The 282046-nt window shown below is 31.1% G+C and overlaps 35 protein-coding genes, 1 long non-coding RNA gene and 2 pseudogenes across 58 annotated transcripts; 16 read left to right on the forward strand and 22 right to left on the reverse strand.

Annotated features, from left to right (window-relative positions):
* Positions 1–1197: 1197 nt before the first annotated feature.
* Positions 1198–5621, forward strand: LOC107909190 (uncharacterized). Its single transcript, XM_041075247.1, has 5 exons — positions 1198–1351; positions 1620–1678; positions 2522–3185; positions 3292–3331; positions 5278–5621. The coding sequence occupies exons 3-5, from the start codon at positions 3003–3005 to the stop codon at positions 5358–5360; spliced, it is 306 nt and encodes a 101-aa protein (XP_040931181.1). The 5' UTR covers positions 1198–1351; positions 1620–1678; positions 2522–3002; the 3' UTR covers positions 5361–5621.
* Positions 5622–18404: 12783 nt separating this feature from the next.
* Positions 18405–25542, forward strand: LOC107909191 (AUGMIN subunit 8). Of its 3 annotated transcripts, none has more exons than XM_041075251.1 (7): positions 18405–18805; positions 20712–22202; positions 22466–22585; positions 23357–23473; positions 23557–23646; positions 23871–23978; positions 25138–25542. In XM_041075251.1, the coding sequence occupies exons 2-7, from the start codon at positions 20859–20861 to the stop codon at positions 25240–25242; spliced, it is 1884 nt and encodes a 627-aa protein (XP_040931185.1). In that variant the 5' UTR covers positions 18405–18805; positions 20712–20858; the 3' UTR covers positions 25243–25542. The 3 variants fall into 3 exon arrangements, with proteins under 3 accessions (XP_040931185.1, XP_040931183.1, XP_040931182.1); XM_041075249.1 differs by having other exon boundaries at positions 18430–18798; XM_041075248.1 differs by lacking the exon at positions 18405–18805 and adding an exon at positions 20080–20570.
* Positions 25543–28250: 2708 nt separating this feature from the next.
* On the forward strand, positions 28251–33872 carry LOC107909193 (eukaryotic translation initiation factor). The gene is made up of 9 exons (XM_016836644.2): positions 28251–28679; positions 29046–29117; positions 29409–29504; positions 29610–29831; positions 30443–30540; positions 31257–31344; positions 31457–31807; positions 31896–32138; positions 32252–33872. Exons 1-9 carry the CDS (start codon positions 28485–28487, stop codon positions 33272–33274), a joined length of 2388 nt encoding a protein of 795 aa, XP_016692133.2. The 5' UTR covers positions 28251–28484; the 3' UTR covers positions 33275–33872.
* A 675-nt stretch (positions 33873–34547) lies between these two features.
* Positions 34548–36927, reverse strand: LOC107909194 (uncharacterized protein At2g34160). Its single transcript, XM_016836645.2, has 5 exons — positions 36552–36927; positions 36242–36290; positions 35670–35732; positions 35519–35583; positions 34548–34799 (listed from the first exon to the last, which is right to left on the reverse strand). Exons 1-5 carry the CDS (start codon positions 36684–36686, stop codon positions 34707–34709), a joined length of 405 nt encoding a protein of 134 aa, XP_016692134.1. The 5' UTR covers positions 36687–36927; the 3' UTR covers positions 34548–34706.
* Positions 36928–39260: 2333 nt separating this feature from the next.
* On the reverse strand, positions 39261–41377 carry LOC107909196 (transcription factor HY5). Its single transcript, XM_016836646.2, has 4 exons — positions 41135–41377; positions 40659–40842; positions 40415–40571; positions 39261–39568 (listed from the first exon to the last, which is right to left on the reverse strand). The coding sequence occupies exons 1-4, from the start codon at positions 41229–41231 to the stop codon at positions 39497–39499; spliced, it is 510 nt and encodes a 169-aa protein (XP_016692135.1). The 5' UTR covers positions 41232–41377; the 3' UTR covers positions 39261–39496.
* Positions 41378–44227: 2850 nt separating this feature from the next.
* LOC107909197 (protein OVEREXPRESSOR OF CATIONIC PEROXIDASE 3) lies at positions 44228–47473 on the reverse strand. Of its 3 annotated transcripts, none has more exons than XM_016836647.2 (4): positions 46827–47452; positions 46028–46360; positions 45367–45485; positions 44228–44530 (listed from the first exon to the last, which is right to left on the reverse strand). In XM_016836647.2, the coding sequence occupies exons 1-4, from the start codon at positions 47391–47393 to the stop codon at positions 44311–44313; spliced, it is 1239 nt and encodes a 412-aa protein (XP_016692136.1). In that variant the 5' UTR covers positions 47394–47452; the 3' UTR covers positions 44228–44310. The 3 variants fall into 3 exon arrangements, with proteins under 3 accessions (XP_016692136.1, XP_016692140.1, XP_016692137.1); XM_016836651.2 differs by lacking the exon at positions 44228–44530 and adding an exon at positions 45153–45214; XM_016836648.2 differs by lacking the exon at positions 44228–44530 and having other exon boundaries at positions 45153–45485; positions 46827–47473.
* A 1073-nt stretch (positions 47474–48546) lies between these two features.
* On the forward strand, positions 48547–52198 carry LOC107909198 (uncharacterized). The gene is made up of 3 exons (XM_016836652.2): positions 48547–48872; positions 50065–50296; positions 51424–52198. The coding sequence occupies exons 1-3, from the start codon at positions 48739–48741 to the stop codon at positions 51718–51720; spliced, it is 663 nt and encodes a 220-aa protein (XP_016692141.1). The 5' UTR covers positions 48547–48738; the 3' UTR covers positions 51721–52198.
* Positions 52199–53073: 875 nt separating this feature from the next.
* Positions 53074–57229, forward strand: LOC107907768 (tRNA (cytosine(38)-C(5))-methyltransferase 2). Its single transcript, XM_016835088.2, has 10 exons — positions 53074–53246; positions 53368–53478; positions 54551–54644; positions 54752–54870; positions 54974–55096; positions 55412–55763; positions 55863–55957; positions 56415–56480; positions 56566–56630; positions 56708–57229. Exons 1-10 carry the CDS (start codon positions 53154–53156, stop codon positions 56784–56786), a joined length of 1197 nt encoding a protein of 398 aa, XP_016690577.2. The 5' UTR covers positions 53074–53153; the 3' UTR covers positions 56787–57229.
* Positions 57230–58194: 965 nt separating this feature from the next.
* LOC107909199 (probable boron transporter 7) lies at positions 58195–62049 on the reverse strand. The gene is made up of 12 exons (XM_041075252.1): positions 61911–62049; positions 61450–61555; positions 61279–61361; positions 61015–61207; positions 60610–60914; positions 60198–60538; positions 60031–60126; positions 59839–59955; positions 59443–59762; positions 59100–59370; positions 58616–58750; positions 58195–58514 (listed from the first exon to the last, which is right to left on the reverse strand). Exons 2-12 carry the CDS (start codon positions 61551–61553, stop codon positions 58485–58487), a joined length of 1995 nt encoding a protein of 664 aa, XP_040931186.1. The 5' UTR covers positions 61554–61555; positions 61911–62049; the 3' UTR covers positions 58195–58484.
* Positions 62050–64826: 2777 nt separating this feature from the next.
* On the reverse strand, positions 64827–67859 carry LOC107909200 (serine/threonine protein phosphatase 2A 57 kDa regulatory subunit B' kappa isoform). The gene is made up of 2 exons (XM_016836654.2): positions 66261–67859; positions 64827–65377 (listed from the first exon to the last, which is right to left on the reverse strand). The coding sequence occupies exons 1-2, from the start codon at positions 67407–67409 to the stop codon at positions 65021–65023; spliced, it is 1506 nt and encodes a 501-aa protein (XP_016692143.1). The 5' UTR covers positions 67410–67859; the 3' UTR covers positions 64827–65020.
* Positions 67860–68427: 568 nt separating this feature from the next.
* On the forward strand, positions 68428–73870 carry LOC107909201 (uncharacterized). 5 transcript variants are annotated; one of them, XM_041075253.1, is made up of 6 exons: positions 68433–68568; positions 69468–71414; positions 72125–72242; positions 72627–72686; positions 72773–72883; positions 73113–73870. In XM_041075253.1, exons 2-6 carry the CDS (start codon positions 69469–69471, stop codon positions 73311–73313), a joined length of 2436 nt encoding a protein of 811 aa, XP_040931187.1. In that variant the 5' UTR covers positions 68433–68568; position 69468; the 3' UTR covers positions 73314–73870. The 5 variants fall into 5 exon arrangements, with proteins under 5 accessions (XP_016692146.1, XP_040931187.1, XP_016692144.1 ...); XM_016836658.2 differs by having other exon boundaries at positions 68444–68568; positions 69430–71414; XM_016836657.2 differs by having other exon boundaries at positions 68428–68568; positions 69493–71414; positions 72773–73870.
* Positions 73871–75175: 1305 nt separating this feature from the next.
* LOC107909203 (stress response protein NST1) lies at positions 75176–78274 on the reverse strand. The gene is made up of 3 exons (XM_016836659.2): positions 77644–78274; positions 76195–76450; positions 75176–75813 (listed from the first exon to the last, which is right to left on the reverse strand). Exons 1-3 carry the CDS (start codon positions 77974–77976, stop codon positions 75440–75442), a joined length of 963 nt encoding a protein of 320 aa, XP_016692148.2. The 5' UTR covers positions 77977–78274; the 3' UTR covers positions 75176–75439.
* Positions 78275–79782: 1508 nt separating this feature from the next.
* Positions 79783–81611, reverse strand: LOC107908209 (leucine-rich repeat extensin-like protein 4). Its single transcript, XM_016835452.2, has one exon. The coding sequence runs from the start codon at positions 81461–81463 to the stop codon at positions 80060–80062; it is 1404 nt and encodes a 467-aa protein (XP_016690941.2). The 5' UTR covers positions 81464–81611; the 3' UTR covers positions 79783–80059.
* Positions 81612–84734: 3123 nt separating this feature from the next.
* Positions 84735–85413, forward strand: LOC121204754 (uncharacterized). The gene has a single exon (XM_041075254.1). It carries the CDS (start codon positions 84831–84833, stop codon positions 85185–85187), a length of 357 nt encoding a protein of 118 aa, XP_040931188.1. The 5' UTR covers positions 84735–84830; the 3' UTR covers positions 85188–85413.
* A 1151-nt stretch (positions 85414–86564) lies between these two features.
* Positions 86565–90736, reverse strand: LOC107909204 (uncharacterized). Its single transcript, XM_016836660.2, has 6 exons — positions 90375–90736; positions 88210–89151; positions 87952–88125; positions 87147–87289; positions 86897–87007; positions 86565–86824 (listed from the first exon to the last, which is right to left on the reverse strand). The coding sequence occupies exons 1-6, from the start codon at positions 90501–90503 to the stop codon at positions 86746–86748; spliced, it is 1578 nt and encodes a 525-aa protein (XP_016692149.1). The 5' UTR covers positions 90504–90736; the 3' UTR covers positions 86565–86745.
* A 5872-nt stretch (positions 90737–96608) lies between these two features.
* LOC107909205 (polyadenylate-binding protein-interacting protein 6) lies at positions 96609–99278 on the forward strand. Of its 6 annotated transcripts, none has more exons than XM_041075257.1 (4): positions 96609–96911; positions 97031–97112; positions 97684–98091; positions 99000–99278. In XM_041075257.1, exons 3-4 carry the CDS (start codon positions 97705–97707, stop codon positions 99054–99056), a joined length of 444 nt encoding a protein of 147 aa, XP_040931191.1. In that variant the 5' UTR covers positions 96609–96911; positions 97031–97112; positions 97684–97704; the 3' UTR covers positions 99057–99278. The 6 variants fall into 6 exon arrangements, with proteins under 6 accessions (XP_040931191.1, XP_040931192.1, XP_040931193.1 ...); XM_041075258.1 differs by having other exon boundaries at positions 97697–98091; XM_041075259.1 differs by lacking the exon at positions 96609–96911 and having other exon boundaries at positions 96986–97112; positions 98855–99278.
* A 1016-nt stretch (positions 99279–100294) lies between these two features.
* Positions 100295–101930, forward strand: LOC107909206 (40S ribosomal protein S11). Its single transcript, XM_016836664.2, has 6 exons — positions 100295–100546; positions 100626–100666; positions 100746–100846; positions 101094–101238; positions 101321–101410; positions 101629–101930. Exons 1-6 carry the CDS (start codon positions 100535–100537, stop codon positions 101717–101719), a joined length of 480 nt encoding a protein of 159 aa, XP_016692153.1. The 5' UTR covers positions 100295–100534; the 3' UTR covers positions 101720–101930.
* Positions 101931–103869: 1939 nt separating this feature from the next.
* LOC107909207 (uncharacterized methyltransferase At2g41040, chloroplastic-like) lies at positions 103870–106332 on the forward strand (annotated as a pseudogene).
* A 1617-nt stretch (positions 106333–107949) lies between these two features.
* Positions 107950–113769, reverse strand: LOC107909208 (uncharacterized transporter C405.03c). Its single transcript, XM_016836665.2, has 8 exons — positions 113595–113769; positions 112090–112410; positions 111342–111565; positions 110224–110291; positions 110011–110112; positions 109326–109443; positions 109105–109240; positions 107950–108125 (listed from the first exon to the last, which is right to left on the reverse strand). The coding sequence occupies exons 1-8, from the start codon at positions 113673–113675 to the stop codon at positions 108057–108059; spliced, it is 1119 nt and encodes a 372-aa protein (XP_016692154.1). The 5' UTR covers positions 113676–113769; the 3' UTR covers positions 107950–108056.
* A 4804-nt stretch (positions 113770–118573) lies between these two features.
* LOC107909210 (calmodulin-binding receptor-like cytoplasmic kinase 3) lies at positions 118574–121655 on the reverse strand. 2 transcript variants are annotated; one of them, XM_041075261.1, is made up of 8 exons: positions 121484–121655; positions 120713–121217; positions 120429–120635; positions 120083–120330; positions 119699–119864; positions 119520–119609; positions 119140–119438; positions 118574–119055 (listed from the first exon to the last, which is right to left on the reverse strand). In XM_041075261.1, exons 2-8 carry the CDS (start codon positions 120969–120971, stop codon positions 118852–118854), a joined length of 1473 nt encoding a protein of 490 aa, XP_040931195.1. In that variant the 5' UTR covers positions 120972–121217; positions 121484–121655; the 3' UTR covers positions 118574–118851. The 2 variants fall into 2 exon arrangements, with proteins under 2 accessions (XP_040931195.1, XP_040931196.1); XM_041075262.1 differs by having other exon boundaries at positions 121330–121485.
* Positions 121656–127112: 5457 nt separating this feature from the next.
* LOC121204755 (repetitive proline-rich cell wall protein 2) lies at positions 127113–129903 on the forward strand. Its single transcript, XM_041075263.1, has 2 exons — positions 127113–128937; positions 129661–129903. Exon 1 carries the CDS (start codon positions 127518–127520, stop codon positions 128928–128930), a length of 1413 nt encoding a protein of 470 aa, XP_040931197.1. The 5' UTR covers positions 127113–127517; the 3' UTR covers positions 128931–128937; positions 129661–129903.
* A 7637-nt stretch (positions 129904–137540) lies between these two features.
* LOC121204756 (uncharacterized) lies at positions 137541–140486 on the reverse strand. Its single transcript, XR_005899950.1, has 2 exons — positions 140120–140486; positions 137541–139326 (listed from the first exon to the last, which is right to left on the reverse strand). It is a non-coding gene; the product is annotated as an uncharacterized lncRNA (long non-coding RNA).
* A 5397-nt stretch (positions 140487–145883) lies between these two features.
* On the forward strand, positions 145884–147733 carry LOC107909212 (calmodulin-like protein 7). The gene has a single exon (XM_016836670.2). The coding sequence runs from the start codon at positions 146134–146136 to the stop codon at positions 146824–146826; it is 693 nt and encodes a 230-aa protein (XP_016692159.1). The 5' UTR covers positions 145884–146133; the 3' UTR covers positions 146827–147733.
* Positions 147734–149614: 1881 nt separating this feature from the next.
* LOC107909213 (TBC1 domain family member 15) lies at positions 149615–157853 on the forward strand. 3 transcript variants are annotated; one of them, XM_041075264.1, is made up of 17 exons: positions 149622–149797; positions 149940–150113; positions 150302–150353; positions 150447–150554; positions 151742–151826; positions 151996–152050; positions 152371–152496; positions 152629–152769; positions 153416–153496; positions 154657–154716; positions 154998–155096; positions 155189–155299; positions 155707–155778; positions 155882–155998; positions 156563–156712; positions 157055–157155; positions 157353–157853. In XM_041075264.1, the coding sequence occupies exons 1-17, from the start codon at positions 149735–149737 to the stop codon at positions 157675–157677; spliced, it is 1920 nt and encodes a 639-aa protein (XP_040931198.1). In that variant the 5' UTR covers positions 149622–149734; the 3' UTR covers positions 157678–157853. The 3 variants fall into 3 exon arrangements, with proteins under 3 accessions (XP_016692160.1, XP_016692161.1, XP_040931198.1); XM_016836671.2 differs by having other exon boundaries at positions 149615–149797; positions 152371–152769; XM_016836672.2 differs by lacking the exon at positions 153416–153496 and having other exon boundaries at positions 149615–149797; positions 152371–152769.
* A 6596-nt stretch (positions 157854–164449) lies between these two features.
* Positions 164450–167025, forward strand: LOC107908210 (transcription factor WER). Its single transcript, XM_016835453.2, has 3 exons — positions 164450–164756; positions 165181–165310; positions 166198–167025. The coding sequence occupies exons 1-3, from the start codon at positions 164624–164626 to the stop codon at positions 166718–166720; spliced, it is 786 nt and encodes a 261-aa protein (XP_016690942.1). The 5' UTR covers positions 164450–164623; the 3' UTR covers positions 166721–167025.
* A 247-nt stretch (positions 167026–167272) lies between these two features.
* On the reverse strand, positions 167273–180565 carry LOC121204757 (WD repeat-containing protein 11). The gene is made up of 20 exons (XM_041075265.1): positions 179474–180565; positions 178016–178490; positions 177739–177826; positions 177450–177631; positions 177163–177299; positions 172106–172172; positions 171594–171762; positions 171389–171503; positions 171209–171284; positions 170928–171110; positions 170655–170812; positions 170207–170312; positions 169754–169961; positions 169371–169654; positions 169136–169257; positions 168671–168815; positions 168500–168592; positions 168266–168339; positions 168135–168188; positions 167273–168052 (listed from the first exon to the last, which is right to left on the reverse strand). The coding sequence occupies exons 1-20, from the start codon at positions 180472–180474 to the stop codon at positions 167749–167751; spliced, it is 4041 nt and encodes a 1346-aa protein (XP_040931199.1). The 5' UTR covers positions 180475–180565; the 3' UTR covers positions 167273–167748.
* Positions 180566–181309: 744 nt separating this feature from the next.
* LOC107907769 (beta-glucosidase 13-like) lies at positions 181310–182843 on the reverse strand (annotated as a pseudogene).
* Positions 182844–183887: 1044 nt separating this feature from the next.
* On the reverse strand, positions 183888–187555 carry LOC107909215 (EIN3-binding F-box protein 1). Of its 2 annotated transcripts, none has more exons than XM_016836675.2 (2): positions 187111–187555; positions 183888–186458 (listed from the first exon to the last, which is right to left on the reverse strand). In XM_016836675.2, exons 1-2 carry the CDS (start codon positions 187133–187135, stop codon positions 184573–184575), a joined length of 1911 nt encoding a protein of 636 aa, XP_016692164.1. In that variant the 5' UTR covers positions 187136–187555; the 3' UTR covers positions 183888–184572. The 2 variants fall into 2 exon arrangements, with proteins under 2 accessions (XP_016692164.1, XP_016692165.1); XM_016836676.2 differs by having other exon boundaries at positions 183888–186410; positions 187111–187522.
* Positions 187556–201381: 13826 nt separating this feature from the next.
* Positions 201382–205635, reverse strand: LOC121204758 (beta-glucuronosyltransferase GlcAT14B). The gene is made up of 4 exons (XM_041075266.1): positions 204848–205635; positions 203548–203623; positions 203263–203378; positions 201382–202224 (listed from the first exon to the last, which is right to left on the reverse strand). Exons 1-4 carry the CDS (start codon positions 205419–205421, stop codon positions 201707–201709), a joined length of 1284 nt encoding a protein of 427 aa, XP_040931200.1. The 5' UTR covers positions 205422–205635; the 3' UTR covers positions 201382–201706.
* Positions 205636–209674: 4039 nt separating this feature from the next.
* LOC121204760 (histone H3.2) lies at positions 209675–210373 on the reverse strand. Its single transcript, XM_041075268.1, has one exon. It carries the CDS (start codon positions 210221–210223, stop codon positions 209813–209815), a length of 411 nt encoding a protein of 136 aa, XP_040931202.1. The 5' UTR covers positions 210224–210373; the 3' UTR covers positions 209675–209812.
* A 2516-nt stretch (positions 210374–212889) lies between these two features.
* Positions 212890–213643, reverse strand: LOC121204759 (histone H3.2). Its single transcript, XM_041075267.1, has one exon. The coding sequence runs from the start codon at positions 213441–213443 to the stop codon at positions 213033–213035; it is 411 nt and encodes a 136-aa protein (XP_040931201.1). The 5' UTR covers positions 213444–213643; the 3' UTR covers positions 212890–213032.
* A 3363-nt stretch (positions 213644–217006) lies between these two features.
* Positions 217007–218788, reverse strand: LOC107909217 (NHP2-like protein 1). Its single transcript, XM_016836678.2, has 5 exons — positions 218678–218788; positions 218461–218581; positions 218270–218373; positions 217360–217491; positions 217007–217271 (listed from the first exon to the last, which is right to left on the reverse strand). The coding sequence occupies exons 1-5, from the start codon at positions 218678–218680 to the stop codon at positions 217245–217247; spliced, it is 387 nt and encodes a 128-aa protein (XP_016692167.1). The 5' UTR covers positions 218681–218788; the 3' UTR covers positions 217007–217244.
* A 1021-nt stretch (positions 218789–219809) lies between these two features.
* Positions 219810–223852, reverse strand: LOC121204761 (DEAD-box ATP-dependent RNA helicase 52C). The gene is made up of 6 exons (XM_041075269.1): positions 222706–223852; positions 222491–222574; positions 222027–222269; positions 221117–221287; positions 220824–220937; positions 219810–220639 (listed from the first exon to the last, which is right to left on the reverse strand). Exons 1-6 carry the CDS (start codon positions 223378–223380, stop codon positions 220052–220054), a joined length of 1875 nt encoding a protein of 624 aa, XP_040931203.1. The 5' UTR covers positions 223381–223852; the 3' UTR covers positions 219810–220051.
* A 4486-nt stretch (positions 223853–228338) lies between these two features.
* On the forward strand, positions 228339–233880 carry LOC121202974 (probable ethanolamine kinase). 3 transcript variants are annotated; one of them, XM_041075272.1, is made up of 12 exons: positions 228370–228590; positions 229478–229569; positions 229745–229851; positions 230438–230543; positions 230815–230937; positions 231219–231310; positions 231496–231580; positions 231667–231772; positions 231863–231929; positions 232326–232418; positions 232519–232651; positions 233454–233880. In XM_041075272.1, exons 1-11 carry the CDS (start codon positions 228433–228435, stop codon positions 232645–232647), a joined length of 1158 nt encoding a protein of 385 aa, XP_040931206.1. In that variant the 5' UTR covers positions 228370–228432; the 3' UTR covers positions 232648–232651; positions 233454–233880. The 3 variants fall into 3 exon arrangements, with proteins under 3 accessions (XP_040931204.1, XP_040931206.1, XP_040931205.1); XM_041075271.1 differs by having other exon boundaries at positions 233350–233872; XM_041075270.1 differs by lacking the exon at positions 233454–233880 and having other exon boundaries at positions 228339–228590; positions 232519–232927.
* A 404-nt stretch (positions 233881–234284) lies between these two features.
* Positions 234285–237584, reverse strand: LOC107909220 (uncharacterized). Of its 3 annotated transcripts, none has more exons than XM_016836687.2 (5): positions 236827–237584; positions 236200–236298; positions 235101–235265; positions 234948–234999; positions 234285–234873 (listed from the first exon to the last, which is right to left on the reverse strand). In XM_016836687.2, the coding sequence occupies exons 1-5, from the start codon at positions 237081–237083 to the stop codon at positions 234784–234786; spliced, it is 663 nt and encodes a 220-aa protein (XP_016692176.2). In that variant the 5' UTR covers positions 237084–237584; the 3' UTR covers positions 234285–234783. The 3 variants fall into 3 exon arrangements, with proteins under 3 accessions (XP_016692176.2, XP_040931207.1, XP_016692177.2); XM_041075273.1 differs by having other exon boundaries at positions 236934–237071; XM_016836688.2 differs by lacking the exon at positions 236200–236298 and having other exon boundaries at positions 236827–237576.
* Positions 237585–238838: 1254 nt separating this feature from the next.
* On the reverse strand, positions 238839–241727 carry LOC107909221 (nudix hydrolase 19, chloroplastic). The gene is made up of 6 exons (XM_016836689.2): positions 241129–241727; positions 240887–241027; positions 240082–240186; positions 239896–239995; positions 239538–239630; positions 238839–239447 (listed from the first exon to the last, which is right to left on the reverse strand). Exons 1-6 carry the CDS (start codon positions 241627–241629, stop codon positions 239155–239157), a joined length of 1233 nt encoding a protein of 410 aa, XP_016692178.2. The 5' UTR covers positions 241630–241727; the 3' UTR covers positions 238839–239154.
* Positions 241728–242408: 681 nt separating this feature from the next.
* On the forward strand, positions 242409–245886 carry LOC121204762 (uncharacterized). 2 transcript variants are annotated; one of them, XM_041075274.1, is made up of 2 exons: positions 242409–242639; positions 244585–245886. In XM_041075274.1, the coding sequence occupies exon 2, from the start codon at positions 244595–244597 to the stop codon at positions 245615–245617; it is 1023 nt and encodes a 340-aa protein (XP_040931208.1). In that variant the 5' UTR covers positions 242409–242639; positions 244585–244594; the 3' UTR covers positions 245618–245886. The 2 variants fall into 2 exon arrangements, with proteins under 2 accessions (XP_040931208.1, XP_040931209.1); XM_041075275.1 differs by having other exon boundaries at positions 242415–242639; positions 244576–245886.
* A 9978-nt stretch (positions 245887–255864) lies between these two features.
* On the reverse strand, positions 255865–259511 carry LOC121204763 (cytochrome P450 734A1). Its single transcript, XM_041075276.1, has 5 exons — positions 259054–259511; positions 257784–258007; positions 257435–257682; positions 256875–257238; positions 255865–256691 (listed from the first exon to the last, which is right to left on the reverse strand). The coding sequence occupies exons 1-5, from the start codon at positions 259343–259345 to the stop codon at positions 256266–256268; spliced, it is 1554 nt and encodes a 517-aa protein (XP_040931210.1). The 5' UTR covers positions 259346–259511; the 3' UTR covers positions 255865–256265.
* Positions 259512–282046: the final 22535 nt, after the last annotated feature.

Here is a 282046-nt window from a genome sequence, read left to right on the forward strand (position 1 = left end):
TAATTAAAGATGGCATAAATTTAAGCACGTTCAAACACGTATTATTCTTTGATTTAAGGATTTAAGGGTTGTTACAAATAACAGTCAAGATTGTATAAAAAATTTATTTATACTTTTTTAAAAATTTAAAAAAAAAATCAACAATTTAATTAGGTGATTATTGTCTCGAAACAAAAACTTATATGGACAATTTATCAATAAGTCGTTGGAAGAAGTGAAAGTGAAAATGGATTTTTCCCAAAATATGTGCATAAAGTTCAAATCCTGAAGTCGACGTTGTTGGGAGGACTTTACTAGAATACTATCTCGACTTGAAAAATATTATACTCAAATCGTGAAACAGATGATAATACATGTTGTTATAAAAAAATGAATAATTCAATAGTAATCAATACATGAATAATTATTTACTACACTGACAATGCATGATTAAGAATAAAGTTGTTCATTGGTTGAATCAAGGCTTAGTTACAAAAATCTTTCAAGCCGCCTAACTCAAAAAGTTATTTGATTGTTCAAAATATTAATAAAAGCATATTTTTGTCATTAAATTTAAATTAAATCTAAACATATATTTTTTATTATTTAAATCAAAATCTGAGTTGACTTAAAGATAAAAACTCTCGTCTAAGCTCAATCCAAATCGAGTTATATTACACCACTAAGTACTAATTAATACTTAAAATAAATAAATAAACGAAACATGTGTTAGCCTATCAAATTTAAATGTGAAATTAAAAAAATTCATCGCAAATGCAAATAAGTGTTTAAATATATATAGCAATGTAATTGAATCGAGCTAAGTCCGAATACTTTTAAGTTCAAGTGTATCTCAAAATTTAGAATTTGATATTCGATTCCAGTTCAATCGAGTATCATTTTTAAGCTCGAGCTTGACTCGAGATAAAATCAAGCTATTCAAGCTCAAGCTCAATGAATCTAATTTATCAAGCTTGAGCTCGGCTTGGTAATTAAGTTTATGGTTAATAATATATATTAAAAGTAATATTGTTAATTAATAATATATCGTTTAACTCGCGTATCGTTAAGCTCAAATTCAGCTTGACCGGTCGCTTAAATTGCTCGAGCTCAGTAATTATCAAATCAAATTTGATATTTTTTTTCAAATTAAACTTAAATAATTTGCAAACACTAATATCTCATTTACACTCATAGACATATTAAATAAATAAATAAATAAACAGTAGAGTCCTAGTGTAGTAACATTACACCCTCGATTCAGATTGATAAAAAAAGAAAAAAAGAAAAAGAAAAACTGAAAAAGAAAATAGAATAAATATGTAAATAGAGCATCAAATTTCTTTAACAGAGGGGCTTGTAATTTTTGAAGGTTTGATTTCCTTTTTATCTCTTTTATATTTAATTATTTGCCCCAATTTGATTCGTTCCCCCTTAAGTTTGTTCTTTAAATTTATATAAAACGCTATTCATCACTTGGATTTTATTTCGATTGCTCCGATCTGCAAATGTTTTTTTTCTCATTTTTTTTTCTTATCATCTTCTTTTATAAAAGGCAATATATGAAGTTTCTGGATTTTGTTACTATTTATTTTTTGTTAGTTTACAGTTGAAATTAACCTCCTTTTTTTTTTTTGCAGATTTCTTTTAAATAACCGGAAGCTGGGAGTTAACTTCAAAATTTGAAGGGAGAAAAATGGTACGCCGATGATCTCTCTCTCTCTTTCTCTCGTTTTAGTTCATGTGCTGGTGCATTTTAATGTAAATTTAGTGGCAAATTTTTTCCTAATTTCTTAGTGATTTAGCCTGGTTGAGCATAAAGGATTTGAGATATAGCTGCAGTTGGTGGAATTGGATGAATTGTGATGGACTTGATAGCTTATAGTTACCGTAAATTATTATTAAAAGGATGAAAGTGCTATGAGAAAATGAAAACAATTTGTAGATCTAAATTAGTTTTAGTTGCAGTATTTGATGATTGATGACTTCAAGGTCTAGTTGAAGGAGAGTGAAATAGGCGAAAGGCTCGACCTGTGGGGGACTTCGTAGTGGTGAATGGAACTGAGAACATAACTTTGTGCTTAAATTTTAAAAAGTTAAAAACTTATGTCACTCGAATTCAGATGCGAGTGTTGGATATTGGAATGTGTTCGACACGAGTAGGTTAACTTTTTTCTTATGTTTTTCCGTGTAATTGGAGGATTCTATATCTCATATCAATATTTGTAGATGTTTTGGACATAGGTACTTAAAAGAAAAATGAAGAGTTGGATAAACATAGTTAAAAACTGGTTTTGTTACACCTCATTAGGCAGAGACCAAATGTTCCTAGACTACACAGGCTAGTCCCAATGTTTATTCACTTGTTCAGGTGTTACTTACAAAGAAAGATGTAGTTCCAATCTGGCTGGTTTTTTATCTGAAAATTCTCTGTCTAGTTGGAGTGTGGGATTTACTAAAATTCAGGATTGTTTGCTTGAATCCTTGTGGTTGATTTTGGCTTGTTCAAATAGCAATTAACATTTATCATCTTGTCAAACAGTGAATATATCCAACAGCAGCTTTCTTGTGGTTGGTAGTGACTACTGAAAAGTGTCGTGAGCTGGACTGTCTTGTGAACATAATGATCAGATCATTAGATAAAGGATTTATTTGTGTTGTTGGAAAGCTTTGAAGCAAAATAGATTTGTTTGAAAACTTCCACAACTGCTCTTTTATGCATTGAATAACCAATTCCATCATTTCTAGTTAAAAGAATCAGCGCTGAGGAACTCTAACAGTTCTTCTATGCAAGGACTGGAGCAGTAAGTGTAATACAATCAAATGAGTCATAAAAGCAAAATAGTCAAGTATAGTTTTTTTTCTCAGGCCAATGTTTTATGTGTGGAAGACATTGAATATGTTGTCAATAGTTATTCCTATTTAGCTTATTTTTCTATTTAATAAGCAACTTGAAGCATTTTTCTGTTATATTCAAGTATAGCCTTTGAACTTTGGATTGATTGCTACAACTTTTATACGCTATGTACATCCGTGTGAAGCGTAGCAAGACAACATACTTTATCCAGTGTGATCCAACTGAAACTACCCTAGACATTAAGCAAAAGTTGCATACCCTCATTGATCAACCTGTTAATGATCAGCGTTTGATCCTTATGAATACTGGGGATATATTAGAGGATTCAAAAACTTTGGCAGATCAGAAGGTATAAGTTACATTCTCTTTTCCCTCGTCCTATGCTGAAAAATCTTTCTGGCTGCATTTTGATATCTTACCACTGATTTTTTTTCCGTATGACACTCTAATTTCAGGTTGAAAATGATGCTGTTGTTGCACTGACCTTGAGAAAAGTTGTTTCTTTTTATTAGTTTTCTTCTTTTGCAGCTTTCATTTCCTTGAAATGTTTCTTATTGCATATCATCCATTTCCTGTAATTCTTATTTGTTAGCTTAAGTGATTTGGATCAAAAGTAGAAGAATTTTTTCCTGCCACAAGAGAAGCTATAATATATATACTTTCTAACTTGAGTCTTTGAAGATGGGTTGCCTCACGTTTATGAGGAAATACTATTTTCTGTGTTTCATTTGGTAGGTTAGAGATGACTTTGTTTCATTTACTGTGTTATAAAACAAGTGAAGAAGCTTTTATTATCACTGGAATACTTGCAAACATTCAATAAATTGCATAGGATAGTGCTCTTATTTGCTATAAGCCATGCACGTTTTGTGTCTTAGATGAATGTGTAAAACGGCCTCTAAATTATTTCACTTCTCTTGAATAAGCCCTTATACTCTTATTATACCCAAATAAACCCTTTTCTTTTGAGTGGTACCTAAATAAGCCCTTATTTCAAATGAAATATTGATTTAAGAGTTTATTTAGGTATAAAGTAAAGGTTGTTGGTTTCTTTAAGTACAAGTTAAAGATGAATGGCTCATTTGGATACAAAGTAATGGCTTAGCGCCTATGACTAGGGTTTTTTTTCCTCTTTTCCCTCTCTAAAACTTCAGCTGCTAGAGATAGAGTCTTTGATTTGTGAATGGTGGCCACCGCTGCCTTTGTCCCTTTTCTCCTCCCTTGGTGATGGTCTTCTCTGTGCTCTCCATGAGTAGAACTATCTAGAGCCTGGTAGGCTTTCTTTCTCCCTCCCTTCCTCACTTTCTTTTGTTTGGTGCCATGTTCCCTTCACAAGCAGCACGCCCATGCCCTCCCTTTGTTCATCTTAAACAGCCCAGGTTCTTCATGTGCCTCCAATGTTGAATACTTTTCATGTCAAGTTTTTTTGTTAATCACAGCTGGCTTTCAACACGCCTCCCTTCAAGATATTGAACTCGCTTCCCTACTTTGTTTACCTGTCTGCTCCACTGCACAAGATCTTTGAACCTTGTGTATGATTCCTCTTTGGAAGTGGCTCAACTGTGACTGGCATGGCATTGACAACACCTCCTTTGACTCTCTCAAGTTCCTCTTTGGCGCTTTATGGAAAAGCCATTCAGTGGTGATGACGTGACTTTCCCCTTTAACTCTCTCGAGGTCCCCTTTAAACTATTGCCTCTCTTAGTACATAACAATGGTTCCATTTAAATTGTCAAAATCATGAACGAAGTGGAACTTAATTTTTCTGGAATCTTCCAGAAGTCGTATCTAGCCTTCCTGAAAAGTTGTGTTAAGTTTTTAAAAAGTCGGTTGAGTACCGCCTTTTATTCCTTTAGATGCATTGTTTTGGCATGCTTGCTTCTGCATGCATGAAATGGCTCGGGCAACTTTCTTGCATTTTGTTCTCTTTCTCTATCTCTTCAACTTCTCCGTCTTAATGTGTTTTTATATCTTTTAGGCTGCATCTTCATGTCTGTGCCGAAACTAAGATTTAGGTTGTCCATTACGATATCTTATATACCTAAGCCTATATTCGAAGTGGAAAAATGCCAACTCCGACGATCATTGCTGCTGCAGTTGAATATATGTTTCTCTCTTCATCAGTCTAACTAGCTCTATATTGCAATGCATTTCATATTATCAACTGTCAAGTCTTGGCAAACTTGATCTCTCAGTTTGGAGATGGATTCTATTATTGTAGTCCTGAAATGAGCGTATTGGTAGTTGTTAACTCATGCCTTACTTATTGTTTAGCCAGAAAGTATGAAGTTGCATCTTTCTGGCATCGTACATCATGCAATGAGAATTGAGGAATAAGAAGCATATCGTCTATTGCAACATCCGGTCTTACCATATAGTTCATGCATCTCACCTTAGTTCAATCAGCATTTTTATAAGCTTCGGTTTTTTCCTGCATGCAGATGACAACGAGTTCGAGGATGTCAACATAGTAAAACCGCATGATTTCTACCAATCTCGTGACACAGATAGTGGAAATTGGTGAAACCACAAACGGATTCTAGAAGAGGTTAAAGCTGATGAACACGGAGAAGGAGATTCAGCGACGCAGATGTATGGTAAGCCCGATATTTTCGATGTTCCCATCATCTTTTGTGCCATGGAACTGTTTTAACAAACGGTAATTCCATGTATTAACTCTTAAAATCAACTGTGAAGATAGGAAGTTTTATAGTAAATAATGTTGAATTGGCTTTCTTGTTGGTGAGATCTCATTATATAATATCTAATTAAAATCTTTATTTTACTTTTTGAGGGATAATTTTTTTTTCTTGAAAGTTGAGTGAATTACATACATAGCCTTTAAATATTTTAGAATTTGCAAAAATGAACTTAGAAATTTCCATTTGCCATTTTCATGGGGATATATTTATCCATAAATTTTGGTTTAATGTGCAATTTGATATATGAACTTTGATTGGATGCAATTATATATATAGAATTTGAATTGTAGTTTGATTTTGATTTGATTATACACAGTTAAATAAATGAATACATATATTTATTTGCATATTGGATTAATATAATAATTTGTGTATACAATATATCTACATAAAAATGGTGCTAATTTGATAATGTTATTAGTGATTTCTGAAAATTGAATCAAATTAAAATTTCGTGTATAAAATCGTACATTGAATTAAAGATATGTACAATTTTAATATTTATCCTCATTTTCAATCATCCTTAAAATTTTTGTAATTATTTATCTCGGGTTGATAGATTTAAGTACGTATCTAACATAAATATATTTATTTATTTTTATCAAATGTGAATAAATGAATTCTATAATAGCTTTTTGCGTATATCCAAGCTTATTCTGAGTTTAAATTCGAAGTTAGTTCAAAAATATCTTAATTCAAGATGATCTAAATTCAAAATAAACACAAACCAAACATAATCTGTTTTCAAAATTGAATCGGCCAGTTGGATCGATTTAATCAAAAATTAGTTGATACATAGATTTGAAACATGGCAAAAAATCAATTAATCTACAAACCAGTACAGACTAATAGAACCAAGCTATTTTATAATTTTTTGAAAAATATAAAACTTTTAATAATTTATTTGATTTAAACAGGATGAATCGAGAACCATTGACTTGATCAATTTGATCGCCTATCTGATTCCAAAAACTTTTGGGAAAAAAAAACGAGAAGTAATTTTTTATACAATGAGCTTAGAACTACCTATAACACTCCCTACTCTTAAATACAAGGATAAACATGCTTCAACGGGTTTGAATTTATGTCCTCCTACTCTAACAATGATGCTTATGCCAACCAAACTATAACCCATAAAAAAACGCAACACAATCTTTTAATTTATCACTTCTAATATAATTGTAGTCATAGCCTCATCCTAATAATAACAAAAATCCACCCTTAAAAAATGGCACACTGTCAAAATGTAGTTTAAATTTTCAAAATGCACTTTTATTTTTTTAATGAATTACAATAACAGGGCAAAACTCGAATAGCTAACACGATTCAAACTCAAGCCACAGTTGGGACGGTGAATACCTTGACTATTAGGCTATCACATTAGATTTAAAATACACTTTTATTTTTATACTATATTTTTCTAAAAAAACGTATATAAATTATCCTCCAAAAACAAGCAATAATAAGATAAATTATTATATTCACCGACTATGGTTAAAATTGGTTATGTTTTGTATAGAAAACTATTAATGAGAATTGTACACATATACCATATTATTACCTAAAAAAAATGTAACAAATGGAAGAAAAAGCCAATGAAAGTTACATGTCATGGAAGGAGACAAGTTGTAATCACATGCATAAATAAAAATTGGAAAATTTTCCCAATAATTTGTGCCTCAAATCTTAATGATAAGTAATGACCATAGGTCAAATTTCGGACCAAAAAATAATATATGTCTATATATATTGAATGTTTTAGAACCAATAATTGTGATGAGATTCATTGCATAAACAAAAGATGGGTCTTCTACATGCCATGGGACTTTTCATGGGACAATACATAAAATAAAATATAACAGAGTTTGCTTGCTTATTATGGAATGTTCCGGTTGAGAATTAAATTGTATAATTTTATAAGAGTTAAAATGTAATTTTATTATTTTAATAAGAAGATTAAATCAAAAATTTATTATTTTTAGGGTTAAAGTATAATCTTACTTAAAATTTTATAAATTTTAAAGGGTCAAAAAATAAGTTTACCATTTTATGGGGTCGAGCCCTTGTTAGGCCCTCTTACCGTCGCCCATGTTTAAAGGTTCGATAAAAACTTGGGAAGGTTAGGTAAAAAAATTAAGTTTAATTAAAATATAAGTTGATTTTGGGCTCAAACATTTAAGACTCAAATCCGATTCATCTTCAAAGTTTGTAATATATTAGATTATTTAATTTATGATACATAAAAATTAAATTTATATTGGTATATAACTATAATATAAACGTTAAAAAGATATTAATATGTAAAAATTTAATAAATAAAAAATATAAAAATTATTTAATATCAAATTAAAATAATATATATTTCAAAAAATATTTAAAATAATATGAATGAGTCTAAATGCCACCAAACATTATAATTAAAAGAAATTCAATATCATATAATTAATAAACACCCATGAAATAAATAAAAAGTTATGGAAGTAAAATAAGCTAACTAAAATCAGCATATTAAAAAGGGAGCATAAAGCCTGGTTGTCAAAATAAAAATATTTCCAAACATTTATTTTATTGAACCCTAGATTAAATAAACAAGAGCATGATAATATTGGACATCACATGCAAATTCGATTATATTGAACATGGTATGAATAAAATAAGATATAAATTTAAAATAAATATTGAAAAATGTAAGGTTGACATGGGTCGGATTAGTTGATGTAGCCGGTTTTGTATCAGTTCCGACTGTATTGGTTGATATGCAACGTCTTGATAGAAAATTGGAGTAATTGATTCTCTATTCCGCATCATGAAAACTTCGGTCTATATCGGTTGCACCGGTTCATTCCACTCAATTTCAATCACATCGGCTGAAACTTTATGCATCGATTAATGTATGAGTAATATTGAACGGAATGTTTTTATGTTTTTCTAAGTACGAGAAGATATTTTTTTTCCTTATTTATTTCGAATTTACTGAATAATAAAATATTATTTTAGAAGCTTATTGATGATTGTTTTATATAATTGATTAATATTTTATATTTGAAAATTATTTAATCTCGTTTATTTTATATTTGTAAACGTATATTGAATGTTTATTTTAAAATATTGATCAATACAAAATGATACATCGAAATAAATTGATATACATATCAATTTCGGTAATAAAAAAACAGTACACCCACCAACATAGTGATGATTATAAGAAAATTCAAGTAAACATAATCCAATTATATTTTTTTCTTTTTTGATTGCTCAACTATGAAAAATTACAAAATGGTCACCTAATTATTTAATTTTGTCTTTTTTTCACTAATTGATTAACGTAAAAACGAAAATATCCAAATATTTAAAATAGTCGAGTGATTAAAAAAACAAAAATAAATAAACATATAATTATTTTATAACTTTTTATAATTAAATGATAAAAATGGAAAAAATATATAATTGAGAGACCTTAAATTATTAACAAAAGCAAGGGCTAGGATCAAGCAAAATAGCTGTAAGATTCAAATAATGGGTTACTTTTTCATTGAAGTTGCAGCCGAAAGCAGTGGTCAAACATATGTATACACACACATACATATTGTAAAACTAAAAAAAGGCCGTCATCAATGGAGGAAAGGGACTCATTCCATGTGCAACAAATCATAATATATGGTTTGTACCATGATTAAAAGATTGGATTGGATTGATTGAACCAAAAGAAAAATCGGATTGGATTTGTCGGTTAAATTAAGTAGAGATATAATATGTTTATTTTGATAAGTGTACAATATTTTAATACGTTATTATTTTAATTGTAAGGTTAAAATTTTGTAATTTCTGCAATTGTTTTACGATTTTTGAAAATTAATAATTTTAAGATTCGATATTGTCTTTTTTAATAATATTGTCTCTTATTTTTAAACATAAATTAATTACTTTTAATATATATATACCTATATATTGTAAATTTTATCTAGTATTGAATATGTTTTGTTTATATTCAAATTCGATTTAAGTATAAAATCCGAATTTATTCTTATTATGTAAACAATTTTAATCGAACTTAATCAAATAATTTTGAATGTCTCGATTTTTATTTCGAATCTTATAAAATTCAATCCAACTTAAATAAAACTTTAGATCTCAAGTTACAAATCCAACTTGAATTCGAGCTTTTATAATCTCAAGTGAATCATATTCAATTAAATCTTAAACCCTATATTAATATGCATTCAGGGGCATAACTAGGGGGTTGATAGGGTCTCAGCCCCTCTAAAATGAAAAATTTTCCATTTAAGCCTTTTGATTTTTTTTAAAATTTTAAATTAGTAAATGTAAAATTGCACTTTGTCCCCTTAAAAATAAAAAAATTTTGATTTAATCCTTTAAAAATTATAAAAATATATGCTATCAAATTGATGAAATTATATTTTTACTTACAATTTAATTTCAGTCCTTAAAAAATTTATGATTGTGCCCCTGTTTACATTATGTGTATAAATTATCAATAATAAATCATAATAAATTTCAAATGGATATTGATGTGTATATATATGGATATTAATGTAAAAGCTTTTGCTTACAATAATTTGTGGAAGCACTTAATATTAATTAAAAAGTCAAAAAGTAAAACACAAACAATAAAAGAGGGAAAAAAAAGTGAAATGGCAAAATGATGCATTTGGCAAATGAAAGACTAATATATCAAAATATTAATTTTCGTTTTCAATTCAACATATATTTCATGTTTATTTTCCGGTTCATGAAAATTAATTTTTCGGAATTCATAATTATCTCTCTTAAACTATGGTTAGCATTCTAATTTAGTTATTTTAAAACGTTTTATTTAAATCATCAAATAATCAGTGTCTTATCAATCAGATTCTTCTATCATTTTACTTGTTAGCTTGAGCATTAAAAATTGGTTCATATCTAAACTAGGGTATAACATGAAACAAATTTTAATTACGTTAGTACCTCTGGAATAGATATACTAGATATGACATGTTAAAAGAAGTTCTAATTTTTAAAATCGATGCATTCTTTTCTTTTTAATACATCAAATTCAAAGTTTTTTGTGTAGTAGGCATACATGTGTATAAAATTTGGCCAAAGGCGTAAATGAAGGCATGTGGTGATATTACCCCTCCCCATAAAACGATAAAATTACTTTGTACCCCTTCAAATTTTAATAAATTACAAGTTAGTATAATAATAAATTTACACATTGACCCCAAAAATTTATGATTCATATTTGGTCTCTCTAAAATAATTTTCTAGCTTCGTCCCTGGATTTAGTCAATGTATTTTAAATATATTCCACAAAACATTTGAGCTAGTATTCAATGCCCAAGCTAATTGTGAAGTTGATAAAATGACCCGATCGATACGTTATTTTATTGTATATTAGAAATTAATTTTGAATCATAACATGTTAGGCAATCTCAATCTAAATTTAAAGTACCATAATCTCAAATATGATGTAATTCAACTCACCTAATTAATATGATAAAGGAAAAGGGCACTCTTTTGAAGCAAAATGAATCAATTGGTAAACACTTTCATGCAATTAGAATAAAGTATGAAGTGAAGAAAGTCCATATATGTAAATGTCCCTTTTCTCTCAAGTCTCAAGCCATTTTGCTTGGCTTTTATTTCACAAAGTCTTGCCACTTATTATTGTATGCCTTTTGCACCTAACTTCATTTATCATCAAACTTTACATTATTTCAGTTTCATCATCAAGGGTTAATTTATCAACCTTCAATTTCATGTATGTAACTTATAATTTATGCCAATAAATCCTTGACTCTTAAGTTATTATGAGGTCGATACAAGAATTTTGAGGTCTCAAGTTCGAGTCTCATTTTATGTAAATCTATGAATTTTTTTCTTAGATTTACTCTTGTTAGTTAGTTTATGTTTAATAAACTGAAAAATTAAATATTGAAAAATAAGTACGGAAAATTAAAGTTATAAAATATATTTAGTATATTATTTAAAATTAATTATAGAATATAATTAAATTATCTAATTAAATGAAAAAAAAAGAAACAATGCCTTGAGAATAGTTCATAATCGACTATTAATTTTTTAATTTAATTGATATTATTTGACTGCAATTTAAATGAGTTTTTAACATTTCTTATTGCTAGTTAGGTTTGTGACTTTCTTTTTATTTTGTTCGTAAAATAGGCTGCGCCACCTTTGACTTGGGACGTGATGCATGGGCCAATAAGTAATTGCCACGTCAAAATTTTATTTTCTTTGTTGACCAATTTGTACATTGGTGGGTCCAGGCGGCCTTATTATGTGGTTACGTAAACACCGTAACACAAAATTGTTCCTAGGAATAAGGAAAATATAGAAAAATAATTAAATATGTCTAAATTAGGAAATTTTTAAAAAATGGGCATAAAAATTGAAAATTTGAATTAGCCTTTTTTAATTAAATTTTATATTCTTTTAAATTAATTTAAAAATAAACATGCTTTAAAATTATTATTTCTCAAAAAGAATACTTAAAATATAAAATTGATTATAGTAAATTCATAAAGTAAAAATATTTGCTATTATAAAGCTTCATCGATGGGTGAAGTCAAAATTTTATTAGAGACGGAATTAAATTATAAATTTTGTATAAGATAAAAATGTAATTTTATCTTGTATTAACTTGTAATTTCATAATTTTTTTATTGACTAAATAAAAATTCTTTTCATTTTTTGAGGTAAATTATAATTTTAACACATTATAACTTTTGATTCTATTATTTATAAGAGACTAAAAGGTAATTTATCCATTTAAATACCAAATAAATAATTACTACTAAAAATAATCATCACCTGGAAATTACTTTTTATGTTTAATTTAATCATTTTTCAAAATATAATTATTTTTAATAAATATTTTTTTTTCGTAATAATGTTTACACGTTAGCGTATATAATGTTTATTTATACTACCAATGAGGCCTTGAAATAGTTGGCATTTGGTATCTGAATACAAAAGCTTAAGATTCACCGTATGTAATCATGTGTGTGGCTCTTTTAAGTCCCATATTGTGTTATCATGATTGAGTTTTCGTTCGAGTTGATCCACTTTTTAGTATTTTTGTGTTATAATTGTTTTGTTCTATTTATAATTATTCGGATATGTATTTGTATTTATATCTTGATTGTACCAGAAAAATTTTAAAAAAATTATATGTATAATTATTTCAAAAATTCCATTATAAAGCAAATAAGAATAATGACAAATTTAGCCTTAAACATCTATATCTTTTGTCAATTTGACATTTACTCTGTTTTTGAACTAATTTTGACCTTCAACCTTTTAAAATGAACACTTAAAAAGTCGAATTAATATTTTTTTAGTGGAAACATTGATTAAAATATTAAAATTTTAAATACGATAGCCCACATGGTAATCCATATGTACTTCATGATAAGTTTTTTAGAATTTTTATAATCCTATTTTAAAAATATTTTTTTATAAATTTTAAACTATTTATTATCATGGCATGTAAGAAAAATAGTGACATGTCAACATGAAGGACACATGAACTATCACTTGATTTACCATGTCAATATCGTTAAAAAATTAATGTTTTAATCAACATTTTCGATAAATAAAAACGATTTAACCATTTTTAAAATGTTAATAGCTAAATTTAGCTAAAAATAAATAAATGTCAAATTGTAAAAAGAACTAAACATTGATGACTAAATTTATCATTATGCCAAATAAATATTTATCTTGACTTATATGAAACGATAGTTAAAATTTTTATCAAAGATATATTTAATGCGCGTTTAAACCCTGTCACCCCAATCCCCACCCGCAACATTATATCAAAATATATTTAAATCCAAAATTTAACTTAGTTATGCGGTCACATTTAAGCAAATTTAGAATTTAGATTTCAATGTATACATTAATTTTCTAGCAATCCCATTTTCTAACCTCTATATATATAGTAAATACGAATTTGAATCTCAACATTAAAATATTTATTTTCTAATAAATTTGAAATTCAAATTTCATCATATATACAATTTTTTTCTTAAATTGAAATTACAACAATTTCATTATAAGTTCTGATCAAAATTTTTTTTTATATAATGCCTAAAACTACCTATAATCTCTTCCGAACCTATAAATAGGAGGAAAGTGCACTTTAGGGTACCTGAACTCACGTCCTCTTGCGTTGACAACAATACCCATATTAATCGAATTAAGACACCATCAACAAAATTAATTAAAATTTAACATTAAATATGATGACAATGGTTTCAATTGATATTATTAATATTCTTAAAAGCCAAAAAGAACCTACCCAGTGAATAAGACTTAACATCCACCTCACAAAGTGAAAACAAAAAGGACAAGTTGAGTTAATTGATGAATCCCCTTTGAGAGAAACCACACATCATGTCACATCCCCCTTAGCTACCTTACCAAACGAATTTACATTTTAAATAATTCAAATTAATCATAATGGATTTTTTATTTATTTGTTGATATTTATATATATATATTTTTTATACTTGTTAATTTGTCTATTTAATTAACAGTTAGGACCTTCGATTTTTATTTTTATAGAATTTTTAAAATTTCACAAATATATTTACTATGCTTTATTTTTATTTTTTGCATTTTAAAAATTTCTCAATTTTTTTCCTTTTTAGTATGATATGGTTTTGATGGGTTTTTTACGTGTCACAAAAGGGTGAAGTCGAGAATTTTTTTCTCTAAGGTGAGGAGAGGAGCAAAGTTAAATATTTTACGGGAGTTAAAATATAATTTTATTATCGTATTAACTTACAACTCTATTGTTTTTAATAAGGATTAAAATATAAAATTATTATTCTTGGAGGTAATTTGCAAATTTACCATATATTTTAAGTTTTACAAATTTTATAGGGCTTAAAATTTTTTTTTCCATCCTGACCAGCTCCCTTAGTTTCGCCATTGGTGTCACAATTTGATTTGTTAGTTGATGAAGTAGGATTAACAATTAGTGCAAAATAAAAGTAGAAGCCAAAATTCTTTAGCACCAAGGGTTTTAGAACTTAACCTATCATGCCACTAGTTTATCGATTCAATCGGTTTATTTAGTTCGATTAAATAAATTATTAAAAGAATCATAAAAATTTAAAAAATTAAAAAATTGATTCAATCAATTTGTATCAATTACCGATCAACCATCTCAATACCCTTCTCCGAATTAGGTACCCTTATCAATTTTTGGTCCAACTGGTCTAAATGAATGGACCTATCTGATTCAAACAACCCTATTTAGCACCAATGAAATTTGAAAAAAGGAACAAAAGATCCAATTGATTAAACCTCTAGTTTTCAATTCAATTGGTTAAACTGGTCAATTCAACCATTTTGAAAATATAAAAGATATAAATTAATAATAATTTAAAAACTAAAGAAAGGATAAAAAAATAAGAAAATTTGGAAAATTATATTAAAAAAAAACAAAGTTTAACATGAATAAAAAAAAACAATGAAACGCTCATTTCTATAAAATATATATTAAAAAAAAACTTTTTTTCCATTCCAATTCTCAATTTTTTATTGGTTCCTATCATATCTTTAATTTTTTTAATGAGTTATCAAGACTAATTAATTTTTAATTCAACCGATTGAAATAATCAGTTCAATTTTTACAACTCTGACTACTAAACTAAAATTCAAGTACAACTTAGGGACTAATTGAATATTTAACTTTTTTTAATGCAAAAAAAGTTTCCAATTTATGATAAAATCTAAATTTATTAAATGTAACTCTTAACAATAAAATTCAGGTTTTACTTAAACTTTCTTTACTAATTAAATAAAATTTATTCTTCCATCCCACTAAAATTTTCACATTTTGACTTTTAGCATCCAAAATGTTTCAACTTTGACTTACTTATTTCTTAAAGTTTATCATAAACAAAAAATTGAAAAATATATTATGAAAACTTTGATTGATTTAGTTTTTAAATATATTTTTAAAAATATTCAATTAATTAAATTATTTGAAATAACTGAGGTCAAAGTATGACCCAAAATGTCAACTATGGCACAGAGTAATAGAATATAGATTAAAATATATTATAGGTCTCTATATTATTTTAAAATTTAGAATTTAGTTTCTATATTTTTATTTCTAAAAATTTTAGTCTCTTTACTTTTCAAATTTCAAAATTCAGGCTCAATTATTAATATTGTATTTTTTTGTTAAATTTGTTAGTGTGACATTTTGAAATAAAAAGAATACTCATTTGATAGTAATGTAACTAAAAAATAACGTTGTAATGAACCTAAATTTAATAAAATAATTTAACAGTGTTAACAATTGGACATAAATTTTTAGATTTAGAAATTAAAGAGACTAAACTTCTGAAAATAAAAATATAAAGATTAAATTTTAAATAATCAAATAATACAGGGACTTATAGCACATTTTAATGTAATATATATAGGTGTGCGAAGTCCAAATCATATGGGGGTATTAAAAATAATTTTATTTTTTTCCCCAATAAAACAACAAAGTTTTCATAAATTTATAGAGGATTTTGATTTCAGGTGACAGATATTAATGCAATTTAAATGTTATTAGTTGGTTTATTTGATTGCAACTTAAAGTAATGTTTTTAATTGGCAATGAATTTAATTGTTTTGTTGGTAGTGATTTTGATGTATTGTAAATTTCTCCCTGGTTTTGGAAAAATTAAAATTTATATCAACTTTTCCATAATTAAATATTTCTTTCTTTTTTGGATAATTACATAATTAAATATTTTTTCACAATCAAAACTAACAACGTTTTTTTTTTTTAGTTTTCACTAGAATAAATACGAGAAATTATTTTATGCACCATTCCCACCACATTATTCATGGTCCTTTTCCAATTATTTAACGATATTTTAGCAATTTTTTCCATGTAATTGATATATAATTTTGAAAATATTTTACCCTCAAACTTCAACCTCAAATCTTAAACTCTAAACCTGAACTCAAGTTTCAAATTCAAGGTTTGAGTTTGGGGTAAAAAAAATTACTAAAATTATTTATCAATAACATGAAAAAACTTATTAAAATGTCATTAAATAATTAAAAAGAGACCATAAATGATGTGATGTGAATGATTCATAAAATAATTTCTCGATAAATACAATACAATTGTAAACCTAATTAAAATATATCAATTATTTTAATAAACTAAATAGTATATAAAGGAATTTTTTTTAATTATTATTAAACCATTTCTACGATATAAAAAATTTGATATACTAAAAATTAGTACCGAGTGTTCTTCAATTCTTATTTTTATTATTTTCTTAATAGTAAATAATTTTATCATAATAGTTTGTAAATAATATATTATTAGTATAATTATAATATATTAGATTAGATTATATAATTATATTATTTCTAAAGTTTTAGATATGAAATATAAAATATAAAAATTATTTATTAAATAAATAATTAAAATTTGATACTTAAAATTAAAGTAATATAATATATATTTTTAAAATTTCCAGTTAATGAAAAAATTAATAGTTTAAAGAAAAAAAATTATTTAAGAAAAATATTCTAACACAATAATTTTTGGATAGCCTCCTACCACGAATTTTACTAAATTATTAATAAGTTTATATTTTTGTTATTTAATTTTAAAAAATTACAAAATAGTCGTTAAACTATTAAAAAGTTTTTGTTTAAGTCATTAAACTATTAAAAGTTTTCATTTAAGTCACTAAATCATTCGAACGTTTTTATTTAAGTTATTAGACTGTTAAATTTTTTTAAAAGTTCGGATAGCGAATTCCAAGTGATGATTCAACTTTGACGATCGGTATGGTGGATTAATACCCATTGACGAGTAGAAGAATATAACTTAGATTCAAGCCGGTTTGACAGTTAGTGTCAAAGATTAGGGAAGAGAATTATTTGGATTTTGGTTCACAAATTTGTGACATTTGAAGTCGTTTCATGAAAAATAAACTATAGAATAAAATGGGAAGGAGCACTTTCGACTGGTGTAGGCAATGCGAATAGAGTACGCTATACAACAATGATTTTAACAGTTCAATGACTTAAATAAAAAGTTCGAATAGTCAATGACCAAAAACGTAGATTTACTAATAATTTAGTGACATGGGATGTAATCTAACCTAATTTTTTATCAGATAAATATAATAAGTCTCATAAGTAATAAATATATATTTAAAATGATAAAATCAACGGATGATATAATTTGTGACTCATGAAATTGATAACTAGGTCTATTTTGATACTTATTCTATTGTGGTTGTTAAACTTGATAATTAGATCCATTTTAGTCATTGAACTTGGACACTGTCAATATTGATGTATGACTAGTGTTACTGGAATAAAACTAGATCAAACAAATTGTGAACTGATTGATAAAACTGTCCAAATAAAAAGGTTGAATCAATTGACTCGAAAATTAATTGAAATTAGTAAATCTCAAAAATTGGGACAAAAATCGACAGTTAAACAAGGATGAACCTATTTAATAAAACCTCTTTTTTTTTCTTATAGAATTTTAATTATTATTGGTTGAATGGTTAAACCAATCAAATTGGTTGAATCGAAAATTGATGGATGGTATAACTTGCTCAACCAATTATCCACTAATTAAAACATTGAATATGGCACTCTAATATTGTACCGCATCATTTTGAACCCAATTATCAAGTTAGGGGGCTAAAAATTATATTAAATCTAAAATCAACCATATATGAATTAGTTATTTTTTAAATTCATCATTTTATAAATTTATTAAATATTTCCTAAAAAACTAAATTAACAATAAATAAATAAATGTAAAAAAGAAAATGTCAATAAAAGTAGGTGGCGCGAAAACAACTGCCTTACTCAGTTTTCTTCTCTCTCTCAACTGAAAAAAAAAACAGTTTCCTGCCTTTTTCCCTCATCTTTTATTCTAACTTTTTTTATTTAAATTTCTTTTATTTTTTCCTCGAATTTATCACTTTATTTTCCGCCTTTTTTGTTGTGAGTTAAATCTCTCTTCCTTTTCTCTCTCGAAAAGAAACTGAATTTTTTTTTCAATACGTTTCCGTCTCCCGCCGGAATATTCCTTCTCCGATCTTCCCCCAGTTATCCGTCCTTTCTTCTCCGGCGATCACTCGTATTGGTTGCTTCTTCTTTTTTTATCTTGAATCTCAACGAATTACAGTTAATTCTCTTTGATTGAATCGCTTTGGAATATAATTTTTTTCCAGATCGGTAAGAGGTGAGATTTTATTTATTTAATTTAATAATTTTTTTCTTTCTTCTTTATCTTGAGATTTGTTTTACAAGTAATTTTCAGCTTTCTGTTTTAAAATTTCTTCTTGCTGTGTTGATTACTTGTATTAGTATAAAAACACCAAAAAAAAAATAATTAGTTTAAATTTATCGTGAGATTTGTAAAATTTGTTTCTTACTTTGTTAATCGCTTTGATTAGTATGAAAAACACAATAATGATTACGAATAAAATTAGTTTAAATTTAATGTTTCTTTTATTTTGGTTGCTATTTTTAGCAGTTGGATTCAAATGAACAAACCTCTGCAACTTTGTCACTGATAGATTTGCATAAAAACAGTTATTTTTTTAATCACTCTATTTTTTGTCTTCAATTTTAGAGACATAACACTGTCAAATCCAGACACTACATGATTTTGGATTCTTTTCATTTAAAAAAAAAATTAAACCCTCATTTAAAATTTTAAAATCTCTAAACTATCCTGTGATTTTCCATTGATTTTCGTTCCTCAATCAATAATTTTAAAAAATATATAAAAATATTTCTACAGATGGATACTATGTTTTTTATCTGTATATTTACAGTTCTTTTATTTATATAAAAAAATTTAAACTATTATTTAAAGTTTTCACTGTAATTCATGGGGATGGACACTGATCTTCTTGCACATGGTCCTCCATCTCTTTCCCCATATCATTCACCAACATCTCTTTCCCCATATCATTCACCAACATTAGCACCGCAAGAAAAACTTCAATTTTGTTCTTTTCTTTATCCAATTATTTAATTTCTTAAACCAATTAGGATACAAACAAACAATCCTACATAATTTTCATAGTTTGTTGAACTGCACTTAATTTTTTAATTTATTGTTTATTTTTACTGTCATTTAGTTAATCAAACATGTGATCCCAGGTAAAAAAAATCCCATGTGATCAATGTATGTATTTTTATGGGAAGATAGGACATTTAAAAAAAATTAAAAATTGATTCAATTGTTTGTTGTGATCGTTTTCATTGAATTCCTTTTCATGGAAAGTGGGTGAGAAAGAAGGGAAAGAAGCCAGCGTGGGCTGTTTTATTTATTTTTGTGAGTGAAAAAAAATCAATGAACCCCTCATTGTGGTTATTGTACCAGCCCAGCTGACCATGCATTCCCGTGTCAAAAGTAGATATATTAACATTATAAAAATTAATTGACAATTAGAGTGAAATTGGTTTCTTTTTATGTTACTCAGGTACTTAAAATTTAGATATGTATTTGATGATTTCATGAAAAGTTATATTTCATACTTTTATAGCGGTAGTGCATCGAATTAGTGTTTTAAACATGAATATTTGAGGAAAAATGAAAAGTTGGAGTAATTTTTATATGTGTATATATATATATTCTTTTTTCTCTCTCCCCTAAGCACCTTTCTTCTAGCTGTCTTCTTATCTTACACCCCCCACCACCAGGAAACAAAAGACCAGTGGAGAGTTTGACAGTATAGTTTCTCCAATATTCCCATAGGGGACCTCTTAGTGCAATTGCATTTGCAAATTTATGTGAGATTTTGATTTAACAAGAAGCCATAGTGATGACCGTTAATCTATGTCGGATAGAATTCTACTGTAATTTCTGAACCCCCTCCAACCCCGATTGTGCCTGATGCTGTTTTATCACTTCTCAGTCTCATTCTTATGGCTTGATCTGCTTGGATTTGGGCTTTTCTTGATTAATAAGCTATGCCCATTTCAGTTAATTTCATGTAATTCTCTAATTCTTTTATCAGTCAGATCTGGGTATCTGTAAAGATGTCCTCTCTTTTTTTCCTATGGTGTTCGTAATTATAACTTTGCTTTCTGCCATTCTGTAGGCATCTAACTTTTGGCTTATGCATTTGTGGCAGATTTATTGAAGGGGAAAGCATCTTCTTTTTAAGCAGCTGGAGTTATTCCAGTTATGTGTGGGATTCATGTAAAGGTTAGGCTGTTAAATGTAGTTTAGTTCTATTTATGGAAAATCCCATCAATGTGGTCTAGTTTGGAAGGTTTGGATGGATATATGTGAATCAGAGAGACGATTGCCAAAGCTTGCAGCTGTGGATACCACAAGGCCTCCTCTTGTTCCTGCTGAAAAAAACAATGCACCACTCACGACTCGACAGCCTCGAACTAGGGAAGTTAGTTCCAGGTTTAAATCACCCAGTCCTTCGACAACGTTTGGTCCCAGGCGTTGTCCATCTCCAAACCTTACTAGAACAACCTCTACTCCTTCCCAGTTGCCGCAAAATAGAGCTGTATCAGCTGAGAGGAAACGCCCCTCAACACCACCTTCGCCTCGAAGTCCATCTACACCAGTTCATGATTCATCAATAGCTGTGCAGATACCATCTAGAAGGCTATCAACAGGCCGCACACCTGAAAGTTTATGGCCTTCTACTATGAGAAGTCTTAGTGTTTCATTTCAGTCTGATACGATTTCAATTCCTGTTAGCAAAAAGGAAAAAGAAAAACCAGTTACTAATGTTTCATTGGATCGTACTTTGAGACCTTCTTCAAATGTGTCTCATAGACAACAGTCTGAGAAATCTACCTTATCACGAAAGCCTACTCCAGAGAGAAAGAGTAGTCCTCTTAAAGGGAAGAATGCACCTGATCAATCTGAAAATGCTAAGCCAGTTGAAAGTTTGCCTGGCCGATTGATAGATCAGCATAGATGGCCTAGTAGAATTCGTGGGAAATTATCTTCCAATTCATTGAATGGAAGTGTGGATCTGGGTGATAATAGGATTGTCAAAAGTTTATCCACTCCAGTTCCAGGAACTGGGTTATCTTCACCGAAGAGGATGCCAATGTCTGATAGTTCGGGTAAACCTCTAAAGAAAATTGCTAACGACACTACCAGTTTGTTATCATTCAATGAAATTAGTCGAATAAGACCTGAGGCAATTTCAATTGATGATAAGTCTATGCGAGTATCTGGACCTGCAAGGCTCCTTTCTGCAAGTTCATTGGACAAATTGGCACTGGCAACTCATGCGCTCAAATCTCTGTCTTTGTCTGCTCCTGGATCACGACCTCAGACACCAAATAGGACCTCTGTTTCTAGGGGTGCCAGTCCTTCTCGGGCAAGACCTTCCACTCCACCTCCAAGAGGGGTCAGTGCAACTACAAGGGGAGTCAGTCCATCTCGGATGAGGACATCCACCTTATCTAGTCAATCCCACAGCTCAACTTCAGTTCTTAGTTTTATTGCAGATATTAAGAAGGGAAGAAAAGGTGCAAACTACATAGAGGATGCTCATCAACTGCGTCTTCTTTATAATCGATATTTGCAGTGGCGATTTGCTAATGCCCGAGCAGAAGCTGTACTGTACAATCAGAAAGTTACTGTAGAGGTAGAATTCTGCTTTAAACAAACAACTCTTCCCTGAAGAATATTAGCATATGCAAGGGAGATAGTCTTTGATGGTTTGAATAGGATAATTTTCAATTGTTTGCTTCTTTCTATCACGATCCACAATGATCAGCTTCCTACCGAGATGAATTTCTTGACAGTATAGTATGCGTGTATGCACTTAGAGCTATAGAAATGGCATGGGTAGTGAATTTTCAATTCTATCCTATGTTTATCAAAGAAAATTTTGATCTGTTGTTGCAGGAAATTTTGTACAATGTCTGGAAGGCTACTTTGGGTCTATGGGATGCCGTGATCAAGAAAAAGATCACTTTGCAGCAGCTGAAGTTAGAGCTCAAGCTGAACACGGTTTTGAATGATCAAGTAATGCCTGCCTCTGTTTCTTCTTTGATAGCAAACTTTTATTCCCCTCATACATGTTCGATGTTAGAAGTGCTTTTATATTTATGTTTGAAATTGTACTAGTAGTCTATGTGCATTTTTAGTTGTGCAACTCCTGGTAAAGATACAGGAAGTTTTTCAGTGCATGCTTATGTATCTGCTTTATACCTTCAGGTCTAAATAGTTATATTTTAAGGAAATGAGGGTTCAAACTTGAATACGCCTTTTATGTGTCAAGTATGTAGTGGTACCTTCAGTAAGGGAACAAATTTCGGTTAAATGTGATAACATATCGCAACTGACTCTCTGTGGCATAAACACGAAAACTATGCAAGAAGTCAAGGTGTCAAGTGTGTATTGGTACCCTTCAGTAAGGATTTCCCTTGCCAACCTGGTCTGGCCCGGCCCATGACACCTTTCCGAAGTGGCCTTCACTTGATAACTATTATTATTATTATTATTATTATTCTAACTGTTACTGTTACAAGGACATCACAGTTACAACTTTTAGATAAACACCTTTTATGTTTATTGATATCGAATTGATGGAAGAGAAAAAGTTTATTATCTACATAAATTATATAGTCTTACATGTGGTTAAACAGTTTAAGATCAACTGCTTGTCTCCAAAAGTTCGATATAAGGTCTTATCTCACTCATTTTAAGAATATTTACTGACAGTCGGCATATTAGTATAGATACTTTTTCACTGAATTTCCATTATCTAAATGCATGTGTATCTGATTCATGCAGATGGGGTATCTCAACAATTGGGCACTACTTGAAAGAGATCATATAAGTTCTTTAGCTGGAGCAGTGAAAGATCTGGAGGCAAGCACTTTGCGTCTTCCCGTAGCTGGAGGGGCAAGGGTAAGTTAGTTTACAAGAATACTTCAGATTGATATCTGAAAAGAGACAATATTGACATCAGTACTGCATTTCGTGCTCTTCAGGCAGATATCGAATCATTGAAAGCTGCTATTTCCTCTGCTGTTGATGTGATGCAGGCTATGGGCTCCTCCATTTGTTCTTTACTCTCAAAGGTGTTTTACCTTCCCAATCTACTTATTTCCCCTGTTTCTCGACCTAAATCCCTGACATTAAAAGGAGAGAAAACAAATATCAATGCCGTAGTTGATTTTATCCCTTGCTGCTCCAATGTGTGACAGATGGTTGATTCCGATATTAGCTTGCAGTTTTTCTTGCTGATTTATCTTTGATTTGGTTGTGGAAGCTTAATTGTATTTCAACATTATATGTGATGTAGGTTGAAGGAATAAACAATTTGGTCTCCGAGCTTGCTGCAATAGCTACTCTAGAGAAAAACATGCTCGACCAATGTGAAGCTCTCATGGCTTCAACAGCGGCTATGCAGGTGAGGACACATTACATGCTTGCCGATCTCCAAATTCTTGGATTGTAAATATCATGCATGTAATGAGAAATATGGCAAGGCATGAGAATAGGATTGAAAGCTATTTTCCTCTTAAAGAGAGCGAGAAGAGTTAGGGAGGGCTGAATTTGATGTTTCAAGTGGTACTTGTCATCTTCCACATGGAACATGACATAGTCGGATCCCTTTTGGCCAAAGCCAACCTTCTTGTGGAAGAAAGGCTTTAACTCAGTATCGAGTTAACTCAGTTTAGTTAATCATGCTGAAGTGGAAATTTCTTTCATGTGTTAACGGGGGTTATGAAAGAAAAATTTCAGCATGAAGCTTGATGGGTAATAGTTGGAATGCTCATACATGCGTGCCACGTGAGATCTTCCTTATGCTTACCTGATTATGTTACTTGGACTCGGGTCTGTGTTAGATACGGATCTGTATCCGACACTAATTTATGGGTAAAAGTATCATGAGGCTCTTGTACTATGAGTTAGATTGCTTTTTTCCCTTTTTACTTAAAAAATAGACAAATTAGTTTCTGCACGTTAGATCAAAGAGTAAATTGATCGTTTTGTTAAAAATTTCATTCATTTCTATTGTTAAAAACTGGTCCTTATATATCAGCATGAAGTACATGTGGCATGCCATGTGTCATTTGTTTGGTTATTCTATCAGCCATGCCAGTTTTTAGCAATAGAAATGGATCAAATTTTTAATAGAAAGGATTTTTGCTCTTTGATTTATTGTACAGGTATTAATTTGCACATTTTTAAATAGAGGGCAAAATACAATCTTGACATTTAGTATAGAGTTCCATGGTATTTTTACCTGAACTTATGGTTCATAGAGGGTCAATATCTTCATAACAATATTCAAATATAACTCGAACATGTATATTATTAGACATAGATACTTCAAGAAAAAATATGGATATCCATCCCCAATATGCCATCGCTATCGAACTGGCTGCCTGGCTATTGTCAGCTCATCCTATACATGTGCCACCTGAGCTGGCTAAAATGGATTTCTGCAATTTGCAAACTTATTCTAATGCATATAGTTACTTTGTCTTATTCCACATGCATGGATGGATGCATGCATGTACGTATGTATGTATTTGACAGTTTTTGGTGGTGTCATTGAACAGTTAGAAGAGTACAGTCTTAGGTCTCATCTCATACAAACAAAACAAGCTTTGGAGAGGAATAAGCAACCAATGATGGCAGCCAAAACATTATTTCCATGGCCATAAAAAAAAAAAACAGCTGGTAAGCTAATAATATTCTGCCAATATATTATTATTATCATTTAAAGTGAGATGAAAATTAATTACAAAATCTCTGCTCTGCCGGCCCCTGTAAAATGTAAATTTCCCCCCCTTCTGTTTCTATTTTCCTTTTTTTAACTTAAATGGTAATTTTTTTCTTCTTTCATTTTTTTACCCTTTCAAAAGATGGAGTTACTGGCTCTGTTCTTTTTTCCTACGTGTAATTTTTGTATTACCATATGAAGAAAAAAAAAAAGGCAAAGGAAGCAAAATATTTGAGTTCAATGCTGAGGTAAATTTTAATTCGAGTCTTAACCTAGTTAATTTATGTAATTATTTCTAAAAAAATGGTATTTAATATTAAGATTTGTATTTTAGCATTTGTAAAATGTATTCGAGTCATGAACCTAATGTGAATTTCAACGTTGAAGTATTTTGTCATTAAATCAATGTAATTTGACATATTAACTAAAATTAGTATATAAAAGTTTTACGGTTAAAAACTAATTTTGACATAGATTAAATGATTATTAAAAGAATTGAAGTTTTGTATTAAATTAATTTGGCCACCATCTCATTATTGAGAATTCTCCAAGCTTGGATGGTAAAAAGACTAATACAATTTTAATTTATTCAATTTTAGTTTGCTTTGGGTAGGGTTTGGATTTTCAATACCTGATTGGCTTTGTTCAGCTCGTTTTAATATTGAAAAATAATAAAACATAAAAATTATATATTTTTATAATTAAATTTAAATTTAATTCAAGTTTGATTTGATTTAATTCGTGAACATCTCTAAATCACGCAAATTTAACTTATAATAAGTTTTTACTCAAATTTGAAATCGACGGAAGTTTATGGAATCTCAAATAAACTTTTTGAGAAGATTAGTACAAGTCGGTAGTTTTCACTTTAATCAATTATCATTTTAGAATTTCTATTCAAGAGACTCGTAGAATGTCTCCAAACCTTTTATCAAGGTCATTCGAATCCAATTGTATCAATTAGTTGGATCAAGAACCGATTGGAGTATCAATTTGGAGAAAGGTAATGAACCAATTGATTTAGAACGGATAAGAATCGGTTAAATTGGGCAAAAAAATTATTGAATTTAATTTTTAATATTTTTTATACATTTTTAATAATTTATTTAATTAAACTGATTGAATTGATCAGACTGAAAAACTGTTGGTCTAACCGGTTCAACCACCGACTCGTATCGGAAACCTTCCCCTTAACTAAAACCCCTCTCTTACAAGGTAGGCTTTTTTTACATCAATACTTTCTGCACATTTTATCAACTTTTGTATCATCGAGTTTTAAGTTATAATTGTGTTAAAAAGATTAAATAAAATTTTTATTCAAATTAAATTGATTGAAAAATCGAAAGTATGTCTTATACATTTTAAAGTAAAAATTTAACTGGACTGATTACCCTATTTTTTAGGTGAATTTTGTAAGTAAAGTTAAAATTTATTATTTTTAAATATATTATAATATAAGAACTATATATCAATTTATAAACTTAATCAAAAGTGCTGCCTGAAAAGCTCGCCTTATATTAACCTTAGACAACAAATTTTCATAAGCTCGAACCCAGCACATATTCATATTTATTAATTAAAAATTTTATTTAAGTTTAACTGAAAATATAAAAATATATTTATAAAAAAATTATAATAATAATTAAAAGTCTCCAACTGATTTTTCTAAAATTCCAGAAAACTTGTTTCAATTTTTTTCTATAAAACTGATCTCTTCATTTGGTCGAAAGCATAACTAAAATGTATATCAATAATATTTAATACAAATTGGATTTTATTTTAATTGAATTAAAGTATTGGTTCTGATTTATTTCAAAGCATGCAAAATAAGGTTCTAACTATTAAGAATGAAGGGCAAAGTTGTCAATCAATGCCAAAGAAATCTACACAAACAAGGATAACGATAACGTATGAAAAAGATTAATTTCACAAGACATCGTCAAACTATAATGAATATTTTAATGTGGTCCCTAAATTTTAAAATATTTTAATTACATCCTCAAAATATTAGCGTTATATCAACCAGGTCCTTCTGTCCACTAGCCTAACTATCAACTTAAGCGTTTAATGGTTTAGATCTAATGTGATGCATATTAGAAGTATATTATTATAAGGACAGTTTGGATTTAACGAATTAAAGAAAGAAAATAATATCATAAATTTTGTTGATACATTTTTTTTAAACATATCATATCTAAGTCAATGATTTTTGGAATTAAATTGGTGATCAAATTGATTAGGCCACCAATTCTTGATTCAATTAACAAAAAATACTGAAATAAGAAACCGAAAAAATAAAAAAAATATAAACATAGATACATATAACAATAATGACATTAACATCAATTATACACTCCTATTTAAATTAGTTTTTCTCATTTTAAATATTTTTTAAGTATTTGGATGGGTTGGGTCAATTGGGCCTTTTTATCTATTGGGCCATTACTTGGGCCAAAAACATAACAAAATTAATTTTTTTATCAGTTTACCACTTGCGATTCAACTCCAATTCGGAGTGGTTCGTTCTAAAATCGGTTTAACACCTTTGTCAAAACTAATATATTGTTCAATTCTTGTCTTTCCAATCTAATTGGTCAGTCCAAATCAATTTAAGCAACATTAATCTAAGCTATCTATGCGATAGACACACATGTTTATAATACAATTTATATGTTTTAAATAAACATAATGTTAAATATGGACCAACATTTAACACTTAAATTTAGGGTTATGCTAATTGAAGAACTTGAATTAGGTTGAACAGATATTGTACACCATTAGGCTGATTGAAGGACTTAAATGATACAAAATTAATATTTTAAGGATTTAATTAGAATACATAAAAAGTTAGCGACCAATTTAAAATTTAGACAATAGTTTAAGGATTTCTCGCTAATTAACCCAAAATAAATTAAAAAATAAAAAAATCCATTGTTTTTCATCTTTACCGTCTTCGTATAGCTCGTTACTTCTCCTTTTGGTTCTTGAAAAAAAAAAAAGAAAGAAAATCACTTTCATCGCTTCTCTCTCTAAAATCCATTTTTTTTGTAAAATTATTATTATCTTTCTATTTGTATTCAGATTCAGCGTTTTATAAATCCTCGATTTATCTGTTTTTTTTTTCTAAATTTTTGTTGTAATCCGACGGTGGAGATTGAATCTCACGTGAAAAAAGATCGAGGTATGCAGCAAGGTGATCAGACGGTGTTGAGCTTAAGGCCTGGTGGTGGTCGAGGGGGCAGACTCTTCGGTGGTCCTTCATCATCATCATCATCGTCGTCGTCGTCATTCTCGTCTTCTTCCCTAGCCTTTGGTTCTGTTTCTTCTGATCTTCTTCTCTTTCGTCCTCATGGCGGTGCTTCCTCTTTCTCTATTAAGGTTCATCTCTTTCCCGATCTAATCCTTTTTGATGTTATATTCACATATATATAATATATGCATATATGTGATGTTTTTATATTGATTTGGATTTGATTTGAATTTTATATTTTCTTTGCTATTGAAATTAGTTAGGCTTTTTTTTATTATTTAAAAATTATTAGTGTAGCTGCTGTTAGGTAATGTTTTTTCTTTCTATTTTTTTTTTGGTTTAGTATAAGATCCTTAGCAAGTACATTTGATTTTATCATTAATATTGTTGGATTCTATATCTTCAATTGCCTGATTGATTCTTTTGGACTGTTAATCTGAATAGTAACATGCTTTATATTGAAATATTGTTGATCAATTGCTTTACTGTTTTAGGCTGGAGACTCACGATTCGAGGGTCGTGAACGTGTGCGTTACACTAGGGACCAGCTTCTACAGCTTAGGGAGGTGATTTTCCAATCTTGTTCTTTGTACTATACTTCATATGTGAATCAGAAATATATTATTGTTGCATTTTGCTTTAGAAATCAACCAGGAAAGAACAAGAACATGTCTTTTATTTGTATGCAAGGAAGTTGTCCAACGTTTTTTGCATTCTGCTTCCGTTATGTCGAGTTGGTCATGCAAATAAGTTGTTCATAGGTGTTTGTTCTTTGTTTCAGTTTTATTTGGTTGAGACCATACAATGGCACTTTGTTTGATACGGTATCTGATTATATCCTGCTTGCCTTCTCTTAGGCGGTAGAAGTTATTGATGAGATTCTTAAAATCAAAGGAGAAATCAAGTTGGAGCTCTTTGGTGAAGATCAAAACAGCGGTCGTGCTGAAAGCATTGTAAGCCTTCTCTTGCCTTCATGGAATTACTGTATTGCAAATATATCCACCAAGTCATCATTCTTTGTTAATACTTGTTGCTTTGGTTTCTGAACTTTTTGCTAGCCATCATCAAATCAGAGTCAGAATCGTTACTCTGAACCTGATAATCGTGATTGGCGTAACCGTTCAGCACAGTTTCCTTCTTCTGGAGAGGAGAGGTCCTGGGAAGCTCTTCGGGACAGAGAATCTGGAAACCGATATGACTTTAGACAACCCGAAGCTAATCAATTTCATCGTCAAGATCAACTCAATTCTCAGTTCTCAAAGGCCTCTTATGATCAAGGGGTAATTAAAATAAAAAGATACAAACCTTTTTTCTATATAGAGTTCCCTCTATCTTCAGATTTTTACTGTTTGCCTTTGATGTTGTCTGAATTATTAAAATGCTACATTTTTTGTTCTTGGAGGTGTTGGGTATGTATTTGAAGCATCTTGCAACATATTACTCTTGTCATTAGAATGTTTAAAAGCTAGTTATCATCGTGCTGGAATCAGCAGTTCTGCTCCACTTGATTCCTTAACCTCTAGATATTTATATGGAGTCAGAGCAATGGTTCAATAAATTGAATCTGTAATGACTACTCTGAATTTTATTTAAATGTGTTTTTTTATGATGATGAGATGGTTCAGAACCTTACATTTTGGGAATTTCTTTCTTTTATTTGTTAACCCATTTGCTTCAGGGTCATTGCAATAGTATTAGTTATGAAGCATGTCAGGTACTTGGCTCAGACACCAATTCCTGTATTGATAATATTTAAGGAACTCTATCACTTGTAGTGTCTTGTTTTAATTTTTAGCTTTGTATTTATTCCTTTTAAGAACTGAATTTATCCCCGTACACTATGGCTGCCATTTGGGTTTGGCATTTCATTTGGTTTCCTTTGTTGATATAGGGAGGACCAACTCCAACTTTGATCAAGGCTGAGGTACCATGGTCAGCTAGAAGGGGATACCTTTCAGAGAAGGAGCGTGTTCTAAAGACCGTAAAAGGGTAAATATGTTGAAAATATATTTTCTGCATCATATATGTGTCTAATTTTGTTACAAACCATAAAAGCATGTTTCTTGCATTATATATGTATCTCTGATTTCTATTGAGAAACCATAAAGATATATTTTATGCAGGATTTAATCTTAGATTAGGCATAATTACTCCCTAAAAATCTATGCAGCAAATAGACGTTGCAGTACATTTCTTTTTGTTTCTTAATAAGTTACTGAAACAAGGCATTATTGTGAATATCTGCCATTCAAATTTATTAAGGTCTATGAAGTTCTTAAATTCAGAGTTTATTTATTTATTTCTTTTTACTGTAGTTGGTATCTGGCACTTTAGTTTTGGAAGTTGCTAAATACGAGTTTTCTTTGATGATGAGAAAGCAAAAAGAGCAAATATATCATCTGATTATCCCTTGCAATCAATGGATTCCATTGTAAAGAAAAAACTTACCAAACCATTTTTTAAAGTCTATCGAGTTCTCAACTTTGGAGTCTAATATGTTTTCTCAGCATGGTTGGTATCTAGAAACTTTTTTTTTTTTTGGAGCTACTGATGTGGGTGCTTTCATGATGACAAAATTTGTCAGTGGTTTTTATTTTTTTAACCATGCTTGATAGGAGCCGAGGCAATTCTTTCCTTCTCACTGAATTTTGTGCAATTAACAATGAGTTATTGGTTTTCTCTGAATGGATCTGTCCTCTGTGTAGGATATTGAACAAGCTTACTCCAGAGAAGTATGATATTCTTAAGGGTCAACTTATTGATTCTGGTATCACATCAGCTGATATCTTGAAGGTTGTTATTTTCTTGATTCTGTTATTCTTTTTGGAAATGCAATACTGTGCTCTTTTCCTGTTACCAGCGCAAGATAAAACTAATGATGCTATTTGTGTGTTTTTTTTTACAGGAGGTTATTTCTATAATATTTGATAAGGCTGTTTTGGAACCTACGTTTTGCCCTATGTATGCTCGATTTTGTGCTGATCTTAACGATAAGCTCCCCTCATTCCCACCCGAGGAACCTGGTGGAAAAGAAATAACATTCAAGCGAGTCCTCTTGAATAACTGCCAAGAAGCATTTGAGGGAGCTGACAAGCTCAGGGAAGAAGTGAGGCTGATGACTGCCCCTGAGCAAGAGATGGAGCGTAGGGATAAAGAAAGGATGGTCAAGCTTCGTACCCTTGGTAACATTCGTTTAATTGGTGAGCTTTTGAAGCAGAAAATGGTACCTGAAAAGATAGTCCATCACATTGTACAGGTTATTGCCAATACTTCCTTTCTCATCAATGGCACTTGGATTTCTAGCAAGTTATGGGAAATCATTTGTTGCTTATTCTGTCAAACAGGAACTTTTGGGGCCCGATACTAAAGCTTGCCCTGCAGAGGAGAATGTTGAAGCCATCTGTCAGTTCTTCAACACTATTGGAAAGCAGCTTGATGAGAGCCCAAAATCACGGCGCATAAATGATACGTACTTCAGCAGACTGAAGGAATTGACTGCAAATCCTCAACTAGCACCAAGACTGAGATTTATGGTTCGTGATGTTCTTGATCTTCGTGCAAACAACTGGGTCCCCAGGCGTGAAGAGGTCAGCTAATATATGCCATCAAATTTTCTGGGTTAGATTAGATAGAAGTTTCTGTTATGTCCTTGTGAACAGGTTTTAACTCCCAGCTTTTTTTCGTATTTGTTTTTCTGCAGGTGAAAGCCAAAACAATTACTGAAATCCATTCCGAGGCTGAAAAAAATCTCGGGTTACGTCCAGGAGCTACTGCAAGTATTAGAAATAGTCCTGTTTCTGGTGGTCCTATAAGTCCTGGTCCTGGGGGTTTTCCTATCACTCGTCCTGGTACCTGGGGTATGATGCCTGGAATGCCGGGAACTCGAAGAATGCCTGGTATGCCTGGAATAGACAATGATAATTGGGAAGTCACTAGGACCCGATCAATGCCAAGGGGAGATAAATCTGGAGGACATGTCCCGCCACCATTAGTCGATAAATCATCTTTAATGAATCCAAGGCTGTTGCCTCAAGGCAGTGCTGGCCTAATGACTGGTAGGACAAGTGCCCTGTTACAGGGAAGTTCGACTCCTCCTGCTCAGCCATCCAACTCTCTTTTGGGTGCTGAGCCTGTGGCCCAACCTACCAGACCTGTGCCTGTGGCTGCTGTTTCTCCCGTTGTGGAGAAACCACAAGATTCGGCTGCAAAACTAAATACAGATGAGCTTCGGAGGAAAACACGGGCACTGTTAGAGGAATATTTCAGTGTTAGACTGCTTGATGAAGCATTACAATGCGTGGAAGAACTAAAATCTCCGTTGTACCATCCTGAGGTTGTGAAAGAAGCTATCTCGATTGCCTTGGAGAAAAGCCCACCTTGTGTTGAACCAGTTTCAAAGCTTCTAGAATACTTGTTTATTAAGAAAGTTCTTACAGCTAGAGACCTAGGGACTGGATGCTTGCTCTACGGTGCCTTATTGGATGATATCGGCATTGATTTACCCAAAGCACCGAACAACTTCGGAGAAATAATCGGGACACTCGTTTTGGTTGGGGGATTAGATATTAAAGTGTTGAAAGAAGTTCTTAAGAAGATGGAAGACGACCTATACAAGAAAGCTGTATTTAATGCAACAATGAGGATCATTAGCTCAAATCCTTCAGGACAAGCCATATTGGATGCACAGGCATCCGAGGTCAAGGCCTGTCAGAATCTACTCTAATGTTTCGATACAATGAACTTCCACTTATCTCCACTGCAACACAACATCGTCCACAGATTTCCCCGTTTTTGAGGCCAGCAACTTGTATTCTGAAGTGGAACTGCACAAGTACAGGTAATGTTCTTATCGAGTTGTATATTTCTCCGAGGTCATAGCGTATTATTAAAGAAACAAAAAAGAAGGAACGAACCGTAATGCCACAGAATTTTCCCTCGGCCTCAGATCTAGCTAATATATGCCAAAAAAGTAGTGAAGGGAAGAATGGATACCCCTTTTTAAGGAATCTAGTTGTTTTGTATTTGATTAGTTTTTCTTATAATTTTTCTTTTTAAGTTTGGTTGACTTAAGAACTGAGTCCCATAAATCTCCTTAAACCACTGAATTTCCCCTTTTTTTTTTTTGTGGCATATGATGTTTCATTTTTTCACAAATTGGGAATCAATGCATTCACTGAATCCATGACTTAGGGACCTAAAGGTTCATGTATTTGTTTCGTGTTTTTGAGATATTTTTATGTTTATGTGAATTTTTGATCCGTTAATAATTTGTATTAAATAAATTTTGAGATATTCATGGTATTCGAAATGTTATTTTCTCATGTCGTATTCGTTTTGTGGTAACTCGTGTCTACTTCTTGATGCATAGGGTCTTATTATGTAATATTTCGATTTTGATTTTGGTTATAATTTTAAATAAATAAATAAAATTGATTTTTATAGATTTGGATTAACTTGGTTGGACTTGAATATCATTTATTTAAGAACTTAAATCTAACTTATTTGAACTTGGATATGAATATATACTCAAGTTGACATTCCAAGTCGTATCAATTTAAATAATGATAAAAATATATTTGTTTGTAAAATAAATTATATTATTTTAAAGATATATTTTTTTTATCATTTTATGTTTTTCGTATCTTTTATATAGACAACATCCACAAAATAATATTTAACCTAATCTTAGTTATTTTTAATAGTTTTACTAATTTATTATTTATATTTAACATTTTTATAATTTTTTACTAAAACTTCATTTGATATCCAATTTCGACATCTTAAAATGGTAAAAGTAAAATGTCAATCAAGGAAAAAAGTTGGATGCTTAATAGCTAGAATAAGAGCACTAAAAAGTTTTGACTTGAAACAAGAAAATACATCAAAACATAAAGAAAAAAAATGAAGCCAACAGACATTCATCTAAAACATAAATCAATCCAAGCCATAAGTGTCACATAGTTTCAACTGTTCCACACCATGTTAAAACTAAGGAATTAGCAACAAATATTAATTTTGAATAACAAAGAGGAGCCCCCAGCAGTATTTTTACAAAAAAGTTCCTAAAAAAAATTTAAAATTATCATCCATACCTGGTCCGATTACAGTCAAAACCAAGGAAAAAACAACTGTTAAAAAGGATTAAAGTAACAATCTTAGCTTTGCTCCTCGTTTTCCAAAGCATCCTCGGCCGCAGCAGCTGCCATCAACTCATCGAATTTCTCCGATTTTGCCAGAAGTATTTCAATCTATACAGAAAAATTGACCTGATGAAGTTAGCCTCTAAATATTAAGGCTAAGTTTAACCATTTTTTGAGAATATAAGAGCAGAGCATATATGATTAACCCCAATGTTTTTGCCATACGGACATAACTCGTCATGGACTTCGTACTAATACGAGAGTAAATGCATATCCAAAACAGTCGCCTAAGCTAATTAATGGAGGTATGGGTTTCAATGGTGACAGCAACTGTTCAGCCCTAGTGCCCAAAACTTTTAAAATTTCTTTTTTACGAGCAGGTAAGTATCAACGGTTCCATCATGGCTTACAAGAGAATTTTCCAATCCCAATCTCAATCCCAAAAGAGGCCAACGTTGTACCATGCGTGTGTTTGAAAGGACCAACAAATGAGAAAAATAATAAATTGCTGTTTCGTCCCATTTTTCTATTGCAGAGGTGATGCCTCATCACTTCATGACAACCATTGGTTCGATTTTATTGATACCCTACTGAAAGCAATGGGGTCAATATGATAGCCTACGTCGCTCCGACTCCTTATTTTTCTGGAAATAATGATGTCCAATGCATATCCGGACAATAGGTATATACAGATGAGACCCTCGAGGATTCTACTACTACATGCATACCGGTATGTATCCCCGTATACCTATGTCTGAGTAACATAATATGAACCATGTCACAAATGTAATTTAAAGTAAACCATTTCAATTATGTTAGCAACTTACTTTTGCTTTTTGAACAGGTCGTCCCCCCGATTCCTCTCGCATATCAATGGTAGAAGTCATAATTTCTGGTATACAATACATATAGTAAGTTCAAATTCTCAACACGAGATTGAATGCTAAAAGCTATCTTATTAAGGTCAAAGAACCTCACTTTTCTCAACAGCCAGTCCGTTGTTCTTCAATATCTCGGCAATGGTAGCTACCGTAGCAATAGCTGTGGACAGCATTTAAATGCATGTCGTAAGGAAAAGCAATAGTAAAGCATTTTTTTTCCCAACATATTTGCATACGTGCACACCAACTCTAGTACAGAAGCAGATGTGAGATTCATAGCTTCTCTCTAGGACCATGATACATAGCAACACATCCATGAATTACAAAACCACAAGCGATGTACACATATTTGGACATAGGTTCGAGAAAATATAACACACGAAAGATGCTCGAAATACATAAATAAATAAAAAATTGAACATACATCCAACCAGGGGCGAAGGGAGGCCTTCCCCCCCCCCCCAATTGAAAAATGGCAGCTTTAGACCTCAAAATTCATAAAATCCAAAGTTAATATATGGTTAAATTATAGTGTGGCACCAAAAATGCTAGAATTTCGATTTACTCCTTTTGAAAACCACGAATATATAAAGTTATAATCCAATATAAGGACGAAATTACATTTTAACTCTTCATAACAGTAAAAAAAAAAAGTGCAAAGAAGAATACCCATTCCAAGAGCAGAGAGTTCCACTTCATTGTATTGCTGCATATATCTCTGCCAAAAATGGAACCCGAAAAAAAACTTAAATAACTAAGAAAATTATGGTTTTTTTCACATCAGGCAATGAATTAAAATAACATTTAAAAAACCCAAAATCATATACTAAAACACTAACACCAAAAAATCAAAAACTAAAACACTGCTACTACAGTTCAAGCAGGCAAAAGCAGATCAACAAGTGGAAAACAGAGAGATATTAGCAAAAATAAATAAAACCCAGAAAAGATAAGCAAAAAGGGTATTAAACAGTGAAACCTTAGCAAGATTAACGTAGAAAAAGAGGGGTTTTTTAGTATTGGAGACTTGAATACGGTTCTTCTTGTTGTTGTTGTTTGAAGGTGATGAATCCATGATGTTCAAGTTGTTTACTCCCTCTGTTATGCCCTCCATTTTTTGTTTCTTCAAATAAAAGAGATCCCCAACTAGCTATGTAACTGCTCTCTCACCAATGTAAATAAAAAAAAAAGCGTAAAGGGGAAGAACAAGGATTTCAGTTTAAAGGCTCAAAAACCCTTGAATTTGGCCCCCTTTTTCACCAGTCCTCCCCTTTCAATCTTTGTTCCCTTTGGTTTTTTTTTTTTCAAATATTTGCACTACAAAACAACGTCGTTTTAAGTTTATCTAGAGGTTCAACATTTATGAGCCTAGCCCTAGAGTTTTAAAGAATTCGGTAAACCACACCCAATTATGTTTTTTACCATTAATTATGAAAAATTATAAAAACAGTTACGTAATTATTTGATTTTGTCTTTTTTATCATCTAATTATCTTAGATTTTTTGATATTTTCATTTTAATATTAATCAACTAGTAATTAAAAAAGATAAAATTAAATAGTTGAATGACTATTTTGTAACATTTCTATTAGAAGAACCGAATTAAATTAATCTTTTTATTATTAAATTGATCAATTTAGTATATTTATATTTAACATAATTAATATTTTGAAAGGGATCAAATTTTTTATTTAACAGAGTTAATATTTTAAATTTTTTTATAATTTTACAAATTGAAATTTTCTTTTATAATTTGGCTTTATTGCATTCATTTTAATATTAATTTGAAAGAAATTAATTTAATTCAACCCTTAAAAGCCCTATGGATCACCAGTGGGCTCCAAAGGTGTTTGGCAGCACACCAGTGAGCATAATGCTCTGATGGACTGATTTAGAAGTACAAAAACAGGGTAATTGTTATTTTACTTCTCTAATTCTTCTTTTATTATTTATTTTATTTAAAACATCATTATTTAATATAATTTAATTTTTATTTATAATTTAACATAAATACAATTTAATTTATATTGTATTATTTGATTGAAATATAATTTGTAAAATATTTTTATACATTTTAATTTAATATCCTTAATAGTCATTTTATATTTTTATTTCGCGGCTAATGGTGTGTTTGAAACCAAACACATCCCACCACTTGTTTTTATCAATTTGATTATCAATATTTAAATTTTAGTTAATACGTATTTTTTTAGATGAAAATTTGATTAAATAATTAAAATTTTAATGACACTTATGTGACAGCTTGTTTAATAATCGATATGTTTAAACAAAACTTTTTTTTTCCTCTTTATAGCCCTTTTAATTTAACTTCCTTATTTTGAAGTTACAAATACAAACAATACACATTTGAATCTCTAATCAAAGACCAACCGTTACAAAAGCACAATCAAATCAATAATAAAAAGTTATCCGAATATAATCCAAAATAAACATGGAAAAAAATGTACACATGGTTGAACTTTAAACAAAATTAAAATTAAAATTAAAAGCTCGATTTACAAAAACCGAACATCAAATTTAAAAGTTATCACGATTTCAACCTTATAATGCCATTTTAACTTTTCAATGTTATTGTATTTTAATCTTAACCTAATGTTTTTAGAACTAGAGGGGTAATTCAATCGATTAAACTATTATTTATTGATCTAATTTATTTATTTAATTCAATTGATTAAAATATTAAAAATATTAAAAATAAAAAAATTTAATTCAATCACAAATCAAATCAATTTGAGTTTTTTTATTACGATCCAATCCTCAATCAATTTCAATCATTAATCTAATTTTAAAATTTTTATGATTATATAAATAAAATATTTTACTTAAAATTAAACGATAATTAAAATAAAAATAATTTTCAAGATACTTTTAATAATATTAAAGTTAAATTAATCAATTTAATAATAAAATAATTAATTTAATCCAATCCCACACAAACTTGACCAATACTTCTTCAATCATCGAAACTATTTTGAATACAATGCTTTTAACCTCGCAATTTAAAATTTTAACGTCAATGCCTTAATGAATGTGAAATAGAAACTCTGAGGAGGATGTTGGCATTTCGTACTCTGCCAATGTCATTAGGTACAATGGGCTCACTTTTCATAAATATTCAATTAAACAATACAATAAATAATATTCATTTAATAATAAAACCCTAAAATAAATAACCATTTTTTCCATTCCATCGTTCTATATAAATAAACCTTTACAAAAATTTTTACTTGTACCAAGTAAACGACAATATTTTAATTACCGAATCAATAATTAAATAATCAAATTATTTTTTTATTCAACAAAAATTTAATAATTAATTAAAAAATTCATAAAATCTTCTATAACTTAAATTGCAAAATAATAATTAACATTAAAAGCAATATACTTGAATCAAACTAAACCAGTCAGACCAAAAATTGACGAAACAACGATCCTTAGAAAAATAGTATCTAACCAATTGAAATGTAAATCATTACATCACTATTGAACCGACAACGGGACCATTTTTTTAATTTTTTTTAATGATTAGCTTACCCAATTCATCCACCATTCCAGTTTTAAAACACTAATTAAAATATAAATTACTGGTGTACCTAAACAAAATATTAATGTTTAAAATACTTTTTTTAATATTTATAATATGATAAAATCAATTGATGCAAAAATCATAAATTGTAATGTACGTAGCATCTAAGATTATTATTATTTTCCAAAAACAAAAGATGATTAATATTCTTTTTGATAATTTACTTTTATGATTAAGATTAGAGAGAACCAAAGTTCCAATTGTCATGTTTTGCTACTTCATTGCATTGCTAATAGCGGTTTTTTTTTCCCTAAAGCATAAAATTAATATTTTTTTAAAAAAAATCCCTTTATAATTTTTTATACCCATGCATTTCCTTTAAAGGGTTCCATCAGCTGCATTTGAACTGCCATTTCCACCTCTCCTGCTAGCAGTTGTGTTCTTGACTATCTGCATCCACATTTAAAATATTTAATATTTAAACAAAAATATTTCAATTTCATAAATATTTTAACTACTTAAAATTTAACCTCTAAAAAATATAAAAATATCATGATAATACTTATACTAAAAATCAAATTACATTTTACCCTTTTATTAAAGAATGGACAAATTATTTATATTAGATCAAAAAATTAATTGATATTTTTATTAAAAACTTTGTTCATTTTTATTGTCAAAAATGGATCATTGCATATCAACATGATATACTATCTGATTTTTTCGTCAACCATACCAAACTTTAACTATAAAAATAGATTAAATTTGTATTAAAAACAATCAATTTGTTTTTTTATCTATTTTATAATGATTAATTTACTTATTTTTAAGTAGAAAAATAAAATTCAATTGAACTCCTAATACTACTCTATAGTAATTTTACCGTTTAGCCCTAACTCCTGACACTGCATCTGCAATATGCTATTCCTATTTACTTTAGGAAATTTCTAGAAAAGAAAAAAACTCTTGAACTTTCCATAAGATTAAAATTGGGTAAGAAATTCTATAATTTTATAAGAACATTACATTACAATATTCATCGTATTTTTGAGAAAATCCTTAACTATATTCTATTTCAAGTTATGGATTTTAAGGTTGAAAACACTGTATATTTGTGTTCGAAATGTAATTTTCAACTTCAAGATCCCGACAAAGAATACTAAATATCCCAAATGCTTCCAATTAGAATGACAATTATGAGGTGAAAGTGATGTTACGTGGTGATGATGATGATCATGTTATGTTGATGTATGGATGGATTTAAAGAGAAAAAAAAGATGATAAAAATTAATTTACTTGTCGAAGCATCTGATTCTCATTGTGCAACGTGGATAGCCTCTCTTCTAGTTCAGAGTTCTTCTTCTCCAAGTCTCTAACTCTGGTTTCCAGTTCATTCAAGTACGCCTTTTTCCTTTCCCTTGCTTGTTGCGCTGATACTCTGTTCCTCAACAACCTATTTTCAAAAAATAAAATGTATATTGTTAATTTACCATAATGCCACTACCAAGGGTAAAACGGTAATTCCCAGATATAGTTTTACCTCTTTAAGCGCTTGTTTTCTTTATCCGCTGGGCTTCTCCCTCTCTTTCTCTGACCGCCTTCACCCGATGGTTGAGGCCGGTCCAGTCGGGTCAGTGAACCGGGTTCACGACCGGCGGCCGGAGCTGCTGATGCTTCACCTCCTATCTCAGGCACTCTCCGGATCTCTTCATCACTTTCCATGCCTTTGAAACCAAAAAAAAAAATAATAATAATAAATATACAGATCGGATTTTCAGTGCAATCAATGAAAATGCGGTTGATCTGGATCGATTTTCTCGAGAAAATAAAAATAAAAATAGACAAAAAAGGCTAAAAACTTTACAAATACCATTTTCTACTAACAAAATGCCGGTTGTAGAGTTTAGTATCTCTTTTTTCATAATAAAGAACAAAAAAAAGGAACCATATAAATCATTTTCTCATGGAATTTTGAAATTTACACGTCATTTTATAGCTTTAAAAAAAATGGCTAACCTTCCTTGACTTCAACTTGAAGAGCAGAGCTTGAAGATCTTTCACTGCTTGAAGGTAAGGAACTAGCTGCTATTGAACTCGTTCCTTGTTCTTGCATTTCTTCGTTATAGAAAAAACAAAATAAAATTAATTTTTTGGGGAAATGGGAAGAAAAGCGGGATATCTATTAATGTTAATGGAACAAAAATTAGAAAGAGTGTTTGCAGTGTTGCAGAAAGAATATTAGCCGTTGGATTTGTTCTGAATCTAAGGGATATTAGTGAATGAACGTGGAGTTATGGTAGCCATGAGGAGTGTCGTTAATCAAAGGCTAAGGGAAGATAAACGTGGAGGAATGATAGCCGTTTGATTTGGAATTGATCGTACGGTTGGGTGGGAACTGAGAGGATGGGGATGCAATGAATTGGGACCACGTTGTGCTGGCTGACTGCTGCAAAAAAAAAAAGTTGTTACAATATGAGTCAAGTCCCCGTTTTTGGTACATTTTTTGAATAAGAATATTTGTTTAAATGGTTAAAATTGTTCTTACAATATTATTTTTTATTACATATATTTCAAATGAATATACTTAATATTAAAATATTACATTTGCAAATTTAACAAAAAAAATTGTATATAATATGATTAAAATATACTTTTATTTAGGAAGTAACAAATATTATTAATTGAACCATATAAACCAATAATAAATCTGACTTCTATTACACAAATATGTTGAAGTTACAAATTTAATACTTTAACCAAAATTTCTTTTAATTTTTATAAATATATTTTTACATAATTATTTTTGACCCTCAGCGTACCATAATTTAATCCGTATATATTATTAAATTATTTTTTATAATAAATATTTCACGTACAATTTTGGAATGATGTACATAAAATAAATTAAAATACGATACAATAGGGTTAAAAATAATATAAGTTGATAATTATATTAATATTAAAAATATAAATATCTTCAATCAAAATATATAAATATCTGAATTATTGATCCAATATATATATATGGTTGTCTATATTTGGGTTGCTCTCGTGCACGAACGTGTTCTTTGCACTGTAAGATTTTTTATTAAAAAAAAAGATATGTATATAAAAATAAAAAACGTTGTCCAAAAGGGAAAGTCTTGTTAAATATAATAAAAATTGGGATTTATTTTTAAAAAAAGGAAATTAATTTTTAATATTTTGATACTCAAAATTAAATTTTCCATTGAATGTCCTAAAACTGCCATTTTTCTTTCCTCAATATATATGCCCAAGAAAAATACATTTAATATTCATATAGTAATATATGCAATTTTATCATATGAAACCCCCCAACATATCTTTTATTTATTTATTTTTTTATTATTATAAATATTGTGTGATGATTTAATATGTCTAAATAATGAAGCCAGCTGCTGCAAAAATCCATGATAGCTACAAAATTATGTATTCATCCCTATTCTAACTTTGGTAAGAAATTTTGGGGTTTAGTTGAAATTTAATGAATTTTTTTTATCTAGTTTAATTTAGTACAAAGATTAATTTACTCGAGTTTGCTCGATTAAACTCATTTGCATAAAAAAAACCCTTTATTCCTATAATCAACGAATTTTTTTAATATTAATTATTTTAAAAAGTTTAATTAGGTAAGTGAGAAAAAATTAAACCATATACCAATGAAGTAAGACATATATAATGCATAATTAAATTTTATATTTAAGATTAATGTAATTTTTTACCCTTAAACTTGAAATTAGATTCATTTTGATACCTTAACTTTTTTTTAGGATTCACTTCGATGTGTGTATCTTTTTATTCACTTTGGCAATTGAACTTAGCAGCTAGGTCTATTTTGATTCATAAATTTGGAAAGTTATAAAAGTTTAATGGTGCGGTGTTGTAAGATTATGCTACGTCATTACCAAGAATTTAAAAATTTGAACTTTTCAAGTGATAACGAATACAATTTCAAACTGTCATGACACAAAAAGCTTGATGGAATCCAAGTTTGAGAATAAAAATCGATTTAGTTGTTAAATTCATATATTAGAGTAGATAAAAAAAATATAGGTTTCAAAGTAGAAAAAAATTGTCAAGTTTAATGGCTAAAAATAATATTAACCCTTATATATCTTGAATTAAAAATTTCATTTATGTTAGATAATAATTAAATTTATATTTATATTAAAAAATAAATTAACAAAAAAAGAGAGTTAAAAGAAGAATACTATATTGAAACATCGAGTGATAAAGAGTTTAATATATTTTCGAGTAAAATATTAAGTTCAAATATTGTAATTGAAAAAAAGAACTCTAACGAGAGCTTTACTCCCATTTATAAGTTCTATCCGGTTCAATTTCAAATTTAATTAAAGTTTGTACCCTTAGACCCCAAAATCAACCAAAAAGTTATTGAAATAAACTTCCTTCAAAAAGACAAAAGAAATTGGATGGTCCCTCTTTTCTTATATGCTAAGAACTTTCACAAATTATAGCAATGGAAAAGTCATCTTTCACACCCAAACCCTAAAAAAATTTGGATTCTTTTCTCATTGCTTGGATTTTTGCTTTTAATAATTCCAAACCCATTAAAATTTTCCCCAAAAAGGTAAGAAAATTTACCCATTTTACACAGTTTTAAAGTCTAAATGAATGAATTATTTTGGGTAGAAACTTGCATGTGATATTCGGGCAATGCCATTAATGGCTATGACTTGTATAGGGAGAAAATTATATGTTAAATTTGCAATTAGTTAGTTGAAACCTAAGATCCATTAGCTCACATGTAGTTATTAATATGGTATAAATGTGATATATTTAATAAATCAACACCGTGTCGCCTTTTAAACACGGTTATTAAGATAATTCTTTTTAAACTGAATAATTAGCAACCAAATCAATTCAAACTAACTACACTAACTAACCAAAATAAAATAAATCTGAAAGAGAAATCGCATATTTACATGTTTAACACACGTATCATATTTATATTTTGTGTTTAGGACTTGGACTGTTTTAATAATTTATATCGTATTTATATTAGCACCATTAATACGAAAAAAGTTATAACACGTTACATGCATATATGAATTGCCAATATACCACTTTAAAAAAGAACTAAACACGATAAACTTGCAATTACGATAAACACGAAATGAAAATGTGACTATAATTTATGTCACTCAGACTCAGGTGTGAGTGCTAGATTTAGGTTTTTCTAAGTTTTTCTTTTTGGTTGTTGTTGTTGTAGTATTTAGAGCATCCTTACAAGTCATCCTTATCTGTGTCTCGGACATAATATACATCAAGAGAAATGAAGAGTACGAGTAACTTAAAATATAACCCCCTAATTCAAATCTCCGCTCTTGAATGGATGGAAACCACGACACTAAGCCGAAACCGGGTTGTCTAAATTAGCAGAATGTTTAAGGTTAGATAAAGCAGATTCGGGAAACAAAATAGATTCGAATAATGAATATCTAAAGATTCGGTAAAAGTGTCATAAAAGCTCCAGTACTAAAGAATCGAATTGCATTTTGCCCCTCTATTAAAAAATTTGGCAAATTAAACCCCATACATTAAATCAAAGAGCAAATTAATCATTTTTATAAAAAAATTATTTATTTATACGGTTAAAAACTGACGTGCCACATGTACATCATGCTGGTGTACAAAGACCAGCTTTTAACCGTAGGAATGGATGAGTGCATTTAATCAAAGAGCAAATTAATTATTTCTATAAAAATTTCATTTATTTATACAGTTAAAAATTGACGCGCAACATGTACATCATGTTGGTGTACAAAGACCAGCTTTTAACTGTAGGAATGGATGAAATTCTAATAGAAAGACTAATTTACTTTTTGATCAAATGTACAATGATTAATTTGCTCATTTTCGAAGTAGAGAGTAAAATGCAATTTGACTTCCTACTATAAGGGCTTCTATGGTACTTTTACCCTAAAGATTCGTATCCGAATCCACAACAAATGTTAAACCTTACATCACCACAGTAAAAGAGAGCATCGAATAGTGTCGGTTACCCAATTTTTTATTAGACATTGTCATCCCTAAACAGTAAACACCATTTTCCTGTTCAAATAGATTTGAGGCAACATAGGCTTTTCAGTAAATAAAGATTATTTACATTTCCGAGAAGCAGCGCACATGTAATGTAATCGCATTGTTCTAGATGCCGAACGTGCGGCGTGTTTCAATCCAAAAAAACTGTTTCAGAACCATACCTTCGATATGGCTGGCGATGCTCAGGAACTCCATCCTCGTTGCGCTTATCCTCGAACCATTTTACGACTCTTTTTCGGGGCAAATTTGTTACTTGCACGATGCTGCTAATCATTGTGTTCTGCATTGTTCATGTAGAGCATTCAATATGTAAGATCATGCTCCCATAAAACAAACTTTAAGATCGAAAAGAGCAAAGAAAATACAGCATTTCTTCCCAACATGATAGGCATATCAAAACAAACTAGGAAACCTGAGGCTTAACCGAACAGGCAGCATATATAGATATAAAGATAAGCATCATAGTATATGGATTACTCAAATGCTATGTTGCTCTGATTATTCATACTTGGACACGAGGTAATAGGGGTACAATCAGTATACAAAAAAACTTAGAAAAATCAAGCTTGTATCCAATACTCAACCCCGAGTCAGAAATGTATTAGTTTTCTGATAATTCCCCACAGTTCGAAAGTACCCTAAGTATAAACTTCCGAAATCAATTCCAATCCTTGAATAATATTAGCACAAAACCACTCTATATTACTTCCAATAACTGCTCAGAGGCTCAAACACTCACCGACATTGTCATGTACAATGATCAATTCACGAACATAGATAAAGTGGTAGTAATATAAATTAATTTTCTTCATTTGGACTTACAGTAGGTCGCTTCGATCTTCGATAAACTTTTTCAAGGGTGTCGATTTGCACTTTCTTCAATCTCTTTTGAGCAGACCATCTTTGTTGCATCACATGGATAGGCTCTTTCACCTTCGGTTCATGTTTCACATTATCCATTGTTGTCTCAAATGCCAGAGTTTCTACATGTTTGGTTTCAGGCATTGGTTCCGGTTCCGGTTCTGGTTCCAGTTCCTTCTTAACTGGTTCATCGGGCAATGTAGCACTTATCATTAGAAGCTCCGGGGGTGGCTCGCGGAGCAATTCGAGGACCACAGCTCGGTCAAGACATAGCTCTGCAGCAAGAGTTTTAATCTAGAAAAGCAAGGAAAACAAAGATAGATTTAGCATTACAAAGCAACGATTTTTCAATGCTACTATGCTCCTTATATTTGAAGAATCAAACATAGATATTGAACATGGGTACTTTCATGAAGGAAAATGAAAAGTCCGAACAATAAGTATAATCAATGAAACAATCATGATTCTCCTTCCAGAGAAGTCTTTAAAGTATTGTCCGTCTAGAGTCAACGGATCTTTCAACGGGGTCGGGTTGGTATTGCTCCCGCCGTGAACTTCGCCTCTTCAGGCAAACTCTTCAAGCATCATTCTAAAGGTAACATTCAAACATCTAAATTACTAAAAACAAGAAATTTGCCAAACCCAATTTAATTTGAGATAAAATTAACAATTGGGTTATCCGGTCTCAATTCATTGATTAACTTTTTGCAGCGATAAATGCAGTGTATATATGTGTGTATATATATGAACAACAACTCACACTGGTTTTACGGCGGCCGACTTTGAGAGCAGCGGCCAATCTTCGAAGCTGCCAATTCTTAAGCTTGACAGGCCTTTCTTCTTCATCATCGTCGTTGCCGTCTTCCTCGCTGTCGTCTTCCACCTCTTCTTCAGCATCGTTCGAGGCTGAGCTAAATCCTTCAAAATCGAAATCCCCAAATGCTTCAGCCAACTCATTCGCAAGCCTCTCGATGTCTTCATTTATCTCATCACCTTCATCATCGTCATCTTCCATGTCTGGATTATCATTCTTAAGGTCTTCTTCCAGCTGTTTGAAAAGAGCTTCGAACGGGTCTCCCTCAAAATCCTCCTCTTCCTCCTCCACTAATCCTTTTTTCTTCTCTTTCTTCAATCTCTTTTTCTTATCAGTGCTTGCCGGCTGGTTGTTCCGGCGGCGAGAGAACGCCACCGTATATCTGCGGCGAGACTGAGGTGCCGGAAGAAGATTGAAAGATCTCGGTTGAGCTATGGAAACGCGTCCTCTGTATGAAGAAGATTGCAAAATCCGTACGGATATTGAAGAGTTCACTGACAAAGCAGAAGCCATTGAAGCAAAACTTGAAGAAACAAAAATAAGGGTTTATGGTTTATGATTTTAGCTTTATCCATTTGGTTAGATCGGTCGCTAAAAAAACCAAACCGAAATACGGTTCATAATAAATAAAAGCTTAATTGTAAATTGACCCCTAAACTATAATTCATTTCTTAGATTGGTCTTTTAAAGTTGTCGGAGTCAAAAGTGTTACCTAAACTATTAATTTAGTCTTATGTTACCAAAAAATGTTATCATTGGATGCAATGCTATAAATGAGATATTAGTGCTCGCAAATAAATTAAATTTGATTATAATAAATTTGAACTCAATTAGCTAATTATCGAGCTAAGCACAAGCTGAAATTGAGCTCAATAATACTCAATGATTACCAGCCTTATCAAATTAAATTATATTATTATAAATATTTATTTTATTAAATTATATTATTGCCTTTAATATATAAGGTAAACTATACAAGACTCGTCATTAGTAAAAAAATTTTGTCACCTAATTATAAAAAATTATAAAATGATCACTTGGTTATTCAATTTTATATTTTCTAGCCACCAATGGGCTAATAGTGACAATCTTTAAAATTGATAAAATGGTAACTTTAACTCTCAGCATTTATAATTGTGTTAATTTAATTTTTATTCTAAAAAAATTTAACCTTCAACATTTACCTGTTATACATTTTTTTTTTAGCTTTGATTTTCTTTATGACTTTAGTCACACAACATGTATAAGTTATAATCTAAATTGTTCTCACTCTTATTCCATGTGTCCTATATCAATTTGATTCTACTTTATAAAGGTAAACTACATCCACTCTTATTAAATTATTAATAAGTTTACGTTTTGATTACTTAATTTCACAATATTACAAAATAATCTTAAATTGTTCTAAAGTTTTCATTCAAGTCATTTAATCTCAGATACCGACAATCGGATTAACTTAGATCTAAGGTATGTTCTTGTATTCATTGATATGTACTGATTCACTATACTAATCATTGAATCATCACTCAGAGCTCGCTAGCTAGACTTAAAAAAAATTAATAATTTAATGAGTTGAATAAAAACTTCCAAATAGTTTAGCGATTTAAATAATAATCTTAAATAATTTAATAATTATTTAATAATTTAATGAGTTTGAGTGTAGTTTAAACAAAAATAATTCATTATTTGTATTTATCTTTTCGTCTCATTATCTTAATTTTATCTGAATTATTATTCGATCCAAGCATTGGTGTCATAAATCCAGCACTATTACAAGATCCATAGCAAAAATCATCACTGTCGCTGTTTGTTCATTTCTGGGGTTTCTTCTATTTTTTCACTTCAAAGCTCTCTGTAAATGGCAGCTTCGGCATCATCATCATCAACAACAAAAACGATACCGGCAAGGAAAAGGGGATGGCTCAGTAACATCTCCTCAATTTCATCACGGATTTATTTCTTCCTTATCTTCCTTCAGATCCCACTTTTCAGGTCAAATCCCATTTTTTTTTCTCTTCTAAGTTCATATCTCTTCTCTCTTGGATGTTAATTTTAGCCGTGTTTTTAGCAACTAGTTGTAGAATCTGTTGAGGATCTGTTTTTTTAGAATTGGATTGGATTAAAAGAACTAGTGAATTAGAAAAAGGAAGCACTAAAAAGAAGCTATGAAATGTTGAAATTGATGCTTGATGTTTAATGGATCATGTGATAATGTTGTTTTATGGTAATTTGTTGTGAGGGTTGACTTATGGGGATTTGCCATTGTTATAAGAATTGGTCAACTGGTAAGGATTTTTAAGGTTGTTCTAAAGGTTCTCCATGGTTCAAAGTACCACGGAATGGAGCGCAACGGTGCTTAGGTTTGGATTCAGTGTTATTATAGCACTGAAAACGTGAATCGGGCAAAAAGATTTGGATTTAGTTGATGGACAACTTGGAATATGAACGGTGATTCAATGTTCCTCAGTGATCATATTGAACATAAACCGAATCCTCGAATCACCATCAGTTCAGCTAATGCTAAAGATTTAGTAAACCTAGTCGAAAGTGAGCCCGTGATTGTGATTTTGTTAACCAAAGTGAGCAATGTTTTGAATGTTACTTAGCGACAGAGGAAGCCACTGTGTCTAACAGTATGTCCATAGGTTATGGAACACCAGTTATGAAGAGGTGCCCTTGAGGATATATATTGAATGAAGTCAAGGGTTCGTTTGTTTCTTGAAAAATGAATCCTGACAATGGACTTTTGAGAATTTTTTATATTTTCAGTAAAATATTTTCTGTTGGTTGGTTGTTTTCCCAGAAAATCTGGATTGACATAAAAGGAATGCGGTTTATTCTTATTTTCTTTGCTTCTGCTTCTATTCTTAGGGGATCAATCCATTTTTGCTTGGCTTTAGCTTCTATACAAGAAGGGATTGATTCCGTTAATACTTAGGTTGATGATTTTTTTGTTATCCTTTAGCTTTCGAATATGTCTTATGGTTATCTGGTTTTTGTTCCTGAAAATGCAATTCTTGCTTTTATTTCTGAGATGCGGAATGGCACAAAGTCCTAAGTTGCTGTTTTTTTCAAAATCCTTGTCTAGTGGCTCTACATGTATTCTACCTGATCTAGCATTCACCGCGATAAACCAGAATATGATTTCATGGGCTTTCTTTATCACCTTTTTCTCTTTTGGCAGGATCCCATGCAGATCCGGAATGTGTTCAACTCCAATTCATGTCACATCTTCCCAGTTGATCGCAAGTGACATCTTTCCTGTGCCTGTGGTGAAGGCAATCCTTTTTCCTGGAGCCATTACAAATGGCCTTGCCAAGAATTGGACTGTTCCGAGCTGGGACAACTTGTTAAACATGTATAACTTAACTAGTATAAAGGAATCCTCTGCATTACCCGATCTCCAGCGCTTAGAGGTTATTATCCTTGACTTTTTAATCCTTTTTTCTAATTTTTAGTTTTTAATGGATTTTCAGTATATGTGTGAAGAAATTTACTGTTATGTTACTAGTAGGCCTTGTAGGGAAGCATGCACATAATCTTAAGGGCCCCCACGATAGTTATTTGTTAACCGAAAATCATCAAAGCTGAGCATGATTTGAATTTGATCATTGTCTCTAGGGGTGTGAGAACAAGATACCTATAATCAAAAGACTTGATTTGGATTTGGACTTGGACTTGGCTTTAGCTTGAAAGACTCAATTTAGATTTTTTCATTTTCAAGCAGAGCATAAGCTTTAGCAGCTCGAGCTAACTGAGTTCAAGTAACTTACAAGCCTAATTGAGTTTTTTTGCATTTTAGTTAGAATTGAAGAAGTTTTCGTTCAATCTCTGATTTGAGCATAAGAATAGAGCTCGTTTTTTTGCTTAGCTAAATAAGCTTATTGGTAAAAAGACATCTTTAGTCCTTTTCAATTTCGATATTGAGCAAATTGGCCCCTCTATTAAAATTTGAAGCAATTTAATCCCTGTCAATTTTGAAAGTGAGCAACTAAGGAAAATTAATCATGTCATCAATGTTTTTGTCAATTGTACATAATTTTGATTGGTATAATAACAAATTTAGCCCTCAAAGTTTATGCATTAAATTTAGCCTGCAATATTTGTGTAAATGTGTAAATGTGTAAATGTTCTAAATTTGTTGAATTTTTTTAGAATAAAGACTAAATTGACACAATATGTAAATATCTAGGCTAAATTTGTTGTTATACCAATTAAAATTATGTACAATTGATGTAAGACAATAATGTTGCGATTAATTGTCGTTGCTCATTTTCAAAATTGACAATAATTAAATTGCTCCGATTTTTTTGAGCGGCACCAATTTGCTCAATTTCAAAATTGAGAGGTATTGGAGAGGTCTTTTTACCAAGCTTATTTGAGCTTAATCAAATGAGCTCGAGCAGTTCTGTTTTGTTCTCAAATCGAACTTATTTTCTTCCCTTATAGTCTTCACCATACTTGCCACAATAGTCATCCACATTAGTTTCCTATAAAAAATACAATCCCATAACCACATCTTGTTTATTTTGTTCTCGTACAGGTTCTAGCTGGAAGCTACTTTTGTGTGGCAGGAGCACTCGTGGGACTTCTAAAACCCGGAAGAATGAGCATGTTTGGGACACTACTCGTAATATGGGGTCTTGTCAAGGAAGGGATCATAGGAAAACCGGCAAATACCGATCCTACAAAAGCTGTATATGTATATCCAACAATGGTGCTTGCACTAATTTGTGCCTTGTCATCGATCAAGTACGATGTAAAGAAAGTTATGAGAACTGCCCCTGCACGACCAATTGCAAAGCCTCTTCAGAGCTCTTCCAAATCTAAGCTGAAATAATCGGAAAAAAAAAAAAAACCTCGAGTGAAAAGCTATTCTAACATTTATTTTTATACTGAACTCTTGTAACCTGTCAGCTGAAGTGTCTTTCCTTATAAATTCCGGAAAAAACCTCATTCGCTACTTCGAGTTTATTAGTTTTTAAAGCCAATGTTTTCTGGAGCTGCATATCATGCTTCAAAACTACGGATTCGAGCTTAAGAGATGCTGTGCATCCATGTACGTTTACCGCAGGCAGGCAAGGCTGTGAACTAAAGGGCTAGAATCTGTAGTTCGAAGCTGTTGCTAGCAGGCATGGCATTGAGTTCGGTAATTTGCAGAAGCTTCCATCTATTTTCGTGCTTAGCCTCGATTTAGTATCTTGTTTTCAGCCACTGATTTTTGTTCATCCCTTAGCTTCTGTTTTTTTCAGGTTTCTTGCTTTGATATTTGTTTTGTGTTTTGAATTAATTACGTGTCATTGTGAGATTGTCATTAATTGCTTTCCTTAGCCGCATTGAGAACTTTCATTTGTGAGATTTTATACATAGCATCTAGCTGAGTCAAGCTTGTACTCGAGCTTAACTAATTTTCGTACTTAAGCTCAACTAAGCCTGCATGTATCCAAGCTCGGCTCGATAATTAAGTTTAGGGTTAATAACATATTAATAGCAATAATGTAATTTAATAATATAAAAAATAGAATATATATTAAAAACGAAAAGCTTAATAAGGCTTGCGAACTATTTGAGTCAAGCATTATTAAACTCGAATTTAGCTCGATTAATAGCTCAAGTTGCTTGAGGTCGAGCACAAGCTTGGCTCGATAATGATCAAATCAATTTTGACTCGAAAAAGAGTCGAACTTAAGTAACTTGCCAGCATTAGTGTCTCATTTGCACCTTTAATTGTGATGAGAGAAGTGGAAGAGTTTATAAGAAATAAACTAATAATTTTATACTCGTTTTATCATTTTGGTAATTAATTTTTTTTTCAATTTGATACATGAACTATCATTTTTGGGTTAATTTATATCAAAAAATAAAAATTTCCATGTAAATGTTGTACACTTGAGTAATTTTCTAGAGAAAATGATAATTTAGGTATCAAATTTAAATACAAAAATAAGAAAACGATTATAATTGAGTGGCAAGATATGATTTATTCTAGCTAATAACCCATGACAAAGTTCATCATAGAATCTAACTTAATGGATCAAATTGTTTAAAAATTATCAAGTTTTGAGACTAATTTGAATAAAAAAAGTTTTGAGACCAAGTTGGAAAAAAGTTTCCAAGTTCATGGATTGAGAACAAATTAGGCCTTAAAAAATTCGGACCAACATAAAAATTCTGAATTTGATCAAAACGACACAGTTTCCTATGTTTTGAAAGGCCGCGGGCACAGCTTAACTTGAACAAAAAAGCCAAACAAGAAAAAAGCGGCGGCGGTTGATGAGGAAAGGGAAAGAAATGGCGAAAACCATATGTCAAAGCACAAAGGATCCATGGCGAGTCTTAGAATTCTATAGTGGCATTGGTGGCATGGTTGGTATTTCTTAAAAACCCTCCTAAAACCCCAAAAAATCTTAAGTTTTTTCCTTTTTTTTCAGTGAATTAGTATTTAATTTTTACAATGACATTTTTTTTTCACATTTCACTGTTTTAGAGGTATTCTCTAATGAAAGCTGGCGTCAACTATCATGTAATCGAAGCCTTCGAGATCAATGATAAAGCTAATGATGTTTATCAGCACAATTTTGGTCACCGCCCTTATCAGGTTCTCTGTAATGGGTTTTCTTGAATGATTTTTTATATGTTTTGGAATTATTTATATATATTTTAGAGTCAACCCAGTTTATTAATTTAGTTTCTTTTTTTTCTTTTTAGTGATTTCTGGTTATGGTTCACCGTAATTTTTTGTTTTCAGTTTCTATGCATTGGTGGGGGTAGGATTACATTATAAATTTTGGGGGTCAAAATGCAATTTTACCGTTACAAATTTTTAATTTTTGGAGGACTAAACTACAATTTTACCCTTGGAGGATGGGTTGAAGGCCCCTTCCCCTGCTTAGGCTATTGAAACAATGGAAGTTCTTATTATTTACATGTTTATGTTTTCGAATTATGATTTTTTACTTTTAGAATCAAGCCAATATATTGATTTAGTTTCTTTTTACCTTTTTAGTGATTTCTGGTTATGGTTCACTGTAATCTTTTAGACTTAGAGGTGAGTCAAAAATTTTATAGTGGGGACAGAATCAAATTGTAAATTTTTTGGATCAAAATGCAATTTCACCAATGTATTAGCTTACAAAGATTTTTAATTTTTGAAGGACTAAACTACAATTTTACTATTGAGGGGTGAAGGCCCCTTGCCCTTCTTAGGTTACTGCAACAATGGAAGTTCTTTTTATTTACATGCGCATGTTTTAGAATTATGATTTTTTATTCTTAGAGTCAACCCAGTTTGTTAATTTAGTTTCTTTTAACCTTTTTAGTGATTTCTGGTTATAGTTCACTGTAAATTTTCACTCAGTTTCTATGCATTGGTGTTAGGCTCAAGGCAAAATCAGAAATTTTATATTGAGGACATGATTAAATTATAATTTTTTGGGGTCAAAATGCTATTTTGTCATTACAACTTTTCAATTTTTGGAGGACTAAACTACAATTTTACCATTGGAGGGTGGGGAAAGGCCCCTGCCCCTGCTTAGGCTACTGAAACAATGGGAGTTTGCTGCAATTTTTTCCGTTTTCGGTTTCTATGCATTGTTCATAGGCAACTCAAGCAATGGGAGTTCTTATTATTTATATGTTTATGTTTTGTTGAACAATATTGGTCAAGACAGGGAAATATTCAGAGCCTAACTGAAGTTGATCTCGATAGTTATCAAGCAAATGTGTGGCTTCTTTCACCTCCTTGTCAACCATATACTAGACAAGGTGAAGCTTACTAATGTTGCATATTACACTTTAAACGGATTATTCGAGTAGTTGATGGGTAGCTCTTTGAATATGGGGAAACATGTTTTTGTGTTTTGTTTTGTTAGGTCTCCAGAAACACTCTGCCGATGCTCGAGCGTTTTCGTTTCTTAATATTCTCGAACTTATGCCACGTATGTCAAAACCTCCGGATATGTTACTTGTAGAAAATGTTGTCGGATTCGAGGTATGTTTCTCGAGGATGTTAACATGACCCGTATTTGTATCATGAGGTGTTTTTACTTCTCATCTTTCTAATCTCTTCGCCTTGGTGTGCGGAAACGTTGCAGACTTCAGATACTCATGCAAAAATGGTAGAAGTATTGGCAAATTCCGGTCTTGTTACGCAGGAGTTTATTTTGAGCCCACTTCAATTCGGTGTACCTTATTCCAGACCACGCTATTTTTGCCTGGTTCTCTCTCTCTCTCTCTCTCTCTCTCTCTCTCTCTCTCTCATATTTAGAATGTTCTATCAGTCATTCGAGAGCTTATCTCTCAATATTTAGAATGTTTTCTGCTTTATCGAGCACTGGAAATAATACAACGAACAATTTCATTTCACTTCAACCAATGGTTATGCTTTAATCCTGAACTTCATTTATCCTATGTTCTTCCAGTTTGTTTATTCCTGCATGCATATCATTTCTTTTTCAGTGTGCGTGCACGTGTGATTACTTGTTAATTTTATATTCGAAGAATTTTGTATAATTTATGGTGTACTTGTGCAGGCAAAACGAAAGCCTTTATCTTTTCAGTACCAGCTGTTCAATAACCAGCTTCTATTGTCTCCGAGCCCGTTATTTGGTAACAATGAGAAGACAGTGATCGGTGAAAACAGTCAATCACAAGAGAACTGGGATAAGTTAATTGATTCTTGCCAGCCAATAGAAAACTTTCTTGAATTTACATCTTCGAGTGATCAAGTAAACACGGAAACCGGTCCTTTCGCGAATGCTGAAGTTTCTGGAAATGACCAGGAAACTTCAGAGACATTTGTCGAAGGAGATGAATTTGATTTTGGTGCTATAGATCAGTTTGTAGTTCCATTAAGTCTAATCGAGAGGTGGGGAAGTGCTATGGGTATCTTTACGTTATCGTTTAACTTTTATCGATCCCAACTTCTATTTTGATGCATTTACCGATTCTTTTTGCTTAAAAGTAATCCTTAATGAAGTTTAGATATTGTTTACCCGGATTCGAAACGGTGTTGTTGTTTTACGAAAAGCTATTATCGGTATGTGAAAGGTACCGGCTCCCTTTTGGCAACTATCCAGGTAAAGTTTCCTTCTTAGGATACCAATGTCTATTACGGTATGCTCGTGTAGGTTTTGTTGGTAAAAGTATCATGGATGCCCCTGTGTTAGGAGTCAGATTGTATTTTGCCCCATTTACTTAAAAATTGGAAAAATTAGTCCCTGTACGTTAGAATAAAGAGCAAATTGGTCTTTTCTGTTAAAATTTCACCCATTTCTACTGTTAAAAAATAATATAGCTGATAGAATAACTAGGCAATTACGCACTGACGTACAGGAACCAATTTTTGACAACAGAAATGGATGGAATTTTTAACAGAAAAACTAATTTGTTCTTTGCCTATTTTTTTAGTGGAGGGTGCAAAATGCAATCTGACTCCTAATATAAGGGCGTTTATGTTACTTTAACCAGGTTTTGTTCCTTTTATGATATGATATGATTTAATCAGATATGTATATGTGAATGGTCAATGTGCAGCCAAAGAACAAGCGAAAAACATCTTCCTTAAAGGAGCAGTGCCTTAGATATTTTACTCCGAGGGAGGTACATGTTTCTCATCGTTTATATTGATCCCTGGTTTTCGGTTCTCATTTACGAATTCTAACGAGTTTTCTTCAAAAATGATCAGGTAGCCAATTTGCATTCTTTTCCAAAAGATTTTCAGTTCCCAAAGCACATAAGCCTTAGACAACGGTACAATGTTGGCATTTTAGACTATTTCCATTGTTTCAACAAAATCGGAGTTAATCTAAACTATTTTTCTGATGCAGTTACGCGATGCTTGGAAATAGTTTAAGTGTAGCCGTTGTTGCCCCCTTACTCCAGTACATGTTTGCTGAACCGTCATGATTTTTCAGCACAAGAATTACGTTAACACCGGATGCATATCTATTTCACTTCTTCAGACACACGACCTTTGCGTGTCCGAAGTTCTTAAGCAATGGCATTGGGGCGCCACTTGAATTTAGCCTGAGAAAACTATGTTAGCTGTTGACTGAGTCGTTGCTTCTTGCATCAGGTCGGTTCTTGTAGTTCATTTATTCGATAACCTGAGAGAATGTGTAGAAATCGTATTATACGTAATGTATCTTAGATGGATACGGATACGGATTATAGACTACATTCTAAAAAAATCCAATTAATTGTTAGGCTCAGTTGATTTGCCTATACTCTCAAACTTTAATCATTTGTATTGATCATTCCTTAAAGAAAAAGAATTGTTTTCATTCAATGTATGGGAAAGTTCTTAAGACATATAATCTCTATGCTTAGAAGTGGGATTTTGTGCTGCCTATGTTGGTTTGATTTTACTTTGTAGTTGCTAAGACATGTTTTTATAATTGTACTATATTTGTTATTCTACTGTATTTGTACTTATCAATTCTAAAAAAAAAAAAAAACCATTTACGAGACTCCCAAGTAAGAACCAAATACAGCCAGAAAATGGAAGACCATATTTTTATTGGTAAAAGTACTATGAGACTTGGAAGTCGGATAATATTTAATTTCTTGTACTAAAAAAATAGACAAATATGTTCTTATTAATTAGATTAAAGAGCAAATTTAATTAATTAAAGAGCAAATTTGTCATTCTATTAAAAACTCTATTTCATTTTTACGGTTAAAAAATAATCTCTATGTGTCAAATGAGGTACATGTGGCAGGTCACCTGTAACTTTTTGGTTATTCTATTAGCTATACCAATTTTTAATAGAAATGATGAATTTGTTCTTTGATCTAATGTACAATAATAAGTTGTTGATCTAATGTACATTTTGAATAAAATGTAATTTGACTTTTAGTACATGGGGCTTCTATGCTACTTTTATCTATTTTTATTTTTAAGTTCAAATTCGTAATATAACATTCCAAGGTATAAATGAGACCGTCGTACTAAAAATGACCATAAATGAGACAATCATACTACGAAGTGATTTGGGATCGACTAACACCACCCCTCAAATTTGGTTATGTTATTGTGGAATTAAGGTCGAATAACTTGAGTTATAGAGTAAGCTAAAATCAAGTATTTATAATGGATTTTTTATATTTAATTACATTGAAAAATATTTGAAATTGAATTTAAGCATGAGACTAAAGTTTATGTTTTTAATTCTTTTTTAAGGTTAAACCTTTTAAGTTGAATTTAACCAAATAAATTTAAGTAGATTTAATTTTTATCTTCAATCAAGTTTAAGCTTTAAAGATGAAATTAGCTCACACTCGAGCTCCCGGGGGTGTACTCAAATAAAACAAATGAAAAACATGGGGATTAAAATTAAAACATTAAAAGCACCACTTCTGCAATGAAAAGGAGACTGAAATGAAAACAAGAGTAACCCTCCCTATTTTTGCCTTACTCCTAATCTCATTTCTCCCTTTTAGGTTTTTTCTCCATAACCAATAATTTTTATGGGTTTTTTTTCGTTCTTTTCTTTGGGGGGGGGTGATTTTCTGCTAATTTATTATTGCATCTTTGCTCTCCAGCCACGGATTTTCTGGATCAGCTTGTAAATACCATTCCAATTTATTATTGCAATTTTGCTCTTAGCCATTCCTTGGATTCTCTGGATGAACCTGTAAAACCCAAAAATATAATCTATGTTATGAGTATGAGTATACTCTAGATACAGTCTGTGTTAAATATCCGAATGTGTCAGAAATATTAAAAGATATACCTGATATAACCTATCTTCTTTATAGCTTTTAGTTCTAAGCTTAAGCTCTCCTCTGCTAGTTGTCATTTCATCCAATATCTCAGCATCATGGAAATCATCATCAGTGCCCTCTGCGCCATTTGATGATTCCCCTTCCTGCATTCCGATCATCAATATACATACATGCATGCATGCATGCATATGTAGCCTCAGTGTCACCTATGGTGAAACACACACATACATATGCATGCAGGGACAAAGCTAGAAAATTATTTTAAGAGGGTTAAGATGAATCATAAGTTATTGGGGCCAAAGTGTAATTTTACCATATACTAACATATAACATTATTAAAATTTAAGGGATTAAATGACTAATCTATCATTTTGAAAGGTCAAGGCCACTGCCTACCCTTTTGCCTTCGTTCCTGCATACATGCATGCATGCATATGTAGCCTTAGTGTCACCTAGGGTGGAAACACATAAAAGTCCTATAGAAAGATGTACCTGGAGTGATACTTTTCTCGGGGTACCAATGATTTCTTCGTACTCGGCGGCATCGAGTTCTTGAAGGTGTTCAGGCTGGAAAAATTTCGGGAGGACGTGTTGCCGGATACTGATGAGAAGGAAGAAAGGTACCGGGAACAATATCCCAGCAATAGGTATCCATGTGACCCCAAAACATAAAATGAAATACGCAATTTGGAACAATGTGAACAACAAAATGGCCTTGAATGGGACCAACTCCAAATATGATGCATGTAAGGTTTCCAAGACCCTGTTTCCATACATAAGAAAGTTAGCTTAGTGCCTGAGTAATCTCGGGTTTAGGGTTTAAAGTGGGACTTACTTATAACGACGGCTAGGGGTAATGAAGAGTAGCAATATCCTTTCCCAAAACTGGCAACCTTCGAGACTATCGATGGCCATGTAGGCGAAATATCCCCATAGTACCGATGTAGGGATCATTCTTATTACGGGTACAATGAACATTGGTATTGCAACAAGGATTGATTGCAACAGGTTGCTCATCCGTTGCTCATTAACTCTAACGGGTAAATAAGCGTCGATGTGTTTCTCGGGATCGAATTTTTCTTTACCGTTGTTCCCGCCATCGTCTTTCATCATGGCTTCTTTTAAGTTCCTCAATTCTTTGTCTGCTGAATCATGCTGCATGACATTTCGATGTTATGTTGTAGTGAATCTCGAGATTGAATATGCGGTGGTACGAGTTTATGATACTTACAGCAGGGGATGCATCTAATTCAATGAACACGGCTTCCATTCTTCCGTAGATTTCGGATTGGCTTGCTTTTTGTTTCATGCCTTCCTTGACACTTTTCACCATTTTTTTCCGAATCATCTGCATATTCATCAGTTATATAGTCATCGAACAGACTTTAAATGGGAAATAGTTTCGAAAACTACGGAAGCATACCTGCTTGTTGAGAACCGCAAGGCTCTTGGTGTGCATCGGAGATTGCGGTAGGACACCATTCGACGGAGGGAGTCCAAGCAATCCGCAAACGAATGTCTGAAAACCATTTGAGCATAAATTTAGTATGAAACAAAATGAAACTTGTACGACAAGCAACGGTTACGTACCGTAATCCCAAGGATCAAGATATCCCAATGGTAAGCAGAGGGTTTCTTAAGGTTAAACTCCTTTTGTTGTGCCAGCTGCGATGCGACACTGTGATCGAAGAAATATAAACCAGCTATCATCGATGCCGGTATAATGGCAGCAAAGATGTACAATGGTGGAACCCTTCCCATGTCCTTCACTACTGTCCAATGATATAGTGATTCGGGTTCCCATAGAAGTGGACAGGACAACCTTCTGGGAACTCCGGAATCGACTTTCCGGGGTACGGCATATGACAATGCTGTCCAAACCAAGACCATTAGTGGAACACCGTAGTCTGCGATTAAACTTCGAAGCCAACCTGAAAACCAGAGCCGATAAGTACATCATTCTGAAAGGACAAACAAACAAAAATAACCGGTTCAACTGAACCTGTTCCGTAGCGCCAGGATCTCGCGTTCCTTGTCATTAGAGACGTGTATAGGACCCCGAACGAGAAAATGACTGCTAGCAATCCATTAGTGTATAGCCAGTGGAACTGATGTGTCTCCCCATGAGATTCTCCACCTTCCGGTATATGGAATTCACTGACCACGCCTTTAATCGCTTCTTGAAGGAAAAGAACAGTGATCAACATGCCGAAAAGCTCGCCTGCGATCCTCGTAAACCGGTTGATTATGAGGCAAGCGTTGAATATGGCGAGCAGAACGAGAATCACCGCGGTCCATAAACAGACCCTAGTGAAGGCAAAAAAACATAAAGACAAACTATCAAACATAGGGACAGAGGTGGACTGTTATGATGCCGTCAATGCGTAGGGAAAATATATTTCATTACCATGATGTCCAAGCCAAATAAAGTTCTTTGCCCAATTCGGGTCTTTCTATACTGAAATTGTACAAGTAAGTGTACATTATAATCGTCGGTTCCGCAACACCGACTATCAACATAGGTTGACCGCCGATAATCGAGTGTATGATACCGCAGATGGCGGTGGAAGCCAATGTTTCCACCGTGCTAAGCGTGCCACCTAAAGAAAAAAAAAAGACAGTTTCATTAACGATGTCATATATGTATGATGATAATAGCGGCATGTTTTACCTGTATCTCGACTCAATTGCTCTCCGAAAGCAATAACTGGAAGAGCGGAAGCAAAGAAGATATAGGTCGTCGGAGCTAATATTCTGTTTGATAAATCGAAAATGAATAGGCACGGAAATATATGTAGTTGAGGAACGTAAAAACGGTGATTGAATCGAATGAAAGACGTACCGATAGCCTGAGCTGAATGCACTGGCCCAATCATGCAGATAACATGCTCTTCGTCCCTTGAAGTCGCTGATTATACCCGAAAATGGACGTTTGTTGTTTTCCATAACTGATTTAAGGGAAGAAAAAAAAGGGTTTCATGTTTATATCTATGTTACTTGGATTCCAAGATAGTGTTCGAAGAAGCTCGTATGTATGTATGCATAATACCATCATATAATACAAACAGGAACCAACAATTAACTCTTTTTTTCTCAGATGTATGTATGCATGCGTACGATGCGGAGGGAGGAGAAGGCAGGAGCTCTTGATCCCTTAAAATTGGAAAATTTTGCTTTAAATCCCTCAAAATTCATTAGTTAATATATGATAAAATTACCTCACATGCATGTGATGTACATACGTAAACCAATATGATAATTAAGAAACAAAGACAGTGATGAATAAGAGTATATATTAAGAACCTTTTCAAAAGCTTCCTCGCCGGAGATAGAATTTTCCGTTGCAAGACGTGGTCGGAGAATTCACTTTGGAGGCTAAAAGGAAAACGCAAAAATGGCTCAGTTCTTTTGCTTCTTTACTACAACACAGCTATGCTATATATATATAAATGAAGAAAAGTAAAATTTACTAAAAAATTACAGTAAGTTAGAGAGATAGTTTTACAGTGTGTTACGGTGAGAGGATGGTGGGTTCAAAGTTCAAACAATGAACTGCTTTTGCGGGGTCAATTTCCATTTTACCAGCCCTTAAGCTTCGGGTTTAACTTTTTTTTTAAAATATATAATAGTAATAAATTTGTTTTATAACAACAAAGAAAAAAGTTATCTATTTTGAGTTTAATTACAGTATCTCAATAAATAAAAATGTGCTTTGAGATGTGGATGGAAACCCTACTCCATGCTTGGCGCTTAGGCGGCTTGGCCCGAATCAACTCCCATCAAGCTCGGGAAGGCTTTATGTTGGACAAAAAGAAGTTTAGAAAGAGTTGGGGTAAAAATATAGATTCGAAAAATAAGTTTAGACAAAAAAATAAGATTTATTTAGAAAATAAGTCGATCTTGGGTAAGGTTTTTTTGCTTGCCCAGACTCGAAATTTCAATAAAAAAACTCTGCTATTTTTGCTGTTGTTTTTTTCATATTTTACTGTTGTTTTCTCATTTTTTGTCATTGTTTTACTATCATTTAATTATTATGCCATTTAATTATTATATTGCTACTATTTTGTTGTTAATGTTTGAATGTTGTATAATAGTTGTTTTATTGTTAATTTTGTTACTATTTTAGGGGCATTTGTTTGTTAAGTTGCACGTATCTTAATGTTATTTAAATATAAATACTTTTTTAAAAATTTATTTTTAGAAATATTTATTTTAATATTTTTAGTGTATTTGGTGTATTATATTTTTTATATAAAAAATAAAAAAAAATTAATATGGACCAAATTCAAATTTTAACATTTTTATCTAAATTTAACTTGGATAAAAATTTAAATCTATTTTTTACGCCAACCTAGACTCATCAATCAAACTTAAACTTTTATTAGGACTGGTTTGGCTCAACCCATAGGAAACTTAAACAATGGATCTTCTGATTTAAGCTTAATTTATGTTTTCTTATGGAAAAAAAAAATAAAAAAATGGTAAAGATGTTGAGTATTGGGCTAGCATTTTGGGGTTTTGAGGTGTTTCTTAAGAAGGTAGGAATGAGGGATTTTTGTCTTTTTGGAATAATTCTATCAATGTATTCTCTTCTCAATAAATAAAAATGTCACCAATTTTCTAGTGAATGATTTTAAAGAAGTAGTTGCTAATTCATAGCATGAGATTATGCATAGTAATGGTTTTGAACTTTAATTAAAATCGAATTAATCGATTAAATTAATTTAATTTCATTAATCAGTTGGTTGTCGAATTTAACCGATTAATGATTTTTTTAAAATTTTGATTATCAATTAATTTAAATCGAAATCTGATAATTAACCGAACTTAATAATTATACAGTATTTCAAGAATTAAAATTTCGGTTAATTTGATTAATTCAATTAACTTTCAAGACAAGTGAACATTATCAATGTGTAAAATAAATTAATTAAAATTATTTGAAAACAAATAGATTAAGTTACATGTTTGTTAATAATAAGCTAACTTAATAATAAATATCACTAGAAAATATCAAAATTAAAAAAATATATCTTATTTGATGAAACTAATTTTAGAATTTACTCGTCACATCCCTAATGAGTGTTTAGTAAACCAAACATATTTTATATTTTTTTCAAATTTTTAATCTTTTATACCAAACATTGTAATATTATATTCTTACCGATCATATTATCATATATAACATTTCGTCAAAATCTTAATACGAGAAATAAGAATAAATAAAATTCAAATAAGACAACAAATATCAATTTTTTTTTACAAATAAACAATTACATTACAACAAAAAAATAACAATAAACTTAAAATACAAACATCATACTTTCCATTTCATGTTATGGCGTGACGAGCATCAAGCACCAACTTTGTAAGAACAAAACATTCATGTTCCTCAGCTCTCACTCTCTTTAATTTCAAATCCCATTTTCTTATACAAATTTATGGCATTTGGGTATGTTTTGCTTCTAATAAAAATTAATAAAATAAACCCAATCAAAATTATATATAATTGATAAAAATATTAACATCAAGATTAATTATTTTTAATTATTTACTTTTAAAATTGACAATAATTAAATTATTTTGATTTTTTTTGAATGACCAATATGCTTAGTATCGAAATTGGAAGAAACTAAAGATACCTTTTTACCCACAATTTTCAATAACCAAACATATTTAATATAATAATATCTATCTTCCATCCATCATTTTGAAACTTGAATGTTATTTAACACAATATTCTCTTTTACATCAAGCATACCAAATGTGCCCTATTAATTTTATAATATTCTACATAATTTATATTACTTATGTATAAAACAATTTAATTATATGAAAAATTACCATTTACAAGTACCCTAATGAAATTAGTAACTTTTATTTAAATTTACTCAAATTGAATAAGTTTATACATTGTCCCATGTCATAAGAAACGCTAATATACATCAATTTTATCCAATAACTTTTTATCTTATTATATAATATATATATAGATGATAATTTATATGAATATGATTTGCAACCAGATGATATACATAATATAAATCTTACTTTAAAAAAAAGTTTGAATAATCCATATACCTTACAAGGAATGACCGCCAATGAAAAATCCATATACATACGTATACATATCTATATATGTATGTATGCATATCAGCACATTGACAGTAGCCATTTGCATGTATTTCCCTTGAAATAAAGGAAAATAAGTAACAATAATTTCAGGATTATGCATGCTGCTCTGATTTTTCATTTTTTTTGTTAATGTATCCGTGTCAGTGTCGAATGTATATTTAGATATGAATTATGAATCTATGACCTTCTAACAATCTCCCAAATATGTAAAAAATGAACATCGCGTATCCAACAAGTACTACACTAGTACCTGAATAACATAGGTTCGGGAAAGCACTTCACGAGATTGAGGTTGCCGAATGAGTTACCAGAGCAGCAGTATTTCTAGTTGTTGGGGGCCGGTGATTAGCTGCGTTTTCTAGCCGCTCCCATGCTTTTTTCCTTTTCTCAGCGGATTCGCTTAGCTCTGCTTCTTCATCCTTTAAATGAATAAGGCAAGACATGAAAAATCCATCATCAATATCCATGAACATCTTCCTGACATTTAAAGTTAAGTTCAGGACGAATTGATTCCAATGGTTCCGGGCATTCTTTTCCAAGGCTGGAAGTATGATGGGAAAAATCACATGCCGGTTATGTGCGATTATGTTTATGATATGTTCTTTATTCCAAAAGAGAAGTGCTCTTTCAGCCACCTGAAACAAGCAGATGAATTAAAATTAAGCTTATAATCTTTCTTCTCCATGTCCCAGATTGATTACAGCAATCAAGTCAAATGATTGAAATCTTATGATAATGAGTATAAAAACCATGCGAGTAAAGACAACTTTCAATCAATTACAGGTTGGATGATTGCATTATGTAGACATCTCAATTGTTGTAAAACAAAGACATGTAACTGAAAAGTTTAACAGCTACCCTCATTTTAAGACATCAGTAAGTCCCCACAAAACTGTTGCTGGGCACGGAGTTGACCGACGCATGTTACATTCAGGTCAAACATATGTAACTAAGCTCGGTCTTATTTAAGCCAACCGTAAAGCTGCAAACCCTTAGTTTAGATATTATGTAACTCGTTAAATTGGGGCCTACCCCCTGAGTTTTCTCTAGTTATGCTCACTTCTGGTCAAAACTCAAACATGGCGGTGGTGTATGGTAGATCAGTGTCAAATCATAAAACATATCATTAGACTAGAAGATACATCTAGTCATTACAGGTCAAACATAGAGATATAACTAAGCTCAGTCTTATTTAAGCCAACCATAAAGGTACGAACCCTTAGTTTAGACATTATGTAACTCATTAAATCAGGGCCTCCCCCCCCCCCCGAGTTTTCTCGAGTTATGCTCACTTCTGGTCAAAACTCAAACATGATGGTGTATGGTAGATTAGTGTCACAAACATATCATTCGATTCGAAGATAACATCTAGTCATTACATTTCTTAACAAGTTAATAGATGCGTGTTTTAAGGCAGTGTCGTAAAAGGATCAAGATGAGAACATACTAAGCACAAGATGTATAATCAAGGCAATAATGAGATGCAAAGTAAGTATATGAAGGTACAGAGAAATTTACCTGGAAGTGGAAACTGTTAATGCAACGACCAATCTGCCAAGACAATGGGACCATAACTTTTTGGAATTCCACCATGTCGATTTCTTCCAAAATATCCTTCAACTCGTTGAGAAACATCACCTCCTTCTGGCTGTTTGTTATTGGCCAGTACTTCAATAACCCCTTTATCACTATACTAGATAGCTTCGGGTCCTTATCGATGAACTGAGTGACACAATAAGACAATTGTTGAAAGTAAACTCCCAAAGTTTTTGGCTTGTGCAGCGGAATCAAAACCCTCTGCAAGAAGATCTTATGCTCCTCCTTTAAAGGCAGAGCGAATCCGCTGATTATACTCCCGAAAATCTCCAACAACTCAGTGATTCCATTATGTGTCTCCTCTTCGAAAACGAATCGATAAAATATATTGCTTATATCCTTTCGAATAAGTGGCCTATGAACCATAAACTTCCCATAAACCCTGTGCAATATAGTCTTCAAACACTCCCTTTCTCTCGGATCCTCTGAATCAAACAAGTCGAGCAATCTCAAAATAAAGGCATGATCTATGTACTTTTTAGCTACTTTAGCATCGAGACACGAAGAAGTGATGAACTTGAGCAGCAGATCATACACAATTTGCAAATGTGGCCAAGCTGAACAAAATATTGGATCATCATCATCGTTTTCACCATTATTACTTGTAATAGACCGATAATTTGGCGGGAAAACCCTGAACAGATTCGTCGAACACATCCTACACATGGCCAAAATCGCATGTTCGCTAAATCTAATAGATCCAGAAGCCACGAAATCTAATAACTCAAGCAATGTCTGTCTCTTCACATCTTTTTCAATCGAATTTTTAGTCGCGTCACTGAAATCGAAAGTCACACAACAAAGGCTAACCTTACTGACGAAAAGGTTCATCTTTTCTGAATTTGGCGCGTTTTTGAACGGCAGCAAAGGTTCAATTCCCGCCACAACACTTGCCGGGAAAATGGAGGAGGACGTTCGTTTCGTGGCGCAGGGACGGCCGCAGCCCGAGTTGAAACTGTTGGATAGATGAGTGTGTGGACCGGCTGTCATGAATGAGTTCGGCCGAGTTAACTCCGGCGAATCCGAATTCCCGAAACTCCGTGGAATTTTACTGAGGAATTGCCTTAACATTGTAGAATTTTAAAGGTATTATAATTTTTAAAAATATTAAATTGAGGACCAAAAAAGATTCTTAAATTTAAAAACAACTACATTATCCAGAAACCGATCTGATGAATCAATAAAACAATTTAAAAATAAAAACACTAATCCTAGAATTTATTGATAAAAGCAGATTCTCTAAAAAATGAGGAAAAAAATAAAATTTTTTAAGATGATGAATCTGAATTTCATTATTCCATGATTAAAAAAAAAGAGAGAAAAAAGTTATTACAATGTTGCCTGTGGTACAGAAAGATCCGACTAGATTTTCTGAGAATGCAAAACTGTGTGTTTGGATAGAAAGGAAAAAAAAAACGGATTATTTGTTCAAAGCTTGAGCGAGAGAAATTGTTGTTATCGCTTTTTTTTTTCTTTTTCTTTTCTTGTTATTATTTACGGTGGAGAAAATCTATTTTAACAATAATAAGGTTTGAGTTTCTTTGAATCTTTCTTTGTTGTTGTTGAAGAAAATGAAAGGGAAGCAAACTAGAAAAAAAAAATTCTGTTGATGAGAAAATGTGAATTTTTTGTTAAAATATTCCATATGACCTTATATTCTTCACAAATTTAAAATTTAATCTATATACTTTTATTTTTTAAAATTTAATCCCTTTAATCTTGTTAACTTTTTTTTGTTTAATCTATTAGTGGGAAATTTTGAAACTAAAAATATTATTTTTTAAAGGATGGAATTCGAATAAAATATCAATCAAGACTTTAATTTAATGAAAAAAATCATAAATAGATGTGTTTAATTATTTTGATTACTTAATTATATTCTGAATATCTAATTTCGAATTTGAAAATTAATTAAAAATTTTATAATTAATAAATTTTAATATCTGAATATTTATTATCGAAATACTTAATATAAATTTAATTAATGAATATCCAAATATTTATAAACATAAAAGAATAATTATTTCAAAATCTAAATTCACGATATCCAAATATAAAAAATATATATCAAATAAATATCTTAAACCACAATCCTAATTAGTGTTTTAATATTAGTTTAGGGTTCCTACACAGCAAGCTCTTCAAACCCTCCCAGAGGTCTAAGGTTCCATAGAGCTTTTATCCTTATTTCCTCTAAGCGCTCAGTTTTGCTCTGCTACTCTCCATTATTGTAAGCTTCCTTACTTCGAAACCCTAGATATTCACTTGACGAATCACTTATTTTTGGGTGAAAATTTGGTTACTTGTGTTTGATTTTAGGGTTTGAGATTTGATTCTGTTACTTTGAATCGTATTTTTACAATTTTCATTCTCTTTTGATGATTCTCGACTTTGCATGAAATTACAATTTGGAAGGAATTTTCACCTTTTAGTTCAATTTTGTTTTTTGAAATGTTTGTAATTGGTTATACTTTCTTTATTGTTTTTATTTTGACTTTCTGTAAGCTTCCTTATTTCGAAACCGGAGATCTTTTCTTTGATTAATCACTTACTTTTTTTCTGAAAATTTCATTCGTTGTTTTGATTTAGGGTTTGAGATTTGAATACGTTTCTTTGAATGTGGTTTTGTACTCTTTCTTTTTCTTTTTGCTGTTTCTGTTCCGATTATTCTCGACTTTGCATTACATAACCCCCCCCAATGTATTAGTTGTCTCACAAATGACTAATGCTTTATATTTTTTAGCTTATTTTCCTTATCAATTTGAAAGAAATTTTAATTGTCGATTCAATATTCTCTTATTATTGTTTTAACTTTCTATTCCGTTCATTCCTCTCAATTTTCGACTTGGACACCAATCAAAGAGTATTTTTTCTTATGTTAAAATTATATCTACATCGAGCTGTCTTTTCTTTCTTTTTTTTTTCTTTTTTTTAATTATTTTAATAATTAATTTTGTGAAAAAAATTAAATCACTATTTTGTATGTTCTTGGTTTGCATAGTCATTCTTTTGTTTCATTGATGAAGTGAACGTGTAAGCTTTGATTTAATAGCATTACAATGGATTGATGATTTGTTTGGTAATTTACAAGGTACTTGTATTTATATGTGGTTTACGGTTCTGATCTAGCATGTCCAATGATCTGGCATCTCAGCAATTGATGGCACAGCTTGAACCCATTTCCAGCAAGATGTCCATGGGATTTGGGATTGATGAATCTTTACAGCAGCAGATACCATCGAATATGGCGAAAGATCAGATGGGATCCATGCCTAATAATTGCGAGTCTCAGTTACCGTCAATATCAAATCAACAAGTTGGATATGTTGAGTCCCAAGCTTATACTCAGCTACCACAGCAGTATTTAATGTCTAATAAGCCAGTGGGAGAAATGATTCCAACCGTGCTGGATAGCATGAGACAACATCAATTACCAACTTTGAATAAGCGTAAGGAGCTGATGGAACCAATTGCCCCGAGTTCTCTTCCAAAGAAGTTATCACTGCCAAACAAACAAGTGGCACATATGGAACCCAGGCCATGGTTGCAACCATTATCTGTTCCTAGTAAAAGACCTGTTCAGATGCAATCTGTTTCTAGCTCGCTGGGATCAGAACCTTCTCCAGCATCGAATAAGAGATCACTTCCGAGCAAAGTTGGGTCATCAGCTTCAAGGAATCAACCTGCACCTATACGGCCATCATCAAAGGTTCAGACTGAGTCATTTCAATCTGTGAGGTCCAAGATGCGGGAATCTTTAGTTGGTGCCCTGGCATTGGTTTCTCAGCTGCAAAGTGAAAATGCAATGGTGGAGAAGAACTCTGGGAAGACAGAAGAGGGTTCTCACCCAGTTGATTCCGATTCTGGCAAGTCTGATGCTGTCCACACTTTATCTGCAGAACCCCAGGGGATATTGCTTCCCAACCGACACGGTGGTACTGTCAGAAATAATAGTGAAGGTACAGAAGTTGTGCAATGCAATGAGCTGCAATTTCAATCCAGCAATCTTTTACCTGATGAGGATGTTCAATTTACTGACAACTTATTTGCAAGAGATGAACTTTTGCAGGGAAATGGCCTTTCTTGGGTATTAGAACCTCAATTGAAGGTGGGAAAAGATGGTTTAAAACAATCATTACAGTCTCCACAAGAGTTGGCTTATCAAATTGAAGCAGAACTCTTTAAATTATTTGGAGGTGTGAATAAAAAGTATAAAGAGAAGGGCAGGTCTCTTTTGTTTAACTTAAAGGATCGTAATAACCCTGAACTCAGAGAAAGAGTTGTGTCTGGTAAAATTACCCCACACAGGCTTTGTTCTATGAGTGCTGAGGAACTGGCTTCTAAAGAGCTTTCAGAGTGGCGGCAAGCAAAAGCAGAAGAGTTTGCTCAAATGGTAGTTTTGCCAGATGTAGAAGTTGATATTAGACGTCTAGTAAGGAAAACTCATAAGGGTGAGTTTCAAGTGGAGGTTGAACAAACTGACAGTGCTTCAGTAGAAGTATCTGCTGGAACTTCAACTATTCGGCGACCAAAAACTGAGGCAAAAGAAACTCCTAGAACCATTAAAACTGTCGGAAAGAAAGATGAATTAGATACTGGAAGTGAAAAGAGTAATCTAGAGGACCCAAATCTTACCATTACCATTCCTTCAAGCGAGGGACCTGATCCAATGCAAGGGTTGATGGGAGAAGATGAAATCAAGAACGTGGATTTTTTGCCTCCAATTGTTTCCCTTGACGAGTTTATGCAATCTCTTGGTTCAGAGCCACCGTTTGAGAATTTACCTGATGAGGCTGGAAAAGCAACAGCAATTTCTGCTAAGGATGACTCAGAAGCTGGGTCTGACTCAAAGTCTTTTGGTCGAGCTTCACAAATTCCTGTGAAGACAATGCCTGATAAACCTGGAACTAGTGATGCAAGCAATGTGAAATCAGTTTCAGATGTTAAGCTGAATGACATTCCTGCAAAAACAGAAACTATAGTTTCTACAACCACTTCGAAGGGTGAACGTGTCTGGGAAGGGATGCTCCAGCTAAACCTCTCAACCACAACCTCTGTTATTTGTACTTTTAAAAGGTATGTTTACAATTGCCTTGTTATGCAGAGCTATTTTTTTCTTAGAAATTTTTTTATTTAACATAATTGGTTGTTCATCCTATTTTGTTGCATATGTTTGTCTCTCACTCATATATATAATTCAATTTATCATGATTCTCCTTCATTCTTATCTGTATTTTAGTAAATGTACAGGCATATCTTTATGTATAATCATGTACTTTGTTGATAAGTAGACAGGGCTTAAGTTGTTATTAACTCAACCTTGACGATGGCCATGTATTCTAAATATTTTTAGAAATGAATTGGGGAACGTTGTGGAGTTTGCAATATCTGAGACCTTTCCTAGTTTCTTATTGTTTAAACAGTAACTATAGTGGATATGATAGATTTTAAAAGCTTATTTCTACTTTAGATGACCAAATCAAGTATTTTGAGGGCTATGTAGACGAACAACTTTTCATGAAGCAAGGATATTAGAGTGTCATGGTATATTGGCAGCTTGGAGACTCATGGGAATGTTGAACATTGACTAATCTCGTAAGAACTCTTCTAGGTTGAAAGCTTAAATAAGTTGGTGGAAGGTCCGGTAACTCTTGGTTGACGCATTTTAGCTATTTTGAATGGTTTTGTTCTGCATGAGATGTTGATTGTTGACTTGCTAAGTTTCATTGGATTTTACATTTAAGGCCTGATTCACATACTTAACAATCCAATTTTGGGTGCTGCAGCGGTGAAAGAACTTCTACGGAGTGGCCTAGCATTCTTGAAATCAAAGGCAGAGTCAGACTTGAAGCATTCGAGAAGTTCCTCCAAGAGCTTCCATTGTCTCGGAGTCGTGCTGTTATGGTATCTAAAGTTCATTTAAGTTGTAGTGAATTCCTGTGCTTGCCATATTCTGTCCAAAAAGAAGCAAAAATGAGGGAACAGAAACAAACTTATTTACCCAATTTCATCTTCCATTTATTATTTTTGCGTTTATGGAATTTGGTAAAAGCTTTTAGTGTTCTATGTTCGTGTTTCTTTTGTGTAAAATCGCGAGTTAGCTATTTAATTTAGTGTTTGTGATGGTTAATTCTGATGTTAATCGTTGATCCATGTAACAGCAGACACCATATCAAACGAAAAAAAAAAGTTTTATAGTACTCCATATCAAAATCTAACATAAGGATCTGGTTTTGGATTGATGTTGCAAGTTGGACTGATTCAAGTATTTGACCTTTCATTTTGCAGGTTATTCATATCGTTTGCAAGGAGGGATCGTCCGAGAGCGAACGGCAGAGCCTGGTCGAGGTAAGGGAAAAGGGAAATCGAAACATTGAAACATTGAACAAAGAATTTGTTAGTGATGGTTTATAACTCAGATACCCTTTATGCAGACGGCTGATTCATATATTTCAGACGGGAGAGCTGGTCTTGCTGAGCCTGCTTGCGGGGTCGAACTTTATTGTTGCCCACCCGATGCAAAAACACTTGAAATGCTCACCAAGGTACTTTCAAAGGACCAAATTCAAGCTCTTAATGCGTTAGATAATGGTCTAATTGGTGTTGTTGTATGGAGAAGAACTCAATTAACATCACCGAACTCAACTTCACACCATAAACACATCTCGAAAAAGCAACACTTCACTTCTCAAAAAAGCAACACTGACATCGATTCTAACTCTACGTCGGTGCTGCCGCCGATGTCTTCTCATGGCGGACTTCCTCATTTTGAAGCTCCTCCTGATGATGAGGGTGACGATATTCCACCGGGATTTGGCCCTGGGACAATGTCCCGGGATGAAGATGACCTACCCAAGTTTAATTTCTCTAGTGGCCCGAACACAAACCCGTCAGGGCCACAATACCCTGCCGGGTACCAGTCCCAAGCCTCTCGTTTACACGCTCAAACATCATCTTGCCCTGTTGATCAAATGAGAGAGCTCATACAAAAGTATGGGCAACCAACTACTAATACTCCTCTAAGGGTTCCACTGCAACAGTGGAACGATAATGACGACGACGAGGATGACGATATACCGGAATGGCAGCCAACATCCCAACAACAACCCCTACCACCCCAAGTCAATAGATTTCAACAGCCAATGCAAGTTCCCGGTCAACAAAATGCTGCTCAGCCATGGCAGCAACAGCAACAAGGGAATGGGCGGGTTCCTCCACCTGGTTCACAAGGCAAACAATTTGGTGATGGAAGTCAATTCTATGGGCAAAATGTAAGAACTGGACAGCCTGTTTGGCGAAAAGATGTTTCTAACAATAGAGGGTTTTAGTTTCGATTGTAACTACAGGCATTTTATGTTTTTTTATCGTAGTTTTATTCTAGCATTTTGTAATCTTTGATGAAATTTTTGTTTCGTTGTTTTTTGTTCTTTTTTTTTCTTTTTGTTTTATTAATTGTAGTTCTTGTTGAAGCAAAGAGATCTAAGTCAATTTAAATATATTTATTTTTATAATTTATAAAATAAATATTTATACATTGACTGTTTTACTATCATTTTAATTTTTTAAATTTTCGTTTTGATAATTTTCAGAATTAATTTTATTTTGTAATGATTGAATAGAAATGTATCATCAATACAGTTACATCAATCCAGTTCTTATGCTCCAAACCTTCAATTAATTTTACTTAAGAGTGCATATGTTCACTCAAAGCTGCAACTTCCTCTCTTAAAGCCAACTTCATAAAAAGGATTAATATACCCAAATTTGGTATTTAAGTTTCTTTTCTTTTTTTTTTTATCTTGATATTATGCTCCCATAAAGCCTTATATTTTTATACATAAGCACCTCATTGTTGAAAATGGAATAAAAACATTTATACCCAATCAAATTTTGGTACTCAATGAATGTGTCATTCATGACTCTAAAATCATCGTACATTTGTTTTTCTTTTACTTTCAGAAAATAATAATATTAAGGTTCAAATTTCTTAAAATATCCGTTTGAAAAATATATAAATTTTAGGTAACATGAGTTGACACCAATTTAATTTTAAAATACGAACCAAAGATCAAATAGTAAAAAACCTCCATTTAAAAAAGATTGACTGTTAAAAAGGAAATAAAATATCTACTAGGCATTCAGTACAACAAAAATCTAATTTGTATTTTACTAAATGATATAAAATTTTAATATAAATTAAAGCGGTTAAATATCCAAGTCCTCATCAAATATAATATCTTTCATGAAAAAAAAATCCAAAAAATAAATTTAAAATAGGATTTTTTACCGTTAAATTCTTAACAGGGTTGGAAAAAAAGTTCCTGATTAGATGGAATAATGAATCACATTCAACAGGACCGAATTTACAACACTGCTTTAAACCAATTCCTAAACCCATTTTAGCCTAATTTCATCATGTCTAACACATGGATATCGAAACTTCCAAGAATCTTCAATATATAACGAAAACCTTTTAATAAATCTATACCCGTATCTGAAACTGAAATCCGAGTAACATCGACTAATGGTGGATAAAAGTACCATATTTGTAGTTAAACTAATTTTTTTGTTAAAAATTTCATTCATTTCTACTATTAAAAAATATTCATGTATGTTATCATAAGGACCAATTTGCTCCTTAATCTTAAGGTACATGAACTATTTTTTTCATTTTTGAGTAAAGGGAAAAAATGCAATACAACTCTTAAGTACAGGAACCTCCATGGTACTTTTAGTGCATTGACAACTCAGAATTCAGATTACCATGTTTCCTACATCCAGCATACCAGGTCTCATCTAAAAATACTTAGCAGCAAGAAAATGTAACACACAGAAAATTTTAAGTTCAGCTGTTGTCTGATGAAGAACTTTTTAGCAAACAAAACTGCCATAACAATGTGTTCAATGATAAAAAGAGCAAACAATACGAACCAAAAAGCTATAAAACCTAAAACTTTCGTTTAGTCCAACAATGCACTCAAATACAACTACATGGTCATTTTTCTAAGGAAGCAAACCCCGACTGTTTATTTTCGCATTGTTATATGAACAACAAGAAAGACATGTTCATATACGTATGTATGTCGAACAAAAAAGATGTTTTACCGTACAGGCTGTTGGTTGTAACGGTTCTTCTCTTTCTTCTTTGCAGCAGCAAGCTTCGCACTCCTTGCAGCAGCCTCTTGTGCAGCAGCTTTTGCAGCAGCGTCCATCTCTTTACTAGATTTCTTCTTCTTCATAGATGCCACCTTCTTTAGCCGCTCTTTCACATCAACAGCAGCTACATCCTCCTCAGTTTGCTCGGTCCCAGCAAAGTCATCTAGCCCGTTGGTAGTGTCTGTACTAGTAGGTTGATCTTGTGATTCTTTTCCTTCCTTTGATTTATCCTTCTTTTTCTTCTTCTTGGCACTTTTAGACTCTCCGGGTGGATTATCTTTCTTTTCTCCTTCTCCTCCTTTCTTTTCTTGTGCAACATCTGTAAATATAAGACGTAAAGACCTAGCTTAGAAGAGACATTTTCCGCTATTGATATTTTGGAAAAGGAACAGTTCTTGTTTAGAAATGCCACATATAACTGTAAAAGGTTGCATGCATGCACTTGAGAGAGAATTCTGTATTTTCGAAGCTCGATTCACAAACAACTCCAAGGTCTTTATGCAATACGTCTTGGGAAAATAAATCATCAAAGGTTGTTTGTCAAAACAGAAATAATCTAAGAATTTATTCTAATAATTTCTGATCTCAAAATGGGAATAACTAGCCAACTTTCAGCCAAAACAATGGGGACAATGTTAAAAGCAAATAATTATAGATCTAATATAGAAAGTAATCAAAGCACCAAGTTGGTTAAAATTACCACGTGACTCGTCATTGCTGTTGTTTTCCTTCTGTGTGACTCCAAAATCAGCAAGAAGAGCCTCCAACTCTTCGAGTTCCTTTTTCTTCCTCTCTTTCTTTGAAAGTTGCCTTTCTGCCTCTTTGGGCGGTGCAGGAATTTCAGGATCCCTTTTTAGCACAGGCTCTGGATGTACTTGAATTTCCGGTTCATGTTCATGATCTTCCTCTATATCATCATCTCCTTCATCTAAAATATCTTCTTCACTCTCACTGTCCTGTAACCACAGATAAAACAAGACATACCTTGTCAATAAGTCAACTAATTTCCATCATTCGTTCTGTACGATTATTGCCATTCAATCATAGAGCACATATCATTTACACTCAAGAGTCTCATCCTCTTGGTAGAAATAACAAATGAATAAAAAGGACTCAAGCCATGTGAGCATGAAAGTAGATCATGTTCCAGGGGAAAAGCCATTGCAACAGAAACATCTAGATGTGCCAAAGCTTATAACAACATGATCCTCAATAGCTGCGAGCCCTATAATACTAACAATGGATATAACAACATGATCCTCAATAGCTGCGAGCCGTATAATACTAACAATGGATTTTAAAACTAACTCAAATAAATATAAGACAAACAGATAAAACCAATATACACCACCATTAATTTCTATTATACCAGTAAAAGAAAAAAGACAAAAGACTTCATCCAGAGAGAAAGACCTATATATATAAAGCTTCTTATTGCCTTCTACCATTTCTTTTTCAGAGGAAGGTTTCTGTATGAAAAGTGTTGATGACAGCATTTTTCTTAGTATTGCAATCAGGATAATAAGCATTCTGAGCATAAAAGTATCCCCAGTTCACCATGAACTTGCATACAAACTGCTGGTAAAAATAATCATGAGTATCACTAATTAGAAAAATCATGCCAGTAGTTTTATAGCTTAGTCATATTCAAACCAGCTTCTTGGAAGAGTATCGAGTTCCTATAAAAACATTTACAATATCATGAACTCACGACCTCAGCTAGAACCTTTTCAAAGGAACTTCTGTTTAAAAATTTCTATCCAACTTAAGTATGCAGAAATAGAGGCATTCTCAAGTATCACTGCTATTACTACAAATACCCAATAATCTATGAACCAAAATAGCTCCAAACTTGAACTCAAAATTGAGAACTACAAGCAGAAAACAATGAACAATCTAGAATTTATATGAGAACCAAAATCAATATGTCCACCCTCAAACAAGTATGCTATTGCTATCAGTTTCAGCCATCAAATCGTTGCTCAAATCATCTACTTCTAAGCGTTTCTATAGCAAAACTTCACATAACGTAATCATCCACAATCATTCAAATAATAACAAAAGAATATTTTTAATATATATTAAAATTCACACAAATGGATTTGGAAAAGAAATGGCAAAAGATCGTTTAACCAATAAAACTATTCACCTCTACATTAGCTGTCTTCTCTTCGTGACTCTGAGAAGGTTCCGAGGATCCCCAAACGGACTGAGGTGGAGCAGTGGTAGCATAATAATCGTCATCGTCTTCATCATCAACATCGGCCCACGACTTGACGGTGAGAGGTGCCGGAGCCCAAAACACCTGAGACTCGGCTTCTTGTTGCGACTTCTGTTGTTTTTCAGACTTGGAAGAAGATTTCTTCGACCGCCGGTCCTTGTCGGATTTCTTCTTCTTCCGGAGAGTTTCGAGAGCAGCGAACACGTTCGTGTTGGTGATCACTAATGATCCTTCGTCTCTCCTGCTACCTCCACCCACCATTTCACCACCAAAATCGAAATCGAAAAAGTTGAATCGACGAATATACGAATTTTTTAAAGAACACTGAGATCGAGATGTTAATAACGAGATTTGATTTAAAATGTTGAAAGAATAAGGAATGATTGATTAGGGTTGGTTGAAATTTGAAGGGAATTGGAGATCAGAAGGGAGTGATTGTTTCTCGAGAAAAATAAAATTCGAGTGGAGAGAAAATTAGGGTTTAAAAAGGAAGCGTATTTTGTTGCAGAGTAGGGGGAGTGAGGGGAAGAAGGTAACGTAAAATAAGTAAATGCTTAACGACGCCGTTTCGTTTTGGTAAGAATAATATAATTTTTGGCCCTTGAAGTTGGCAACTAAGTTCATATTGGTACCTGTAATTTTTTTTGTCCATTTTGGCATTTGAACTTTACAGCTAGGTCCGTTTCGGTCCCTAAACTTGAAAAATGTAAAAGTTTAATGATGCGGCATTCTATGATTGCGCCATATTATCACTTGAAAATTAAAAATTTTATATAAATTTCTAAGTGATGATGTGGTACAATTTCAAAATGTCACATCTAATATTTTAATAACCATATCAATGTTTAAACATGTCAAATCACCTATCTCCTGTTCAATTAGTTCGATCGGTTCAATGTCAAAGCAACAACAATAAAATAAATAATTAAAATATCATGAAAATCTAAAAAATATAAATAACAAAGTTATTAAATCAGTTCAACTTGCGTCGTTTGTCTCTATTTTCGATTCTTACCAATTTCAAGTAATTTCTGAGTCAATCTGTTCAACCCCTTATTTAAACCATTATATCAATCAGTTCTTGATCCGTCCGATCTGATCCTGTTTCAGTAACATTGGTCACATAATTAAATATTGACAGAATTCAAGTTTAAGGACCTAATTGTCAAGTTCAAATACCAATAATTATATTATCTCTTTAGTTTGCGAAGTTGAAATCAAGTTTAGAAGTATGATTACGTGTAAGGAAGATATTAACAACCTCACGACGTCCATTTAAAAAGATATGTCATTAGTCATGTGTTATCCTTAAATTTAAAATACTAAATTGAAATTTGATATTTAAAATAAAATAAAAATGAGACAAAACACTCAAAGAAAATTTAGGGAAATATGTCGTGTTGGACGAGCTTTCTTGCCAACTAAAAATAAAATAACCGGCCTATTTGACCGACTAACAATTTTATTTTGACATACATGGCTAATTTAGCCCAACTTATCTTAGAGTGACTAAATGAAATATTACACTGCATGATAATTTATTTGATTCACCAATTTTATAAAAAAAATATTTTAGTTATACATATGAAATTTATTTTTTTAATCTTTAAATTTGAATTTTTTATCAAATTATTTCAAATATATGAAAAATTAAAGTTTATTAACTCTGCTGACATAACATCTATATGGCATGTTATGCCACATTAACAATTAATTAATTTTTTAAATTAAAAATATTTAAAAATATGTATTATTTTTATTTTTTAAATAATTTAAATATTTTTTATGAACTTTTTTAAATTTTGAATTTTTAAAAAATAACTAATTGTTTATATCCATGATTCAAATGAATACTAAATTAGCAAAGTTAATAATATTAAATTTTTTATTCATTTTGGGATAATTTGACAAATATTTTAAGTTTAAGATTAAAAGACAAATTAAATTAAGGATTAAAATTATAATTTTTTGTAAAATTAGAAGGATAAGTAAGTGATTACGTCAATAACAAAAAAAATCAACTAATTATTCATAGAGAAAAAAAAAAAAGGGCCGCCATTATAATAGTGTTGCAACTGCTACTTTTAAGAACACGTCCATATTATGGAAACTCGAAATTTTACATTGAAGAAAAATGGTAAAAAGAACAAAAAAACACAATCTTCAGGCTTAGCTAATCATGGCAAGAATAAAAAATAATAAACCGGCAAAAACAGTAGCAAAGATCAATGTTGCATTGCCTTTTCTTCGTGTATCTTGTCATGTCTTTGCAATTGCATGCATGTGTTTCCAGTTTCGGATGCAGCTCTTTGTCTCAAAAAAGATAATCCAACTGTGCAAGGAATTAGTAGAATACCGGTGGTGGTGGTGAAGAATAGTTTTTTCCGGCAAACGGTGGCAATAATGGACTATAACCTGTAGGACTTGGCGGTGGTGGTGGTGGTTGTAATGTCCAACATGGTGGTGGTGGTGAAATAGTTGGTGGTGTTGGCGGCGGTGGTGGCGGTGGCGGTGAAATAGGGTAGAGTGGACACGGCGGCGGAAGCAATGGCGGAGGTGGCAGTGAAGGTGATGGACTAAGCTTCGGACTGCAATTAATGGCACTACAATTTAAAGGCACACAACTGAACATTTTACATTGTAATCTCGATCTTTGAAGATCTCTATTATCGAAACAATTTTTCTTGTCATCGAATTGTTCCAAATCCAAACATGCCGGCGGCATTCCGGTGAAGAAATTATTATTGAAACTGAAGTTCATTAAGTTAGGTAACGAACAAACACGTTCATGAACAGTGCCCGACAACATATTATGCGACAAATCGAAATGTTCCAAGCTTTCCATTTTTCCGATCGATTCCGGCAATTCACCGATCAATTCATTGTTTTTCACATCAAAAACTGTTACGTTCTTCAATGATCCGATCTCTTCAGGCAAACATGAATGTAACCCATTGTTACTTAAAACGACTTCGTTTAAAGTACCCGACATGTTCCCCATACTCCTCGGTAGACACCCATGAAACCTGTTATTAGCTAAAACAATGACGGAAGCCGGCGAGTTCCCAATATTGTCCGGCAATTCAAAAGCAAACCTGTTATTATTCATAAAAATGGCGTCCAGTTTCTTTTCGAATAAAGCTTTGGGTACTTTACCTTCAAATTCATTGAACCTAATGTCGAGGAATTTAAGGTTTGGGATTCGAAGAACAACGTAAGGAAACTTGCCCGCAAATCGATTATTACTTAAATCAAGCTCGAAAAGACGTTTTAATTCTTTGAAACTCCATGGGATTTCGCCACAAAACCTGTTGGAGTTTACATGAAATAATGCTATATCATTAAGGAGTCCAAGTTCTTTCGGGAGTGTTCCGGCAATATCACCGTGGTTAAGATCGATTCCGGCGACGGTTATGATGGCGGGATCGTCGAGAGCTGGGGAACAGAAAACTCCAGTGTAGTTGCATACATTGGATCCTACCCAATTGGAGGTTAAATTCAAAGGATCTGAAATAATGGCTTGTTTCCATGCTTGTAAAGCTATGTAAGCAGTTTTAAGCCTAGGGTTGTCAAAGGTTAAGGATGATGATGGAAGAACTGAGTCGAACTCGGCGCCGGATTTGAACTCGCCGCCGTAATAAAACACTCTTCTACGGTTGTCGGATGTTGCAGTGGTGAACGGAATGAATCTGAAAGTAACGAAGAATGCAATGATAAGAAGAACATTGTTAACAACTGTGTTCTTCATCAGACACAGCAATTGAACATGTAATGGAAACTAAAATTAATGTCTGAAAAAACAAAAACAAAAAAAGATTTAATTTTTGTTTTTAATTTTTTTTTAAAGCTTTGTTTAGGTCACTGAGTAAGAAAATAATGGTGAAGAAGCAGTGAGGGAGAACTAAGAAGTGTGCTAAAATATATAAAGTTAAATCACTTTTTATTGAAGAAAAAAAAAAGAAATTCAATACGGATGGTAATTCGGTTCGGTGTATTCGGTTTGGTTCACATAAGAATTAAATTTACTCGGTCCATTAAATTTGCAAGTTGGGAGCTAAAAATTGAAGGTATAATATAATTTTAATTTTAATTTTTTTGTAAATTTGATAATTAAATTTAATTAACTTAAAAAAAAAGTTAAATTTCCTTTTTTTAACGAAAATCCCAAGTAAAACTTTTTTTAGGCATAACATAAATTTAGCTCCTAACATTTACTCATTTTGTCATTTTAGTCTTTTTTTTGTGTTATTTTGACACTCGACCTTTAAATTTTAGGCAAATTGGTTTTTTTTTTTACAAATAAACTGACTAAATTGTTAAAATTTAGTTTATACTTCATTGCTAATATGGATAATTTTTCTAAATCTTTTTATGAAATTTTTTATTTAAAAAATTATTTTTTTATGAATTATACATAAACTTTCACACTAGTGGTCACAACAATGTTGTTAAAATTTCAGCAATTCAGTCAGTTTTTTCGTAAAAAAAAAGTAATTTGACTAATTTTTAAAGGTTAAAAACCAAATTGACCCAATAAAAAAGGAATAAGAACCAAAATGAGTAAATGTTAGGAGCTAAATTTATCTTTATGCCTTTTTTTAAACGATGTTAGCATGATAGCCCATGTGTACTTTATGCAGACATGACATTATTTAATTTATATACCACATTAATGAAAAAATTCAAATTTAAAAAAAAAAGAGTATACAAGTTTAAAAAAGATGCATGAGATACATATAGATTCCCATGCAGACTACAATGTTTAAAAATTTAAGGTTTTAGTCTGAATTATCGTTAAAAAATAGCATTTCAACTTTTTTTAAAAGATTAATGCTCAAAATTATTTTTTTTAAGTTGAGGGTTAAATTTAACTAAAAGAAAATAAAAACCAAATTAACAAAAGATGTAAATATTGAGGATTAAATTTAACATTATACTAAAATTAAACTTTAAATAGGTAAAATATTATTATCATGTCAACTAAATTATTAGTTTCCACGTTAAATATCGATTCAAATTTAATTGAAGCATATCTAACATACGTAAATCTAAATTGTAAATTATTATGTAATTATTGTATAAACAAACCAAATTGATTCAAATAATGATAATTTAATTCGGATCGGTTCAATTACAAATTATAATTAAATCGATCCGATTTTCAATTTAATTTAAAAAATGAAAACTAAATAGCTATAATATTTTTAAAAGAAATATCAAAAAGGAGAAAAACGATTAACACCTTTAATCACTCCACAAAAATGGGCATTAATTTCTAATACTTGGCTTTTATTTCTCGGTCAAAGAGTTAAATCCCACTAAATTTAAGTTGGACTTTACACTAAATCAAAGTTGGACTCAATATTTTAACACTTGAAATAACTAATGTATATATTTATGGATAAAATATGTTCTAAGTCCTTATATTTTTATATGTTTAGAATTTAGTCTCTTAATTATTTTTTTTATTTTATAGATTTGAAAAAGCAAGTTCAATTGTTAGTACTGTTAAAATATTCTGTTAAATTTAAGTTTATTACAACGTCTTTTTTCTTTGTTATGTAGCTACCAAGCAAGTTTTTTTTTTTAATTTCAATATATCCTATCGGTAAATTTGACAAAATAATTTAACCGGTATTAATAAGTTGACTTATATTTTTAAATCTGAAAAATAGAGAAATTTAAATTTTTTGAAATAAAATTAGGGGACTAAATTTCAAATAACTTCATTCTAATGGTCAAATAAGAACTTTTGGAGAGGTCAAAAGAAAATTTTACCATTTTATTAACTTACAACTTTATAATTTCTAAAAAGGACTAAACTACAAATTTATTATTTTTAGGTATGGTTGTTAATTTTTTTAAAAGAGTTAAATCATTTTTTAAATAAAAATATTGACTAAAACATCAAGTTTCAAAAAAAATAGTTCATAAAATTTAGCATGAAATATATGTATATCACCATGCGAGCTATCATATTCAAAATTTTAATGTTTTAGTTAATATTTATATTAACAAACAACAATTTGACTCTTTTTAGAAGTTTGATAGTCAAATTTGTCTCTTTTTAAAAGGTTGAAGGCTAAATTTAGCTTAAAAAAAGCTCAAATTGACAAAAAATATAAATGTTGTGGGCTAAATTTGACATTACGTCATATTTTACCAAAGCATTTTTATCTATACTATTAATAAAATCGCTAATTGAGTAGGTGTCGTGATTCAACCGGGCACTAACTCGATTAAGGAAACTACAAAAATAACTTTTCGTATTTAAAATAAGTTATATTATTCGAGGGTAGTTTAGTCTTTTTAATTAAAAAACAATAAAAAAATGCACGTGGTGGAATTTGAATCTATGTCAATTACATCCAATATTTTATTTTGAGTTATTTATACGTTTTAATTTATTATGCATACTTTATTACTCCTATTAGTTGTATATATTAATAATGTTGTTGATTGAGATGGTGTCACATATTAATCCGACACCAACTTAGAATTGATGACAGCAGTACAATAAATAATTGTATTCATTTAGTATTCTTAATCCGATGCATTCATGTGTTAAAATTTCGTTTTACTTATAGTTTAATCTAATTTTTATTTTAATATCGTACATATTTCATGCATTATTATAATTAATTTCAAAACATATATTTCATGTTTTATTGTATGTTATTTTTAAACATACATATGTATTTTAAATATGTAATTTTCACAAGTATACGCGTGTGATAGAGTTTTTAATATTATATTATAAATATATATTTGAAAGTAAATTTATATGTTTTTATATATCCAAAATTATATTTAAAAAATATTTATAATTTATATAAATTTTAAGATATTAATAATTCGTATTGTAAAAAAATTAAAACGAGAATAATGCGTATTTTATTACATAATTTTAAATATAATTGTTGTTGCTGTTGCCGCATATACCGTTCCACAAATAGTAACTACCCTAACGACTATCTATAAATAGAAATAATTTTCTATTACATTGAAAAATGTTTGCGCATTGCAAAGCCTTCCTTCACCCACCTGGTCTCATCTCACACACGCGTACATTAATACATTGTAGTGACGATCGTTAAATAAAAAAAGTTCGGAATATGGCCGTCGGAGTTTCCGACGGCCCTTTCCGATCAATCTACGAAGGATGTTTATCTAGTTGTGATATTGTCATTGAACGTCGACCGTACCACCGTAATTGTGGTTGTGCCCTTCACGACAAATCACGCCGAAATTGTCTCCACAAGTTCTCCAAAAGCACGAACGTGTCTTACCCAATAAGGAGAATCTGGAACGAGGGATGTTTGGCTTTAGATGCGACCACCATGGCTTCGCCATCTTCTTCGCCGTGCATTACGAGTTTTCACAAGGCTGTAAAGCAACCGTTGGAATTATGTAAAGAAGAAGAAGATGATGGTTATGAAGACAATTACTATATGGCTAAGTTGTGGAACTGAAATATGGAAAGGGAATGAATAAATTTTTAGACCAATTTTTTTTAGAATTAAAAAAAAAGGATTAGAGGGTAATTTTTATTTTTGATGGTCTAATAAAAAATCTAGAAAAAAAATGTTTTTTGATTTATGCCATTTTTTATTAATTGCCCTAAAAATTTGGTTGGTTGCTATGTAATTGGGGTTTAAAAATTTGTTCATCAATAAATCATTGCATTTTGCGGAGTTAGAAATTTCTTTTTGGATCTAAATTAAATTATATATCTTTATAATAATAAAAATATAATTTAATCATTTTAATAATTTATTCTTTATTATTTTTAAAGAGTTAAATCAAATTTTTTATCGTTTTTTGAAGGGCCAAAATATAATTTAACTATTACTAATTTAAAATTTTATAAATTATAAAATATGTAAATTAAAAATTTACCATTTTAAAGAAGCCATGATCTGTACTAAGCTCTACCACTGCGTATCTATCTTTGCTTATGCCTTTGTTTTAATTATTTGAATTGATTAAATAAACGATTTGATTTTTTTAATTATATCAATATTTAATTATTTTTGTTCGATGACATGATGATCTTTCACTTACTATATGAATCAAACCAACTAAAATTTGAATTTATTTTGGTTGATGTCAAAAAGTTTTGTTTTTTCAGGTTCGAATGCAAATGCGAAATACATATTTTTAAAATTAAGTGATCATTGGAATTAAATGAATTTTATACGTAAACAAATAAAATTTAAAATATGAATTTATTCGTAAACACATATGAACATTAAATAAATTAAGCTCGATTTTGATTAAGATTTATAAATGAGCCTTTGAATGTTATTAGTGCTAGTGAAACCGAACAAAACCGACTAATTGAATCCAAAACCGATTGATATATTATTCCGGACAAAACTATTGAACTAATCTACGAGTAAATAGTTTGAAAATGATAAAATAAGAAAACGAGACAAAAAATCGACAACATTGCACCAATCAAAAAGAGATAAAAGTATTAGGAATCAAATTACATTTTACCTCAAAAAATAAGTAAATCAACCCCTATGCATTAGATCAAAAAACAAAATGGTCATTTTATTAAAAATTTAACGTTATAAACTGTCTTGGCTAATGAAATAACCAAACAATTAAACATTAGATCAAAAAACAAAATGATCATTTTATTAAAAATTTAATGTTATAAACTGACTTGGCTAATGAAATAACCAAACAATTAAACATTACATGTCACGTATACCTTATGTTGACATACAAAGATCAATTTTTAACCGTAAAAATGAATAAATTTGTTAACAGAAAAAAGTCTGTCATTTGATCTTACGTATAAGGACTGATTTATCTATTTTTTAAGTAGAAGGATAAAATGCAATCAAACTCTCCATGATACTTTTACCTTTAAAAAAAGATCACATTTCCTCAATGCCAAACAGCCGCATAATAAGGAAAATATGTACCAACATGATAGACAAACGATACAGCATATAACGTTCGTATGAGAATCCACCACCATTTAGCTGTAAATTTACATATATATACAGTTTTTTTTCAAAGAGAGGGAACCTCGGAGTTCGGGACAGACAAGTCCATGCCCTGACGAACATCGCCTCGGCAAAGCGGGCAAACCCTGTAAACCGAATAGAGAGACGTTAGTTCCTGAACAAGATGCAAGGGAAGTGAATGGTAATGGCAATTATACCCGTGTATTTCTTTAAGCCATTTATCGACGCAAGACATGTGAAACTCGTGTTGGCAAGGCAGAACTCGTATTTTCTCCTCTTCTTCGTATTCAGCCAGGCAAATATGACACCTATATATACACGATAAGTTATAGCAGCGGTGAGGGTAATAAAAATAATCGATGTATAAGAAATGAGGTTTCTTAAGGTATGATTAAACTGAATATACGGACTCCTTTCCCAATCCACGATTGTTAAGAAAGAACTTACTGTTCAACCGTGTCCCCGATCTTTGATGCATCCACTTTTTTGTGATTTCTGAGAGGGAAAGAATCAACTACAGATTCGGGAGCCGGGAGTGAGACCATCGATAAGGAAAGTGATACCGGTTGACGATGAATTTCATCCAAAACCTAGAAATTTTCGTTTTGACAGAACAAAGAAACGATTAATTTGCAAAGCTTCACATTATCGAATATTTAATGCATTCCGTTTTACCTAGGTACGTTGGTACAAAATGGAGTTTTTTAGGTTAAAGTATCGTGGAGGGCCTTATATTAAGAGTCAAATTGTATTTTGCCCCCGCACTAAAAATATGGACAAATTAGTTCGTGTAAGTTACATCAAAGAGCAAACCAGTCATTCTATTAAAAATTTCTTCCATTTCTATTGTTAAAAAATAATTTTTGTACATTAACATGATGTAACAGTGGCATATGATTATTCTGTCAACCAAACCAGTTTTTTATAATAGAAATGAATGAAAATTTTGACAGAAATGACCAGTTTGCTCTCTTAATCTAATATACAAAGACTAATTTGTCCATTTTTGAGTAAATGAGACAACATACAATCTTGCTCCTAATACAGGAACCTTTGTGGTACTTTACCAAGTTTCGTGTGATTACAACATATTTGTGAGTTTGCAGGAAAAACATAAATAGGCAAACTATCAAACCTACTTTTGCTATATGATTTGCAACATGGGGCTAATGAGAAGCAACATAACAACAGATGAGTGTAGCCGAGATGCAAATATTAGGATAGATGTATGACAAGATAAAAGGAAAAGTACCTCAAATAAAGCCTCAGCGAGCATAACTATTCGTGATATACTTGCACGAGCACTAGACTCATCAGTTAACAAGAGAGAATCGCACGAGCACGTGCCATCAGGGTGGAGTCCAGATGGACAAAACGTAGTTTGCTGACTATTTTCGTCATGGCCCCCGAGCAGCCTTTCCCAGATCTGAAAAAGATTCAAAATTGTAAAGATTATTGATAAATGTTGTCACGTTTAAAAAGATCAAAATTTTTCATGCATGCATAATACCTCTGATCTCGAGTGCTGTCTTCGTTCATTCAAGCTATGGATTCTACTGGTGCTGAGGTAACCAGAATCACCTCCGGCTCCATCATAAAAGAAATCACCACTGAAATCTAGGAGCCATCTGTCTTGAGATGCTACATCGTTCCTATCATTTGACGGGGAATCATTAAGTCTTCTAGAACTGTGCCTCGAAAATGCATCCCAGAACAATCTTCTACTGTTCCTCCTGGCTTCACGATTACTTGTATCAGCACCGCCATTGGATATAATATTGGAAGTAATGCTCACAACATCAACATGAAGCACACCTCCATCTCCGTGGCCTTGTTCCCTATTGGACACGAGAAATCCTAAACCCGAAGGTATCGATTCTTCTCCAAGGGAGTGTAAGGTCGCCAGTTCAGAGTCATGAGGAGTGGTCTCAGAACCCGAGCTATGGACTGTCATTACTTCACGCAATTGATTCTCAACAGGTATCCGATGTGAATCTTCAAGCCCTTGAGGAGATGAAATACTTGATTCAGGACAAAACCGAGATGAACCTTTGTTTTCACAGCCACTGACTGCATCCTCATTAGTTGAAAGATTTATTGAGACATGGTCGGAAGATTGTTGTTCTTTAAAGGAAATGCTAGCTGAAGTACTACTATCCCTACGAGATTCACCACAAGAGCTTACCTGAGGAACAACCAAATCCGTACTTTCAGTCAAGCATTTCCTACAATCATTTGCATCTACATCTCTTGAACCACCATCAATCGACAGATCCCCACCGACTTCGTTATTGCTTTCAGCTGAAGTTCCGGTTTCAGTACCAGTGCTGCTGAGCCCCGTTTCCGTACTGCATATCGAACCAGATTCCTCTAAGGGAGTTTGGACCATGTTGGAAAGCGAGCCACGGTGTTCCGAACTCTTCACCGGGATTTGGGTGGGATAATCTTCCATCTAAATCAAAAGAACGTTATTCTATCATTCCCTGCAACATATTCTCGAGCTCCCAAGTGAAATATTATAACTAAAAACACAAAACAAGAAATAAAACAATAGCTTCCAAAACATAAACATGTTCTTGAACATGCAACCGGAAACACAAGCATTGTTGCTAATTCATTCGACTATTGCATCCTCGATGAAGACAAAAATGACGAGATGTTCAACCCGCAGCCATAATGAAGATTCAATACTGCCTTTCTGTCTACATCTTTGAAAATTAAAGCTACTTGATGAAAATTTTTAACTAAAAATGAACCTTTTTTTGGGGTCAAAATATCAAGCAAACATCAATAGAGAAAACAATCTAACCAAGAGTAAAAGTATCATGGAGACCCTTGTACTAAGAGTCAGATTGCATTTTGCTCCATTTACTTAAAAAAGGAGCAAATTTAATCCACTTACATTAAATCAAAGAGCAAACTAGTCCTTTCTATTAAAATTCATCCATGTCTACTCATAAAAATTGACATAATTGACGGAATAATCATACATGTTTATTACATTTACACATGTAAAAATAGATAAAAATTTTAACAAAACAAACCGTTTGCTCTTTGATCTATCATAAACTAATTTAATTTACTCATTTTTTAGTGGAGGGAATAAAATAGAATCCGAATCCGACTCCTTGTACAGCGGTCTCAGTACTTTTAACTCTAAGCAAGTAATACTTGCTAAATTAATGTCCATCTCGATGATTAGGTGTTGCTAATTTAAGCTATGAGCTACCATAATTTACAAAAATACTACTAAAGAACATTGATCTTCTTTATAAATTCATCCTTTGAAATAAAAGATACACAGAGAACAGACCAATAATTTATGAACTATAACGATACACACGAAAAAATTCAGAAAATAAAATTGTAGGAATTACCAAGCATTTAGCCACATAAAGACCAAAAATTTTACAAATAAAATCTAAAATAAATTAACAAAAAAGAAAAAGAAACCAAATATTAACATGCTAAAAAAGTAAACAAAAAAATACCCAAATCTATCTGAAATAAGTGATTTTCTTATGATTTAAGCAAAACCCAGGTCGCTAAAACGTTTATTTAATTAAAATTTTAAGAAAAAAATTGGGTATTGAATTTATCATCAAAAAGTCCAAAACTAGAGATCTTTTTGTATATAAATAGCAAAACTCAAATCATTTTTTATAGTTAAAATACCTCAAGAGGAGCATAAGAAGAACCGCTACTGCAGGTGAAGAAAGAAGGGAGTCTGGGAAACCGGTTGAATCGGCGGTTGAGTCTTCCCTGCGATGGGTTCAACCCCAGTCGACTGCTACTCGAACCCATTTTCAAGCTCTTTCTTTTTTTTCAAGCGATTTTTTGAGGGAAAATAAGAGGGAGGTTTTTTTTTGTGACTGATAGTGATTTCTTTTTTCTTCCTTCTTCGAATTGTTAATGGAGTTTTTATGTGTTAACAATCAATGACAAAGAAGACCCGATTCAAAGTTTTTACTTTTTATTTAAAATTTAAAAAACAAAATAACAGTGGCAAACGAACCAATTTCCGTGGGCGTACTTATGGCTTCCTATGTTTGTATCGCTTCCTTATATGAAATTCAGTCCTCGTAATGGTAAGGAAAAAGGCCTAATTCTATATTCAGTCCTTGGTACTTTTCTAAATATTTGAATCCAGTCCCTAATTCTTAATCGCTCTACTTATTTGATTTCGAAATTAAAGTTTGATTGATGATGTAGCTAATTAGAGGTGTTCATGGTCAAGTCGGGTTTAGGCCCGATTACAAAAGAAATTAAGTTTGGGTGGAAGCTTGGCTCGTTTTACTATTTAAAAGATAATTTATTTTTTTATTTGAATTTAATTATAAAAATATATAGATGTTAATGTAAATTCTTTTTTTTTGTTCTTATTATTTTAAACAGTAAAATGAGTTGGGTCGAGTCGAGGATGAAAAACTTAAGCTCGTGTTTGACCTGAAGCGAGTCGAGCTGTTAGGTCCATAATCACCCCTACTATTAACTAGCTTCCATAAAATTCTAATGTGCTTTATTAAATAGATTTTAATTTTTATATTTGACATTTAAATATTAAAATGATACATATTTAAATTTAATGATAAGTTATTAACAATATTATTTTTTGGATTTTTATTTTTTAATCAGAAAATTTAATAAACTTAATTTCAAGAAATAAAAATAAAAATATAAAAATTTTAAAAGTTCAAAAAGTTCAAAAAAAGTATAAAAACTAAGAATAAACCTAAAATTTTAATTTTAATTTTTTTTATTAATATCCAAGTTTAATGGTACATGTTTTTTAAAATTTATAAAATTATAAATTAATATAATAATAATATATTTTGATTCCTTAAAAGTTTATTATTTATTTCTAACTCCTAAAATTATTTATTTAATAGAATACTCTAATAATTAATCATTAATAGCTTGCTTAATGAAGTATAAATTTACTTAATTGATAAAATAATTTAGTTCAACATATCATGAATTTAAATATTATGTTTATTAGTGTTCGAGGTTTGATCATTGTCCTAAGTATGAAATAGTTTTAAAATTCGTGATCAGCGTTTATCCTCAAATAAGTTTACAGAATGCGAATAATTAATTATAGAGTTCGTTCTAATAAATACATTAAAAAATATATATTATGTTTACCAAAAAATTTTATGGGTAGCACGTTCTTGTGCAATGCTTTGAAATAAATAATAATTCTTAACATATTATTTAAAAATTAATAATAAGATAATTCAGATTATATTATAGTATTATTTTCCACTCTTTTGAGTGCACTTTAGGGACATTACATGTGAGTTTATCATCTTTGTTATGAAAGTGGTGGGAAAATTAATTAGGTTGTAAAAAAATTAAATAAAATATTTATTATTTAAGAATTTAATTGAATTAATGTCACCCATCGATCAAATTTCAATCCAGTTATAAAATGATAAAAAAATTATTATTTTTTTACGAAACAACAAATATTATTTTAAATTTATTTTTATTTTTATATAAAATTTAAAAAATATATACACATAATGATATTTAAATTTAATATATCATAATTTTTATTATATCAACTTTATCATTTCAATAAACTCGTATTTAATTTTTATATCAAAATTTTATAATTTTATTATATAAATTTTTTTACCCACGTTATAAATATGTTGTAATCTAATATCCAATAAAAACCTAAATTAAAAAAAAATCTATAAAATGCAAACTATAATTCAATGCTTTGCTTGAAATGTTTGATAATTAATAATTTGGTTTTATTTATTTAAAAATAATTAATTTATTTTTTCACATGATTAGTGACAATAAACCCTAAAAATAAGAGTTACTATAATATCTAAATAAGAAGAGAGAAAGTTAGGTAACCCATTAATGGATATAAATTGGTGTTTGCATTTGATTTTTTTTAATATGATATTTATGTTTTTTTTAATCTAAAATAATATATATATTTTTGACAAAAGTTATATTTTTTATATTTAAATGTAAGGTGTTAACTGTTTAGTATTTAATTCATGTATTAAATTTGATTTCATGAAAATTCATAATTAACTTTCATCAAATTAACTTTAAAACCTGAATTAAACGCTAAAAAAAGTTAACATCATTACTATTGAGTACCAAAATATGTAATTTTTTTAAAATGCACGTACAATATTAAATAAAAATAATAATACAAATACCATATTAAAATTTTTTTCCAAACTTAGGTATCATATATATATATGTAGGTTGATTTGGTATTGTCTAATTTAGTGATGACATTGCTATTCCAACTTAATTTTTATTACAAAATCAAAATTTAATGACATTTTGTTTTCTTGGTTTCAAATTCAAACAAGTTAAAAGGTTGTTTTCTATGTAGAATTCTTACCAACTAATTGTGTTTAGTCCATTTCATTAACAAAAACTAATCATCTAATCAATTCATTTTCAAAAATGAATTGTGGATCGAAGTGGTTTAATTTTTTTTTATTTTAAAAAAATCACCTACTTAAATATAGTGTAAAAAATGTGAAATTATTGTCAGATCCTTCAATTACATGGAGTGGATCAAATTAATCCATCTATTACTAATTGGATTAATTTAATTATTATACTATTGAAAAAAATCAAACAAGGCCAATTTGTAATAATGTTAACTTTTATGGTTTTCGTAAAAAAATCAATATTAATATTATTAATAATAAATGTTAATTTTGTTGGAAATTGAATTTATTTGATTATTTTTAATAATATCAAGATTGATTTAATCGAATCATTGTAATTGATAAATACATTTACATAAAAAATATACATGTAAATTTTATGAACCGAGCCGAATGAAGTGGATTTGTCGTCCAAATAACGCTTAAACTATAATTTAAAAACCTCATTAAATTATATGAAATACACTTATTTTTTATCTTTATTTTGTAACAGTACATATTATTTTAAATTTTAAACATAAAAGTCTTTTACCACGATATGAAATTTACCTTTTTAACTCATCTGTAAATGATAAAAATATAAATTAATATAAATAATTTGTAGCTTGCCCTCTGGAAAATAAAAAAAATTCCACATTTAATCCTTTAAAAAATAATGGAGTCATAAATTAATAAAAATAAGACTATTCTTTGACTTTAAAAAATTACAATTAAATTCCACCCTCTTTAAAAAATTCACAGCTTCACCTTAATATTATAATATTAAAAAATAAAAATAAGTAGCTTTGAAAAAAATGATAATGCTAAAAAAATTTTTTTTGAATAATTTTATTATAATTTCTGATCATATCTGCTCTTTTTGAGATAATGTTTAGAATTACTCATAGTCTCTCCACAACACATAAATAGAAGAATAATGTGCTTCCACGCCCTCTTACATTAATAATAATACTCATGTCAATCGAATTAGGACATATTTATCTACTATTTTTTTCTTTCCCTTTCACAAAATGATGCTAAAAAAAGGGACAACCAATAATATATTATATGTTGCATAAAATAATGCCAAAAAACATACAACCAAGAGTATGTATTATATTCTATATATAAAGAATATGGTTTTGCCTTTATTATATTGAGAGGGACCAAAATGTATGAAAATGATGGGCGTTTATGTCTAAACCACAACTTTTTTTATTTCCCGACTACTATTGTTGAAAAACCCATGTGAATTCTCATCCACAAACACATCAAGCATAATCATAAGGGGGAATATTTATTTAATTAGACATGATAATTTGGAATAGGGTTATTGGCATTTTTCTATACTCTTTTTAGTTTATTTTTGTTATTAGTCCCTATATTTTACAAAAGCTGTGGATTTAATCTATTTTTTTTTCTTAATTTTGTACTTTTTGGATTACAAAATTTCAGTAATTGACAAATGATAACTATTAAATTTATTAAATTATGTTATTTTCAAAATTTGACATTGTCGTATGTGTAATGTCATATCATTTCGCTAATTAATAGATTATCAACTATCATTTTATGTTAAGATTGATTTCAAAATTTCAAAAGTATAGGGACTTGGAATGATCCATTTAGAGAATATAGAGTAAATCTACAACTATACATACAATATATGACTAATAATTGAATTTAACCAAATGGACTTAAATTCTATTGTTTGGGTTGTGACTAAAATTTTGAAAATTTTAAAGTAAAAGGACTAAAATTGATCAAACTAAAGTATAGGGATTAAATCCATAACTTTAACAAAGTATAGGAGCTAATAAAGAATTTAACCTACTATTTTTTCCCACTACCTAAAGAATTTTCTTTTTAAATATACCTTTTTTTATTTGTCAAATATTTTTAAAATATACCTTAAATATTGTTCCGTCGTTAACAATGTTGAGGCGGCATGATAATGTTGATTGAGATAAAGATACGTGGCGAAAATGTCATGTCAACACTATTGGATATTATTAAGTTAAATAGTTGAATTATTAAAAAAAAGAAAATCAAATTAAAAATTTAGAAAAACGTGGAAATTTTAAAAATTGTAAAATTTAAAAAAATCATAAAATCGAAAATATAAAAATAATAAAATTTATTTATATAATTTTATTTTTTTTTGAATTTTATAAAAATTATCTGTTATAAAAATTTTTATTTTTTATATTATAAAATAATATGAAAAATTATAATATTTTTAAAAGGTAAAAAAAAAATTATATACTTCTTTCTTTTTAGAATTTTAACATATTTTAAGGAACTTGCATTGCAGGTCAACAAACACACTTATTTTTTATAAATTAAATATAAATAATTTTAAGGTATTTAATTTAATGTAAGTAATATTTAAAATAAATATTATTTTATAAATAAAATATATAAATAATACCAAATTTAATATTTAAAAATTATTATTATTATTATTATTTTACATATTAATAGGTTTGACCCAAATTAATTCATTATTTTCATCGTCTTCACTTTTACAAACGTACTTTTAGTGAAAATAATTTTTTATTTTTAAAATATTATTTTTAAATTTTCAAAATTTAAATTTTATAAAAATTTATATATAAATAATATGAATTTTTAATAAAATTTAAAAATATTTATTCTTTATTTTAGTTATATTAATTAAAATTACATGTTTTATATTACAAACTATCAATTATTAAAAATTAAAAAAATATATTTTTACAAAATATTTAGAATGTTTATTGCTACTTTGTTTTTTTTTTCGAAAAAAGTTGAATTATTTTGCTTGTAATGCTTTGCGATGTTTATCCCTATTTGTTAATTTTATTTGTGGAGTTAAAAAAATAGCGATAATAATAACCTATAAATATTTTATTAAAAAATATAAAAATAAACTACAATTATATATGAAAAACACTTAAAAATTTCGGTATCGAAATGATACTATTATATATATAAACTTAATTTTAAGGTAAAAGTAACACGAAAGTGATTGTATTAAGAGTCAAAATGTATTTTATCTTATTTACTCGAAGAATAAGTAAATTAGTCATCATATATTAGATCAGATAACAAACTGGTATTTTCTGTTAAAAATTCATCTATTTCTACTGTTAAAAATTGGCATGGCTGATGAAATAACCAGATAGTTCCCCATAACATGCCAAGTGTACCTCATGCAAACGTACAAAGACCAATTTTTAATAATAAAAATGGATGAAATTTTTAATTGAAGGACTAGTTTACTATTTGATCTAATATATATTGATTAATTTATTTATTTTTTGAATAAAGAGGGCAAAATGCAATTCGAATTTTAGTTTAACACCATGTTTGGTTGGGTGTATTGGCTATGCCAATACACCCCTAATCGGTGGGCCCCACTTAAGCTCCCTTTATTCCGTTGTTTGGTTCATGGTAATGCTATTACGGGTGTAATCCATTACTGCCCTAATCAGTGAAATCCATCGATTTGTAATACAGCCCTTTTGCTCAGATTAGGTGCTGCATCCAAATCCCTCCCTGTTTTACCCTCCCAATTGGCTTCCCCATTCCGTCGCCTCTTCCTTCGTTCTACCTTCGTTCTACCTTTGCCTCCCGATTGGCTTCCCCATTCCTTCGCCTCTTCCTCTGTCTCTCAACCTCTTCTTTTCTTTTCTTTACAACCAGTTACTCTTTCGTTTTGCCTTCTCAACCAATCGACCTTTTTCTTTTCTTTTTCTCTGTGTCACTCCTTCGATTGCTCTCAATTGATGGGTTTCCAGGTTACTGCTACTGAAAGGTAAAGGTTTCTAACTCTCTTTTGCTCTCAATTATCCTGTAATTGTTCTAACTCTCTTCTTCTCTCTGTACTGAGTTTTAATGGATGTCTTGTTAGTGTCTTCTTCATTGCACTTTCAGGGCCTGATCATATAAACTTCATCGAAACACGGAATCTTTTGTTTCTTCTTCTCTTTTGCTGGAGTTTTTGCTTTAATTTTCGGTAAAAATTTCTTACTAATCTTTGATTTTGGTTGTTTTCTCATTGGTTGATCTTTACGGCCCTCATGGGATCAAAGACCTGAAAGTTTAAAGGGAATTTTCCTTACTTTCTTGATAAAATTCAATTTAAAACATTCCAATAATTTTTTCCACCTTGTGATTGGTAATTTTCCACTTCTTAATTCTTTTTGAATAATTGAGTTATCTACTTCGTTATTAGATGATTATTGTTATGATTATTTGAAGAACAGCAACTTGTGTACATGAAGTTTATTTTGTTCTAATTGCGTGACAGGTTTTCGATGCTTAGTTGCATGTTAAACAGAAATCCAGAATGATCCTATCAATGCAAGAAAAGTCACAGTTTATTCCAATTTACAATCATTTTTTTCTTTTTCTATGTGTGTTTTTATCTTGTTAGGATTAGACTTGCTCATATTCATTTTCGTTCAGTATGTTGTTTTTGCTATTAGATTTTCATTTTTCTGGATTGTTCTTTTAAAAATGAATGATTTTGCCTAGTAATCTAATTTAATTTGTGTTTTTATGTTATGGGGGGCTAAAATGATTAGTATTCTTCTCCAGCAAAGAGAATGAAGCCAGAGGTTTCTTCGTTGAATCCCTGTGCAGCATCATACATACCACTTGCCAAAAGGGAGGGTTCCATAGCTAAAGATATTAAGGCTGGAAATGAGTCTGCTTGGTTTGATCCTTCCTCACGTAGCAATGCTTCACTTGAATCTGCAATCCCTGGCATTGGAAACCACCTGGTTGCACTGAAAAGCGACCCTGGTCATGGTTCTTTGATGCAAAATCAGGGTGAAATGAGTGGCGAGCAGATTATGGATGAGGAATTCGACATGGATTTGGAGTATCTTCGCATGATGTTCCCCGGTTTGTCCAATGACTCTGTTCTGGATGTCTACATGGCTAATAATGGAGACTTAGAAGCCACTATTGACATGCTGAACCAACTTGAGGTAAATTTTGCCTATCTTTATTTTATAATTTATATAACTTGATTGTCTGAGAGGTCTTGCTGGATTCGTTTTCTATATTATTTTCATCTCGAATGTTTCCTATATTATTAGCTCCTCTTACTGTTCCATCCTGCAGATTTCCAAGTGTCCCTCTATGAAAGTGCTAGTAGTGAAGTAATTGAATTTATGAATAATTTTCTGATGTTGTGGGTAACATATTTCACTTGTTTTTAACTGTATGACATCAAAGAGTTAAGGATGTTAGTCTGCATTCAGGCCTATTTCAGCATAACCATGGTTTTTCTTCATTTGTTTTAATCCTCCCTGTGCAAATGATAGAGATTTTTCCACCTGTTTTTGTCTCCCACCTTTTGAACTTTCATATGATTTTATACATTGATTTATGTCAATGATTTCCCCACATATTTTGTTCTTATGGATCGTATACCTTCAGATGCTTTTATTGTTTTTATTCACCTCACTTTCAGTTGAATATATTATAACTGAGGGTTGTGTAGTGTTATCTTGTTCATATAAATTTGTTTGGAAATTTACCTATTCTATAATGCCATTAATAATGTATGCTAATTTGAATATTGGGGATAGGATGTTTTCCTCATGCTGCTTGCTTCTTGTTTACTCATTGTACGGCAAGTTCTTTCTTTGGTTTCATTGGAAGTGATTTCTGAAGTATTTGTGATTTTGATTCTTGAATTAGTTTATGGTTGGGATTAAAAAATGCACCTTTTTGCCCTTATTTCAGTATTCATGTACATTGGATAGTTCTCTTTGTTAGATGTACGCTGTTGAGTCCTCTGACACTCTTCCCGACACATTGGATATCGGTGATATCTCTGAATTTATCTCTTCAGCAAACTGTGGTACTCTTAAACTGAAGAATGTGGCAGGTGAAACCGGCGCGTCTTCATCAGGCTCTACAGAATCAGCTGTTACCTCCTGACTGACATAATCAAAGGGGTTTCAGTGTTTCTAGTTTTAGTTGTATCTCTCAGTGGATAAGAAGTGTACACAAGTAGGGTTCTTCTTCAAGGTTGAGAAATGTAGTACTTTGCTTTTAACACTTGAAGGGTTTAACATTGGATGTGTAGTTGTATGCTGTAACATTTGTTTGGTCGCTCAACTTTTTCTACATTTGTTTGGCGATGGAAGAGTATTTGTTTTGTTTATGCCTTTGCTGGGGGTTCATTTTCTCTATATAATATAATAACTTATATTAGAAGTAAAATTGTATTTTGCTTTCTACTAAAAGAATGGGCAAATTAGTTCGTGTACGTAAGATTAAAGAGCAAACTAATCTTTTTGTTAAAAATTTCATCCATTTTTATAATTAAAACCGGTCTTTATATGTCGGCATGAGGTACACGTGGTACATTACATGTAATTGTCTGATTATTTTTATTGTTAACAATTGATCTTTTTACATAGTTTGTGATATATGCACAAATGAGGTGAAATTTATTAAATTTTATTCACCGAATCTATCAATTTTCAAATTTGGAAAATCAGTCGACTTGCAACGACTTTTTGGATAGGATCAAACATTCTTGGATTGAGATATTTTCATAGTGTTTGGAGATCTCTTAATATAAGAATATTAATTATTAAGAATTTTATTAAATTATATATTTTAATTATAATATATTTAATAATAATTATGTTTAAATATGATTAAAATATTTATTATTGATATTAATAATCTTATTAAAATTTAAATAACAATAACAATAATAATTTACCAAAACAAATTTCTGCTAATTATTAAGAATTTTATTAAATTATATATTTTAATTAAAATATATTTAAAAATAATTATTTTTAAATATGATTAAATTATTTATTATTGATAATAATAATCTTATTAAAATTTAAATAATAATAACAATAATCATTTACCAAAACAAATTTATGCTAAGGGTATTCTAGTCATTTTAGTTTTTTCCATTATGTTATTACACCTCTATTCCATTCAACCAAACACAAGATTACTATTACGCCTCTATTCCATTACATTCAACCAAACAGTTGATTTGCTATTACACCTCTAATCCAATACAGCTCTAATCCAATACACCTCTAATCCAATACAGCGAACCAAACGCACCCTAAGGACTTCCATGGTCCCAAATATAATATAATCTATTCTATAAATGATATTTGGGCCAAAGCCCACGTTTGTAAAATTAAGAAGGATCTCTATTTTTCAATTATGGGTTGATTAATCGTTGAAAAATAGCCCTAACTTCTAAAAAAGCCCAATTTTCATTAGTAATCCCAATTCATCATCCCGTTATGAAAGGCTAAAAGCCGAGCTATTTAATTAGGGTTAGGGTTTTATCAGTGCAAGCCTCTCTGCGGTTTTCATTTCCCCTTCGCAAGTAGCCAGCCGTTTCACACACTCAAGAAGAGCGAGAGCTCGTAAATCATGGCGGAACAGGTTCACATTCAGATCCATTATCTATCTCTTTGCTTTGCTTCTCTTTTGTTTCTGATTTTTTTTTACCTTTTTTTTGCAGACCGAAAAAGCTTTTTTGAAGCAACCCAAAGTGTTTTTGAGGTAATTTTCAATCCTCAAAACCATGAAATTATTTTGAATTTAGGGTTTTATTGATTTCGAAGCGTTCTTTTTTTTTCAGCTCGAAGAAAGGTGGGAAAGGGAAGAGGCCAGGAAAGGGTGGGAATCGCTTCTGGAAAAGCATTGGATTGGGCTTCAAGACTCCCCGTGAAGCTATTGAAGGTTCTTTTTCTTTAATTTTTTTTAAAACTATCCATTGATGTATGTAATTTAAGCTTAAAATTTAATTAAGCTACATGGTTAGGGTTTTTATCTTGTTGTGCCTTTGAAATATTCGAAAATGGGTCCTTTCTATAATGGTATACTTATAGGAAAGAAAAGATGAATTAATTGATTGATTAATGTTGGTTTATGGTAAGGAATGCGTAGAATGTGTTTTTGTAATGTTTTGTTTATTTGTTTCCTAAAGGAACCTACATCGATAAGAAATGCCCCTTCACTGGCACTGTTTCAATCCGGGGTCGTATCTTAGCCGGTACTTGCCACAGTGCCAAGATGGTCAGGACAATCATTGTTCGACGGAACTACCTTCATTATATCAAGAAATACCAAAGGCATGATTCAGCTTCGTTTTAGTCAAATCTTTGTGATGAGAATGGTCTTTTGAGAGTGAATGTTTTTTGTTTTTCTTTTCAGGTATGAGAAGCGCCATTCAAACATCCCCGCACATATTTCACCATGCTTCCGTGTGAAGGAAGGGGATCATGTCATTATTGGGCAATGCAGGTTAAACTTCTGAACCTGATGAGTATAATATTAATCCTTTTTTATAGTTGGGTGTTGGTCGGCATGCCTTAGACCCCTTTGGGGTGGGACACATTCGCTTAGGTGCACTTGAGCTCGCAAGAAAGGGTTCTCGGGAGTGTGCGTCCTGCATTTGACTATACTTGAAGTTGTAAATGTTGGTTGTTTATAATGTGTGTATATATCTTTTTTAATGTCAGGCCGTTGTCGAAGACCGTGAGGTTCAATGTTTTGAAAGTGATTCCAGCAGGATCTTCCGGTGGTGGGAAGAAAGCTTTCACCGGAATGTAAGCTTTTCTATGGTAGTCCATGGTTATAGGAACCAATAGAGAAGATAATCAAAGAAATTAAGTTCTTAAACTGCATTTAGCTTTGAGGATATTTTACTGTTAGAATTGTTTTCTTTTTTTGGGTTATTTTCTTGTTTTGATTTTGTCGAATTACGAAATCCGGAATTTTGAAGATATCTTTATTTAAGTTTGGCTTTGGAATTTTTGCTTCATTCCTATTATTTTGCTTTCTAAGAATGAATTTAGATTTATGGGTGAACTATGAATGAGGGCATAAATTCTTCAATTCTTATGAACTTGCTTTAGACATATGGGTCAAATAAGATTTTGGTCCTACAATTGTACTCGAATTTGGGATTTAGTCCATGTTATTTTGTAATTTGGTTAGATTTATTAGGTATGAAAATGGTTAGATTTATTTTATTCTAAATATATTAGTGCTTTTTTGTGCTAAACGTCAAATTAATTTTCTTTTTTGCTTTTAATGAGAAATCTAATTTAAAAATAATAAATAGTAAAAAAGAAATAATCTATTTATTTTTTCTATCAAAATCAAAAGTGTTTCAGTCGGACTACGCATTGAATGGTAATTAAATCAAAATAATCTTATATTTCTGTTGATTATTGAGATCAAAGTTTTTTCTATTAAAAAATGATAAATTACATTTGTAGTCCGTTGACTATTAGTAAATGTTTTGGTCATAAAATGTTGATTCAACAATTTGACTCTTTTTGGTTGCCCAACAATTTGAAATTTTTTTATTATGGTCACTAACCATTATTTAAAATCGAGATAATGGAAACTTTAACCTTTAATATTTATTGTTTTGCAGTTTTACTTTTATTTATAATTTGTATTCTTTGGGTGATTCTAATTTGGCATATCTCTGAAATTTAGTTGATAGATATGTTGTTTTAGTTTTTTAGGTGAAAAAATTACAAAGAAAAACAAAATTGAAAAAAAAAATTCAGTTGCACAATGTGTAAAGGCTGTAATTTTTTTTTAGAATCAAAGTTAAATTGTTAAAACTGTTATTATTTCGATTTTAAAAACTGTCAGTGTTATCTTTTCATTAACCATTTAATATTGTTGAAGAAAATAAAATTGAATAGTAAGGTGATTATTTTGTAACTTTTTATAGTTGAGTGACTAAGAAAAAATTTACTAATAGTTAGGTGGCTGTAATATTAAATTTTCGTTTTGATCATTAAACTATAAAAAATTATAATTTAGTCACTAAAGTTTTTAAGATTTAATTTAGTCACTCATCCGTCGACTCTTGATGGAATGGTGATGTGGCATTGATAAAAAGATAAATTTACGCCACCTAATTATGCTATGCGAACTTTATAATTTCCACATGCGTTCTCCTTCACCTTCTACTTACTCTTTTCAAAGCTGATCGGAAAGTTTAACTAAATCCAAAATCTGACGTATTTTAGGTCACCATACCTCCACCACAAATTGAACCAAAAATTTGACACCTAATAAACTGAATCATAACTCTTAAACCATTTGACTTGAAGTTCAAAAGTTTCATTGCTAAGCTGACCAGGAGAAATGTAAAGAAGTTGTAGAAGAAAAGAAGATCCATTTACAGTGAAGTAAAAGAAAAATAACACCAAATCATTTTTTAGACTAATATTACAGATTTGCATTTTAGTTTTTTCTTTTGTCTTTGATTCTTTTTCTGTTTTTCCATCAATCTTTCACTGTTCTCTGCAAGATTTTCGAATTTATAAATATACACACGCACTCTTGTAATAATGATCATTATATCATAGCTTACGTTTTCCTTCTAATGTTTTCGAGTACTTATAAAATAAGAGGTTAGATTTAAAGAGTTTAGGTAAAAATTGTTAATAGGTTAAAGTTTTGGATGGACTTGTGTTGGTGGTACGGTGGCCTGAAATTTGTGGGTGTTGGACTCTAGGTTTAGTTTAACTTTCTAATTAACTTTGAAAAGAACAAGTAGAGGATAAAAGGAGAAAGAAGTTGAAGAGATGATTTTTATTGGTGTAAAACGAACCGTTTCATTTAACCAGAAAATTATGTGAAAATTATAAAATTCACATGACATATTTAGGTGGATTAAATTTATCTTTTAATGTAATTTATCTTAAAAAAAAATCTCATTTTGTGAATCGAAGTACGAGAAGGTATCCCTCTCGGTTTGATTTATGAATAATTATGTTCCGATGATTTCGATCATAAACCCAAAATCTGATGAGGGAACTGATTTATTAACCAATCAAAACAATTAATTTGATTGATGATGAAATCATCCAATTCGACTCAAATGAATGGAGTAGCTGAGGGTGATATTATTGCTCACAAGAATCCTATCCAAATTTTTACTTAAACCACATTTTCAGACTCAGTGAGCTGGCCGTTACTGTTTACATTTCTAATTTTCTATCCACCTTTCATGGCGATTGCTCCACCTTCTCTTCACAAATCTTTGTACGCGAAATACCCTTGCGTTTCTCATAATTTCCGGTTTCGTCATTCCCTCCGTTTCTCTTGTCGACCGTTCCGGTTCACTGCTACGGCTAGCTCCGCTGTCTCTTTGGAGACGGTAAACTCTATCTCCCCCTTTTCTTTTTCCCGGTTTTTTAATTACATTTTTTCTTATTTATACTTTGATGAAATTTCGACTATTTTTATTAACTTGAAAAAAAAAAAGGAGATGTTTTAAATAATTAAAAATTCAGATTTAATCATCAAAACTGAAAGTTAAAAATAATCAATTATTTGCTGAAAATATTGTGATAATTATTTTTGCTTAATTTTTGCCAATTTAGCATTAATTCAGATGGCATCGTAGTTGTTTTCAGTAGAACGGGAATTTAAACTCATTTAAATGCGTATAATTCTTGAAAATTTGAGTGTCGGATATAAGATTATAATTTTTCAGGATTTAAGCATTCAGAAGAATCAAACAGAGGAAACAGACTTGTTTTCTTGCCCTGTGTGCTATGAACCACTTATACGAAAAGGCCCGCCGGGTTTAAACTTGTAAGTTAATATGTACATACGTACGTATGTATGTATGTGTTAATCTTTCTATCAGACTCGAGTGTGACTCTCAGACGCATTTTACCTAACTTGCAGGGCAGCTATTTACCGGTCCGGATTTAAGTGTAAACAATGCGACAAATCGTATTCGAGTAAAGACACGTATCTCGATCTGACTGTTACTGCCGGATTGAGAGACTACACTGAAGTCAAGCCAGCCGGAACCGAGCTATTCCGGTATGAGTAGTTTCTATATACACATGGATTTAAATTGAAGAATATTTATATGTATCCCACACTTAGAGTCTTGAGTAATATTAACTCTGCTTACTTCTGTAGGAGTCCTTTTGTATCATTTGTCTATGAAAGAGGCTGGCGTCAAAATTTCAACCGCCGTGGACTTCCCGGGCCTGATGAAGAGGTAAATCTTGATCGGATTTGTGTAATGTTTGAATTTTCCGATGTGAACATGGCGTTGTTCGGTTTGATGTATCGAGTTTGTAAACCTTGTGATTTTTGTCGAATTATGCAGTTCAGAATGGCTCAGGAGTACTTCAAACCTGTAGAAGGTGGCATTTTAGTTGATGTTAGCTGTGGAAGTGGTTTGTTTTCCCGGAAATTCGCGAAATCCAGAACTTATTCCGGTGTTATAGCACTCGATTTTTCCGAAAACATGCTCCGGCAATGTAATGATTTCATCGAGCAAGATGCTTGTATTTTGGCTAGGTAATGCCTATCTACCACTTTTATATTTCTTTTAAGCAAGGAACTGATCCACACTTTGATCGGCGAATTTGCAGCAATATCGCTCTTGTTAGGGCTGATGTTTCCCGGCTTCCTTTCTCATCGGGTTCCATTGATGCCGTACATGCCGGTGCCGCCCTGCATTGCTGGCCATCACCTTTGAATGCTGTAAGCATTCTTTCCCAATATGTTCTTTGTCACAAATTAGAGCTCGAGCTCAACTCGAAATTTGAGGTTTGAAGTTTAGCTCGAGCTTTAATTAAGTTTTACTTTTTAACATTCGAGCTCAATTCGAGATGAAGTCTCGATTAGGCTCGTTTACATGGTAAAAAATATATTCTTAAAGCATTTGCTTGTTTTGATCATTTTCAGGTTGCTGAAATTAGTAGTATATTGAGAAGTGGCGGAGTCTTTGTCGGAAGCACTTTTCTCCGTTATACGTCGTCTACTCCCCGTATAATCCGACCTTTCCGAGAGGTACAAGCGAATTCATTACGATTTCTTTTTAACTTTATACCGAACATCTATGTTACCCGACACTTTTTCTTCAAGTTTCAATATCCAACACCCGTGTTCTCGTTTTTTCTGTAGAGGGTTCTGCAAATTACAGTTACCTTACGGAGGAAGAGATCGAAGCCTTGTGTACATCTTGCGGTCTTGCCAACTATACAAGAAAGATTCAACCATCTTTCATCATGTTCTCGGCCCAGAAGCCTTAAAGCAAGATTCGGGTTCAAATTATTTCAGATATATATATTTTTTCAATATACCTCCGATCATGATCCGTAATGATTAGTTGCATAATATTATTGATTACATACACATAATTAAAAAGTATATTCAAGTTCTCACATCAACTCGAATAAATAGTTGTCGCATCATTTTTCCATTAGCCATTCAACAACCGGTGACCAAAAAAGACAATAAAATTGGATGACTATTTTATAACTTTTCACAATTAAATGATCAAAAATGAAACTTATCAATAGTGGAGTGACTACAAATTTTTTTTTCTTTTGAAAAAAGAAATTTCGTTGTTAATTATTTCATCACATAAAAATATTGATTTGTGGAAAAAATGATACAGTTTAATTTATTATTGTTGAAATCTAATATATATTATATAAAAGAAAATACGGGAGCATATATATATATGTAAATTTTGAATTTTGAAATAATTGATTGAGTTCCAACATATTTTCTTAATAATTGAAGTTTTTGTTTCCTGCACTTTGAACTCAAAGAGATTCATAGAGTTTAGTAGGAATGCTTAGTTCATAAAAAAAAATGTTATTTTAGCGTTTTAGCCTTGGTGGACTAGATTCTCTCGCCGAACTCCATGAATCCTTTGAGCTCTAGAGATAAAATCTTAAGACTAAAATTGAATATAAATATTTCCGTTGAGGTCAAGACCAGTCCAGAGAGTGACCTTTCCTCAATAGTTGAGTTTGGTTAATCACGATTTTTTAGACTTATCGTTGTTGGGACCTTTTTCGGAGTTGAAATTCTCTCGGGTGTCCTCACTGGATCCTTTGTCTCCGGTGTCCAGGTAACGTTAACAAGTCTTGATATTGCTTGTATCCTAAGTTACATCTTTAATGTCTTTTCTGTCTCGTAAATCCCTATCTCCGCTTCAAACACTGGTGGTGCTTGGGACAATGCTAGGTACATTGATCGAGTCACTTTCTACAATCCATGATCGATGTTTTGAAAGTAATGGTTCTATATATACACTTGGATTTTGTTGATCACAGGCTGGTGCTTTGGAAAATGCAAGAATTGTCGATCCCAAAGGATCCAGACCACATAAAGCGGCCATTGGTGACCCTTTAAAGGATACATCCGGTCAATCATTGAACATCCTTATCAAGCTAATGGCGGTCAAATTGCTTGTCTTTGCTACGCACCGCAGTTTGCTTTTTAAGTTATTCTAAAAAGAAGATAGTCATCGGCCAATGGTTCACCAATCCCAGTCTCTACCAGTTCTTCTCTAGAGATGACATATCAAGGTTCAAAATGGGCATAAAAAATTAACAACATAAATATATTAGATTAATAATATTAAATACATTATAATTATTTATCATAGTGTTGTCGTCAATCCTATACTGGAGTCGACTTAATTTGTGACACTAACTTAATATATGTATATACAGCGATCTGTTCTTTTAAATTATTTTAAAGAAAAGATGGCCTTTGGTTAATGGTTCACCTCGAAGGTCTTCTTTAGAGATGCCATATCCTCTTTAAAGGTCAAATTGAGCATTGAAAATTTTTTCCCTCGAAGGAGTTCACGGTGACATCGATGATGACAACAATGACGATGATTTTGGGTATGGATTATTGCAGTAATCCGTACATTTGTAAATTTCATATGAGAAATCTCAAATTTAGTAAAAAAATCAGTAAAGATAGTTGGATATTTGAATTTACTATAATTACGAATACCATATTATTTTAATCCGAAATTAAATGAAAAAAATATTATCCAAAAGGTTTCAATTTCTTAATATAGTATACAAAATTCATGATCATGCGTCACAAACCGAAACTTTAGTCAAGCAATCGTGCCGCCTTAAACTCTTAATTTCAACTTCTCTAAAATCCAGTTTGGCATATTAGCTATTAGAAATCCCATAAATACCTGTAAATTTAAATATATCAAATAAATATTTTATATATTAAATTAGTGAGAATAACTTAAAAATATTATATATTTTTTAAAAATATTTAAAAACCAATGAACCGAACTAGTGAAATTCAGTTCAATCATCTTTGGACATTTGGTTCGGTTTTCTAAAAACCACACTACTACATGACAACGACAATTTTCTTCTCAAAACCGATCCGGTCTAAACCGTTATTATATATCCTTATTTTTGGATTTATTAAAGGGTTAATTCTACTTTAAAAAAATAATAGGGTTAATTTTATCAAACATCCTCAAACTATAAATCAAATTTTAAATTTATCCTTAAACTTCAGAAAATTTTTGAGTTAAACTCATAGTTTGAAAATGTATTGTTGAGGGAGATTGGCTCCTTCTGGAGAAACCTTCGAAATATTATTTTTTGGACAGTTGACCTGACCCCCAATAATCAAATGTATTGTCTCTATGTTAGAGTTTTGTCCCGAGCCTTGCAGAGAGTTGTGTACTATTCATAGAGTGGGTACCTCAGTTGGTGAAAATAGATACATGCAAGACTCACAAAAGGAGTCAGTATAAGGCGTATGAATAATAATGGAGGTATTTGGGCATCCCACAGCTCGAATCACTAAGGCTTAAAGGGAACATGTTCACATGTCTTAAATTGACGCATTTATCGAGTCTTGCAGGTACATATCTCTACCAACCAATGCGCTCCCTCCGTTAAATTTACATGGCTCTCCGTAAAGGCTTGAGACAAAATCCCAACACAAAGATAATATTTTCAATTGCTAGCGGTCCGGGTTGACTACTCGGAGGACGACACTTTTAAAACTTCTTTTAAAAGAATTAATGCCCTTCAGTATATCGAATACGATATTAACTTTTAAAATCTATAATCTTTAGGGATATTTAAATCAAAACAAATAATATATTTTCAATCTAAAAATCATATTTATTGTGATTGCAATTTTACCTGAGCTGCGCCAATCATATAAATCACTGAATATTGTCGACCATGTATTATCATGTCTTCCAACACTGCAATGGGTATTGTAAGTGAAACACCAAGCGAAGCAACCAAAGGGGATGTCCACACAACACCTAATGCCCTGTAAGATAGGATCTATGTCTGAATTAAGAACATGCAGATTCCGGTGCCGGAAAATTTAGTAAATATCGTCGGAAAAGGCATACCAAAAATAGTCTGACAGGAAATTCCCAATGAAACTGTTTATGATAATTATCTCTTGTAAATTGGTCGATCGAGGAAATGTGAACTTTGGTTCAATCCCAATAGCAGTCAATGGCCATGCTGAAAAAAGATAACAATCACATACACTAAATCATAATATCGATGTCATAATTATGTTTGTATTTTACATTTAAGTAAATTTTTGTAGGTGAAAGTAATTGTCCAAGTCCTTCTATTATAGGGGTTGAATCAAATTGGTCTCAATTTAATCTTTGTACTAAATTGTAATAGAGTTAATATTTATTATTTAAAAAAAATATGAATTTAATTTTTATTTACAGTTCAATCCCAAACAAAAGATTTCATTTGTATAACTATATAAACCTTTTAAAATATTAACACTGTTAAACAATAAATAATTTTTTTTAAAAAATAATAAATGTTAACTCTGTTCAAATTTGACCATATTTGATTCTTTTGAATAGTAAAAGGATTAATTTGATTCGGTCCCTTATAATAAACTTGCTAAATACATTTATCAAATTTTATATATTTGAAACTGTGTATTAAATACATATATTTCCACGTAGGGGCAACATTAAGGATCTCAAAATTTCGTGTCCCTTATAAAAAACTGTAAAATTATAAATAAAAGGAATGGTAAAATTGCATTTCAGGCCCTCTTACCAAGCCACCAAAGCGCAACAAATGTAAATACTCCAATATAGCCAAACAACTTCTGCATGTCTACCTTTTCTCCCTGTTCTCCAGAAAATTTCTTAAGCAAAACTGCAACGTTTTTTTTATTTTAGTTAATTTGAGGGGGTCTTTTTGTTGCTAATTAATTTATTTTATCAACAAATTAATTAAAATTTAATAATATGGTTGAAATGATAGAACCTGAAAATAGTCCATAAATCATTGCTGAGAGCATTTCCAAAAGATTTCCTACAGTAACATGGTTTTCGCTTTTAAAAAAAGGAAAAACGAAACACTGTTAGCAATAGAAAGGAAATATAATATATATTATTAGGATTTATTTATTTATTTATTTAAAAATATTTGTATTTGATGTATATGTCAAATATGTATTTAAATATTAAATTATAATACGAAAAAAAATTAATAAAAAATTCTTTATAAATTCGTGCTAGACTCTGATCCCAAGCTTGTATAACGTATAATAAAATAATTATCATCTTGACTAATCGAGTGTGATCTAAATTTGATAATTTGACTCAATCATCTTAAAATCAAACTTGACCCAATCTGATTTGAAAATAAAAAACCAACAATCTTGCTACACATCGTTAGGATGACACAAGGGACTAGGTTCACGAGCAATATGTGCAAACCACCCAGATGAACTCCTCGTAAGAACCCTTTAGCTTACAACTTGCTTGACAAGCGGACCCATTCCTTAACAGCCACACCAAATTCCAACTACCACGTCCCATCTAGATGATTAGAGCACATCATAGTACCACTCTACTTAAAACCTATGACACCAAACCACTTGGTCAACTTGCTCCTGACCCACCAATAGCAACTCGACACGTGGCATCTTGGACAAGGACAACATGTATATAAGCGTGCGAGGCCTAAAGTCGAAGGTAAGTCGCCTACATCTTCTCTCCTACTATCTCGCTCCCAACTCCATTATCTCCTCTCTATCTTCTACTCCAATTACCCTACTAGACAGTTCTATCCTGTCTTAAATAAGGTGAATCACTCATCTCCATCATCTATTTTTTCTTGTATCAATAAATTTAAATCCATTCAACCAAATTTAAAAATATTTAAATCTAAGACATTCTAATAAGTACAACCTTAAATAATATAAAATCACAATAATTTCACCAAAAAAAACCCTAATCTCAAAAGTAAATTACTTCAATCTAAAATTCACCCCTAGTGGAAAATTTCTAAACCCGTATTTGATTCGATTCAAATTCACTCGACCTAAACAAAAACAAAAGTGTAGATTTGTAATAATATATGGAGGGACAAAACAGTACTTGTTGTTAGTGATTGGTTTTGATTCATTTAGGGGCCACCATGCGTCTCCAAATGCAGTCATGGCAACACCTGTAATGCTAATGACGACTGAAACTACATTCACTGCATTAATGGAGTCTTGTCCCAAAATTGCACCGAATATTAAAGTGAAAAGCCCTGAAGTTGAAGACAACAACGTTGTATTGGCAACACTTGTTCTTGCCAGTGCAGCATTAGTTAAATACTGAAAAAGAGGAAAACAAAACAATGAAAGATTTTAGAAAGGTCGAATTATGCCCCCAGTCCTTGTACTTTTCGTACTTTATAATTTAGCCCATCTAGGAATTTAGTCTAGCTTAAAACTTAAAAAGAGAAAGACCTCTTCGGTTACTTTTAATTTTTTATATTGAACAAATTAGTTTTTCTTAAAAAAATTAAAACAATTTAATCACTACTAATTATAGCTAAACAAAGGTCTTGGTCCCGTTAGCTAAATAGTAGGATTGCATTTTTATCCTCTTTTAAAACTAAATAATTCAAATTAGTCTTTTCTTGGCCCTTTAGTTAAAATGAAAACTTTCAATTTCAACCCTCTCAAAAATTAATTATTCATTTTTAACACATAATTTCTAGCTTCATCTCAGTTTACACACGAAAATTTAAAAAAAAAAATCCAAAATTCGAAACTCAAACTCGGAATTTAATTCGGGTAAAACTAGGTAACAAGAAAAATATGGAAAGAAAAACAAACAAGTTTGTGATTCGAACCTCGGTTGCAAACCAAATGGGAGCCATGCAAAAGCCAAATGCTACAACTTGCATTGCACTAAGCATTCCATCATTCTTTTGGGATTCCATAATATCATTGCTTTCCTCTTTCGTACCAAGTTCTATGACATGATCCGGCAGGGTTTTAAGGTTGATTCGGTGCTTGTCGTCTTGTTGGACAGAGGGATTTTGAGGGCCTTGGAGACCTCTAAGAAGCTTTAATAAGAAATCTTTAAAGAATGCTAATGGAAGATAAAGGGTCAAGAGGGAGGTCCCAATATATGATACTACAAATGGATGCTTATAGTCTTCAAATACACCCTGCCAAAAACAAACATACATACAACTACAAGCAATGATTTAAGCTTGAAAAATCTAAGAAATTGCAGCAAAATCAAGGGCGAAGCCAGGAATTATGTAAGGGTTGAGATAAAACTAAAAAAGTGGAATTATACCATTTTATAAAAGGCTAAAAAGGCCACACCCGTCTAATTTTTTTTATTGGGAAATCTTAATTTTTATTTGTTAATTTTTTTTAAATGTTTTAACATTTTTATGGAATTTTAAAATTTATTTTTTTAGTTTTCTTTTAAAAAAATACATTTAAACCTTAGAGCTTCTTACTCTTTTTCTTGAATTTTCCTTCTTTTTTAATTTTCATAAATTTTAAAATTTTTGTTTCAAATTTTAAAAATACATTTAAAAGACCTCTCTAGTCTTTTACAATTTCAAAACTAAGCAAATTGGTCCCTATAAAAAATTGGAGCAATTTAATCCTGTCAATTTCAAAAGTGAGCAATTAAAGACAATTAATCATTAAGTTAATATTTTCAGTCAATTGTACATAATTTTGACTGATATAGTAACAAATTTAGTCTTGATGTTTACAAAATTTGTCATTTTGGCCTTAGTTCTAAAATTTTCAATAAATTCAATCTTGACATTTACACATACGTTACGGATAAATTTGTTAAATTAGGACCAAATTGAAAAAATGTGTAAACTTTGATGGATAAATTCATTATTATATTAATCAAAATCATGTCCATGGAAAACATTAACGTCGTCATTAATTATCCTTAGTTATTTGCTTTCAAAATTGACAGAGATAAAATTGCTTCAATTTTTTTTTGAAAAGGACCAATTTGTTTAATTTTGAAATTTAAGAAGTAATGGAACAAAACTATTTAAAAAAAAAAAAGAAAACATCATTTATTATAGAAGGAAAATCCCAGGAACAAATGAACCATCATTTTCAACAAGGGAGAAAATAAGAAGAGATAATAGAGAATATTGATGGGTTTTGGACTAAATTAAAATAAAATGAACCCCAAAATTTTATAACCAAAAAAGAAAATTGTTTCGCTGGTAAAGCTAGAAAAACATGAACAAAACATTGAAACATATTCCAAGAAATCTTTTAAAAAAACAAACAAAGCCATAAAATAATAATTTTTATTAAAAGAAATAAGAAAAATTATTTAAAAAAATTGAGAAAAACGAACCTGAGTGACCTCTGCAGAGGTAACCCACATGATCACAACACAAATAATCAGAACCAAACCCACCATATATTTCCATTCCATCTTCTTCTCTTCTTCTTCTCCTTAGAAACTATACATACATACATACATATATAAGGTTTTGTTTATGGCCAAAGAATTAAGGAGGGGGTGATAATGGGAGCTACGGCCTAATTTATTAGGTCCTTAACAAAGAAAAAAGTTTATGTTAATATGGTAGTGAGTATTTTTATGGAGGATGTTAAATTTATGGGTAAATTTCGGTAGAGGTCATCTAATTATTATTTTTTTTTCTTTTTTGATCACTAATTCTATGCTAAAGATTGTGATTTAATTTATATATATTTATTTTTTACTTAATTTGATTCTATTTTTATAATTTCATTATTTAATCTAAATACTTAATATTGTTAATTATTTCAATCAAAATGATGATGATATCAATTTTTCTTAGGAATATTATTCCAACAAAAAAATTATTTTATTATCATAAGTTCAAGTGGATGTTTTTAAGAAAAAATCCACTTGAACAATTTTAACTTATTTTTATTGTTATAAGACTGCCAAGTAATTTTTTTTTAGTTTCAAAATGTTAGGTAAATTTTTAAAAATAAGAGTAAAAGATTAAATTTCAAATATACAAAATTTATAAGGACATAGAGTATATTTTAATTTTTAAATTTTTACTCTATACACAACACGAAACGTGGAAATCATAATATATATAAAAAAAACACATGCCAATTATACAAGAATTTAATCCTAATCAATGTATAATTAAATTGATCATAACCTCAATAAAAAAGTGACCATGTTGTGTTAATTTTACATTAAAAACAATTTTTTTTTAAAGAAATTAAGGTATTGATGGGTTATCTAGATCCGATTCTAAAAATATAATAATATTAATATAAACTTATTTTTTTTATATATTTTTAATTTTAAACAACAAATCAACCCAATTCGAGGTTAAAAAAATTAAACCCAAACTCGACAAAAAGTCGATTCCTTATTCAATTCGTGAACATCTCTACTATATATTTGAACAATTATAATCAACATTAATTTAATAAAAAATAATCAAATTGAAAATCGAAATAAAACTTTATCTAAACCAGAATAAATTTAAATATTCCTTACTTAAACCCCAACAAATATAAGAGTATAATTTTAAGCCACATCTTAAAATCATGGCCTATTGTATTGAGCTACATCCACCCATCGTTGTACAGCTACAAGTAAACGGCAGATTAGGCAAAATACCTAACAATTTCCAATCGAGAAATTACTATGAGTTTGGACATTTTAACAATTTAATTTAAACTTTTCTTAATACATTTAAAAAAAATTTACTGGAAAAAAATTAATTTTATCTCCGCCTAATAAATTTTAGAGTAAACTATACTAGTAGTTATTCAATTATTAATAATTTTATTTTTTTTATCACTACTATGTAAGGTTATAAAATAATCATCCAATTCTATGATTTTTTTTCACTAATCAGTGGCTAATGGAAAGACAATCTGACAAAAAAATCAAATAATTGAATGATTGTTTTGTAACTTTTCATAATAATATGACCACCAAAAAAACTTACTAATAGTTAGGTGAATTGAAGGGCAAAGCCAGAACAAATTTTTAGGGGGGCCGGATAAAATTTTAATTTTTTATAGTTTATATCTTTATAATTTGTAAAGGATTAAATCGAACTTTTATTATTTTAGGGGTGCCAAAGTGTAATTTTATCTTTATTAATTTAAAATTATTAAAAAATTTAAGGGCCAAAAGAGTAAATTTACATTTTAGGAGGGGCCGAGGCCCATGCCAGCCTCCCTTGGCTTTGCCCCTGCTATCAATATAGTTTACTCAAAATTTTATCATTTACTTTATTTCTACCCATTACTATTGTAACGTGAGTTAAGATTCACTTTATTACTTTTTCATCCATTAATATTCAATATAACGATCATCATTTAAATATATACGTACCAACTTATAAATGGTGCTTAAATATGTATTAAATATTAGTAAATGAAAAACTAACGTAGTAAAATCAAACTTCAGCCAATGGTTCATAAGGGATGAAAGGATATACCCACGTTAGCCAAACTTTACTAAACAAGGGTAATGCACACTTTGGCCAAAAATATTGTACTAACTATGGCCAGGGGTCGCAGGAAGGGGGCAAATACGGGCATGAACCCCTAAAATTGAAATATATTTTTGCCCTTTAAAATGTATAAAATTATAAATTAGTAATAATAAATTTGTATTTTTAACTTTTTAAAAATGATAAAATTTTAATTTAGTCTTCTAAAAAATTATAAAAATATTAGTTAATACAATGGTGAAATTGCATTTTAATTTTTATCAAAATTTATACATTAATTCTACCCCTTTTAAAAAAATTTTCTAACTTCGCCCCCTGATTATATCATATTATTAATAATAGTAGAAGGACCAAATTATATCAAATCAAAAGTGTATGGACGAAACACTAAATTTAAGTATAGTACAAGAATGAAAACTATAATTTTATGGATTATTAATTAATAGTTTTTAATGAGTTAAAAAACTTGACTACCAGTATATCAAATAATTATTATACTAGAAATTTTATCATACGCGTATGCGTGTGAAAATCATAGATTTAGAATATAGATATGTGTTTAAAAATAACATAAAATAAACAATGAAATGTATAGTTTAAAATTAATTAACCATAATAATGCATTAAATATGTACGATAATAAAATAAAAAATTAGATTAAATTATAAGTAAAACGATATTTAAACATATAAATACATCACATATTATATTTATGAAATTTAGGACTCAGTTTTACTGCACGTGGTCTACACATGACTTGAACATCATAGGGTTTGTTTTATAGCTTTAAATAATGGGTTTACGTAAACAAGATTGAACGTAAATACGTAAGGCTCTTAAAATTTTAAAAAATTTTCATTTAAGTCCTTTAATTTTTTAAATTTTACCATACCTTTTAAAGTTTTTAAATTTTCAATTAAGCTTTAAAAACTTTTTGAAAATTTTAATTGAACTTCATAAAATTTACTGCTAAATTTTTCATTAATTTACTCAAAATTTAAAAAAAAATTTAATTAAACTCTTCAAAAATTTTGAAAATTTTAATTATATCCTCCAAATTTGATGCAACTTGCCTTGTAACATAATCTGATTTAATCTAAATTTCAATTTGGGGTTTTATATTTGACCTTTTCGTCAACTTACCTTGTAACAAAATTCAACAGCAAAAGTAATAATAAAAAATAATTTAAAATTATAAAATCCGGGTTCAATTAATTTTTTAATTCGGCTTAATTAGTTCACGAATTAATTAACTTTTCTTTTTACTTCTTTCTTGTTGATATCTCTATTGATTTTTGATCTAACTGATCCAATCAACCTACTATATGAATATAGACCATTCACATTATATGAAATATTTATATGTCAAAGTTAATATAATTTTGTAATATCTAAAACACAAAAAAAATTAAAAATTAAAAATTTTTGTCAAAAATTTAAACATAATGTGAGTATATGAAAATTGGTTTGCAATATTTGTCTTTGGGTTAATTTAACTAATAGTCCCTAGAGTATTACTTAGATTTCAAATTAATCCTTAAACTTTAAAATATTTTAATTGAATCCTTAAAGTATCAGTATTGTACCAATCATATCATTATGTCAACTTAGCCGTTAATTTAGATGTTGATTACTAGTTTGAATCTGATGTAGAGCATTTTTAAAATACATGCAACAAATTATAAACATGTGTATACTTATCACATAAACATGTTGGACATGAAAAACAAACGGTATAAAATAATTTAGAAGAGTATTTTTTTTTTAATTTAAAAAATATTAAATCCAAGTTATTGATGCGGTAGTCACACAGATGTTTACAATTTAACCTACATATTTTAAATGTACTCCACGTCAAATTTGAACTAACATTAACACCCAAACTAAGGACTAGGCTAATTGAAGGGCATATTTGATATGATATCAATACTTTCAAGATTCAATTAAAATAATTCTAAGTTTAAAAACCAATTTAAGATATAAGAAATTATTACAATGTTTTTATACATTAATAATTTGATTTTTGTTGATTTTGGCATGTTGATTTGTTTGTGTCATATTCATTTTAATTTTTGTATAATTTCGTGCTTTGTGTAATATATTGTTTCGCATATCAAATTTTTATATATTTCGCTTCTATTATTTCATCAACATATTTTTTCAAGTTTAATAATTTAATCCTCGTCATCATAAAAATTTCATATTTTTCCACAATTTCACTTTTACAATACTTTACGCATATATCATCATTTCATGACATATTTATTAGATTTTTATCATAATTTTCTTATTCACACGTTAAATTGTTTCACACTTAAATTTTTGTATATATTTTTTAATTTAGTCCCTATTACCATGTAATTTATTTTTACCATATAAGCACTTTAATCAAATAATTCTTTATAATATCTCATTTCACATACCAAATTTTCATGCATATCACTTCTCTTTTTTCAATTATAAATTCTACAAAATTTACAATTTAATCCTTAATATCATAAAAATTCATTATTTATTATAATTTCACATTAACATCACTTTATAATCAATTCACTAATATTTTCAGGATATCTACCAAACAACAGAAAATATCTTACACAAATTCATCCAAACACCAAAAATTTTTAACTTTTCTAGAAAAATCATTTTCCGAAATTCATTTTCAATGAAACAAATAGAACTTCAAAAGATTTGGATACAAATATAAAACCCGAAGAATAAGTTTAAAATGGGCTGGGCCTATTTTTTCCAAGTCCATTTTCGGGTTTTAAAGAGAAAAAAACCCGCATCCAAAACTTGTACCCTAAACATTTCAGACACGGGTATACGAGGATACGACCCTCCAAATATGTAGAAAAACTTTAGATATATATAAATAAAATTGAACTGGAAAAGGTGAAGCCTCTAAATCATACAGGTGAGTAAATATATCTACGTATTTACTTTTTAAGCTTTGCCACAAACGACAGTATGAGATACTTGAAGCAAGAAAACCAGGCAAAAGTTCCATCACAGCTTCCTCCTAAATACGAATTCCGGTTTTTCCGGAAAAGCTTGAACCGAGGGCAGAACAAATTAACAATCAAGGGGAGAGAAGACTACTCTCAAAGCCTCTCTTTGTGCTTAGCCTCATCTCGAACTCCTACGAAAGTCGGCTCTTATCGCCCACAAATGTTCTCCCACGAATTTCATCTCCGGCCGGTCGTGTCTTATGGGTGCTGCACATTGAAATGCCAATGCAAACATCTTCACTATTATCTCGGCACCAACAGCTTCTTCCATCATAGGATCCACTAGTTCCACGGCTTGTCCTTCGTTAAACTTACGGAATGCCTATATGACAATAAAACTATTAATGATGTGAATAACAACCTCGGGTTTTTGGAACTTAATGATTTGAATGCAATGAAAGTTTACCCATCTAAGTGTGACGCGCTCTTCAACAGGTCTCCTTAGATCCACAGGACGGCGGCCGGACAGAATTTCGATAAGTAAAATCCCAAACGAGTACACATCACTCTTGGTCGTGAGTTGATAGGTTTTCATGTACTCGGGATCAAGGTAACCAACTGTTCCTTTCACTTTGGTTGAAATATGTGTTTGGTCCGAATCCATGGGACCAAGTCTCGCGAATCCAAAATCAGCCACTTTGGCTCTCATGCTTTCCGTAAGAAGAATGTTGGATGACTTCACATCTCGATGAATAATTTGCTTCTCTGGTTCACGATAAAGAACGAAATTGCTTAGAAATAAAGGAGTAAGGCCAAAACCAGCTAATTCTGCGAGTTTTATCTTACCTGCATAAAGATGGAGATAGGTAAGGCCATGAGCAACATCAATGGCAATTTCAAGTCGCTGATTGAAATCCAAGATTTTGCCTCGTTGACCTGCCAAGGAATAGTAGCAGTTACCATTTGTAAGATTTGAGCAATATCGTTGAAAAATTGGCAGTTATTATGGTCTCGAAAGAGCTTACCATCCAAATGATCTCTTAGAGTACCGTTCGGTACATATTCCGTAATAATAAGCCGTTCATTTCCTTTATCGACATAACCAAGAAGCCTCACAAGGTTCCTATGATCAATCTTGGATAGAAGTTCAACTTCACTGCTGAACTCAGTTTGCAGATTCTCAAAATGTTCCTAGACAATATTCTATGTCAACCGAAACAGCATGATCGGAAAAATAAGATGGGTTTAAAACTTAATCATAAAAACAAGCACTACAAAAGAAAGAAGCCAAGAATTTAATTTAAGCCAGTTCCAAGTCCATCACCGATAAAGACAGTTAACATGTCAATGTATCCGAGAATCCTTCAGAAAACCAGTTTCAAAACTACTGTACTAGTGGGTTTACTTACCTTCTTTGCTCGTTTAACGGCAACCACCTGACCGGAATCTAGCTGAGCCCTGTAGACAGTTCCGAACCCCCCTTCACCTATCTGTAGAGCTGGTGAGAAATTACGGGTAGCTCTGGTGACCTGTGCTAGATTGAGATGCACTGACCCGGTTCTATTGAGGTTTGGAGACACTGAGAATACTGAAGGATTAGGAGGAACCTTTTCATGAGGAACATGAATATTCACATCTAAAGGGGACGTTGAATCACCTGCAAGAACAGAACCATTTGTTTATGCCGCATTAACAGAGAAGCTAAATTAATGCCAAAACGGACAAGATGCACAGCTTAGGTAAGTTAACACTCACTTGAATTCGGCTCCTTTTTAAGAACAGTAGAGGCGGTTTCTCTCTTTTTCCTATAAACACAAGGGCAGATAAAAACACAACATGTCAAAACAATTCCCGATGCTGCTATCCCGACTTTGGACGAGGCTGAATATTTCTTCCCCTCCGGATTATCATCTTTCTTCTTTTGCTCCCGCAATAATTTTCTTCTTCCTATGGACAATTCAGCTGCAAAAAAACCCGGAATTTTCTTCTATCAAGCACTAAACTTTTCATAAACCCGAAACACGTATTACAGTGCATACCTGATGAAAGGTCCAACTCACAGTAATCAGTTCCCATATAACCTTCAAACGCACAATGCTCTGCATAGTGAAACTGCAGGGCCTTACAGAACAGAACTTTATCTACCAGATTACCATTCAAATAAAACAGTTCACAACCGAATGAATTCGAATACTCTAAGCGATCAGCGCCGCAAATCTTCAACTTTACTTCGAGACTGGAAGCAAAGGATCTCGATACTTGCATGAACAGCAGTAGACTAAACATAAAAGCAGCCATTCTCAATGAATTAACACACTCAAACTTCCATAAAAAACCCGAATTACAAACGAATCATCAATTATTCGGATCAATACAGTAATATAAACCCTAATAAGCTTTGATTCAAAGGTTAGCAAACAAAAAAGCTCAAAAAATTGAAGCTTATAGTATCTCCAACTCAACAAATTAACAAAGAACAAGTAAAAAATTGGACCAAAAGTCTTGAAATTTGAATTGATTGAATCAGCCAGAACAGTGAAACCCCTGCAAAAAAGTTCAACTCAAAGATATAAACTTTATGATAAAAGAAAAAAAAAACTTTTTAGCTGAAAACTAAAAAAATGAAGTTCCCATAGTTCTTGGAGACAAATTCAACCTTTCTAAAAACCCTAAAAGAATACACAACAGATGAAAAGAATCAAAACGACCCAATTCACCAAATTGAGAAATGAAACAGACCCAGATAGCAAAAACGTATAAAAACCTCAAAAGAATAAAAAAAAACATAGAAATGTGGCAGGAAACCGAACCTGAAAAAGTGACAGAAGGCGGCTAGTTATTTAAGGTCGTTGATGGTGTAAGTATATATGTATGTATGTATGTATGTATGCACGTAATTACAGTCGTTTTAGCGTGTGAAATATCGTAAGGAAAGACCTGACTTTGCCTTTGGCAAGGAAGAAAGAATATATGGTGTGGGGTTTTGAGATTTGACGATTCGCATGGCTGTAAAATAGATATTTTTGGGGATAAAGTAATATTTAGTCCTTCAAATTGGTAATTGTTTTCAATTTTATCTTTGAATTTATTTTTTGAGTCTATATTAATCTTGAAACTTGATATTTTTTTTAATTTGGTCCTAGAGTTCTAAATTAACCGAGCTTAAATAAATGGGCCTCCATTAATGCTAGTTTATATACTTTTACGCTTGTTCGTGTTCAGTTCATATTTGTTAATAATTTCAAAAAAAAATTTACGTTCATTTATTTAAAATTATACGTGTTCACGTTCATTTGTTTAACTTAAACGAACATGAGACAAACACGAACATATTCATTTTTTTGTATACTTTAGTTCATGTTAGTATCAAAACTTGATAATTTTTCTCAATTTGATCCCTGAACCTGGATTCCGATAAAATTTTCCTTTTTAAAAAAAAAATATAATTTGGAAAATACAAGAAAATTTAAAATTTGTATTTAAAAAATTTATGTGATGATATGATATAATTTTAGAGTGTCATGTCATTATACTTTAACGGAATTCAATCTTAGAGATCAAATGGGTTCATATTAAAAAATATATATTGGAATAAATAATTTGATTTTTTTTTATAAAAATGCCGAACATTATTCATAGTCCCTCCCAAGTCCCAACCCTTAAAATAGAAGAATAAATGTATTTCAACACACTTAAACTTACGTCCTCTAAAATAGACAAAAATATCAATATGAACCGAACTAGGACTTAGTCAACAATAATTTATTAGTTTTTAAATAAAAATTTCATCTATATAAATTAACATAAATTATTAATTTATTGATTTATTGATTTTCAAGTTAATGATTTAGTGTCAGTTTTTTTTATTGTATTCAATAGTTAGACTAACTTCTTAATTTACATAAATTACAAGGACTAAATTTTGACAAATAAATTTATAATTTGACCCAAAGACTAGGGTCTTTTTCAGCACAAAGAAAAACTAGGGCCTTTTTTATTTAAGTGCAAAAATGCTTAAATTTTAGATTTAAATTTTTATATTCTAATTTAGTGTAACTTGATTTTTATTTTTATAACATCATTAAGTAGTCCAAATAGTTAATTCGAGTTAAAACGTTTTTGTGAATTTTTCATTAAAAACACTCTTAATTCATCGTACATGGATTTTCTTGTGATGAAATAAATATTTAAAAAATATTTGCATCTGCATTTTAACTAGAATAATTAAATATGTTAATTATTTGGACTAACAAGTGATATTATAAAAATAAAAAAAATTAAATTATAGTAAATTAAAGTATATAAACCAAATCCTAAATTGAGCATGGTAGAGGGACCAAAATCAGAATTTGACCTCCATGTAGCGAGTAACTTTTTGGATAAAACAGTCTTTGAACTTTTCCTACATTTATCCTTTTGTTCACATTAATCTCGAAACTTGACATTTTTCCCAATTTAACAAATGGAATTAGATTTCATTAAAATATAATGATGTGATGCAATTATATTTTTATTTTTTTAGTTTTATATAATTTTTAAAAGTATTCAAGTAATAATATGATATAATTTCAGAATTTTGCATCATCACATCTTAACGAAATTTGAGTCCAAGAATTAAATTAAAAAAATTACCAAAATTAAATATTAAATATTGCTTTATTTTTTTTAAACTTTATTTTGGGTTTTATTTTTAGTAAAATTGTAATTTAATTATACCTTTATGTTTAGAACAAAATAGCAACATGTTGTTTTTTCTCCTTTAAACCAATTATCTATTTTTAAAAATTCAAGCTTCTGACATAGATAATAATAAAAATTGGGATTTTAGAGCCGTTCATTTTACCATGCAATGCAGACATTACACACGACAAAAAAAAGACACTAGCTAATTAATAATTTTTATGTTTTATTGCAATAAAATATTCGGTGGATGAGTAACTCGGTACATGGAAACAAGGACGAATCTAAAAAATTACTTTTTGAGGTTAAAAATAAATCATAAATTTTTAGAGAGATTAAAGTGTAATTTTATTATTATATTAAATTATAATTTTATAAATTTTAAGGGGATCAAAAGGCATATTTACCATTTTGCATAACTAAAAGAAAAAAACACACACTTCATTTTGGCATTTTTCCAACATTTAGGCATATTTTCAAGCACTTAATATGCAACAATTTGTACTAATTATAGCAATACCATGTATGAAGTTAGAAAGGTCAAATTCTACTATTAGTGGTTATGGATTTAATCATTAACTTTATTTTGGTCAATTTTAATCCTACATTTTTTAAATTTTATAATTTCAATCTTAAACCAATGGTAATAGTTAGTTGTATTTGGTTAATATCTGATATTAGTCATATACTATTCGTAAAGTTGTATATTTAGTCTATATTCTTTAATTTTATCATGTTTAATCCTTATATTTTTCGAAATTTAAAATTTTAGTATTCGTGCAAGCATCAACCATTAAATTCATTAATTGACTTTTTTGTGAGTAATATGTGAAAATATCAAGTTGACATAATTTTATAATGAGACAATAGTTTAACATATAAGGTTTTGGAAATACTAGATTTTAAAGAATTTAACCGCTACGGTTTGGACAAGACTGAAATAAAGACTAAAAATGACCAAATTAATGTACAAAAACTAAATCTACAACTTATGTGTAGACCTAGGGGTGAGCAAAATCCAATTCGATTCGAAAAACTCGATAAAAAATTCAAATTTTGAATTAAATAGTTCGAGTTATTTGTGTTAATTGAGTTATTCGGATCAACTCGAATAAAAAATTAATTTTTTTGATTTAACTCGAATATGAATTACATAATTCAAGTTCTCCCAAAATCCAAATAAGAAAAGGCGAAACTACGTCGTTTTGATAAATGTTTACTTTTTCTAATGTTAAAAGTCAAAACTATCAAGTTAACAGGCAAAATTCTGATGTTTTGATAATTATTTACTCATTAAATTAAAAGGTAAAACAATTATATTGTTTATGTAATTAAATAATTTTGTACTTCGTATACTAATTAAATAATCGGTCCATGTAAACACAACATTAAGTATAAATAATATGATTCGTTAACTCGACTCGACTTAACTCGAATAAAAAATAAGTCCCGTTTAAAAAAGGGCTAGGCCGAGGGTAAGGCTTTTTTGGCCTGGGTCCGGCCCGAATTCATTAAAGGACAAAAAAATATATTTTTTTAATATTATTTTCTTATTGTTTTCTCCTTATTTTGCTACCATTTTACTATTGTGTTGCTACTATTTTGTATAAAACTTATTTTATTGTTAATTTTGTTATTATTTCTATCTTAGTGCTATTTAAGTATAGATATTTTTTAAAATTTATTTTAAATTTGTTGGGAAATATTTATTTTGATGTTTTTAGTATTTTTGATGTTTTATATATATTTTAAAATTATATAAAAATTAATATAAAATTAATATGGGCGGATCGGGTCGGGTCGGGCCGGATTTTAACATTTTTATCCGGTTTAGGCCCATTTTTAGAGTCAAACTGAGTTTGAACCTAGCAAACGAGCCTAAAATTTTAATTGAGCATGACCCGGCCGGTCCGATCCATGCATACCTCTACTTTTATGTAATCTATAAACTAATAACAAAATTTAATGGAAAGAAAAATAGCCAATGGACACCATCACATGAGAGAAAGGAAAGCATAATCACGGATGGAGAAGCATACAAATAAGGTTAGGCAAATGGCTATCCTTCCTTTTTCTCCTTTAAAACAATATCTCTTTATCCATGTATCCCATTCATGGACTCACTCTCAACCCACAAATAACAATTAAAAATTTTCACCATTTTTTTTCCATTTATTTGCTTTCGATAGATTAAAGAATAAAAAAATGGTATATGTGTTATATTTTTGTTTATTTATTTATTTTCTTTTTATGTTATAATTGTAACAAAAACGATGTAATTCATCAATGATACATCGATGTAATGACAATATTAAAATTCTAGTAATTGTAAAATTTTAGATTCGAGTTCTATCCAATATAAATGCATGAGTTCTCGTTCAAATTTATTCTATCTAAGAGCTAGATAGTTTGTCTGACTCAACTTGGGTCGACTTAGATTTGGACGAGGAAATTTTAATTTGAAGCCAATCCTATAGGCTCAATTTATCATTTATTAAATAAGAGTTAACTTTTATTTAAATTTGATTTAAAAAATATAAAAATTAATAGATATTTTTATTATTAGTATTAAATAAATAATGAGTTTGGACTAATTGATCAGAATGAATCAAAAAAGGCTTAGATAAAAAAAATAAAAATTTTAGAATTATAATCTAATCCGTAAATATATCTAAGCTTCGACAGTAAATAAATAAAACATTATAGTGTTTATACACACAAATTACACACTTATTTTATTATTTATCTCATATTAATTTTATTTCTCATATTTTTTTATTATTTAATCTCAAATTTACTAAAATGAGCTCTCACCTATTCCCCACCATCTCTTTCATTCCAACCATCATTTCACATGCTTTTGCCTTTTCTCTTGCAATTCCTTTAGGATATGTATACCTTTTTCTCTTTGTCCTTCTCCCTCAAGACAAAGGTACACCCATTTTTTGTTTCTTGCATATGGTACGTTATATGGTTAGAAATTACAAAAGAACTCACTCTTTTCGGTGAAAGCTAATATATCTTTCGTATTTATTTTACGGTCTATGAAGATTAATTTTTTTAAAATTTTCGGACAATATCATCTCTAAAATTTAAATCTAAATTCTCTTTTTAAAAATATAATATGCCTTATCACTGCAATCTGTTTGATACAAATCTAAATTCTTTTCATATATATACTATCATGGGACAAAAATTCCTGCACAATATTTAGCTAAAAGGAAAATGCCCAATTAGATCCATTAGTTCTAAATATATTAGCTAAAATACAAAATATATGAGAAAAGAAGGACCAATAAAAGAAAAAGGTTAGAGATAGAGAAAGAAAGCAACTATGCTATTGTGGTATACAATTGGGGACCAAAAGTGACAAAAAGATGTAACATTTGCCTACTTTCATTTTTGGCCAACAACATTTGCCTACTTTTAGTGCAGTAATATCATCTAAAAATTTTGATAAAATCTATATATTCTAATAAAATATATTTCATGTTAAAAGCATATGCCAAATTGACAAGTTGATAAATAATTGGAAATTTTAATAGTATTAAATTGGACCAATATTACGTGTAAATATTTAAGTATTTGGTCAATAAGATTGTTATCTCATCTAGGTGTCCGAGGTTATATCATTAAACTACCTCGATAAGATTGTTGTTACTCGACGTTAATCAATCAATCGAGTTACATTGTTGAACTAACAAATGACGATTAAATGACAAAGCTACCAATCAAGGAAAGCTGAAGCTCTAAGCCTTTCCCTCGACCTGTTTCGCTCATCAGCTCTCTTACTCCTTACTGTTTCTCCACCTCTATTTCCTCCATTGACGACTCGAGTGAAATCACGAAACAACCTACATCCATGTTTACCCCACAATAGATCTTACGAAACTAAAAGATTAAAGAAAAAAAAACTATGTACGAATGGTGGCCAATCTTTTGCCAAAGTTATAAAAGCAAAGGCGTATGTAGTTTTTGGCATTGCCAACTAGCAAAGTTTGGCTGTTGTTGGCTTTGGAGACTTATAGCTCATACAAGTTCACGTGATTTCCTTTCTTTAAGGGTTTTTAATTTTTGTTTTCTTTCTATTTCACTCACTACATATAATTTCTCTATATCTATATATATTTCCTACTTCATTGCAGATAGATTTACACATTAGCAATGGATTCCACTAAAATCTCAGCTCTTCTTTTTATTTGCATGCTTTTCATTTCCTCAGCTACTCCAGTTCTTGGTTGTCGTTCATGTCGTAAAGCACATCCCAAGGCTAAGCCTATTAAAAAGCCCCATCCTGTGAAACCCCCAATCCATGTAAAACCACCGGTTACAGTCCCTCCGGTCACTGTCCCACCAGTGACAGTCCCTCCAATAGTAAAACCACCAGTTACAGTCCCACCAGTGACTGTTCCTCCTGTGAAGCCACCAGTTGAACTCCCTCCGATTGCAAAACCACCCATTACAGTCCCACCAGTGACTGTTCCTCCTGTAAAGCCACCTGTTGAACTCCCTCCGATTGCAAAACCACCCATTACAGTCCCACCAGTGACTGTTCCTCCTGTGAAGCCACCAGTTGAACTCCCTCCGATTGCAAAACCACCCATTACAGTCCCACCAGTGACTGTTCCTCCTGTAAAGCCACCTGTTGATCTCCCTCCAATTGCTAAGCCACCCATTACGGTTCCACCAGTGACCATCCCTCCAGTGACTGTTCCTCCTGTTAAGCCACCTGTTGATCTCCCTCCAATTGCAAAGCCACCCATTACAGTTCCACCAGTGACTGTTCCTCCTGTGAAGCCACCAGTTGAGCTCCCTCCAATTGCAAAGCCACCCATTACAGTCCCACCAGTGACTGTTCCTCCTGTGAAGCCACCAGTTGACCTCCCTCCAATTGCAAAACCGCCCATCACAGTCCCTCCAGTGACCCTCCCAGTCCCTCCAGTTACTGTCCCTCCAGTGACTGTTCCTCCTGTAAAGCCACCAGTTGACCTCCCTCCAATTGCAAAACCACCCATCACAGTCCCACCAGTGACTGTTCCTCCTGTGAAGCCACCAGTTGACCTCCCTCCAATTGCAAAACCACCCATCACAGTCCCTCCAGTAACTGTCCCTCCAGTGACTGTTCCTCCCGTAAAGCCACCAGTTGACCTCCCTCCAATTGCAAAACCACCCATCGCAGTCCCACCAGTGACCGTCCCAGTCCCACCAGTGACTGTTCCTCCTGTGAAACCACCTATCAACCTTCCCCCAGTAACAGTGCCACCAGTTACTAACCCACCAAGTGGGAAACCCTGCCCACCTCCACCATCAACCAGGGCCACTTGCCCCATCGACACACTGAAGTTGGGTGCTTGTGTGGACCTACTAGGAGGGGCTGTCCACGTTGGTGTCGGTGACCCTGTCGTAAATGCATGCTGCCCGGTCCTTAAGGGACTTGTTGAACTCGAAGCTGCTGTGTGCTTATGCACCACCCTCAAGCTCAAACTCCTCAATCTCAAGATTTATGCACCCATTGCTCTTCAGCTTCTCATCAGTTGTGGGAAAACTCCCCCTCCCGGTTACACTTGCTCTCTCTAGACCTAAGTTAAGCACTTTCATCACTTCATCACTTCATCACAGACACACAATTTATTGTGTGTGTGTACATACGTATGCATGCATGCTTTTCTTTAGGTTGGATTTTCCCACTAGAATGCAAATAGGTCAAATTCAGTTTTTAGTTCCTATACAATGCTCAAATTTAAGATTTAGTCACCGTATTTTAATTTGATATATATATAATTTAATCACTTTATTTTTATAATTGTTATTAGTTAGTCTAAATAATTAATATTATTAGCTATTTCGACTAAAATGCTTGTGGATTTTTCTTGAAAACACTTCTTCCAACAACAAAAAAAATTCATGTCACCATGATGAGTTGGAAAGGATATTCCATAACATTGTTTAAATTGAAATGGGTAACAATGTTACTGTTTGGATTAAGTAATGACATTATAAAAATAAGTAGATTGAAATATGTCAAATTAAAGTATAATGACACACCAATAAATGTTGGGTGCAGTGGTACAATATATTATACTCTCAAAAAGAGAAATCATGGTTAAATTTTAGAGGCGATATTATTAGGAGAGTCAACACAAGCCCCGAAAAAGCAGCTGTCTTCATGGACCATAAAATAAAAATTGAAGATAACTTGATTTATATAAAAGAAAGACTAAATCCTAAATTTAAACTTTGTAGAGGGGCCATTTGACCTTAAAAATACAATATACTCATTGAATTCCATGTCGTACGGATTTTGCAGGTTGGTAGGTTCTTATGACGAAATAGGACAAATGAGAGGATATCACCATTTTATCAATTGAATTGGAAAGCTATGCTGGCTAGGCTCTTATATATTTTTAATACCAATTCTTTTTTTAGTTATTTTTAAAGATTATTGCAGGTGTGTTTATTTTTAAAAAGAAAAACAGTGTTATTTGGTATCGGTTAACTCTTGAGTTATTTGTAATTTTATATTTAAATGGATGTTTTGAATTGTTGCTAATTGATTTTTAATCAAATGCTTAAAATTGTATCGATACATCCTATACATGTTACATATATACAGTACGATATTATTTGTGGCAGGGTAAAAAAAAGTTTTGGGGAGTAAAAATTAAATTGTATTTTTTTATGATAGTAAAAATATAATTTTATCATTTTAATAACTTATATTTTATTATTTTAAAGGATTAAATCAAATTTGTATTATTTTTAGGGTTAAAATATAATTTTATTGTTATTAATTTAAAATTTTATATATTATAAAGGATCTAAATTGAAATTTTACCATTTTGATAGCATTCGCTCCGCCACTGTTACCATCGTTATTTTATGATATCAACATCTTTTTTATTTTTATTGTTATATAATAAAATATTCAACTTCAACTGTAAGTATATAATGTCCGGGTGGAAGCCCCCTCCGTCGGGCTTCGTTAAATTTAATGTTGATGCTGCTGTGATCAGCCTTTCGGGGATCGGTAGGATTGGAGGTTTACTGCATAACTCGAGTAGCAAAATTCTTATACCTTTTTCTAAGAACATTGGTGAAACTGAGCTTGCGATGACAGGGTTACTCGCTGTCAAGGAGGTTTTGTGCATATTTAAAGCTTCGTCATGGTTTCAGTCGCATGAGTTGATGGTGGAATCAGACTGCTCAAATGTAGTTAAGTGGGTGCAGCTGTTTAATAGTCTCAGTTTTGATGGAGTTGGTGCGACGTAAGATACTAATCGGAAGTTGCCTTTGCTGCTATAGACTTGATCAGGGTTCGATTTTTGTGAAATAAAAAGTTCAAGGATTAAAATTACGACAAATTAAAATAAATAACCAAGTTCCCAATTATTGTAAAATAGAGATGAAATTCAATTTATCGCAAAAAGCCTTAACTTATTCTTACAATATTATAGTTTGTTATTTTGTGTTTTTTAACTCTTTTTACCATCGATTTACTTTACCAATTTACTTTACCCTGACGGATGGTAATAACATTGATTACATTTGCAACTAACAAAAACAGATAAGAGTTTTATCTGCTCTCAAGGAAATGATAACCACAAGGGGCATTTGGAAGAATACAGCATCAATAGAAAATGGCTAGCTGTAAGGTTGAAGGGGACCAAGTTTTTAAGTTATGGCACATGAACCTCGTTTGTCTCTATGTTCTGCAATAACATGTGGTGTGTGTTGAAATGGCCCTATACATATATATCATTAAATCTCAAACAATCAACTAAAAGGTATATGCAGATTAAGTTTTAACGCCGTTAGTATCTGCATTGTTGCCAATACAGGAGAACGTGGGTTTGAGTGCGTTGAAGTGCATTATCCTCTTAGTTATAAGTTGAAAACGAGTTATGAGTAGTTCTAAGTATTGCATATATATATAAAAGCAAGATATATTGACAGATTAAATACATCGAAAATTTAAGAAAAAAAATTAGACATATCTATTTCTAACACATATTCATATCCAATGTTATTAGTCGGTCCAAGTATGTTGTGATTTGGGCTCTTAACTGAAGTTATTTTGTTGTTTTTAACTTGTAATATTCAAAATGATTGAATAAATAAATATTTATGCGCGATTATTTAATATCTTTTGTATGAATGTTTTTAATGTTTTGTATATAAACAAAATGTACAAGTAGATATTAAGTTACGGTCTATCTAAAGTTTAACAATATTTAGTCACTTAAATGATCAGATTTTAATGCAAGAAAATTGTGAATTTGTTGATTTTACCTTCCAAATTTTTGTTAGCTAAACTCTGCGTAACCAGACCATCACTGTTTTATGCTTCGTTGTAGTCTTTTTTATTGCTATTTTGTTATCAACATTGGAATCCTTATTCAATAAAGTTTGATTATGTAATTCGGAAACATTCTATATTTGCGGTGTCTTATTCAGAGAGTAACTCACTCTAATAAAAACTATATGATAAAAATTTTCAATAAAAAAATATTAAAAATAATAAATAGGTAAGAATTATTTATTAATAATTAATATATTTAGTTTAATAAATAGATAGAAATTACTTATCACGTAATAAAGAATACATTCAATTCAATTATATATATATTCAAAGGAAAATATAAATAGGCTAATAAGGGTCTTGCCCATAGGTCGAGTCAAACCATAACCCTTCAAAAAAAGTTGAATTATCTTGATTCGATATATAGCTCATTTTTAGTATTTTTATATTTCAAAAGGAAAATTATTTGGCAAATTGTTAGTGGAGTTTTTAGACCCCATAAGTAGGATCGAGGAGCTGAGTGTCTTATAGAAGTATAGAAAAATATTTAGAAAAACAGAGACACATGTAAACTTTTTAAAGCTGCTTGTGGAATAAAAAAAAATACACTATCATTATATCAAATACTCAACCATTTAAAAAATTTTAAAAATTCATGTTAAGATTTATATATCTTTTTATTAACCTGATCTCGGAGGGTTTTGGTCCTTCTACATGCTCTCGAAATTGTATCAAGATTTTAGAATTGTTCATTAATCAGGTTGTCCACGATTGACTTAATTCGAGATATTCATCTTAAATATTATCCAAAATTATTTACATTTATAAATAATTAACATGAACTTGCAAATCAATTTTGAAAATAAAAGATTTTGTTTGCCCAATGCTCGAAACTCTCAATATTATTTTATTTTTTAAAAAATTTCATTATAGATTCTAATTATATATATGCTCTTTTTTGACATAATATCTAAAATTATCCATAACATCTCCCCAACTCATGAATAGGAGAATAATGCGTTTTAGCACACTCAAATTCACGTCATTTTACATTGACAACAATACTCATACCAATTGAGTTAAAATTTAATCCTCGGACCTCTCAAAACTTTTTTTAATATTATAATAAGGTATTTTTTATATTTTAAAACCTATTCTGTAAGTGGTTTATAATAAATTTATCATCCGAGACATGTCCCATAATAATTTTATTATACAATAGAATTATACAAATTTGTGAGTTTAAATAGAATGCTCCAATGGTGTCCGGTCTTTGGGACAAAAAGAGTGTGTCAAAAATAAATTGACAATATAGTACATGCTTTTCCATGCAATTGTCGCCATAATCTTACACGTGGTCTTATCAGTCTGAATTTGTTGGAGAATTAGGGATACCAAAATTAAATAATATTTTTCTCTTCCTTTCTTTCCCTAAAATTAGTAAAAAGAGAAAATATATTAAATAAGAAAATAAATTAGTATTTGATATATTGATAGTGCATTTATTTATTCTACAAGTAATTTTAAAAATTAATGTCTTTTTTTTAAAAATATTTTTAAATATTTTACTATGTCCTGATAAGACACTTGTCAAATCCTTGATCTTACTTGTGAAATCTAAAAACTTCACTCGTAGTATACTAAATATTTTTTCACATCTTATTAGCTTAATACCTGCAAAATAAAAAAAAACAAAAAAATTAAGGGAAAATATTTAGTACACTACCAATGAAATTTTTAAATTCCGCAAATAATGTCAGAGGGTTGACAAATGTCTTATACGAGTTTAGTAAAATATTAAAAAAAGACATGTCACAATTTTTAAGGTTGTTTGTAGAATAAAAATAAGTATACTCCAGGTATACATTTGAAAATATATATAATTTTAAAATATTAAAATATGCTCCAAATTGTTATATTAAAATATTAAATAATATGAGATGACACAATATTAACAATATATGTTGCTATATTTAATTCATTAATTATTTTTAAAATTATTTACATTTACTATTCATGATATTGATGCATTTACATTTATTTTATTTTTAATATATTATTATACGTTATATTTTTATTGAATAAATATTGTGAATATATTTCTTTTCTAAACCATTAATTAATTTAAACAAAAACCAAAATTATAAAAATATTATAATATTAATACACACAAACATCCCGTTGCATGGGAATCCCACTTAGCTTTAAATATTTTAAAAAGGGATAATGTTATATTTTCCCCCTATGCTTTAGCAAAACTTTCAATGTGGTACCTAAAGTTTCTAAATGGCCAATGTGCCCTTTGTATTTTGCTTTTATCATGCCACGTGACAATTTTTACAAAAAAAAAAGATGGCTGTTGAAGATATCTAAATGAGTTTTTTTTAATTTGAAAACGTTTTTCTTTTATATTTTGCCTAGGAAAAAATGGTAAAATTGTTTTAAAGCCCCTTGAGTTGACTTGCCATTTTTTCTAGAAAAGTGACATGTGGTGTAATAAGAGTGATCCTCGTGTCTTGACATGTTAGACATTAATATTGTTAAACTCAAGTACTAGATTAGAAAACGGAATAAAAGCACAGAGGACACATTGAACATTTGAGAATTGTAGGTACCACGTTGAAAATTTTGGTAAAGCACAGGTGGTAAATATGGTATTATCCCTTTTGAAAACACATATAGATGGGCGATTACATATGCCTTAATGTGCTAAACCTTGAGTTCCTTTATGTTGTTGGAATGTTCCATGAAAGTTGACAAATGGTGACAAAATTAGAAGCGTCGCTAAACACCACCTCTCGACAAACCGACCTCCGTCCCGGAAAATACGGGCTGTTCTGTCTCCACATGCTTCCATGTGAACATTATTTTTTTTTGTTTAGTTTTTTAAAAATATCTTAATCGAATCGATTGGATTGTTATATCAGTTTAATCATCAAAATGAGGTTAAACGTTACTTAATCGAGTTGAGAAGTGAATAGATAGAGGATAAAATACAAAAAAAATTGAAAAAAAAAAATTTAGAGTGTATTTAATAAGAAAGAAAATAAAAAAAAGATAATTATTTTTATATTAATACGAATAAGTATTTTAATACAATGCCTACTTTTATACATGACTAGGGGTGAAGGAAAGGTGTAAGTAGTGGCCTTGGCCCCGAAAAATGGTAGATTTGTCATTTAGTCTCTTAATTTTTTATTGAATTACATGTTAGTATAATTATAATATTACATTTTGGTTCCTCCAAAAAATTATATTCATCCATAGACTCTTATAAAATAATTTTCTGATTTCGCCTTGCTCATGACCCTTTTTCATCTCTTAAATTAAAGAAAAATACGTTTAAGTACGCTCGAACTCACGTTTTCCTTATTACTTAGCTAAAATTCAATCCACTATAATAGTTGTATTATTATTATTTAGCAAAAAGAAAAAGTAAAACCTTGATTTGGAAGTTAATCTTAAAGGAGTAGGCAAGAATCTCGGTCCCTCAAAATAAAAAAAATTATTATAAGTGAATTAAATAGAAAAAAATGTATTTGAACTCTTTTTAAAATTTGAAATTAAATTTTCATCTTTCCAAAAATAAAAATTTTATAATTTAATCTCTCGAAAAATTGTAATTTATATAATAAAACTATATTTTACCTCTAAAAATCTATAATTTATAATTCGAACCTTCAAAAGAAAATTGTATTAATCTCGAATTTATAAAGTTTTTACTTGTTAAATAAAAATAAATCTTCCGATGGGGTCCACGTGTTTGCCCCCACTAAAGGTAACAGTCACCATCAGATCCGGCAATAATCATCCCAGCCGCACGTTAATTTATGAACATATATATTGTATTTTAAAATATTATTATTTTTGAATAATATTATTAGCTGGATAATATTATGATAAATAAAATAATATCCCTACATTTGTTACCAAAATCTACATTTTAAATAATAATAGGTTTAGAAAAAAAACCATTAAAATAATTATGGTTTTGGTCCCTCTATAATACTCAAATTAGAATTAGAATTTAATTATTATACTTTATTTAGACATAGTTTTATTTTTTTACTTGTATAATATCATTAGTTGATTTAAATTGTAAATAATGTTAACTTATTTTAGTTAAAATATTGGGATGGATTTTTTTAAAAAACACATTTATATGAATAAAAAAATCATAAACTGGAATCTTTGTTTGCTACTGATGGAGGATTCCTGCAAGATCGTAATGGGGGTGGATTATCGGCTTCAGTTGATATTTGGGCAATTGTGCAGTTCTAGATTCTAAACTTTGGGATATTTTCGATAGATTGAAACTTGTCCTTGATAGGGGTATCGACAGAGTTTTAATTCTGATAGACAGTCTTAAAGCAGTCAACACCATTCAAAAGGGAATAAGCAGAGATACCAACTCTGCTTTGGTAAGAATAATTCATGCATTGTTGAAGCTTTTAAAGCAATGGAGTATACAACATATTCTCCGAGAAGAAAATATGCTTGCAGACGAAATAGTTAAGGTGGTATGAGACAGAAGAACTGGTTTACGTCTACTAGAAGATTCCATCTAGATGACTTCATGTTATTGTTGATTTTTTTTAGTTGTATTTATTTTCACCAAATATATATATAAGGACTATATCTCAAATTTAAACACTATAGAATGACCAAAACTAAATTTAGCCAAAAAATGAATATTCCTTATTTTCATTTATGGGCTCGTGAAATCAATTTAAATTATTATAAATAACAATAATTAAAAATAAATAAAAGCTAGGGTTGAATAAATCTTAAAGACCCATGTCCCAATATTCTTCTAGGGATTGATGCTTAAAAGAGAAAAACTCCCTCATTTTTTCACTATAAATATCCTCCCTACACCCTATAAACTCCTCATTCAACCTCTTTCTTTTTCATTTTCTTTGATCTCATTTCTTTTGCTTTTTTTTTCGCCATTGATGGTTCCTAAGCTTTTAGGGTTTTCATTAAAATGGCGATGATGAGAAGGGAAAAAAAGGGGAAAATATCGAGTATGGTCCTCTTTGTATTCTTCCACAGCTTTCTTGAACTGCAACTACGTCTTAGATGATGCATGTGAGCGGTTTTAAGTATCAATTGCGGTTCAATAAAGCTGTGGGAAGATACAAATAGGGTCAATGGAAAGGATTCAAATGCTTTATTATTGATTCTTTGGCCCCAAAAATGAAAATTTCTTTATATAGTCCCTTTAGTTTTTTAGAAATCACAAATTAAAATAATGGTGAAGTTACACATTGACCCTCTTAAAAAAATTTATATTCATTTCTGGCTCTCCTATGTTTGTGACTCACTCTTCCTCCTAGGTTTGATTATTGCAATAATGTAATTGTTTATACAAGAAAAAATAATAATTTTTTTCATAACCCTAATGAACATTTGTTTTTGGAGTTTTATGGTACTGTAGATCTGATCCAGAGGTGTCCATGCTTGAATTGCCATTTCCTTTTAATTTTTTAATGTTATATTGTATTGTCTATTTCCATCATGTTCTTGTTTTTAAGTTCAAGCAAATCATAGCCATTGTTCCACCAATAATATTTTGTGTATATATATATTATTTGTTTTATTCGTTGTTTGTAGATCCAATCTTATAAATTTGAGTACATTTTCTTTAAATTTACATTCATTTTATTTCGAACCCTCAAAATTCTTCTTTGGATAGTCAGAAGTGAATTATAAATTTTTAGATATTAAAATACAATTTTATCATTATATTAATTGATAATTTTTGAAGGATTAAAGTATAATTTTACCATTTTAAGAGCTAAGAGTCTGTCCATCCATTGTGTCACCTTTGAACATATGAATAGTGAGATAATGATCCTTCAAACACCCTGAATACATATAAAATCTAAAAAATAATGAACATGCTCGTACCGAACACGTACTTATGTATAACATTAAATCTAAGTAATGTATATCATACAACTATTCTATTTTAGGGAGTTAAAAATAAATTATAAATCTTGAAAGAACTAAAATACAATCTTGTCATTATATTAACCTGTAAAATCTGAGCGGCAATTTAACCTTTTTTTTAGGGGCCAAAGCCATTGTCTCCCCCTTATATATGCCCTTGTTTGCATTACATATCAAACCTGGATGAATCATGTTGAGAGTGACCCACTTAAAGATTTTGAAATTTCAGTATTGACAAGTGAGATTCTTTCATTTAAAATTTTATGTCGCAAACGTATTATTACATATGTAATATCATGTTAATTTTGTTAATTGCACATAATATTTATAGAAAAGACATGTTATTTTAGTTAATGAACTTAACTACTATTATTTGAGTCAGGATTAAATATTCAAATTTCGAAAAGTATATTGACTAAAAATGATCAAATTGAAAAAAAAGGAAATTCAAACCAAAACTTACATGACCAGTAGCATAATTTGACCTAACGAAATTAATTGATATCATTCGAGTAAGGATTGAAATTTCAAAATTCGAAAATAAAAAAAATTAAAGTTGACCAAATTCAAAAAATACACGGATTAATAGCATAATTTGACCATATTTTTATATTATACAAATAATTTTCAGCTATATTGAGGACCAAAAGTGTTTATGAACCAAATCAAGACCCGATTCCAAAATATTTTTCAAATTCTATTTTGATTGCTTAAAAAATTTATTTTACTATTTAAAAAATTATTAAAATTAAACATTATAAATATAATTTTAATAATTAAATTGTAATTTAAAAATATCTTTTATTCTTTAAAACCCGAACCTTGTACAGAGCTACCGAGAACATATCCCAAAAACATGCTGCCTTGTCCTGGCAATGGTGGGGGATGTTTCAAAATCAGATCTGATTTTTAGTATTTTTTTTTCCTAAGGTAGTAGAAACTAGAAACAATGGACAAGTTGATCTTACAACAAGACAAACATATAGATATTTGTAACTATCTATTACAGCTATATAAATAGATTTATATTACTAAAAATTTTCATTTTTAGTGAAATATTTGTGCTCAATATTTATGTTATTTAGAGATAATATCTTTTAAGGATATTTTAAATATATAAAAAAATTAATATATTTATATTAAATACATATTTATATCTAATACTTGCGTTTAAATTCAAGTAAATATATAATAGAGATGATATATATTTATATGCTATTGGAGGTAAAAGTATTATAGAAACTCATGTACTAAAAATTAAATTGTATTTCATTTTTTGTCTTTTTTTGTCTACTAAATTAAAGAGCTAATTAGTATTTTTTGTTAATAATTCTATTATTTATATTGTTAAAAACTGACATAACTGATAAAATAATCAGATAATACCTAGTAATGTACCACGTAAATCTCCTATTAATATATAAAACAAATTTTTTACTATAAAAATAAATAAAATTTTAATAAATAATTAATTTACTTTTTCACCTGACATATTTCATTCAATAAAAAAATGTGTTAAATGGAGAATCTAGCTACCACCTATATTGATTGGGTCAAAAAGAGAGGAAGTGTTTTGTCTTTATATAATATTAAATTATTATAGTTCTTTTTGGCATTAAGGAATGGAAAGATGTGATTGCTTTGTGTTTTGTGACTGTCGACTTGAATCATGGTATGCTTAAGGCCACTGTAATCTGCTACAACATTTTGTCTTGTTGCCTGCATTATTTGTAACAGAATCAACCCCTATACCTTACAGAGCGACTCTATTGAGAATTAAAGTATTCAAAGGAGGTGATGGTTGTCAGAGTAAAAAAATTTCATTGAGAGTTTGAACAGATGAATTATGCATAATTACGTACGGTTGGACTTAACCTAATCGTTATGGTTGAGAATACTGTTACTTGAGTTAATATGCAAACCATGCCCAATCCTTCTTAAATTATTCTGAATTTAAGTCTTACATTATATGAGATATGTTTGATGTGTTTTGTATTAAATTTATTTTAGTTATAATTAATTTAATATATATTATTGGGTTGGATTAGAATCTATAAATTAATGTAATTTTATATATTTTTATAATTTTTTTCTTTAATTAATATTTTAATGATTCAACCATTATATTTTATATTTCATTTATATAGATATGTATGTAAGAATTTTGAATTAATTAAAAATATTTAATTTGCATTTAAAAGAAAATTTTCAATCGTTAAATATATATTAATGAAAACGATTTTTTGAATTGATATGATATAGAGATAGAATCAATTCGAAAATTCAAATGCAAAATAATATTAATAATAGAAATATTATGGAAGTGTGGAAAATTACTTAATTCGTCCCCTATATTATTTATGTTTTTATCTTCAACCCCTGCAATTTTAGAACCTTAACAAAGGTTCTGAATTCGTCTCTGCCCGTAACCATTTCTTCTAGGAAAGCCGGTAGAATTCTGGATGATAAAATGATTATGATGATGATGATGATGATGATGATAAAAGCTTACCATAAATGAGAAATGGAGACTCTTTAGTGTTGGTCTTCAATGGAGGCATGTTAAAGACGAAAAACAAGTCCTGAGACGTTGCCATCTTCTCCCACAGCTTTCTTGAGCTCCCATGGTTTCCTCTATCTAAACCTTTGTTAGCTTCATACATACATACATACAAACAAGTACACAAAGAAAGTTCAAGAAAGCTGTGGAAAAGCATGGCCAGAACTTTTAAATTTATCAGAAAATTAAGCTTTTTTTTATGGGATCCTACCCTAAAAATATACAAGGAAGAAGAAGAAGAAGAAGAAGATGGGCATTCACAGTGTTTTCATGGAATACAATATAATCGTTTTATACAAACTTTATTTAAGAGAGAGAGAAGAGGAAGGTATGGAAGATACGGCATGGTTTATAATTTTTGCAATATATTACTAGAGGTGTTTAAAGGTAAGATTGTGCAAGTTTTCAAATATAATAATTTTTTAATTTCAAACCAGTTTAAAATACGGATGTCAAATTTTGTCTAAACACGATCAGACAATGTGTGATTAAAGTTTAATTCATTGACTAACTTGCAGCATTACTACTATATGACAAATTAAACTATTCTCTTTTCCCTTGAAAGCTTAGACGTTAATTGATAAAAATATAGTTTATTTATACAATTTTACATTACAAATCAACTCCTCAATGAACAAGAAAAGTATTCTCACTCTTGTGCACATTAAACCGGAACAAGTCAACTTATATAATTGTGAACGTGTGTGCAGATAAAATGATTTTGTTCAAATTACAATTAATGTGAATATCTAATCCCAAAAGTATATTTTAAATAAGTTTTCAATAAAGAGTATAATCTCGAAAATTTTGTCATGGAAACTTGGATCACTTTGAAAATCCTGGTTACATAATTATTTGGCTTGATTGTTGCCCGAATTATTTAATAAGCTGTCAAAAACTTCATAAATTATCAATAAAAAGTTCAAACAGTTTTGATCTAAACATGTCAATTAAATACGACATTTCTTAGGTTAAAAATGGCTTTGCATCTAGTAGTTGTAAGTGACACTAACACCATGCAAAAATGAACGGATTAATAACCATAATATATTTGGATCTAAACTCAATTATTACCATTCACAACGAAACGAAATTACAATTACAAAGTAATACATCTATGTAGCTATGACCATAAATATATCTAATGCTAGAATGAAATAAATATGAATAAAGTCCACACACATAACGAGACTTAAACTAAAATTAATTTTAAATTAAGAAACTAAATATGTGTATTGAATCGGACATTTATGATCTCTGGGTTTCAACTTTTACTAACACTACAAAGGATTCATTGGTTTGTGCATATAGAATAACTAAATAGTAAGCAAATTATTTTTTTTAAATGAGAAATGCTTGTATTTATGATTTAATATTATTTTTTTAAATGAGAAATGCTTGTATTTATGATTTAATATTTTCTTATAATTCATACCAAGTATGTTATATCGTGTTTGTGGGTAAAAGTATCATGAATGTCGTTATACTAAGAGTCGGAATATATTTTGCTTTCTTTACTAAAAAAAAAAAGGGTAAATACCCTTACAAATATCAAAGAGTAAACTGGTTCTTTTGCTAAAAATTTTATTTATTTTTATTGTTATAAAATTGTCTCTGTATGTTAGTATGAGGCATAACTAACATACCATATGCAATTATCTAATTATTTTGTCAATAATATCGATTTTTATCAATATAAATGGATAAAATTTTTAACAAAATAACCACCTTACTCTTTATCTAATGTATATCTCGTGATAGGGTAGATCAGATAAGTGGATAAGTTCAAGAATAATATATGAAATCAGTGGTCACCTAGCTGTTGAAGAATGTAACCATGGATGAGTGTTTGTTTTTGTTTTGTAATTCAGAAGAGGATAGTACGGGCGCAAGTGGCTTGCTATGTAGGGGAGGATTATAAGCCTATTATAAATAGGTACAATACCAACATTATCCGATCCTTTATCATCATTCCCTCACCGTCACCTATCAATCACCAACTCTTATCATTGTATTCTTTCCTACTTTTCTTATTGGGTCTTTAAATTATAGGTTAAATTTTAAATTAGTCCTCAAATTTTAAAACGATACTGTTATATCGATTAAGTCTTTCACTCAGCTTAAGCATCAGTTTATGTATTACATATTAACTAGGATACGAGGTGGTGCATAGTTAAAATATGATAATCAAATTTTAAACACTGATCGATAGTTATAATATTGAATCAGTAGTTCAAAGTAATTAATAATAAATATAAAACCATAATCTGGTTTTGTCAATTGGATCGTTAATTTTTTGTCCTGATTTTTTATTTTTGACCGACTCACAAGGTGTGCTTTATATTGGATTATATACTGCTAGTTGAATCAATAAGGTTTTTGACATCAATGGTTTTGATAACTATACTCTTCTTCCATCCCTCCTAATTAAAGATCATTGTTGTGAATATATTGGATTAGTAAAGAAAAATATATACTAAAATTTTATAAAAATCGAACTCTTGTTTTTTTTTTTGAGTAATTTTATTAGAAGTTCTGATCATATCTGTTCTTTTAGACACAATGTCTAAGATTACTCATAACCTCTCCTCAACCTTTAAATAAGAGGATAATGCGCTCCAACGCAATCGAACTCAAGTCCTCCTACATTAGCAATAGTTAAGACTCAATCGAAAAATTAAACCTTTTTTAATTCCCGAATTAAAGATTTTAGTATTAAAATGAAATTGATATGCTACTAGTTTTAGCTTAAACTAATACATGCCTACTTATTATTGATACATATCAACTACATTACATCAAATATAAACTCAAAATAAAACATTACTCAATTAAGTATAACTATTAATTATTTAAGATATTAAGTTTGGGGTTTGACTTTTTGAAGAATTGAATTTTGTCAATGACTAAATTTTGGCTCAAAAGTCAAAAACAAAATGTGGCTCAAAAGTCAAATCACTCAACATCAACTAATCCAATGCAACTTCTCAGTAAATTTGTTTTTCTATTTTTATATGAAAATCTCATTAAATATGAATAATAATTCTCAATTTAAATAATAAAAATTATTAATTTTTATTAAGGATAAATATCTAAAATTATAAACGAATTTTGATACAATTCATAATGTTGTACATTAACTTTAATTTAATTCATTTATATGCATAAAATTTTAATTTTTTATTCAATTTTAACATTTTACTAACTCCATTATATTGTTAAGTTATGTGTAAATTAGTGATATGACATTTTATTAATTTAGAAAAACAAATAAAATTATTTTAAATTATTTCCACCTAGATTAAAAGAATAATCAAATTAGATAATTTTTTTAACATTAATCTTATTATAGGTTCTTTGTTCTTTTTGATATAATACTTAGAACTACTCAAAGTCCCTATCCAACCCTTAAATAGGAGGATAATGTGCTTCAGTGCACTCGAACACACGACCTCTTGTACTGGCAACAATGTCGATACCAATCGAGTTAAATAATTAAAAATAAATAAACAAACATATTTAAATTATTTCGACCTAAATTAAAAGAATAATTAAATTAGATAAATTTAAAAAACCTCAATACGATAAAATATAAAAACAAAACAAGGTATTTGAATTCTCCGAACTGCTCTTTTTGACATAATGCCTAGAACTACCCATAATCCCTCATTAACTTTTTAATAGGAGAATGAATAATATGCTTCAGCACACTCGAATCTATATCATCCTGCATTGACAACAATATTAATATCAATTGAATTAAAACTTAATCGGCAATCTTTTCCAATATTTAAATTAAGCTCGAATCTTGAAATTATTACTATAGTTAGAGGAATTTACTTTAAAACAGATCTACATTTGTGGTTATATATAAAAAATTGTTAGAAGTTTCTTTCCTTGAATTAAAAGGAAGAAGTAAGGGATAAAGCACAACTAGTCATAGAGCTATTGGACCACCAAACCAACATTAGGCATATTATGGTACAAATACAATCGTTAGTGTTTTACTATATGCTTCAACAACAACAAAGATGGGACCAATTACTTTAGTAACTTTCAAAATAGTAGTACCACCATACAACTCAAAGGAAATTACTAAAATAACATATAAAATAAATTACTAAATTTTTATTTTGATTCATTCATATGCTAAAATCAAAATTGATATATTTTAAATGAGTATAATTTTATTTGTTTATTTTTATAATGTCGTTAATTAGTATGAATAGTTAACGCAATTAATTATTTTGGTTAAAATGTTAATTTTATTTTTCTTAAAAATATCCATTTTATCTTACTATAAATGCTTTTTTTTTAATGTTGAATGGATGATTTTAAGAAAAATTCACATTGATATTTTATCGAGAATAATTAACTGTTAGCTACATGGATTAACTAATTCTATTATAAAAATAGAGAGATCAAATTATGTCAAACTAAAGTAAAGAGATTATATTTCAAATTTAAGTATAATAGTAGGATTAACATTATAATTTAACCAAAAAATCTATAAATTCAAATATATATTTGAGAATTTACAAAATCACAAATATATACATGTGAAGAAATTATAAAATAGAATACACCAATACAAAACACAAACTAATTAAAGAGTAATAACTAATAATCTGGATAAAATCTCGTATATGGCAACAACATATGGTAGGATTTAGGGGGAACGTTAGAAATTTTGTTTAGGGGTTAAGATAATATTATAATTTATTGTTGGGGAAGCTAAAAATTTGTATTATAAATGCTTAAATTAAATTATTAATTTTCTAAAGGGCTAAAATTATAACTTTTCGATCTAATCAATGATTAAAAATGATTAAATTGAATCTTTTAATTTTAGGGAAGGACTATAAAACAATTTTCTCATTGAGCCAAGGAGAGGCGAAGGCTAAGGCTCATGCCCCCTTTGTCTATGCTCTTAGTATGACTAGAGAGCCTATACAAGTACCTAAGTTTGATTTCAATGTTCAATTTGGTACTTGATATTTCTTTGTCCCAACTAAGTACATATGTTTTTTTATTAGAGCACATATGTCAAATATTTATTGGACCACATGATGTTGTTTAATTTAGGTACCAAATCGAGCATTGAAATCAAAATTAAATACCAATTTGGAACAAAAAACTATATAACAAATTGAACACTAAAACTAAATATAAGTTAGCAAATGGTATATTAACTGTTAAAATATTTTAAATTTATTATCACGAATATATAACTTTTTACACATTAATAATTTATATTTTGATATAATCATTTCATTCATAATGTGTTTATTTTATTATTTATCTAATGTTGTGTTTATGTCGTGTATTAATTTTTGGAATAAAGTTTCAATTAGTCTATGAATTTGACAAAAAAAATTAATTTGGTCATTGAATTTGAATTCCACTACCATGTTATAACTTAATTTTTAAAAAAAATTATATATATATTTAAAAATTTTCAGGCGTTGATATCATACAATCTTAAAATATGTGTCATTACATATTAACAAAATTTAAGTTCATAAATAAAAATGGAGAATAGCTGTAAAATTTTGGAAGTAATATGAAAAAAAAAAGTTTAGGGACCAGATTAAAAAATAGTCAATTTAATGTGTTCAATTTAGTAAAATTAGAAAGAAAAATGGAAACTAAAACAAACATCGACAAGTGTTGATTAGTTAAATTAATCAATGGCCAAGTGAATGGATTTTATTTTAATTTTTTCTTAATCAACTTTTAAAAAAAGTTATAATTATAACATTTCACGCGGTTTTTGGGATCTGAAAGGGTCACCAAACACCGCGTCTTCTGAAAAAATTCCCTTTCCTTTACAAACAAATCCACACAATTAATGAAAAAATTCATTGTTCTTCATGTTCCTCAAAAACCCAGATTATAACTTTTTTTGAATCTTCTTGTTGTTCATCTTGTCTTTTTGTTTCTGTTTCATTCATCATTTTGAAGCTATGGTGACAACTTTGCTATTATTAGCTATTCTTTTCATACTGGGTTTCATTCATATTTACTTTTCTTTTTTGCCCAATAAATTTTATTATTGGATCCAATCATTAAGCTGCAATACCCGTCCTTCTTCTTCTTCTTCATCATCATCATCTTCAGCTGTGAATTACAAAACGGCCCAGAAAATATCAGTAACGGAACGGGGAGATCCAAATAACTTGGAGTTAAAACGGGTATTTTCCACCTTCGACAAAAACGGGGACGGATTCATAACCAAGCAAGAATTGCGCGAATCGTTAAAGAACATACGGATGTTCATGACGGAATCGGAGGTGGAAGAAATGGTGGTGAAACTCGATGCTAACGGTGATGGGTTGATTGATTTCGATGAGTTTTGTATCTTGTGTAAAGCCATCGACGATGACGACGACGGCGGCGGCGAGGAATTTAAAAGATTGGGGGAAGAAGGTGAAATATTGAAGGAAGCTTTCGATGTGTTTGATAGGGATAAAGATGGGTTAATTACCGTCGAGGAATTGGGATCGGTCCTTTGCTCATTGGGATTAAAAGAAGGTGATAAGATCGAAGATTGTAAAGCGATGATACGGAAAGTTGATATCGACGGCGATGGGATGGTGAATTTCGATGAATTCAAGACGATGATGAAAAATGGTGGCCGATTAGTATCAGCCTTTTGATTTAAAATCAATTATATGATCCACATTCTACAGGTTTTTTCCAAGGTATAATTTCATTTTTAGTCCTTCTACTATGCCAAAATTCAAGATCTGATTCTCTTTTCGATCCTTTTAGGTAAAAATTTTCTTTATTAATTTCTTGTTCTAAAAAATATCAGAACATGAAAGTGAGCAATTAAAGATAATTAATTACAATGATAATATTTTCTTGTTAATTTTGCATTGGTATAATAATAAATTTAGCTCTCACAATTTACACATTCTATTAATTGATCATGATTTAACAAATTTACCTTCTAGTACTTGTGTAAATGTTGAGGTTATATTTATTAAATTTTTTTAGAATAAATACCAAATTAACAAAATATGTAAATTTAGAGGATTAAAATTGTTATTATACAAATCAAAATTACGTATGAAAGACATAACACTGTGATAAATTATCATTAATTGCTCATTTTCAAAATCGATAGTAATTAAAATGCTCCGAATTTTTATATGGATCAATTTGTTCGATTTTAAAATTAAAAGAGACTGAAGTGACTTTTTACCATATTCAAATTGATAACCAGTTTGTGGATTCAAATGCATAAAACTGTTTTAAATAAAATTTCATGTTATTGCTTTAACAAATGGAGTTATCAATTTGTGTTCAATTAAAGTTGAAGATGATATCCTTGAATTGTAGCATAGTAGAGGGAGTAAAATTAAAATTAAACCTTTTTTTAATCTATATGTTGAATTGGTTTTCATTTTTTTAATACAGTATTGATATTTGTAACAAAGCAATTGAAAGGCTTTTTTTTTAGGTGTGCCTGTTTTTTTGGAGTGTCTCTCTATGTAAATTGGAATTTTATATTTGTAAAGGCCACCAAACATATATATGTGAAGCTTGAAGTTGGTGTTTTCTTGGTCTAAATTGTGAATTTTTTGGTCATGTTAGTCTTATTTAATCCACTTTTCATGCTAAAAGGTCAAATCCAGCACATATCATGAAGGTAAACTTTACGGACGAAGCTAGAAATATTATTTGGGAGAGGCAGAATTAAATTATAAATTTTGATAAGAATTAAAATATAATTTATCATTGTATTAATTAATATTTTTATAAAATTTTATATATTTTTTAAAGAAAATTACAAATTTTCAAATTGGGGGAGGGAGGTGGGAAGCTAGGGCCTTGACTGCCCCCTTCCGGCATCCCTGGTGAGCTCGTCTCAAGCTTGGAGTTATCAATAAAAATCTTTTTGCTCTGAGAAGAACACATTTTAAGCAAAAGTTACAATTTTCTGCTTTTACTTTTCGCTAAAATAATGTTTTTACAAAGTATTTTTTTATTATAAAAATATTTTTGAAATGCTCGAAAATATATTGTTTAACAATATTTTTATTTTAAAAATACTTTTTATCTCAAAAATATTTCTTAAAAACAATACAAAACTCGCTATAAAATCCCCTTCGAAGAACCACCATCCATTTAGATTCGTGACTCTCTGCATTTCTTCAGTATGAACCACGTCCATTAGAGTGATTCTCTTCACCCTCAATGGTGTGGACTACCGCTACAAGTCACCCTCCATTTTAGTAGTTATAACAATTATATATATATACTCATTTGTAAATAAATTTTAAAATGATATGTAATCCAGAATTTAGATTTGACACTTTTAAATATTAATGAAATTTTAAATTTTATTCAATTATATATATTAAAATTTAATTTTATGCGTAAATATTGAAGGTTAATTTTTTTAAAATCAATACTAAATTGACACAATGTATAAATATTAAGGGTTAAAATTGTTATTAAACAAATTTAAAAAACTGCGACATCATCTTTCCATTAGACATTTAATGGCAGATGATAAAAATGATAAAATTAAATAGTTAAGTGACCATTTTGTAACTTTTTATAATTGAGTGACTAAAAAAAACTTATCAACAATTAAGTGACTGCTAATGTAGTTTACCCAAAATCAAAGTTTAATTTGAACTAAAATTCAAATATAACTTTAAGATGCAACCAAATTATTAGATTAAAAAAAAAAGTACAAAGAAAAGCTACAATTAAAAGTTTGGCACCTAATTAAATTATTGCCTAAATTATGCGGTTTCTCGTTGACAATCAAAATTAAAATAAAAAAATTGATAGAATTATACAATAAAAAATGTGGGAAATGATAAGAATATTTTAAAAAAATTAATTTTATTTTAATATTACATTTTCTTATAAATACTTTAGGTTAATATTTATTATTTTTGTAAAAAAATGATTTTTGGTCGTTTATTAACTAAGTTTATGTCCAGATGTAAATCCAATCAGATAATTAAATTAATATAGATAAATTATAATATAAATAACAATGTCTAATTAAGTGATAAAGCAACATATGGTCTCTAAATTTGGAAATATTTCGTAATTTAGTTTCTTAACATGATATTCTGAAATTGTACCATGTAATAACTTAAAATTTTAAAAAGAGTTTATTATTTATATGGAATGTAAAAGATATAAAAATTATTTATTTTATTTTAAAATTTTAGTAATTTACATGTGATGACGTGACACAATCTCATAGTATCATGTTATATACCTCAACATAATCCAAATTAAGGGACCAAATTGAAAAATACTGCCAAATTTCTAGTCTAATATAGACAAAAAATAGTTTAAGAGACCAAAGTGAAAAAAATGACAAGTTGAGGGACTAAATGTTGATTTATCCTCTAACTAATTTCCGTTTTGGAAACTGTAACTATAATACTATATCGTTTACGCGGGTTTCTTCGGTTCCCTCTTTCAGATATTTTTCTTTGCCTCGAAGCTAAATATAAATATATAAAATCATCTCCATCTCTTTATAAAAATCAATACAAAAAGCAAAAAAATAAAAAATAAAATAAAAAAATGCAAGAAGCAGAGCTTCATGACTTATCAGACGACGCAGATTACGCCGCCTCTCAACAAGAAGTAAGCAAAAAAGAAAAATATTTTTTTAATCACAGTCAACGTAAATTCTTTTTCCATTTTTGGCGCGATTTTATCTCATAATTGTTTAATTTATCGATTTAAAAAAAAATTAATTGCGGCTTTTTTGGCCTTGTTTGAGTAGGGATCGGCAAGTATGATGCGGTGCGACAGTAGTAAATTAAGCACCTCGAGTGAAACGGAAGGAGCTGAAATTGTTTATTTGAAGGATAATGTTGCGATTCATCCTACTCAGTATGCTTTTGAACGGATTAGTGGAAGATTGAAGTTAATTAAGCAAGGATCTGCTCTTTTCATGGTGATTTGTTCGTTATTTAAGCTCTTTTTTGTGTTTTAAGTTTATGTATGTGGACGGTTTTGTTAATTAGTAATCTCATTAAGCTAATTATTTGCACCATTTCATGTAGCAAGATAGGATGGAAACTATTGTGTTTGTATATTTTATTATTGGTGAAGATATATGTTTGTTGTTGTATTTGACTGTAGACATGGATTCCATACAAAAGGCAGAGTACGAATGCGAAGCTGTCCGAGAAAGGTCTTTTTCAGCTATGGCCTTGTGATTTGAATATCGATTTTGTATTGATTATATGTTTGTTGTAGCTATTGTTTGCTTGATTTTGTTTTGCAGATAGAAACCTTTATACCATTAGGGCAGTGCCCTTTGCTGATGTGAGGTCTATTCGAAGACACACTCCGGCTCTAGGGTGGCAGTACATCATTGTTGTCCTTTCATCTGGTAGGAATCGTAAACTCTATACTGTTTTTTTTTCGGCTTGTGGTATACCAGGTTGAGCAGATTACTTTTGATGTTGTATGTTCTACTTCTACATATGATGTTCAGTTGATTTTTCATACGAAGTTTCATGGCCCTATGGAGCAAATATATTATAAACATGAACTAATTCATTTGTTGTGGAGAAATGTTCTACCAAAATCTCTTAGGGTTATGCAATGAAAATTTGTTAACCTTTCGAGATGATCGATTATTTGAAAGCCATATATCATTCAGTTCCCACCTAAGCACTATACAGAATTTCATGAACTATAATAAAATTTGCGTGATTTGTGCTGTGAGCAGTGCAATCTTAAAGGGAGATAATAGATTCTACTCCACCATTGTGGTGCCTTTGGTTCTCAAAACTTGTGAATTACACTTGAGTAGAGAAGCTGATAATCTTTTAAGTGTACTTATTTTGCTGAGATTTTTAAATGGCAGTGTGCAACGTATTTTGAGATATGGTTCCCCCCCCCTCCCCCTCGTTTGATTTCCCTCCTAGAGTTGGGTGCCTGATGTGAATAATGGAAAAAATGGAAGGTTATATCATTGCACAACTTTATAACTCAACTAAATCAACCTGGAATCATGCATATATGATAAAGCCTATTATAACTTGAAACTTTGAAGCATTTGATAATTGATATTCAGTAACTTAAAGAGATGAAGCGTTGGGAAAACTGGCATCATCTAGATTTCTTTAAAATGGTTTTATGTGTGAAAATTGCTGCTTTATTGCATATCGACTGCTGATTTCTTTCCCTAGACATTCCAAAATTTTAGTTGCACAGTAATGAGTTCTTCTTTATCATACTGGTTACATGGTAGTTGAAAAGATTAGCAGGGCTAGGAAATTTTGAGTTTTGACTGTGTCATCTTTTTGTTACTTCCTGCATCTCATTTGTTCATGTACATGTTCATTGAATGTCCTGAATAACCACTTACGAACTGACTAGGCATTAAATTACTACTTTATGTTTTATTTGTTCTACTTGCAAGTCTTGGCAGTTCCTTTTGATGATTATATAAGGTTCAATCTCATGGATTTATTAAGTTCTTTATTTAAAATTTATTTCTCTACATTTTGTTTCATTTCTACTTTGTGGCTATTCTTGTCTTTACACTTGTTGAAGGAAATTGTTTTTCAGGACTTGCATTTCCTCCCCTTTACTTCTATAATGGAGGAGTTCGTGAGTTCCTTACTACGATAAAACAGCATGTTTTTCTTGTGAGGTTGGTTTTGCTCATTTTAAGTTCCATTTAATAGTATTTTATGTGATCAATGGTTTTGAGTTCATCTTCTAAAGTTTTTTGTGTTATATCTGCTTTAACCCTTGATTTATTGCAAAAAAAAAATATAGTTAGCTTTCTTTGAGGTCCCTAATTTTCATCTTATTTTCAGGTCAGTGGAAGACACAAATGTATTTCTTCTGAATGACTTTCAAAATCCTCTGCAGGTGTGCATAATGCTAATGTACCTGTTTGGTTTTGTTTCTTTCATTAATTCTTCAGCAGCAATGTTTCCCCCATAGCATTTGCTTAACATGAGATATAAGCAATACTTTAATTTCTAATTATCTTACTTTTGTAGAGGTTAAATTTTTTAAAAGCAAGTCTAAGTCTAATTCTGGCAACTAACTTTGTTCTGATCTGCTGTTAATTTTCAGTTGGGGAAACTAGATTTGTTGAACAAAATGTCCCATTTTATTTTACTTGGTTTTATTGATCACATGTATAGATGGTATTTTATTCTGAGTCTTCTAATTGATTGTGACAGCGAACTTTGTCCTCATTGGAGCTTCCCAGGGCAGTTCCCATTCCAAGCATGCCATCAGCACCTGTTTTACCTAGGGAGTCTACTTCACATGAAAATCAAGAGAGGACTGATGTGGGCATCAGTGATGTAAGTGCTAGTATTCCTCAGTATAATGGAAAGCGGAGGCAAAAGTTCCATGACCCCGCTCGAGACATTTCAATCCAAGTTTTGGAGAAATTTTCTTTTGTAACAAAGTTTGCCCGAGAAACAACTTCGCAGCTATTCCGGGAGAGTCATGGCAATGGATTTTGTCCTCTTGAGAGGAGAAAATCTAACCAGTCTGATGATTATAGTCACAAGCCTTCTGATGATGCTGAGGGAGTTGCTGTTCAAAGCCCTGTTGCTCCAGATCCTGTTGAGGTATATGTTTGTTCCCTTTGTCAATTAATTGGACTGTTATTTTTTTTCCGCTGGAATTGTTTCTGTCTGTTACAGATTTGTAAAGGTTTGTGTTTTTGCATTAGGATTGAACTCTAGATACTCTTCTGCTCACTTTTAGTGCAAATACCTGTTCTCTGAAGGTCTAATAATGCAAGTGCACATCTTTCTATGGAATCTGTTCTTGGTCATGGACCAACTGGAACCTGGTATAGTCATCACCATTTTTAAGGTTTCCTGGCTGAGCATGGCAAATCAGGAAAAAGTCTATATTAATGTAGGATGGATCTTATTTCAAAGTTCTAACTGCATGGTATTATGCTATTGATTAGTTTTCTGGATATGGCGGAGAAATTAACTCTTTTATTGCAATATTAATAAGGTACCTTGAGTGGTCCATTTGATAATGAAAACAAAGAATGAGATGAGTCTGGTATATATATTTCTAGAAGTGGCAGAAAGCTCTTGGAAAGTTATCTTGGTGGTCTTAATGTCTCTATCTTTCACATTATTTGGAGATATTAAGTATTGTTGTTAGTTTAAGAATGCTGCTTGCATTATTTTATCTGCACGGTTTTCAACTTCTATACCCGGCAACCTGATGCCAACCTCTATCCTTGTTGAACAGAAAGTACCATATAGGGAACACAATCGTGATGGTGAAGCTGCCACCAATGTGGGGACTTTTGAGCTAATCAGTTATAAGGAGGTATATAAAGGAGCATTAGTTCTATTATAGTTCTGGAGTTGTTTCCTTTCCTTTCAACATTCTACCCTTTCAGCCGTGATAATGACTTGAATGTAGATATTTAATGACATTTTCCTTCATAAGCCTTTTAGAACTGCAGATATGTGTGAATGAAATTACTGCTAAAACCTGCTTCAGGTTTCAATAGATCTTTGGGAATGTGATTGCTGAATGAGAGTGTGCATAAATCACTACTCAGTATTTGATGCATGAAGTTGAAAATAGTTAAGAGGGGCCAGAAATAAGGGGGAGATTGGTTTGTGAAGCATTAGAAAATGATGAATAAGTTGCAAATATAACTTTTGGTTCTCTGTTTAGCCTGGAGAAAATTGGTTTCTGTCTGGATCTAGCAGCAGATTGATAAACCATATGTAGTATATAGTCCATGCTTATTAGCCGTTAACATTGAGAATATGAGTGGTGCTGGTGATGAGCTTTCTTCATTTTGCATAGATGTGATGAGACTTTGAGAAGTTGTGGCGAAGTAATCTGTAATCATAATTTGACATGGATCTGCAATTGTGATAATGTGATCGCACTTCTTCCTTGTTTTGAGTTCTTCTCTTTTCATGTTGGATTCAGCAATAGAGAAGTTATGGCAAAGTAGTTGTAAATTAGGAGACAGAATCTGGGATGGCTTTACTTCTGATTTTTTGGTTCTATGTTGAACAAATCTGCAATGTAGCTATTTTGATTGTATTTATATTTATTGGGTCTTTTTCTTAACCTATTGTGGATAAAGCTGGGCATTCTTAGAAGTGTTACAAGGCTGCAAAGAAAATTCAAAACATTAATTTATTTACATCCATGAATTAATTAAGAAGTGGTTGTCCTTTATCAAATTAGACTCCTGAAAATAAATTTTATTTTGCTATTCTATCTGCTTTTATGCAACCCTTCTGTAAGCAGTTCTAATTGATGGTACAAAAATGTGCATTATAGTGCTACTTTGTGTGATAAAATTGATTTCTGTCTTGTGGTAAACATGCAATTGTACTGTATTTATAAATGATGATAGCAAAAGAGGGCCAATATTTATGTGGTTGAATATTATATTCCATATTCTGGAATAGATTTTGCATCTTAAACTAATATAATTTTTTGTCTCCATTTTCTGGCAGTTTGACAAACTCTCACTAGTATGGGGAAAACCCCGACAACCACCATTGGGGTTGGAAGAGGTAAGGAACTGGATGTGAACTTGGTTATGTGGTGTTCTATGTAATTTGCTTATTCATTTTCACCCCTTTTTTCTGGTTACGTCCTTGTTTCTGTGGTTTATGCCTCCACCTGTCTCTTGCTATATGAAACAAAATGGATTAGTAAAGAAATTTCTTAATAAACCTTCCTGAAGCCTTATCGTTGAAGTTGCTTCATGTTTCAAATGCTTTCTTCCGAGGAGTACGAATTCTTTATGTAATTTGTATTATATTGCCCTTCTAAAGTCTAATTATTTTTTCAGTGGGCCACATTCTTGGATTCAGAAGGTCGAGTGGTGGATTCAAAAGCTTTAAGAAAAAGAATATTTTATGGAGGAATTGAACACAAACTACGGAAAGAGGTTTGTATTTGTAGCATGCAATAATTCTGAGTGGATAAATTCTTTTGATTAAAAATGCATCTTAATATTAAAAACTTAGTTGTGATTTTTAGGTCTGGGCAATATTATTGGGACACCATACATATGAATCAACATATGCTGAGAGAAAACATCAAAGGTCCATCAAAAAGACAGAATATGAGACTATAAAAAGCCAGTGGCAGGTTTGCAGTATTCTTTATCTATTTGTTATGCAGCATTCTTTCCTTCCCTGCATTAAATTTGAGTTCACATCGAATTTAGTTTCAGTGGTCTCTACTCTTTAGTGCATGCAGCTGAATCTTTTGAGGTTCAAAACAAAATGTTTGTTTTCAACCTAGGATACATTTTGGGATTTGTTGACATAAGTTATATGGCTTATTGGGTGCTCTAAGCAAACCAGTCAGTCTAGTTATATGCAAGTGTTAGTTGTAAGTTATATAAGATAATGGGTGCTAGAACATGAAATACTGAAGTGGGGAGAAAAAAATCTGCAGCCAACTCTTTTTGGCAATTATTTTCTCTCAATCAGTATTGGCCTTACTATGTTACTATAAGAAACTTAGGTACTTTGTGGTGAATATTTTGGCAGAGTATCTCTCCTGCACAGGCGAAAAGGTTTACGAAGTTCAGAGAGAGAAAGGGCCTCATAGAGAAGGATGTGGTATGAATGAAACCATTGAATGTTTGAGTTTGTAGTTTCATATGTTTATTTTATTCTTGAAAAGTTTAATATTGTGGTTCTGAGTGTTTTTGTTTTCTTTAAGGTAAGGACAGACAGGTCACTATCTTTCTATGATGGGGATGACAATCCAAACGTGAATCTTCTACGTGATATTCTGTTGACCTATTCATTCTACAACTTCGATCTTGGTTACTGTCAGGTAATTACTTGTTACAAGCTTTATGTTGGTTGTTTTATTTGATTCAGTGAACAAACTTGAGGTGTATTTTAAATACAGCAACAATGATGTTTTAAACTGGCAATGCGAAGTACCAAAAAAGAAAAAAATTGGCTATGCATGTTCTTGGCCAAAAAACAATTGATATGCATGGGAATATGTAAAAATGAAGAATTAATCTGATCGAAATGCTGATGTGCTTAGTAAATTACATTGTGTGGCAATACTTCTCGGTCCAATTCATACAATCCCTCTATGAGCTGCCAGTATGCAGAAGACATGGTGGTGTTAAAATATGACATAAGAAAAGCAGGTCATATGAATAATATATAAGTGGGGATTATCATAAAAAATCGATGTTTTTCTTACGTGCAGGGCATTGAATTTTATTGTAGATTAGTGGTTGGGCACGTGAACATTTAGGCTTATAGCATGTTTACATTTTCAATGCATGAATCAGTTTCTCCAAAGTTATATCCATTGTAGCACTTATCATCTATATGAATTTGGTTTTGTGCTTCATCTCTTTTTCTATCCATCTTACAGGGTATGAGCGATCTTCTATCCCCGATTTTGCTTGTAATGGAGGATGAGTCGGAATCATTTTGGTGTTTTGTGGCACTGATGGAATGCCTTGGTCCCAATTTCAACCGTGACCAAAGCGGCATGCACTCTCAGCTCTTTGCCTTATCTAAGGTCTCAAACTTTAAACTCTTACATCACGGTACACTTTTTGTTGGAAGTCACGATACTCTCCCTCTATTCGGTTCATTTCATACAGTCCCTCTCTTTTATTTGGAGTGGCATTTTTATCTCAATATGGATCGAATCCCAGTTTCTTGAACTTTAAACTCTGGATTCGAAGTTTGTGTTGTATTTTCTTAGGGGACTTCACTTCATGATATCAACAAAAAGAAGTTTAAGTGTATGATGAGTTCTAACAAGTGGTTTATAAACATCTAATCCAAGTAACTGAATAACTTGTGAACAGAGTCTTCGTTTCCGGTTTTGAGCTATACTTCTACTTTTTTTTTGCAGCTGGTGGAGTTGTTAGACAACCCCTTGCATAACCATTTCAAGCAGAATGATTGCTTGAATTATTTCTTTTGTTTCCGCTGGATGCTGATACAGTTTAAAAGGTCAGACTCTATACTCAATATTCATTTCGGATATATTTTCCATCAATCATATAATGCACATATGTTGAGTAGTAGAATAGTTTGTTGTACAACTCTTACAATGCCCTCCGACGTGAAAATGGGAAGTGTCGTTTACTATGAGATGTAAGGATAAATTAACTTTTTAACATGTGATGCGGTCTCAATTTGTTTATCAGGGAACTTGAATACGAGAAAACGATGCGATTGTGGGAAGTGTTGTGGACACATTATTTATCGGAGCACCTGCATCTGTACTTGAGTGTAGCTATCTTGAAGCGTTATCGTGGCAAGATAATCGGAGAGCAAATGGATTTCGACACCCTCATAAGGTTCATAACTGAACTGAGTGGTCGGATTGACCTAGATGCAACACTCAGGGATGCTGAGGCTTTATGTATATGTGCCGGCGAGAGAGGAGCCGATTGCATACCCCCCGGAACTCCACCTTCATTGCCTGTTGACAATGGTTTACTCTATTCTCAGCAAGATGAAGTGTTGTAAATTAATACATATATGTACACACATACATACACACATACATACAGCTAAATTTAAATTTACGGCTCTTGTAAGTTGGGTCATTTTCCTTAAAATAAATCTTATAAATATATATGTACTAACTGATAAGGGATTATTTCATACAGTGAAGAAAAAAAATACTAAACCGAGTTTGTGGATGGGCTGATTTCATTGTTGTTACGTTCTGGATAGGTGGTCGGGAACCAATTAGGTCATCAATTTTTGATTTGATCGTTTTTGGTTTAAATCAAATAAATTATTAAAAATTTAATTAAATATTAAAATTTATAAAATTTACTTTAGTTGGTTTAATTGGATTTTTTATTCGGTTCAATTGATTTGATGATTAACTGTTTTTTTTTTGTCTTTTTGGATTGATATTTTGATTAGTTTTTTATTTAATTGGTTCGATTAGTAAATTTAATCCAGTTTAGATAATACTAATATTATGGAAGTTTTAACCATTTGCACGCCTTGTTTGAGGACTAAAGAATAAGATTGGTGAAATATTTTCGAATTCGATTGTTTTAATGTTATTCCATGGTTAAGTCATCTCTTACATCTGAATCTTGAAGGTAACAAGAGATTCCAAAATATTTGAAAATTCTTTTCAGACTTCTAAAATTAAAAATTTTATTAAGTCTCTTATGTAGTGTTTGGGAGTTAAAGATTTTAAAATTTAAATTTAAAGAATATTATAAACTGTGTGGAAATTTTTTAGAAATATAATATCCATGATAATTTTTCAAATCCACATATTAATTAGGTTCTTAAATTAAAATATTTTGAATTTAACAAATTCATGTTTTTATCTTTTTCTAATATATATTGTTTTGAATATTAACTAATTTTCCCATAATAGATGGATCCTATTTTTACTATTTAGATAATAAATGAAATCTAAATCCAAATTTTCTAATCCATGTTTTCAAATGAAACATTAAAAAATTTGAAATTTCTCATTAAACCTATAAAAATTTTCAGAAAAATTTTAATTAAATCCCTCCAACACCTTTTATCAAACATTCTCATTTTTAATTAGACACAAATCTAAATGCTAAAATTCGCCACTAGCTATAGACTGAGTTGCTAGAAATACGGGGCTGGAATGCTATTTGAAGGATTGAATGGTTCCCGGCAAGGGAGCTACAAAATCTACTGTCCATGTAAACACCAGGCCGCTATGTAGTGGAAGCTGTTACCGATTTGAAAAAAAAAATAAAGAACAAGGCGGAAAAGACGTTAAGGAATCCGTGATTCCTCCCCGCCAACATGACAGCATAAAAGTCAATCTCATATTTGCACACCCACACTTCGTATTGTGTGCGCTAAGCTTTTGTTTTTTATCCCCACACCATAATCCCATGTCCCATGAATTTGATTTTATCATGTAATTTCTGCGATTTGATGTCAAAATTCAAGTATAAGGTGAACATCCTTGATATGTACTAAATGCTGAAAATCTAACATTATATGGTACGAATAATATAGGTTTGATGAATAATTTATACTTAATGTAAGTATCGATATCTATAAATTTATATACAATCAAAATATAATTGATTAGATTGTCGCTCGCTATGATGTATATGTGTCAACATTAATTTGCTTCTAGTGTGTTGTAAAAATGAAAATTTATATTTATTTTTTAAAATTTATATAATTCATTAATGCATTATATTAAAGATATGTGATCTAAATTCTTGTTAATAAAAATACAAGTGTCAAGATAGAAGGATCTATGAGGGCGAAGGTCAAGGGCGGGAGAATAAGGTGTTTTAACCTTATTACATTACTTTTATTGACTTTGATAAGAATATGGTTTTACAAACATCTAAATAGACGTAGTCGTCTTTCCTCTTGTATTATTCGAATTCGACACAGTGAATTTTTTTCTTCTTTGCCCGTGGTTTTTTCCTAAAAGAGTTTTCATGTAAAATCTGTGTTCTATTTTTTCTTTCTTTTCTTGCTATTATCGACATTCTATTTTTACACACTATATTCATATTAATAAATTTATACTACGATTGATATAAATCTACCTATACGATGAAAAATTATTAACTTATTATATATAAACCTTAAACGTCAAGTATAGTTTTTTAAAAATTTGTCTCTCGACTCTTCTAATAAACACCGACACTGATCGAAATGTATTGAAATTTTAATTGAAATAAAACTTAAATTACTAAATACGAATTTAAGATTAAAATGGTACAGGGTTGCATACAGGATCCAATGCCCAAAGGGTTTGTTTTATTTGCTTTTACCTTTAGTGTGGAGGGGAGATATAGACTGAGATTTGATTGCAGCTTTGAACTGCAAAAAGGTCAAATATCCCACTAAACAAACATAATATTGAGGCATAAACCCACCCTTTGCAGTGCATCACGTTGAACTTGTCATTTTTCTCCATTGTCAACTCCATCTAATATCTAATCCCTTTGCCTTCACATATTTTATATATAGTTTCTGACAGATTTGAATGTGAAGGTGGTGGCCGAGTTTTCAACTTCCAATTTGTTTATGGTTGGACAACCAACTTTCTTATTCTTCAAACTTTCAAATGATTCCAACTCTAAGTAAAATTTTGCATATACTATTGTTATGATGTTCGTCATAACCGATTCATTATCCGATTAAGAATGACTGGATTCTTTTTACTTCAGTTAGTATATAGTCAGTCAGACCATATAGTTTGTTTATATGAGTTTATACTATCATACAAGTGAACCATACTTAAGAAACATATCTTAATCTTAAGAGTAGAATATGTGTTGACGTGCATGAAGGTCTATTTAATCCTAGTACGTCACATCAAGAGACCGTGCCTTATAAATAAGGAAATTAACCTCCAAAAAGAGAAACTTACAAGAACATTCAACAACTATATATGATATTGGCTTTCAATTTGATCTCATTTGAAATTTAGATACTGAAACACAAATGGTTATTTTTAATTTACATAGATGTTAATGGTGAATTGGAAAAAAGAAAAAAAAATCCATTGAACTCAACTAAATTAACAAGCAAAGGGGCAATTCCATGGTTTTAATTGTTACACTCCCATGTATCTGCCGGTCAAATTCCGTGCTACCATTTTTGGTATCTCGGAATCTGTTTTCCATTTCAAACAAAAACAAAGGAAATCTGCAGTTCTTGTTTTATATAACAATTTCTTGGGGATCGAATAATAAGGAGTTGGATGTCTTTTGACTAAGATTTAAGTTCAATTTTTGTAGATGAAAAAAACAATTCGGAGAGAGTTTTGTCTCCCGTTTAAGTATTTGATAGAACTTTAAGTACCGAACTTTTAATAATCGACAATGCTATTTAAACTAGACCAGAAGTGTTGGATTAAGATCTGATTAGTATACCAATTCAATAAAGGGATTGAATTGATCTCTAAACGAATAACTCAAAATCGAAAAAAATGGAAGCGAGATTAAAAAAAAGAAGAAGAAGCTATTGGACCAGATTTATAAAAAAAATGAATCATTTATTTTATTATTGTTGGATCGACCATCGAATTAATTAAATTGAGAATAAATGATCTACTTAGTTCAACCATTGATTCGATTTTTAAAACATTGACTATTATCGAACAAAAAAAAGTAACCATTAGAATGGGACAATAAAATTTTAAATTTATATTTAATGAGTTATTATATAAAAGTATATATTATCAATAGTAAGGAATTAAATTAAATTATTTTTATTTATTTGGTTAAACTACATAGTTCTTTTATAGAATTTGAGAATTAGTCCCTATATTTTAAAAATTGGACCTTTTATTTTTTTTATTTAAAAATCTTGGTCCGACGATTAATATTCTTAGTAGTTTTCATCAAAGCTTGTTAATTTAACATGTTTATTTTCTATCAACCATATGTTTTAATATCAAGACAGCCTAATTAACATACTGAATTAGCAAATTTTGACATAAAATATTAGCAACGGTAATGATTGGACTGAGTTTTTAAATCGAAAAGTAATAGCAGGGGCGACAGGGTGATAAGGCCCTGGCCCACTAAAATGGTAAATTTATGTTTTGCCCCTTTAATTTTTATAAAATTTTAAAATTAGTATATGGTAAAATTACACTTTGACCTCCCATAATGATAAAATTTTGATCTAATCTTTTAAAAATTATAAATATATAAGCTATTAAAATGGTAAAATTGTATTTTAGCTCTCTTTAAATCATACAACTTAATTCTGCCCTCTAGAAATTTTTTTTAACTTCACCCCTAAGTAATAGGATTTAATTTTTTTAACTTTTTAACTACAGAGACTAAATTTCAAATTTCATCAAATTACATAGACTAACAATATGTTTTAACTTATTTATTTTTATAAAAAAAAGTATAAAAAGGGTAATAGTAACTAGAAATGAGAGAGGGAATAGAAAAAAAGAAGGGAAATTAATTCACAAAAAGCTTGTCATATTTTTGGTTGAAATTTTTTTTTTCTAAATGTATTTATTGGAACGAATCTAATAATTAATTTTTTGTATTTTGTAAGTCCATTAAAAAAATAAATGTTAATTATAAATTTTAAAACTGCTCCATACCCAGAACGAGAATCGAACCTTGATTGAAATGTTTTTTTATAATTGGAAAATTGAGCCCTCCATTGCAAGCAAATTCAATGATAAGAGGCATAATTGTTTGATAGTACAACTAGTTTTTTGTTTTATATTATGATGATGTTTGTAATGATTTTTGAGACAAATTGTTGAATTTGAAAGGGCTTCAGAATAAAGGTTGTAAAATCATATCCAAAAAGTGATTCCTTTTTCTAATTTAAGTTGACAGAGGTGACTTGACTAAAGGCTCTATCAATTTATGCCATTGATTTGTTGTTTGCCAATTTTGAATTTTTTAAGGATTAATATCCTAATTGGTACCTAAATTCGATTTTCAAATATCTGAGTTTGATTTCAATGTTTATTTTAGTACCTAAATTTTTTCAATTTGATGCTTGAGTTTTAGTTTATCCCAATTAAGTATCTATGTTTGACTTCAATGTTAAATTTGGTATCTAAGTTATTTTTTATGCCAATTAAGGATGTATTTGATAAACTATTGAAAATATTTAATATTTAAATCTTAAATTTGGTATCAAATTTATTATTTGTCCCAATTTAATATTCAAATTTAATAATCATTTTAATTTTTAACTTAATGTAAAAATTGCAACACAAAAGTGTTGAATAAGATAAATAGATAGGTAGCTATTTATCACTTAATGTAGAAATATTAAGTTTATTTTATTTATTAAAAATTGAAATAAAAGATCTTTTTTAGTAAAAATGAGATAGTCAAATTAACATATTTACCTCTAACCCAAAACTACCCAAAATAATATCAAATATTATATTAATAAGATTAAAATTTTAAAAAAATAATCATTTAAAAATCAACATTTACTCTTATCAAACAACATAATTATGTTCAGTACTTATATTCACAAATTTATCAAACAATTTTCTAATATAAATTCAGTACTTATAAAATTTAACAGTAAAAATTCAGTACTTAATTTTTTAGCACTTAAAATTTTAATTTATCAAACACTTCATAAGCATTTATATTATTTTTTTATTAGAGCACATGCATCAAATATTCTTTAGTCAAACATGATATCATTTGATTTGGGTACCGAATTAAACATTAAAACCAAACTAAATTACCAATTTGCGACAAAAAAAAATCTTAAACCAAATTTAATATTTAAGCGAAACTCAAGTATATGCAAAAATTAATTAGTGCTCACATATATATATATATGCAAACTATAAAAATTCATGTATCTATATGATATCATACCATTGATAAGTAATAATTTAGGTTAACTTTTGTAAGGGTGAGTATTTGGTATATTAATAATGTATTTTTTTGAACAATTTTATTATAGATTTTGATCATTTTTGCTCTTTTTAAGACATTACCTAAAACTACTAATAACCCCTCCCTAACCCTTAAATAGGAAAACAGTGCGTTTCAGCGTACTCGAACCCATGTTTTTCTACATTGATAACAATGTCTATGCAATCGAGCTAAGACTCAATTGATTACTTTTTATTTATTTATTTCACAACTAATTTTAAAAAATTAACACTTGTTTCTTATTAAAAAAATATATTTTTAATAATTTACTATACATTATAGAACGCTTGTAATCTTTTAACTTTACTTGTGAAGTTTAAAAGCTTTGGCAATGTACAAAACATTTTCCCTTTTTAATAATTTCATATTATGGGTTGAATATTTAGTATAGTGACAATGTACTTTTTCTTTTTATTTCACAAGTAGTCTTAAAAAATGAACACGTGCCACTTTTTAAAAATATTTATTTCTTAATATTTTACTATTTACCTCTGGGCAATTTGTCAATTACCTAACATCGATTGTGCAGTTTAAAAATTTTACTTAATATATCAAGTAATTTTGCTCTAAATAGAGAGATTTTTTTTTTCTTTTCAAATCGTAAAGGATGTGCAACGGGTTTTTTTTAAAAGAAAATGCGTTTCAACGTACCTTAACCTACGCTCTTTTACATTAACAACATTATTCATGCTAATCGAACTAAAATTTAATTGAGAAAACAAATTCAAACTCAATCGTACAAAACATTTTCCTTTGATACAGTGAGATAGAAAGGAAAAGGTAAATGAAAAATGGTGAAAAGAGGGGGCCCTTTCCTTCACAATGTCAATCATTTTATCTTTTTATCACTGTTTCAGATTAGTGCATAGGTGCATGATGAACCCCCTGTTTTTAATCTCCCCCCCCCAGAAAAAAAAACAAAAAAAGAAAAAGATTTGACCCCTCTCTTTCTCTTTTTCTACCTATATAAACAAATGATCTCAAATTTCAAAATTCATTCAAAGTTCAAATTCAGTGAGTGAGAGAAAGCAGCAAAAATGGAAGAGAATAAGAGAGAAAAGAAAACAGAGAGCAAAAGAGGGTTATGGAAAGCTGAAGAAGACTTGATTTTGAAGAACTATGTGGAAACTCATGGTGAAGGCAATTGGGCCAAAGTTTCCAAATTATTGGGTATGCACGTCATCCCATTCTTCCAACCTCTTTTCTATACCATTTTTTTTATTAAAACCCTTCTATATTTGATAATCACATTGACTTTTAATTAAATTCAATTTTTCAAATGAAGAAAATCCAAAAAATTCGAACCTAAAATTTTATTTATTGAGCTACTTGATACCCTTTTATATTTTGATAGCTGCATTGGGTTTTGATTAAATTTGATCTTTAAATAATAATAAAAATTGTTGTTTTTTCATCTACAATACTCGAACTTGAAATTTTATTTATCGAGTTGCTTGATATATTTATTTATGTTAATTCAATCTCTAAATGAAAATTCATTATTTTGTTCATCCACGAAACTCGAATGTAAAATCTTATTTATCGAATTCTTCGATACAATTGTTTATATTAATTTCTGTGTATGTATATATAGGGTTGAAGAGAGGAGGGAAAAGTTGCAGGTTGAGATGGAAGAATTACCTAAGACCAAATATAAAAAGAGGTGCAATGTCTAAGGAAGAAGAAGACCTTATTATTCGTATGCATAACCTTCTTGGTAACCGGTTAGTATTTTTTTTAAACATTGTTTCTAATTTAAAATTTAATCATTATACTTTAATTTTACGTTAATTGATTTAAATAGTCGACACAATAATTATTTTAATTAATATTGAGGCAAATATTTTAGTTTATTTGGATTTATTAATGACATTAAAAAAAATAAAAGATTAAGTTATGATAAATTAAAGTTTTCCTGCTCTTTCACAAAAAAAAATGGTTTAGGGACTAAATTCAAAACTAAAATTAGGGGTTTTTTTGAAAGAAAAATGAGGGTGGGGGGCTCTTTCCAACTTTTAGTAAAGTGACTACTCAATCCATTTCTCATATGATTTAATATACTACTTTATATTGATGGTGACCAATGTTTTTAAATTTATTTATTTATTGTTAATATATACATTTAATGAGAAGGTTGAATAATTAAGGTTTTAGTCCCTTGATTAATTGGTCTAATTCACTTTTAACCCCTCTTAAACTTTAATTATTCAATTCAATCTTTTTTAGCCTCTTTATTTAATGAAAATTTTGTGTTTTTAACCCCTATAAAAATTGATATTTTAATCTAAGCCATTTTGATTGAAAAATATTTAGCTTTACCCTTTGAATTTTTAAAATTTTATCCCAAATTCCCCCGCCTCTATATGAGTTGTTGTCATACCAATATGGTAAAATTACTTCTAAAGTCCTTTAAAATTATAAAATTATTTTTTTAACTCCCAAAAATTTATAATTCAGTTCAAATCCTAAATTTTTTTCCCAATCTTCACCCTTATTGTTATTTTAATTTATTTTAATTATAGTTATTTGGATATATTAATTATAATCGTATTTTTTAATTATATTCAATAATTTAAAAAAATTAACCTTTTTATTGTAACAAAATATGTAGATGGTCATTAATAGCTGGGAGATTGCCTGGTCGAACTGATAATGAAGTGAAGAACTATTGGAATACCCATTTGAACAAGAAAAGCAGTGTTTTAGGCAAAAGAAAAGGCAAAGCCATTGATGAATCCAACCATCAATCTATTCCCAATCAACAAAACAATACCAATACCAACATTGAAATCGAGAATCAAGGCGGCGAAGAACCAATAGCGCCACCACCGGCCGAGCTGCCAATGATTTCGAGTCCGAAAACGACGACGGACGATGAAGGATCGATGGGTTTGTTGAAGGTCGATGGGTTAACTGATAATACATGGATGGAACGTGCGGTTCGTTGCTTTGATTATGATTATGATAATAATTATGAAATTGAAACTCCATTGATGATGATGAACAAGAACCTTAATTATGCACATATGGTGTTCGACGAAGAGCCTTTTACGCCTTGTTTGGATTCTTTCGTTCTTTTTGAAGCATTCGGGACGGATTCTGATTTGGGAAAAACCCAAACGTTCTTGCCTTAGAACTATCACCGCCGTCTCTGCCGCCGGTTTGCTGGCCCGGGAGTTGTTTTGTGTTGAGCGCGTAAAACTAGTGAAAAAAAAAAAGTGGGGATTATAATTTTAACTTAAAATCCTATATGCTTAAGTTAAAAATTATAATTCTTTTCTTGAAAAAAAATTACTTTTTGTAGGAGTCAATTTTAAAAATTTAAATGTTTTGTTTTATTTTTATTTTTGTAATAGAAATTCATGTATTCGTATTGTTCGGATTGTGTGGTACTCGTGTTTAAATTTATTAAATGAATTTAGATATTTATGTTTTAATATTATTTTCTATATTATCTTTTTGTATCGTTTTATATTTTATTTTTTTCGTATTATATTTATATATATTAAATATATAATTATCATAAAAGAATCATGTAGGAATATATAAACGTGTTAAAAATTTCAATTTTAATTCTAATTTTTTTTTCTTTTTCATAATCAAATAATGAAGTTATTTACTATCTAAATACATGATAAATTAGATATGTATATGCATATATTGTACAGTATGAAATTTTTTTGCTTATAAAAATGGGATTTTATTAGTAAATACATACACTAGTTTTTGATTCATAAAGTTTTTTAATAAGAATTAATTTTTGTTATATAATTCTAATTCGACCGGAAATTAAACTCGGTAAAATAAGAGGCAACAGACATTCTAAAGGAGGGGGCTTCATCCTCTAGACTAGAACAGCATCAACCTCCATCTTGACCTCTAACTTTGACCTCCGTGATAGCGTGTCTCAACAGACTCAAAGATTGTCTTGTAAGCACTACTCCTAAACAACAAAGTTCTGTTGGATGAAAATTAACAACCCTAATTCAAAATTTTGTTCATCAAGCTACCACATATTCAATATTTTCACTAATATTTCTAGGAACAGCCTGCTTTGCCATCTAAATCGGCTCGAAAATAGAATGGTTTGCGTGCTGGATTGTGTAATGTCGCTTATGTAGGATGAGATGAATGCGGATGACCGATTTTTCCAGTAGCACGATCAATCTGAAAATGGTTGAGAGTCCATGCAGAGGTGCACCAATTTCCTTTGATATTGACCATAAAATTCACCAACTGCAATAACATCATCATACTCTGGGTTTAAACCAGGCAATTCAACCATTGTATCCTTATTTGATGATGACGCTGACTCATCATCTGAACGTAATACATTAGTGATAATATCTGCATGAATTTCGCGGCAAGCTATTATGAACATGGAAGCCGTGTCCGGTTGTTGTGCCTTCCGGAGGGCTGCTAATGCCTCCTGCATTGCCCCGGCCGCAACGAACAAAATGAGTGCCCTGCATTGAACCGTCTCAAGCTTAAGAACAAAAAAAGATTGTGCATTCGATAATAAGTTCGATACGGAAATTGCTTGTACACCTCCAAATGTTGTGTTCTGCAGAAAGGACATGATCAGCCCACCTTTGTAAAACCCTGCAAAAACAACAATCCGAAATGAAGTTGCGGTATGATCAAAGGCAAAGTAACTTAAAGGACAAGAAGTCAGAAACCTTGCATAATCAGATCCCTTTAAATGTGCTGCTGCCAAAGTAGCAGCATCAGTCCAGCATCCAGCATCTTGTAGCTGTGTAAGAGTTAAAAGAAACAATAGGCTGAAGTACTCAGAAACAGGAAGATGAATACGAAGAATCCCTACGGTTGTATTATGTTGATAAACAAGTAAATGGGAAGCATTGAGCTTGATTTCGATAGTTGTCTTATTGTTTCAACAAACAGAACCTAACCTGTGAACAAGCTTCTTGATACCTTCCAACGGCACAGAGAAGATGAATGCCGGATAATGATCGGTCGGTTCTCACCATGTTAGCAGCAACAACCTAGATGGATCAAGATTCTAAAACCAAGAACATGACATATTTTAATCAAAGAGAAACGAATTCAGGGGCAACACTCACCTTAACTGCAAGCTCAAGAAGAGACCTTGACACTGCAGATGAAAGAGCAACAGCACGTAGAGCATTCGGATAGAAGTAAGGGCTTTCCGGTGAAGTGGACAGCAATAAACTAACAGCACTTTCCAAATTCCCAACTGAGACAAGACTGTTCATGACGCATACAAGTTATGGTTACTAGTGTGGCAGCCATAGAATAACACAAGAATATGTATTTGGACATTGTTATGTGTCCAACACGAACATATTCGAGTTTCTTAAGGTTTTTATGTATTTGGAGGGTCTCCTCGTATCCCCATACCCTAGGTATGTGTGGGACATTGGTGTTGGACACTTGAGTACTTCAAGAGAAATGCGTATTACAATTGCTAGTGTAATTGCGTATTACAATTGCTAGTGTAATTGCAGCGACTTTGCCGATCAACATTTAACCATAGCAATGAAGTAACATAAAGATTGTGAACTCACTCGTGTATACGGTTCTGAATTGCCTCTTCTCCCTCCAATTTCTCATGCCAAGGGATACGCTCATTAGCATTTTTCCATAAGTCTTCTTGGTCAAAAGCCATTAACCTAAGCTGACCTTTACTCTGCTACCAGAAAACATGTGTTGCCAACAAAAGTTATGCAAGACTCCTAAATGGTAACCTCACCCTTTGAACCGTTAGAACATAGAACAGCTAATAAACCATTAAAGACTTACCAAAGCATCCCTCCATCCAGTCTCAGGTGCCAATTTCCCCTTTGATGTAATTCTACTAAGTAGAGCTGTGTCATCAAGCTCTGAATCTTCCAAAAAAGGTACCTTCTCCGGAGACCTTTTTACTAATTTACTCATCAAGTGGTTCATAGCACGAGGCAATTGCAACCAGAAAAGTGCTTCTGAGACCTCACCAAATGTAGCAGCTGCAAAGGCAAACCTTGCAGCACAACCCTTATTGACAATGGTGGCATACAATCTAGCCCTTTCCTCATCAAATATGCAGCCTTGAGCAATGAACCAATGAAAAAAAAACGGGGTAAGAAACTAATCAAATTTTCAATAAAAGAAATAGGTACATACTGAATAGGTTGTGGGAAACCTACCTTCCTTCCGGTAAGGTTCTAATACTTTGAGGAGCAATTCTGGCACTACAGAATCACCGACAGGTGGTAATTCGATCATGTAACTGCGAAGATCCCCCGTGGATGAAGTAGTTCTTGTAATGGATTGGGGCCCTCTATCTATAGCTGTTGTACCTAAAGTATTAAACCAAGAGGGTTTTACACCTAATTGTAAGATCATTCGCAGTGCCTGTAATAGAAGACATGAAAATAGATCGTTCTTTGAATACTCATTTAACCTTTGAGGCAATAGACAAATAAAATGAAGCTTTCACAAGAAGCAGAAACAAGGTCAGTATCCTATTGCAACTCAAGGTAAATTACTAATGCAGTTGCTAGTTAGCCATTAGTGTATTAACTTAGCACCATGTAAATGCACAACATGGTACCTAGTAACATCAATTACTAAACCATAAAGGGAAGAATAATTCTTACCAATGCATGAGGAGTAGGAAGTAATATGGGACAACATAAAGGCATCGGTCGGAATCTCTCTTTTAGATTTCGTGGCTGCCGTCCAGGGATCCTTCTCTTATCATTTCTGAATGAATATGAGTGAGGTTACTGAACTACAGAGTAAGTGAGCTTTCACATGAATCATATAGCATAACATTATTCGTTTCATCTCGAAACTAATGCACTGATTGACCTAATCTTTCCATCTCTTTGCTAGCAATTCCAAACCTATCACACCCTGAGTAAAATTTACAGTAACAAACTATGTTGCCCTGATTGTTCTTTTCTTTAAGTACCGTGTCCAACACTCATGCCTATACTCACCCGGGTTCGAGTAAGTTAGGTTAGGTCTTCTTTGCACCATGTAAACTAGATCTAACTACAATGAAGAGAAGATTGAGAATTGTGAACAAATTGTGGCACATACATGTTAACCTCGTAAAGGCGGAAGCTACTATCGGCTCCTGCAATACACAAAACCAGTGGATCATTCTCAGTCCACAAAGGCAACCAATCCAATTCCAATACAAGGGTTCCAGGACATAGAGGTTGTAAAAGAGAATTGGCTATTGGTTCTGGCGAATCCTGCAAATACCAAAATATTGAACATTAAGTTCAAATGTAGAAATACTCTTCGAAAGGTCCTCCAGGAAGCCCCGTTGAAGGGAAGAAGCAGTGGTAAATGCATTTTGACACTTACAAGATCAAATACAGAAAATGTATTGTCATAAAATAGTACAGCAATGCGCCCTCGACTATGGTCCCCAGCAACAGCGGGTGAGAATTTGATTCTTCGGATTCCTTCTCTATGAGTGTTAAATGAGGAAGAATGTCCAGTAGTTACATCCCACCACCTGACGACACCTGACCTGTCCCCCATAACCTGAGAAATTAATGATGTTAGTGGCTACAGATATCTTCAAAGAAACAAGAAAATATAAACTACCAATTGGATGGGATCATTTAAGATACAATACGTACAACATGAGGCAAGCGGTATGCCATGGCTGTAATCAATCCATCAGATGAAACAAATGAAGAAGAAGGCCATTTTGGTCTGCAGACAAGCAAATGATCCTTGTTAATGCAAGAGTTACATCCTTATAATAACATGTAGACATAAGCTGGCTCCATAACCATGAGCATGAATACAAATTATACCTGAAGTCTCGGATCCTCCGGCCATGAACCTCAAAGACTCCAAGTGCACCATTAACTAAGGCAAAAGCAAAACTCTCGGAACTGTCGTCGTGCGAGCCATCTGAGCTCCCTGTCTCTGCATATGGAAGTTACACTTATAATCGTGTAACCCTTCAGGTGAGAACAGTGGCCTAAATACTGAAAGACTGGAAGTAAAGAATCCTACTAGTATCCGATGAAGATGCCGTTGTGGATGAGGCTGCCTCTTCTGAAGCTGCAGCTGCATTACCGTTAGGGGATAATGGAGATTGCTTAGAGGGACCATTTTGAACTGGTCGGGGAACTGTTGGAAGAGTCCATTCCAATACCGTGAACGGAAGAGCTAATGATCTAAGCTACATGGAAGTATAGGTCATGTTAATTTATACATGTTTGATCAGAAAAATCAGCATAAACACAAAATCAACGAGAAAAAAAATCAAGCACTGAATTTAAACCATAAGGCGATTCTGTCTAAATATAAGAGAATCCTTCATCTTGCTACTTTATTACTGGCAATTTGGGAAGCCAAATGAAATGTCATAAAGCCAGCAATCAAGTCAAAATATCTTCATACAGAAAGGGTATATAGTGAAATAAAGCTCACTGGACAGTGGTTAGAAACTACAAAATAAGAAGTTAAATATCAGAAATGTTACAACCCATATAGAGAAAACCTTAAGTAACAATCAAACTTACCATAATTGGATTTTTTGTCATTGCCCAAACCTCAACAGGTGCATCACGAAATACAATCAGAAGATACCTAAAAAGGTTAAAACTGAAAGATTTCAAGAGAGCTTTGAATAAAATTGTACTACTCTTATTAACTAAAGAATTGAATTTAAATAGAGAAAAAAAAGTCCTAATCCTAATTGAGAAAATAGTTCCCTTATTCTAATAAACTACTAAAACATAAAAAGAAAATAGTTTCTTTATTCTAGTAAACTACTAAAAAATAAAATAAAAATATTTCTAGAATATGAATAAAACTTATCTATCCAAATAAGATTTATCTACCTAAATAAATTTAAAATATATACATATTTTAACACCCTCCCTCAAGTTGGTGCATATATATCAATCATGCCTAACTTGCTTACAAGAAAATGAAAGCTTGTCTTAGAGAGTCCTTTGGTGAGTATGTCAGCAATATATTGTTTTGAAGGAACAAATGGCATGCACACTTGGCCTTCTTCAATCTTCTCCTTGATAAAGTGTCTATCAATCTCAACATGTTTAGTTCTGTTATGTTGGACTGAGTTGTGAGCAATGCTAATGGCAGCTTTGCTATCACAGTACAACTTCATTGGTGAAGTTATTGGTTTCCTCAACTCTTCCATAATTCTTTTTAACCACACCATTTCACAAATTCCTTGAGCCATTGATCTAAACTCAACCTCTGCACTACTTCTTGCTACAACAGATTGTTTTTTGCTTCACCAAGTCACAAGGTTTCCCCAAACAAATGTACAGTATCCTGATGTAGATCTTCTGTCTGTTATTGAGCCTACCCAATCTGCATCTGTATAAGCTTCAATTCCTCTTTATTCGGATTTCTTGAAGAATAAGCCCTTTCCCGGTGAACTCTTCAAGTATCTTAGAATTCGAAACACTGCTTCTTCATGTTCCTCCATTGGGGAGTGCATAAATTGACTCACTAAGCTTACTGCAAAAGCTATGTCTGACCTTGTATGTGATAAGTAAATTAACTTACCAACTAATCTTTGGTACTGCACTTTATCAACTAATCGACCTTCTTTATTTTCAAATTTTACATTTGGATCAATTGGTGTGTCAGTTGGGCGGCAACAACTCATCCCAGCCTCTTTTAAAAGATCAATCACATATTTTTTCTGAGAGACCACAAGACCCTTCTTTGATCGAGCAACTTCCATTCCAAGAAAGTATTTCAAAGGACCCAAGTCTTTGATCTCAAACTCCAATGCTAGATGCTCATTGAGACGTCTTATTTCATCCACATCATCTCCTGTAAGAATGATATCATCGACATAAACTATAATAACAGCTATTCTACCTTTTTGTGAATGTCGATAGAAGATTGTGTGATCAGCTTGCCCTTGTGAGTAACCTTGTTTTTTAACAACTTGAGTGAATCGTTCAAACCAAGCTCGAGGAGACTACTTCAGACCGTATAAAGATTTCTTGAGTTTACATACTCGAGTTCCAAATTTTTCTTCAAAACCTGGAGGAGGATCCATGTAAACTTCTTTTTCAAGTTTTCCATTTAGGAAAGCATTCTTCACATCTAGCTGCTGTAAAGACCAGTCAAGATTAACAGCAATTGATAAAAGAACTCTGACGGAATTTAATTTGGCCACTGGAGCAAATGTTTCAAGATAATCTATCCCGTATGTTTGAGTGTACCCTTTTGCTACCAGCCGGGCTTTGTATCTATCTAAAGATCCATCTAGTTTGAATTTGGTTGTGAACACCCATTTACAGCCCACTGTTTTTTTCCCTACAGGTAATTCCATTGTTTCCCATGTACTTGTTTTTTCAAGAGCACGCATCTCCTCTAAAATAGCCTCCTTCCACTCAGGAACTTGTAAAGCATCTTTCACATTTTTTGGTATTTGGACAGTATCGAGACACGAAACAAAGGTTGAGAATGTCGAAGATAAGGCTTTATAGGATACAAAGTTAGACATGGGATATTTGACAATATTTCTAACACCTTTTCTTTTGGCAATTGAAATATCTAAATCAGAAAATTCATTGGCTGGATTATGAGCTTTACCTGGACTTTTGACAGGATCTTGCAGGTCGGATTCTTGGTGTTGAATCTGGTGGATTCCACTTTCTTGATTTCGATTTCTTCTTGAGTAAACAATTAACTCCTTTGTTTTATTTTCATGATCAGACTCTACACCTTCATCCTCCTTTTCATTAACATTAACATCATTAATTTTTGTGTTAATTATAAATTCGCCTTCCCCATTATTAGAATCCCTATGTTGTATATTCCTAGTCTCTTCTTGATCAATTATAGAATCTTCTTTAGTATAATTCCCTCCCTGAAGATTAGAATCAAAATAAGATTGTGTTTCAACAAATGTGACATCCATGGTAACTATAATCTTCCTATCAATTGGATCATAACATTTGTAACCCTTTTTATTAGAAGCATAACCAACAAAGACACATTTTTTTGCTCTAGGATCTAGTTTACCTTGGTTGTGAAGATGAACAAAAACACTACACCCAAAAACTCAGAGGGATAAATCTATAATCAATTTAGAGTTAGGAAAGTTATCTTTAAAGAGACTAAAAGGAGTTCTATAATTTAAAATTTTACTGGGCATTCTATTAATAAGATATGTAGCTGTTAACAAGGCTTCGCCCCAAAGATAACGTGGTACTTGACTAGTGAACATCAAGGCTCTAGTTACTTCCAAAAGATGTCGGTTTTTTCTTTCTGCAATCCCATTTTGTTGTGGTGTATTTGTACAAGAACTTTGGTGGACTATTCCATGTTTGGTTAAGAAAATACCTAATTGGTCACTAAAAAATTCCCCACCATTGTCAGTTCGAAATACTTCTATTTTCGCACCAAATTGTGTTTTCACCATAGCATAAAAAGACTGAAACACGTTTTTAACTTCAGACTTATCTTTTAATAAAAACGCCCAACAAAGTTGAGTATGATCATCAATAAATGTGACAAACCAATGTTTTCCTGAAAAGGTCGAGACTCTTGAAGGTCCCCAAACATCACTATGAATTAACGAAAAAGGTTTGGAGGCTTTATATTTTTGAGGTGGAAAGAATGACCGATGATGTTTAGCCAATTCACAAAATTCACAATGATATGAAGAAGGACTTTTATTTTTAAATAGATTAGGTAACAAATATCTTAAACAATAAAAATTAGGATGTCTAAGCCTATAATGCCAAATCATAACCTTATCAAAATCAGAAACAGAATTTAAACATAAAGTAGTTGTTGGTTGACTTAGATGGTCGTCTTCAAGAAAGTAAATTCCGCCAAATTTTTTAGCATTGCCAATCATCCTCCCCGAGACCCTGTCCTGAAACTTACACATAGAGGAGTCAAATATAACATGACAATTTGAGGACTGGGATAATTTACTGACCGATATGAGATTACAAGTTAGATTTGGCACATGTAAAACATCATGTAAAACCAAGGAAGATGAAATTTTAACAGTGCCTTAGTGAATGGAGACCCTTCCAGAGAACTTTGGCCCTCATAATTTCCATTAGTTGTTTGAAAAGCTCTGCTATCCCCTAATTGTGAACCACGACCATTGCCATTCTTTTTCCTTCCATTTGTCGGTTTCCCATGGAGCTTCCAACACGTTTCATGAGTGTGCCAATATTTTTTGCAGTGATCGCACCAAGGTTTTTTCTTTTTTTCACTATCATAATTATTTTTAATAGTTACAAGAGCAGAATTACCATCATTAGCTTCAAACCCTGGCTTTAACATTACTTTTCTCCTTGTCTCCTCTCTTCTAACCTCAGAAAAAATCTCACGAAGTTTTGGAAGCGGTTTTTTCCCTAGGATCCGAGATCTCACTTCATCAAATTCTTTATTTAAACCAGCCAGAAACAAATAAGCTCTTTCATTCTCTTCTTTTTCATAGCTTTTACACCATCTTCGGGACACTCCCATTCATCATTATAACACTGATCCAATTCTTGCCAAAGAGACATCATCTCATTATAATAAAGAGTAACTTCTTTTTCCCCTTGCCTAGCTTTCCACAGTTTTATTTTTAACTTAAAAATATGTGAAGCGTTTTCTAAATCTGAATAGGTGTCTTTCACAGCGTCCCAAACATCTTTAACAGTTGAGAGAAAAAGAAAAGGTTTACCTATGGAAGCTTCCATGGAATTAATAAGCCACGCAATTACCATAGAATTTTCTGACCTCCACTTGCTCATCTTTGGATTACCCACCTGTGGTTACTCAACTTCTCCATTTAAATGACCTAGCTTGTCGCGCCCATCAATTGCTAATTTTACGGACTGCGACCATTCCAGATAATTCTTGCCATTCAACTTGTGAGATGTCAGTTGAAAAGAAAGGTGAGACGCCTCTGTCCCTTGAGTCATTGTACTCTCGGTAGTTGTTTCAACTGTAGAACTTTCTTCCTCTATTTGATTGCTGGATCTCTTATCTCCAGTGAAGGCTGTTTTAACCATGATGTTACTAGAGATTTTAACCTAGCTCAGATGCCATGAAAGATTTCAAGAGAGCTTTGAATAAAATTGTACTACTCTTATTAACTAAAGAATTGAACTTAAATAGAGAAAAAAAAGTCCTAATCCTAATTGGGAAAATAGTTCCCTTATTCTAATAAACTACTAAAACATAAAAAGAAAATAGTTCCCTTATTCTAGTAAACTACTAAAAGATAAAATAAAAATATTTCTAGAATATGAATAAAACTTGTCTAACCAAATAAGATTTATCTACCTAAATAAATTTAAAATGTATACATATTTCAACAAAAACATGACAGTATATCACATACTTTCTGAGGTCTCTTGTCTACCACCAATGCTAAACCACTGCCTTAAACCAAGGACTCCATTCTCTATCATCGAAGCTCAATACATGCTAGTACCTCAATAGAGCAAGTGGTTGAGGCTCTCTGTTGGCACCCCAAGGATCAGGGTTCAAACATGGCTACTGCTATGCCCTCCCGAAATTGTAAATTGTAAAATGTACAAAAAAAGCAAGAGAATTTAGGAGTAGAGAAAACCTTCCAGAAGATGATGCCCTCAAAGCTCTTACAGGTGCACGTTCTGGCTTTTGTAAGGCCCGGAAAGTTCTATTAAGTCCACTTCTAAGACAAGTCACAACAAGTCTGTTATTGTAGCCTCCAATTTTCTCACTCACCTGACTTCGCAATAGTACTAATATTAAGTAATAAAGCAAATGATGTTGAAGAAAAAGAAAGGTCGGCCTAGGGAAAGTAGGAACTAATTACTAACTCTCAGTGCACAAAACAAGCAGCACTGTTGGAATTTGGAAACTTAATATGTTTACCTCTGTGTAAGAAAATGAAACCAGCCTTGAATTCCCAAGCCATCTTAGACCCCTCACTTTACTATTATGAACCGAAAATCCGGCTGCAACGGCATTGGCGGAGACATCGATGACATCAATTGTCCCATTTTGAGTACCCAAAGCAACTAGTGGAACAGCTACTGCAGGGCTATTTCCACCACCTTTCGCATAATATAATGTGATTAATCAACTTGTAAAAAGCTTATTTACTGGCAATTGTTTGAGAAGAAGTTTAACAAAAAATTGAAATTCAGGAGGTGGAACTAACGAGCCAATGTAGCGGTTAAAGAAGGGGATGGCACTGCCAGCATGGTCACTGTTGAAGAAAGAAGCTGAAGCTGTCCTACTAAGCTAATCTGCAGAAGTTATTTGGCATTTAAGTATGCATGATAAAGAATTTGTTCGCATATATTAGCTAACTTTCATCTTGTTCATCCATGACATAGTGCAGCTATGTCAATGAAGTTTCACTAGGAAGTTGTTTCATACACGGTCAATGCGTTAAATATAAACCCAGAAATTAAATGGACCGTTTATTTGGAAACCTTAAATGTCACATCGGGTGGGGCATCGGTCGATTTTGACTGCTGAATTCTTGCACCATTCACTTTGTGAAGCTGCCTGCCACCATCTGCAGTAGATTCATCATTAGAAGAAACTGTGGTGTTTGCATTAGTTGATTCTTCAAAGACATTGGCATTTCTCCCTGAACTTATAGCACCATTCTGCATATCTCCAGTCCCTTCAGCAGTCAATATCCAGCTCCATAGTTTGCCATCATCAGAAATGGATATCAAATGTGTTTTAGAAACAAGGAGAGTATCATCACAAAAATCAAAAGGGTTATCGAAATCCATATCAGATGCAGCAGTTGATAATTTCGAACAAATCTTGCTTATGTTTTGTAGTATGGGCTCTGATTGGCTTATAAGGACTGAAAGGAATGATGGTGACGGGACATATGAACCAAATGATGGCATCAAGTCTTCCATTGTGCACATTATATGTATCTGTTCTCCTCTGTGATATAATATCCAAATAAGTACATTGCTTTTTGTGATTTAAAATGTCATTAACCTCTAAACTCAGTAAAAATAAAATAAAAATCTGAAGCTTCAACTTGCAGTGACAACAAAATATATCACCATGGAGAAAGAACGGTGAAAGTACTGAATAGGTCCCTATACTATAGTGCAGAGTGCCTTTTGCTCCCTGTACTTTTAAAATGAGAAAAAAAGGTCTCTAAATGTTAGAAAAACAAGCAAGATATAATTTTTTTAATCAATTAGAAAGATTATTAATTCTACGAGAATGATTTAATTATATGATATGGTATTAATTTAGAATATGATTAAATGAGGTGACGAACCATTGTAATTTAAAAGAATTTAATTCAACCTGATTTGATACATCACATTTAAATGTAGTAGTTTGAGTTTTAAAAGTTATAATATATTGATTGAACATAGCATGTTGTATTTTAAATTGTTATAAAAGTATCATTTTGCTCAATTTTCTACTGTATATAATGTACATGGACTTTTTTGCTAATTTTAAAAGTACAGGGACCAAAATATTTCTTACTTTAGGTCGCATGGTCCCTATCTCGTAAGAACCTTCTTTGAAACATTTCCTAATTTAGTCACAAATTTTCTCATTCCTTAAATGACCCAAAATACAGCGCATTGTAAATTAGTGGTCCAGTTTTAGTTTTAGTCTCTCTACTATAGCAAAATTTGACATTTAGTGGTCCTAATGTGAACAAAAAAAAATTCAAGGACCAATGTGGAAAAAGTTAACTAGTTCAGGGAAAATACGTAAACATAAAATGGCGTCAAGTTTACAATGCTTAAAGTATCCTAGTAAAAAAATTCAAGGACCAAGGTGGAAAAAGTTACCTAGTAAAGGGACTAAAAACAGAATTAGACCTAAATTTGAAGTAAGCTATTTAATGGCGTCAAATTTAAATTTCAGTAAAAAATACGTAAACATAAAATGCTTACTCTTTCCTTTGCCAGATACTGAGCTTCCCATCGATGTGAGCACAATAAACCAGCTCCTGGTTTGGGTCGGGTAACACATCAAGGAACTTGGAGCACCCGCGAGGCAATGGGGCGGAGAACAGCGTCGTTTCGTACTTCATATCGAAAACCACCAGTTCCCGAGGGAACGTCACGTAAATCACATGTTCCCAGTGCGGCGAAAACGCCAAACGCACCCCGTACAGGGGGAAAACGGCGGAAGCGGGAGTCGAAGTAGAGCTCCCACCGGTAGCGGCTGCGGCAGCATCTTTTTCTAGCTTAAGTATTTCCTTACAGTTGGTTCGGATCAAAAACTTCTTGAGGGCAATATCTTCTTCTGATTCTCCCAACACTTTGATGGAAAGAAGGAATCCTTTGAGTCCGATGATACACAAGTGGCGGGAATCGAACGGATCCCGGCGGACGCAAGAGAGATATTCCGGCGAAGCGTCGTACTTGAAGATGAAACGGCAAATCGAAGTGTTGTAGAGGGAGATGTGAGAAGGACCGGAGAGGGCTGCGAGGAGGAAAGAATCGGGTCGGGCCTGGACCCAACAAAGGTCCTGGACACCCGTTTTAGAAGAAGGATCTGGCGGATCGATGGAAAGGATGATTGAACGGAGGCGGAAGTCGAGGAGAGAGATACGGCCGTGGCGGTCGGCAGCGGCGAGGATGAGGTGAGAAGAGGAAGGTTCGGTGGCAAGAAGGTCACGGCGGGGAGGGAGAGGGGTCCACCTGACGGAAGTGACGAAAGGGACGAGGGAAGCGGTGGAACTGGAGGAAGGAGAATATGAAGGGAGGGGAACAGTGGTGACGAGCTGGAGGGAATTAGAGTCAACGACAGAGACGGAGGAGCCGGAGGCGAAGGCGAGGAGGCCGGAAGGGCTGAGATCAGCGGAGCCGAAATTGTTGCGGCTGGGCGGGCCGGGAAGCATACAATTCCACGATTCGTTGGGCAACGGTCGAAGTATTGGACTCGACATTTCTTTTTCTGTAAACTGAAAATTTGAAAATTCGTTAAAATTTTATATTTTTGTAATGATATGACTTTCCCTCGTTAGTTAGTTAGTTTTATTTGCTTATCATCAGGGTTAATTTCATCACAAGTCCCCAAAATATGGATCCAATTTTAAATCAATCCATAAACTTCAAAATATTCCAATCGAACCCTCAAACTAAATCATTTTTCCAATGAGGTCCTTCTATCAGTGCTTTAGCATCAAATACCAGCCTGGATCTCTCGTAGATAATACTATAGTTTGAGGATTCGATTAAAACATTTTTAAGTTTTTTTGTACCAATTTAAAAATTAGGTTATAATTTGAAGGTACATTGTGTAATTAACCCTTATTAGTTTTCTTATAATTTTTCGTTAAGAGAACCGTTAAGCTTGCCTGAGACGAGACTCTAGCCTGAAAATACTCGCAAGGAAATTGCTTTAATTTTACTCTCTTTTTTTCCCCAAAAATAGTATTTATTTGCTTTGTTTTTTTTCCCTATTTTAAAATTTTAAAAATCAAATCTATAGAATAAAATTTTGAGAATGCCGAGTTAATCTTGAAACTGTATTAGAACAAAAAATATAATTAAAATTGGAAGGTTTATACAAGAAGGTTACAAAAGTATTATCAACTAAAATAAAATTTTCGACGACAAAATTAGCTCAATCTTCAAAATATTTATTATTTTATGCCTTTAATAAAATTGTGGTACCATTTAGCAAATTTCTTACGTGAACGAGTGAAGTTCTTGAAATTAACATGATAAAACCCATACCTAACTGTACACGCTTCTCCCCATTCGAAACTATCAAGTAAACTATAGTAGAAATATCGTTTTGACATTCACGTCATTTCTTATTGCAGTTTGGAGTCCATGCAAATGTTTTTGAAGAAAGTCAATTCTGCTTTGATCCTTAAGTGCCTCGGAGATCGACATGCTATCGTTGCTTTTCTCCGTATAACCATTCTCAGTAACGTAAATTGTAAGGTTTTTGCTGTAGTTTTCCTTCATAAACTTCAGAAGTTTATAAAGTCCTCTGGGATAAACGTAAAGAAGTATACTCCCTCCCGCGTTTGGACCAATAAGGACTCCATCTTTGTCAGCTGTAGCATTTACATTAGAATCTACCAAGTAGCTAGCTGGTGCAGCATTTGGAGTAGATGGAATGTTTTTAGCATATCTTGAGGTATAATAATTGATGCCGATGAAATCAAAAGATCCTTTGACAAGCTCATTTTGTTGCACTGTGAAAACAGGTAGCCTATCTTTAACCAATCTTCTCATGCTTTCTGCGTATTCTCCGTGCATCAATGGTTCCATAAACCATCCCAACTCAAAATCCATAGCTCTTTTTGCTGCCTCTTTATCAAGTGATGAGTTTGAATATGGCTCATAATAATGGGAATTAAGGGCTATTCCAATTTGTCCACCTCGTGTTGCCTGGTACTCCTTTTTGTAAAGCTTAGCGGCTGTTGCATGAGCAAGAAGAACGTTATGGGCAACGGTGTAAGATTCAGTGGCTGCATTACCATTGGGTCACATTTTCCTATCTGAACATCCGCACAGTGGACCCACTCCCATGGCATATCCCATTTTAGCCATAATTAGTGGCTCATTAATTGTAATCCAATTTTTAACTCGATCTCCGAATGTTTTAAAACAAATATCAGCATAATCCTTGAAATCATTCACAACGCTATGATTTAAGAAGCCTCCATACTTGCTTTCAAGGGCTTCCGGGGAATCAAAGTGCAGCATTGTCACAAAGGGCTCGATGCCATTTTTAATCCAACTCATCGATGAAACTGTTGTAATGATTGATACCCTCATGATTTATTCCACCACCCAAAGTTCCATCGGGTAAAATCCTTGTCCAAGGAATGGAAAATCTATAAGCATTAACGCCAAAGTCTGTCAAAATCGACACATCTTCCTTGTAGCGATTATATGAATCAGCAGCTACCTCCAAGTTGCTATTGTCTGTTATTTTTTCTGGAAATTCTCGAATAAACTGGTCCCAAACACTCGGTCCTTTTCCTCCAAATTTAGTTGATCCTTCAATCTGCGGAGCAGCAGTCGATGCTCCAAAAAGAAAATTATCCGGAAAATCTGACCTCTTAACACTCGCATATTCTTTTTGGGATTCTTGAGTTGGTTGACAATTGGAAGACAAGCAAGCAAGCAAAAAAAAGACAAAGATCCTTACCAAACACTGAGTTGCTGAAAACGACAACATCCCTTCTAACCTTGCAGTTTCTGTACAAGGTTAACAATAAAAAGAAATTAAAGCATTCGAGGCCGACTGTGGAAGGATTCATAGAGGAACCACCTTTTATATATGAGTACCCATCAAACCTATCTAACAAAAATCCTAGTTTACAGTCAGTTACTAACCATGGATGAGATGGTATTTCCAACCATATCGTGGTTTAGTAAACTAATTGTCAATCGCTAACATGCTTATCCCAAAATAGGCAATATTTTAGTAAGTTTTATGTTCATACAAATATATTTTAAATGATTATAATATTTCGATTTAGTTATAAGAATATAGTCTTGTGATGTATAAAAGTTTAGATTTAATATTTAGCAATAACACCCTTTATATTTAATTAATCATACCTATATATTTTGAAATGGTGGTTGACGAATCTCGTTATTTATTTATTTTATTTACTCTTTAATAAATGAATAAATAAAACTTAAAGTCATTAAACTATTAGTAAGTTCATATTTTGTTCACTCAATTTTAAAAAAAACTATCAAATGATGACCGAACTATTCGAAAGTTTTCATTTAACTCATTGAACTGTTAAAGTCGTTATTGTATGACATTTTCTATTTACACCAACTACATCAATTAAAAGCTCCCATTTTCCTTCTCTTCAACTTTTTTTTTCATGAAATAATTTTAATATCACAAATTTGAGAACGAAAATCTAAATAAATTTTTTTATCTCTGATATTGACCGTCAAATTGATTTAGATCTATAATAAGTACTTTTAGTTATCAATGAATACTAATCCACAATACTAATTGTTAAATCGTAACTTAAAATTTACTTACTCAAATTTTAAAAAAATTAATAATATAATGATTTAAATAAAAAAAATTTAAATAATTTAAGGACTTAAATCAATATTTTTTAAATAATTCAATAATTATTTTATACCCTGAGTATTTTAATAATTAATTTGTTAATAATATATCTTTTTTCATAATAACAAAGCCAACTCAAACAAAGTAAATAATGGCACTTGTGTATAGAAGATCAAAATAAGGTTTTTCTCCTCAAGTTGATGTCTTTTGGGTTCAGATTTTAGCATAATAAAATCTAGGGATTCAGTCTCTAAATATAATAAAAAGAAAATAATTACAATTTGAAAAAAAGAGAAGGTAAAATTTCAAGCTTCATTTATAAAAACAGAGTAGTTGCAATTGTACAATTCATATACAAGGAGAGGCCTACAAGATATGATGACTTGGAAAAAAAATTAAAAAAAAAAAAACCAACCAAAACAAAGCTTGTAGTAATGGTGGATGAGTCACTCATCCGCCATAACCAAAGATCATCAATCTGTGAGTGTGACCACACCAAACATAGAACTGTTCAAAGCAACCATTACATAACACAAAGACAAAAGGAAATACAGACAAGACCTACCCTTTGAAAAAAAAAAAAAAAAACAAAGATGAGATTTGATCTAAAACCAACAGACTTTTATGACTGAAAACAAAAGCTAAAACACCGGGTAGCAGCAGGACGGAAAAAGCTATGGTGGTGGTGTGATGATGATCATGAGTGGAAACCTAAAACCGGGAACCATGGCTATCGAGAAACAGGCTAGCTCTTGTGTCGGGTGTCGGGAGAGCCTGTAAAAAAAATAAAGGGATGGTTTTATAGGCCATCTCTTAAAACTGTGCCAAAGTTCCTGGGAAACATCAAGTGTAGAGCAACCGGCATGACCACCTTGTCGGACCAAAAAAAAAAAAATGCAGCGAATGTTTGCTACTACCCTGTCTTGTGAGCTGACTATATGAGTTTAATGTTCAGATCTCAACGGAGTTGTATCCGTGATTAGAAAAGGATGTCACATTTCCATAGGGTCTCGACGAGCAGCTCAAAGGTTCGACTGCTGATTGAATTGCAGTGCTGGAGATTTAACCCCAACAGTGTCTTGCCTAGTTTTTTCAAGGAAGGCAAGCTTTTGTTTGATACTCGGGAACAACCCGAAAAAGAAAGGACTTGTAAGTTGAGTTGCTCGGCACGAGACAAGGCAGCAACACCAGAATCGGTAACTGCTGACCTTGAGACATCCAGATCACTGAGGAAAACACAACTTTCTGCTATTGCCATCAAACTTGCATCCGTAATCCTCCTGCAACCATCAAGATTGAGCAACTCAAGGGTTCCACCGTGCAGCCTGGTTAAGGCCAAAACTACTTCGTCGGTTAAATTTAAGCATCCGCTCAAATTCACCTTCACGAGTCCGGCCTCACAACTCTCCAGAAGAGGCAGAAGACCTGCGTCCGTGATCCCACACAACCCACTCAGATCTACATGCTGAAGCTGAGGGCACAATCTGCCCACCACAGCGAGGCCAGCAGTCCCAAACCCTGGACAGTTCCTTACTGACAATGATTTAAGGGAATTGCAACACGACAAAGGAACTTCCGAGGATATATCCTTAATTCCCATGCACTTTACTACGGTAAGGGATTTTAACGAACAGTTTGAGAGGACACCAATAGTCCCGGATTGGGTGATCCTGTTGCACTCCTCCAACTGTAAGGACTCAAGAGAACCTGCAGATTTGGCAAAAGCCACCAATCCGTCATCCGAAATAAAGCAACACCGGCGAAGGCACATCTGCTTCAGGTTTGCACATCCCTTTCCCATGGCTTCAAGACTCACATCTGTTACCCCCCGGCAGGATGTGATCGTCAAAGAGACCAACTTTTGTAAGCCTTGAGCATTCCCCATGACCCAAAATCCCTTCTCGCTCACGTTTTCTAGGCCACTAAGCATTAGATTTGTCACCGACTTGCCATAGTGACCAATCACAGCAAGAGAAAAGTCTGTGATATTCAAACCCTGAAATTTAACCTTTGAAAGGAGAGAAGATGTTGACGACAACAGGCTTGAAACTCCATGATCCCCAACAAGAAGGCAGTCCTTGACGGAGACAGCCTGCAACTTAGGGCAAAGCTTTCCGATAGCTTGAAGGCCTTCGTTACCAATCTTGGGGCAAGACTCGATGCTCAAAGAGGTCAAATTAGGGCAGTTCTCTGCAATTGCAATCAAGCCCTTGTTTGAAACTGAAGGGCACTGGCAAAGGTCAAGCTTCTCCAACAAATGGCACTCTTTAGCTATCTCAGAGAGACCTTCATCCCCAACACGAGGCACATTCCACAAAGAAAGTGCCTTGAGAGAAGGGCAACCACGAGCAATGGCTGATAGCCCGAAGTTGGTTACTCCACTTGAAGAGCTGCTTCCCCTAATTGAAAGCTTTCCCAACCCACCATGACCAGTCGTTCCAACAGCAACTGCAGCTAGCCTCATGTCAGTTGCTTTCTTCCCTTCCAAGCACCTCGTAAGATACCCATCATCTTCGTCAGAAACTGAATCAGTATTCTCCTTGACTGCCTTCGAGGATTCGTACTCACCCTTGCGAATACTGATCAAAAGCATAAGCCAGTGCTTTGATACACAAGCACAAGAACTCCTTTCCCTGCCGCCTGGAAGTCGTTTGAAGATCTCGAAAAGGCACTCGTCAGGAAGGACATCGATTGAAGCTTGCTTGCTCTGCTCAAACAAAGTTTCTCCAACAACAAACGGGGCAGTAATTCGAGCTCTTTTACGAGGGGGGTAGAAGACATCCACTTGGGAACTGATTGAACACAATCTACCCAAATCTGTGGAATTTGTATAAAAAGAACCCCCAGAATAGAAATCATCATCAACTGAAATTCCCAACAAAGAAAAATCAATAACCTAAAACTACCCAAAGAACATATAAAGCTCCTTCAAGGATTTAATCCAATTCTCAAATCATATATTCAAAGCTAACCCTAAGCTAAAACAAAAAGAACCTGTAGCTCAAAATCAAAACCATGTCTCCTCAGTGAGACATAACATCAAACACATCAACTACAACAACAAAGAAAAATCAATAACCTAAAACTACCCAAAGAACATATAAAGCTCCTTCAAGGATTTAATCCAATTCTCAAATCATATATTCAAAGCTAACCCTAAGCTAAAACAAAAAGAACCCGTAGCTCAAAATCAAAACCATGTCTCCTCAGTGAGACATAACATCAAACACATCAACTACAACAACAAAGAACAATCAATAACCTGAAACTACCCAAAGATCATACAAAGCTCCATAAAATTTCCCACTTTGATACAAATCTTCAAGGATCTAATCCAATTCTCAGATCATATATTCAAATCTATGCCTAAGCTAAAACAATAAGAACCCATAGTTTAAAAATAAAAAAACCATGTCTCTTCAGTTAGAAATAACATCAAACACATAAACTACAACAACAAAACCTTTCAATCTAGTTAAAAAAGAAAAACAGATCTACAAAATTAAAAAAAGCTTACCAACGTAATTAACAAGAGCAGGCATGGTTGAATAATCCCAAACAAAGAATCTTTCAATGAATCCACCAACACCAAAACGCAACAAAACGCTAGCAAAACGCAAACCAAGTATACCCTTTGAAAGCTTGAATGCATCTAAGAACTTTGTTTAGAAGAAAAAATTCAAAAACCCCACCAAGTAGGGCAAAAAAAAAAAGAGATTGAAAGAAGTGAAAAAAAAGAGGAAGAAGAAACTTGTTTTTTGTGTTGAACTGAAACAGAACATAAGAGGATGTATATATTTGGTTGGAAAAAACTAGGAAGATGTCATGTCTAAGAATTTTTATTTTTTTTATATTTTCGTCGCAGATACATTAACTGACAAGTTCTGCTACATGCAATGTATCTTTCCTTAGAACCTGTCTTATTATTCTCTTTTTTTATTATTTTCTCTCACTTTCTTTTCTAACCAAACAACCGGTTAACCCCTTTTGGCCTATGTTTGCCCAATTTTTAAGATAGAACTTTGTATGTGGTGGTGGATTTGAAATTGTTTGGTTTTTTTTTCTTATATATATATAATTTAATTTAATTTAATTTATTCTAATTAAATATATATATAAACCATCCGAACTTAAAATAGTCTTAACTTGTAACGAAAAAATTAAAATAATTTAAATCTATACTTATTTCATATATTGAAGTGACTTAAATATAGAATGACTCGAACCAAATCGATTCAAAACTCTTAAAATTTCATCTGAGTTTTAAAAAAAAAATCTTCTTATTAATATTTATAAAAATATATAAAAAAATAAAAAACTTTTATATTAATAATTATTCTAAAATTTTTATTTAAAATTAACTGAGTTAAACTTCGATTTATTCTTGACATTAATTTTCGATAAATAATATTAATTCAGAATATAAAAATTAAGTAAAGAATATTTGTTTAAAAAAATTGGATAACATAAACCACTACTTTTTGATAATTACTTTATCTTTTTACAAATATTTAACTTTACTTGCCTTTAGAATAAAGAAATGGCTAATATTGCATTCAAGTAACATTGAATTTAATTATGGGCGGTTCATAAGTAATTATTTTAGGGACTTTGCATGCAAGATTCTTGAAGTATCTTGCAATTATGATTAATTATTTTTTTTCTCAAGTGGAGAATATCATTTTTTTAATTACATCATTACTCTTTAATTATGAGTTTGATTAATGGAAATTCTTATTTAAGCAAAGAATTGTGCTAGGTAAAATAAAATGATTTTTGAACTCATGTGATGCTTGATAGTTAAAGTGTTCACCATTTTATGTGTGGCCTGAGTTTTACCTTATTCTTGTATTTAAAAAAAATGAAATTTGAATTGGTATTTTTATTTCGATTATTTTATACATTTCTTTTTAATAAGTAATTTGAATTTTAATGTAAGTATTTAGTTAATTGGATGAACTAACTGAATCGATAAAAAATTTAAAAAAATTAAAATTTGAATTTTAGCCGTTACAATCCTTTCTCAGTGCTGATAAAATGCATGGGTTTGAAAATTTGATGATGAAAATATGATGGAGTGCCTTTTATTAGGAGTTATATTATATTTTGTCTCTTCTACTAAAAAATGAGTAAATTAGTCCTTTTATATTAGATCTAAAAAAAATTGGTTCTTCTGTTAAAATTTTCATTCATTTTTACAGTTAAAAACCGGTTTTTGTATGTCAAAATGAGGTATACATGACACGCCACATGTAACTATATGGCTATTTTGTTGATCACGTCAGTTTTTAATAATAAAAATAGATGAAATTTTAATAGAAATGACCAGCTTACTCTTTAATCTAACGTGCAAATAGTAATTTAACTCCTAATGCATAAACCTCTATAATAATTTTACCAAAATTTTATTGATAAAAATAGATAAAAAATAATATATATATACAATTTTTTTATTTTTTAATATATCTTAAAAAATTATAATTAATACACGTCTAAATAACTAGATCTAAAATTAAATCATTACAATATATCAAAAATTGAAAACCAAAATATATTTGTATAGAACAGTATGTGTAATATGATTTTTTTAATAATTTAAAATAGGAAAACAATGGGTTAATAAGAAGAAAAAAGATGGGCATATGAATTAGAGTTTGATGGTTTAAAGGAACAAGTTGAACAAAGTGTGTGGTTTTTATTATGTTTGATTAACTGTATTTAGTCTTTAAATTCAGACAAGTCTCCAAGGTTTCCCAACTAAGCCAACTTTGGAATTTGGAAATCCAGCTGCCTTTTTTACTTTATTATCATATTTATGTTACATAATTAACCAACTTGATCTTAAAATAATAATAATAATATTATTAAGAAAAACTAATCACACTTCATCAATGAAATTAAAATCAGGGTAATTATATAGATGTAAGCTCGATTCAGTTGAATCAATTTTTTTTAATTTTTTATTTTGAGTTTTGGGTTTTAGAATTTTTTTTATAAAATTAATTTTAGTTTATTGTTTTTGGATATTATTTAGGAAAAAATTAAAATCTTTTTATAAATTTTTTTTAGAAAACAACCAATAGCACTTATATGGGTTTTTTCTATGTTGAGTTTTAAAGTTTTAGTTTGGATTAAATCAGACCAGATTGACTAGTCAAATCTATTGGATCGAGAATCAATTAGGCTACTCGTTTAGAAAAGGGAATTGTGCGAGTTGAACTAAATTTTTTAATAATTTATTTAATCAAACTAATCGAAAAGATTACACCAATCGGACCTACGAACCATTGACCTAATTGATTCTACTGTTGATCTGATTTTAAAAACCTTGGTTTGGGTGATTTATTTAGCTTTAATTTGGAGTTCTATTACGTTAAATATATATTTGAAGAGGTTATTAGTATTTAAATACAATTAATACATCTAAATAACTACAATCATAATCAATTATTATAACGGGATATATTTAATTTAAACCAAAACAAATCTTAACAAGACCTATATATGACAAGACTTAATTCGAAATAAATCCGAATCTTAATCTTACAATTAAAAGAAAGTCTCATTATAAATCGGTTGTAAATATAAAAAGTAAAATACACAAAAATTAATTTCAATAATTTTAGTATAAGGGCAATTAAAGGTGAAATACAAAATTTAAAATGGGAAATTTAATTAATTTTAGAAAAGTCCATGCCTCTTAAATTAGATAGTGTACTCTATATGGGAATTGAAGAATATTGTCAATATAGAACAATTGTCTCTCATCATTATTCAACTTGAATTTAACCTTAAAAAATTTTATTAATATTCATTTTTCTAAAATATAATTTAAAAATAAAATAAAAAAATCTCCCAAGGAAAATAAGTTATCTATGTCAAGTTATTCATGATTTACATTATTGAAAGGACCCAAGTAGAGTTGTGAACCATTACCTTTTTATGAACCAATAAAATTTTGACACATAAAATTTAAATTTATTGCCTTTCTAATCACTTGCAAAATGATTTTTAAATAATTTTTATGTTTTTTTAAAAGAAAATTTATGGAGTACACGTGGATTGTCATGCTTGTTATTAAGTCAGTGTTGTTAAAAATTTTATTTATCCAATTAGTTTTTTCATCAAAAATAATAATTTAACTAAATTTAAAAGGTTAAAGGATTAAAATGATCCGAAATTTTTTCATTAAACAAAAATAATAATTAAATTATAGGGTAATTTATACTAAAGATCACTAAACTATTAGTAAGTTTACATTTTGGCCACTCAACTTCAAAAAGTTATAAAGTGGTCATTGGACTATTCAAAAGTTTTCATTTAAATCATTAGGTTGTTAGAATTGTTGTTGTATGGCTTTCTCTATTCGCACCACCTATACCAATTGAAAGCTCTCCTCCCCCCTACAACTCATTTTTTTTCATGAAACAGTTTTAAATGTCACGAATTTACGAATCAAAATTCAAACAACTTTCTTCTTCGATCTCCAGAATTGATTGACAGATCAATATGGATCTTAGGTGTGTTACAATGGATACTGATTCACGGTACTGATCATCGAATCATCACTTAAAGCTCACTAGTCAGACTTTTTAAAAAATTAAACAAATATTTTCGAATAGTTTCAAAATATAAAACTTAAACCTTTACCGACAATACTAAAATTTTATCAATAAATATCAAATTTTTTTATAATTTTATTATAAAATTTAAAGTTTAGCAAAAAAAATCACACCAATAATTCACCATAAGTAAAGCTTAAAGTAAGTCAATTCATTGAAATTAAATTAAATTGAAGATATTGATAAAGGCAGGTTAACCACTAATTGGAAACAAGAAATTATGCTTTAATTTCTAAATCCTTATCTTTACACAATCGTTCTCATTGATTAGTAAACAAAACAACTTTTTTTAAGTTATATAGAATTTGCCAATGCAAAAATATATAATTTAGTAATGTTGTTGGAATCTGATCAGCTAAAAATATAAATTTATCAGTATATTGATTTGAACAAAAAAAATTTGAACTAATTTTTAAATTAATTGTTTAAAATCGATTAAACCGACAATTAAATTGATTAAATTAATTTTAAATTAATTTATTTAAATTAAATAAATTATTTTTGGACCCACACAACATTAGATTGAATAACCCAAAGCACAAAAATCACTAGTAAGTTGAAAAAATTGAGGAAGATGCCTCAAAATTGCATAACATAAAGTCAAATTAGGCTTGACCTTTTGGTGACTGTCGAAATGGTTGAATTTCACCAATGTAAACAAAATAAATATTCACCCATCACTTAGAAATTGCTTGTTTGAATTTTTCATAAGTTAGATTTGAAATAAAAATAATAATTATTTATGTGATGGTTTGACGGTTAAAGGTATTCATTATTTTATGTGTGACTTGAATTTCAGTTGTACTAATCCCGTTTATTATTCGAGCTTTACCCTATTATTATAATTCATCAAAATAATAATAATAATAAATTATTCATGAGTTAATAATAATAATAATAATAATATGATTTTTATGTACAATCAATTTGATTAGCTTCTTTCCATTAGGGGGTCATATTTTTGTGAAATTATTTTTATGTAGGTCCAAATATATGGCCGATGATATTTTGACAAATTTAGTGTTTTTTTTTCTTAAAGAAATGGGTTAGGAACATTGAACTGTAAGTTCTAGAAACATGAAATTCGGGGTTTCAATTATTTTATATTTGATAATAAAATGAAATATGATCTCATTTAGCAAAAATTTTAAACTTTGACCTAAAATATTTACAAAATAACACACAAACTCCTAAAATATATTCTAGAATAATATAAAAATAGACTTTGTCAAATTCACAACTCCTTTTATCAACTATTTCGGCATCCACCGTCTCCAATTTTGAGATTTTTACGATTTATTTTATATAAACTATGTGAGCGGATTGAGTTTTAGTTCGATAATATATATTATTATCAATATAAAAAAACGTAAGTTTCAGTGTGTTGAAATATATTATCCTCTTATTTATGAGTCGGGGAGGGGTTATGGGTAGTTTTAGACATTGTATCAAAAAGAACAGATATAATCAAAACCTATAATAAGATTATTCAATATATATATATAAATAATGTGTAATTTTTTAAATATATTTTTATTTAGATTTATTTTAATTCAAGTTTGGATATATTCCGATTATCAATCCTTTCATGCTTTATTTTTATTTTTTTGAAGGGGTATTTCTATTGTTTTCAAAATTGGATCAGATTGATCAGTCGAACCGGTTGGATTAAAAATCAATTAGGATACTGATCTAAATAAAATGTCAAATTAATAGACTCATAAACCAATTGAATCAACCAATCTAATCAATTAAACCAATTTTTTTAATTAAACTAAAAATCTTTTTTAAGTAGCAATCAAAATTTGAAAAGCTTGGATATTTTCTTCTTGATTTGAATCCTCATAGTAAAATCAATCAAAGTTGTTGCCACAAGCTTTTCAAGTGATGCATTAGGTTGTTTAGGTGGCCGCATTCAAATCTTGTGCTTGCTGGTCCATCCCTTGCTAAAAGTCTATAGCTTCAATTATGATACCCCCAAAATTAAATTGTGGTCCAAAATCCCCAATCTATGGGTCTTATATTGTATTGAAATTCAATGTCACCAAAATCTTTTTCCTTTTCATTTAAATTTTTAATGAAGGCATTTTCTTCGTGGATCGCCATCAATTATCATAATCAACGATGGATATATGATCAAAGATGAAGTTAGAAAAATTTTATTAGAAACATTAATAAAGTCTAGATAATTTTTTTTAAAAAAGTTAGGGGCTAAAGATAAAAAAGAAATTCAAGTTATATGATCTAAATCGAATAAATAATTTTTTGTAGGGTCAAAAATATAATTTTCCTATTTGACCAAAGCTAAAAATAATTAAAATTGAACTCTTAATTTTTTTAGAGGGACTAAAAAGAGAATTATACCATTTAACAAGCCCCTGTCTATCTTGTACACCATCAATGAACTATAAAAACTCCATTGCCATTTATTTTTTAATATAATAAAATTAAATTCAGAAAGAAAATATTTTTCTCTTAAATTTATGATTGTCAACTTTCACCTAACATTAATTTACTCTTTCAAATATTAACTCTGAATTTGATTTTTTAAATTTAAATTAAATTATTAATTTTTCGAAAAGAGACAAATAATAATTTAGTGAAATATTAACTAAAACATTAATTTTTAATGATGTTCGCGTGGTAACCCGTATGACATTCCATGTGTATTTCATGCTAATTCATCACTATTTGTCTTATATGTCATATTAACAAATAATTTAAATATATATGAAGTTCATAAACATTAAAAAAATTAACATGAAAAACATGTGGTTCCTATACATTTTGGTAAGCATTTTTATTAAAAGAAATTAATAACTCGATCATTTTTAAAAGAAGTGTCAAATTTAACTAAATAATAATAAAATCGTAAAAAGTTTCCATAATTTAAATTGATCCGAACTCTAAAATTAAATTATTTATTAATTAAAATTTGACATATAAACGTAAAAGAAAATTCGTATTTATCAAAAACTTGAATTTGAAATAATTTTTTATAATCCAACCCACCAAATTGATATCATTTAATCAATAAAAAGGTATTCTTTTTGTTGGTGAATTATAAGAGGAGGACAAATCCTTAACAGCAAAGCAACTAGCGTGACTCAAACTCAGGCCACACCTAGGATGATGAACACCATAATCATCATGACAACACGCGAGGTTCAAAAAAGATATTTTTAATTATTAATAAATGAATTTAAAATGAAAACAGATCAAAACTAGTTAAATTATTGGATTTTGGATCTATTGAAATCTTTCTCATCAGCTTTTTGTTGTTAGTATTCCCTATGGAATCAATGTTAGGTTGGTCCTCCTTCATTTCCTCTTATCAAAAATTTCATTTTCACCTTATTATTGGTCTAATTTTTTCAATTCAAATGTTAATATTTTAGTGTTTTAATCTAATAATAATGTTGATTATTTGGTTAACTGATGACATTATAAATGTAAAAATCTAAATTATATTTATTTAAAGTATCGGGACTAAATACTAAGTTTAAACATAATAAAAGGATCAAAACCAAAACTTAGCCTATTTATTAAATATCAATTTTGAAAAATATTAATTAAATTATTGAGAAAAAAAACAATTAATTTAACGTATTATTCATTAGTTGTGGATTTAATATTTATGCTCTATTTTTTTCATGTTTAGTCCTTGAATTTTTTGGTTTTTAAAATTTCAATCCTAACCTAAATAGTTGCCGTTGAATTTCGTTATTTACTAAATATTATGTAGCAAATATATTATCACATGCGTGCTATGTCAGTTTACTATTTCCATGTTACTTACAAAAATGGCATGATATTTTAATTAATCAATTTCATGGCTACCGTTTGAATCATGACTGAAATTTCACAAGTCAAAAAAGTATAGGGGTTAGATTTAAAATTTTAAAACGATCAAATTAGAAAGTAATAACTAAATCCACAACTCTCGACTTAACAGATTTAACTAGTACTGTTTATATAGAGATTTTTAATCCCCACAAATAATGCGGAATTAAATTGATGGTAAGCAAGTAGGCATGAATGAATGCTGCCAGTTCATTTCATCCCCAAATTTAGCTAATCAGTTGGGTGGGAAAATAAATTCCCCAAATCCAAATTCTATTTCAATACATCAATTTGTTGATCTGTTAATCAATTTTTCAGAAAAATAAAATAAAATTAGAGTAGAAAAATAGGGTGTCCTGGTACTTGGAATGTAATCAAAGCTGCCAAATTCATCTAGATTTATAAATAACCCCCCAACCGAAATTTTATTCGGCTGCTCTTGTCATTATTTTGATGACCTAACTTTTTATTAGATGATTAATTTGGGTTAGTTTTGTATCAAATTGAGTTATTTAGATTTAGATTATTTCGAGTTTAAAGTTATTTTGAGTTTAGGTTATTTTGGGTCAAGTAGGGTTTGATTTGTTTCAAGTAGGGGCTTTTCGGCTCTACAAGTTTTGTTTTTCGAATTTGGTCATCCGAGTTCAAGTCATTTTGGATTTGGATTTGGGTAAAGTTCGAGTTGTTCCAATTTCAAGCTATTTCCGTGTTATCTTGGGTTCAAGTCATTCTTAATTTGAAAAATTCCCAATGGAGAGGTTGAACAAGTTTACTAACTTTTTATCATAAGATGGAATTATTGGTTAATTTAAAAAGTATTATTATATTTGTAATTTTTAAAATGTTTTTTTTATAATTATCAATTTTTTTAGGTTTGTAATTTTGCACTGTTTGATAAAATATAAAATTAAACATGACAAAAGCATGCTTAAATATCACTATCAATTTCGAATAAATTAGGGATATTACATTAGCAATTTCATCTTAAATTTTAGGGATTTTTATTTAAATTTTATTTTTTTTCACGATAAAAATTCTAATGTGACATTAATCTATTAAAAAATACAAATAATGTGACGTCACTATTTCATATAATCTTTCCCGAAAAACAACATAGTAAAATGAATCTGAAAACACAAATTCATGCAATCATCTCAATATCCTTTAACAATTAAAATTAATTTATTCATATTTTTAATTACTTTTTTTGGAGGTTTTGAAATTCATTGTATTTACACTAAAATATTTATATATTATTTCTCCAAATATTATTTCCCTTTAAGGAGGGCTTGATTTTGTCAAAGATGAACAATCTTAACAAATAATCTTTGTCTTGAATTTTTTTTTATTTAGAAATAGAATATTTATATTTATATAATTAAAATAAAATTTGATTTAAATAAATTAAATCATATATATTTGAACAATCTTATTATAGATTTTGATCATATTTGTTCTTTTTGACACAATATCTAAAATTACTCATAACCCCTCTTCAATCCATAAATAGGAAAATAATGCACTTCAGTACGTTCGAAAGCACGTCAACTTAAATTAAACCGAAAAAAACTATTTTTTTTCCAAAAAAGTAAAGTCATTTAATTAATAAAAATGTTGCTTTCCAATTCCTAATTGTCCTTTGCAAGTACTATTTAGAAGGTGCGGTCCGGTTCGGTTACAAGTCATCAATTTTGTGATGTTTACCAATTGTGTTCATGCACCTCTTAAAGTTAGGACTTTTATTTTATTTTATTTAAAGTTTATTATATTCTTCTTAAAATTTATGATTGTGTTGTGTATATATTTTGAATATTTTAATATATTTAATATATACTATGGATCATACATGAATTACCTACATACTATATGGTGGTAAAAATATGTTATAAGTTATTGATTGAATTTTAGCTCGATTGGTATTTTTGTTAGTAGAGGTGCTCATGAGTCGGGTCAGGCCGGACTCAACTAAAAATTTAGGCCCATTCATTGGGCTCGGGTCAGACCCAAAAAATCGGCCTAAAATTTTACCCAGCTCCGACCCAAATAAAAATACTAAAATTCAGGCCCAGCCCGCCCGTATTTATTTTTATATTATTTTATATAATTACGAGAGGGTCAAAAATACCTTTCTCGAGGCCCGACTCATTTTTTAAACGGGCCTTTTTTTGTACAAGCTCATTTTTCGGGCCTATATTTTTGCCCAAACCCTCTCACATTTCAGGCGAGCCTTCGGACAGGGTCGGGTAGCCCGACCCATGAGCAGGTCTAGTTGTTAGTAGAGAAGGACATAGGTTTGAGTGCACTAAAACGTATTATCTCCCTATTTTAAAGGTTGGGGAGAGGGCTATCGGTAATTTTAGTCGTGTAAAAATTACATTTTAACCTTATATAATTAATAAAATAATTTTCTCAACTCAAAAGTCTGAATTATCGTTTATATATTTTATAATTAAATTTATTTTTTTAATTACTAAATGTAATGAATTTTAAATATTCAGTTCAAACTCAACTAAATAAATAACCCAACCTTTTGATAAATTGTCCAACCAAAATCATCTATATAAATATAAGAATTTTTTTTAAAAAAAATTGAGAGATGTCAAAAATTATATTTTAATATAATAATAATAATAATAATAATAAAGATTTAAGATGGGTTTGGATGAGCAATGGAAAATGGTACATTTAATTTACTCTTTTTTCTACGTTATAATATTGTTACAGTATCTAATCTCGTCACTATTGTTGTTTTTACACTAATCACAGATAAACATATTGTCCATCCAAATCCACCCTTAATGCCCTTTCAAAAAAAATCATTAAGATTTAATATATGAAGATTATGTGTTGAAAAAACTATAACATAATTATGGACCGACGTGAATGAATAAATGAAAGTGAAAATTTATTGAGTAACAACCGCACCTTCTTTGTTTTTCTTGGTTCACAGAATTGGAACATTGTTATTAATTATGCTTTCTTCGCTTTTATATTTAGGGGGACAGATTTAAGTTTTTTTCTTTGCTTATTTTTGACTTTTTTGGTAAGAATATATTTATATATATCCTATGGTTTCGGGTCCACAATTTTATAGTTCATAGAGAGTTAAAGTTGTTATTATACTAATTTTAAAAGTTGTTACTGTTATCCTATTGGTCAGCCCGCGAAATAAAAAAGATAAAAATTAAATAGTTCAATGACTATTTTATAACTTTTTATAGTTGGGGGACTAAAAAATAATTTTATTAATAATTGAAAGACTACCAGTGCAGTTTACCCATAAATCATACAAGTAGGAATGGCAAATTTTGAACCATTCAATAGAATATAGAGTGGATTTTCTTTTGAAATTTGAATGTGAGAGAAGACTGTAGATATAGAGCGAGTATGGTAATTATTTGTCATGTCCTATCCTATTATTTAAAATTATTATTTTACCCTTCTACATAGAACTATTGAAATGGTGTTGGAGCAATTATGGTTCCAACTACAAAAGCAATTGCAACATCCACATCCATAACTTGGCATGTTTAGAGTTGGCAATCTATTGAATTAAATTTAATTGGATCTTGTTATCGGCGGATCTTGTTATTAAGTTTTGGAGGACTAATTAAAATTTTTAAAAACTTTAAGAGTTTTAGTGAGAATTTTCAAAAATTTTTATTGGTTTAATTAAAACTTTAAAAGAATTTAGAGGTTTTATGAAAAAATTTAAAAAAAAAATTGAAGAGTCCACTGAATTTTATTTATTTATTTTTAGGCTAGTTTGGTTGAAGTTAGTATTGAAATTTATTTGTATTTTAGCAAGCCCAAAACAACTATACATGAGATGATTTAGTTGCTTTATAATATTCAATTAGGAGCCATTTTTGTGAATGTATTTTATAAGTAAAATACAAGTGGGTCATTTTGGCTTTACAATTGAGTTTTCGGGAGTACGAGTGTAAGGTTGCAACATGGTGAGTAGTAGAATTTAAATCATCACTTATACGTGATTGAAAATAGTGAATTATCTCTCTGGACAATGCCCCAAATATAGGTGGAAACTAAACTACATAACCAACCTTTTTATGGTGGTGTTATTTAGTTATTAGTTGCCTCTATTATAGCCACTCATATGTCAACACTAGAGGTGATCAGGGTCGGGCCGGGCCGGGCTAAGATAAAATTTTAGGCCCGTCTACTAGGCCCGGGTCCAGCCCGGTCCAAAATATGGGCCTAAAATTTTGTCTAAGCCCTGCCCGAAATAAAATAACTAAGCCCGAGCCCGGCCCGGCCCAGCCCATATTAAATTTTTTTCTTATTTTATTAAATAAAAAATTTTAAAATATAATAAATTAAATATATTTAAAAACATAAAAATAAATATTAAAACAAATAAAAATAATACTAAAATAATTCTTAAAACAATACACAAATTAACAATATAATAAAAAATAGTTATATTAAAAATTTAAAATAATTTAAAAAATAAAAAATATTAATATTAATATATAATTCGGGCCGGGCCCGGGCCAAAAAACTCTTACCCGAGGCCCGACCCGTTTTCTAAACCGGCTTCATTTTTTTGCCCAAGCCCATTTTTTAGACGGGCCTTCGGGCCGGATCGGGCCGCCCGGCCCATGATCAGCTCTAGTCAACACACAAAAGTCAATTTTTTTTCTAATGGTACAAATATAAAATTGTTATAAAATTTTTTTATTCCACAAGTCTTAAAAAATTGTCATATATTTCTCTTTTTAAATATATTTTTTTAATATTTTATTGTAGACACTTCTCAACCCTTAACCTTGTTATAAAAAAAATCCATATGTTATATATTTAAATATATTTTTATAGAATTTTGTTTAACTATTTAGTTACTTTTAAAAAAACTGAAATTTTTAAAAATAACTAGAAAAAGTTAAATTGGAGTGCAATGGGACGAAATGAAATGAATGCATTCAATTAGAGATGTGCATTTTTTTTTAATTGAATTTACCAACTAAACCGAATTAGTTCAGGTAATCGATTGACCCCCAAATCTAATTCGGTTAAGTTTTTTTTAAATTTTCAATTATTAATTAATTAGATTTGGAACTGGATAATTAATTGAATTATTCGAAATTATTAATAATATATTATAGGCCCAATATATTAGATAAATCTAATACATTATATAAACCCAAAATATAAAAATTAATGGATTTATATATATACATTCTTATAATGTGCTTAAAAAAAGCATCATGAAAACTAAAATTATTTTAAAAATAAAATAAAAAATAAACAAAAAGTGAAAAGAAACATGTAAAATTTTTAGTTAATTCGATTAACTGCTTAAATTAATCGAAATTATTTCGGTCAATTAATAGGCTTCTAAAAAATTCGGTCCGATTAACAATTAGGGGTTTTAAAATCTTGATTATTTTGGTTAATGGTGGTTCAAACTGATCATTTAAATACCCTTATATACAACATTTATAAAAGTGATACTTATTTTCAAGATTACACATCTACAGTGAAGAGAGACGAATAGTGAGGCAAAACATGTTGATTGTAGAGTTACAATAAATTTTGGTAATATCTAATTTCGCTTTGTTCGATTGCCATCCCTAATTTTAGGATATTTTCAATAATCTTTTATGATTATATTATACGTGTTATTTTTATATATTATATTATAGTATAAATTGTCTTTTAATTTTTTATGGTACAATAATCACGAATTTTTTGGACTCATATCCTATTTTTGGGCCTTGTTAGCTTATTTAGGTCAACTTCTTTTGGTACAAGTATTTACTAGGTTTTTGTAACCATTTAAAATATGAGCCTGACTCGTTTTTTTTTTTTAAGTTTGTAATATTTTAAATAATTTTTTTTATATATTATGTAATTTATAACACAAAAATTAAATCATAATAGTATATAATACTTCCATAATATAAATATTAAAAAATATTAAGTTGACTATATATAAAATTTTAATAAATAAAAATATTAAATATTAAGTTAAAAATAATATAGGTGTGCCTAAAATGAGTTTAGGTTAAATATTTATAAATATGGACGAGTTTAGACAAAATTTTAAGCTCATATTAAGCTTGAACAAACATAAAGTGTGTTAATATTATGCCTAAGCTTAACCCTATACATGAACAACCCATGTATCTATCAATCACATCAATGAAATTTTTTACAAGAATTAATTTATTCATTTTTTAAGTAAAGAGAATAAAATATAATCTGATTTTTAATACAAAAACTTTTATTGTACTTTTTACCCATACATGCATTATATATATATAGCTAATGTCTGAAGTAACCATCAAAGCAACATACTCTTGCAGAAAAAATATCATTGATCTCTTTAGCTTTGATCTTTCTGCAAAAAGCTACAATTAGGGTTCCCCTTAAAATCATTACTCTTTTTGCCAATGTAAGCAAAAAAAAACATGATTTTATCACAAGGACAGATAGATCATAAAGTACCTATATCTAAACTAATAAATAATTATGTAAATGAGCTACAAAAAAATATTGTATTAATCAAATCCTATGCCTTTTGTCAACTGATCATCATCGGCAGTTTCGGTTATTAATTCGACAGTGTCTTCAGCCGTGTCCAGTTACTAGTATGTTGTTGCTTCTCGAAAGACCGGTGTCAACTCAACTGCATTGCTTGGCAATAAAATCATCTGATGATAACAGACTGTTTATGAGACGTTTGAGCCTCTCAGCACCGGGACCTGGCTTGAGCTCTGTAGTATTTGTTCGGACGTGATGTGGTAGCGTTACGTTAGGATTTCCTTCGTTGTTGAACCATCCACCGGGGATGAATCCGTTGGCATTGCGGCCTAAAAGCTCCGAATCGATCTTGTCAAGGACTGGTTCGTTCTTGCTGAATTTCCTGGCGAAGGGTGTGTTGCTGTCAACCATCCGTTGGTAATCGTTTACAGTAAGGAAATGCGGATGTTGTTTCGGTGGGTTGTCCCATGATATGAAATGGAGGTCGTGGTTAACGGTGGTGTTCCGGAACTCCTTGGCGTTGCAGATAACGGTATGGAAGTAGCCTTCGGGGGAAGAAAGGAAGTTTGCGTAGTACATGAGGACTATCCTCGGGAGGTTGTCCCAGCCCCATAAACAATACTCGATGAATGGTCGAGAGAGCATCATCCAAGCAGAACCTGATGAAATACGAGCAGAATCGAGAATCAGATGCATATATAAGTGTATATTAAGATCGGCTTCCAAGTTTCAACTCGACGAAACTTATCAACCAATCTGGACCGGTGTTATGGTGGGATGAAAGGAGAAAAAGAAAGAGTGCGTCCCAGGTAAGGATGAGAGAGCATCATCCAAGCAGAATTGAGAATCAGATGCATATATATAAAGTGTATCTTAAGATCGGCTTCCAAGTTTCAACTTGACAAAACTTATCAACCCAATACGAGAGAGCATCATCCAAGCAGAACCTAATGAATACGAGCAGAATCAAGAATCAGATGCATGTATAAGTTTATCTTAAGATCAGCTTCCAAGTTTCAACTCGACAAAACTTATCAACTGGTAAGAAACGGTGTCCGGGGCTGTGGATAGGTAGAGGATTCTTTTCTTACTAGAAATCACCTATTCTAAACATATGCATGGCAAGCAACTTCACTTTAGCTGAAAAGCCGGGATATTCCAACAAAAATGAGATGAGATCAACTCCGGGGTTTCATGAAATCACCTATTCTAGACGTATGCAGTGGGAAGCAACTATCATCTTGGTTGAAATGTTTGACTCCGGGATTTCATGAAATCATCTATTCTAAACATATTCAATGGGAAGCAACTATCATCTTAGCTAAAAAGCTGGGAGATTCTGACAAAAATGAATCATTCGATTCCTGGATTTCACGAAATTACCTATTCTAAACACAACCTGTAGAAAGCAACTATCATCTAAAAAGCTGGGAGATACCAGCAAAAACAAAATGTTCGATTCCAGGATTTCATGAAATCACCTATTCTGAACATATGCAGTAGGAACCAAAACATCCTATATGATCTGGGCAATAATCCAATCTAATTCTAGGACTAAAACAACATTGTGTATTTGATGCATCATAGCAATGCATAAAACCAAGGCGAATGAGTGGCTAATAGCATTAAACCACAATCAGGTTGCATCAGCATTTTGACACTGCATAAAGTAGCACAGAAATGGAAATTTTTCTCACCTGTAAACAGTCTATATGCAGTCGGTACACTCCGTTTCTCCGTAACCCAAAATACATCTGATTTTTGCCGGCTATAAAGCCCTGGATCGATTATAACAGGCTTCGCTCTTTGATACCTGGAAAATCGAGCAAAAAGACATTCCTTAAGCGGATTGGCACACAAGCAATGAACACTTGCTATTTACAGCTACCTATAAATCGAATATCTCGAAAAATCAACAAAGATTAGAACAAAATTTTGAAATTTTAGATGCTAATATGAACATTAAGGGGTGAACCACTAACTCTTTCCATCCAATGTCACTGGTATGCTCGATAAAATTAAGGTCTCTTGGGATAGTTGACAATGTATGGAGCAGATCTGTCACAAAAAAGAAAACATACAAAATGATCCTCCAAATAGATAGAGAAAACTTTCAAAAAATAAAGCATACTAGTATTGGACACGTACCCATATCCAGTACTTACCCAAGTCGGAGTAATATATTAATTAGTTATAATTAGACCCTAAAATGACGGTCTCTTCATAAACATACAAATTAAAGGCACATATATATAGATAGATATAGATACGATCCTTCAAATAGATAGAAAAACCTTTGAAAAATAAAGCATACTCACTTTGGACATGTACCCGTAGCCGGTCCTTATATGAGTCCAAGTAACATGTCAATTAATTATATAATTAGACCCTAAAAAGGCAGTCTCTTCATAAACATACAAATTAAAGGCACACACACACATACGGATACACGATCTTCCAAATAGATAAAAAAAACTTTCAAAAAATAAAGCATACTCGCTTTGGACATGTGCCCGTAGCCGGTACTTACATGAGTCCGAGTAACATGCTAATTAATTATATAATTAGACCCTAAAAGGACAGTCTCTTCATAAACAGACAAATTAAAGGCACATATATATACCAAAGGATCATAAACAATTATCTGTTCTTCATTTTCCATCAAGTATTGTGCCCAAAACCCATGTTCGATATATGATCATTCAAATAGATAGAAAAACTTTCGAAAAATAGAGCATATTCGTATTAGACACGTACCCGTATTTGGTACATACCTGAGTCCAAAGTAACATATTAATTAATTATAATTAGACCCTAAAAAGACAAGTCTCTTCATAAACATACAAATTAAAGGCACATATATATACCAAAGGATCATAAACCATTAATACCCATGCTCGATCCTCCAAATATATAGAAAAACTTAAAGAAAAACCTGTACTCACCCGAGTTCGAGTAACATAATAATTAATTATAGTTAAATTCTAAAGAGGTAGTCCCCTACAAATGGTTATATCTAATTGGAGAAGTCAAAATCTAATTCCTAACAAAGCTAATACAGTCAACAAAACACATATACATATATAGATTGAAGTTTAGTCAAAATTAACAGCATTAAAGCAATCAAACATTAAAATCAAATTACCCCCAGAATTTAAATTTCTAAAATTAGTAACAATTAAAAACAATTCCCACTATTGCTCAAGCTCAAACTCACAAATAAAACCAACCCAAAATCGATAAATTGCTCAAAAAAATCTTTAAAAACTTATTAACAATTACCATCTTGTGTAACCAAAGGATAATCCGAAGCACTCAAGTTAATAAACCAATCCCAATCACCACCTTCCTTAAACAAAATAGCGGCAGCATGAAGAGTATTAGTAACCATAGTTGGCCCTCTATAAGTCACTAGATTAGCTCTAGTAACCATCCTAACATTCCCAACTCGTTTAAAAACCGGTTCGTTTTTAACCAACTCAGCCACTTCCAACCTCTCCTCAGCCGAAGCTTCCAAATCCAAATGTACGGCATACTGGTTCCTTGGATGGTACAAAGCCTTCAAAGTCCTCAACAAGCTAACCCCATCACCGGCTGAGCCGGAGATGAGGTAAGCCAGTTTAGGAACCGGGTTCGGTGAAATCGAAGCAACATGGAGCTTAGATTCCACGAACTGAGGGAGTGGGGGTTTGGGTTTGCGATTGTGGGCGTAGTTTAAAAGAGAAGGAGTTGTTGAAGAAGTTGAAGTAATGGAGATGGTGATGAGGAGAGTTGAGAGGAGAAGAGAAAATGTTAAGAGAAGGAACCATGTTTTCTTCTTGTGAAGCTGGAGCTTAGTTGCAGAGGTGGAATCCATTGATTCCTTTGAGAAAGAAAAATAATGGGGTGGGGGGGGGGCATTGAAATCAAGAAGGATTTTTGGGGTTTCAATGATGAATCCTTTTTGGTTATTGTTTATGGTTTTTTTTTTTTTGAGTGGTGGAGTGTGTGAATCTCTCTTTCAAGCTTTTCAGTGGAAAGAGAGAGAGAGAAACAGAAATGGAAGTGAAAATGAATATGAAAGTCTTCTCATTTTTTATTAGGTTTAATTTTACTCCTAATCCCTATATTTTTTTTAATATTAAATTTACAGTATTTAGAATTTAGTCTTTTTATTTTTATTTTCAAGAATTTATTATTTTTATTTTTTGAATCTAAAAACTATAAGTATAATTTATTAATATTTTAAAAATTCTTCTATTAAATCCAGGTCCATTGTAATTATATTTTTTTTAATTTAATAATAAAATTTTAACAATATTAATAATTAAACTTAAATTTTTAAATCTGAAAAGTTGAAGAATTAAATTTCTAAAAATTAAAGTAAAAGCAGTATATTCCAATTTTATATAGTAATTCAAGTTATTTTTCACTTATAAAAAATATTAATTTTGTGATATAAAATTTAATTATAAAATAACTTTTAAAAAAATTGATTCAAGCTTAAATAATTACAATTTTTTAACATGTGAATCGAAAACGAAACTAAATCGAGTAAATTTTACCATGAATCAAACCGATTTTGATAAAGTTAAATAGAAATTACAGTTCGAATCAATTTCCGAGTTCTTGATTTCTTTCTACACTATCAATTGGATTTAAATTTTTTAATTCGAATCTTTTTGAATATTAGAATGCTACATATTCAAATTTAAACTAGACAAATAAAGGGATTAGATTTCAAAATATAAAGAATAAAGGGAGTGAAGACAAATTAAACCTTTTTCATTATTATGAATGAAACGAAAAAACAAGAGGCATGGAAAAAGTCATGGGGGAGGAGAAAAGGAATTGCATGTTGTTTGTCAATTTTGTTTGATGGGTGAAATGCACGCGCCCTTAATGGAGGGAAATTTTTTTTTCTTATTGGTTGTTTTTTTAATCTAAGGTCAAAAAATCATTCCATTATTTTGCGAAATAAAAATTTTAATTTAATTATTTATTTATTTAAGCTCAAATTTAATTATCTTAAAATTTTATAGGAAAACTCATGAGCTTAATTATTTTTAAAAATATTAATTCAAATTTTAAATTGAAAAAAAAAACACTAAAGATTCAGCCTTTTCTTAGGATAAAAATTCAAAAATTTTGATTTTTATCTTAAATTAAAAGTTAATTTAAAAATAAAACTCTATCACAACAAATTTTGAGTCGAATTAGTACTTAAATTTGGTAATTTTTTTAATTTGGTTCTTAATTTAAGAACTTAACAATTTTTTCAATTTGATCCATGAACTTGAATTATGTTTAGTTGTGATGATGTGGCACTTTAACAAAATCTATGTTTAGGGACCTAAATGAGAAAATCTATCAAGTTTTAGAACTAATTTTGACAAAAAAGTTTAGATTTTAATATAAAAAATACTAAATTCGGGACTAAATATTAATTTACCCCAATTTTTTTATTACTTATACTCAACTGATTACAACTAGTAAAAATACTATAGAGATCTTTGTACTAAAAGTCAATTGCATTTCGTCCCGTCTACTAAAAAATGTGTAAATTAATCTATATACGTTAAATAATAGAACAAATTGATCCATTTAAAACTAATTATTTTACGATATAAAATATTAATTTAATTATTATCTAACTAAACTCAAATTTAATTATTTTAAAAAATTCAGCTTATCCTTTTTTGGATAAACTATTTAAATTGGGTGAGTTGAAATAATTTGATTTTCATTTTAAATTAAATTTAAATTTTAGGGATATTTAGTCCATAAATTTAATAACATTTTTCAACGTAGTTTTTTATTTTTTATTTGTACACATTGATCTCAAATTTTGAAAATATTTTATAATTTAGTCCACGAACTTGGATTCCATTTAAGAATAATTATGTGAAATTCAAATATTATGTCATGTCAACACATAAAAAAATTTAAAAGAAGCATATATAAAATTTTAAAAAAATAAAAAATATATTTTACAGTGTTACATCATTATACCTTAACATAATCGATATTTAATAACCAAATAAAAAATTACAAAATTTAGGGACTAAATGTTATTATCCCAATTTCTCAACTGATTACCACAGAATTTAACAAGAGCCAACCTCTAGGGGAGACATGATCAATGTTTTGAGTACATGAAAGTTACATGATCTTTTTATTTAATTCATATTTTATTTTTAGTTTATTTTTTAAAAATATTTTAATATTCAGTAAAATAATTATTATGTTTCCTTATTTAAAAATTTGCTTCATTTTTCTAATTTTCAATTAATTTAATGAATATAATAATATTTTAAAATTAAACTAAATATACTTTTTTTAATTATTAATTATTTAAGATTGTAAATAAGGGCAAAGAGCGCGTGGATGGAAGACGTTGTGAGAGGAAAGTGGGAATTGGCTGAGTAATAATGAACCTCATGAAAGTGAAGTTTGCCGGTGGCGTGATACTTGAATGCTTTGCTTTTTAATTATTAAAAAAGTAAAATTCGTAAAAAAAAAAAAAAGTTGGAGGGCATTAAGCAAAATTGTAAGGTGAATGGTCATTTCAATGGGCTGATTGTTGTGAGGAATAAATACCCATTATGACCTGACATTTATCCCTTAATGAATTTATAAATACAAAAATTTTATTATTAATTTTAATCTGATAAAAATTTAAGAAATAAAAAAAATCCGAAGTACAATGATGATTTAGGTTTAAGGAAAAAATGAATTTTATTCTATTTTCGTAATAAATATTAAAAATTAAAAATATTGTTTTTAATAGATTTTTATATCTTAATTAAGATTTATTGTCGACAACAATAATTAATTCTTTCACTACATATACTTTTTAAAATAACTGATTATGAAAAAATAAATTTAATGTACATTCTGTAAATAATTTAAAAGTAATTTATAAATATTTCACTTAAATATTTTAGAGATTGTTATATAATTTATATTATATTAAAAATTAAGAATATGAAAGTAAAATAGTAATTTTAATATCTCAATTTAAAATTAATTCACACTTTAGGTTTAACCATCACTACTTAGAATATAACATAAATATGATAAATATTTATTTTATAAAATATAAATATAATATAAAATCGCATTATGTGTTTTTAAAATTTAGTTGTATTTTTGTTTTTTAAAAATTTAATTTTTCTACTTTCAACGTTATTCGGATTTTTTGAGAAATTTAATTTATTTTTTACATATATTTAAATAATTTTAACGTTAACTTTAAATAAAAAAGATTTTTTATTTGACAAAGTCCAGGTGAAAAAAATAAAATATTGATTTAAACAAATATTTTGTTCCATAACTAAATCTATGTCAGATATGATTAAATATCAAACCAAAGTGCCCACAGGTTAACTTAAGAGTCTTTTATTATTATTATTATTATAATAAATTTAAAGGGGCGATTTGAAATTACAATTTATAAATCAAATATGTATTTTTTAGATTTAGAAATTAATTTACTTTCAAAGAATTTATAAATCAAAATTCATGTTGAATTATCAAAACAACTAAATTTATTCGTACGAATTTTTTGTTAAAAATACTGAATAAATATATACTAAATAAAAATTGGTAGAACCTACTATAATATAATAATTATTTTAATAATTAAAAGTTAAAATCGTGTGAAATAAATTATAATTGGATTAATATTAATATTGTTATTAATATAAAAAAATATAAAATATAAAATTTATATTTAATTCTAATAATGGTATAAAAAGAACAAATTTTGTAATATTTTAGCACATTTTTTAAATATATAATACGAATACTTTTGTGACTCCGGAGCCCATACTTAATTGATTAAGCGAAAATATGGATTCAAACTATTATTTTAAATCAATTATATATAATTATAAATGTTATTAACTATTATTTTTAACCGGAACCAAAACCCAACATCAACAATCACCGTAGCCTCATCGGCAGTCTCAACGACCACCCATCCAACACCGTCTCAATCACCATCTCAAATAATAAATTCTTGACGATAACTCCACAAAATTATTTTCAGATTTACTTAATCATTTCAAAATCATTCATCGGTTGATGATGAAGAATATGAAACTCGAAATCAAAAGTAGAGCCAAATTTTAAACGAAAATATGAGAACTCCATAGAAAGACGACCGTTTACATAAGGACTTTTGCGAAAAAGCAAATTCCAAAAACGGATACCAAACACTAGATCTAACCTAATTTCACAATCAATCAAGTAAATACAAACGATCTAAGCTCTTTCACCTCTGATCCTCCTAGCAAGCTGGATATCCTTGGGCATGATAGTAACCCTCTTAGCATGAATTGCACAAAGGTTAGTGTCTTCAAACAATCCGACGAGATAAGCCTCCGCAGCTTCTTGAAGAGCAGCGACGGCGCTGCTTTGGAACCTTAAATCAGTCTTGAAATCTTGAGCGATTTCCCTCACCAGCCTCTGGAAAGGAAGCTTCCTGATCAACAATTCGGTGCTCTTCTGGTACTTACGGATCTCTCTCAAAGCCACGGTTCCTGGCCTGAAACGGTGAGGCTTCTTCACTCCGCCGGTCGCCGGAGCAGACTTACGGGCGGCCTTCGTGGCTAGCTGCTTCCTTGGAGCTTTTCCACCGGTCGACTTCCTAGCTGTTTGCTTTGTACGGGCCATTGATGTGATGATTTCGAGATTTGACAAAATCTGTTTAGCTTATGAGAAATTAAAATAATTTTCGTAGAGAAATTTCTGATGGTGGGATTTGGATGGTTTTAGATTATATATACATATAAGCGAAATTCTGAAGCAGCGGGAAAAGTGAAAATTTTGAATTTTGTGCTTTGCAATTGAAGAATTTTAAACGGATGAATCGAAACCGTAGAGTAGTTGAGTTATCGACGGCTGATGAGTTTTGCAAATGTCGTGATCCGTGTGCGATTGAAAATGACCAATATGATTCGTTCATTCTAAGGGGCATTGTAAGAGAGGATCTAAGCTGTCGATTTACTGAATCATAGATCACGATCCGTGGGATGTCCAGCTAGGCAATGGGAATATGGGATTTTCAGTCCTCACCTTTTACATAATTGTCTTTAAATCTATCTGAATTTATTTCACACAACAATTTTAATTCATTGGAGGAAAATATTGATTCTAAAAAAGCACATGTAACCATTATAGATGTAATCTTAATAATAAAATAATAATAAAACTAAAATTTTTATTATTACTTTTTATAAATTATCATTTTAATATAATTATTTAATAGTATTTTACATTTTTATTTTTAAAATTTTTAAATACTACTCAGACAAATTTGGACATATAGATATCAATATTCAAATAAACTTTGACATTGATTTATTTAAGTTAATTCTAAATTTAAATGTCGATTAAATCTTAACTCAAATTACATAAATAATATTGTCGATACAGGAGACGTGAATTCGAGTGTGCTGAAATATATCATCCTCCTATTAATGAGTTTGGGAGTAATTATTAATAATTTTAAATATTATGTCAAAAAAAGCATATAATTTGAACATAATAAGATTATTTAAAAAATTTAAATTTAATTTTTAATATCTTTTATAATTATACTTTTTAAACTTTACTAATTTGGCAATCCCACATAAACAACTATAGCTAACATAGACCACCGAGACAAAATCAAAATGATTAGCTCAATGATTATTAATGTCCACATCAAAACATAAATGGCCAGCAATGAAAACCATTAGTCAAAGAAATTAATTAATGAGTATTTAGTGTTTGGAATGACATTTGATGCACAGTCGTTACATAAATTTAATATATTATTAATAAATAATAAAATAATGTATTATTATTGAATTAAACAAAAAAATTTATAAATATATACTAATAATTTCATTTAAACATAATTAATATAAATAAATATTAATAATTTTCAAATTTAAGATATTCAGTTTAAAGTATTGAATTTAAAGTTTTAATGATTATTTATAATACATCTATTATTTGTAAGATGTGATGTTATTAATGAATGATACATGTAATTTAAGCATTATAATCCTGATCACAAATTAGACCGGATTCATGTAAAACCCTAACAAAATTCTAATACCTAACAAACAACAAAGCCTCAACGGCTGCCACCAAAATCACTCCAACCACCGCCATTATTTTAAGGGGAAAAAAAATCCTTCCCTTCACTATTTATCCATATGAATTTTACCGCCAATCAATATAATAGACTAAGCCTTCATTTGGTTCATCGTTTAAAGCCAGTGAGGTGCAGTTGGACTCCCAAGCTCACTGGGAAGCTGTTTGGTTGAGTGTTTTAGTGCAACCAAAATCAATTCTCACCACACTGCTATCCCAAAAATCAACTGGAGCTTTCAGCAGCAGTAAGCTCACTGGTTGAACTTCCATTTATTATTTTACCATTTTATCCTTAAAGTTTTTTTATCAACCTATTATTTTTTTCAGATTTGGCGGCCAAATTCTGCTATCTATATTGGAGTTTCAACACACTTTAACCGAGTAAAGTAAGAATTTCAAACAGAGCACCAGCAGAAACGTATTATACCCGGGTAAAATATGAAGGAAAAATGCTTAAAGTTCAAGCTTTTAGCTACTGTCAATAATGGAGAACAGAACTTAAAATTTTTAGAAGGCAAAGGAAGAATGGAGCATATAGAAGAAAATCCGATGATTTCATTCGTTTTAAACATTGGTTATATAATAAAAAATTAAAAATTATTATCATTTTATCTAATAAATAATTTAAATTGATTATATAATTCATTAAAATATTTATAATAAAATATTAAAAGATACATTTTAATATTTTATTAAATAAATTTATAAATTCACATATTTTAATAATTTTATATAACTAAAATAATTTAAAAACTTCTATTATATATAATTCTAATATGATATCTTTAATAATCATTTTTCATTTTTACCTCACCGCTACAGCTGCGTTTAAATCTAAACACACACTTCACCGCTATTTCTAATCTCACCGCTACAATATCCAATCTCATCGCTACAATAACTAATCTCACCGCCGCCGCCACTATTTTTAACCTCACTAGGGTAAACACACAACCCATCCAAGTTAAGCCTAAAACAAATTTATCTGTAATAGTTCCAATAAATGCATTTGAATTTTCAATAATATGATTGTTTAAAATAAATTTGTTTACTGAATATGAACAATAACGCATTCGAACTTCAGAATCGCTTCATTTGCAAATTTAAGAATTTATTAAACGATGTTAGCGAAAATTCTTAATCACAACCGGAAATGTTCAATTTACTAGCAATAAAATTTGGAAGGTATAGATAACTTTAAACAAACGAAAATATTAAACCTCCATTGAAATACACGTCCGTTTACATAAAGATTTTGCCGAGAAAGCAAATTCCAGAAACTAAATCCAAGATCTAGGTCTTTCTGAATTTTAAAATCGATCGAGCAAATACAAGCAACCTAAGCTCTCTCACCTCTAATCCTCCTAGCAAGTTGGATATCCTTAGGCATGATTGTAACTCTCTTGGCATGTATTGCACACAAATTAGTGTCTTCAAACAGTCCGACGAGATAAGCCTCCGCCGCTTCTTGAAGAGCAGCGACGGCGCTGCTTTGGAACCTCAGATCGGTCTTGAAATCTTGCGCGATTTCCCTCACCAACCTCTGGAAAGGAAGCTTCCTGATCAACAGCTCAGTGCTCTTCTGATACTTACGGATCTCTCTCAAAGCAACAGTTCCTGGCCTGAAACGGTGAGGCTTCTTCACTCCACCGGTCGCCGGAGCGGACTTACGCGCGGCCTTTGTTGCTAGCTGCTTCCTCGGAGCTTTTCCTCCGGTTGATTTCCTAGCTGTTTGCTTGGTACGAGCCATAGATGAGATAATTCGGAGATAAGAGGTGAAATCTGTTTGGCTTGCGAGGAAATCAAGAAAATTTCGCAGAGAAAATTCTGATAGTGGGAGTTGAATGATTTTGGGTTACATATATAAAAGGTGGAAGTCCGGAGCAGCGGGAAATGTGAAAATTTTGAATTTTGTGCCTCGTAAATAAAGATTTTTAAATGGGAAAATCTGAACTGTAGATTTGGTAAGTTATCGACGGTTCCTGTGTCTATCCATGTGCGATGGAAAGTGCCAATAAGATTCGTTCTATTAAGCGGCTTTTTTGTTAAAGTTTTGGCTCCTTTCAATTTTTTATTGTTCGAGGAGTGTAAGAGAGGATCTAGGCCGTCCATTGACTAAATCATGGATTACAATCCGTGGGATATCCAACTAGCCAATAGGAAAACGAGATTCATCCGCCACCTTTTTTTTTAATCCAATTAGGTGGCATAATAATTTTTTATAATAACTAATGAGAACCATAACAACAAAAATAATTTAATCTTTAGATTAAAAATAATAATTTTAAGTCATAAATTATTGATATCGTCAAATAAAAATATTTATGAATATTTTTTTTGTCGATTGTGTCTTAGCTCAATTGATATAGGTATTATTGTTAATAAAATAGAGCATGGGTTCAAATACGTTAAAGCTCATTTTCATCCTATTTATAAGTTAGGGAGTGACTATTATCTTTTAAGTCTTTATTGTTTTATACCATTAATAAAATAATAGTATTATTTAGCAGATTTCTTGCGTGAACGAATGAGGTTATTGAAATCAAGATGATAAAGTTCATATTTAATAGTATACGTTTCTCCTCATTTGAAATTATCAAGCTTAACTTAATAAGAAGAATCCACTATCTTCAAACAATTACAACTAATGAACCTAAACCTAAAACACCCCAGTGATGATTCCTCACAGTTGTGCTTTCGAAACTTTCGAAGATTAAATTACTCACTACTAAATTCTCTCCCCAATAACTTAATCTATGAAACCGTGACACAACTTTTATAATCTCAAATGCACTCTCACAAATAACGCTCATCACTTTAACATACAAGTTCTCTTAATTAACCGATACAACAGCCTATACAATCCTCTCAATTAATATAATAAACAACAACTAAAATAGTTGGAAACAATATTTTATTAACAACCAAAGTAAAATGGACTGTTAGTAGATAAGTCTTCAATGTTTCGATCCAATCTAACTTCCTTAATTCAAGGGGTTCAATATAAGTGATCCGATTCGACCTTCAAAATAAGTTCCTTCAAGTGACGTGATTTTCATTTATGGACTTGATTCACTCCATGATATCAACTTAATCCAAAGATACGATCCAATAAATTGACAATATTCTAAATATAAGGAAGTCGTTTTGTCGTAGTAATTGAGAAAATGGGCATTTAAACACATTGCAATAACTTTAAATATTTAAAAAGTTTTCAAATTTTGATGTTGCGATGTATAAAGATTTAGGTTTCATCTCTAGCAACCACGTCCTTGTCTTCAACTTTTTTTTTATAAAAATTATGTTATTATACAATTTTTTTTCAAAATATTTAAATTCAAATTTTCAACTCTAAATGTAAATGAGATTTTAACGCACACAAAGTTAACCCTCGACCTTTAAATTTAAATAATTATTATCAAATCAAATAGTTTAAGTTACTGAATAAGTCAAATTTGAATATCTTGAATTTAAATCCAATAACTCGAGCGGCATAAGGGTTCTTGCCTTGAGGCAATGAATTTTTTCTATTGCAAAGTATTTCACGAATCAAAATATAGAGCTATCTCGAATCCATGGGCCATAGAGGTGATATTTTAGAGTTTCTCCTTAAATGAGCATTCTCTATCAGAGTTGCTAAACTTGCCTAACATGACACACGATTAGCAGTCTCTTGTACTTGACATGAAAGCCGAAATCATCAAGATCTTTCCTTTTAGTTTAAAGTCAGCCCACGGGGGCTCTTCAACTTTGAGTTCAACCTTGTTTTTCATCTTCCCTCCCAAAAGGTGTTAGCCTTGTCTCCTCGATATGTATCAATTAGGCAATGGAGAAAATTGCTTCTTTAAAGGTGGCTTGAATTGGCTAGTCTTTGATTATCAAGGGGCTATCTATTGTGGAGCAGGGTCCTTGATTCACGACAAGGAGTTTGTCATCTTCCTTCTCAAAGATGAAAATGTACTCAATGGGGCCATCTGAAGGCCAAGCTCGGGTCAGAATGCTGTCCAATTGCTTAATCCTAGTTGGTTTTTTTAAGGACAATCATTCTAAATAAGGGGAGTGTCTTTCCATCCTTAGCTTGTAATCCCATTGTTTCAAGTTCATACACTAATAATAGTTCTGAGGAAATGGCATCCGATGTGTTGAGAACGAAACTAGGCCTTATATAGAAGAAAAGGAACAATATGGTTGTACAAATGAGCTTCAATAGATTTGAGGTACCGAACTCTTAGTCGTGTAAGATTACAAGCATTGAGGATTACTCTAGAAAGAAAAGACTTGCACCAAGGGATGTATAAAAACTGATGGCACAGCTGAACCAAAAGGCTAAGGGCTAGAGGGTGAAAAGAAAGTCGAGCGAGAAAGGCAGTACCACCCCTTCTGAAGTTCCAAGATCATCATTTTATGGAGCACAAGGGGTCTAAATGATCCCTTAAATAATAAACAAATAAAGAAAGAATGTAAAGAGGGGTTAACAAATTATAGGTGAAAATCATAGGACTATTGGAAACTAGAGTTAGAGAACATAATGTTACTTTTTAGAACACAAGTTTGCACATGATAAAAGTACTATAAAAACCCTTGTACTAAGATTTGGTTCATATTTTATCTTTATTTAAAAAAATAGTAAATTAATCAATGTAAGTTAAATTAAAGAGCTAATCAATTCTTCTATTAAAAAATTCTATTTTTATTCTTTAAAATTGATTTTATACACCAAAATGAGGTATACATCATGCAACTATTTAACTATTTTATCAACCACATTTAACAGTAAAAGAGATAATAAAAAATTAACAAAAAAAAATTAATTTGCTATTTGATTTTAACATATACTGACAAATTTACTCTTTTTTTTAAGTAAAATAAAATAAAATTTAATATGACTTACCTTCATGGTACTTTACCGGACGAATTTGACCATAATAAATTGGCAGATTGTTAATATTGATGTTGATTATGATGTCTCTAACTAGCCGCCCACCCATTTTGTGGATTCTAATGAATCTATCGCATTTTCTTATCTATCTTATCTATTGTTTATGGCAATAACAATAGTGACTAGTGAATTTTGTATAGGACAGGCTACAGGCTTTGCAACTAGTTAGCATTGGCAATAACCTTTGGGGTATTATTGCCTTCACTACCACGTTTGTAATGAACCCATGGACCATCCTTCCATAGGTCGACTCTAGCACTTCTCTCTACTATCACCAGGTTGACTTATGATTGGTTATGGTAGGAGAGCTTTGCAATTAAGGGACAATACTATGAACCTGTAACAGCACTAATACAACATATTAACAAGTTATGTTAAAACATCGATTAAAACTTCATTGATACTAAGATGTGCTAAAAGATCAATTCAAGATTATCCTTTTTTCCTCAGTTCATAAGAAAACCTAATAGGACACAACAACGACATTTTTTTAAGGTCGAATACTAAAACAGCGGCTCGATAGTGGCACGACTTAATCAGTCAAAGTCTCTAAAGGAGCGACCACCACATTCCAAGAGGCCCATCACACCGAATACGAGTTACGTAATATCTTTAGATTAGGAGCTTCTCAATGGCATCCTGCATTTCACAAATGAAGAATATAAGCAAATGCAAACAGCCATGAGTTTTATAATGGAAGAAATTTGTTTCGGAAAGGAAAGTATACCTTGAGCTGTTGTATTTGCGATTTCAACTGGCTTCCTTCATTTGATGTGACGGAGCATGCGATTACAGGTCTTGTGACACCGCATGCTCGGCCAAGTGCTTGCTTTGAGGGAACAAATACATATGGGACATTCTGCAGAAGTTCAAACACGGAGGTTATCATTGTAATCTTTAAGCAAAAGCCATTGGAAAATAATTTTTCCTCCATGGAAAGGAATCAAAGTCATGGCAGTCTATGTTTGTTTCCATAATAAACTTTATAATGAGCTATATGAACCATCAAAATATCATAGGAATGCTTCATAGCTCAAGAATGGAAAACATGTCATATAAAACATAGAGTGCAATAATCTTATGTTAAATTCCTATGTCATTGACTCTTCATTTTTTCTTGAAATACCCTTGTTCAACACTCATTTCCAATGCATATCCAAACATGAGTACGGGTATATGATCTTCCAAAAATCCATCCAAATACATGAAAAACTTGAAATAAATTGAGTATACCCATATTGGATACATATGAATATATATATACTCACTGATTCCTCAGCCTATATTGGCTCATGCTTTTGCAGAAGAATCAAAGTTCCAAATCCATAGCTAGGGACATTACTAACTTGAAGCAATCAAACTATTTGTCAAAAAACCTCTCAAAGTTACATAATTTGCAAGACCGGTTCCAGTAATTAACTCAATAAACACAACAAAACATTATACAACCATTAGCATGTCAACCATAAACATGAAACAAGCAAAGGTAGGCTCCAAAAATGTTCAAACTCCTGTTATTTCATATAGTTTTATGCACAAACCTTTAGCTACCTTCTACTATCATACTATACTGTATACATTACATACCAAGAAAATAAACAAAAATATCATACATAAATCCCATAAAACTAATTTACCTTATCTTCAGCAAGCAAAGGAAGATGCAAAAGAATCTCAAGAGGCTCAGTATCGGCAGCCATGACAACAAACTCCGATATACCTCTATTAAGTGTCTTAGTAGCTGAAACCCAACAAAATAAAGAAACCCCCGTATCAGAACACAACCAGAAAAACCACAAAAAAAGGAAAAATGGGTATCGTTCCAAACCTTCATTAGCTCCCTTTTTGAGCTGCTTGTAGTTAGCAGCTTGTTGAACGAGATCCAAAATCGTCGTCGTTAATTGAGCATCTGCTAAAGGGTATGCTTTGGGGTTCACTGGTTCTCCAGTCTGCAAAAAATAAGACGCCAATTTGGGTTAATGCAAAGAATAAATATCATTTTGGGTTAGCAAACATTAACCGAATTGAGAGAGAAAACGAAGTACCATTTTTGGTTTGTCAGAGACGGCTAGGGTTTTCTTTTAGAGGTAATAAGATTTAGGGTTTAAGAGAGTAAGTTAATGCAAAGATGACCGACATGATTTTATAAGTTGTGTGAGTCGGGTCGGTTAACATGGTTTATGCCCATGGATCTGACCCGTATTTTTTCTTTGGATTGGGTCTGAACTAAAAGCCCAAATTAGATTTGTCCACATTTAGGGTAAGAAGAAATTGGTTATAACCAATATGTGTTCGGTTAACTCCATTTTATTGGTTTAATTGGTTATTGTCTTGATTATGATTAAGGTGGGTTGTGGGTTATTAAAATTCTTAATTCGATTTTTAATTTAATATAATATTTTTAATTCTAAATATTATTGATAGAAGATGGAGACTGTAGTGATTTGAGATGATTTATTCGATGGGTAGAGTTAAAGAGGCTGAAAATGGTGGATGAGAGAGAGAGATCTAGTCCTATGTCCTGAGTTATCTTATATACAACACAGTCGGCCTTTTCTAAGGCGTGACATGTTATTTTATTATTGGCTTCGTACTTTCTAGAGCTCAGTTGATCTAATAATGTCTCTTCCTCTTAGATATTAGTTGTTATTAGGGACAGATTTAAAGGGGTTGGTAAGAACTTAACTCTTTTAAAATGAAAATTTTCATTTAAACCCTTTATAATTTATAAAATTTTAAATTAGTAATGATAAAATTATACTTTATCTCCTCATAAATAATAAAAAAATAATTTTATCCCTTGAAAATTATAAAAATATAATTATTAAAACGATAAAATTATATTTTTACTATCATAAAAATATATAATTTAATTTCTGCCCCTAAAATTTTCTAATTCGTCTCTAACCTTAAGTAGTATTTTTGAATCCACCATTTGTCGTGTCAGAGAGATCTAATTTAGTAAGTGCAATCTATGGATGACAAATGCCTAGTGTTTGTCAAAAGTGCCCATGGTGGATGCTCACCTGGTTGTTAACGAGGTAGAGAGTGAGAGCATGTAGTGGGCTTGTGATGTAACCAAGGAGGTCAAGTCGTCAATCATGAGGTCGAGGGCTGGCTGGTGATTTAGGGCCGGTTCGTGAGGTACATGCAAAAATTAACAAATTAACAAAGCCCTGAAAGACTCGATTGGAATATGCTAAAATTTCATAAGAGTCTAAAATCTGATTACAGCAAGTTTATCAGATCAAAATACACAGATTTTGAATTTTTTTTAATATCCCAAAAACTCCAAAAGCAACCAAAATCTGGTAAAGATTATATATTGCATATTTCCCTGGAAAATCAACTAAAACAGTTTTCTAATTCATGTTTATGCCCCAATCTCTAAACCATCAACTTTGGAGGGATGTTCAAATCTAGTCCCAGCCACTGGCAATAACCGATCCGTAACTGTACGCATATTCGTATGGAGCGGCGGCGGCATCAGTGTAGAGATAATTGACATTACCGGTTTTGACAGAAGGATCGGAGTAAAAGTTGCCACTGCTAAGAAAAGGTTGATCATTGACACTTGCAGCAGCCTGGTAACCATCAATGGCAGGAACAGCATAAGTATCATTGTAATTGCTTGAAGATGCTGTGCCTTTTCGGAAGTCGTAGCCACCAAAATCGGGTCCACTGTGTCTAACCCAACCGCTGGCAGAGTGATTCTCAGCATGTTGGACTAGCCAAGATGGAACTTCCTGGTTTGACTCCTCCATTAATTCAGTCAATGACTTTGCTAGAGGCATGTTCTTGTCGCTGAAGAACGCGGTAGCCAGTCCGCATTTCCCGGCACGGCCGGTCCGACCTATCCGATGCACGTAATCATCTATGTTTTTCGGCATGTCAAAGTTAATAACGTGTGCAACATGAGGGATGTCAAGTCCACGTGAAGCAACATCAGTAGCAACTAGTATTGGAGTAGCACCACTTTTGAAAGATCTCAGAGCTTGCTCTCTTTCCTACAAATTTGAAAGATAAATACATGTTACGTTACACCAACTTTTCATTTTTCTTGAAATACCCATCTCTGACAACATTATTCCGATGCCATATCTGGACATGAATATAGAGATACACACCTAGAAATATGCATAATATAATTAGGCATATTAAGAAAGGTAGGAAATAAGGTATGAAGCTAACCATCTGCACTTTGTCACCATGCATTGCAATGGCTGGAAAACCGTTCCTCGATAACCAACGTTCCAATTCATTTGCGCCTCTCTTTGTCTCCACGAAAACAAGAGTTAAAGCATGCTGCAAAACATTAAAAAAAGAATCTCTTTATCAACATGTTTAAACATAAATGAATGCATTGGTCTGCAGAAGGGTATCCGTCAGGACCCCGAGAATACCGGTGATGATGAGGCTCCCATATGATGATGACATTCAACTTAATATAACATAATGAACATCGTAATGGCAGCTGGCATTACCTTGCTATGGGGAGTTGCATTGGACCTTTGAGAACGAAGAAGATCCAAAAGATGGCTTCTTTTGTCCATTTCTTGAACTAATTCAACTCTCTGGACAATCAAATCAGTGCTGGAACCAACCCTTCCAACAGCCAAAAATATATAGTCCGAAAGGAAATCGGAAGCAAGTCTCTGCAAAACAAAGGTTGCATGAAAACAATTGTGCCAAACACGAGTATGTTCAAGTTTTTTTTCAAGATTTCTATGTATTTGGAGAGTCTTCAAGGATTATATGCATCAAGCATGGATACTTCAGCTAGGTTACTTGGATGCACCGAATACGAGTATGTTCAACTAGGAGGGCCTTAATTCAAAGACATATCCTCTTACTCACATCAAGATATGCTTCAAACATGTATACTTCGTACTTCAAGATTACCATGTATGTATCCATTATGTTACATGGACTCTTGCGCAACATGCATACTTGAACTTTGATGGAACAAACATGAATATATTCAACTTGGAGGTTTTTAATTCAAGGACCATATCTCCCCGTACTCAAATCTGGATATACTTCAAACATGGATACTTCATTCATCAAGATTACCACGTATCAACCATGTTACATGGACTCGAGTGCATTAGACACAGGTGTGTCCAATTTTTTCAAGTTACATGGACTTGGATGCATCAAACACGGATATGTTCTTAATTCAAGGACCATTTCCCTAAACCCACATCTGGATATAGGTTCAAACACTGACACTTCATACATCAAGATTACCATGTATCAACTATGCTACATGGACTCAAGTGCATCAGACATGGATTTGTTCAAGTTTTTTCAAGATTTTTATATATTTAGAAGGTGTTCAATGGTCATATTCCGATATCCAATGAAAAGCAAATAGAGGCATAGAATTGAAACCTGTATATCATCTGGAAATGTAGCACTGAAAAGCATAGTTTGCCTTGTTCCAGGTGGAGGCATGTCCATTTGCTCAACAATCTTACGAATCTGAGGCTCAAACCCCATATCCAACATTCTATCTGCCTCATCTAAAGCTAAATATTTTATCATCCCAAGTGAAACCCTTGCTCTCTCAATCATATCCACCAGCCGGCCAGGTGTAGCAACCAGTATATCAACACCTTTTTCTAAGCTTCTCAACTGAAGAACCAAAAAAAAAAAACACCAATATTGTGGCCATTGCATATCAGATCATACAGAATGATCGAACCAAATTGATGAAAATGAATAATAATCAAGAATCAAAGAAAAAAGCACCCAAATCCCCTTTTTCTTTATCTATATTACTCAGTTTACGATGTTAAATTTACCTATATATGTGCATGCATGGAAGTATGTATACATGTGTATATAAAGAATACCTGCTGATAAATAGGAGTCCCTCCATATGCAACAGAGATTTTAACACCAGTCATATAAGCAAATTTCTTTGCCTCTTCGAATATCTAATAACACACCATTAAAAAATAAAAATAAACAAATGATTAAAGAAAGGCAATATTATTTCTTCATAATAAAAATAATATAATATTTTCACCAACTCCAAGTAAGAAAAAAATAAAAGCAAAGATCTCACCTGACAAGACAACTCTCTGGTAGGAGCTAAAATAAGGGCAAGGGGACACGCCACCGCCGCACTTCCGCCAACGCCACCACCATCACCATGACCGGAAACCAAGGATGGGTCCTTTAAAACCCCAGAAATGATGGGAAAACAGAAGGCAGCCGTTTTGCCTGATCCTGTTTGAGCACAAGCCATCAAGTCCCGACCGGCTACCGCTATGGGTATAGCGTAGCGTTGTATTGGCGTTGGCTTCAGGTAATTGCACCTCCTTATATTTTTCTTCAAACCATCCCCCAAACCGATTTCCGCAAATGTCGCCACCGGCGGCGGTATGTTGTCGCCGCTCGCTTGTACCGGAATGTCCTCGTAGGCTTCCAAGTTGTTGTTAGTCTCGTTTGTTCCTTCTAACGCGTCGTCAATAACTTCAAGCTCGTCGAACTTTTCATCTTCCCAGTTCAGGTTCCGGCGACCGGCGAACCGTGGTCCACGGCCACGGCCTCGACAGCGGGTGGAACGAGCGGGTTGGTGAGAGTTAAAACGTGAGCGAGTTAACTCAGGGGTACGGGTAGCATTGTCAAGAAAGCCAGCATTGTCATTTTGAGGTCTCAAATGGGGAGGAAGGTACCTTGGTCTAGTTGGGCGAGTCGGTTTCCAAGTTGACTCAGTAAACACACCATTCCGAGTCATCCTTTTTTTCGTTTTCACCTTCACCTAGCTTAAAAGAAACCCAAAAAAACCCCAAAAACTAAAAAACACCCATGAAAGGAATTTAAACGCAGAGAAACATGATGAAACGAAAAGGGTATCTTGATTTATATATAAAAAACAAGAAGTTAGCTCTGGTTTTCTTTATTTGTTTCTTTCCCAACAATGGAAACAAATGAAAAAAAAAACACTGTAAAGAAACTCTAATGAAACTCTCTGTTAACTCTCTCCCCACTGTCCGCTATTTTTAAGGGTACTGAAGGTGGAAAAAATGGCGGATTTACGAGAACAGAGAAAGGAAGGGTTATCATTACTTTTATAAACGTTTCATTTCCATGTGAAGAAGGGGTTACGTGGGAGATGAAAAGGAACAGAGGAGGGGTTTATAGAAAGGGGAGGGAGAGAAGAACGCGAAAAGTGTAAGCTTTTTTTTTTGGTGAAATGAAATATCTATGGAGGCTATCCACGTTTCGAGGTATTGTTGATTACTGTTCATTTCATTTAAAAGGTATAATTTTAATTGTGGTCCCTAAACTATGCAGTTATTTTCATTTCGAGATCTCGTTGGTTGTTAATTGCCAATTTTTGTTCTTTTCATTTAAGAATATATAATTTTTATTTTGATCCCTCTTTTAGGCAGTTATTTGCTTTTCGAGATGTATTGGTTAATAAATGATAATTGCTTATTTGAGTTTTTTTTTCATTTACAACGGTATAAGTTTGATTTTGGTCCTTCTATTGTGCAGTTATTTGCATTTCAATATCATATTGGTTGATAATTGCCAAACTTTTGTTTTCTTTTTTTAGGCTGAAGAGTGTAAAAACTGTCAAACTTTTTTTAAAAAAATAAGTCTCTATTTTTTTTTCACTTAATTAGGTTCTTAAACTTTTAAAATGTATCAAAAAAGCCCTCAAACTTTTTCAAAAAAATAACTAAGCCCCTACTTTTTTTCACTCAATTGGGTACTTAAACTGTCAAAACGCATCAAAAAGGCCATTTGACTATTGAAGTTAACCGCCCTTAACTTTTTCAATTAAAGCCACCACATGTCACAATAACGACATGAAATATAGTAAAAAATGATAAAAATAAAAATTAATAAAAGTTATAAAAGTTATTATGTTTTAATAAAAATATTAAAAATTAGAAAAAAATAGAAAAAATTATAAAAATAGTAAAAAATTTATAAAAATTATCATACCAAAAGAAACATTTTATAATTTTTCTATAAATTTTATTGATTTTAATTTTATTACCATTTTTCGCCACATGTCACGCTTTGTTGCGACATGTGATAGCTTTAACTAAAAAAAACTAGGGGATCGTTAACTTTAACGGTCATCGGTTAAAGTTAATAGTTAAAGAGTCTTTTTGATGCAATTTATAATTTTTTTACGATTTTTATAAAATTTTACAATTTTTTATGACTTTTTTATATTTAATAATTTTAATAAAAATTTAATATTTTTATATTTTTTATTAAAATTTAATAACTTTTATAACTTTTATTGATTTCTATTTTTTATCTTTTTTTTGTCTTATGTCATGTCGTAGTTGTGACATAATAATTTTAACTAAAAAAATTAAAGACAGGTTAACTTTAAAGGTCAACTATTAAATTTAACAGACGAAGGGCTTTTTTGATGTATTTTAAAAGTTCAAATACCCAATTGCATAAAAAAATGGCTTAATTGTTTTTTTTAATTTGAGGGCCTTTTTTATGTATTTTAAAAGTTTAAATACCCAATTGAGTAAAAAAACAGAGATTTAATTTTTCTTTTTGAAAAATTTTTAGAATTTTTTACACTATTAAATTTTATTTTATTTATTAAAATAAGGATTAAATGCAAAAATTTTCTCCTAAAATAATTGAAAATCAATAAAATATTTCACTCAATTAGTGTTTTATTTGAAGTTAGCAATTAATTCAACTTGTAGAATATAGTTTTTTCTCCAAGTTATTGATAGGTTGTTAAAGGATTATATAGCAACTAATGTATTCAATAGGTTGAAATTGAAATCTAAAATTTTAAAAATATAAAAATTAAAATGATTAAATTCATAACTTATTATATAGTTCAGGGATTAATAGTAGAATTAATTAAAATTATCAATCATGTTTATTCATGTTTAAATTGCATAACAAGTGCCGGGTGCAATGGGATAACACATTTCACTTTCAATGGGAGAATTTATATTTAAACTTTAGTGATGACATTGTTAAAAGAGACAACTACAATTTTTAAAATAATTATTCGTCCTATACCATTAACAGACATAAAGGTACATAGGTCCTACTAAAAAATTACATATTTAAAAGCAACACAAAAGCAAGTTTCATCAAATGCAATATCTTATTATAGTAGGATATCATGGGATCAATTTTAAATCAACAACTGCGGTTAAAAGATAACAACGAGGAGAATATAGTCGCTTGATCAAGCCATATCAGAAACTAGAAAATCATGTTAGTGACCTGAAACCTGTTAAATCAATGACTGGATGTGTTGTTTTTCCCCGAAAATTAATTTCTCACATTTAGTATTGAAATTGGTTAAATTAATTAAAAGGTAAAATCACATTTCTCTATGCAAAATTTTTATGACATGATCAACGGTGAATTAATATTTCTTCTTCTCATTTTTTATTTCAATCCTTAAATTTTAAAAAATCTCATAAGATTTTATTATAATGAAATCTTTAAATAGTTATTACTTTTACATTAGTAAAAGGTTGTATTTTTGTTATTTTTAATATTTATTTAACTCCAAAATTATTTTAAAAAATCTCGTTATAAGTCCCAATCATATCTGTTTTTTTTGGATATAATGTTTAGAACAACCCATAATCCCTCCTCAACCTATAAATAGGAGGATAATACGCATCAAACCCACATCCTCTTGTATTGACAACAATGCCTATGCTATTCGTACTAAAACTTAATAGATAAATCAATTTAAAATATTTAATTCCGATTTAAATTATTTTACAAGTTAAATTGATTAAATAAAAATCCATATATAAAATAAAACGTGATACAATTTTTAATTATTTTATTTATATAATATTGATGTTATTTAATCAATCGTGCCTTATAAGGTATGTAATAATTTCATGCCATAATATGTAATCTAAAAATGGGTAGTTGAAAAGAAGTATGAAAATGACCTGAAAACCTTTTTCTTAAAAAAAAAATCAAAACAATAAATAAAAAATAAGTTGAAAATTTTACTACTATCAATATGCCAATTGCCATAGCACATTTACAGCTACCCGCTTGAATGAATTAGATTATTGAATTTCAATTCGATTGATTTGTTGAATTTAAAATAAATAATTATTAAAAAATTGTAAAATTAAAAATATAGTTTTAATTCAATTGGATAAATTGTTGATTCATTTAATTTGTATCAGTTCGTGAATCAATTAATTTTAGAGTTTTTGACTTAAAAGACTAATATATCCAATCATGAAATCAGTGAATGAGATAATATATAAATTATTAATTATATCTAATGTTATTAAATTATTAGTAAATTTTACTTTTTGGTTAATTAACTTAAAAAAACAATAAAATGATCAATGAACTGTTCAATAGTTTTTATTTAAATCATTGGACTGTTATGAGGTTTTCTTTAGTTTAGTTAGCAAGTTCTAAGCGATGATATAACGATTGGTATGATGGATTAATATCTATTGATAAGTAAAATAACATACCTTAGATCTAAGTCAATGTGACGATCAGCGTCTCAGATTGGATAAAATTTTGTTTGAATTTTAATTCGCAGATTCATGACATTTAAAATTATTTTATGAAAAAGAAAAAAAACCCTAAACTTAGAAAAAAAATAGGGGAAAGAACTTTCATTGATGCAAACAGTGTGGACGAAAAAGACCATATAACAACGAGTATAACGGTCCAATAACTTAAATGAAAACTTTTGAATAATTTAGTGTTAAGTGACTAAAACATAAACTCACTAATAGTTTAGTGACCTTCTATAGAATTTACCCTTGTTTAATTCGGTAGCTAGAAACTTAAAATATCTATACATATCCATATCGTAATTACGTAATTTTCTACCTCATAAATATGTTAAAAGTGTTTTATATTTATATAAATTTTAATACTAACTCCTTGTTAAACATATATGATATATATGCTATGCTACTAGGACACCCTTGCCAAAGCACTGCAACAATCTAACTCCATCGAGCATGTCTCTTCCGTCACGAGTGTTGTTCCAACAAATCATATGGAACATACAAGCCAACCATTCTTAATAAATAGGTTACACCAACGATATATTTATCATTTGTCATCTATACACTACAATTTATTTAATTCATATTACGTTATCAATCTAATAAAGAATTGATGAGTGATAAATTAATCTATCATGAGACAACATGTAACAAGAGAGGTCAACACATATTTATATCCTCGTGCCTTAAGCAAGTGACTATCTATCCCACTAACGCATACTTTCTTTAAACCCAAACTTATTTTTACCGAATTCATTGCTCCTCTCTCCTTCTTGCTTAATCCCTACATATATATTTTACAACTCTATGCCCAAACAAATTAAAATTAACTTTGATTTCCACGTCACTTTCCGATATCAATAATTGGTATGATGAACAAGATAAATATGACTTCGACTTAGAATGAAATCGAAAGTTCTTATAATTGAGCAATTAATAATAAAGATATAGATTATTTAAATGGTAAAATTATATTTTTATTATAAAAAAATTAAAATTTAATTAGTTTTTAATTATTTTTACAAAATTTCAGCATTTAAACCTTAAAAAATTATAAAAAAATATAAAAATTTTACGAGGATTTTTTTACTAATTAAGCCTAAAAATATTCCACAAAAGTGGTAGATTGGATTATGAATTAATTAGCACCCTCACGAAAAATAGAAAGTGGCTTCTTTCGAATATTACCCAAAAGCATAGCTTTTCAATATATAAATCTTTTAAGAAACTCACGCCAATGGCAGCAACGAAAAAACATCTGGGCCACCATGGATGTAGAAGCAAACAAAGCTAAGCAAATCATCAACGACAACAACAACGACTGCGCCAAAGTAAACAGTAATTCGACCATCGATGATTCAATCCCTCACTCTTCTCTCTCTGTTGATACAGCACTTCCTTTCCCCCTTATGTCCCCTCGCATCATGTTCGTCTTCTCTTCTCTTTTCTCCTCTGTTTTTTTTTTTAAATTTTCATTTCGAGATCTTAGTTAAGCTTATCGTAGGATTTGATTTTCATTTCTTTATCGGCCGAATCTTCAGTTATTTATTTATTTTTGAAATTTTCACTTCGAACACTTAGTTAAGCCTATCGTAGCATTTGACTTTCATTTCTTTACATGGCGGATCTTCAAATTTTTTTATTTCTTTGCTTTTTTAAAAAAAAATTTCATTTCGAACTCTTAGTTAAGCTTATCGTAGCATTTGATTTTCATTTATATGGCGGATCATCAATTTTTTCTTTCTTAATTTTCATTTCGAATTCTTAGTTGAGCTTATCGTAGCATTTGATTTTCATTTCTTTATATGTCGGATCTTCAATTTTTTTTATTTCTCTCTTTCTTTTTTTTTTTGAAATTCTCACTTCGAACACTTACTTAAGCTTATCGAAGCATTTAATTTTCATTTCTTAATATGGCGGATCTTCAAATTTTTGTTTCTCTGTTTGTTTTTTCATTTTCATTTTGAACTCTTAGTTAAGCTTATCGTAGCAGTTGATTTCATTTCTTTACATGGCGCATCTTCAAATTTTTGTTTCTCTGTTTTTTTTTCATTTTCATTTTGAACTCTTAGTTAAGCTTATCGTAGCAGTTGATTTCATTTCTTTACATGGCACATCTTCAAATTTTTGTTTCTCTGTTATTTTTTTCCATTTCGAAGTTCGAACTATCTGTTAAGCTTATCGTAGCATTTGATTTTCATTTCTTTGTTTTTTTAAAGCTATAGAATGACGTCATAAGTTTCGCATTCATCAGCATGATTATTATTGTTATTATTTGAGTCTTTACTTTTTCTGGTTAATGCATTCTTGCAGCGAGCTGTGTAAGGATCTGTTTAGGAAATGGGCGAAGTTGGATGATTCTTGCTTCTCTGTCGAGACTGTATCCGGTGGCATCACAAATCTCCGTTAGCACTTTCACTTTTTTTTATGTTTCTTATATATATGTAGATAAGTTTGTTAGATAGTTAATTTATTAGCAGAGATCTGTGTTTCTCAACTCAATTTCCTGCTTGATGTGTTTGATTGACTTTGTGGTAATTTATAGCCTAAGAGTGAATAGTTTAATTTAATTTAATGCAGTGCTAAAGGTGTCTGTGAAGGAAGAAAGTGGAGATAATGTGGCTGTAACTGTTAGATTATATGGACCTAACACAGAATATGTCATTGACCGTGAACGTGAGTTACAGGTATTTCCCTTTGCTTTTGGCTACTAATTGCCTTTGGTAAAAATTGCACATTTTAGCTTAAGGATATTGTGTGTATAATACTATGTTATTTTGACTCGAGTGTGAGTATACCGTATGGATTTGTATCTGACATGAGTGTTCTTTTTCTCATGTATTTATAATAACATTAGAGGGCATATCCTTGTACTTAAAGAAAAAGGAAAAGATGAGGCAAAGCAACAGTATAACCTTCAAATTGCTAAAATCTTGCATTTAGTGTTATGTTTCCGGGGGCTGAATCTTCTTCAAGAATGTTTTGGTCACCTTAGAAATCAATGACCTAGTGGAGAAATATCTAATTTAGCCAAAGGAATTGTTGGCTTATGATTTTGTTAGAAATAACTTGCTTACATGCGCATGATTAAGGCGGGTCAATGATATATTATATAATTTTCAAGTACAACGGAAATTCAAAATAATAGTATTGTATGTCTTCTCGATGTACTTACTAACTAAATTCTTTTTGGTTTCATTATGGCCACCTTTCTAGTCAAGCTTTTTCGTGTCATTCTTTACTTCATAATTCACTGACTTTAATAATGTGTAGGCAATCAAATACCTTTCAGCTGCAGGATTTGGTGCCAAGTTGCTTGGAGTTTTTGGAAATGGCATGGTTCAATCATTTATAAATGCGTGCACATTAACTCCTTTGGGTAAGAATTAGAGGGTTCACCTGTGGGAGTAGCACTTGCATATGAAGTTTTCTTCTTTGGATATTAGCAATTGGAGAGGGTATATGCCTTCAAGCATATTAATCTCATGTTCCATGCTGCCAGCATCTTTATGAAAGTTCACTGCCTCCTTTGAAACTTTTTTTTGTTTTATTTATTTCAACATTATTGATACCTGGCCTATTCTCATATAGCAGTTATTGTTTGGTCTGCAAGCTTTGTTCTGATATAATTTTAACATATTGCTTGGCAGACATGAGAAAGCCAAAGCTGGCTGCTGAAATCGCTAAGCAGCTTTGTCGATTCCATCAAGTGGAAATTCCAGGTCCTAAAGAACCTCAGCTATGGGTTGACATGTTCAAGTTCTTTGAGAAAGGTTAGAGAACCAACTTCTTCTACATGGTATTGTTTAACAGCTTTTGCCGCTAAAAGAAATTTGATATGGACTGTCTTCCCGTTGCAGCGGCTTCAATATCTGTCTTCTTTGTTTTGTTTATTTCCAAGTTTTGGCTTTTAAGAGATCACTGTTTGTCTTGACTTATTAGAGTCTGCTATTGCCAATGGTCTTCAGTAACGTGAGGCTCATTTAGTTTCTTCTCAAGATTATTACCCAGCAGGAAATGGTGCGTCTCTAATGCTTGGTGCCTTCTATTGCAGCATCTGCGCTCCGGTTTGAAGATCCTGATAAACAGAGGATATATGAGACAATTTCGTTTAAGGAAGTGCATAAGGAAGCTACACAGCTGAAGGTAAGATTTCCATTTTACATGTAGTCTATTCATCTGGTTCCGATAAAGGGAAGGTATAACATGTTTATTGTCTCTGAGAACTTTTGCTCGCATGCTGTTCGGTTTGATTTTCGATTATATGTTAATTCTTGTAAGATCAAGCTCTTTATCCCTGTTTATGAGAGTGTCTCCTGATGATGGACCAGGAATTGACAGAGCTTTTCAGTGGTCCAGTAGTATTTGCTCACAATGATTTACTTTCTGGAAATTTGATGCTTAACGACGAACAAGGTATGCAATGATAGTTCTGCATACCTATAAGTTGTCCCGATATCTTGTTGAATGTTGAATTTTCCGTTTATCTCATCAATGTGCAGATAAGCTCTACATAATAGACTTTGAGTACGGGTCATACAATTACAGAGGCTTTGACATTGGAAATCACTTCAATGAATATGCAGGCTATGAGTGTGACTATAGCTTGTAAGCTACAATTCTTCGTGTTTTATTTTGCAGCAATGATGAGTTGTGTGGATTGGCACCTACTAATTGTTGAAAATGGTTTTACCATAGGTATCCTAGTAAAGAAGAACAATATCATTTTCTCAGGCATTATTTGCAACCCGAAAAACCATATGAGGTAAATAGTATACTGACCGTGTGCATTTATCGTTTGTACAATAAGTTTCAAGTTTCACAAGAGTGCCTCAGAAATAGAATATATTGTTATGACCATAGTAGGAGTGAGGATGAAATATTTGTTAATCTAATGGTTAAGCTATGAAGTATGAAGTATGTAAATGGTTACGAACCATAACCATTTGATAAATAAATTTTCCATCTGCACTCTTTACCATCTATCGTACCAAGCAAAGCCTAATCGCACTGTTACTTGCCAGAGGACACTTTGAGTTTATAATAGATGACTCATCTTGTAGCCTGATAATAGTAGATACCTAATTTGGTGTGTATATATATATGCTGCATTTCTGGTTTGAAAAAATCTCTACATTCAAAGCTCCATTGTTAAATACAGGTATCAGAAAAAGATCTTGAGGATCTTTACGTCGAGGCAAATACATTCAGGTTAGCTTCACACTTAATTTGGGCTTTATGGGGGCTAATCCAGGTAATCTTTATTCCCACAGTTATGCTTTTCAAGCCAAAGAAACCGTGCTATATATCTCAGTCTCATCTTCCGTTTTTATATTTTTTCCTGTTAACCATAGGCAAGGATATCTCCGATTGATTTTGATTATCTTGGTTATTTCTTCTGGCGGTACAACGAATACAAGAAGCAGAAGGAGAAGTGCTTCTCCCTTGCACAGTCTCACTTATCGGGATCTCGAACAGTATAAGATTGTAAGTTTACACGCTAATAACAAAAATTCTGTATGTCATGGATTTGTAGAGTAAGTTCCTCGATTCCATTTGTTTGTATTATTGCAGAATTCTTTTATATCCATTTATAAGAAACAAAATCAAGAAGACAAGATTGAAAGAACTAAAGCAAATTTCTAGGTTATCCTAGTTTAGTTGAGCATTTGTCTCAAACGATGTTACCAGGATACGAGTTTTAAGTCCAATACTGTTATATCTTTCAGAAGTTTATTCATGTATTTAGATTTCAGAGGGTCATATCTCCGTACCTATGTCGTGAAATATGTTAGACACAAGTGTAAGATACAGATACTTAAAGGATATGAAGAGTCGGAGCATTATCTCCTAGAGTCAAGTTGGTACAAATTGTTGGCAATTCTGTTTGATCATCTCCGCGTAACGGGATTGAAGCTTGGTGTGTTCATTTGTTTATTGTCAGCTTTGTGTTAATTCGATTTCAACCGGACTGATCTTGTTGATTACATTAGCAGTAGTTTAGCCTTACTGAAGAGCCAACCCTAATTCATGCTTTTGGTAGACTTGGTATCGAAGATTCGAGTCAATGATGTTCAAAAGTGTTGTGTTTATTTGTCCTCTTACATCTATGTTGTGTTTTTCCATATCATGTCTGGAATTGTCAGGTCTAACTAATGAGTTTACCACGGAAAACTTGTGCTCAGGTTCATTGTTTGAGCTCAATGGCCTGAATATGACATTTTGGAGTACAGATTTCTTTAACATTCGATTGCTAATTCGAGCATTCATTACATTAAAATGCAAACAGGAAGGCTCATTAGAAAGAGTCATTGGCTCAAATCATTGACGACAGTTCATTTTGAGCTCTGACCCGAGTTCAAGCTTGAGTACAAGTACAAGAATCTAGCTTAAGCCCTAACATGGCAAAATCATACTCAAATGATTGTATTTCCTTTCACTTTTAAAGAGGCAAAGAACAAGTGAATAAGCTGCCTCAATTCCCTACAGGTACTGGCTCCGTATTGTATAAATGAGATACCTGTGCTAAGTTATATAATTTTGGTTTAAAAAATCATTATTGTCAAATTTGAACTATAGGAGGAGTTAAAAATCAAGTAGATTTGATCAACTGTAGCAGTAGTGCAGCTCCTCCCCTTAAACATTGTTTGTCCTAGGGAGAGCAATTTTCAGTTTTAATAAATAAAAATCGATTTATTCCGTTTTAAAATAGTCAAATGAGGTAGGTTGATTGATTTTGATCTTGGCTTGATTAACTCGGTTATTAATTTTTGAATCTTCAAATCAAATCAACCTAAAAAGTAGACTTATTTTATATTATTTTAAAATTATTTAAAACATATTTATATTTTATAATATATAGTACATATATAACCATGTAAATTTAACCCAATAATCCTAAATCCGTCTCAAAGCTGATTAATCGAAAAAACCCACCAAAACAAAATCGATTTAGTTTGGACAATTTTTTTCAACTGAAGATCAAGTCAATTTGATTGCTCTCCCCTAATTAGCCCTATAATTAATACCGAGCATAAATACATATATACATACACATGCATATTTTTATATAAATATGCATACATATATGTATCATTCGATGCGAGATGAACACCATTAATTAATCATCTTCAATCTGTTTGAAACTTTTTGATAATTTATGTTACCTGAACTCGGGGCAAGTGTAAGATACAGATATGTCGGTATTTTCCGGGTGTCGGATATGTATTGATACATAACGAAAAATCTGAATAATATAGCAAGTTACAACTAAACAACAAAGGGAAAATGAATGATAAATTCACACTGTAATATGAAAACCAAACTCTTCATTGTAAAGGACAATGCTATCCTATCACTCAATGATGTCTCAATATCACCAGATGAACACGACAGCTTCAAAAGTAAACGATACCGGAGCCTCTGTATTTGATCATAGTGTTTTGAAAATCCTAAGATTCAATAACAAATTGCATCAAAGCATCATTGAGGAGGCAATTTCATCGTAAAATCGGACTGATTAAAGTTGATTCATCATCGGCACCAACTGAGGAGCTAGCATCCATTTTTTTACATTGTATCTTCGTGTAAATGAGTACTATGTCTTTAAACCGGATCACTTAATCTATACGGAAAGAATCATTTTGCTGCCTTAGGGTCTCGATCATTATATGAGGGTATACAACTAAACCGGCCATAAACAACGTGAACTGCAGAAATACAAAAATCATAATTATGCCGTTTCAGCAAGTGAAAATAACAAAATAAATTATGTGAAACGTACCAGAAGAGGAAGGGTCAAGAAACCCCAAATAGGCCATAAAGCAAAGCAGAGCCTGTACGGAACAAAAAAATGTTAGCATAAACGTGAAAAAAAAGGACGTATTTATGCCACCTAACAAGTCTTATCAAGAAATAATACAATTGTTTCCCTTACAAGCAAAACGAGATAAGTCCGAGCAAGGTAAGAAATGGCAAAGCATTTATGCTTAACAACTCCCACTTCTCATCGAATCTCCTTACGCTCCACATTAATATGCTCATGTAAAAGAAAATGGCGACGCTGAATACAGTGCTAACCAAGCCAAGGTACAACGGCATTCTGCAGAGGAATTAAAGACTATTAAGTTGAATCACACCTGTGAATACATAAATACATGCAGTACTGAAACCCTAAACCGAATATGAGAAAAAATAGTCATTTGGGGCAAGCTACAAATGGAGCCGTTGTTGCAGCTTGTAACAACAGCATTATCAGGAAAAGTTAAGCCATCCTAGTAATGAATGCATGCATATAAAAAACAATCATGCTATCACAAAATTTACAGAAACCATAATAAATCGGAAAGACACAAAAAACAGTCATGTTTGATTCAAAAACATCAGAGATAGCAGGATAAATGTTAAGAACGGTATTTGCTGCACAGCTTACACGGTGATGGCATGATGCTAGTAAAATTAAACTAACCAGAATATTAACAAACTAGATAAAAATCTATTTCCCTTTAATTTGTCTAGAATCACATCCATCATGGAGTCCCGGTATCATCACACGCAAGGAAAGAACATGGATTATTATAAATCAATAAAAACAGAACAAGTGATGTCTATATATCATCAATCCATCGTGCAATTATCAACTGAAAGCCTTCATCTCAAAGAAATCATATAGATAAGAGTTTTAACATATACAATAAGACTTTATTCAATGACATATATGATAAAACACCATTCATGCATGGTGAAAATACTAAACAAGCATACATTCAACAAAGTACAAAGCACTTAAAATGGATACTTGGAGCGTTATTCAACTTGTATTTCAACCATTTTAGAGGTTCAAGCACTTAAACCAAGTGAACCACCATTTCCAACAATCTAAATAGCCCTTTGAGACATTGAAATTATTGGTTTTATTTTCAAATAGTTTCCCCCATTGTGGTTTACAATTCTAATCAGATCAATAAACTCCAAGCGAAGTTGCTCGGACTCTTCATTCTACTTGTGTCTGACACATGGATATAGAGATATTATACCGCATCCGACACTCACACCCAAGTGAGTCCAAGTAACTTATCTTCCAAGCACTTTGAGGTAAAAGTACCATGGAGGCCCAGTTAGATTGCATTTTGCCCCTTGTATTCAAAAAAAGAGCAAATTAGTCTTAGGTTAGATTAAATAGCAAACTGGTCCTTTCTATTAAAATTTTTATCCATTTTTACAGTTAAAAACTGCGTGATTGACAGAACAATCAAAAAGTAACACGCGACGTGCCATGTATACATAATTCTGATGTACATGGACTAGTTTTTAACAATGGAAATTGATGAAATTTTTAGCAGAATGACCGGTTTGCTCTTTGATCTAATGTATTTTTGAGTAAAAGGAGCAAAATGCAATCCGACGACTCTACGGTACTTTTACCAGCACTTTGACATTGAAGAAACCAAATCAAACATAATAAAGGACCTTGTAAAGTGCCATAAAACATATTTAAAAACACGATATTAACAATTATTCAACATACAGAACAAAGCTGCAACCTTCATAAACACACATAACCAACAACAAAATCTCATAAACCATACATTAAAAGAAAAACAATAGACTAATTTAAACCACAAAAAACAAAGGAAAAGTTCAATTCAATCCAATCAATTTACCTTCTAATTCTTTCATCATGCAACAATAGATATATCAAATTGGAGTGCCTATCACCAAAGTAGATAATGAACAATGCTGAAGCAACCCAAAGCACATTTTCCAATACCTCAGTCCAAGTCTTAGCTCTTGGAATTGAAGGTGAAAATGGTTGTAACCTTGAACAAGCATCATCTTCAAGGTCTTCATTGCTTGATGCATATCCTTGACTATGCCTTTGCCTTATGTATCCACCACCAACTGGTGTCCCACCAGACATTTTTATTTAATCACAGTCTAAAACAAGATTAATCCCTCTTTTTTCAAGAATTAAAAGAACCCCACTTTATGGAATTTGGATTTTTTTTCCATAAGGAATCTTACTGTTAAACCCTACTCTAAATGTCAAAATCACAATCTTTTTTTGGATTGAATTGGAATTTGAATAAAAAAAGAAACCCAGAGGGGAAATGAAATTATTCAAGAAACCCAGAGAGAAAATCAGAAGACTTAAGGTTTTTTTTAATCATATAATAAAATTCAATAAAAATCTTCAAAAAAAAGAAAAAAAGAAAAAATCGAGATTTGCTGCAAGCCGATAGACAAACCCCACAAAATCTCAAAAACCCAGATACAGATTCAGCTTCTCTTCAATACTCAAGTAATAGTTTCCTCTGATTCTAGTCATCAATGCCAAAGAAAACAAAAGCGGAAACTGCCAAAAGAAAAAAAAATGGTGTACTAATAAATAATAATAAAAACGAGACTTTGGTTTTTTAGGTAAAATTGTGGGTCGTTTTGATGACAAAAGAAAAAAAATGATTTTTTTAGTTTTCTAATTTAATAAAAATAACTATTTTAATCATTTATTTAACTTTTTACTTTTTTTAATATCTTAATTTTAAATTTAATTAATATTAGCATAGTTATACCACCTCAGTAAAATTAATAAAAAATATTTTTTCCATTTATTTTGAATGATTGGATAAAAAATATAAATTCATAAAAAGAGATGAAAGTTGTTCTATTAAAAGCAAGTTTTTTTAGACTAATAGATAATTTGATATATTATTTTCTTTAATTGATAAAAATAAGGTTTATCTTTTAAGTGATAAATATAAAAAATATACATGAATTGGATTTAAATAGTAAATTTTTTAAAATTATTAATTATAAAAATTTATCAATATTAGTATAAAATATATATATATTTTTATTTTTTTAATAATGAAATGAGATTTTAGTTAGGTGAACTTGAAATTTTTTTTAAATCCAACCATGGTCTAACACGTGAATAACTCTAGTGACTATAGGGACAACGTCAAAAAGTACAAATCATGGACGTCAGTTCTGTACTGGTACCACTTGTATCGGACGGAACATTCTGTCCCAGTAGAAGAACGAAACCCTTGATCTTAAATTGCTTTTTGTTGTAAATTTTGCCAGGTATTAAATGTTTCGTCATATTTCGATTAAATTCGCCTCTTCCACTTGGATTTGAAGTGTCGGGCGGTACCAAAACAAGAGATTTGATTAAAGCTCTTATGTTTCTCTTTCAGCTTCCGTAAGCTCGACATCGGTGAACCGCTCGGAGGCAACCTCCTCACTACAAAAGATTTTGGTTTCTCACCATTTTTTTATTTCATACATGTATATTAACTTCTAATTATACAAAGGGTAAAATTACGACATAAGGGCTCCATTAAATTCGAAGGCAAATCAGGTTCGAACCATGTTACGACAAGCTCTTGCACTGCTATATTTTCCATTCATAAGATTCAAATCCAAAATTTTACTCTCAAAAGAGTATCGAGTATGTAAAATCTTATAGATATATGAAAAAGGTTTAACATTTTGAATATATTAATATCATATGTATATCCGTATTCGACAATCCTATGTTCCTTCCGTCGTCTGCAACAGTTGGCTCGTGTCAATTACTCTTGGTGAAAGCATTTTACAAGTTTGAACTTCGAATCTCTGACATCTATAATCCATTTACTCGTTCGCAGGTGAAAACGATTATACGAACAAATTTATCGAAAAAAGACTTCTTCCGAGTTGAAGATGAGGTGAACACTTATATAATCGGTTTAATACACAAACATTGTAGAATTCCCAACTCTTTTCTAAGATCATGACATCGAAGTATTAATAATGGTGATAAACTGAAGGAACCTTGAACCCCGAATGTCGATTATATGAACAAAACAGTCATACTCTACAGGTAGGAATATCCAAAACTGCTTTCTTATCCGAAAGGATAGAAGGATAAACTTGCCTTTTAACAGACGCACTAGAACGAGGCATTCGGCGGATCTTCTGCAGCTTTCGAAAGAGAATTGGCACAGCTATAGTTTCGAAACAAAACCACTAGGAGGTTTTTTCATTTGAGCTTTGGTGCCGGTTGGTGGATCTTGGTTAGCCCAGGTTGAGATGAGATGATGGGCGATCGCGAACGGTCCCGGAACAAACATGGGTGCGAGTTCCCCACTTTTTGCAAGATAACCTGCCAATGAACTCCGTCGCTTTTTAACTGCTTTGATCATCTGATCTACCTTAGCTGCAGCCAATCTTTGCTCCTTCTTGTATTCGGCAAATCTCAATGCCTTCCTCACATCTTCTCGGCTGTGCCACTGAGCATCTACGTAAACATAAAGTTTCACTGCTATTATGATTTTAAAACCCAATCAAACAACTGCAAACGACATTACATTTCAGCATGTTCAAGTACCTTCTAGTTCTTCCTTATCCACATTTATTTCGAGAGATTTCGCGTATGCAAAGAAACCGACCATCAACTGGCATGGAAGGCTATTTGGACCAACTGAAAACAGATCAGATTAGTAAGTTCAAAAAGTAACAGGCATGAATGCGGATAAAAACAGGATAGAAAATACAAAACAGAGAATTTTTGAAGACCATTTTTGGACCGGATTTAGTCCTATGGTAGCATAATGTCCGGCTGGATTACTAAACTACCATCAGCGTATAAATGGTTTGCCATTAAGTATTATGAAATACAAACATCATATGACAACAGAAAACGGAAAACATGTTATGCATATAAGCTATCTTTGCAAAAGCAATACCGGGCCATGGCTGAGAACTATGATAGACAACTTCTCCAACTTCGATACCCGTCTCTTCATACGCTTCTCGCCTTACCGCTTCTTCTAAGCTTTCCCCTGGCTGAAGACAATAGAACATATCAAGAATACAATCACGAAAAACAAGCAACTCGAAAAAGAACTCGGAGAGTTGCCAGAGAAGGTTACCTCGATGAATCCGGCTAAGCAACTCCACATACGAGGTACGAATCGGGACTGTCGACCTAAAAGCACACGATTGTTTTCTCTATCGATGACCAACATAATTACAACCTATATTGGTCAAAGAAAACATCAGTTAGAAACATCAAAGAAACAACACCCTGTGAATCCATTTAGTTAACATTTTCAAAGTTCTTAGCAGTCAAATTCCGCTATTAGTGCTTGCACCAAGTGTAGGGACTAAAATGAACCAATTCAAATAGTATAAGAACTAACAATGACCGAATTAGAGAATAAAAAACTAAATCCACAAGGACTAATAGCAAAATTTGACCATTTTTAGCATGTAATCAGGATTTGCCTTACTGGATCAAGACGAAGGTAAACAATCCTTTTGCATGGTTCATTGAAGCTTCAAAAAGTATAAGGACTAAAACTGACCAAATTAGAGTACAAAAAACTAAATCCACAAGGATTAATAGCAGAATTTGACCATTTTTAGCATTAAATCCACAAGAATTAGTAGCAGAATTTGACCATTTTTAGCATTAAATTCACAAGGACTAATATCAGAACTTGACCATTTTAAGCATAGAAAGAGAATTTGCCTTACTGGATCAAGACAAGGGTAACAATCCTTTTGCATGGTTCATTGGAGCTTTCGAAAAGAATAAGAACTAAAACTGAGCAAATTAGAATACAGAGAACTAACTCCACAAGGATTAAGAATTTGAGCATTTTTAGCATTAAATCCATAATGATTAATAACAGAATTTGACCATTTTTAGCAATATAAGAGGATTGGCCTTACAGGATCAAGACGAGGGTAAACACTCTTTTTGCATATTTCATTAGAACATTGTTTCATTCTCCCAGCTTCTTTGGGGACTGTTTTATCACCACAATGTCCACAAAATCTTGATTGATTATGCCATTCGAGCAATGCCCTTCCCTAATAAAAATATTTAACAAAGCTTTCAATGGCATCAATTCACTTATATGAACCCTAAAAATTACCAAAAAACGATGCAATATATGAATAAAATTACTTACATGACCAGCAATGGCTAAATCACCCATAACCCACGAATCAGTCCAATCAGTAGCTATCATCAGTGTCCTAAGTTCCACAAAGCAAAGCTGTTTGCTATTTCTCAATTCAGTAACCAACTCACGATTTTCAAACACATCCATAGCCCAATAAACAACATGTTCTTCAGCTCTTGAGCCTAAATAAACCAAAGACGTCTCAGTGAGTTGAACCCCGTGTTTGCCCAAGATGGTTTTACAATCAGCTAAATCGATCCACCCAAGGTGCCAACTAGGTGCAACACCATCCTCCTCTTCTATAGAAGATGAAACCAATGGCCTGCCCTTTTTGAAAAGCAAGACCTTGAAAAATGGGGAATTTGGAGGGTGGGTTTCTGGGTTTTGGTGGAGATGGGATTTGAGGGACTCAAACGATGAAGAAAGAGAGAGTGGGTCATGGAGTTTAGGGGTTTTGGATCTTAAAGGGTTGCCTGCAAATAGATGGGAATTAAGGTTAATTGCCATGGCGGGCGACCAAAGAAGAAAAAGAAGATGATTACAAAGGAGCTTTGGAGTGATGAAAATTCAAAGTTCAAACTTGTCCTGTTTCCGAATTTATTAGTTAACAAAAATTAATAATAATAATCCTAACTCTCCCGGAAAGGATTGTATGTAATGAAATGAAACTTTTGGAATTTAAATTGAAATTGTTAATATAGTATTAAATTTTAAAATTTAGAATTTAATTTTTATATTTTAATTTCATATATTTTAGTCATTGTATTTTTTAAATTAATTAATTTTAAATTTTGTACTTTTCGAATTTTAAAAGTTTAATATTTACTTTAAAAGTATCAATTAAATCTGTTTAGTTATATTTAATCGTTACTCTTATACTGTGTATATAGCTAGATTTAGTCCATATTTTCTAACTAATCATGTTAAGTCTCAATACGATTCGAATTTTAAAATTTCATTATTGATATAAATGATAATATTAACCCATTAATTAGAATTTTACCTAATACTATATAAAAATAACAAACTGAAATGATATTACATATATGATAATTTTTTTATTATGTTATATTTTAAAAATAGTAAAAATTAACTTATAAATTTAAGAATTATTGTTTAATGAGGATTAAAATTTTAAAATTAAAAAATATAGAAATTAAAAATATGAAATTAACTTAGAGTAAATCCGTAAGTTAATGGCAGAATTTAACAAAAAAACCAATTATAAGGTTTATTTATTATTATTTTTGAACATTTATTTATTTTTAATTTTTAAGAGCCGACATATTTAATTTCGTATTTATCGACTTTCGAGAGCCCAAACCAAAAAAAGTGAACTCGAAAGGCTCTCGAAAGAGATGTTTGCCTATATTTCTTTTCCCCTTTTCAAATCCCTAATTACCCAAATTTGAAATCTTTTAGTTCTTAAATTTCGAAAAAAAAAGAGATTGGATTTAGTTTTAAGAATAAATATAAGCCTCCAAATCAAATCGGAAGTCACTTTGTTGAAGTAGCTGGTAATTACTTAATTCAAAAAAAAACTCTTAATTTTTCGTTTTAATTCGCGTTTCGAATGGTTTGATTTTGCATCCTATCTTGTTATTCCTTGATCGGGTTCTCAATTGAACTGTGAAAGGCTTTTTTGGGGTGGGGGAGGTTTTGAGCTTGATATTTTTGGTTGTATTCGAAGTTAATTTTATTTGTTAATTTTGGTACTGGAAATTTAGTAATTGAAGAATTTATACTGTGAAATGTGAAGCTAAAGTCCTTAAATCTTCAGTGCTAGCGGTCGGGTTAATCTTGCTTGCCAGGGGGGGGGGATGCTGGAAAATATAATGGCGGATACTTTGTGGGCATTTTGGGGTTTCATGTTGGCAGTGCTTTGTTTATGGATTTTTTGATCTTGTTCTAGTCTTAAAGAGAGTAGTATGACTGACCCAAATAAGCAAACATATGGAAAACAGCATTAAGGTTTTTCAAATTGATTTGGAGTTACAATTTGCTGAATTTGGTTTAAGGACTGGTGAATGAGGAATAAGATGTTGCAAGGAATGTTGAGTTAGCTTAAGATATGGTGCCATATAATGCTGTCAAAAGTGGATTGTTAGGGAGAGTTTGCATTTGAATGGAAGTGGTTTAGGCTATTTTAGTTGTTTAAATCATGTAGGGTTTTTTTGTGAACCAATCTAGCTATAGTGTCCGGTGAGTTCAATTGAAGTTCTTATAATGTGAAATGTGAAGTTAATTCTTTCAATTTTCATTGTTATAATTGGTGGGTATTTCAGATAACATTGTTGTTGAGTTTCTGTGCCGAGGATTGATAAGTTCTATATCATGTCGAGTTACTTGTTTGGCCAGAAAATAAAGATATGTTGGACTATGTAATGGCGTATGGGCATTTTGTGTTTTATGTTGGACGTGGCTTTGTTTATGGATATTTGGTCTTATTCTAGTCTTAAGACAGTAGTATGACTGACCCGGAGAAGCAAATTTGAAAAACAGCATTATGTTAATTTTTAAAAAAAATTGATTTTGAGCTACAATTTGCAATAGAGACCTATTTCCTGAATTTGGTTTAAGGCCTGGTAAATGTGGAATAAGATGTTGTAAAGAATCTTTAGTTAGCTGAAGATATGGTGCCATATGATGCTTTGAAGAGTGGATTGGAAGGGAGTTTGTATTTGAATCGAAGTGGTTTAGGCTATTTTTAGTTGTGTAGGATTATTTCTTGAACCAACCTGGCTCTAGTTTCCAATTGGAGTTCTGATAATTTATCCATGGTTGGGGAATTTTGCTCGAATTATGTAGGAGACTAATGTTTGACCTGATTTATCATTGCTATATAATAATGATTTTAATGTGGGGGAGCAAATTAGATTATGTTCAGTATAATCTTTCATCGGAATGGTATTACCTTGGCCCGGCATTAATGTCTTGGTCTTAAATCAGGTTAGCTTAATTTTGTTGTTTATGCCATTGGCAGCCAATGGTGACTTTCTTGTTACCTATTAGGGTCTTGTTCTTACAATGTTAGCCTTGTAAGGATGATGTCATGAGAGTGGTCACTATTCTAAAATCTAATTGTAATGGAGTCTTAAAATAATCTCTTTTACAATTTTAACTAACAAGATCAGTTCCCTTTTATAGAGCCGTTGAATGTCGGCTACTTGGCCCATAGAGTTTGTTTTGTGTGACATCTATTTGCTATTGCTAGACCTTAGACAATGTTAAGATTAATTTTAGATATATGATATCCTCCCTCTTTTTTCCCTTGATCATCTATGATATATTTGTGAGGTTTCTTTTAATCCATTCTTATACATTGTATCTTTGGGTTTCTGTTTTTTCTTTTATTCTACTCATATGTGCCTTAGCTCATTTCGTTTTCTGTTGAGTATTATCCTTTTGTGTATAACATGTAAAAATTAATGTTGATGTTTTTCTTTTGTGCTGGTACATTAGAGGTTTCAACATGCCAAAGAGAAGAGAGCGTTCGGTGTCTTTCGATGGGTATCAGAGATCTCCCTTACCGTATAGCTCCAGCTGTAGTCATCGATTTTCACCGGAACTCTCTTCAGAAATCAAGGAAAATCTAAAGGAATGGGAAGAAGCCAGGTGCCCTGTTTGTATGGAGCATCCACATAATGCAATTCTCCTCATATGTTCTTCCCATGAGAAGGGTTGCCGTCCATACATGTGCGATACAAGTTATCGCCACTCTAACTGTTTCGATCAGTTTCGCAAGTCATTTACGGATGCCTCAGCAACAACACCACCAGATCCTCAACTAGAAGAAGCTCAGCTTGTAACTAGAACTGTATCACCAACGGCGGCTGCAACTCCAGAATTAACTATTACTGATTTGTCGGAACAAAGAACCGAGGAAGGGCCCTCCACCCCATCTATTGTCTCACTTGAGAACCCAGTGCTGTCAAAATTAGTGTGTCCTCTATGTCGTGGTCAGATAAAAGATTGGGTCGTTGTAGAGCGAGCTCGCCAAGTCATGAATGCAAAACCTAGAAGCTGTTCCTCTGAAACATGCAATTTCTCTGGTGCTTATAAAGACCTAAGGAAGCATGCAAGACTCGAGCACCCTGCTGTGCGCCCATCAGAGGCTGACCCTGAGCGACAACGAAATTGGAGGAGGTTGGAACGCCAGAGAGACCTCGGGGACTTGCTTAGCACACTGCAATCTTCATTTGGGGAGGAAAGGGCTGATGATGACAACAGCTTGCCAATCGACGATGGAAGTTTACTTACTGTCTTTTTCCTCATTCGAGCATTTGGACCAGGGTCTAGCTGGTCCGGCACATCAAGGACGAGAGCTCAATCGAGTATTAGGAGGAGATCAACAAGACACTGGGGAGAAAGCTATGATGGGGAAACTGGATCCATTGGAGATGAGGACAATGATGAGTCTTCTTCAGATGGTGGTTCGTTTTCTTGGCGGCGGCGGCGTGTGAGGAGACGGACAACTCCTGACAATCAACAATGACTACCATTCCTTGCAGTGGCGGCATGTAAGGCGACAGTGGTTTGATTTCTTGGCTGCGCCATGTAAGGGATCTTTTTTATCGTCCGAACATCAGAGTTTCAATCGCAAAGTGTTTTCCATGTTCATATTAATCTAGATCTTGTACTTGTTTGCTTTGTTTGTCTTCATGGCTGTAATAATTTGTTTCTCATTCAACAGCAGTTGAGGGATAATTGTTTCTAGTTCATTTGAGAACTGTTATGATATTCACGTAAAGATTTTCATTGAAATGAAGTGTTGATTGACATCAGGTCTAGATTCGATCATGAATACTCCTTTTACCGTGTTGGTGGGCTGGGTTCGAGTAAAAATATCATGGATATGGGCCGGATTTGGATAAAAGTATCTTAAAGGTCATTGTATTAAATGTCAGATTGCATTTTACCTATTTTACTAAAAAAGAATGAGTAAATTGATTTTTGTACTTTAAATTAAAGAGCAAATTGATTGGTTATTTCATTAGTCATGTCAGTTTTTACCACTAAGAGTGGATGAAATTTTTAACAAAAAATATCAATTTATTCTTTAATCTAATATACAGAGATTAATTTGCTCATTTTTTAGTAAATAGGGCAATAGAGAGGCTTTTATGGTGTTTTTACTGTTAGATTTATATATGATATTGGTATACTCTATGTTTGCCTGAACTTAACTCAGCTCGAAATACAATTCTAAAATTTTACCTAAATTTATTTTAAGTTTACTTATATTATATTTTCAAGATATATTATATTTTTAATTTAATATTTTAAATGATTTTTTTTAAATTTTACTTTATATTGTATTATGTTATATTTAATTTTATGTGATATAAATTATGTAATATATAAAATAAAAATATTTTACAAAAATATAAAACAGACTAGGTTAGCTCGAGTTTATTTTGAATGTTGAAATTCAAACTCTATCATATTTTAAATAATTTTTTTTTAGCTAAAACTCATTTTTAAGCCTCATTCTTTTATACAAATAATTTCATATTTTAAATGGACTTTTGAGTTTAGACATAAATCTACCTTTCACAAAAAATATATAAATTTGTTACTTTAAGTTTTCAAGATATTTTTATGAACTTTCATAATTTTATAGTTTTAGTTTTTTATTTTTTTTTAAAAACCTGGAATCTCAAATTTGAAACCATGATTATCAAATTTATTATTTTTATTAATTTATCAATCTACGCTTAGTAAGATTTAAATATGTGTTCTACACTATATAAGTCATTTGTGGGCTACTATTTTACCACTTAGGCCAGGTACTCCACTCTATCGAACCCGCTACCTTTTTAGACAACCTTAGACACTCAAACTTTTGGTAGAATTGAGAGATAATATTTAATACTAGCCTGTGAAGAGGTATATGAATAACACTTTAAAAATTTTATTAGGAAAAGTTGACTTCCTCTCAAATAAAGTATAACCACAAATTCAGATTTTATAGATGAAAAAAATAATATTACGAAAGATTTATTCATGAATCGAATTTAATCGAGAAATAATGTAACAATCAAGCTCCTTTCGTACCAAAAGAAAGAAAATCCCTTGCGGTAAACGTTTCTGTGAATCACATGCACATGCGTTGCGCCCTTTAATTCCATTCCAAGCTGCTTTTCAGGTAAGCGAAATACCGTAACCGTTGAAAAAACATGCAAATAAATAAAAAAATCTACAACTTGTAATCATGGGTTAATTCCACCTTAAGTACTCAAACTCAATCTCGAATTTTAAATTGTTTTCTAAAATCATAAATCGTTTTAATTAAATCTTCAAAGTACTACATTTGTATTAGTTAAAGTCTTTGCATCAACCCGACATCAATTTAAGCATTAAATGTCGATTTAAATCTAAAGTAGAGATATACATGGGTTGGATAAGATTTGGTTTGGGTTTATGTATGATATTAGTATATTTTATGCTTACCTAAATTTAATTCGGCTTAAAAATTTACCTAAGCTTATTCAAATTTGTAAATGACTAACTCAATACCGTCTTAGGCCCGACTATATTATTTTTAACTTAATATTTTAGATGATTTTTTATTAAAATTTTAAATTTAAACAACTTAACTTATTTTTTAATGTTTACATAGAATTCTATTACTATATATTTAACTTTATGTGATATAAATTACATAATATCTAAAAATAAAATAAAATATATTACAAAAGTATAAAATAAGTTGGGCTAAGCTAACTTTGAACCTCGTACTTTATGCTTAGGCAAGTGACATGGCACACGGACATATCTAATCTCGAGTCTTAATACGTCATTTCTATTAAATAATTTTTAACAAAAACAAATAATGTGACTAAATTTCTTTTACTTAAAAACACGTTAAATTAATTCATGTTGTCAATACGATAACTACATGCATAAATTTTGACCACATGTTAGATATGCTACATTATTCAAGGCCAAAGTTGTACAATACTAATACTTTTATAACCCAATTAAGTAATTAAAAGTTTAAGGATTAATTTAGAATTTAAGCAATAGTTTGGGATGCATAGTATAATTAACCCATTATTTATAATTATCATTACTTGGCTCTTGAAGCAATGCCAATTTCAGTTTCCAATTTCCAGCTGAAATCCAGGCTTTGAACAATATATATATATGCATGTATAAGATCTTTTGTTCTTCAATTCAATCCACGCTTCTTCTTTTTTTTTTAATCAACGGTGAAGAATATGCAGAGATCATCGTCATTATCAAACACTAATCGGCTGATCTCCGACGAATGCTTCGTCAACTTGCCGCCGTCTACCATGGCAACGTCTCAACTTCTCAAAGCCACCACGACATACAACGATCGCTTACCGGAGTACGGTGATCCGATCACTGGAACTAACAAAAAGGAAATTGCTTACAATCGCCACCACGACATGACGGGAGAGAATGTGATTCACCTAATTCCGGTCGTATTGTTTCTTTGTGCTTTCACTCTCTGGTTTTTCTCTTTACCAGCGGATAGTAAAATATGATCTGAGAACGCCATTAATTGCTTAATTATGTAATATTTAAACGTTTAAATTATATGGAAAGTCCTTATATTATGTATTTTTGGTATATTTAGTCCCTCGATTATAATTTAATTATTTATATTTTTTTTTACTTTTTCCAAATGTGTATTTTTAGTTGTAATACCAATTTTCTTTTCAAATAATTTGATGGGATTTATGATTTAACACATAGTGACGTGGCATGTGTTCTCTCTCTCTCTCTCTCTTTTTTTAAATGGGTAGGCAGGTCCTTGGCTCCTAATATGGTAAATCTCTCATTTAGTCCCTTCAAAATTGTGAAGTGATAAATTAGTATAATAATAAATTTATACTTTAACTTTTTAAAATTTATAATTCATTTGGTCCTTCCTAAAGCACTTGTTTTAATGTGTAAAAAAATGTTTAATTATACAAGAAATGTTAATATGTATATAGAAAACAATCCCATGTTTTAAAATGTAAGTCATATCAAATTATTTGATAGAATTAACACGAAAAAAAGTTGAATTTACGAGGATTAGAAATGATAAGTTCAATTATTGTATGACTCTCTGCTCGTCCTTACTCTGGAGTGGGTGAATCATCTTGAACTCCATTAACCCTTTTATGTATCAACATATATAAATAATTTGGTACAAAAATTTTTTTCTCAATTTTGATATTAAGTAAATTGGTATCTATCAAGAATTGGAGTAATTTAATCTTTGTCAATTTTGAAAGTGAGTAAATAATGACGATTAATCATAGCGTTAATGTTTTTCATCAATTGTACATATTTTCTTTGGTAATTTAGTCCTTAAAGTTTACAAATTCTATCAATTTGGTATTAATTTAACAAATTTAGCCCCAAACATTTACACACTCTACCAATTTGGTCATGGTTTAATAAACTTAACCCGCAACATTTACACATTTTGTTAACATTTACACAAAATATACAAACATCAAGGGCTAAATTTGTTATGATACCAATCAAATTATCTACAATAGACAACAAAAATTAACTCAGTGACTAATAGTTTTTAGTTACTCGCTTTCGAAATTAACAGAGATAAAATTACTCTAATTTCTTAATAGAAACTAGTTTGCTCAACATCTAAACTAAGCGAGATGGAATAGTTATTTTTACCAAATTATTAAAAAAACAAAAAACCCACACCCAACCTCTAAAAAATGTCTAATCCAGGCCCATAAATATACATTCATTAAGGAAAAATAAAAGGTTAAGATGTGTTTATAGTCCCTGTACTTTTTAGAAATTAAGAATTTAATCCTTATACTTATAACTTTTATGAATTTAATCTCTATACTTTTTAATTTTCAAAATTTAAGTTTAACTATTAACATTGTTAATTTAATTTTTTGTAAAACTTGTTGCTGTAACATTTTGGAATAAAAAATCTCACTTGATAGCCATGTAATTAAAAAAAGATGTTCTAATTAACTTGAATTCAACAACAACAACAACAACAACAACAAAAACAGGGTTTACAGTTGGAATTAAATTTTGAAATCTAAAAAATGAAAGGACTAAATTCCTGAAAATATAAGTATAGGAACTAAATTCCTAATTTTTGAAAAGTACAAGGACTGTAGGCATATTTTAACCAAAATAAAATCTGATATTGGGGTAGAAAAAAAGTATATAGTTGAGGAAGCATTAAAGAAAAGAAAATGGCACAGGTGGGTTTGTCACTGAAATGGGCAGCATATTTCCTGAGGTGTCATTCCTTTGGTTACCTATATATACTTCAATTTTAAGACAGTCTGACTATGAACTATCAATCTAAACTATTTTATTATTTCATGCATCATTCATATTTAAATAAGTTATCATTTTATTTTAATAATACAATCATTTTACTACACCAAATTTTAAACAATCAATTTTTTTTATAATTTTAAGATAAAAGTAAAAATTTTGACATTTAATTTCTATTTTTTTATTTTTCAGGATTTAAAATTTAGGTTGAACTGTTATCGCTGTTAATTTTTTACTAAATTTAAGTCAAATTATAAATAAAAAATATAAGGCATGATTTTTTTGTTAAAAGTATATATTTTAACCATAATTTTATGGTTGGACATAAATTCAGTGACATATAAGGGTATAAGGCATTTATATGCTATAATGCAACAATGCACAATGCGTACAGTTTTCTTCATTAGGCACTTGATGGGGCATTTTCAAATTGTGAACGTATTATCTCTTTAAACACTTAAATTTACAGATGAGTTGGGAGATAAGATAAAAAAAAAAGTTACTATACCTGCTAAGAGGTCAACTAAAAGATCTACTTAGAGTCGGTGAATCTCTTAATACAAAATTATTGATTTATGTAATAATAACCAAAATAGTTTTAGATTATTGCTCTATTGTTTATACATTATTGAATTATTGCTAGAATAGTAAACAAGTTCATATCAATTCTTCAATTCGTGTTGGATTCTTGAACAACCCCTTTCATCTCAAATAAAAAAGGAAGTTGTGCATTAATGGGGCTCACCAAATCCTCTGCCATTGTCTCATTTGCCTCTCATCACCATTGTTACTCCCATGTGATGGTGCACCCCATCATATACACCATTTTCTCTTTTCCTTTGGGCCCTTTACTAGATTCTTCCTCTCACTTCTTTTCTTTATTTTTTTGCAAGTCCCCATGGAAAGGAACCACTTCCATCAATGTTTTTTTCATGCTAAATTGCAACAAACATTGAAGGTAAAATAATAAATATGTAGGCAATTTAACCATATAAAGTAATGGTGGATTGTGACATCTTTGGGAACCATATGCTATTTTTTTAATTAGATTGGTTTGACACTTATAATATATATATAATTCGAATTAAGTTTCTATAGGAAATTTCATATTAGGGAAGGGATATGAGTAGTTTTAAGTAATTTATCAAAAAGAACAGATATAATAATAACCTATAATCAGATTAGTCTTAAAAAAAACAAAAGAATTGAAGTTTGAGTGAAATTAGGCATATGAAAATTAGGTGAACAGAAATCCAACTTTAGTTTATTTGGTTCATGTAATTATTCTTAAAAAGTGATCTTTCTCTATTGTCAAATAGGATGAATTTGCGTGGCGAGGTATTCATAATGTTTTAAAAATAGTATCGATGATCAAATCCGTTAGAATATTTTCTTAGTTCAATTGGTTGGATCAATTTAACCGATTCAACTATCGACTTTTTGTTTCAATTTTCAGCTTTTTTTATCAATTCTAAACAAATTACTCAAAAGTCAGTTCAATTTTTTTATTCAAACTGATATACCAATCGATTTCTAATACAATTAATCCGACCCAATACAGTTCAATTTCGAACAACACTAAATATTGACAATGTCATGCAATGCTACTTTCTATGACATAGAAATGAGCAAACAGTGAAGGCAACCCCAAAATAATTGTGACAAATGACAGTTTGTCACTTCCTCAATTCTTATTTAAAGAATGGAAAAAATGAATTTTGGGGCATTTAATTTGGTCCCAAAATCTTAAATGTGACCATCATATGACAGTGCTTCTACTTTGTATATATTTAAGTATCCCCATCTTTTTCATAACTTCTATTACATTGATTTCAATTCTAGTCAGTTAAATAATTTTTTCATTAAAAAAATTAAAATTAATTGTCTGGCTTGCATAGGAAGTATTTATTTATACCGATGTAAAATTAAATTAATTTAACGTGATATTAAATAAGAAGTTATTAAGTTTAAATTCATACTAAATATGAATTAAATTAAAATTAAAATCAAGTTCCCTAGCCCTCTTGATGAGGTGATAGTGTGATGACTATTAGTCTAAGGTATTACTGGAATTGACCTGTCGAACATGATAGATTGATGAATGTCATTAGCAGCCCTTCTCAATATATATTTTGTAGATAAGCTCGCTAGGTGTGATTCTTATGCGAGACAATAAAATCAAGTTCTTCTGACAAAATTGTGTGACGCCAAATTTCTATAGTAGTCAACTGTTTTAACAAGAAAGATCTAATGCGAGAACTAAACATCATTCTAACGTGAGCATAAAACCTTTTTTAAGAATAGTGACTCAACTCATAAATAACTCTAACTTATATTAAAATGCTAATAGTATAAAAAATTATTATTTCCTATAGGTTAAAATAACACTAACATTGCTTTTGCCTCTAGTAAGCATGAGGGCTTCCAGCTTTTCCACATTATTATATTTAAGATAAAAAAATATAATTAACATAGGAATCACAACTGGCAAATACCCAAAAAATTAATAACAATAAGAATGAATAATAATCCCAAGCAATCATATAAATGGCAGAATATACCAGAAAAATATATATATATTTTTAAAAATCTCACATATGGATTATGTTAGAGTTTGTATGATCCAAATCTCGTCACTTGTTAAAAAAATAAATACAAAATAAGGGATCTGTGGAGGCGAAGAGCCGAGGGCTGAACCATACAATACAAGTTGAATCTGTATAGAACTATTCTTCTTCTATTTGACTTTGATTAAATCAAGGTTTTTTCAACATTTAAATAGATGTAGTCGAAATTCTCATTGTATCATTCGTTTTTCAACATTAGTGAATTTCTCGTCCTCTGTCCATGATTTTTTTCCGAAAAAATTTTCACGTAAAATCTGTGTGTTTTTATTTTTTTTTCTTTTCTTATTACTTTACGATCGTTCTATCACCATTATTCACGTTTATTATAATAGATTATAATCTCGTACATAAAATAATAGAGTAATTGAGAGAGATGGTGGCATGGTGATGGGGATGTATATATATAAATAAAAACGGGCAAATTATATTAATCATCCCAAGATGGGAAGGCAGAAGGTGTTTGCTATTTGGTCCAAGAGAAGCCAGACAAGTTCACAATTAAATCAAAAGCCAGCTCAATTACATTGGCATAAAATATAAAATTAAAATGCAATAAATGGAGACAAATTGGAATTAAACTAAGGTAAGGTTACATTTAATTAATTCATTTGCCACTACAAATTAACTGTTTACTAGGGATGATCTATAAAATTTATTTTATTGCTAGGGTGGTACCTTTACTTGTATCAACAATTGGAAATCAAAATATATATGCACATAAATATATATTTAGGTTAAATATGTTCCAAGTCCTTATACTATTTGTACATTTGAAATTTAATCTATCTACTGTTTAGATTTTAAAATTGAGGTTTAATTATAAATATCATTAAAATTCTTCTGTTAAATTCATTATGTAACATTTTGAAATTAAAAAATCACTCACTTAGTAGTCTTGTAATAAAAAAATTAGTATTACAATGAATCTGAATTTAGCAGAAGAGTTTTAACTGACATCTTAAATTACTCGTAACCTCCCTAAATCCTAACTAATTAAATTAGAGGATATTATGCCCTTAGATGCGCTCAAACTTACAACATCCAACTTGTTATAACATCATTTATGCCAATTGAACTATACCCAGTGAATCGAACTCTTAACTCTTTAATTATAGAACAATGAAGGGGAAAATTGTTAAATATTTTAAATTATTCATTATATGAGGTCTCTCATATGCAAAATCAAAATGAGGGGTAGAGAGAGATAAATAAGATAATTAAGAAAATAAAGTATTAAAAAAATATTAAAAATCTGACAAACATCATAAAAAAAGAATGAAAAAACTAATAATTAATTAACAAAATTTTTAAATTATATAATAGAATGTTAAATTTGTCTTATAGTAAGGTGGGGGGAACATATGCTTAAGAAACAACACAAATGGAGAATTAAAGAAGGATTAAAAAAATTAAAGAGTAGGATTAGGAAGGGGATTATTTTTAATTAATAATTAATTATATAATTTGGGTTTTAATTAAATCATGGGGAAAAGAGTACATAAAAATATTATTTATATTTGGTTTTATGTGATTGGGTTATTTCTAAACAGTACATAAATATTATTTATAATCGATTCATATTGTTAGTAAAGCATATATGTGATGATTTGAAGGTTAGGGTGTTTATTATCTCAAGTGTGGTCTAGGTTCAAGTCGGGTTTTACCTGACTTTATTTTAAACTCTTTTAACATTTTGAGATTCGATTTTAATCCGTTTTTTCAAAAAAAAAATTCACTTCATTCAAAGCGGAGTGATTCAAAATTCATCAAATAGTTCAGATTTTATATTCTCTAACTTAAAACATAGTATAAATATATGAAATTTCTTGGAAGGGCATGTCCCATTGAAATCTACCCAAAACCACATGATTCTTAGGGACCATCAAAATCGTTAATTAGAGACCCCTTGTTTATTTTTCATTTTATTTAATTTTAAAAATCAAGATTCTTAATGAAATTAATTAAAGGACCTTTAAGGTGCATGAGGAGATCCCCAAAAACAATACAATTTATATCTAATTAAACCCCAAATCCACTAAGCCCCGTAAAAGAAGACAAATATTAAAACAAATTATATATTATTATTACCAAAAAGAAAGTGCATTTGCATGCTGGATTACAGTCACCTTTGCTTAAAAGAACAATTTCATGCTTTTCTTGGGTACTTCAAATTGTACTTAAAAGAACACTCTTTGTAAATGACTAGGAAACTTCATCTTTGATCTTTGAAACCCATAAATCTTTTACCATTTCCCATAAAATCCTTCTCTTAAAAAAGAATGTTTGGGTCTTACAATATAACTTTTCCAATTTTTTTTAATTTTTTTTTCCTTTGAAGATCTTGAAATTAGATCCTTAGAGATAATATTTACAAGATCTACACCTAAAACTAAGAAAAAGAAACCTATTTAATAGTGAGGTTATCCATTCATTTGAACTTTTTGGGAGTAAATGGTAGTCTTTTATCAGGAAAACTCCCTTTGGATGTAGCAAATTTTATGTCAAACTGAACTTAAGTCATAGTCAGTAGACAAGAAGAGGTCTTAGACTCTAAACCCTAAACTTTTTCATATAATTTCTGGCTCTGGTGATGAAAGTTATTGAGTTATGAGAAACTTTTATATTGATAAACTACAAATAAAAATTAAGTTAATGCGGATGCTTAAATTCTAAGTTATTCTTTGAAAGTAATTTATTATAGTAAGTAATTATATCAATTGTAATAAACCTTCTATTGATTGCCAATTATTATTATTTTTGTACAATACAATAAGAAATATTTTCTTTTCATAATTAGATTTTGCTGAAAATTGAAAAAAAAAATCATCAATTGCAATGCAATATTACAAAATTGTGTTACAAAATATACATATCAATACACAAGAGAGAAATAACAGGACATGGATGAATACACAACTTATTAAACTAGACGAATAATCCTAACCTTAAACAGGTAAAAAGAGTTTCGCGCCAAACCTTCTTTTTGGTAAGAAAACTGTGATCATGGGGTTTCAAGTGAGACACACGAATGAATACTACACAAAAAATGTATTGATGTACTATGTTACTCCAATTCTTTTCTTTTTAACTTTGTGTTCGATAATTCTTGTGATTATTTAAATACATGTAAATTTAGTAAATTAAATATACCCGTGTGAGATATATATTCAGAATGAACACTAAACTTTGAGTTCGAGCAACATAATTAGGACCCTTTAATCATCGAGGTTGAAAGATGATTGGGGCTCCATATTGTGGATAAAGTAGCATGAGAACTGTTGGAGCATGTTGGTAAGTTGGGGCCAATCGGAAGGTAAACCGTTGAAGTATAATTGAAAGGGCTAACTTGGCTTGTAAAACGGCCAAGTTTTGTCCAATGCATGTCCGAACCCCAAGACCAAACGGGATGAAACCGATCGGGTGTTTTGCTGCACGTGCCACACCTTCGGAAAATCGGCCAGGGTTAAACTCATTAGCATCATTGCCCCATAAGGTTTGATCATGGTGAACGGCCAAGATTGGTATTAAAAGTTCAGTCCCACGTGGAATCATGTAACCCCCAAGCTCAACATCTGATTTGGCCCGTCTTATTGTGGCTATTGTTGGTGGATATAACCGAAGTGATTCATTTAATATCATAGTCAACTGCACACCAAAATTTACAATTTAATATTAAAAATATTTTTTAGTTAATTAAAATTTACCATCGATAGATATATTTTTTATATTTTTAATTTAAAAATCTTAATCCCACTAATAACATTGTTAGCTTAAAGAGACAAAGACATGAAATTTTGTCTTTTGAATTGAAAGAGGGAGAGGCGATACCGTCTTAAATTTGACAACATCATCTTTGGTGGGTAAGTCACGTGATCCACACACCTTTAACACCTCATCACGTGCTTGCACCTGCCACTGTGGGTGCATTGCTAGCAAAACAGTTGTCCACGTCAGCAAATTGGACGTGGTTTGTTTGCCTGCAAAGAAAAAACTCTTGCACTCTTCAATTATGTCATCCACACTCATATCCGGACTTGAATACGAAGATTCGATCATTAATCCCAGCAAATCTTTTGCTCCGTCCTCTCCTCTTCTATTCTCTGATGTTCGACTTTCGATCTGTTTCATCAACGATTTTCTAATTTCTTTCTCCAATTTCCAACATCTTATATTTCGTCTCGTCGGCATAAACCTAAAATTTAAGAATCAAAATTCAAATTCTAATTTAAGCACTCGAGAATTTGGTCTAGGGGTAGAAGCTGTCCCTGAGTTAAATAGTATAATTTCAATTTTAGTCCCTCTTAGATCGTTTTAGCCCTTTGATTAATGAAAAAAATTTCATTTTGGCCTTAAAAAATTTATTGGTTTGCCCCTAATTTGGTTTTTACCTATAGCCAGGGATGAACACTTTCTGAAATGTCTCGGCAGCGAGTACCATTTGTTGAGCTTGTAAACAAAAAATAGCCTTCCCGTCTTCGTAACTAGTCCCGAACACGGTACGCGTAATGATGTCTTCCGTAAGCGTTTGAAACCACTCGCAGACGTCGATTTCAACGTCCCTAGAGCCATTGGCCGACATTGCGGACCATTTGTCAAGCATATCGGTCATTCGTTGTGTCATTACCGGCTCAAGCAACTACAATTAAAAGAAAGAGAAAGGAACATTAAGTTAAAAATGGAATACAGGTTGATTCAGTTGGGTGAGTAATCGATAACATTTTGAAATTGGAGTCTTACTTTGAGATTTTCCATATGGAAAGTGGGTGTAATTATTTTGCGATGATGAGCCCATTTTTGACCTTTTAGACTAAGGAGGCCATCACCTTCAAGCTGTTTAATCAAAGGGTGGGCTTCATTTTTTTCATACAATTCGGACTTGGAGATGAAGATTTCCTTTATCAGATCAGGATCCGACACTGTGACCCGAACCGTGGGTCCGAACCAGACAATAAATGGTGTACCTGCAAGAAAAAAAAGGAGTTAAAAAAGTTGATGAGGTTTTGTTGGGTCAAATTATGATTTTGGTCCTTTTACTATGCTCAAATTTGGATATATAGTAAGAAAAACGAGTTAATACTAAAGAAATTAAACAAGGTTTTTTGGTTAAATTTTGATTTTAGTCCGTCTATTATGGTCTAATTTGGAGGTAAAATAAATAAAAAAAACGAGTTAAAAGTGATGAAATGAAACAAATTTTTTGGTTAAATTATGATTTTGGTCCCTCAACTATGCTCTTGGATGTATAATAAGAAAAACAAGTTAAAAGTGATGAACTAAACAAGTTTTTTTTGTGTTAAATTATGGTTTTGGTCCTTCTACTATGCTCAAATTTGGATTTATAATAAGAAAAACGAGTTAAAAGTGATAAAACAAAAGAAAGTTTTTCTTTGGTTAAATTCTGATTTTGGTCCCACAACTATTCTCAAGTTTGGAATTTAACATCTGTATAAATACGTTTTGAGAAGCATAATTAAAAAAAGAAAAAGAAGAGGAGAGAGAGACAAAATCGTTTATTTGAACATAGTTGAACAATCAAAACCATAATTTAACTCTCTCTTTTTCCCCAAATAAACAAGTGTTTTTTTTTTTTTTGCAACAAAAGGAATTTGAAGTTGGAGTTGGAAGAACAAAGTTTGCAGAAGAGGAAAAAAACGATAGAAAATTAAGAAAATTGAAGCCATTAATTCAAAAGGAAAATTAAGCTTATAGATTTATAGTGTAGGAACCTTCAAAGAGAATACAAAGAACAAAACAAAGATGACATATATATATGCATATGTATATAAACCAAGGTGACAGACAAGTGCAAAAACACTGCAGGTTTATATATATAGATGAAAAGAGAAGAAAAACAAGCTTCGGATACAGGGAAAAAAAAAGTGAAAATTTTGAAGAAATCGATCAATTTTGATGATAATAATCAAAACCCAAAGTGTTAAATCACCTTGAAAAAACATAGAATTACAGTACATATATATAAGTGAATGAAATAGTTGATTAAAATTACCATAGATTTTCTTCCAATGGTGATAAAAAGAAAGGACCCTTGGGAGAATATTATGAGAGAAATCAGGCATGGGAGTTGCAGAAGCTTTCAACATCATCCCCACAAGTTCTTTAACATTGCCGATGAAGAAATGGTAAGGTGGACCTTTAATCCCTTGTTTTAAGAAATGGCTTTCGATCTTCTTTGGTTTCCACCATAACAACACCACCACTTTCATCATCATCACCACCATGAGTAACGCCATGGAAGTGATGAAAACAAGCTTCGATGGCCACTGTAACATTACCTCCATGGAAAAAAGAGAAAAAGAGAGAGAGAGAGAGAGAGATTGGTGTGCTTTTTTGGGTGACCTTTGAGTTGGCTATAGGAGAAAGAGAAGAAGAAGAAGAAAAGAGATTTTATAAGGAAGGCAAGGCCAACGGCGTAGGGGACGCCATTGGAATCATATAAAGGATCAACGTGAGGATTTTGTATTTTTTTTAATTTTATAAATATAAATATGAACAAATGTTACCTTGGGTAAAATTACCATAAAAGTCCCTATACTAGAGATTAGATTGTGTTTTACCCTCATTTACTCAAAAAATGGGCAAATTAATTTTTGTATGTCAAATCAAAAGCAAACAAGTCACTTCTGTTAAAAATATCATTCATTCATACTATTAAAAATTGGCGTAATTGATAAAATAACAAGATAATTACACGTGGCATGTCACGTGTACCTTTTGTTGACGTACAATGACTTGTTTTTAATAGTAAAAATAAATGAAATTTTTAATAAAAGAATCTGTTTGTTTTTTATCTAACGTACCAAGATTTATTTACCCATTTTTTGAGTAGGGAGAAAAAATGTAATCCAACTCTTAGTATAAAGACCTTCATAACACTTTTATAGAAGGACAATGTATTGTGTGGGTGTTTCTTTGTTGGGTTTAGTTCGGTATGATGGAGTTTAATTGAAATTCTAGAAAAGGGTTTAAATAAAAAAAATTAAAAATTGAGGTTTAATGAGAATTTTAGAAAAATACAGGATTTAATTAAGTTTTTTTAAAATCTTGAGTGGATTAGAAATGATGATATTATAGTGGAAGAACTAAATTTGTCAAAAATGTACAGTACAAGGACTTTCTATAAAATATAACCATTTTCTTTCTATACATATTTTTTCATTTTCCATTTAAACATAGTAATTTGTCTATTATATGATATCCATATATTTTATTATATGATGTTTAAGATATCTTATTTTTACACAAAACATTATAAATAAATAAAAATGAATTAGCTTTGGTTGGTCCATCTTTCAATAAATAGAGTTAAAATAAAAATTTTACCACCATTGGATGTAAAATTTTAGTTAATGCTAGTATATATATTTTTCGAATAACAAGGTATTGGAAAGTACATTCTTTTTGTAAGAATGTCCCTTTATTTTTAATTTATTATAATAATACATTTAAAACATTCAAATTAAAAATTACACTTTGATCCACTAAATTTTCAATTAAAATAATGTATGCATTTTTTTTCTTGAATTATGATCACTAAAATTTTGGTTTTAATCAAATATTATTATAGAATAAATTTTCTTGAATTAAATAATTAACAAAACTCGGATAATTAATTTGGGTCTTGAATTTTGTAATTACTCTCATATTAGGGTTTAAATTTTTTTTGTTCAAGTTAGTCCTTGATATTTCTTTGAAAACCTTAAAATTTCTTTGAAAACCTTAAAATTCAGGTTCCAATGTGAATCTTAGCTCGATTAGCATAAACATTGTTATCAATACAGTAAAACATGGATTCGAGTGTGTTGAAATATATTATCAGAACTTATAATTAAAAGATATATAAATAAACATCCTTTGTTGTTGAAATAAATTCATAAAGAAAAAAAAACACAAAAAGGCAAAATGAAGGAAACTAATTAATTAATACCGTACAAGGAAGACCCAAAGTGTTAAAGCATATCACATGTAGTTGAAGCCAAAACCTTCAACTTCTCTTTTGATTTCTCATTGTTATTATTATTCCAAAATAAAAAGGTTGATTATCGCAACTTAATTATGATTTATGAAGATTAATCATTTTAAAATTCATAGTTATTTTTTAATAATATTATTTTTAAAATTTAAATTTGATTTCTCTTTCTAAAAATATAATCTGTCTTATTATTATATCTAACACTTGTTAATTTCATGCTGTTATTTTTAAGATGAGCCATCTAATATTATGATTAAAACCAAAGTCGAGTAGGAGCATCGACTCGTTTAGTTAAATAGTAAAATTACTTTGTAGCTCTTCTTAAAAATCAATATATTTCGTTTAAACTTTTTCGACTTTGGTTCAACGAAATATACATTTCTTGTAAGGTTTTATATATAACTTTATCTCAGTATCTTAAATAAAATTTCTTGTATCGCCCTATCTAATACATTTGAGGTTTCTAAGATATTTGCATAACAAAATTGAGACCCTAAAATTTTAAGATTTCATATTCGAATTCCACGTTATATAAATGTGTGCAGGTTCTCGTCAATAGCGTAATTAGGGTTCAAAGGCCTTCTAGAAATTAAAGCATTCAATTAATTCAAGTCTTTTTTCCCTTTAGTTAAATGAAAATTTTGCACGACGGCTTTGAAAAACAAATAATTTAATTTAAACATTTTCAATACAAAATTTTTATCTACCTCGTCCCATCTCGAATTCTATAATTTTATTTCGACCTCCTTAAACAAAATTTATATTTTCGGTCTCAGACTTTGATTCTATTAGAACCATTAGCATAATTTCAAAAAATTTCGTATAATTATTTTCTGTGTTTATTTTATGATTATAATTTTTTAATAAAAAATCAGAAATAGTGGCATGAAACAAGGAATTAAAAAAAAAGGAACAAAGTACAACAATATCTTCCCTGTCTCACATAGGCAAAAAATTTTAAAAAATAAATAAATAAATAAAAACAAAAACTTTTTCAAGTTTTTTAAGATTAGTTTGTTGGGGAAAAAAAAGCCGCCCTTTTTTGCTTCCCACTGCATGTCTTTGATTTCTTGTTTATTTTTTAAGTCAATCCCTTGTAACCAACGATTGCCAACCTGTGTCTTGGGTGTATATTTATTTTTAGGGTTTATCTATTTCTCGTATTAGTAGACCTATTTACGAGTCGAGCGGTTTATCCGGCATGTAAAGGTAAAGTTTTTCAGCACCGAATTTTTAAATATTATTTTAAACAACGATACATGAACTTTCATAGCGGTTCGAGCGATTACTGACGAGATTTTAAACCATAAATATTATTTTCCAAGATTAATTATATGAACGGACTGAATTAAAATTTTAAGTTAAATTCAAGTTTGGTGTCGGAAAAAGTACTATAAAAGCCCCTATATTATTGGGACCGAATCAAATTAGTTCAAACTGTATTAAAAAAATATCTTAAATTTTTTTTTTCAATTGTAGTTCAAATCCAAAATAAAAGATTTTATTTACAAAACGATAAAAACTTTAAAAAAATTTACTTTGTTAAACTGTAAGTGATATTTTTTAAAGAGTAAATGTTAACTTTATCCTAATTTGACCTTATTTGATTCTTTTTAATAATGTAAGGATTAAATTGATCTATTTAACAATAAAAAGACTAATTTAATCAAATATTTATAATAGAAGGACCTTTCAAACACATTCACCGTTTTGATCATCCATATTGTATACCCCTTTCACATGTTCATTGTGAACTATATAGTAACAGTATTACAGGATATATATATATACACATGTAAAGCATAAGTACATCTGCACATGTGAACCCTTTATTGGGTATGTGTACTTAATAAAAAAAAGTAAAATTTCCATACAAGTCCTTCTATTATAAGGATTGAATCAAATTAGTCCTATATTATTAAATGGATTGATTTAGTCTTTAAATTATTTAAAACAATCAAATAAAACCAAATTTTAATAAAGTTAATGTTATTAAAAGCTTTTATGATTTTACACAAATGTTAAATTTTCATTTTATTAAAACTTTATTTTATTTGATTTTTTTAATAATTAATACAGGGATTAAATCGATTTATTTAATAACAAAAAAATCAGATATTTTAGTTAATAAAAAGAAACATATTCTTTTACCATAAACATATTTTATACATAATTTACTATATATGTTCATCTTTGATTCTTTAAAAGTATATATAACAATTTATGCTGTCAAGTTATTCGATTTTTAAAAAAAATTCAAATGGATCACATTAATTTGTATTTTGAGGTTTCACATTGTTCACGGGTTAAATCAGATTAAGTTTGGGTTGAGTTCGATATTAACACTTTTTATGTTTTTTTTAACTTTGGCGTTGATTGAAATATGGTCTTAAAATTTTGTTTAACCCCATTCATATTTGTAAATAGCTAATCAAATCTCATTTTAGGTCCACCCATATTATTTTTTAATTTTTAAAAAATATTTATATTATTTTTAATTTAATATTTAATAATTTGATTTTTTTTCATTTATTTAGATTTTTAATGTATTGTATATTTGTAAATAGCACGGACCTTGAATGTTTGAGTTTGAGTCTGACCCATATTAACTTTTTTCACTTAAACTCATTTTTTGAGTCTAATAATTTTATTCAAACCCTAACAAATTTGAACCCAAGGGGCTGGCCAAACCTTCCATTTAGGCCTTCCAAAATTATAAAAATATAAGATATTAAAATGATAAAATTACATTTTTATTATCGTAAAAATATATAATTTAATTTCAACCCTTTAAAAATTTTCTGATTTTGTCCCTACCTTCCAGATTGAATAAATAAGGTCAACCTTACACATCCCATTATATAAAAGAGCATGTATAGGTTATGTGAATATATATTATTTATGTTGCATTTTAAGCAATAAAAACAAAAGAACTGAGTTCATCAAATTGGGAATTGAGTAGTTATCAAGTCAGAAAAATTGAAAAAGAACCCTAAAAAAAGAGAAGAAATTGAGACCCACAAGCACTATAATTAATTGTGAATAATAATTGAATGTATTTCATATCCATTTGGCAAAACTATTGTTACCAAATTAATGAGCTCACTGCACTAATTAATCATCCAACTTGTTCTTAAATTCATTCTCTCATTGGTGTTACAATAAAGGTCCAATTAATGTATTTAATTAATACATAATTTTTAAAGTCATCATTACATCAATAGTTTAGTTTCTAAAACTCCAATTTCAAATGTCAAAAATTTTCGATATCTCAAATTTATCATTCAATTAAAGCTTCATCAATTGTCAATTAATATTTTAGGATATTTACATAAGACAAGGAAGATGAACTTGGACAGTTGGTTTTTGCAATCATCTCTAAAAGTCGATATTTTTGTTTGACTTATTTCACGATTGGTCCTCAAATCATATCTTTTTTTTTTCTCTTAGATACCCTTTTTTGTTGTTGAAAGAAACCCTTAAATTTTCAATTTTGTCTTACTTTGTCCAAAAGTATACGGCATCCAATAAAAACATGGCACATGACACATTTTTATTAGCTAGTATCGTGATTTAGGGTAAATGAGATAAAATTAATAGTTTAGATGCCACTTTCTAATAAAAATTTGTATAAGTCGAGGGCCAATTTTACAATTAAACCAATTGGGTTTGGGGATGTAAGTCTTAAATCGGTCCACGTGGGAAACAAGGGTGTCTATTTTAGGGTTTCACAATTGTGGTTTGTGAGGGAAATATGTTTTACTTGGACCCAACATTAGGGGTACCCACAGAAAGGCTCCTTTCTTAATCTTGTCTTAATACACCCAAGACATGTTAGGGCCATGTGCCCCTTCTTATGTCCCTACAAAATTTATTACATAACTCAACCGTTACAATATTTTTTTCTTTTTTAAAAAGGTCTACTCTTCTTTCTTTCTTTTTTTTTAGTGACAAATGTGTTGTCTTGACTTAAAAAAAGAAAACTCAAAAGAACAAAAAGTTAAGAGGTTTAAATATATGTTTAGATTAGACAAACTAACCAACCTTTCAAACCCATTTTTCTTTTTATTTTATATATTTTTCTGATTTTTTCAAATATTTTAATATAACGAGATTGAATAGATTTTATTTCTTATTTTTAGAGTTTACAAGTATAATTATGATATATTTATAAATAGATAAAAACTCGAAATAAAATTAGACAAGACTTGCATATGGTAATTGGGAGTGGTGCGACTCGAAACTGAGTAGACTCAACTTCCTCTAATTAGGATGAAGTCAAAATTTTGTATTGAAAGCCAAGATAAAATTGAAAAAAAAAATTGAAGAAGGGGCGAAATTAAAAATATTATGTTGAAATGACTTAATTGAAATTTTCCATTTAACTAACGTGCTAAAAAGGGAGTACTTGTGATACCTTCAAATTTCGAGTCAGAAATGTCATATCACCCAAATGAACAAATATTTGTTGCATTTAGTGAGTGGAATATTGTGAAATTTCCCTTCTTAGGTGAGCTGAAAAATTACAATTTAAGATATTAAATGGGAAGTTAATTTGAAAATACTTCTAATTATGGGTTTATTGAGGGTTTTCGTTTTTCTATTTATAAGGTATGATTCCTCGATTTGATGTATGAAAATTAGATAAGTCTCATGCATATCATTATGTATCTTATTCTATGGTTAACACATGCTTCTAAAATATGGATTCACTTGCATGATGGTACGAATCCATACAAGTGAACTACATGATTTGACTAAAAAAATTGGGTCGATCTTAATCGAATAGCGAATCAATTATAACGAACACCATAATAGATTTAATTGAAATATTTAATAAATATGTATTTGAAATAGTTTAAAGGTTCAATTCTCACGAATAAAAGAACTTTTATCTATGAGATTTTGTTTAATTATGTGGTTGAAATAAATAAAATACATAATATATAGTTATAAAATGTAATGACAAATCAAAGTTATAAATTATGTAATTTTGCTCATGAATATGGCAAAATAAAATAAAATAATTATTTATGCATAAAAAATGAATAAAATTGGATAAATTTTGTTATTGGTGATTGTATTATGTGTAATTTATAGATTTTTTCAATTATAATATATGTATATTTAAAAATTCAATATTGACCGACATGATAGCGATTAAATCATTAAGTCAAATTTTGTTATTAGTCTCATACTATAAGTAAATTGTAGCTTTAACCTTTGTTCTCCAATTTGAAAATTTTTAGTCGTTATATTTTTCGAATTTTGATATTTTAGTCCCGACTCAATTGTAGTAGTTGAATCCATAAACTAAAACAAAATGACTTTTTTGTGAGTATTATATCGAAATAATAAGCTAGTATACCATTACACATACGATAATATATTTAATGCGTAAAATTTTGGAACTGATATAAAATTTTAGTTGAATGCTAAATTTAAAGTTTTAGTAAAATAAGTAAATATTTTATGATTATATAAAATTTTAAATTTTGAAAAAAAATAAAATTAAAATATATTGACCGAATAAGTAAAAATAATAACAAATTTTAATAAATAAAAAATTATGTTTGATACAAAAATACCGCTTACGGAAAAAGAATTTGATATATATTATTTATACAAAATTAAAGATAAAACGGACAAAAGTTGTTAGAATATTATGTAATCATTTTACACGTTTCTGGACATCAACAAAGGAAAAGCCTGCATAATGGTGCAATTTGCTTCTTCTTCTTTTTTAGTATATTTTAGGTTGATTTTATGATTTATATACGAAGCTCGTAATTGTTCATCCCAGTAATATTTTTTTCAAAATTTGAACTTGAATCATCTTTTTGAAAGTGTAATGTGCCTTACTATTACACTTACATCACTTGTTAGTATTTTTCTTTTCTTCCATTTTTGTCACTTTTAATGATACAAAATAAAACTGTCGATTTTGTTAATTCTTTTTAAAGTACATCAAATTGATATGATTCAAGGGTTTTTTTAAAATCAAAATTATATAAAATAAATAATTTTTACTTAAATATTATAAAACCAAGATTATTTATAAAAAAATGTAATAGATTTTACAATGCCATGAAGAGAGGTGGGTTTGGTACCAAATTAACATGGTTCGTGACAATTTAGTCAAATACAAAAGCTTGTGCCTCAAATTGCCACCAACAATATCGATTTAGGTGTTGAAATAAATTTTTTGAAAAAAGTGCTTGTGTTAACGGTGAGACATAGATTTGGTGAGTGGCTTGCCACTTCAGGAATAGATAGGAACATGTATTATCCTTATTGATTCCTCAAATATCGGTCACTATCCAAATAGTCACAAATGAGTTCGATTTGGTATCAGACACATCCTCATCTCCCATGACATTGTAGAATCCATTACATTTTGATAATTATATGTTGTTTAACTAAAAAAATTGTTTGTTTTATATTATTCAAGTAAAAAAAAACTATTTTTAAATAAATTAAAAAATTAATCGTTTATATTTAAATAAATTTATATTTTAATTAATAAACTTTAAAATTTTATTATATAATATTAATATTATCAATTTATTATATTATAGTCACTCAATAATAAATTTTAAATTGATGTAGCACTAAATTTTATCACCCCCATTATTAATTTTATGCCAAATTTCACAGGCATTTAGACCTAAAATTGTTAACAGGACTGACAAAATATTACAAAAATTTATAGTTCTTAAAGGCATGAATTGACATGACTTTTATGAATGATTTAGACGAAATTTTTAGAAGCAAATAATTAAAAGTTGAATCATGATTTTGGAACCATATCATATGCCAAGAAAATAATTAGAGGCAGAAAAAAATATAATAAATTTATACAAATGCCACTCCAACAAATCATATCAGATATTAAACAGATTTATACTTACCTTCAACTCTCGCTTAAAAAGTGAGAGGATTTGAATAAAAATGTAAGTTCAAAAAATGGGTTTAAGTAAAAAAAAATAATGTCCATTTGGAAAACGGGTGAGGTCTTAGATATTTTTTTATTATTTTCTTGTTTTTTTTACTATTTTGTTACAATTTCACGATTTTGTTGCTATTATTTGGATATTGTATAACTCTTGTTTTATTGTTAATTTTATTACTATTTTAGAGGTATTTGCTTGATAAGTTGCACTTATTTTAGTGTTATTTAAGTATACATATTTTTTTAATTTATTTTCAATTTTGTTGGTAAACATTTATTTTAATATTTTTAGTATTTTTTATATATAATATATTTTTTAAAAAATTATATAAAAGAAATTAATACGGCCAGACAGGACCTGGGTTTTAGCATTCGTATCCAGGTTGGGCTTAGGCAAAATTTTAGACCCAAGCCCAGCCTGAAAATGAGACTAAAATTTTTGTTGGGCTCGGCCCGACCCATAGACACTTCTAGTTGGGGAGGGTTATAGGTAATTCTAAGTATTATATGTAAAAAAAACACATTGTACAAGCCCAATCTGAACCCTTCCCAAACCCATTACAAGACAACCCACTAGCCTAACCCAATCAGCCCAATTGGCAGAGCCCAAACGGCCCAATAAGCCCAACCGGCCCCAAACCCAGTCAGACTAGGGCAGAAACCCTAGCCCCCTGTTGTGCCGCACCTGCTCCTGGCCGCCTCACCTGCCCTCTGTTCACAGCCGTCCCATAGCCATCTCTCCTCCACCTGCTCCCATCACCTCCTTGAACACCTGCAAACATGACGGAAGCAGCAACAGAAACAGAAACGCAGCAAACAGTAACAAAACAACAATAGGACTTTGTATAATCGGCTATAAAGAGCCATTCATTTTCAATGTAAAGGGGGGGGTTCGGCCTCGATTTTTATAAAAGAACAGAAAGAAAAAGGTTGAACATTTTTTGCTCAGTTTTATCTTTTCTTTTGCTTACTGTATTTATTTCTTTCAAGTTTATTTATTTATTTTTAACTTGAAAACATAAAGAAAAATAATAAAGGAGAAGGCTTTTTACCTTTTTACCTGCACCGCGCCGGACGTGGAGGAAGGCGAGCGGTTTCGCCCTTTTTCGGGTCTTTGGGCCTTTGTTTCACGAGATTCGGCCCCAGATCCGTGCCTAAGAGGCACTCAGCTTTGAACTAGGATCAAAAAGATCTGATTTTGAGGCGTCGGCCACCGCACGCGACGGTGCTACGCCGGAGGCCGGGCCGGACCGGCGGCCGGATTCTGGGGAGGAAGATGAGAGAGGAGAGAGCTCTCTCTCTCTGTTTTTTTAAAGATGAAACTGATTTGATTTTTTTGGTTTTTCTTATTATTTATACTAAACACAAAACGGCGCCGTTTTAGCAAAGGGGGATCCGCGCGTCGACCCGACCCGACCCGAAGGATCCGCGTGTTTTAGTTTTTTGGGCAATTTATGCGCGCAGTCCCTCTGATTCGCGGCGTGTTTCAATTTGGTCCTATTTTGTTGTTTTATTTTATTTTGATTTAGCCCTAACATTTTACTTTTGTTTTATTTTAGTCCATTGAGGTGCTGCGTTTTGGGATTTTGGGTTTATTTTCTGTTTCGGTCCTTCCCTTTTTTATGCGCGTCGCAATTGGATCCCTTTCGTTTTCCTTTATTTCGAATTGGCCCTATATGTTTTATTTCATTTCGATTTAAGGCCCCTTTTTAGCATATTTTATTATCTAGTCAATTTTTGTTAACTTTATTATTATTATTATTATTATTATTATTATTATCATCTTTACTATTATTAGTATTGGTATTATTGTTGTTACTTTTATATCTCTATTCATATATACTTATGTATTTTTAAATATATATATCTTATTATTATCATATAAGTGCTTGTATATGTATATGTACATATTTTACATATAATTTGTTTAATATATATACGTATACTCATATTTCTTTTTATATATATCTATATACATATACATATTTTTATTTTTATAAGTATATATATTTATATGTATGTATTTATATGTTTTTGTATATCTTAATTTGCATAGACATATACATACATGTTTTCAATATATTTTAAACATATATATATAAATTAACGTACTTATTTGTATACGTAGGTATATTTTCATTATTTTTAAACTTTAATTTGTACATACATATTTTCATGCGCCTACTTTATATATGCATTTCATTATTTTCATATTCCATAATTTTATACACCTATATATATGTGTACATATTTTATCTATATGCATATTTTTATATTTTAAAGTATACTTTACATATATATATATTGTAATTTATGAATACACACATATTTTATTTTTTTGTCTATACATATAAATATATATATATCCCTTTAAATTTTGATTGTATTCATTATTTATTTATTTCATTTTCATTATTATTTTGAACGAATGTTTAATTTATTTGTTTATATATATTGTTATTTTATATGATTGTAGGTTTGACTTTTATTTTATATTGTTGCTATCGCTCGTATCATTTTTACACTTTTGTATTCATTATGATTTTGTCATGTATAGCAATGTAATTTGCTTTCACATTTTTTACTACGACTTCATGTTTTTATTTCACTCGATAATAAAATTTGTTTAAAAAAATGATTTTTTTTGTTTAGATTCGAGAGGATCGTACCCTAACTTACTGGGTTTCGATTTCCACAATAAATCTAAACACACTAATCTTTTCAAACTCAAGTTTTGAAACGATCTCGGGAATTAAGAAAAGATCGTGTCCTAACTTACTGGGCATGATCCCTTTCCTAAACCCGAGATAATAAAATATCTTTTAAATAAGTAAAATTCTGGCATTCATTCACGTATTGGGAATTTGAGACATTGTATTCTAACTTACTGGATATGATTCTCTTTCTCGAATAATGTGAAATATGCCCATTTTCCTGAAAATTTCCAACGTTTAAATACAAGGATCGTATTTTTTTAAATTCTTCTAAGTTTTCAATTTTCGACATTAAGACATTAAGTAATCAACTAAGGTACCAATTTTGGGCGTACCGAGGGTGCTAATCCTTCCTCGTGCGTAACCGACTCCCGAACCCGTTTTCTGAATTTCGCGGACCAAACTTGTTGTTTTAATAAAATCAAACCGTTTATTAAAAACAACCGCTTTTCGAGGTGATCCAATCACACCTTATAAAAAAGATTGGTGGCGACTCCTGTTTCATTTTCTTCGAAACCCAAGTCGACCCCGTTTTTATCAAAAAATGGTGTCAACAGCTTGGCGACTCCGCTGGGGACAAACACGAGAGTCAAGCCATGAGTTGATTACTTTTTGTCTTTTTGTCAAAAATCAAAAACCTAGTTTAAATATACGATCCTTTCATTGTATTTTTATTTATCTTTATTATGATCTTCGTCATTGTGATTCATAATTGCTGTGTTTAAGTTCAGATTTATTTTTGCACATTGCATTGCATGACCGTTGGTCATACCCTTTTTAAGTGGGAGTGAGAAGCTACGCCTTCGTGAGGTTTTCACCTCCGCTTGGGATAGTGAATCGCTTTCGGGATACATCCGTACCTATGTCTTCGTGAGATTTTCATCTCCGCATGGCCATAGGGAAATGTATTCCCCTGAACTGAACTCAGTCCGTATGAGCCTATAATGGGTGAGGATCGAGGAATCTGCTGGTTCGGGTACCCTTACTTTAGAACCAACCCTCATATGGTAGACTTAGGAACTTAACCTAGGTAGAGCCACTCCAAACCCCTAGTATCTACCTGATTAGGTACTTTTTGTTTTCCTTGTTTGCTTCTTTTTTTTACTAACCGATCTTGTTTTGTTTTGATTATGATTGCATTGCATTTGCATCTTAGGAAAGAGATATGGATTCAAATCCAATTACTAAATTAGAAAGCTTGTCATGGAATACGAATTCCTTGATAAAGTGGAAAATAATACGACTTCCCAAACATATTCTGAGAAACACAAGAATGGCGATGGAAGAGTTCGTGACCTTGCTTGGTGGCCTGGGGATTCGAGACGATTGTCCAAAAGCCTTCAACAAGCTGACGAGCCTTATGAAGATGGGCAGATGATGGATCGCGACCAAGATCAAGAAAATGAGCTAGCAATGGCATCTATTGGTGAGATTACCTCAAACATGCGGATGAAGAAAAAATCGATGTTGTTTCTTGGAATATGAGGGTAAGGTCGTACATGTATCCGTTTTATGTAAGGGAATTTGCTTTCTAGAAAAGTTTCCTAAATGTAATTGAATCAGAATCAACGTCTCTTTAGGCATTCATTTCATGCATCTGCATTACATTGCATCATATGCATTAGATTTTCACGAAGTGACCCTAATTATGTAAAATTATTTCAGCTAATCTGGAAAACCAATCAACCAAACATCCTTACGGTACTCGTCGCAAAGCCAAAGAAATGGATCAAAGATTAGAGAAACTGGAGCAAACGCAAAAAGAGATGCAAGACCAGTTACAGGTGTAAATGAAAGAACATATGGAAAATATCCAGAAAGACATGGCACAAAAGATGAAGGAGTCTCAGGATGAACTAATGACTAAATTGACGCAATTAATAACCAAGGGAGTGGATAAAGGGAAAAATCCTGTGGTTTGCGATGAAGAAGGAAACAATGATGAGCCACTTTTTTCTCCAGGATACACGCCTCCGCAAGCGCAAATTCAGATTGAACCACATCCACGAAGATCTTCTGTTTCGATTAGGCCTCAGCACTTTCAAGGTGACGCTTCAATACCGAAGAACCTTCAGGGCAGATCTGGTTCTAGTCCTGACGATAATCTGGTTGTCCCGGACTTCGATGAAGTAGCAGAGAAAGACAAGATGAAGGAGGAGTTACCAAAGCAGTTTGAGGAGAAATGGAAATGGGTTGAAGAGAAGTTTAGGGCGATAGAAAGTATCGACGGCTATCGTGGAATAGATGCGAAAGATCTGAGTTTAGTTCCGGATTTGGTGCTTCCTTACAAATTTAAGATGCCAGAATTCGAGAAATATAATGGGACCAGCTGCCCAGAAGCTCATATTACTATGTTCTGTAGGCGTATGGCCGGATACGTCAACAACGACCAACTGCTCATACACTGCTTTCAAGATAGCCTCACAGGGGCAGCGTCTAAGTGGTACAATCAATTGACGCGTATCCAGATTAGTTCTTGGAGGGATTTAGCACAAGCCTTTATGAAACAATACAGTCATGTAGCTGATATGGTCCTTGACAGAATTACCCTTCAAAATATGGAGAAAAAGCCTAATGAAAGTTTTAGGCAATACGCACAAAGGTGGAGGGAGGTCGCTATCCTAGTTCAGCCGCCACTCCTAGAGAAAGAAATGACGATGCTCTTCATCAACACATTGAAGGCCCCGTTCATCACCCACATGTTAGGAAGTGCTTCGAAGAGTTTTTCAGACATAGTCATGAGCGGTGAAATGATTGAAAGTGCCGTGAGAAGTGGAAAGATTGATGCTGGAGAAAATAATAGGAGGTCAGACTTAAAGAAGAAGGAAAATGAGGTGAGCAATGTGAACACCTACAACAAATTGATTACACAGCCAAGAAAGGTGATTACTAGTCAGCAAGTTTCATCTAGACAAGAATCGTATGTGAAGCAAGGCACTGAGAACCTTCAATTCACGCCAATTCCGATGGCATATAAGGAGCTGTATCAAAGCTTATTCAACGCACGTATTGTCGCCCCTCTCTACACGAAACCTCCACAGCCACCGTACCCCAAATGGCACGATGCGAATGCTCATTGCGAATATCATGCGGGAAATACGGGGCATTCCATAGAGAACTGCATAGCCTTCAAGAAACTGGTTGAAAAGCTCATCAACATGGGTGTCGTCAAGTTTGGTGATTCATCTAATGCAGAAAATTCGCCACCCAATCATGATTAACAATGGGGTGAACGCAATATATGAGAAAGTGTTGGGAAGTTTTCACATCAATACCATATATGAAGGCATAATTGAAAAGGGATCTTATTAGGTGTTCGCCCTTATAAACCTGGGAGTGTTCTAAAGAAACCTTTGTAGTCTTTAGAGCTTACTCAGAGTAATATTCAAAACACACTTGTTGCTTTCAGCCTAGAGCAACAAGAAGTCTTTTGTGAAAAAGGCTTATGTCTGAACGTCATTATTTTAATGGAATGCATCTTTGCGATCTTTTGAACTAATATTTTTTCATTGATTATACTTTTATTCTTCCATCCAAATCATTCTTTCATTCATTCATAATCATACTGTGCAGATAATTATTCTTAAATTCATACATTCTTTATATATTATTTTGTACCTACAATAGGTCCCTGGATATCAACGACATGAATGACACTGCTACAGACTTAGAATCTCCTTTTGAGCGAGACATGTGTTTAGAGGGATCTCACGACTTTGAAGATGACATAGATCGTAGCTTATCTCCAAACTTATTGAGGATGGTAGAACAAAAGGATAAACAGATCCAACCTCTCAGTGAATCACTAGAAATTGTGAGCTTGATGAAGACTAGAACTGACCTGCCTACAGAGACGAAAAATTCAAAGATGTCTTTGTATGATCATACCAGGGTATGCCTCGATTCTTATAATAAAACCTGCACAACAGCACGATGTCAGAAATTTACAGTGCGAACGATGCAATTCTTTACCGGGGCAATACCGTTCTCGTCAATTCAGCATAGCTTTGCCCGTTTGAAGTCGAGTTTCTATTCCTTCAAGATGTTGCTGGATTTTATCCCGATGGAAGAAGAAGATTAAAAGTTTCCAGTTGTAGTTTTGCCCTAAAAGGCTCTATAAAGGAAATTCGATATCAGAAAAGACCCTTTGAAGGGGATAACAAGGACTTGCCTAATCCCAAGAGTTTAGATCCGATTCAAAAAACAAGGGAAAAGGAAAAGAAAAAAAACAAAATCAAAATCAAAATAAAAAATAAAAAGAAAAAGAGAAATCAATCAAAGTCAAAATAAAAATATGAAAAGCAAAGAAAAGAAAAGAAGAGGCCAAGGCGAAAAACCAAAAAGGGCGCTTTGTGACCAAAAGTGGTTTTGAGTTGAAAACCGAAAAAGGACGACTCAAATTTTGAGCACAATGGGGCATGGACATCACCATTATCGAAGACTTCTAATGGGCATTGCTTCACTATTGAGATCATTAATTACTTCATCAAATGGATAAAGGCTACAGCATGCGTCAATGTCATCATATGCCAATATAGAATTCCAGAGACGATGGTATGGGAAAATGTATTGAACTGGAATGACAACATGATAGTTGAGGGCTGTAATCGGTTCAAAATCAGACATCATAGTTTGTCACAGTATTGTAAGACAATGAAGTTCAAAAAAAAAAGAAAAAGATGAAGAATGAAAATGGAAAATGAAAAGAGTAAAAATGGAGAGGCTAAGGGGAAAACCCGCAAAGGGCGCCTTAGGCCAAAGGGGATCTGAGCTGAAAACCCGAAAGGGGCGGCTCAAATACTGATCAAAATGGGGCATGAGGTGATATAAGCTACTCAAGTTTTGTTCATATTGAGGCATGTGTTGATCTTGCCATGCCTGAATCAACAGGAAAGGATAGGCGACATCTTGGGGGCATCGACAGAGCATTGTAGATCTCCTAAACACATGTCCAACTCAAAAGGGTCTTCAGAAAGTTTGTATAGAGAAGTTCAAGCTGTGATATCTGGGGCACCCAATTCTCATATTATTTGTTGTTCTTGGAATACTTTTTCTTTCTTTCCAAGATATACATTACCAATTAATTCTTTTGTTGTCCTTCTTCACTATTTTCGATAATTTGTTCTTTCGAGCTATGCTCAGAACCAACTTTATTCTTATCCATTGTTATGACCTTTTTGCAAGCATTGGAATAATGATTAATAGACTAATAAAACTTTCACAAAGGAAGTTTTGCATATTACTCTGAAAAGTTTCTAAATAAATACAGGAACCTGAAACAGGACTATTGTTTAGAACATGCCAAATTGGAAGGTTGGAAATTTGAGAAGGAAGAGTCTAAGTTTGGACTTTCTCTTTGGATTTTGTTGACAAATGCATTGATTGAACAAAATGACAAGATGTCGTGTCAATGAAAAAGCTTAAATAAACAAGCAAGCAATGATCACTAGGCAATAGGAAGAGGTTACCTCGGAGAAGAGAGCCTTCATTTGTGCATGAGTCTTTGAAACGACACCCTGGAAATGGTGTAAGGGGGACCAGAAAGATTAAGATCCTATATCCTTGAATTGTGATAAAAGAGGATTGAGGAAAAATAATATTTCTACCCTTGGATTGTAGTGGGAGAATGATGGTACAAATTTTGTGCCCTAATAGATTAAACTTTAAGGTTTACAGTGGGGGGCAACCAGATTAAATGTTTCTTTGGATATACCAGACGAGCAAAAAGGCGTTGTAGTACGTCAGTGATAAAACCTTGATAAGTTTTTACGTGATGTTAACCTAAGCATTAAGGAATCATCTTCATGACATTTTGCATTCATTCAAATGTCATATCTAGTTATGAGCATTTGATTCATTCTGATTATGTCATCCTAATCACTAGGCACAATTAGGTTCATAAAATAGAACATACAGGTCATGTTCCCCAAGGGACAGATCGAAGACACAAACCTTGCCTCTTTCGGTTGTGATGGAGCTGGTTAAAGACAAAAGATCTTGCCTTCCTACATTGACAGCGAAGCAGATCGAAGACACAAACCTTGCCTCTTTCGGTTGTGATAGAGCTGGTTGAAGACAAAAGATCTTGCCTTCCTGCATTGACAGTGAAGCAGGTCGAAGACACAAACCTTGCCTCTCTCGGTTGTAGTGGAGCTGGTTAAAGAAGCAGATCTTGCCTTCTTACATTGACAGCGAAGCAGATCGAAGACACAAACCTTGCCTCTTTCGGTTGTGATAGAGCTGGTTGAAGACAAAAGATCTTGCCTTCCTGCATTGACAGTGAAGCAGGTCGAAGACACAAACCTTGCCTCTCTCGGTTGTAGTGGAGCTGGTTAAAGAAGCAGATCTTGCCTTCTTACATTAACAGCGAAGCAGATCGAAAACAAAGCCTTGCATCCATCGATTGTAGTGGAGCGGGTTAAAAAGCAGATCTTGCCTTCTTACATTAACAGCGAAGCAGATCAAAAACAAAGCCTTGCCTCCATCGGTTGCATTGGAGCTGGTTAAAGGATACAGATTTTGTCTCCCTAAGCCGTAGCGGAGCAGATCAAAGACAGCAAATCTTATCTTCAAGTGTAAGGAAGCGGATTCAAACCACAAGTCCTATATCCCTGACCTGTAGTGGAATAGGTTGGAAATTACAGATCTTGTCCCCCTGAAGTCACAGTGGGGCAAACTAAAGCCAGGTCTTATCTCCCTGAGATTACAGTGGAACAGACCAAAGAATTTCAGATCTTATCTCCCTGAGATTACAGCGGAGCAGATCGAAGACACTATCCTATCTCCCCGAAGTTACAGTGGAGTGGATTAAAGGATCTTATCTCTCTGAGGTTACAGCAGAGTAGATCGCATCAAGTCTTATTTCCCTGAAGATGCAGTGGAACAGACTGAAAACAATAAGGCGTGTCTCCCTAAAGTTGTAGCGGAGCGGACAGAAGATAGTGATTCTTATCATGTCTAATCTTATTCCCCTAAAGTTGTAGTGGAATAGATGGAAGCGAAGTCACAAACCTTGTCTCTCTGAAGTTGCAGTAAAGCAGGTTGGAGTCACGAAACTTATCCCCCTGAAGTTGTAGTGGGGTAAGTTGAAGATATGAGTCCGATCTCCCTGAAGTTGCAGTGGAGCGGGTCAAATGATGGACCTTACCCCTGAAGTTACAACAGAATGGATTGAAGCCACAAGTCATATCTCTTCTTGAAATTGCAGAGGAGAGGATCGACGCAACAAGACAAAGTGGATTGAAATGAAGCTACCTGAAGAAGAAAAGTACCAAGAAGTCGAGACTCGACGAGACCGGGCGAAATTGGGCTTTCTTAGTCTTTGCTCTGTTATCGTTACACGACAACGAGCAAAGAGGGGCAGCTGTACAAGCCCAATCTGAACCCTTCCCAAACCCATTACAAGACAACCCACTAGCCTAACCCAATCAGCCCAATTGGCAGAGCCCAAACGGCCTAATAAGCCCAACCGGCCCCAAACCCAGTCAGACTAGGGCAGAAAACCTAGCCCCCTGTTGTGCCGCACCTGCTCCTGGCCGCCTCACCTGCCCTCTGTTCACAGCCGTCCCATAGCCATCTCTCCTCCACCTGCTCCCATCACCTCCTTGAACACCTGCAAACATGACGGAAGCAGCAACAGAAACAGAAACGCAGCAAACAGTAACAAAACAACAATAGGACTTTGTATAATCGGCTATAAAGAGCCATTCATTTTCAATGTAAAGGGGGGGTTCGGCCTCGATTTTTATAAAAGAACAGAAAGAAAAAGGTTGAACATTTTTTGCTCAGTTTTATCTTTTCTTTTGCTTACTGTTTTTATTTCTTTCAAGTTTATTTATTTATTTTTAACTTGAAAACATAAAGAAAAATAATAAAGGAGAAGGCTTTTTACCTTTTTACCTGCACCGCGCCGGACGTGGAGGAAGGCGAGCGGTTTCGCCCTTTTTCGGGTCTTTGGGCCTTTGTTTCACGAGATTCGGCCCCAGATCCGTGCCTAAGAGGCACTCAGCTTTGAACTAGGATAAAAAAGATCTAATTTTGAGGCGTCGGCCACCGCACGCGGCGGTGCTACGCCGGAGGCCGGGCCGGACCGGCGGCCGGATTCTGGGGAGGAAGATGAGAGAGGAGAGAGCTCTCTCTCTCTGTTTTTTTTAAAGATGAAACTGATTTGATTTTTTTGGTTTTTCTTATTATTTATACTAAACACAAAACGGCGCCGTTTTAGCAAAGGGGGATCCGCGCGTCGACCCGACCCGACCCGAAGGATCCGCGTGTTTTAGTTTTTTGGGCAATTTATGCGCGCAGTCCCTCTGATTCGCGGCGTGTTTCAATTTGGTCCTATTTTGTTGTTTTATTTTATTTTGATTTAGCCCTAACATTTTACTTTTGTTTTATTTTAGTCCATTGAGGTGCTGCGTTTTGGGATTTTGGGTTTATTTTCTGTTTCGGTCCTTCCCTTTTTTATGCGCGTCGCAATTGGATCCCTTTCGTTTTCCTTTATTTCGAATTGGCCCTATATGTTTTATTTCATTTCGATTTAAGGCCCCTTTTTAGCATATTTTATTATCTAGTCAATTTTTGTTAACTTTATTATTATTATTATTATTATTATTATTATTATTATCATCTTTACTATTATTAGTATTGGTATTATTGTTGTTACTTTTATATCTCTATTCATATATACTTATGTATTTTTAAATATATATATCTTATTATTATCATATAAGTGCTTGTATATGTATATGTACATATTTTACATATAATTTGTTTAATATATATACGTATACTCATATTTCTTTTTATATATATCTATATACATATACATATTTTTATTTTTATAAGTATATATATTTATATGTATGTATTTATATGTTTTTGTATATCTTAATTTGCATAGACATATACATACATGTTTTCAATATATTTTAAACATATATATATAAATTAACGTACTTATTTGTATACGTAGGTATATTTTCATTATTTTTAAACTTTAATTTGTACATACATATTTTCATGCGCCTACTTTATATATGCATTTCATTATTTTCATATTCCATAATTTTATACACCTATATATATGTGTACATATTTTTATCTATATGCATATTTTTATATTTTAAAGTATACTTTACATATATATATATTGTAATTTATGAATACACACATATTTTATTTTTTTGTCTATACATATAAATATATATATATCCCTTTAAATTTTGATTGTATTCATTATTTATTTATTTCATTTTCATTATTATTTTGAACGAATGTTTAATTTATTTGTTTATATATATTGTTATTTTATATGATTGTAGGTTTGACTTTTATTTTATATTGTTGCTATCGCTCGTATCATTTTTACACTTTTGTATTCATTATGATTTTGTCATGTATAGCAATGTAATTTGCTTTCACATTTTTTACTACGACTTCATGTTTTTATTTCACTCGATAATAAAATTTGTTTAAAAAAATGATTTTTTTGTTTAGATTCGAGAGGATCGTACCCTAACTTACTGGGTTTCGATTTCCACAATAAATCTAAACACACTAATCTTTTCAAACTCAAGTTTTGAAACGATCTCGGGAATTAAGAAAAGATCGTGTCCTAACTTACTGGGCATGATCCCTTTCCTAAACCCGAGATAATAAAATATCTTTTAAATAAGTAAAATTCTGGCATTCATTCACGTATTGGGAATTTGAGACATTGTATTCTAACTTACTGGATATGATTCTCTTTCTCGAATAATGTGAAATATGCCCATTTTCCTGAAAATTTCCAACGTTTAAATACAAGGATCGTATTTTTTTAAATTCTTCTAAGTTTTCAATTTTCGACATTAAGACATTAAGTAATCAACTAAGGTACCAATTTTGGGCGTACCGAGGGTGCTAATCCTTCCTCGTGCGTAACCGACTCCCGAACCCGTTTTCTGAATTTCGCGGACCAAACTTGTTGTTTTAATAAAATCAAACCGTTTATTAAAAACAACCGCTTTTCGAGGTGATCCAATCACACCTTATAAAAAGATTGGTGGCGACTCCTGTTTCATTTTCTTCGAAACCCAAGTCGACCCCGTTTTTATCAAAAAATGGTGTCAACAGCTTGGCGACTCCGCTGGGGACAAACACGAGAGTCAAGCCATGAGTTGATTACTTTTTGTCTTTTTGTCAAAAATCAAAACCTAGTTTAAATATACGATCCTTTCATTGTATTTTTATTTATCTTTATTATGATCTTCGTCATTGTGATTCATAATTGCTGTGTTTAAGTTCAGATTTATTTTTGCACATTGCATTGCATGACCGTTGGTCATACCCTTTTTAAGTGGGAGTGAGAAGCTACGCCTTCGTGAGGTTTTCACCTCCGCTTGGGATAGTGAATCGCTTTCGGGATACATCCGTACCTATGTCTTCGTGAGATTTTCATCTCCGCATGGCCATAGGGAAATGTATTCCCCTGAACTGAACTCAGTCCGTATGAGCCTATAATGGGTGAGGATCGAGGAATCTGCTGGTTCGGGTACCCTTACTTTAGAACCAACCCTCATATGGTAGACTTAGGAACTTAACCTAGGTAGAGCCACTCCAAACCCCTAGTATCTACCTGATTAGGTACTTTTTGTTTTCCTTGTTTGCTTCTTTTTTTTTACTAACCGATCTTGTTTTGTTTTGATTATGATTGCATTGCATTTGCATCTTAGGAAAGAGATATGGATTCAAATCCAATTACTAAATTAGAAAGCTTGTCATGGAATACGAATTCCTTGATAAAGTGGAAAATAATACGACTTCCCAAACATATTCTGAGAAACACAAGAATGGCGATGGAAGAGTTCGTGACCTTGCTTGGTGGCCTGGGGATTCGAGACGATTGTCCAAAAGCCTTCAACAAGCTGACGAGCCTTATGAAGATGGGCAGATGATGGATCGCGACCAAGATCAAGAAAATGAGCTAGCAATGGCATCTATTGGTGAGATTACCTCAAACATGCGGATGAAGAAAAAATCGATGTTGTTTCTTGGAATATGAGGGTAAGGTCGTACATGTATCCGTTTTATGTAAGGGAATTTGCTTTCTAGAAAAGTTTCCTAAATGTAATTGAATCAGAATCAACGTCTCTTTAGGCATTCATTTCATGCATCTGCATTACATTGCATCATATGCATTAGATTTTCACGAAGTGACCCTAATTATGTAAAATTATTTCAGCTAATCTGGAAAACCAATCAACCAAACATCCTTACGGTACTCGTCGCAAAGCCAAAGAAATGGATCAAAGATTAGAGAAACTGGAGCAAACGCAAAAAGAGATGCAAGACCAGTTACAGGTGT

The sequence above is a fragment of the Gossypium hirsutum genome, chromosome A08 (genome assembly GCF_007990345.1).
Source record: "Gossypium hirsutum isolate 1008001.06 chromosome A08, Gossypium_hirsutum_v2.1, whole genome shotgun sequence".
NCBI classification, from domain to species: domain Eukaryota; kingdom Viridiplantae; phylum Streptophyta; class Magnoliopsida; order Malvales; family Malvaceae; genus Gossypium; species Gossypium hirsutum.

Excerpts from the sequence above, each read along its gene's own strand:
- LOC107909204 (XM_016836660.2), bottom strand. The coding sequence starts at position 90,503 with ATGGGTTCGAGTAGCAGTCGACTGGGGTTGAACCCATCGCAGGGAAGA. Across the intron at positions 89,152-90,374 it reads CTTCTTATGCTCCTCTTGAG|ATGGAAGATTATCCCACCCA; the intron begins GTATTTTAACTA and ends CTTTTGATTTAG. Across the intron at positions 87,008-87,146 it reads ATCGGGGACACGGTTGAACA|GTGTCATATTTGCCTGGCTG; the intron begins GTAAGTTCTTTC and ends GTGTATATATAG.
- LOC107909193 (XM_016836644.2), top strand. The coding sequence starts at position 28,485 with ATGCAGCAAGGTGATCAGACGGTGTTGAGCTTAAGGCCTGGTGGTGGT. Across the intron at positions 29,505-29,609 it reads GCGGTCGTGCTGAAAGCATT|CCATCATCAAATCAGAGTCA; the intron begins GTAAGCCTTCTC and ends ACTTTTTGCTAG. Across the intron at positions 31,808-31,895 it reads TAGTCCATCACATTGTACAG|GAACTTTTGGGGCCCGATAC; the intron begins GTTATTGCCAAT and ends TCTGTCAAACAG.
- LOC107909201 (XM_016836655.2), top strand. The coding sequence starts at position 69,469 with ATGTCCAATGATCTGGCATCTCAGCAATTGATGGCACAGCTTGAACCC. Across the intron at positions 72,243-72,626 it reads CTCGGAGTCGTGCTGTTATG|GTTATTCATATCGTTTGCAA; the intron begins GTATCTAAAGTT and ends TTCATTTTGCAG. Across the intron at positions 72,687-72,772 it reads AACGGCAGAGCCTGGTCGAG|ACGGCTGATTCATATATTTC; the intron begins GTAAGGGAAAAG and ends CCCTTTATGCAG.
- LOC107909221 (XM_016836689.2), bottom strand. The coding sequence starts at position 241,629 with ATGGCAATTAACCTTAATTCCCATCTATTTGCAGGCAACCCTTTAAGA. Across the intron at positions 239,996-240,081 it reads GCTTAGCCGGATTCATCGAG|CCAGGGGAAAGCTTAGAAGA; the intron begins GTAACCTTCTCT and ends TATTGTCTTCAG. Across the intron at positions 239,631-239,895 it reads TAGTTCTCAGCCATGGCCCG|TTGGTCCAAATAGCCTTCCA; the intron begins GTATTGCTTTTG and ends ATCTGTTTTCAG.
- LOC121204761 (XM_041075269.1), bottom strand. The coding sequence starts at position 223,380 with ATGACTCGGAATGGTGTGTTTACTGAGTCAACTTGGAAACCGACTCGC. Across the intron at positions 221,288-222,026 it reads CATTTCCAGATGATATACAG|AGACTTGCTTCCGATTTCCT; the intron begins GTTTCAATTCTA and ends TTTGTTTTGCAG. Across the intron at positions 220,640-220,823 it reads ATGGTGACAAAGTGCAGATG|GAAAGAGAGCAAGCTCTGAG; the intron begins GTTAGCTTCATA and ends TCAAATTTGTAG.
- LOC121204762 (XM_041075274.1), top strand. The coding sequence starts at position 244,595 with ATGCCAAAGAGAAGAGAGCGTTCGGTGTCTTTCGATGGGTATCAGAGA.
- LOC107909215 (XM_016836675.2), bottom strand. The coding sequence starts at position 187,135 with ATGCCTGCTCTTGTTAATTACGTTG. Across the intron at positions 186,459-187,110 it reads TGCTCTTGTTAATTACGTTG|TTGATGATGATTTCTATTCT; the intron begins GTAAGCTTTTTT and ends TGGGAATTTCAG.
- LOC121204763 (XM_041075276.1), bottom strand. The coding sequence starts at position 259,345 with ATGGAGGTAATGTTACAGTGGCCATCGAAGCTTGTTTTCATCACTTCC. Across the intron at positions 257,683-257,783 it reads TCCATATGGAAAATCTCAAA|TTGCTTGAGCCGGTAATGAC; the intron begins GTAAGACTCCAA and ends TTTTAATTGTAG. Across the intron at positions 257,239-257,434 it reads GTGTTCATCCCTGGCTATAG|GTTTATGCCGACGAGACGAA; the intron begins GTAAAAACCAAA and ends CTTAAATTTTAG.
- LOC107908209 (XM_016835452.2), bottom strand. The coding sequence starts at position 81,463 with ATGAAGAACACAGTTGTTAACAATGTTCTTCTTATCATTGCATTCTTC.
- LOC107908210 (XM_016835453.2), top strand. The coding sequence starts at position 164,624 with ATGGAAGAGAATAAGAGAGAAAAGAAAACAGAGAGCAAAAGAGGGTTA. Across the intron at positions 164,757-165,180 it reads CAAAGTTTCCAAATTATTGG|GGTTGAAGAGAGGAGGGAAA; the intron begins GTATGCACGTCA and ends ATGTATATATAG. Across the intron at positions 165,311-166,197 it reads CATAACCTTCTTGGTAACCG|ATGGTCATTAATAGCTGGGA; the intron begins GTTAGTATTTTT and ends CAAAATATGTAG.
- LOC107909203 (XM_016836659.2), bottom strand. The coding sequence starts at position 77,976 with ATGGTGGGTGGAGGTAGCAGGAGAGACGAAGGATCATTAGTGATCACC. Across the intron at positions 76,451-77,643 it reads AGAAGACAGCTAATGTAGAG|GACAGTGAGAGTGAAGAAGA; the intron begins GTGAATAGTTTT and ends CTGTGGTTACAG. Across the intron at positions 75,814-76,194 it reads CAGCAATGACGAGTCACGTG|ATGTTGCACAAGAAAAGAAA; the intron begins GTAATTTTAACC and ends TTATATTTACAG.
- LOC121202974 (XM_041075270.1), top strand. The coding sequence starts at position 228,433 with ATGGATGTAGAAGCAAACAAAGCTAAGCAAATCATCAACGACAACAAC. Across the intron at positions 230,544-230,814 it reads GTGCACATTAACTCCTTTGG|ACATGAGAAAGCCAAAGCTG; the intron begins GTAAGAATTAGA and ends ATTGCTTGGCAG. Across the intron at positions 231,581-231,666 it reads GATGCTTAACGACGAACAAG|ATAAGCTCTACATAATAGAC; the intron begins GTATGCAATGAT and ends ATCAATGTGCAG.
- LOC107909190 (XM_041075247.1), top strand. The coding sequence starts at position 3,003 with ATGTACATCCGTGTGAAGCGTAGCAAGACAACATACTTTATCCAGTGT. Across the intron at positions 3,186-3,291 it reads AAACTTTGGCAGATCAGAAG|GTTGAAAATGATGCTGTTGT; the intron begins GTATAAGTTACA and ends CTCTAATTTCAG. Across the intron at positions 3,332-5,277 it reads TGCACTGACCTTGAGAAAAG|ATGACAACGAGTTCGAGGAT; the intron begins TTGTTTCTTTTT and ends TCCTGCATGCAG.
- LOC107909196 (XM_016836646.2), bottom strand. The coding sequence starts at position 41,231 with ATGCAAGAACAAGGAACGAGTTCAATAGCAGCTAGTTCCTTACCTTCA. Across the intron at positions 40,843-41,134 it reads TCAAGTTGAAGTCAAGGAAG|GCATGGAAAGTGATGAAGAG; the intron begins GTTAGCCATTTT and ends TTGGTTTCAAAG. Across the intron at positions 40,572-40,658 it reads GAAAACAAGCGCTTAAAGAG|GTTGTTGAGGAACAGAGTAT; the intron begins GTAAAACTATAT and ends TTTTGAAAATAG.
- LOC121204759 (XM_041075267.1), bottom strand. The coding sequence starts at position 213,443 with ATGGCTCGTACCAAGCAAACAGCTAGGAAATCAACCGGAGGAAAAGCT.
- LOC107909197 (XM_016836647.2), bottom strand. The coding sequence starts at position 47,393 with ATGGCTTCTGCTTTGTCAGTGAACTCTTCAATATCCGTACGGATTTTG. Across the intron at positions 46,361-46,826 it reads TCGGCCGCCGTAAAACCAGT|ATTAAAACTCTTGCTGCAGA; the intron begins GTGAGTTGTTGT and ends TTGCTTTTCTAG. Across the intron at positions 45,486-46,027 it reads GAAGATCGAAGCGACCTACT|AACACAATGATTAGCAGCAT; the intron begins GTAAGTCCAAAT and ends TGAACAATGCAG.
- LOC107909206 (XM_016836664.2), top strand. Across the intron at positions 100,847-101,093 it reads TCCCCGTGAAGCTATTGAAG|GAACCTACATCGATAAGAAA; the intron begins GTTCTTTTTCTT and ends TGTTTCCTAAAG. Across the intron at positions 101,239-101,320 it reads TATATCAAGAAATACCAAAG|GTATGAGAAGCGCCATTCAA; the intron begins GCATGATTCAGC and ends TTTTCTTTTCAG.
- LOC107909212 (XM_016836670.2), top strand. The coding sequence starts at position 146,134 with ATGGTGACAACTTTGCTATTATTAGCTATTCTTTTCATACTGGGTTTC.
- LOC107909210 (XM_041075261.1), bottom strand. The coding sequence starts at position 120,971 with ATGGCTGCTTTTATGTTTAGTCTACTGCTGTTCATGCAAGTATCGAGA. Across the intron at positions 120,636-120,712 it reads TGAGTTGGACCTTTCATCAG|CTGAATTGTCCATAGGAAGA; the intron begins GTATGCACTGTA and ends GTTTTTTTGCAG. Across the intron at positions 119,439-119,519 it reads CTATCTCCATCTTTATGCAG|AGAAGCAAATTATTCATCGA; the intron begins GTAAGATAAAAC and ends ATCGTGAACCAG.
- LOC107909208 (XM_016836665.2), bottom strand. The coding sequence starts at position 113,675 with ATGGAATGGAAATATATGGTGGGTTTGGTTCTGATTATTTGTGTTGTG. Across the intron at positions 110,292-111,341 it reads AAACCAATCACTAACAACAA|CGAAAACCATGTTACTGTAG; the intron begins GTACTGTTTTGT and ends TTTTTTTAAAAG. Across the intron at positions 110,113-110,223 it reads GATTTATGGACTATTTTCAG|TTTTGCTTAAGAAATTTTCT; the intron begins GTTCTATCATTT and ends AAAACGTTGCAG.
- LOC107909213 (XM_016836671.2), top strand. The coding sequence starts at position 149,735 with ATGCAAGAAGCAGAGCTTCATGACTTATCAGACGACGCAGATTACGCC. Across the intron at positions 150,114-150,301 it reads AAGGATCTGCTCTTTTCATG|ACATGGATTCCATACAAAAG; the intron begins GTGATTTGTTCG and ends ATTTGACTGTAG. Across the intron at positions 150,555-151,741 it reads CATTGTTGTCCTTTCATCTG|GACTTGCATTTCCTCCCCTT; the intron begins GTAGGAATCGTA and ends ATTGTTTTTCAG.
- LOC121204760 (XM_041075268.1), bottom strand. The coding sequence starts at position 210,223 with ATGGCCCGTACAAAGCAAACAGCTAGGAAGTCGACCGGTGGAAAAGCT.
- LOC107909199 (XM_041075252.1), bottom strand. The coding sequence starts at position 61,553 with ATGGAAAACAACAAACGTCCATTTTCGGGTATAATCAGCGACTTCAAG. Across the intron at positions 60,539-60,609 it reads ATCCTGGCGCTACGGAACAG|GTTGGCTTCGAAGTTTAATC; the intron begins GTTCAGTTGAAC and ends TCTGGTTTTCAG. Across the intron at positions 58,515-58,615 it reads AAGAAGATAGGTTATATCAG|GTTCATCCAGAGAATCCAAG; the intron begins GTATATCTTTTA and ends TGGGTTTTACAG.
- LOC121204755 (XM_041075263.1), top strand. The coding sequence starts at position 127,518 with ATGGATTCCACTAAAATCTCAGCTCTTCTTTTTATTTGCATGCTTTTC.
- LOC107909220 (XM_016836687.2), bottom strand. The coding sequence starts at position 237,083 with ATGTCTGGTGGGACACCAGTTGGTGGTGGATACATAAGGCAAAGGCAT. Across the intron at positions 235,266-236,199 it reads GGGTGTGAGTGTCGGATGCG|AATGCCGTTGTACCTTGGCT; the intron begins GTATAATATCTC and ends ATTCCTCTGCAG. Across the intron at positions 234,874-234,947 it reads TCTTGACCCTTCCTCTTCTG|TTCACGTTGTTTATGGCCGG; the intron begins GTACGTTTCACA and ends GTATTTCTGCAG.
- LOC107909198 (XM_016836652.2), top strand. The coding sequence starts at position 48,739 with ATGGCAGCTTCGGCATCATCATCATCAACAACAAAAACGATACCGGCA. Across the intron at positions 48,873-50,064 it reads CTTCAGATCCCACTTTTCAG|GATCCCATGCAGATCCGGAA; the intron begins GTCAAATCCCAT and ends CTCTTTTGGCAG. Across the intron at positions 50,297-51,423 it reads CCGATCTCCAGCGCTTAGAG|GTTCTAGCTGGAAGCTACTT; the intron begins GTTATTATCCTT and ends GTTCTCGTACAG.
- LOC107909200 (XM_016836654.2), bottom strand. The coding sequence starts at position 67,409 with ATGTTAAGGCAATTCCTCAGTAAAATTCCACGGAGTTTCGGGAATTCG. Across the intron at positions 65,378-66,260 it reads TTAACAGTTTCCACTTCCAG|GTGGCTGAAAGAGCACTTCT; the intron begins GTAAATTTCTCT and ends TGCTTGTTTCAG.
- LOC121204757 (XM_041075265.1), bottom strand. The coding sequence starts at position 180,474 with ATGTCGAGTCCAATACTTCGACCGTTGCCCAACGAATCGTGGAATTGT. Across the intron at positions 168,816-169,135 it reads ATTCAGAACCGTATACACGA|TCTTGTCTCAGTTGGGAATT; the intron begins GTGAGTTCACAA and ends CGTCATGAACAG. Across the intron at positions 168,593-168,670 it reads TTCTTGAGCTTGCAGTTAAG|GTTGTTGCTGCTAACATGGT; the intron begins GTGAGTGTTGCC and ends TGATCCATCTAG.
- LOC107907768 (XM_016835088.2), top strand. The coding sequence starts at position 53,154 with ATGAGGAAAGGGAAAGAAATGGCGAAAACCATATGTCAAAGCACAAAG. Across the intron at positions 54,871-54,973 it reads AAAATGTTGTCGGATTCGAG|ACTTCAGATACTCATGCAAA; the intron begins GTATGTTTCTCG and ends GAAACGTTGCAG. Across the intron at positions 55,097-55,411 it reads GACCACGCTATTTTTGCCTG|GCAAAACGAAAGCCTTTATC; the intron begins GTTCTCTCTCTC and ends GTACTTGTGCAG.
- LOC107909205 (XM_041075257.1), top strand. The coding sequence starts at position 97,705 with ATGAAGCCAGAGGTTTCTTCGTTGAATCCCTGTGCAGCATCATACATA. Across the intron at positions 98,092-98,999 it reads ACATGCTGAACCAACTTGAG|GTGAAACCGGCGCGTCTTCA; the intron begins GTAAATTTTGCC and ends AGAATGTGGCAG.
- LOC107909217 (XM_016836678.2), bottom strand. Across the intron at positions 218,374-218,460 it reads CAAAAAGGGAGCTAATGAAG|CTACTAAGACACTTAATAGA; the intron begins GTTTGGAACGAT and ends GTTGGGTTTCAG. Across the intron at positions 217,272-217,359 it reads CGCAAATACAACAGCTCAAG|GATGCCATTGAGAAGCTCCT; the intron begins GTATACTTTCCT and ends TGTGAAATGCAG.
- LOC107909191 (XM_041075251.1), top strand. The coding sequence starts at position 20,859 with ATGGATATATGTGAATCAGAGAGACGATTGCCAAAGCTTGCAGCTGTG. Across the intron at positions 23,474-23,556 it reads CCGTAGCTGGAGGGGCAAGG|GCAGATATCGAATCATTGAA; the intron begins GTAAGTTAGTTT and ends CGTGCTCTTCAG. Across the intron at positions 23,979-25,137 it reads CTTCAACAGCGGCTATGCAG|TTAGAAGAGTACAGTCTTAG; the intron begins GTGAGGACACAT and ends GTCATTGAACAG.
- LOC107909194 (XM_016836645.2), bottom strand. The coding sequence starts at position 36,686 with ATGGAGGGCATAACAGAGGGAGTAAACAACTTGAACATCATGGATTCA. Across the intron at positions 35,584-35,669 it reads CGGACTGGCTGTTGAGAAAA|AAATTATGACTTCTACCATT; the intron begins GTGAGGTTCTTT and ends ATTGTATACCAG. Across the intron at positions 34,800-35,518 it reads GACCTGTTCAAAAAGCAAAA|ATTGAAATACTTCTGGCAAA; the intron begins GTAAGTTGCTAA and ends TTTTCTGTATAG.
- LOC121204754 (XM_041075254.1), top strand. The coding sequence starts at position 84,831 with ATGGCCGTCGGAGTTTCCGACGGCCCTTTCCGATCAATCTACGAAGGA.
- LOC121204758 (XM_041075266.1), bottom strand. The coding sequence starts at position 205,421 with ATGGATTCCACCTCTGCAACTAAGCTCCAGCTTCACAAGAAGAAAACA. Across the intron at positions 203,379-203,547 it reads AGTGACATTGGATGGAAAGA|GTATCAAAGAGCGAAGCCTG; the intron begins GTTAGTGGTTCA and ends TCGATTTTCCAG. Across the intron at positions 202,225-203,262 it reads TGCATATAGACTGTTTACAG|GTTCTGCTTGGATGATGCTC; the intron begins GTGAGAAAAATT and ends GTATTTCATCAG.